Source organism: Chrysemys picta, chromosome 3, assembly GCF_011386835.1.
Source record: "Chrysemys picta bellii isolate R12L10 chromosome 3, ASM1138683v2, whole genome shotgun sequence".
Taxonomy (NCBI): Eukaryota; Metazoa; Chordata; order Testudines; family Emydidae; genus Chrysemys; species Chrysemys picta.
This window is the reverse complement of record NC_088793.1, coordinates 24,309,850-24,598,207: the sequence shown is the minus strand read 5'-3', so window position 1 is coordinate 24,598,207 and position 288,358 is coordinate 24,309,850. Positions and strand designations below refer to the sequence as shown.

Below are 288,358 nucleotides of genomic sequence, written 5' to 3'. Positions count from 1 at the left end.
GATGTGGATGTTTGTAGAGGGAATTAGGGGGAGAAGGATAGAGGTTTCCTATTAAATAAGAAGTGAGGGAACTTGCTTTATGTTTTAACCAGAAACTTGATAAAGAGGGCAGATGTCCTAATTCCTCAGGGGCTTCAAATTATTATCACTACAGAGCTCTAAGTCATCACCTAATACCTCCTGCTCCACCTCAAGTATCAAAGAAACATGGATACCCCTGGCATCTGCATGTTTGGAAACTTGGATTGGATCAGCACTGCCTATAAAACAATATGTGCCATATATCTGGAAACAAATGATCGGCAAAGGAAAAACCATAATGCAGCAAGATAACAAGGTAAACAAGTCAGGCAGATTATTTTTCCAAAATGTTGTGCAATTGATGTGGAAAGCCGCCTCTTCAGGTAACAAGCTGCAGAATCAAAGGCCGTGGGTTCTAGGAGATTTTCCCATAGACATGTTTTTACAGTTGTGGTTAATGTGTGACTAATGCTTACTGTGGAGTAACCACACAACCACTCCTTAGAGCTGTGATACAGAATGGAACTTAACTTCATTAATAGGGTTTGTTTTAAAGTACAAATGGTGACTGCAGAAAAAGATTAACAACAATGCTTTTCAAAACTCCTCTGAAAATTTGTGCACTGGCCCATTGTGAATGTGCAAACTGCTGCAATTAAACTTCAATTCATATTTTAAAATAACTAAGACAAATCACCTGACAAGACCAGTAAACAGGTCAAAGACTTCTGATTGTAGGCAGCTGCCATCAAATATTAACTGCAATATTTCAGCAGTAAGAACAGTCCCTACTAAAGTCTCCATCAGCTGTATGCAACTTAACATTTCATCCAGTGTAATAAATAAATAACAAACAATAATAAATAATCATAAAAATAACAATAATTAATAATAACAAACCACACCACATGTTCAAAAGTCTGTAGAAGGGCAGTTAAGGGCAGCCAGACCACTTTAATTCTGCCCTCTGCAGTGTTGTCCTGAGGACAATCAGAAACTCTAAGGAAACCTTATCCATCAGATAAGATTATTAAGACTCAAGTACAATTGGCGTTTGATCACTCATGAAATGCATGTGTGATGGATGGATAAGGTTGTCTCAGACTTCCTACTGTCCTCATAGTGGCTTTTCTGATGCTCAAATCCTTTAGTGAGGGGATATATGTAGGCAAATAGGTATGGTTGAGTGGGTGACCCTAACTGTGTATTTGCACACTTTTAAAAGACTTTTATTTTAATAGATTCATAGATTCCAAGGCCAGAAGGGACCACTGTGGTCCTCTAGTCTGAACGCCTGTATAATACAGGGCATAGAACGTCCCTAAAATCATTCCTAGAGCATATCTCTTAGAAAATCATCTCATCTTGGTTTTAAAATTGTCAATGATGGAGAATCCACCACAACCCATAGTAAGTTGTTCCAATGGATATGACTCTCACTTTTAAAAATTTACACCTTATTTCCAGTCTGAATTTGCCCACCTTCAACTTCCAGCCATTGGATTGTGTTACAGCTTTCTCTGCTAGTCTGAAGAGCCCGTTATTAAATATTTGTTCTGCAGGTAGGTATTTATAGATTGTAATCAAGTCTCCCCTTAACCTTCTCTTGGTTAAGCGAGATAGACTGAGCTCTTTGATTCTATAAGGCAGGTTTTCTAATCCTTTAATCATTCTTATGGCTCTTCTCTGTACCCTCTCCAATTTAGCAACATCCTTCTTGAATCATGGACACCAGAACTGGACACACTATTCTAGCAGCAGTCACACCAGTACCAATACAGAGGTGGAATAACCTCTCTACTCCTACTTGAAGATTCCTCTGTTTATGCATCCAAGAATTGTCTTGATCATTCTGGCTGCAGTATCACACTGGGAGCTCATGTTCAGCTGATTATCCACCACAACCTCCAAATCTTTTTCAGTCACTGCTTCCCAGGACAGAAGCCCCCATCCTGTAAGTATGGCCTACAGTCCTCGTTCCTAGATGTACATTTAGCCATATCAAAATGCATATTGTTTGCTTGCACCCATCTTATCAAGCAATCCAGATCACGCTGTATCAGTGACCTGGCCTCTTCATTATTTACCACTCCCCCAATTTTTGTATCATCCTTTATGAGTGATGATATTATGTTTACTTCTGGAACATTAATAAAAATGTTAAATAGTATGGGGCCAAGGACCGATCTCTGCAGGCTTCCACAAGAAACACATCCATTTGATGTTTTCCCATTTACAATTACATATTGAGACCTACCAGCCAGCTTTTATTTTATTTAATGGTGTGTCACATTAATTTTATATCATTCTAGTTTGTTAATCAAAATGTCATGTGGTACCAAGTCAAATACCGTCTAAGTATATTACATCAACACTATTAACTTTATCAGGCAAACTTGTAATCTCATCAGAAAAGTTATCAGGTAGTCTGACAGGATCTATTTTTCATAAACCCATGTTGATTTGCACTAATTATATTACCCTCTTTAATTCTTTATTATTTGAGTCCCATATCAGCTACTCCATTATCTTACCTGGGATCGTTAGACTGACAGACCTATAATTACCCGCGTCATCCCATTTACCCTTTTTATATAGTGGCACAACGTTAGCTTTCTTCCAGTCTTCTGGAGTGGTATCATCTGATATAACCACATCACCTGCTTTTTACCAAATAGAGGACAGAAAGTAAAGTGCAACCTTAAATTGGAATGTCCAGATTTTCTATTGTTTGTGGTTGTTACGGGAAAATTACAACATTCTCTTGAGGATTTTCTTGGCTGAAATTACATTAACCTTCATTCCAGTTTAATTTTTTGCATGGGAATTTCCTTAGGTCTTAAAAAAAAAAATGCGCAGTGATAGGAGTCTCTGTGGGCCTTGTAAGGAATTGGAATGCTGGAAGCACCTGTAATATATGCAGGAACGGACCCCGTTGTTTCCCATCTCCATAGGTGGCTTCTTCACTCCCATTCCCTGTAGCAGACCTCTTGCCTTGCAGGTAAATTTCCTTCTGTTCCTTCAAAGACTAAACCCACCTGTTCCACATGTTACTCCTGGCCAGGTGCTTCCCTACCATGGCCGTTTGCATCTGAGCAATAAACATTGTGCAAAGTACATATTGCACCATGCAGCCTTACAAAGTATGTGGCCATCTGACGGGTGCACGCTGGAGCAGTCACCCATTGAACAGGGTATATAATGAGGGTGTATATTTTTAAATGCATGGTTTTCCTTGGTTTGGTATTTATACTTCCAATATTTAGCTAATTGCTATTTGACACCTCTGCCCCCCATGCCAAAACATTTGCCTCACCACGTGTTTGTGAAGTAAGTAAAATACTAAAACTATCCTATCCTCCTCAGAAATTCAGTCATCTTTTTGGTAATACATGCTTGCTATTTGCACTGCACAGTAACATCAACAACGGTCTACAAAAAAATGTGGAAAAGATCCCATATCCAATGGACACATCAGGGAGAATGTAGGAAGGCAGAATATTATTTCCTGCACTGGAATTTGGCCAGAAAATCAGGGCTAACACCTCTACAGGAAAAGTGCCTTAAAGTGTTAATGCCCACAGGTGGTCAGGATCTTTGTTTTACGTTTGAAGAACAGAAAAGTATTAAATTATACCTCTACCCCAATATAACGCCACCCAATATAACACAAATTCAGATATAACGCAGTAAAGCAGAGCTCCAGGGGGGTGGGGCTGTGCATTCCAATGGATCAAAGCAAGTTTGATATAACGCGATTTCACCTATAACGTGGTAAGATTTTTTGGCTCCCGAGGACAGCGTTATATCAAGGTAGAGGTGTATTTCAAATCACAAATATAACTAGTTTAATGGCTCATCTCACAGTGCAGCTCTCTACTAACTGGAATATGTGGGCGACCTTGATGGCTGTCTCTCTTGGTCTAGTAGGCCTTCTCTCTGAGGCCTTGTCTATACAAGAGAGTTGTATTGATTTAGGTAAATTGGAACAACCTCTTTGTTGTGGTGATTTACCCAAATGTACTCGTTCCCATAATATAAGAACTAGGGGCCACCAAATGAAATTAATGGGCAGCAGGTTTAAAACAAATAAAAGAAAGTTCTTCTTCACACAGTGTACAGTCAACATGTGGAACTCCTTGCCTGAGGAAGTTGTGAAGGCTAGGACTATAACAGGGTTTAAAAGAGAACTGGATAAATTAATGGAAGTTAAGTCCATTAATGGCTATTAGCCAGGATGGGTAAGGAATGTTGTTCCTAGCTTCTGTTTGTCAGAGGGTGGAGATGGATGGCAGGAGAGAGAACACTTGATCATTACCTGTTGGGTTCACTCCCTCTGGGGCACCTGGCATCGGCCACTGTCGGTAGACAGGATACTGGCCTGGATGGACCTTTGGTCTGACCCAGTACGGCTGATCTTATGTTCAAATCAGTTTTTAGACCTATTTAGTTAAATTGTTGTAACTTTCTCATGCAGATGAGACCTGAGACTCACAGATGAGATGCTCTGTGTTGATGGGGTGCTGTTTATGTATGTATATCCTGTGGTAACACATACACACTACAGACATTGTGCTAGGGGATATATGAGAAAGACAAATCCTTGTCCCAAAGAGCTTGCAATCTAAAATGGCAAGAGACAGGAAAAATGGCAGAGAGGAGGCAATAAGCCAACAGGACAGAGGCAGTCAAAGCAGGGACCTTTGGACATTCAGAATACTTTCTATACTTTTGACTAGACTTTCACTGCCCTGCTCTGATTGGCTGTTTGCTCCAACCCTCTCCCTTCCTCACAGTCGCTTCACTCCACACCTGTCTCTTTCACCCTATTCTTCCCTGCCCATTTCTTTCTATTTAGATTATCCCCACCTAAGTGATTCCTCCCCTCCCCCACCACAAAAAACAGTCATGGAATTAATATGCTGTTTTCTGCATGACATTGTTCATGCAGTTTGTATGAAGCCAGTGTCTGTCTTGTCTATTTAGACTGTAAACCCTTTGAGGCAGAAACCAACTACTATTGTGTGTGTACAGTGCCTAGCACAATGGGGCCTCATTCTTGACTGGCCCTTAGGCAGTACCAGAATAACCATGATTACTAATAATAAGCAAGATAGTTGCTGATATAAGAGATACTTTTCATTATTCCCCTTTGCAATTTACTAATTTTAGTTTATTTTTAATCCTTAGCTATTTATTACTTTTTATTTTGCTCAGACTCATGACCTTTAATTTCTATTTTTCTGCTTTTTGAACCATTGTACATTTTCTGATTTTAAAAAATGATTGCCCTGGTCTATTTTCTGTTTTGGTTGATCTTAAACATATATACAGCATGTATGTATATATATTTATATAGTGGTACAGATCATATCAGGCCTGATATATGTGTATGTATATCTATATCTAGCTATCGTATCATGCTGGGGCCTGCATGTGTTACCACTACATTATGTACACAGACAAACAAAAACCAAAGTTGATGGATTACCAACTCCTGAAGCATGGCTCCCAGCAGTGGCACATCTGCGGTGCTTGTGCTAAAAAGTTAGAGGAAGTAGAGTGGGAAAACAGACTAGAATGAATGAGTATGTGAAAGTGAGACCAACCCACTAGCACCGGGCACCTGTTCACAAGGGAGGAAAGCATTTCTTAATCCTGCTCTCTTTAGCATCCACCAAAAGGTCTCTTCCTAGTGACTGTCTTTTATTATGTGTATAATCATAGTACCTAGGAGCCCGAGTTGTGGACCAGCTCACCATTGTGCTAGGCACTGTACCTACACCATGCCCTCCCTGTTGTGAGATTATCACCTGTTCTAATTTAGGATAAGATCTTCTGGTCCAGGAGCTGTGTTCATGCTGTAAAGCTCCATGCACATCCACAACCCTGTATAAATAATATAAAGATAGGAGAACAGGAGTACTTGTGGCACCTTAGAGACTAACAAATCTAACTAACAAACCTTAGAGACTAACAGGGGCTCGTTCACCTGCACATCTACCAACGTGATATGTGCCAGCAATGCCCCTCTGCCATGTACATTGGCCAAACTGGGCAGTCTCTACGCAAAAGAATAAATGGACACAAATCTGACATCAGGAATCATAGCATTCAAAAACCAGTGGGAGAACACTTCAACCTCTCTAATCACTCAGTAACAGACTTGAAGGTGTCAGTTTTGCAACAAAAAAACTTCAAAAACAGACTCCAAAGAGAGAATGCTGAACTTGAATTAATATGCAAATTAGACACAATTAACTTAGGTCTAAACAGAGACTGGGAATGGTTGGGTCATTACACTAATTGAATTCTCCCCCCCCCCCCATGTTAAGTTCTCCTCACACCTTCTATGGGTAATCTCGATTATCACTTCTAAGTTTTTTCTTCTGCTGCTACTGATAGCTCATCTCAGTTGACTGGCCTCTTACAATTGGTATGCGTACTTCCACCTTTTCATGTTCTCTGTATGTATAAATATCTTCTGTCTGTGTGTTTCACTCTATGCATCTGAAGAAGTGAGCTGTAGCCCACGAAAGCTTATGCTGAAATAAATTTGTTAGTCTCTAAGGTGCCACAAGTACTTCAGTTCTTTTTGCGGATACAGACTAACACGGCTGCTACTTTGAAACCTATAAAGATAGAGAAACCCTGATCCTTTTCTTCATGCCAGAAGATCTAGAATACATAGTTAGAATAGCTGAGGATTTTTGGGGGGTGGGGGGAGGGAGAGAAATCTTTGATTTAATAAGGCATCTGACCCAAACTCAAATCTCAGAGATAGATACTATGACCTCTTCTCTAACAATCCCCATTGTCAATGATGCCATTTGCTGAGATGGATGCACCCCAAGACAGTGAATAAGCAACTTGAGCAAAATGGGATTACACCACCTCCTCCTTAGCCTTAAAGAGAGGCATGGGCTGCCTGGTTACCTGAATCAAAGCGTATCACTTTGTGCTAAGCCTTGAGGCTGTAAACCTACTGGTTCTGGCTAAGACACCACAGACATCAGCAATAGGCTTGCAAGTTCCATCATACATTGATGATGCCTCATGCAACATTACTGCATTGACTTATGCCAGTGACATTTATGTCACTCAGGCCTGGTCCACACTAACCCCCCCACTTTGAACTAAGGTACGCAAATTCAGCTACGTTAATAATGTAGCTGAATTCGAAGTACCTTAGTTCGAACTTACCGCGGGTCCAGACGCGGCAGGCAGGCTCCCCCGTGGATGCCGCGTACTCCTCTCGCCGAGCTGGAGTACCGGCATCGATGGCGAGCACTTCCGGGATCGATCCGGGATCAATTTATCACGTCTAGACAAGATGCGATAAATCGATCCCAGAAGATCGATTGCTTACGGCCGGACCAGGAAGTAAGTGTAGACCTGCCTTCAGGGAGGTGTTTTTTCACACTCCTGAGTGACATAAGTTTTTGCCAATGTAAGTGGTAGTGTAGACATGGCCCAACTCAAAGCCACTGCTAAATACAAGGTGGGACAGATTGTTTAGCACAAGTACTTAACACTTTACAAGGGATCATTCCAGGTGCAAGGGACTATTCAAGGTGAAGTGGCCCATTAATGCCTCTCCAGTCACAGGTAGGAAAGGAAGGGGGATGGAGGGAAGCAACTGAGCTTTTTAAATGGATTATAGATTGTTGTAATAAGCCATAAATACAGCATCTCTGTTCATAGCGCAACTGTGTGGGTGAAACCAGATAATCACTATGTCTTTTATCATGAGTTCATTCAAGAGCAAACACCTGTTGGCAAACACTTTTCACAAAGCAATTGCTCTCAGTCCTCATCCTCAAGGGGAACTAGTATACCACTTTCAGAAGTGGAGCCTAGGAGAAAATTCATAATTTTGCTGTGTCTATACTACAGATCTTGCTGGAGCTGTGCCACTATAAGGTCTCCTGTGTAGCCAATGACAATGGGAAAGAGCTCTCTTGTTGGCATAATTAAACCATCCCCAATGAGTGGCGGTAGCAATGTCAGCAGGAGAGCATCTCCCACTGCCATAGTCCTGTCTACACCAGCACTTAGATCAGTGAAACTTATGTCAGTCAGGGGGTTATTTTCACACCCCTGATCAGAGACAAACTGCTAGTGTAGACATAGGCCTTGGCTACAATTGCGAGTTACAACGCTGTAAAAGCTCCCCCCAGCGCTGTAACTCACTCCCCCTCCACACTGGCAAGGCATTTGCAGCGCTGCATGTACTCCACCTCTCCGAGAGGAATAGTAAGTATTGCGCTGCCGCTGCAGCGCTGCGGCACCAGTGTGGCCGCCCAATGCGCTGTGAATGGCCTCCAGAATTATTCGGCAGTATCCCACAATGCCTGTTCTAGCCACTCTGGTCATCAGTTCAAACTCTACTGCCCTGGCCTCAGGTAACCAACCATGTGACCCACCCTTTACATTCCCCGGGAATTTTAAAAATCCCCTTCCTGTTTGCTCAGCCCGGCATGGTGTGGAGTGCTATCAGCAAATCTTTCCAGGTGACCATGCCTCCACATGCCAAGCGAGCCCCAGCATGGAGCAATGGCGAGTTGCTGGACCTCATCAGTGTTTGGGGGGAGGAAGCTGTACAGTCCCAGCTGCGCTCCAGCCATAGGAATTACGATACCTTCGGGAAGGTATCAAAAGACATGATGGAAAGGGGCCATGAGTGGGACGCCCTGCAGTGCAGGATTAAAGTGAAGGAGCTGTGGAGTGCCTACCGCAAAGCCCGCGATGCAAACTGGATGCAATACGTGGGATTAACCCCACCTCCACTCTGAGCACCACCATGGACACTTCAGAGCCGGGGGGGGGGGGGGGGGGGGGGAGGAAGAGAAGGGAGGAAGAAAACGGGAGTGATGATGGTGGGCCGGATGGAGACACCCCAGAATCCCTGGAGCCATACAGCCAGGAGCTCTTCTCGAGCCAGGAGGAAGGTAGCCAGTTGCAGCGGCTGGTACGTGGTGGAGGACAAACAGAAGAGCAGCTTCCCGGTAAGCGGGTTTTTTTTTTTTTTTTTGGGAAGGAATTTTTTCAGTGCAGGCTATTTTTTTGGGAGAGGAGGGTTAGGCATGCATGCCTAGATGCGAAATAGTGCATTGATGTGGTTTATCATATCACAGTAATTGGCCTCGGTAATCTCCTCGAATGTCTCATCCAGAACACGTGCAATGCGCTTGTGCAGGTTTATCAGGAAAGCCACCGTGGTCCTTGTCCCAGCCAGGCTAAGGTGTCCGCCCCACTGTGCCACGAGGGGTAGGGGGACCATTGCTGCACACAGGCAAGCTGCATAGGGGCCTGGGCGGAAGCCACATTGCGGTAGAAGACCCTCCCTTGCTTCCCAGGTCACCCTCAGCAGCGAGATATCATCCAGGACGAACTCCAGTGGAAAATGTTGGGACAGTGTTCAGTGTAGGTGCCCCCTGAAGCTGTTGGCTCTCCCCAAGGCACAGAAACCCAGAGGACAGTGCAGCCCTGAAACAATCAGTCCCCCTTACTCACCATTTTGAGGCTCCTGTGGGATGTGTGTGCGCTGTTTCAGATGGGAAAATTATGCTATTGTGTAGACCCTGTGTGTTTTCTACTCCTTAAGTGTGGGGAGAATCATTACTCTGTCTGCTATAAACAATGCTGCCTCTGTTAAATGTTGCATTTTGCCTATACAGCTGCATCAACCTTGAGACCTCAGCCATCCCTCTTATCGCCTGCTCAGAGACTGCAAAGACTCAGGAAGAGACAGTGAAAAAGCAAAGAAGATATACTGCAAGAAATGATGCGGCAGTCTATTAAAGAGAATGAGAAAGCACAGAACTGGAGGGACAGAGAAAACAGGATCCACCAGGAAAATGCAGTGCACCGGCAGCAAAGCACCGCACATCAGCGGCAAAGCACTGATAGGCTCATAAGCATCCTGGAGCGCCAAGCAGACTCTATCCAGGAGCTGGTAGCCATGCAGAAAGAGGAGCAGTACCGCAAACGCCACCCCCCCACCCCCTACAGCCCTTGTCCCAAAACGCTTTCCATTGTGCCCCACTGTCACCTCCAACCCACTTTCCCCAACTTGTGTTCTTCACGCCACCCGCTGCCTCCAACACCAGTATCTTCACCACCCAGCCCTGAAAACTACGACCCTTACCCTCTGCACTCAACCCCCATCACCATGCAGTATAGCTGTCCTGAAATGCAGCACTCACTGCACAGCACACCAGACAGGACATATGCAAATCTGTGATTGTACCATTCCCCACTCCACCCCCTTGTTTCTTTTCAATAAATGGATTTTTTGGCTTTGAAAACATTATTGCATAAAGTAAAAGACTCCTTAGCCCAGGAAATAAACAGGCACTGCAAGTCTGCTTAGCAAACACTGATTCCTAAAGATTGGAACTACTGCATTTCACTCCTGTGTAGGGCACCAGATATCACTGCTGGTTTTCAGCCTCAAATTGCTCCCTCAAGGCATCCCTAACCCTTGCAGCCCCACGCTGGGCCCCTGTAATAGCCCTGCTCTCTGGCTGTGCAAATTCAGCCTCCAGGTGTTGAACCTCAGAGGTCCATTAACGGGTAAGCAGGATCTCCAAGGATCACAATGGGCATTTCAACTTCCCCTACCGTGATCTTCCCCTCTGGGAAAAAAGTCCCGGCCTGCATCTTCCTGAAGAGCCAAGTGTTCCGAAAGATGTGTGCGTCATGCACCTTTCCAGGCCAGCCTGTGTTAATGTCAATGAAACGCCCACGGTGATCCACAAGCGCCTGGAGAACCATAGAGAAATACCCCTTCCAATTAACGTACTCAGATCCTCGGTGGGGTGGTGCCAGAATAGGAACGTGCATCCCCTCTATCGCCCCTTGACAGTTAGGGAACCCCATTTGTGCAAAGCCATCCACTATTTCCTGCACATTACCCAGAGTCACGGTTCTGAGCAGGATGTGATTAATAGCCTTGCAAACTTGCATCAACACGCTTCCAACGGTTGACTTTCCCACTCCAAACTGGTTTGCGACCGACCAGTAGCTGTCTGGAGTTGCCAGTTTCCAGATTGCAATAGCCACCCACTTCTCCACTGGCAGGGCAGCTCTCAATCTCATGTCCTTGCGCTGCAGGGTGGGGGTAAGCTCCTCACACAGTCCCATGAAAGTGGCTTTTCTCATCTGAAAGTTCTGCAGCCACTGCTCGTCTTCCATGACTTCCAGACTTCCATGCCGATGTGATCCCACCACTCAGTGCTTGTTTCCCAAGCCCAAAAGTGGTGTTCCACGGTGCTGAGCATGTCCGTGAATGCCACAAGCAATTTCGTGTTGTACGTGTTATGCAGCTCAATAGCATCATCTGATTCCTCCCCCTCACTCTCACTTTGGATCTTAAGGAATAGTTTGACAGCCAAACGTGACGTGCTGGCGAGACTTGCCAGCACACGCCTCAGCAGTTCGGACTCCATTTCCCGCAGACAGATCATGCTGCGCAGAAACCGTTGGAAGATGGTGCCAAAGGTGGACAGAAACAAAGGGATTTCTGGGATGCGAAGCGATGCATCACGGGGCATAGGGACAGGACCCAGAATCCCCTGCACCCATGCCCCCTTCCCACAACCTATGGTGCCAGAATGGGAAAAGGTGCTCTGTGGGATAGCTGCCCATAATGCACTGCTCCCAATAGAGCTGCAAATGTGGCCATGACAGTGCACTGGGCAGCTGTCAGTGTGGACAGACTGCAGCACTTTCCCTACTCAGCTGCATGAAGTCAGGTTTAACTCACAGCACTGTACATCTGCAAGTGTAGCCAAGGCCATAGTAGTGTCACAGCTAAATACAAGGTGGAACAGATTGGTTAGCATAATTAGTTAAGACATTTCAAGGGATCATTCCAGGTGAAGTGGCCCATTAACACCTCTCCAGTCAGGGAGGAAAGGAAGCAGGGTAAGAGGGAAAAGCAGCTGTTGGGCTAGTTAGTGGTTTACAGATTGATGTAATAAGCCATAAATCCAGTGGCTATTCAGTCCATGATTTAAGCTAGGTACACACTACCACTCATTACAGTATAATGTCATCACTCAGGGGGTGAAAACAAGCCACGGAGTGCTGTAAGTTACACCAACCTGAGGGCCAGTGTGGACATAGCTATGTTGGCAGGAGACAATCGCCTGTCGGCATTGAGCTGTTACACAAGAAATCTTATAGGGCTGGAGCCCGAGTTAGTTTGCTACACCCGAAGAAGAGCTCTGTGCAAGCTTGAAAGCCACTCACCCCAACAGAAATTGGTCCAAGAAAAGATTTCTCACCCACCTTGTCAGTCTAATCTGGAGACAGTTCAATGGCTCTTTTACTAACTGCTCTGCCAAACTTCTTCCGAATGGTCTTGGCTGATTAAAGCCCATTCTTCTACACTAGTAAGGAATCCAAAGCCTTGTTGCAAGGAAATCCTTTCTGGACAGCCCTCCTGTGGAGTACAGTATATACACATGACTGATTCCCACTAGACTGAGGAGCCCAGAGGGTAACAGCCCCTCTTGAATTTGATAGAGGCAATGACCTACTCCAGGTATAGTTTTGATATGGGTACAAGCAGCAATGACCAGTGTGTTTGGTTTGGGGTTTTTTTGGGTGGGAGGGGAGGAAATAAGCAATACTTTATCATTTGCCAAATTGCACACAAGCAGATTCTTAGGTAGAAAGTAAGTATCTGATCTATGCACACCCACAAATGGCATCCAATCCTTTCCATTTATGGAAAACTCCACATCTGGTCATAGGCTCTGGTAGCCTCACTACTTTCCTCTTGCTTGTTCAGTCTAAAGTGGACTTCCCCTCCCGCCTTTACTTACTCTTCATCAATTCCCCCATTAGTTGGGACTGACTGATCCCTGTGTAGGAGAGGAACAGTAGGTCTTCAATCCACAGGGCCTTTCCCTTTCCCCCCCTCCCTTCTATCACTAACAGGTCATTGTAGCAAAGTATTTTAGTCCTTTGGCAATGTCATTCAAACCCAATAGGAGATCTTGTCCCTGGTGTGGTGACACCGACATGATCCATCCCCTACCCACAAAGGTAGTAAAGAAAGGTACTTTATGGACAAGATAAAATTCCACTATGCATCCCATCAGTATTTGGGACATGTGGTCAGTCCTCTCACCCTCCCAATGCTTGCAAGAGCCACTTTAGACCACAGAATTAGAGATTAGGTAGTGGGATACTCCTGCTACACAAGACTTCCATTAGCGTGTGTCCTTTTATTGAAGCGACGCCTACTGAAGAATCTAAGATTAGCACAAGCAGAAGAGTACATGGGAGCAGGAAAACTGATTCCCAACCAGACCTAGACCCCACATTTGTATGGCTCAGTGTAGAGTCACATGTAGAAACCCATTCAACTCCCTCTGCTCCTAAAGCCAAGTACTTATCGCCATCCTCAAATCCAAGCCAGTTCCTGTGCGCTAGCAATCCCCACTCAGGCAAGAGCAGTCTATTTGAAACCTCAAAATGTCTGGCTCTATGTCTGCGGCCCAAAAATCCAGACACCGATAGAAAAGCACAACTCTCAAAATAAGGAGAAGGAATCTGAAACAGCAGGTTGGTTGTCTGAGCAGCTGTTGGCCTTTGACAGCCACAGAGATTCAGGTGGCTCTGTTCCAACTTCTGCTCAGTATTTAAACTGTTCCGCCTCTGAACTGTTTCTGGTTAAGAAAGTGCTTCTCCCTGCTATTGTGAAGTGAGAACATGCTAGACTTCCAGGGCCTATTCTTCAAACCCTCTTTCAGGGCTGAAGCTGCTTGTGTAGCTCTATGCCCTTGAACAAGCTTCAGAGAACTCCAGGATTTATGGTTACGTGTGACATTCTGAAAGTGGGAAAATAGGAGTGCTCCCAGGTAGGCTGACACAGTAGACCACAAGTTATTTGCCAAAAACGCCATTTATTGCATGTGTACAGATAACCAACTGAAGTATATTCCATTAAAATTATATTTAATTGCACCACTTAAATACAAAACTTCCTGTATGTCAATAACTCTAGTTATCCATTTAGATTACCAAAATATACAGTTATTCTTGGCCTGTAGAAAGGTTGGCAGTACAACTGAAGTCGCCCTTTTAAATATATAGTTTCCTGTGGTTTATGAGAAGAATTCTCATAGAAAAGCCTGTTAACAGCATTTCTACATTCCTATACAAAGCAAAGAATTACAGCTATAATTAACAGGCTGGTTGTTGCATTAATTTATAAAAATTCAGTGTAAAAATAAAGGCAGTAATAGACATCTCAGTTTTGTCTTTAAGAAGGTTAACACACAGCTACATTCATACATCAAGGCAATCTCTTGTCCAGAGAGTTTGGAATGAAGCAAGTATTTTCTTAGTTTTATTGAGAAATTGAGAAGGCACCAATTTACTCAATTAGCAATTCAGGAATGACCTGCACATCATTTAAGTTTTTGAAAAAAATCCAAATTGAACATGCAACACATGTGCCTCTGTCAGCAAGTGTTCTTGGATCACTTCCTTTGGCTTGGCAATATAAATATTTACATCGTAAACACTCTCTCCCTCCCCTATACCTTCACTATGAGCAGAAAAAGAGTTCAATTTGAAACAGGCTACCAAAAATAATAAAAAACCAATCAATCTAGCTGGCAAAGCAGAGGCAAGGTCTGTGTTGAAATTAAGATTTCCTTCAAAGTTCTTAAAAATGTGTGGTGTAAGATAGACACTGAAGTGAATGATCCTGTACAAGCTACAACTGAATGCATCTACTCTTAGTATATTACATTAAGGACTATTGTATTTGAAAAACCCATTCAAACAACTGTACTTTCATCCACACAAGAGACTTTTGGGAAGTGTTCCTGTTCTTAGGCCTATTCTAATCAGTAAGCAACCTAATGACTTGGCTCCATAGGCTAGCTGGGTGATACTGTGGAGATTACAATTATCCATTGCTAACACTCACCTCTATACTAAAACTGAAGATAATATTCTGACGTAATTGGGTCTGAAGTTAAAGACCTAAGCACTTATATAGTAGATATTAGTGAGAGCCAATAAAACACCACAACCATTCTAAGCTGCAAGATTAGTTTAGTTAATATGCTTCTCTGCTCCCTGGTCTTTGGCAGTACAAGAAGCCAGAGATACTTAGTTTGCTCTTTTGTACCTTATGTGCCATGTACTGTACACAGGTCTGATGGCACTCATGGCAGACCTAGTTCAAAGTCACCACTACAAACAGACAATGCAGAGAGGTAGATAGCTAGGATATGGCACCAGTTGCCCATCAGAGTCCCACATTGGTGTGGAACACAGTAAGGTATTTCTCATATAAAGACTTGAGCATATTTGAGCCAGTAAGACTAGTCTTGACTTGGCACTTATGTGGATGGTTTAGATATGGTTTGTTCCCAAAAGTCATTTCTTAGTTTAACTTCAAAAGGAGCAGAGTGGGGATATGATGCTCAGATACCATTTAAATTCTAGGTTAAAATTAACAGTACATGCATCCAACTGTTAAAGGAGCTCATTCCTAGTACCCTTAAAAATCCCAAACCCAGTGATCAAATACTTGTTTGCCTTGCCCCTGCACTCCTTTTCCCAGTTGGCATCTTATGGCCACTATTAAGTGCTATGATCATGGCAACTAGAAAGAGTGCAAGAACCATGAGGTACCAGCTGTTGGTCTTTGTCAAAATGCAGTAGAGACTTTCTAATACACTATACACACAGTGGAGGCCATGAGAGTTTAACAAGGATCTTTAGTACGGATAATTTAGGCCTTGTTAGCTGTTAATTCCTGCTGTTCTCCTAAAGATCAGTTATATACATACATTCCAGCTCTCCCTCATCTCCTTCCCTTCCCAGGAGTCCTTAGATAAGCCAAAGCAAGCTTAGTGGCTTGCAGTCCCATGTTCCACTTCCTTTTTTAAAAAGGGAATATACATTTGTGCAAGAAAGCTGGCTAGGTTCCAGGAATCCAGATGTAATTTGTAGTTATTTTCCAGTGGCAAGGGTTATATCTGATGATTGTATGGCTTGAGTTTAATGCAGAAAAACCACAAGCAGGTTGTATGCAGGGACAGGAGAAGAGTTCAAGAAAGAGGGGAAGTGTTCTGAAGACTAGTGTTTATGCATAGAATTCTTCTTGTTTCTGTGGTTTTTGGTATCCTCCATTTGATTGTTTTGGTTCATCTAATGAATAGCTGCCTTCATCTTTTTTCTTCATTCTGTACAGCATAAATCCAACTAGGAACACTGCAAAGAGCAGGCCTACTAGTCCTCCAGCAATGACACCTGTGTGTGGGGGGGAAAGTCACATTAGACACTATGCAGGAGAGAGACATTCTGACTGAAATTTATTCCAGAGTTAACTAGTAGGAGCAGAGACCAGTACTATAAAGGCATTTCATAATCAAGTGACTTAATAGGATCCAGAGAGAGTTTTCAAAGTCAAATGGGAATTGGGTACTTCACTTTTTAAGCTTTCAATGGGAACTGAGCACCTAGCGGTCCTCTGAAAGCCTCCCCTACCGAGGCTTTCAATTCCTTCCCAAAAATGGATGACTGCATCTTCAAACTTTCATGTTCCTTCCTCCATTACCTGGAGCCCACTGTACCTAAGCCATGACTCCTACCAACAGGCTATGCTCTAGTACTGCAAGAGGTTTTTACTACTCCCAAGCAAGGATGGAGAAGTTTTCCCTCCGTGTATTACCACCCACTTGAAGATGTACCTCAGAGTAACTGGATCGAAACTCTGCAGCACTCTGGTGCTAGAGCAGTTCTGCAGCAGCTTCATTTACATTACCAAGGACAGTCTCTACATGCTATATCAGGTTTGATTTTTACATTGTTCCCATGTTCAATTTGCAACATGCCTGTTTTTATTAGCAATGCATTAATCTAGATATTGACTAGAAGCAGCTCGAGGATCTGGCATCTATATATTGTGCAATACTGCCTTGATTTAGTGTTTTCAGGTTTCTAAACATATCTTGAGCTCTGATAACTAGAGAGTCGAGGTTCTGCATTATTGGGTGGATCCTATAGCAGATTAGGCAGCCACCCATTAGGAGGACTACACAGGACCTTCTATGGCATTCAATGTATTTTGAAATACCTCCTAGAACTTCTTTCCTGTCCATTAACCCCTGGGAAGTTCCAGCAGCTTCAGCATCTCTTGAAGAGTCAACCAGTTCAGATTCCGATAGTATTGTTCGTTCTTCACTAAAGATAAAGTCTCCCTGTGGGAAAGATACAGTGCAAGTCAGTCACATTTCAGCTCACTGATGGAGTTACTGGAAACTTTGCATTGACCTTGTTTTGTTATATTGGTAGTTTTTAATATTTCCCTTCAACTGATAGCACAAGAATTTTCCCCACACCCAGCAGTTAACTGCTTATGATGCATCATAATAGTGTGGAAGAAAAAGAAACTAGCTTCATATGTGGAGTGGCACAAAGTTACTACATTCCAGCACTGTTGTATGGCTGTAGCATTGGATATGGCAAAGATCTACATTTGAGATTGAAAGTTAGTTCTTACCTGATCCCCAGAGCTTTCTTCGGGAAATGGAGTTTCCTTCTCATCTATAGGGTATATACCCCTGGGTAGAATTGCTGTAGTTGGGGAGTGAACATCTTGCTCACTAATAGTGGTGAAGTCGGGATCAGATGTTTCTTTAGAGACACCAGATGAACTAGAACTATGGATACTAGGTTCAATTACATGGACTGTGCTTGAGGCTTGTGCAGTGGTTACTCCGACAGTAGGACTGTGAGTAGATGGACTTCTTGTTGTTAGGGCTGCCTCATTTGTTGTAGGTTTCTCCGCAGCTGAGCCCAGTTTGTGAGTTTCATCCTTATCTGAAAGGACAGCCTTATCTGGCACCACATCACTAGTGGGGGATGATACCGTTTCCTTTTCAGCTGGGTTTTCAGTGCCATGAACTGCAGGTTGGTGAACAGTTGCTCCAGTAGACGTAGTTGACCTGGATGACGAATTTGCATGTTCTAAGGGGATATTGAAGGCAACCACAGGATGGTCGGTCAAGGGACCTACACAAGAATGTTAAGCATTAACTGATGTACAGATGATTCAATAGCAGACAAGTACAAGCAGCTCAGTAAGTGGTGTGCTAGCCTTATTATTAAAAGGCAACTTACTGTAGGGCCTGGATTAGACCCAAAAGCAATTAGATTGCTTCACAGTGCCCTGTCACCCCCAAAATCATCCCAAGATTGGATGCGCTGGTTACTCAAGTACTACCAAGTCAGTACACTATTAGTTCATAGAATCATAGATTATAGGACTGGAAGGGACCTCGAGAGGTCATCGAGTCCAGTCCCCTGCCCGCATGGCAGGACCAAATACTGTCTAGACCATCCCTGATAGACATTTATCTAACCTACTCTTAAATATCTCCAGAGACGGAGATTCCACAACCTCCCTAGGCAATTTATTCCAGTGTTTAACCACCCTGACAGTTAGGAACTTTTTCCTAATGTCCAACCTAGACCTCCCTTGCTGCAGTTTAAACCCATTGTTTCTGGTTCTATCCTTAGAGGCTAAGGTGAACAAGTTCTCTCCCTCCTCCTCATGACACCCTTTTAGATACCTGTAAACTGCTATCATGTCCCCTCTCAGTCTTCTCTTCTCCAAACTAAACAAACCCAGTTCTTTCAGCCTTCCTTCATAGGTCATGTTCTCAAGACCTTTAATCATTCTTGTTGCTCTTCTTTGGACCCTTTCCAATTTCTCCACATCTTTTTTAAAATGCGGTGCCCAGAACTGGACACAATACTCCAGCTGAGGCCTAACCAGAGCAGAGTAGAGCGGAAGAATGACTTCTCGTGTCTTGCTCACAACACACCTGTTAATGCATCCCAGAATCATGTTTGCTTTTTTTTCAACAGCATCACACTGTTGACTCATATTTAGCTTGTGGTCCACTATAACCCCTAGATCCCTTTCTGCCGTACTCCTTCCTAGACAGTCTTTTCCCATTCTGTATGTGTGAAATTGATTTTTCCTTCCTAAGTGGAGCACTTTGCATTTGTCTTTGTTAAACTTCATCCTGTTTAACTCAGACCATTTCTCCAATTTGTCCAGATCATTTTGAATTATGACCCTGTCCTCGAAAGTAGTTGCAATCCCTCCCAGTTTGGTATCATCCGCAAACTTAATAAGCGTACTTTCTATGCCAATATCTAAGTCGTTGATGAAGATATTGAACAGAGCCGGTCCCAAAACAGACCCCTGCGGAACCCCACTCGTTACGCCTTTCCAGCAGGATTGGGAACCATTAATAACAACTCGAGTACGGTTATCCAGCCAGTTATGCACCCACCTTATAGTAGCCCCATCTAATTTGTATTTGCCTAGTTTATCGATAAGAATATCATGCGAGACCGTATCAAATGCCTTACTAAAGTCTAGGTATACCACATCCACCGCTTCACCCTTATCCACAAGGCTCGTTATTCTATCAAAGAAAGCTATCAGATTGGTTTGACATGATTTGTTCTTCACAAATCCATGCTGGCTGTTCCCTATCACCTTACCACCTTCCAAGTGTTTGCAGATGATTTCCTTAATTACTTGCTCCATTATCTTCCCTGGCACAGAAGTTAAACTAACTGGTCTGTAGTTACCTGGGTTGTTTTTATTTCCCTTTTTATAGATGGGCACTATATTTGCCCTTTTCCAGTCTTCTGGAATCTCTCCCGTCTCCCATGACTTCCCAAAGATAATAGCTAGAGGCTCAGATACCTCCTCTATTAGCTCCTTGAGTATTCTAGGATGCATTTCATCAGGCCCGGGTGACTTGCAGGCATCTAACTTTTCTAAGTGATTTTTAACTTGTTCTTTTATTTTATCCGCTAAACCTACCCCCTTCCCATTAGCATTCACTATGTTAGGCATTGCTTCAGACTTCTCGGTGAAGACCGAAACAAAGAAGTCATTAAGCATCTCTGCCATTTCCAAGTTTCCTGTTACTGTTTCTCCCTCTTCACTTAGAACTTGTGTCAAGGATGGAGAGCAGCCCACTTATCAAGGCCAAACATTCCTTTTTTGTAACACACTGACCTGTAAAAGTTTGCAAGTGTTAACTACTTTTGATTTGCTAGTAACTTAGAATTGCCCTGTGGGGCAGGGAGTCAAATGCAAGTCTGATAAAACCCAACTAATTTTACCCATCACTAAACTGATCCCAATACTCAAAGGCAGAAGACTGTTCAGCACTGCTTCCCACCTTTCTCCTACCCTCAACCCTACCAGTGAGGATATCCCATCTAAAGCAGGTAGCTGGGAATGGGAAGAATGGTAAAGGGAGAAATAGTATAGGCAGGAACACCAAGTTTGACAGAGTAGCCAGACATCAGAAGTTAATAGTGAAGATTAATCTTAATTTAGGAAAGGGATTAGCATTTCATACCAGAAGGATGGCAAGTCATTTTATCCTCATGGACCAGTTTGAGGAAGCTTTATTTCTTTTGGGGGGAGCCAAAGTCTGGATCAGATTAAATAGGCATTAGTGGTATATAGAAAATTGCACCCAGTTAGGGTCCCTAGCAGTTTTCTATGAACTGTATCACTGTACAGCAAGTTTAACCATTGCTTAATACCTAGATCATAAGTCTTCTGGGACATGGACTGCCTTATTTGGACAAGTCTAGCATAAATGGAGATCCTCATTGGGCATCTAGGAGCTGCTACAATAGAAATAGAACCCAGCATGGAAGATGCATACCAGAGCCCAATTCCATTGAAGGCCTCCTTTGACACTATGGGGTATATAGTTAGTCCTGCCTCCCATGGGAAGTCACTACTAGAAGTTGATAGTCTAGTGAGGTCTGTCAGGAGCCTAGAGCTAGGCAGCCTGAGTGAGTTATGGCAGAGGAATTGTGACGTAGAAGTTCTCATCCAGCTCCTTCCCTCCCTCATAATCCAAAACAGATCGATGGGATAACTTCTTTAACCCCTCTACTTTGTTTCCTTCACTTGCTCCATGAATACACGAGCAACTACAGTGGTTTCACATTAGTGGCCTTACAAGTCAGATATGGGTAGGATGTCTTTGTAGACATCTCTGGGATCCTGTTTATTTCCACCAGGAACAGATACTTTTTTGGAAGCCCACTTCAATTCTCAATTGTCTGCTTGTGCTTAAGAGATAAAACAGCCTAAAATGACTGTCAGGAGCACAGTGCTTCTGAAGGGAAAGACACGGGACACATCAAGTTACCTTGCTCTAGGGAAACAGCAGCCAGGACACATCTTTGCTAAGCTGGGCACCAAGAGTCATGACCTTTAAGAATTTATGACAACCGAGCAGCAATGCAAGTCCACTCACCAGCGCCAGAGCCAGAGAAAGCATCTTCATCATCGCCAGATGAGTCCAGGTCTTCAGGAGGAAGGTTTAGATTTGTAGTTTGCTTTAAAGAGAAAGGACCACATTAGTGAACAGAGTAGCACAAGAGTGATTAATAAAAATAAAAGATACTCCACACAAAAAAGTGCACCATTAGGACCCCCCACCCCCAAAAAGCAAGCATTTGTTGCCATTTAGTACATAAGAATGGCCACACTTTCTGGGTTATTTACTACATATAGTCAGACTGAAAATAGCCTCTTTAGTTCTGGGTTTTATTCAGTTGCAGGTGCTTACATGAAGGAGCCCATCATACTAGAGGCAAGTGCAATATGCATCCTGAATGAAGATTCCATTCTTCTTGGACAATCAAAACCAGATTCATCAGTCCACTACTCTTGATCTAGGTGGATTGCTGTACAATAGTTACCCTGCAAATGCAGCAGGGTGCTTGGTTTCCAACCCAAGAGAAATGGACTAATTTGAGGAACATCAACTAGCACTTTGAGCTGCCTTCCAGAACACAGGGAAAACATTTGCTAGGCAAGGCAGACTTGTTTAAATGAATGCTGTTCATTGAGTTTGTGATTTCCATGCAAGATCTCAGCTACTTATTCTTTGATGAGATCTCCCTTATCACCCACCAGGCTTTGCCAGATGGACAAAAAAGTTTTGAAAAAAAATTGGATTCTGCATGCTTTTTAAATAAAGCTGTTGAAAATGAAATTACAGTTTAATACAATATGTTAAGGCCTAAGCTGGTTATAAATAGTTGTAAATGTGAAGCATGTTTTGATGAGCACTTATGTACTGAACATACTTAAGGTTTTATTTTATTAAAAAAAACAATGTATATGCTGTTTAATTAAATTCCAGTTACCATCCTAATGGAACTTGACAAATTGTGAACAAAAAGTTGATTTAGTGAATAAGCAATATTAACTATTTTCTAACATTAAGTGTACAGGAATATGAAAACATTAAGCTAAAATTGCTTAAGTAAACATTTATAATTACAATTGGCCCTCCTAGGTAGCAAGATGTGCCAAATCTAGTGTAAAGACTATTAGTTGTAAGTCAATATGCTTTACTGCACCTCTCTTTAGAAGAGTACAAATGGAAAAGTTAATTAAAATAGATTTTTTTTTATTGAGGCTTCCCACTTGGTGATTTAAATTGCCTTGAATTAAATCAACCCACCCTGATGCTTTGAAAGTACCAGTCTGCCTAATCTCCCTTGGACAATAGACTACTAGTTTGCAGACTATGGAATGTATTGGAGGAAAGTTTTTGCCCAGACAGGTGTTCAGAGGTCACCTTCCTACAGAAGGCTCAATATGCAGGTAGATACACGTATCTGTGGCATATAGGCAGTTGTGGCAAAGGTGACTAGTGGATTTCGGTCACTTTAAAAACTTATGACACTATGAAGTTAACATGAAAGCTTCTTAAAGCACAGCCAAGAGTTTACCTGAGAGCAAAATTAAACAAGGAACAATTTATTACAAGAGCAGGAGAGTTATATATGAGGGTATCCCAGTTATGACATTCCTGCCCCCAAGTACGACCACAACGTTTCAGTAGATCTGGTTAGACAATGGCCATCCTTGGAACACAAGACAAGTAGCTCAAATAGAAAAGCCAGCTTTCTGTACTGATGTGCTACCCGAGGAATTGCCAGCCTTTTCAGACACAGCAAAGTCTAACTAGACATTTAATCTGCATGTTGATTCAAAGAGTGTCTGTAGACATTGACTAGTTCAGTTTTTGATCAAGAAAAGGGATTACACTGTTCAGACACTGTGCACACCTCATGGTCAAGGTTTCTCCATGACCTTTTAATTGCAGTTAGATTATACCCAAACAGGAAGCCTTTAATCCCACTGACTAATCAGAGTAGCACAACGTAGTCCGAGTTACGCAGCTGTATTTGAAGGCCGAAAATAAGTTACTAACAGACAGTGGGGCCATCTGTGTACTGAAGCAGCACAGGACACTGCTTTCTGGCAGCCACAGTAGAAGTACTTGATCATGAACGTTACTATTTGAGTACTTCCCATCAGTCATTACAGACACTGCTTGCTACTCAGCTACAGTTGGAGCCAGAGGCAGGCTGGGCACAAGTGTGTTCTAGTCTCCTTCTCCACCAGAAGAGTTCTAGCCAAAGTGTAGTTCAGTTACTGTCAGAACTCACATGGCACCACTATGCTCCAAAAGTATCTAATACAGCCTTTGAGGAACCACATGATGGAAGCTTATGATCATAACACTGATCCATTAGTGTGCACGATATCCTGCTGAAGTGATCTTTTGCTATTCATCTTGAATGCATGCATGTTTTTGGTAGTGGGATTGCCACAGTTGTAGCCCCATTAATACAGTTTACAATGAAGTAGTTGCATAAGCTATTGTCTTTGAGAGATGTCATGATTCAGTGTCATGGAAAAGGCCAGTAGCAAATAGTTTGTAACTATCTTTCCAAGTGGCTATATTCTTGTTTTGAACACACATGGCACCAGCTCACATTAGTTTGTGAGCAAAGCTTGCCAATCTTACACAAACCCAAACACCCTAGTGCCTTTAAGGGTCAGAATATTGCTTTCCCAATAGAGTACCTTAAAACTGAGTACATCTTATCTTGATAAATAGACACAGTGCTTATTACTGTTCCCTTTCATACCATTATGCCAAAGACACTTACAAGTTGCAGCTACAGAGTTCTTCATACCTGCCAGAATACAGACTTTAGACTTAAAATGAATTGTGAAAAGTAGAGACTAGAGTTCCAGAGACAGTTGGTGAACTCACCCCACCCACACTTCAGGGAAAGTGAGGATTTTACACATGCAGAAGCAAAAAGGCTTTTGGGGGTGCAGTAACTCAATGATTTTTACTAGTTTGTAGCAGCCTATGGTGGAGTCAAGTTTTCATAGAAGTCCTTTAACTAGATTAAGGATGATTTGTATCCCATTCTTATAACACCCTAGTGGAGATCAGTATTCTAGCAGTCTGGTAAAGTTACTCTTCAGAGTAAGCCTTACTGGAGCACTAAATAAAGATCCATCACTGTCTGTCGGCATGAAAGGATTACATTTAATTGTTAAATGCCAATAAGTGTCAATTCCACCATACACAAGCCAAGGAAAAATATGTTTAGAGTCCAAATTTGCAGACAGGCAAAGAAAGAAAAGTGCTGCCTGAGAATGTAGTGATCTTTTGACATGAGGTTGAAATGTTTTACAGTTAAATTGAATCTCAACATGTCATTAAATTTGACACTCCCAATAATTTCCTACAACTGTGAAAGTTTACATTAATAAAACATTAATGCTTATTTTTAATATCTGTCAGCTACAAAAAGATAAATTATGCCAGGCCTAATTACCTGGAGTAATGCTGCTATGTTGACATTTTTGTTTCTCCCAATTTATAATTCTGCCGCATACTGTGGCTTCCCACCTTGCGGTCCCATTTGCACCCACACCGTATCCTGAAAAACCCAGCTAGTCTATTACTGACACAAAGACCATTAATTCCTATCTTATCAGACAGGCTAGTGGAAACAGACAGGAACATTTGCTATTAGCGGTTTCCAGTTTGCACACCGAACATTAATCACAAAGGAGTTAACTGTTCAATCTACTCCAGATAACTCACAAAAATAGTTGAATTGCATGAAAGAGTGGATCAGTCATTCATCCGCAAATGCTGGGGGCTATAACTTCATTGGAAAGATTGGCTTTGTATGACAGCCATTTGAAAAGCTTTTTAGCTTGACATGGATACTAGTGGAAGACTATCTTCACCCCACTCACTAAGAAGTGAGTTTGTTAGAGACAGTGGGATGTTGGAATTAATATCCCAGGTGAGACCAACTCCACCCTCCGCTGCTCAAAGCCACAGGCCTGCAGGATGCTCAGATGGGTATGGGGAGATTTCAGATTATTTTTCTGCCATCTAACACTGTCAGCCACCTTCAGGCTTATTTGAAGGTACACAAAGTTATGCACTGAAGTTATTCCCACAGGGGTTAAGGGTGGCCTGTGTGCAGTCATTACATATAATAGTGAAGGTATGTGTCTAAATCAGACAGTTTTGGCCATTGTGTGATCTTGCTGCACCAGTTTGTGGTTGCTTTAGCCAGACTGCTCCAATGTGGCCAGGGCCAGCTCTAGGATTTTTGCCGCCCAAAGCAAAAACAATTTTGGCCGCCCCCTGGTTCTTTAATTAGCCCACCCCCGGCCCTGCCTCAACTCCGCCCCTTCCCCAAATCCCCAGCTCTGCCTCCTCCCCCCGAGGCTCTCAAGCCTAGGAGGGAGGGGGAGAAGCAGCGCCCATGCCGTGGCCACTGAGTCTCCCCTCCCTCCCAGACTTGAGAGCCTGGGAGGGAGGGGGAGACTCCGAGTGGCCACGGCGCAGGCGCTGCTTCTCCCCCTCCCTCCCAGGCTCTCAAGTCTGGGAGGGAGGGGGAGCAGCGGCATGCAAAATGGCCGCTCGGGATCTCCCCCTCCCTCCCAGGTTTGAGAGCCTGGGAGGGAGGGGGAGACCCCGAGCCGCCACAGCATGCGAAACAGCTGATTCGCGCGCCGCTGCTCCCCCTCCCTGAGCCTGGGAGGGAGGGCGAGTAGCGGCGCGCGAATCAGCTGTTTTGCACACCGCGGCGGCAGCAGTCGAGGTGAGCTAGGGCGGCCGGGGCACATTTTTAGGGGCAGCATTCTGGCGCTGGCCATGCCGCCCCTAAAAATGTGCCGCCCCAAGCACCAGCTTGTTTTGCTGGTGCCTAGAGCCGGCCCTGAATGTGGCACAGGTTTGATGGTATGTGAGCGCCAGTATGAGGTTTGAAGGTCAAATCTGACTGACCTATTAGCAAGTGAATGTAGTAATAGCTAGGAGTTTGCTCATTTGGAAGACACTCAAACCTGGGCCAGCCAAGAGGTTAAAGGGAGCTGCATTAGCAATCCAGTCCGTTTTCCCAAGAACTAAGCGGGAGAGCATTTCAGAGACAACCCATGTGCAACTGTAGACTTTGTCTTGTCTCTACCAACTACTATAAAGTGAGCAAGAGATACAAGATGCATTTGGAGGTTAAATGCAACAGAAAGGTTAAAAATGCCTGGGCTACCCAAGCACCTCCACCACTACTAGCACCAATGGATTACAAGTTTCCTACATGTAGGCAAGGCCAAGGCTCCTATGGGTGGTTGCTTTTGGGGTTGTTGTGGGAGGGAGAAAGGGGCAGGCGTCATGCAGCTCTCCCTGTGCCCCTTATTACTTTGGCTACTGGAGAAGGCAGAGCTGCTCTTTAGCTCACCATGAAAGTTAGAGTGTACAAACACTTGCACTGGAGAACAGTGAAGTAAGTGTCTAGATAGTGAATGTATGCACTGTTTCACAGCAGGTATGACCTCACTGTCCAAAGTGTGCTGCAACTATTAGAACAAGCTACCAAGAGAAGTGGTGATTCTCCATTACTTAACAGATTCCAAATCAAGACTGGATGCCTTTCTTCAAGAAATGCTTTAACCATGAGATTCTATGGCTTGTGTTATGCAGGTCTGCCTAGATGATCCCATGTCCCTGCTGGCCTTAAGTAAATAAGATCTATGAGCCTGCTCAGTTTCCAAAAGTTAAGTACAAGTCCATTCTAGAAGCATTGAGAGCTCTTTGGAAGAATCAAAGCCTTTAAGTGCTGGATAATAAGTCTTGGCTCCAGAGTTTGATTTAGTACTAGCTAGTTTTGAGTGCTGAAGCCAGTAAAGCTCTGGAAGACAATCCCAGCACCTTCACTGTCAAGATGTGGATGTAAAGAGTCTGTAAATGGGGCCAGGAATCAATAGGGCAGGGAGACAGGTTTACTGACTTGGGTCTCTGGAGAGAGTCTGCCCTCTACGGAGTCCCTGATCATTCAGCTTTAGGTCACATCAACTTTTACTGGTTATCAGTAGTGCTCCAGGGCTGACAAGGTCCCTATCCTGTACAATACACAAGGAAAAACCAAACCAAAAAAAAAAGAACACTGCCACCTGAAGCAGTTTCTCTGTTTGCTTTGGAAACAGGAAGTCACCCAAGAAATCCCTGCATAAGGGTTGGATCCTCCCTTCCCCCACTAGCAGATAAACACTTAACTCCTCACTCCCCATCTCCACTTTTGATAGTGGCCTTCCAGTAGGAACTGTTCCCTTTCTATTGAGGGGAGGTTCTTATTTAAAGTAACATCTCATGTTTCAGGTTTGTGGCTGTGAGCAGTGTTGATTTTTTTGGGGGTGTTTCCATCAATGTACTCACTATTCCAACTCTGTCAGTGAGACGACAGCATGGGTTTGTGGTCTTTGTCTTGCTAAGACAGCAAAGAGGACCTAGGACCTATTCCAATGTAGGCAGGCCAGCCCACCAGTGATTTAATTGTAAAAAGGGGTCAGGCTGCCTTCATTTATACTAGTGACACCCAAGTAATTGCAGTTGCATGGTGAGAGGAGAGTAGGATTTGGCTTGCCTTACAAACAAGAGGCAGTGCAAAGGGAAAGTGTCATGTTTTCCACATCATCCAGTTTGGTATGAATTGATGAGCTATGGCTTCTAAGACTGATGTTATGGACTGGCCATCCAGTTATTCTCTGCTTATAATAGAAATACTTTCTAGCTGGTTGTCAGCATTTTCAGAATCTTACTTCAACGGTTACACGTGACATTGTGGTCTGATCAGTATTATGTTTACCTACTGGAAATTATCAGTGAGCCAAGAACTAGCAAGTTTAATGTTTAACTGCTGAGCCGTTAGGTCACAAAATAGATTAACTTGTGGCACACTACGTAGCATGCACCAATATCAGAGGTGGTCAGACCAGCGGACAAATCATTACATACGAGTCAGTAGCTATTTCAGGGGCACATGGCTTTACACAAAAAAGTGAGCAGAGGGATTCCAAGGGCAGTATTCTTTTAATAAAAAACTAAATCCTCAATCCAGCACACACAAGATAAACATAATCCAGACACTGCCTTCAGATCCTCTGTGGCTTTCCAGCCAACCAGAGCTACTTAGTCAATACAGTCTATTCCCACCCACCTCCATTCCTCTTGGATTTTAGAGGTCAAATGTGGATGCAGCTCCCTTCATTCAGAAAGGGTGATTGAAACGCTGCCTTTCTTTGTGGTACGCCTTCACTACAGGAGTAACTGGGGTGACTGGCATTCAGATTAGCCTGGTGACCGCAGCTATAATGCAAAATCCTACCCTAGTTATGGGAGCATGGCACCATGAAGACCATGTGTGTCACCTGGACTTCTGAGTGCATCCCAGGGTTCTCTGAGCTGCAGTATGCTGAGTTGCTCTGAGTTGTAGGAGAACTTCTGTCCTGGGCGGGTGGGCAAAATTGTGAGGAAGGCATTTTAGCATCATCATTGATTAAATTTAACCTGTGTCCTCACTACAATGAGTGCGTCACCAACCTGAGGGAAAGCAGCCCCCAGGCTTTAACCGGTATACCCCCAGTTGGGCCAGCTAGCCTGGGTAAGAGCAACAAACTTGGATATGAGAGAGTTGTGAGAGTAGATGGGGAGGATTGAGGCCACACCCAAGAGCCTGAGCTAGCTCTGCCCTTGAAGCTGACTAGGTGCCAAATTGTTCCTAGTTGCAGGAGAAGGGCATGGACTGCTCTGTTATGGTGGGACATGCAGGCTGCCTTTTACTGCCAGATTCTAGCAGCAGAGCCTGCATGTTTAAGAATGAACTAGAATGAGAAACTGTCACTGCAACATGGAGACTTAAGTAGCTCATGAGGAAGAGAAATCAGAATGTCTTTCTAGAAAGACATCCCCAGAGTACCAGCAGCATCTTTCATACAGTGTGTTTTATCTTTCAATTGTACCTCTTATAACCCTCTGGCTCACTTCTCCTATTAGTAGGTTGTTCAGATAGGATGAGAAAGCCACACCATTGGTTTAAGTACACACTTGCAGTTATACTGGAGTTCAGAATGTCCACATGGCTTTTAGCACCAGTTTGACTTGGTGTAAGAATAGCTCATTTCAATTTAGTTCAAGTTAACTAGGAAGAGGTTTAGCTAAACCAGAATAAGCCACATATGCCAGAGAGCAATGTTCACACTGCATGTTGCACCAGTTAAACTGTTACCCTCCCTTCAAAAACCCACACCCCAACCCCCTGCTCCAGCCCTGAGCCCCAACCTGGACCCTGCCCCAGCCCTGAGCCTGCTTGTGCACTCCAAACCCCTCACCCCCTGCCCCACCCTAGAGCCTGCACTCCCAACTGGAGCCCTCACCCCCTCCTACACCCCAACCCCTTGCCCCAGCCTAGGGTGAGTGAGTGAGGGTGGGGGAGAGCGAGTGACAGAGGGAGGATAGAGTGAGTGGGGGCAGGGCCTCAGAGAAGGGGGCAGGGCAAGGAAGTTTGGTTGTGCAGTTAGGAAGTTTGAAACCATAGTGTGCATGCTTTGGGACTGCAAGACACTCCCACCCCTCAGATAGGGGATGTACATTAAGTTACAGGTGCTGAACTGGAGTACATCTGCAGTTCTCCCTCCCATACAGGGTTTTCATGCGTCTCTGAACGAGAGCAAGCTTGGCCTTGGCTGAAATGGCTGCAGCATCTGTTGAAATTGGTGGGAGTTACACCCCTTTATGCTAGACCCAAATTTAATCCAGTGCCCCTTCTACAGAATAGGTGAAATAAGTCAGGTCAAATCATACAAGCCACACCTTGATGCATCAAGTCTCTGCAGTTAGGCTACTGCTACTCGTAGAAACCATCCTCTTCCCTGGAGAGTGGCGAGAAGTCCTCAAGGAAGTGCACTACCCCTACCTATCACCCTGGGGAGGGAGAGTAGACCATGCAGACTACCAGTGCTAGAGCAGAATATATTTTTATTTGTCTAGCTTGGACACGAGCAAGAGATTGCACAAGGAAGGTGACCAAGATGACTTGTAAGGATTTATTTCATCCCTGGCTTGCCTAGGGAGAGACCACCTGAAATGGGCACAAGCTGTAACATTTGCATCAGAAATAGTTATTTACGGTACCCTAATTTACATATGGCATGCCTTACATGTTTGTACAATGCCTAGCATAATGGGGGCCCTGATCCATGACTACAGCCATTAGGAGATTACTTTTACAGGCATTCATTAGACAACTTTGCTCAATTAGTCAGCCTTTCAAATAATGTTGTGCCTCTTTGTTCTCCTGCTGCCAGCAGCCCATGCTTCCTGCATGCTATGTCCAGCACGAGAGGACCACCAATATTTGCTAGTCATTGCAGAACCCGGAAAGTCTGTCCTAGCAAACAGTGTCTACTCACAGCTAGGTCAACTGCAGTGCAATTCATGTGTCACTGCTACTGATGAGTCATGCTGTGAGTCACCCACATTCACAGAATGTGATCACTTAATACTGTGGAAGACTTTTCCATCTAACCCAATCTCTTACCCTACTTAGCTGATCATGACGCTCAGAGACCTCCCATCTCCGGGGTCTATGGTAAAGTAGCTAGAGTTTCTCCATTTCTTCAAATTCAGGCTGGGGTCCACTTGGTAGCAAACTCTGATCACTTCATGTAGCCTGTCAGGTGTGAACTGAAGTCTCAGGCTGGTTCCTTGCTGGAAACCATGTACACATCCCAAAAGCCACAGCCATGCAAGTCCCCCTTCACTGTAGGAGTTCCTAGGTGACATTCTCTGGCCTGTGCTAGGCAGCTGGCCAGTTTGGGTGAACTTAGTGGTCCCTTCTGGTCCTAGAAGTATTGACTCAGTATCTGTCTCTTCTTGCTAACTTTCTCTCTGCTGCCAGCTGCAGAGAGAAAGTTAGCAAGAAGTCTCTATCAAGAGACACTCTCCAGATCAAAAGGAATGCATGCCAGTAACCTTTGGGGGGAGGGGAGAGAAAATGGGCTACCTGGGTGATCTAGGTCCTCTAGCATTTATCAAGCCTCTGGGCAAATTCACCTTATGGCAAACTCTTCACCTGCCCTTTACTTTACTCACTGCCAGTCATCTAACAGGTCATTTGATTATAATGATTTTAAGGCTATTTTTAGATTTTTGTACAATGGGTATAGAGTATTCAGTGATAGATAGGACCTTTAATCAGTTCAGAGCCTCAGGGACACTGTCAAAATTCTCAGCCAGTGAGGCTTACCACAGAGGTCTCCAACCAAGTCAGCCACTGTTTTGGTAGTTACCTTTCTTGTAAAGGACTTCGATATCCTGCATCGGTTTAAGTTTCCATAGTTAAAAGACTGCATATATAATCAGTCATTAATTTACTTAACTTTGCATATAGTTAAATCTGCATTCTAGAATTTTCACTCCCCAAACACAACTTCAGTCACTAATGTTATGGATGTGCCACCTAAACCTACACATGCAGCACTGTTACTTATTGTATGTTGATTGTTTTGTCCAGTTAAGTATCAAGTTTAGTTCTAAGTTACTCAAGCAGTGGGGCATCATAAGTCCACCCCATAAGTGAAGCTAAGATTTAGTAAAAAAATTCACAAAGTGTGACAGATCATGGGCAAAAAAGAAAAAACCTTATGGAAGCCCTGTGACCTATCCATGACTTACTAAAAATATGCATGACAAAGTGAGTAACCCTGAGGGCCACCCATGCTGTCTGGGGGTGCCCAGGGCACTCCCTCCCTTGCCTGAGGTAGCTGGGAGCTTGGGGCCCTGCAGTTCCTGGCCACAATGGGCAATGGGGGGGACCCTGCAGCTCTCAGGAAATCATGGATTCTGTGACAAAACTGTAGCCCTACCCATCAGCTACAACAGTACATCTTAAGAATTTCCTGATCTTAAGTCTTCCCTTCAGTTTCATCATGATCTCTAGGGCAATGGCGCTCAAACTTTCCAGACTGTCCCCCCTTTCAGGAGTCTAATTTGTCTTGTGTACCTCAAGTTTCATCTCACTTAAAAGTATTAGCTTACAAAAAAAATCAGACAAAATAAAGTGTCACAGCATTTATGTATGTTACTGAAAATGTGCTTACTTTCTCATTGTATCTGTATGAAATTTTAGTTTGTATGTATTCGCTAGTGCATTTTATGTAGTCTGTAGTAAAACTAGGCAAATATCTAGAGGAGTGACCTGTGTACCCCCTGAGGTATGCATACCTCTGGTTGAGAGCCACTGCTCTAGGGTGACCCAACCGTGTCCAATATAAAGAGTCCTTCAGGCCCCTTAACCAAGGCCCACATGCAATATTAGAGTGCTTTAGAACACTTACTTCAACAAACTGGATTGCAAAAGCACTCGTGTTTCTAAAATAAGTGAAATGCTGTATTTCAATGCTTGGTAAGCCACCTTTTGGTACTTCCTCATCTCTGAATATACAACCCAGGTGTCAGTGGCCTTTAACTGAAGAAGAGTTCCAGCTTGCACGGTCACCGTCTTTTGACAATGCCTGCCTCACCTCCTCCACAGCCCCATTCCAAATAGCCTCAAAGAACAGCTGTTTATTTAGGCATCTCGGATTATCACCCAGGCAAGGTATTGCCCTCACAATATCACATTTACATGCAGGCTTGTGGGACAACTGTTTGCACTCAACCACCTGATCATGGAGGCAGTTAGTTGCCAGGCTGCAATAGCAAAGGCCGGCTTTGACAGTTGAGTCTTTGACATCCAGATTTCCACCATGATTTGCTTCAAGAAAGTGGAGGAAGCAGAGTCTAGCATTTGAGAAACCAATTTGTTTGCAGTCAGCTACAAGGAAGGCGTTCCTGATTACAGGAAGAAGTCCTACTGCTCTTACACAGCAGGATTGGGGACCACTAGCAGTCCTATACAGAGTTTTAAGACTTCTATTTTCAGAATCTTACTGACCTCACCATTTACCTGGGAAGTACAAGCTAAAGTCTGTGCAAGAAAGAAAAAACTGAACACACAACAAAAGCAGTGCCTACAGTTTCATCTCAGTATCCCATACCGCAGCTACTAACCTCCTGACAAGAATGTGTTAATCTGTCTGAAAATTCCCAATACAGCCATGTTTGATGCATTTCCATTACATAATTAAAATGTTAGCTTAACTAAGGCAAGCAGTGCAGCTGAAAGATGCTCAGATGTGCTACAATAAAATAGTTGATGGAACACACAAAATAGGAAGCCTTTCCCCAAGCCACTAGGCAGCCAATGGGATACCAACACAATTGTACCATTGTATCCATCCTGCCATGTAGCCCAATTATAAGGTGCTTCTACAGTATAGAATATTCCCTTTCCACTACGGGAATAAGCTATAACGGCACCTATATCAGGATGTATATTGTACCAGTGTAAGAATTAGTCACACCTGTAAGCATGAGTCATACTGGGACAAAGGGTGCACATAGACCAAGGTTCACTGTACCATTTTTCCAGATCTTGGCAAGGAATATTCCTTTCCCATTTCAGTTTTCATTCACAGCTAAGCACAATCAGTACCAGGCTTACTTACTACTATAGAATCTCATGTGCAGGTCTCTCCTTGCTTTAAAGGTAAACTATGCAACTTTATGGCAGAAGAGTACTCAAGCTAGTCAGACTAGCTGACAGAGTACTGTTTCAAACCCACTTATAAGAATGGACATACTGGGTTGGACCAGTGGTCCATCTATCCCAGTATCTGGTCTTTCAACAATGGTTAGTGCCAGATGCTTCAGAGGGAATGAACAGAATAAGGCAATTGCTGAGTGATCCATTCTGTCATCTAGTCCCAGCTTCTAGCAGTCAGAGGTTATGGGACACCCAGAGCATGGCATTGCATCCTTGACCATTTTAGCTAATAGCCATTGCTGGACCTAGCCTCCACGAACTTAAATACTTTTTGCCTTCAAGACAGCCGCTGGCAACAAGTTCCACAAGTTGACTGCACATTGTGTGAAGCAACACTTCCCTGTATTTTGTTTTAAACCTGTTGCCTATTAATTTTATCAGATTACTCTGGTTCTTGTATTATGCAAAGGGGAAAAATAATATTTCCCTATTCACTTTCTCTATAGCATTCAAAATTTTATAGACCTCCATCATATTTCCCCTTAGTCATCTCTTTTGAGGAGACAGCCTAGTCTTTTTCCTCTTCAGATGAAAGAGGTTCCATAACACAAATTCCCCTCCCCACCCCCAATCTCTATTTTTGAATTCCAATATCTATCATGTTTGAGATGGGGGACCAGAATTGGATGCATCATTTGAGGTGTAAGCATATCATGGATTTATATACCGACATATTTACTGTATTATCATCTATCCCTTTCCTAATGGTTCCAAATAGTTAGTTGTTTTGACCGCTGTGGCAAAATGAGCAGATGTTCAGAGAATTATTCATTATGACTCCAAGACAGGTTTCTTGAGTAGAAATGGCTAATTTAGAGCCCACCATTTTGTATGTAGAACTGGGATTGTTTTTCCCAAAGTACATTACTATGCACTTAACATTGAATTTCATCTGCTATTTTCTTGCCCACTCACCTGCTTTTGAGAGATCTTTGTAACTTTGTAGTCAGCTTTGGCCTTTATCTGGAGTAATTTTGCAAAATTCGCAGGCAATACAATCTCACTGTTTACCCCTTTTCTCAGATCATTTATGAATATGTTGAACAGCATTGCTTCCAATATGGATCCTTAGGGGACCCCACTACTTACCTCTCTCCACTGTGAAAACCCTTCCTACCCTTTGGTTCCTGTCTTAACCAGTTACTGATCCATGCGGATCTTCCCTCTTATCCCATGACTGGTTTGCTTAACAGCCTTTGGTGAAGAACGTGTCAAAAGATATTCTAAGAGTCCAAGTACACTATATCCATGCCCCCTGTCCACGTGTTTGGGATCCCCTTCAAAGGCATAATTTCTCTTTACAAAAGCCATGTTGATAGAACATGTTTCTCAGTCTGATAATTCTGTTCTTTACTATAGTTTCAACCAATTTGCCTGGTACTGAAGTTAAGCTTACTGACCTATAATTTCCAGGATAGGCTCTAGAGCTTTTTTTTTTTTTTAAAGGCATTACATTAGCTATCCTCCAGTCATCTGGTACAGAGGTTGATTTAAGTGAGAAGTTACATATCAGTTAGTAGTTCTGCAATTTCATATTTAAGTTCGTTCAGAACTCGAGTGAATACCAACAAATTGGTAAACTAAACAGACTAAACAGTTTACCATCTGTGTAGTTTACTGCTTAGTTTACCAATTTGTTCCAAAACCTCCCTCCAACACCTTAAACTGGAACCGTTCCTCAGATTTGTCACCTAAAAAGAATGGCTCTGGTGTGGGGATTTCCCTCACATCCTCCACAGTGAAGATGCAAAGAATTCATTTAGCTCCCCCCCCCCACCTTGTCTTCCTCAAGTTCTTGTTTTGCTTCTCATCTGTCTAGTGGCCCCAGTTTGGCAGGCTTACCGCTTCTGATATAGTTAACCTTTTTTGCTGTTAGTATGTGTTATTTGCTTGTTGCTCTTCAAGTTTTTTGGCATGCCTAATTATACATTTACACTTGACTTGCCTAAGTTTATGTTCCTTTAAAAATTGGAAGTCAAATCCTACTGAGGAAAAATAGAAAGGAAGTCTTTAACTGCCTCTTACTGTTCAGCCTTGGTGCCTTTTTGGTTCTCTTACTTTATGTTGGGCACACATTTAATCTGAGCCTGGTGGTTTTTTGTTTTTTTTTTTTTTTAAATTTCATGCAGCTTCCAGACATTTCATTTGTGACTTCCTCTTAATTTCCAGTTAACTAGCCTCCTCTTTGTGTAATTCCCCTTTTTGAAGTTAAATGCTACTGTGGTGGGTTTCTTTGGTATTCCCCTCCCCCAAAGGATATTACATGATGGTTGCTTTTACTCAGCAGTTCAGCTACATTCACCTCTTGGATCATATCCTGTGTGCCCCTTAGGAGTAAGTCAGGAGTTGCCTCTCCCCCCGCCTTCTCCAGAACTAGCTGCTCCAAGAAGCAGTCATTTATAGTGTCCAGAAATTTTCTCTGCAGCCCATGCTGAGGTAACATGTTTGCAGTCAATATAGGGAATTGAAATCCCCCATTATCAGGTTCTGTTGTTGTAGCTTCTGATCTCCCTGAGCATTTCACAAATCAGTCACCATCCTAGTCAGCTGGTTGGTAGTATATTCCTGCTTCTACACTCACTGTTCACTGTTCAAACATGGAATTTCTATCCATAGAGATTGTATGGTAGGCTTTGATTAATTTAAGATTACTGTATTTGATTAGGACTTTTCACATAGTGCCACTTCCCCACCAGTCCAGCCTTCTATCATGCCTATGAAAAGTTTAGATGCCTGCAAGTCACCAGGGCCTGATGAAATGCATCCTAGAATAGTCAAGGAGCTAATAGAGGAGGTATCTGAGCCTCTAGCTATTATCTTTGGAAAATCATGGGAGACTGGAGAGATTCCAGAAGACTGGAAAAGGGCAAATATAGTGCCCATCTATAAAAAGGGGAATAAAAACAACCCAGGAAACTACAGAACAGTTAGTTTAACTTCTGTGCCAAGGAAGATAATGGAGCAAGTAATTAAGCAAATCATCTGCAAACACTTGGAAGGTGGTAAGGTGATCGGGAACAGCCAGCATGGATTTGTGAAGAACAAATCATGTCAAACCAATCTGATAGCTTTCTTTGATAGGATAACGAGCCTTGTGGATAAGGGTGAAGCTGTGGATGTGGTATACCTAGACTTTAGTAAGGCATTTGATACAGTCTCGCATGATATTCTTATCAATAAACTAGGCAAATACAATTTAGATGGGGCTACTATAAGGTGGGTGCATAACTGGCTGGATAACCGTACTCAGAGTTATTAATGGTTCCCAATCCTGCTGGAAAGGCATAACGAGTGGGGTACTGCAGGGGTCTGTTTTGGGACCGGCGCTGTTCAATATCTTCATCAACTACTTAGATATTGGCATAGAAAGTACGCTTATTAAGTTTGCGGATGATACCAAACTGGGAGGGATTGCAACTGCTTTGGAGGACAGGGTCATAATTCAAAATGATCTGGACAAATTGGAGAAATGGTCTGAGGTAAACAGGATGAAGTTTAACAAAGACAAATGCAAAGTGCTCCACTTAGGAAGGAAAAATCAGTTTCACACATACAGAATGGGAAGAGACTGTCTAGGAAGGAGTACGGCAGAAAGGGATCTAGGGGTTATAGTGGACCACAAGCTAAATATGAGTCAACAGTGTGATGCTGTTGCAAAAAAAGCAAACATGATTCTGGGATGTATTAACAGGTGTGTTGTGAGCAAGACACGAGAAGTCATTCTTCCGCTCTACTCTGCTCTGGTTAGGCCTCAGCTGGAGTATTGTGTCCAGTTCTGGGCGCCGCATTTTAAAAAAGATGTGGAGAAATTGGAGCGGGCCCAGAGAAGAGCAACAAGAATGATTAAAGGTCTTGAGAACATGACCTATGAAGGAAGGCTGAAAAAATTGGGTTTGTTTAGTTTGGAAAAGAGAAGACAGAGGGGACATGATAGCAGTTTTCAGGTATTTAAAAGGGTGTCATAAGGAGGAGGGAGAGAACTTGTTCACCTTAGCCTCTCAGGATAGAACCAGAAGCAATGGGTTTAAACTGCAGCAAGGGAGGTCTAGGTTGGACATTAGGAAAAAGTTCCTAACTGTCAGGGTGGTTAAACACTGGAATAAATTGCCTAGGGAGGTTGTGGAATCTCCATCTCTGGAGATATTTAAGAGTAGGTTAGATAAATGTCTATCAGGGATGGTCTAGATGGTATTTGGTCCTGCCATGCGGGCAGGGGACTGGACTTGATGACCTCTCGAAGTCCCTTCCAGTCCTAGAATCTATGAATCTATACATTTTATGACCTGGTATTGCCATGTCCCACTATCACTCCAAGTTTCTGTGAGGCCTATTGTATCAATATCCTCATTTAATACTAGGTACTCAAGTTCACCCATCTTTGCATTTAGACTTTTAGCATTTGTACTCCAGCACTTCACTAAATATGGATACATTTTAGGTCTGTCTTCATGTGATGTAGTTGACTAGGACTCATTTGAAGGTTAACTTCTCCCCTCTTGGGGTGACCAGATGTCCTGTTTTTAAAGGGACAGTCCTGTTTTTTGGGACTCTTATACAGGCACCTATTACCACCCACTCCCCATCCAGTTTTTCCCCCCCACAGTTTCTATCTGGTCACCCTACCCCTCCTCCTTATGATACACAGTATCCCTTACAATAAATCCTGCTCTAAGGTAGGAGCATATAGTTTGGACAAACTCCTACACATCTGTCAGCCTTCTCCCAGCTCTTAGTTTAAAAAAGGTCAGATTTTTAATTTTACATGCCAGAAATCTGGTTCCACTTTGGTTTAGGTGGAGCTCATCCTTCCTGTATCGGCTCCTCCTTTCCCAAAAGTTTCCCCAGTTCCTAATAAACCTAAATCTCTCCTCTGAATATCACCACCTCATCCATGCATTTAGACCCTGCAGTTCTGCCTGTAAATGGCCTTGTGTGTGGAACTAGAAGCATTTCAGAGAATGCTACCACGGAGGTCCTGGACTTTAATCTCTGACCTAGCAGCCCCAATTTGGCCTCCAGGACCTCTCTCCTACATCTCCCTATGTCACTTATACCTACATGTACCACATCCACTAGCTCCATGCCAGCATTGCACACAAGCCTGTCAAGACGTCTTGACAAGTCCACAAGCTTTGAATTCAGCAGGCAATTCACCATGCAGTTCTCCCAGTCAAACCTGGCTGTTTCTAATAATCAAATCCTCCATTACGGTCTTCCTATTAACAGGGGTCCTTCCCCCAGAGAGGTGTCCTTATTGCAATAGGATACCATAACAGTTCCCCTCCACTACAGCTTGATTTTCTCCTTCCCCTCAGACTTTCCTCAACAGCACGGAGGTTTTCAGACTGGGTGTGGCACTGTTCTACTGTGCCCCAGAAAGTCTCTACATACCTCGGTCTCTGCATTCTGGTCTCACGAGCCTGTACTCTGTCTGAGGGCCATGAGCTGCTTGAACCAAATCCACACACACTACTTGCCTACACCACAAGTAATCAATCATACATGCTGCAGTCAGTGCATTAGATTGGATAGCCAACACTCTGAAAAAATAATGCGGGCAGAAGTCCAGCAACACTCTTGCTGGGGGTTTTGTTGGTTGGGTTTTTTGAGGGGGAGTTTATTGGCCTAATTTTACAGCATGTTTATTAAGTACCTGGCTCTCATGTACCCTTGCTAAACTCCCTCAAAAGACTCCCTTATTTGCTAGCACCTCAGGTCACTTAGGAGCTGGCTTTTTAAATCCCTGTTTTCCAGGAGTTAGCTCTGCTCCCTTGTCAAGGATCCTAAAAGGATTAGTGATCAAAGGATGGCAGGCTAAGCTCTCAGCCTTGCCTAGCAGGCTGCTAGGCTCAGCACACAGCCCCACAAACAGACCACACTGTAAGCTTCAATCAAGCAATTTCCAGAGGCATTTGTAAGGCTTGACTAATTAAGATCCAAGCACCTCAGTGACTAAGTCAGTGCTCTGGAAGTACAGCAAGGTCCATAATCACTATTAAATTGCTATCCCTGGTTCAATATCATGTTAACAAGAATCTTAGAAGGAGATACTGTAGTTACATAACTTTGGTGCTATATTTTAATGTGTTGGCCTAGACATGGGATTTTTGGCTCCCAGGAAGAGCATAGTACAGTCCAGATGAGGTCATTTAGAATGGCTACATATAGCAACCATCTTGAGACAGCACAGATGGTTGGCTATTAGTTATAGATGTGACAGTACAGGCCAAAAACCAGTGTCCATCTAACAACTGAACAGGATTTAGATAGGACATGGGGATTGAGCACAAGGAGTTTAAATGTTTAAAAATAGAAACTGTGTAAAGAGGGTCTGAAAGGTATGACCACATAGTTGAGTTCCATGTGGGAAGAGTAATTGAACTCAATGCTTAAAAAACCTAGCCTATCAGCTATTCTGTTAAAGGCCATGACTCAGTTGATGCAAGAGTGAGCTAGAAGACCACTCATCCCTGCCCAAGCTTTCCAGGATACAGCCCTCTTGTTTGAGCCTCCATACTCGGGTGGAAAGAGTAGCCAAAATACAATTGTCCTACTCTAATGGAAGAACCCAAGAGATTTAGGTTTATCTTGAATCAGCCTTTGGCTCAACCGTTTTGATATTCAGACAGCTGGCAAGCTTGCCATTCCCACTTCTGTAAATTAAAAAGCTGGTGTTCTATGGTGTCATGTTGGACATTAATCGATGAGTTTTATGCAAGCTCAGAATACTTTCCCACAGGCCCCATTTAAGCACATTGATCTGTTGTAGATAGTTAAAATGATGACCCTATGGGGTTTTTCCACTTAAGTGCCTACCAGTGACAGATTGGCTATAGCAGGTTTGGCAGGAGCCTGTTACAATTAAAGTGTGGCTTGAAAACACCCCCTGTTCTTCACTTACCAAACTGGGGGTGAGGGGGCAATGAGGGAACTTGGGCTTCTGCCCTACATGGCATGCCTCCCAGGGTGCTGGGCTTCAATAGGAGTGGGGCTGAAGCCCTGGCAGGCATAGATTCTAGGTCTGGAAGGGACCTTGAGAGGTCATTGAGTCCAGTCCCCTGCCCTCATGGCAGGACCAAATACTGTCTAGGCCATCCCTGATAGACATTTATCTAACCTACTCTTAAATATCTCCAGAGATGGAGATTCCACAACCTCCCTAGGCAATTTATTCCAGTGTTTAACCACCCTGACAGTTAGGAACTTTTTCCTAATGTCCAACCTAAACCTCCCTTGCTGCAGTTTAAGCCCATTGCCCCATGGGACTGAAGCCCCACTCCAGCTGGCACACCCCAGCTCTCAAACTTCTGAAGATCATATGCAGCTCAGATAGTCAGTGTTTGGCCACCTTGACTATAGTGTGGAGTGCAGCAAAAGTGACCCTACTCAACATATCCCTTTAGTCCACTAAGCTCCAGGTAGGCACTTCAGACACTTCTGTCCCATTCCTAACTAGCTTTTGGATTTTTGCTGTGCATCCTACATACAGGTGTAGAAACAGCAGCGTCCACAGTTATGCCCTTTGAAGTCTTAACGTAGTGCTTTTTAAAGACAGAAGGTTCCTACATGTGCTGCCAACACTTAATTGTGCTATGTGTGCTATTCTCTATTAAGAGACTTGCCCCTAACCCAGGCAAACTGAAACCAGGAAGAATGCACAGAGACCCAATTGTGAGGACCCATTGTTCTTGAAATGGGGACATACTTCCTTAGTTACAGAAATACAAAGCAGATTTTTTTTTGGTGGGGGGGGGGGGGGGGGGGAAAAAGAGTATTTTTAGCTTGTTTCTTACCACAGAAATATGCTCACAGAGCTGCAAGTTACCCAAGCTCCTATTTTGCAACTGGAGAGTCCGTCTCCAAATATCATGCAGGCACAAGATCTGAATAAGTTTAAAATTGCCTTCCTATGCATGTTGTACGACTTAATGAGGTATGACAAGAAATAAGGCAAGATGAACTGTAAACAGATATGCTTCCAGCATGTACCATCTTGCATCTCTTAATGGAAGAGACTAGTAATGGCCCAAAATCCTAATAAAATTAGGTTTTGTATGTAGGATTGATTCTATTTTAGTAAGAGATGTGGCTTGCAACCTGGCTCTGTTGCTCCACACACTTTGGAAGACTACACTGGACTGACAGATTAGTGCCTCATTTAGATGCTACTTTGCGCCTGAAGTAGAGATTGTTAGTAGGTTATGAATTTGCTTTGAGACCAAAAGGACCAGGTTATTTTTCTTCTAAGGACTAGCAACCACACAATCCCAGGGGAGTTCATGCAGACACCAGCAAAGTCACTGTAGTTTTGTAAGTAGCAGCATTACAAGAGACCTTACACTAACAGTTTCCAGATGAACAGTCATTTGCTCTCCATATGGTAAACTGCCTCCATTCTTCCCTACCCACCCCCAGACCTCTATATAGCCTGTTCCTCCAGTAATCTCTGGATGCAACTTGAGTTAGTGTTACTGCCTGGCTCTAACTGGTATGTGTATTGCTGCCTGGGCTATTAGTCTGTCAGTTGGGACAGCCTTTCCCACAGTAGGCTTTCTGAGCTAAGTCAGAGAAAGCTAATGCAGCCTCTGAACTTAGTGCAGATTCAGTTGGTGGGGAAAGGAAAATCAGGGGTCATTAAAACCACCATGTTCTGCATATCCTCAGAGACAAACAATTCAAATTCTATTCTCTGTCTAGGAGGCAGGGTCCTTTGTCAGTTTTTGCCGGTTTATAATTACATGTGCCAAAGTGTGGTTTCCAAGAACAGATGAGAAAAAGCTAGTCCACTAAAGAGAAGTTACTGTTTTGTGCTATGGGTAGGCTGGTATATTTCAGAGAGCTGGTTGGTAGAGCAACATGCACTATCTAATGCAGACATCACCTGGTCCAAAAATCTGAGCCAAGATCTATAGTGCAAGTTTTTCCACAGCAGGGCATTGTAGACATGCCATAATCATGCAATGAATCCAGAACCACCTTAGCTTCCCCAGGAGTTAATTTATAAAGAATTCAAGACAGCTGTTCCTGCCATTAAGCACTTAAGGCAACGAGTGGCATTTGACAGAGCCTCAGTGAAAGGCAAAGAAAGATTTGTGGAGTATTACAAGCCTGCTAGCGAGCCGTTGCTGTCAGATAGCTTGTCCCCCACCTTTCACCAGTGTCTTAAGTTGGTGTACTAGGACAAAGATCACTTAAAACCAATTGATCTGACAGTCTTTTCCCCTCTCCCCAAAGAGAGACAGAAGTCTCAGTAATAAAGGGACCCACAAGAGATGAAGCATAAGAACTGCCATGCCAAGTCAGACCAATAGCCCATCCAGCCAAGTACCCCATCTCCAGCTGTAGTCATTACCAGAGCTTATGGGGGAGTGTTCAGAACACAGCAATTATGGAGAGAGCTACTCTGTCTTCCTCTCCCAACTTCTGGCAGGCAGAGGTTTAGGGAGCTGAGTATGGGGTTGCATCCCTGACCATCTTCGCTAATAGTCATTGATGGCCCTATCCTCCATTAACTTATCCAGCTTAACAGTTATACTTTCGGCCATCACAGCATCCCATGGCAATGAGTTCCACAGGTTAATTGTGCATTGTGAAAACTATTCTCTTGTTTGTATTAAACCTGCTGCCTATTAGTTACATTATATGACCCCTGGTTCTTGTATGGCAAGAAGGGTAATCACTTCTCTACTCACTGTTTCCACACCATTCATGATTTTATAGACCTCCATCACCTCTCTCCTTAATAGTCTCTTAAGCTAAGCAGCCATATTTTTAGTCCCTCATACAGAAGGTGTTCCATATCTCTGACCATCTTTTGTTGCCCTTCTCTAAACCTTCTGTAGTTCCATTATTTCCTTTCTGAGATGGGGCAACCAGAACATGTCCAGAACCCAAGGAGTGGGTGGACCATGGATTTATATAGTGCAGAAGTAATCTATTTTTTTGTCAGGGTCCAAATTTCTTGGTCAAGGTATTGTCAAGATCCAAACTCCAGAGAAAGACGCCTCCCCTACCCCTCACAAACAATATTAAGTAAATAAAAAGATGTTGCAGTCTGTTCAAAAGCATCTGGTGGTCTGGATTTGGCCCATGGTCTGCCTATTGACTACCCTGATATAGTGGCATTATGATATTTTTCTGTCCTACTTTCTTTTTCCTAATAGTTCCTAACAAGGTTAGCCTTTTGACGGCTGCTGTGCATTGGGCTGACTTTTTCAGAACACTCCACAGTGGGTCCTAGATCTTTCTTGAGTGGTAACAGCTAATTTAGAACCCATGATACATGTGTACTAGGATTTTTTCCCAGCATGCATTACTTTGTACTTCATGTTTAATTTTATCTGCCTTTTTTGCCCAGTCACCCAGTTTTGTGAGATCCCCATAACTCTTCAGTCCGTTTTGGACTTTGCTATCTGCTAATTTTGCCACCTCACTGTTTACCCTTCCAGCAGATTAATAAATATGTTGAACAGCACTGATCCCAGTACAGATCCTTGGGGGACCCCAGCTGTTCATCTCTCCCCATTCTGAGAATGGGCCATTTATTCCTACCCTTTGTTTCCCCATCTTTTAAACCAGTTACTGATCCAGGAGATGACTCCCATTATCCCATGACACCCAGTTTCTGTAAGAGCCTTTGGTGAGGGACAATCTCAAAGGCTTTCTTAAAAAAAGGTACATTAAATCAATTGGATCACCCTGATCCACGATTGACACCCTCAAAGAATTCCTCACTATTTACAAAAGCAGTGTGGATTCTTCCCTAAATTACGTTTCACTCTCATAATTCTGTTCCTTGCTATAGTTTCTTCCCAATTGCCTACTACTAAAGTTAGGATGACCTCTGGAACCCTTTTTAAAAAGGGAAACAAAAAACCCAGCATTGACTGGAAGATGGCCAGTGCATCAACTGCAGAGTTGTGTCCTGTTCCTCTTGTAACTTGATATAATCCATTTCATTCTGGAAAGCTTTCAGACACCACAGACCAGAAGATAACAGTGGAAGATATGATGTGCCATGGGAACACAGCCATCTATTTGATGTAAGTGAATCACTTTGCAAAGTGGAAGGGGGGGGGGGTGAGACTGGCCTTACTAAGAGCAGCACACCCAGATGTTAAAGTCAGGCAAGTAGCTTTTATTGCTTCATTTAAGCCAGGACAGCCCCAGAGGGGTTTCCAGGTTTTAGACAGAGGATGAAGAGCCATAAAAGTGTAACATTTTGAGGATTCAGTTGTGACTACAGTTTTAGTGACTCAACAGGAAGTTACATTCCCAACTACACATTGATCCAATGAGCCAGAGATTCCACTAGGAAAGGTTATTGGGGGGTGGGGGGGAGAAAGGGTAATGTAAGAGCACTTCAGACCCCAATAGTCAACTTCAGAACTTTGAAATTCAGCTGTAGTTCTGAGTTTAGTCAGATGTTTGCCTCCACTTTGCTTCTGAACTTGGTAATGAGAGGTCTGTGCTGATCTTGCTACACATAGAAGCCACATTTTAGCTTTTCAGATAAAGATTAACTCCGCATATCCAGATAGCTTTCCAGATTGACTAGCCAGTCCAGATACCAAACATATTAAGGAAACAATGTGCTTCTACAGTAGGCCAAGAGTTGCTACTGGAATCCATATTACACACCAAGTAGGTAGCCCAATATCCAGAAGTGCTCAGCATTCAGAATGCTCATCAACTTCAAAAGGCATCATAGATCACTTACTTCAGAGCCTAGTGTTCAACACTTACAACTGAAAGTTTTGGTCACTGTCTGTTAAATTCAAATCAAGGAAGCTCTACAGTGGATGAGGCTCTCAAATCCAATATTAAAAAAATAGGTCAACACAAGGCTTTATTGAAAAAGGTTAGGTTAGCATGTAGTACTGGAAAAGTTTGACTACTTTGTTATTATATGTCTCTGATGAAGGCAAGTTTTGTGACCAGGACTCAGATGATACATGATAGAAAGTGAAATGCTCATGTGTCAACTTTATTCTCTCCAAGTTTTATCTGCAACTGGATTGGTCAGTGATATAGAAGAGTTGTGACCTGGCCTATACGGCATATTAATTATGTGGGTAGGATGGTTAGGTACTCTGTAGTTCTCCACACAGAACACTGTTCCACCTGGGTGCATAGACATGACAACCACATTCCTGAAGTCATGCTACAAGACCTCTTAAGACTATAGCATTGTTTGCTAGCATTAGGTCCTGTGTACATTAAGATGGAACAGTGTTTTAATTATGGTTGGGAACGGCTATGTTTACAGCTCAGATTAGGTTTTTCTGTACAGAAGTAATCTGAAAGTTTCATTTGATGTTCCATTCATAGGAGACTGTTAATGATCATGGATCTCTTACAGTAACCTACATCAGCCTTTTTCTAGAAAACTTAGTCACAAAGTAAAGTTTGAATTAAACTAGAATGAAGGCTTAACACATAGGGAGGGAATATTGGAGTCCATTAATGTTAGTGTCCTCTGAGAGGAAAGTGTCCAACTTTGACACCAGGAGTCACATCAAGCTTGATTCGTATGGGAGGAGTCCCTACAGCATTTAGTTAAGGACAATTATTTCAATAGTAATGAGTCCCACACACTGAGGCTAGGTCTACACTACCCACCTGAATCGGCGGGTAGAAAGCAACCTCTCAGGGATCGATTTATCGCGTCCCGTTGGGACGCGACAATCGATCCCCGAATCGACGCTCTTACTCCACCAGCGGAGGTGGGAGTAAGGGCTGTCGACAGGAAGCCGCAGAGGTAGATTTTGCCGCCGTCCTCACAGCGGGTAAGTCGGCTGCGAGACGACTAATTCAGCTACGCTATTCACATAGCTGAATTTGCGTATCTTAAATCGACTCCCCCCTGTAGTGTAGATGTAGCCTGAAAGACATGCTTAATGTGGACTATATACAAGCCTTGTTCTAGCTAGAATTCAGGTTAGTGCACTTAAAAGCAGAGAATTTCAGCTTTATATTTGAGAAGATTTACAGGTTTGTTACACTTGCTGTAACTTGTCTCAGGCTGTTTGAGAACTGTTGAGCTTCCAGCAACTTCCCAGGGTTGCCATTAGAAGTGTTAATTATTCAGTAGTACCAGGTAAGTCATCCTAGAACAAAGACTAAGAACTATGCTTACATTGGTGTCCCTCACCTGGGAAGAGCTCGAGACCACAGAAGGCCCAACATTTTACACTGTTGTACATCAGCAGCTGGACCTTCACATGGAAAAGCCCCATTTATGATGGATAGTTTGTGTAACAGAGATTCCTCCTTATACACAGAGATTTAATGGGAAAGCTGGACTAGCTAGTTTCCTTATAAGACATTAGCTTACATGCAGCTCAGAACGATCTCACCTTTGAAATGGTTTTCAACACTGAATACAAAGCAAAGCCAGGCTCATTGCCAGCCCCTAACAGTCTTTTGCTAGCCTCCACTGTAGCATTCAGCATGTCTGTACCAGGGAACCAATCAAAACTTGCTATCCATCTTTAGAAGCCATGGTTTTTAGACAATGGACATTGCTAATGCAGTTTCCCCTAATTAGGCTGGAGAGAGCTTGCACCATGCCCTCCTTTAGCCACAGCTATAGATTTGCTAAGGTCCTATGAAGCATATTACACTCTAAGGATACACTGTTCATGCAGCAGTTCTAAAGATTGGTGGCAATGTTAACCAGTTAAAATATCATAGGCTAACAACCCAGGATGACCACAACCCATGCATGCTGGACAGGAACACCACTGCTGTGATCATGTGCTCTATCAGAGGGGAGTCTTTTCCAAATGTGTGGCCAGGCAAAGCAGAGCATGGGCCATGCAGTAACATGAAGCACAGTCTCAAAGCCAATGGGGAGATGGACCCATCCTGGGTTCTTGAGCCATGTACAGACATGTCCATTCCTACAGAAAGGGACAGTTACTGGCCCAAGTCCCCTTAAGCAATGCCAGGAACGGTCTTCTACTTCTGCAGAGCTTAGGAACCCAGGAAGGTACCAATCTCCATAGTCCATCTAAGTTTCAGGCCCTTCTCACTTTCCACCCCATCACTTCAGAGAGTGAGCAGGGCAGGTTGTGCTCAGATCTTACTGTCCTGAATAACAAACCACCCCCTCCTCCAAGGAGGGCAGAAAATTCCCTGCTCTCTCCTTGTGGGCAGAGCTCAAAAAAGCAGGCAACATACCAACAGGAAATGAATTTGTGGCTTCACGCAGCAACATGGCAAGGAGACAAGTTGTCAAGCAGTTCGCATGGCTGCACAGTTGCATCAGCTGAACCCCCAAGCATGTTTTACAACCCACTCCTCAGCGGGTGAGGGAACTAGCTAGAACACTGCTAGCAACAAGCATGTCAGATGGGATCATAGCATACTAGATGGGATCCCAAGCGGGCAGAGGCCTATACAGTAACGCTGTGCTTTCTACACCCATTACCTGAGGTAATCTTATCAAATCAGTAAACTTCATCTTCTGAGTCAAGGGCAGCTTGAGAGGAAAGCCAGCTTTGATCTATGGTTCTAAGCAGCATTAATTTAAACAGAATAAATGCAAGCACGGGCCAACAGTTACAAGGGAAGTTATTTAGGTACTGAGTCACCAATGTGTTGCCTGCTGCCTGAGGCTTTTTGCTTAATTTATTCATTGATTCTGCCCATATTGGTGAATTGTCTTTAAACCCTGAGTGTCTTCTAGTTTAGAGTATTCCTGTTATCAGGTTAATGCTAGATATCTATACGACCTGCAGATATGCATAAACAGATAAAGGCCTGGTGGTAAGGGAGAACCTATGGAAGCAATGGTGGCCCAAAAGCTGGATAGACCCCAACTGTACTTTGTCTTTGCCAGTAAAAGTGCTGTTAACAGGTGTCATGCAGGTCACTTCTACCAGGCCATCTCTGCCAGGACAGGATTGGTTATTCCCAGGAATAAAATGCAGTGTTAGTTTCCAAAGTTTGGGCCCATCCACTGTTCTGAGGCCTAATACAGATTAGATTTCTAGAGTTCAAGTCACATAAATTAACGGATATGAAGCAACAGCAGCTGTACTGCAGAGATTGTCCCTACCTAAATTTGAAAGCGCTCCTGGGGTCTCCTCACCACAACCTTTTGTTTTTGATTTCTCTGATAATCAAGAGAACTCTGTAGGACTTTGCCTGTACATAAGTGTACTGATTTCTCCTACCCTGAAGAGCTTTCAAACACCCATTTCACAATTTCTGTAGCATCCCCTTACTGTAGATTTCCCTTCCTGGATTTTTTATTTATTATTAATATTATTTCTGGAACTTTTTAAATTCAACCAGGGAGGGACAGTTTGGTTTTCAGGACAGGCCATTTAGCTAAGGACACTGCTCTGTCCTGGTAGAGAAAGGTACACTTTCCTTCCCCTCATGGGATATCCAAGGGGAGGAATAGACTACACAAATAGTGCAGATTCAGATACCGTGTATTTATAGGATGGGAGAAAGTGGGCACTACATAGGCTTGGTCATGCTCAAATAATGCACTTGTTCACACAGAAGTCATACAAGGCATAATTGACCACGTATGCACCTGGGAGCTGGGTATTGCTTAATTCTAGTCCTGTCTCTACCACTAACGCGCTGTGTCACCTCGAGTGACTTTTATGAAGTGGGTACACATGCCTGAGAGATGGGTTTTATGGATTAGTGAGTGTTTACAATCACTTTAATGAAAGGAGTCAGTGCTTTTCCATTTCATTCAAGTTAGACCAACAGAGTGTACTATGGAATGGCTTATGCAATCATCATAGGCACAAAACCGAACTTTTTAAAAATGCTTTGTACGACTATTTTGCCAACTAGAGACGGAACAGCACTGAAGTGAACTTGCTATTCAGTGCTGACATCTGGTGGCTACAATGGGTAGCCATCTGAAGGAGAACTTAAGTGGCTGCTACACCAATCCGCTCAAATTTGGAGCCCACTTTGAAAATATTTTTAAGGCTGCAGTGAGGTTTTTTCTGGAAGATTTAAAAAAATTCTTTGACACCCAAATAAAGCTTTGACTGGGGTAGTAAGGAGAGCGTTGACTTGGAGAGCCTAGTTAAAACGGCTTCATTAATCCACCACTGGGAAGGCACATACTCCGTGCCAGGATAAATTGATGATGATCTCTATATAGATCAGCACTATCAACTCAATGGAATAAACTCTACATTCACTGCTTTAGAAACCTGATTTAAGCCTTCTGCAGAAGCTGAAGTCAGCAAGGAACTACAGAAGGCGAGTTTACTATAACTAGGACATTGACTGAAGCAGTGAGATTAGGGAACTTTTTTTTAAATAGGCATGTTAGCCACTAAGTATTTTATTTAAAATTAATGAGAAAAACACCCACGGCAAGAAGGTCTAAGCATGGGAACAAGCCACAACCACATGATTTTCTGTTTTAGCGCCACAGCATGAGCACAAGTACACGATAGAAAAAACTTGATTTGGGAGCACTCTTGAAAGTTTCCCCATCCGCACACTAGCTTTAAGTGGCCATTTCCGAGCAAGGATCTCAACTAGGTTATCGCTTAGCCCAGCCCATGGGAGCAGGGAGCGGAGCTTTCCCCCCTCGTTCTGCAGAGGGACATGGCGTTTGATTAAAGTCGTCCCCGCCTCTGCCGCCCACGTCCTGCCCCCGAGTTGGATTTTTAACTGGGCGGCTGCTGGAGGGGTCTGTTATCAAGGTCTCTCCTCGTGCGTGGAGCCTACAGCCGCTAGTCGAGGCCCCTGCCGCTGGCGGAGGAGAGCGCACGGCTTAGCGCTCAGGGGGCGCTTTCGCCACGTCGGGACCAGCGGGAGCCTGTCACCGCCGCGGAAAGCAAACCGGCACAAAGGCACGAGCGAAGACCCGCCAGCTGGAGGAGGGGCAGGACCCGGGGAGCGAAGGGCTCCGGCGCGGGCAGCTTCCAGCCAGGCGCTGCTTTGAGCGAAGCCCGGCGGGGCGGGCTGCAGCAGGCTCTGGGAGCCCTGGGTGCCAGCCAGCCGAGCGGGGCAGGGGAGGGCGCGGCGCGGCTCTAATAACCTGTTGAAAGGAGGCAGCTGTGTCAGGCTCAGCCGCTCCTGCCAAGGCAGCCGGAGAGCGCTTCCTGCCAGCGCGGGACTGGGAGCCTCGCAACATATGGAGCCGCTTTGGGTAATTGAATGCAGGGGGTGAAGTGAAGCAACCAGCCCTCCCCTCCCCCCCAGCCCGCTTCCAGGGGCCTGGAGCACCAAGAGCCCGCCCCGCTCACAACCTCTGCTCCCCCCACGGAGGAACCAAGCGCCAAAGCTGCGCCTGGCTCTGGCCCGAGGGGGGGCTTCGGAGGATGTAAAAGGGCTGACCCCCCCGAGGAGTTCGGGGAGAGATTGTCCAGCTCCTGTTACTCCTCTGCACATCCATTCCCCCCCCCCTCGGCACAGCACGCCAGCGATCGGGCACAACAAATAACCCCCCCCCCCCGGGCCAGCATCCCAGGCCTCGGACTCACCGAGCACGCTGCCTGCACGAAGAGGGCTAACAACCACACTGCTGACACGTTTATCATCCTCCCTCCTTGGCGGGCGCCGCTGCTCTGGAGCCTGGGCTGGGCGCTCCCGGGTTCTCCGCTTCACGTGCTCGCTCAGCCGCCCGCAGCTGCAAAGAGCCGACCTAACCCAACCCTGGCTTCTAATACGGCCAATGTAACAACCTTCACCTATCACCATCCGCCGCCCTCTTCCGGAGCCCCGCCCCCTCCGGGCACCGCTCTCAGGGCGAGCACCGCCCACTCCTGCCACGCCTCTCCCCGCTCCCCGCTCCACCACCTTTAAGCAATCAGCGCTTAATAGCGCTTCCTCAAGGGCTGTTTCCTAACGAAATCACTGCCTCATCATTACCTGTATCACCTACGCAAGATCTTGCTCAACCCTCTAATTTCACACGTCCTTTTAGCTGCGGGCAATCGGCGTTTGCATTGTTCTCCCAGTTAGCCTGTTATTTCATTCCCAGCTTTACTTTGCATAAGAATAATTTCTCCCCCAAACATTTCATTCTCTAGATACAAAAACAAACACACCCAATTTCCCAGACCTAATCTAGAAAATCCCAGCACGCTCCAGCCTCTTTCCCTCCCCCCCTTTTTTTTAAAGCTGACACATGGTAGCAAGAGGGAAGCAAAACCTGAAACAACACACTAATGCAAGGGATGGAGGGAAAGTACCTGCGAAAGCCCTGTGCGGCTCAAAAGCTTGTCTCTCTCACCAACAGAAGTTAGTCTAATACAATATCTCCTTCCTCCCCCTTACAATGTGCATTTTGAATCTTCCATTTCCTGTTTAAGAACTTGGAAGTGAATTTAATCATCCTTTTATCATGTGATGTTTTAATTTAATTATTTATTTTAGCCGCAATTCCCTCCCCCCCCCCTTAGATCTAGTTGTGAACAGTCATCATATATGGTCGCTCCCACATCATGTGATCGAATGATATTACAAACCTGCTGAACTGTAATCATTTTTTTTCCTCCTGCAAAAACTGAGAGCCGCTACTGCATTGTTTTTTACTAGTGAGACAATGGGTGAAGTAATCTCTTTTATTGGACTAACTTCTGCTGGTGAGAGAGACAAGCTTTCCAGCTCACATAGAACTCTTCATTAAGTCATGTTTTTTATACAGTGCTTTTCAGAGGGCTACCTGTTGCCTTTCACTGTTTGCCCAGGACAGTCTTCTCTTATCATCTTTTCATTAGGTAGTCTCATCAGTTTGATTTATTTTAAACTGTGCGGCTGCACTTCGTGTTTTTAATACATTTTAAAATTGTACTTAAATAATAAAATCATACTAGATTTGTGACAAAAATGCCAGGTCAAAAACTATATTTAAAAAGTGGTCTGTGTAAGATGAGAATTGTACATTATTAAATATTAACTTTTAAATCAAATTTATTTTGTCACTAATTTTGCTGTTTGTATTTTTTATTTTATTTTATTGCACTTTTCTGAGCTTGGACAGTTAAAATAAAGAAGGTTTGGTTCCAGCAAACAATCCTGCACATGCTTAATCTTGCTATTTGTGTTTGCAGGACTGGAGCCTTAGTCAGTTTCAGTTTGTTTCTAGTCAATTTCCCTGTCAGGTTTATTGCACAGGTTTACTGCACAGTGTTGCAGAGTTTGGTCATAAACATAGCAAGGGAATGTTTATGTTTTCAAAGAGCCTATTTCCCATTTGATTTTTTTTTTAATCATGACAATATTTCTACTGGATTAAGCTTTTGTAAAAGCTTGTTTTTCCAAAACCTACTACTGTGCTATGATGGTGTCTCTTTACAGAATACTTTTAACCTTCAGCTGAGAATCTTAAAGGAATTTACAAGTGTGTGTGTGTGTGGTGGGAGGGAATGTTTTGCTACCACTGAAGTTAACAAAACACTCACTGATTTCAAGGAGGGTAATTTGGTCCCACAACAACCACATTTTATATTACAGTAAGGTAAAGTGAAGCTAAATGAGATGGTAGGGCAATAGCACTGGGGAGGGGAATTCCTCATCCTTGCCATCCACAGTCCCCAGCATAGGAGGTGTGTACGAAGGGTAGCCAGGAAAAGGGGACGTGGAGGAACTATTGCTGTGATCTGGGGATCCCTGGCTGGAGAAATTACCCTTGCAGCCCGGGCAGGTATCAAAGACTGGGGGAGGCTGAGCCTCCCCAAACAGCCCTCCATTGCCCTGCCCACACACTGCCTCCAGACCTCCTCCTGCTTCCCACCCGCGCTCTGCGGCTCTTCCCCTGTGGCTGGGGCCCTGGGCTGGGGCTGGCCTGCAGTCAGGGACTCCGGATGGCTGGAGCTGGCGTTCTGGGGCTAGAGGCCATGTCACCCGCCCACACGGTGCTCTGGGGGTGGGGGCTGCACCGCCCACCCAGCACTCCGGAGTTGGGGGCTGCGCCACCTGCCTGCCTGGTGCTCTGGGGCTGGGGGCCGTGTGGGGGAGCTCTAAGCTTCAGCAGGGGAAGGGGGTGAGAGGGGTGGGGTGGGGCCTCAGCCAGAAGGGGTGGACCGGGCTGGGGGCTAGTCTCCCAGCCATGCTTGCAACAACTTAGATCAGCTCTGAGGTTGATTTTCAGAAACAGATAAACAAATAACACACAAACTAAGGGTCACCCAATGAAATTAATAGGCAGCAAGTTTAAAACAATATAAAGAAGTACTTCTTCCCACAATCCACAGTCAACCTCTGGAACTTGCTGCCAGGGGATGTTATGAAGGCCAAAAGTATAACTGGGTTCAAAAAAGAACTGCATAAATTCATGGAGGACAACTGCATGCACTGGGTGTCCCTAAACCTCTGACTGTCAGAAGCTGGGATTGGATAACAGGGGATGGATCATTTGATAATTTGCCTTATTCTGTTCATTCCCTCTGAAGCATCTGACATTGGCCACTGTTGGAAGACTGGATACTTGGCTAGACAGACCAGTGGTCTGACCCAATAGGTCCATTCTTAAAAGTATCCTGCTACAGAAAGAGAATCTGCTTCCACAACTGTCATCCAAAAGCTTAATAGACCCATGAGTATATTTCAGTGTTGCCGAAACTGAAGGTCTCACGTGACCTTCTCATAAGAGAACTAGAGAAAAATAGCTTAGACAAACCTACTATAAGGTGGGTGCAAAACTGGTTGGAAAAGCATACTCAGAAAGTAGTTATCAGTGGTTCACAACCAAGCTGGAAGGGCATGTCAAGTGGGGTCCCCCAGGGATCTTTCCTTGTTTTGGTTCTGTTCAATATCTTCATAAATGATTTGAATATGGCATAGAGAGTACACTTAAACTTTGTAGACAATACCAAGCTTGGAGGGCTTGTGAGCACTTTAGAGGACAGGATTAGAATTCAAAATGATCTTGACAAATTGGAGAAATGGTCTGAAATAAATAGGATGAAAATCAATAAGGACAGATGCAAAGTAGTACACTTAGGAAGGAATAATCAATTGCACAAATACAAAAAGGGAAACGACTGCCTAGGAAGGAGTACTGCAGAAAAGGATTTGGGGGTTATAGTGGATCACAAACTAAATGTGAGTCAACAATGGAATACTGTTGTAAAAGAAGCAAACATCTGGGATGTATTAGCAGGAGAGTTGTAAGCAAGACAGGAGAAGTAATTCTTCCATTCTACTCAGCACTGATAAGGGCTCAGCTGAAGTAGCGTCCCCGGTTTGGGGCACCACACTTTGGGAAAGATGTGGACAAACTGGAGAAAGTCCAGAGGAGAGCAACGAAAATGATTAAAGGTCTAGTAAACATGACCAATCAGGGAAGATTGAAAAAAACTGGGTTTGTTTAATCTGGAGAAGAGAAGACTGAGGCGGGGACATGATAATAGTCTTTAAGTATGTAAAAGTTTTTTTATAAAGAGGAGAGTGATAAATTGTTTCCCTTAACCACTGAGGACAGGATAAGAAGCAATGGGCTTATATTGCAGCAAGGCAGGTTTAGGTTGGACATTAGGACAAGCTTCCTGTCAGGGTGGTTAAGCACTGGAATAAATTGCCTCAGGAGGTTGTGGAATCTCCATTATTGGAGGTTTTTATGAACAGGCTAGGCAAACACGTGCCAGGGATAATACTTAGTCCTGCCTTAGTGCAGGAGACTGGACTAGATGACATATCGAGGTCCCTTCCAACCCTACATTTCTATGATTTTGTTGCAAGTCCTGCAAAATGTTTGTTTCGTTAAAAAACAAAACAAACTTTCACATGCCCTTCCTATTCCTGGCTTCAATCTTGTTGTATTCCCCTTAGTCATACTGCCAACAATGAAGCTGAAGCCAGGCCAGATGGCCACAATTTCCCTACACCCTCTGTATGTGAAAATGAGACTGCCCTAAAAAGATGGCCACCAATTACCTGGGTGGAACTGGAGCATGGGGGCAGGAGGGAAGCGTTGGGTGGCCTGGAGCACGGTGAGGAGTTGGTGCGGGGGAGGTTGGGTTGGGTTGGGTGGCTTGGAGCATGGTGGGGAGTCGGGGTGGATGGCCTGAAGCACAGTGGGGAGTCGGTGAGGGTTGCAAACTTTCTAATTGCACAAAACCAAACACTCTTGCCCCCTTCCCCGATGCTCCGCCCTTTCCCTGCCCCTTTCCCAAGGCCCCACTGCTGCCCCTCCCTTTCTCCGAGGCTCCACCACAGGCACCGCCCCACAGCTCCCATTGGCCATGGTTCCTGGGTCACGCAGAGACCCCCTGGCTGCCCCTGCACCTAGGAACCAGACTTGCCGGCCGCTGGTAGGGCAGGTAGGGAGCCTGCCTTAACCCCACTTTGCTGCCGACTGGACTTTTGGCCTATTAAATCTCCTGGATTGATTTCAATAGCAACCAGCAGATTGAGGCTGATTCTGGGAGACTTCCGGCCAATCCAGGAGGGTTGGCAACCCTACATGGGCATAGTAGCCTCGGGCAGACACAGAGCGGCGGTGGCAGGGGCTGTGCTTCATGGCGATCAGCTCCTCACCATGAAGCACAGCTCCTACTAGCGGCACCAGCCTCCTTCCAGGGTTGGGGGGCTGAGGGTGGACCTTAGCTCCCCCTTGCCATGGGCTCCACCCCTGCTCCTCCTCTGTCCCGAGGCCCCACTCCCTGGCCAGGCTGGAAGCTGGAGCCGGTCCATGGTCAGAATCACCTAGGGAGCCTGGGCTGCTGTGGGGAGCCCTGGACCCTCCACACGCCCTGGGCAGCATGGCCTGGGAAGGTGGGGACCCAGGTCTGGAGCTGCTCTCAGGCACCCCGGCCCCCTGCCCAGTGCCAATGGAGAGTCGAGGGCTCTCCACAGCAGCCTGGGCTCCCTGGGCAGTTCTTACTATGGCCTGGCTCCAATTTCCCACCTGGCCAAGGGGCGGGGACTCGGGGAGAAGAGCAAGAGCAGGAGCAGGGCCCAGTGGGAAGAGGAGGAGCATGGGTGGTCCCACAGTTCTGGCTCTGGTGGGGCCCCTCACTTCGGGTGTCCCTGGTTCTGGTGCTCCTCAAATTGGCTGGGGCCCATGGGGCTGGGCCTCATGGGCCCGTGTGTTAATCTGCCATAGCTGCTAGCTGTCCTGAATTACAACTCAGCTCTAGGTGGAGGGCTGGGCTGAGTTGGGTTGGGCTGGGGATACCTGAATGTTGGAGATAAAACCTACTTGAACTCTTATATATACCCCAGAAGGCGGTAATGGGTTGCCAATGGTGCCATCGTGCCAGGCCCACACTCAGAAGGTTGCCAGGCAGGAGTGCCAAAAGCACCCTAGAACGGGGAAGGAGGGGCGGGGGGAATCGGTGCCTGGACCATGGCCCCACCCCCTGCTCTGCCCCTCCCACTCTGAGGCCCTGCCCTTACTCTGCCGCTCCCTCCGAGGCCCTCCCCACCGCTTGCTCCTCTCCGCTGCCTCCCTCCGTTGCTCACCCTTAAGGCAGGGGGAAATGAAGGGACCATGGCCCGCTGCCCCCTGCCCCGCATTCCGGCTCCCCTGTTGCCAGTTGTCCAGTTTTCGACTGGAAAGTTCAGCTGAAAAGTGGACCTGGCAATGTCTGGTCACAGGGGTAACCGCAATCAGCCTCCCCACCATGAGGGCAGGAAGAGCAGCTGCTGCTGCCTAGAGGAGCTGAAGCTCAGCTGGAGAGAGAGAGAACTGGCTCCCAAGGACCTGGCTCCAGCGGAGAGAGGTAGGTACCGGCTCCATACTGCCCCGGCGGGAGCGGGGGTGTGTGGATACTGTATGCCTCCAACCCCTGCCCCTCTGTGCTTGCCCCCCAGCCCCTGCCTTGCTCCAGGGACCTATCCCCCACCCTGTCTTGCTGTGCTTGTCCCTGGCCTCTGCCTCACTCTGGAGACCCATCCTCCCACCCCACCGCACTGTGCTTGCCCCAGCCCCTGCCTCACTCAAGGACTGACTTCCCTGCACACCTTGCTATGCTTGCCCCTGGCCCTTGCCTTGCTCTGGGGACTGACCCCGCTCCTGTCTTTTACAATCATTCCCCCTGGGGGCCCTGCCAGAAGGGCTGGGACTTGAGGGGCTAAAGAAGAGGTGTTTGCACTCTGTCAGAGTTAATACATCAGACCCCCACGAACAGGGGTATCTGAAGTGCTCAGGTCTGAGTAAATGATTGAAAGAACCCAGAGGGAGCTGAGGGCAGCGCACCTAACGGGCCACAAGATGGTGTGCTCGAAGGTGGTCTCCTATGACCCAGAGTTTGGGTGGGCTGGAGCACTGGGAGAATTGTGGGGGTGGGGTAGGATGGAGTGAGAGGGGGCTGGGACTGGTGTGGGTAGCAGCTGTTGAATAAAGAGACTCAGGAGATCAGGGTGAGCGTTTATAGCTGAGCAAACTTTATTTTTTGCTAGCCTTGAGCTTCTATACTTCTCCTTTTCGGGCCCCCTAGTGGCCTCTCTTGTGGCTTGGGGCAACCACAAAAACCACATCCTCCCTTTTGAAGTCAACAGCAATAAAACACTAATCCAACCAGTCATTAACCATCAACACAAAATATAAACAAACAAGGCTAGGAAGGAGCCTGCCCAAACCTTTGGTATTTTCTCAGGGGACTATTCTGCCTCAGTAAAACACTGGGGCACAGATGCACAAAGGGACTTGGATGCCTAGAAAACCATTGGGATCCATAAAGCAATGGTACGTAAATAGTATAATGGCCAACAGGGGTCAGGCTAGAGACTCTTGCCTACATGCTCGGGGTCTTACTGATCGCCATATTTGGGGTCGGGAAGGAATTTTCCTCCAGGGTAGATTGGCTGAGCCTCTGGAGGTTTTTCACCTTCCTCCGCAGCATGGGGCAGGGATCACTAGCAGGAGGGTCTCTGCCGATTGAAGTCACTGAAACACAGGTTTGGGGACTTCAACAGCAGAGTCCAGGGAAGGGTTTTGTGGCCTGCAGCATGCAGGGGGTCAGACCAGATGATCATAATGGTCCCTTCTGACCTTAAAGTCTATGAGTCTATGAGTCTATAAGCCTGAGTTATGCACCCATGCTCCCTGTACAGTGAGTGGGGAGAGATGATAGCCTTAGAATGGGATCCACCAAAACCAGCATGCTAGGTGGGGAGCCCCCAGAGCTGGCCAATGGGAGATACTGATGTGAGGGTGTGTCCTAAGCACGAACCCCCCTCTGGTATTTAGGCATCTATATCTGGGTTGGACATAGGCACCTCCCTCTGCTTGGGATCGACAGCCATGAAGTCTCTCCTGGTATCAAGTGTCTAAGATGTTTTCTGCAACTAATGAAGGAGGAAGTTATATATATATATATATATATATATATATATATATATAACTTAGCCCAACACTCATGCAGCAGGTGGGAAACAGGGGTTCAATTTCCCCATCTGCCTGATGGGAGAAAATATTTGAACTGAGGTCTCCCACCTCCCCGGAGCGTGCCTGGGCTCTCAGGTATTCTGATGTGGGGCTCTGCCTTTCCTGTTGAGGTTGTTCCATTTTTATAAATAATTAAATAGTGATTGGAGGTGAGGGACTGGACGCTGGGTCTCCTATATGGGTGCTCTAACCACCAGACTGTAGAATCATGCTCACTCTATCTCCAGCCCACTGACTGTTTAAGTATTTATCTAAAGTGGAACAGCTTCAACAGGAGTGACTGAGAGACCTCCTCTCCAGCCTCTTCACATACATTGAACTATCCCATAGCTCAGTGGTCAGGGAAGAAAACCTCTGTGCACATCTTTTGTCCCCATTAGGTAGACGGGAGAATTGAACCTTGGTCTCCTACATCCTGGTTTATTGCTGGCCTACAAACGATAAGGGAGGTGGTTTCTCCTGCAGCTGGATTTTGAATGGGCCCTGATCTGGTAGGCATGCCCTGAACACACCTACTGGATCAGGCCCCACAGGAGAATGACTTTCTGCACTGCTTTGAGGATCCTGCTCGGACTTAGGTGTGAGATGGGCATACCCATACTTGGAGTGAGGCAGAAGTGTGCATGCCCAGAGGCAGAAACTGAAGCACCCAGGGGACTTTTAGAGTAAAAATTTAGGTGTCAAGGGATAATAGGCACCTACAGGTTTATGTAGCAGCTGAGCAGGAGTTTTGAGGAACTCAGTGGTGCCTAAATTTTGGACTTAGGCACCTGTCCTTTTATGGATCTGGATCTCAGCTGCTAAACTGAATTATTTGATTTCTCAAGGTCTGATATAATCTTTTAGAAACAGGGAGGGCTGTCTTTCTCCAGCTGGGTATGTCCTCTTGCAGATGGAGTCTGGAGGACATGTGGGTTGCTGTACATGAGTTGGTGAGGCATTGATCATAGGAAGAGATCTGAATGCTTCAGCTGGTGAAACAACCGGGTTTTGATGGATGATACCTCAGGCACTTGAGCAAGGTAAGACTGATAGACTTTAAGTCCAGAAGGGACCAGGCGTCAGACCTCCTGCATGACACATGCCGTAGAATTTCACACAGTACTTTCTGCATCAAGCCTGCAATTTCTGGTAAGATGACGAGCTATTTGCCTCTGCTTGTACTGTGCTTTTTCTTGAGAGTCTTATACTTAAATGTGTCTATCAATTCAGCTATAGTTTGATTCTGTGGGGGTCTGTCAAAATTTCTCATAAGATGGCTTTGATATTTTTCTTATTTCCTCTGTTGTTTCAAGAAGTCAGGCCAGTGAGAGTCTAACACTGAAGGGGACACAGACGTAACTTTCTACCCTCCAGCTACTCAGCCGTGTGGAATTAATTGGTCAGAGAAGTTGACTGGATGCTAGCAGGGCCAGATAAGGAGCTGTGGATTTTGTAAAAAGTTGTGCCACTGATTATATTGTGCGTTCTGCTTTCCCATTGCTCCATGGAAACCAGGGACTGGATGCAACATGGGTGAAATTGTAGGTATTTGCAAACTTTCTAAAATTCACTGATGAAAACTGAGAACCGTTATCAGAGAAGACTTGTAGTGGGATTCCATATTGATTAAACCAGGATTTCATCTTATCAATGACTCCATTTGATGTAGTGGTCAGCAACTAATCTTTATCAATGAATCTTGAGAAGTTGCCAATCACTAGAAGTTAGATTGCATTATCCAGCTGGAAAAGATCTGTAGTTACTTTCTGCTATGGTCTTTCTAGTAAAGTGGATGTTAAAAAATAGTTCTGGAGCTGGTTCTTAGGGGACTGCAGCTATCACAGTTCTCAAATCATAGAATATCAGGGTTGGAAGGGACCTCAGGAGGTCATCTAGTCCAACCCCCTGCTCAAAGCAGGACCAATCCCCAGACAGATTTTTACCCCAGTTCCCTAAATAGCCCCCTCAAGGATTGAACTCACAACCCTGGGTTTAGCAGGCCAACAAGGCTCTGTTGTAGCTATGTGCTAGGGATGGGGTTACCAGACAGACTATTAAGCACTCTCTGCATTTTGTAATGCCTTGGCAGCTGTCATTCAGTTAATCAACAATGTCCTCTTGTGCAATGATGCACAATGAGGTCCTTTTGTGTATTGTGCAGTAATGTCAATATAACTAGTCCTGACTCCTTCAACAGCAGACCACAATTTAGGGTAAGATCACCTGAAACCCCTCACTATGGTTTCATAGGGTATGTCTATGATGCAGCTGGGAGAAAGCCTCCCAGCCTGGGTAGACAGACTCACACTAGCAAGGCTTGAGCCACTGTGCTAAAAATAGCTGGGTGGATATTGTGGCTTCCGTGGAGACTCAGGCTAGCCTACGGGGGCCATGTAGGCTAGAGCTTGCATCTCTAGCTTGAGTCTCTGCCAGAGCTGCAATGGCCACACAGCTATTTTTAGCACACTATCTTGAGGCCAGCTAGTGTGAGTCTGTCTACCTGTGCGGGGAGTATAGACCTATCCATAGTGATACCTGCCTTGGCTTGTTTTGTCCAGCCCTCTTTGCAATGAGTCATGCCTTCTTTGAGCAATTCCATCTGTCTCTTGCTTGTCTTTCACTTCCTGGGAGTGCAAAACAGGTTTGTTTGGTTTTTCCCCTGGGTTTGAATGTGTAGTTAGCTCTAGGGTGGAATATTGTTCCTTTTTTCCTGGTGGAAAATGGTGAAAATTTTGTTCTTGTTCAAAGCACAGATGTCTTGTAAAACCCCACAAGAGCCTTCTCAGTTTACACATAGTGAACTGAGCTAAGCCTCAGCTGTAGCTTAACTAAGCTCCTTAAGTACTATGAGTTCAGATCCTGACAGTGTCAATTCTGTATCTTCTTCTGAGGAAGATAATTCAGACGTATCCATTGACTTTGTCTGGGTCCTGCTGATGAGACCTTCAGCACTGAGGAAGTTTCTGGGTGAACACTGAAAATCACATATGTACAGAGACACATAGACTAGTGATAAAGAAGATAAGAACAGCCATACTGGGTCAGACCAATGGTCCATCTAGCCCATTATCCCGTCTTCTGACAGTGGCCAATGCCAGGTGCTTTCAGAGGGAATGAACAGAACAGGTAATCATCAAGTGATCCATCCCGTCATCTAGTCCCAGCTTCTGGCAATCAGAGACTAGGGCCACCCAGACCATCTTGTGCCCCTGATCATCTTGGCTAATAGCTATTGATGGACCTAGCCTCCAGGAACTTACCTAATTCTTTTTTGAACCCCATTATAGTTGTGACTTTTTGATATGCTCCCATGTCATTAGCCAAACATTTCTCTTCCTATTCCAGTAGAACTTCCTTGACAGAAGAACAGCTGCACTCCACACCCATATAATACTCTATAAATAATTGTAATGTGGCTGGATTTCAGAGGTGTTGCAGTGAATACAGGGCTAGATTGTGCCTGGCCCTCACTCATGAATAAGGCGAGGGTCTTCCCATTGACTTCAGTGGGCTTTGGATCTGGCTCTGTGTGCATTAGCCATGAGAGAGGACCAACTCTCCCTTGGAACTGTTTGTGTCTTTCCTAGTCAGGCCTTTTGCCATCATGCTGACCATTGGTTACCCTGTTAGACTGCACGTTGGCACACTGACCTATGAGTACTTGGGCACTAATGTTGAAGCCAGCTATGATTTACCCAAGAGGTAATATCAAAGCACTTTATGGAAAGCCATTTTAATTGTTTTATTGCCCAAGGGGCCCTTTCCAGTCTATTTAGTGTATTTTTGATGCACCAATAATTGATCAAATAGATCTGAGCAATTCCTCTTGAGTCCTTAATATCTGCCTGCTCTTTATGATCACCAAGCCTTTGGGGTCATAATCCCTCTAAATCAGAGGTTCCCAAACTTGGTTCGTGGCTCGTTCAGGGTAAGCCCCTGGCGGGCCATGAGACGCTTTGTTTACCTAAGCGTCCGCAGGTACGGCGCTCGCAGCTCCCAGTGGCTGTGGTTCGCTGTTCCCAGCCAATAGGAGCTGCGGGAAGTGGCAGCCCGGCCCACGCCGCTTCCCGCAGCTCCCATTGGCCAGGAACAGTGACCTGCGGCCACTGGGATCTGCGAGCGGCAGTACCTGTGGACAATCAGGTAAACAAAGCATCTCGCGGCCCATCAGGGGCTTACCCTGAGCAAGCCATGAACCAAGTTTGGGAACCCCTGCTCTAAATAAATTTGAGTGCAAACTGGGATTTGCACAGGCAATGAAACAGCACAATTCAGCTTTGCAGCGAGGAGGCTGTAATATTGCACAGAAGGTGCAGTGCTGCTAGGGGCTTCACTGACCAGAAGGCAGGCACACTGGGGCTGTGGAGGCCTACTTCAGTAGTCTTCAGAGGGTGGCTCAACAGTTCTCTACCATCTGCCCCTCCCCTCATGCATCTGTTCAGTGTCCAGCTGGGTGCTGGGCTGAGGGTTTAGCCCCTACTGATCCTATATAGTAAACAGGGCAGTGCTTCTGTCATTAATTAGCTAGGGGTAGATCATAGGAGTCCTGGGTTCTGTTCCTGACTCAGCAACTGTGCAACCTTGGGGCAAGAAACTTCAGGTATTTGTGCCTCAGTTTCCCTATCTGTAACATAGAGACAACAGCATATATTCACTTCGTGATTCTTAGATGAAAAGTACTATGTAACCCTAACCTTATAACTGGATTTGTGTGGGCACATCCCTGCATCAGTATGGAGGCCTAGTGACTTCACTGATGTCTGTATGGGAACTGATTGCAGGATTGGGGCCTTAGGGTGCAAGGTAGTAATGATTAATTACTACTTAAATTGTAAACGCTTTGGGGCAGGGACCATTCTTTTGTTCAGTGTTTGTATAGCTCCTAGCAGTATGGGGTCCTGCTGCATGACTCGGGCTCCTAGGCACTTCTAGTACAAATAATTAATTAATCATTCCATTTTGGGGGGATTAGCAAGAGCTGTAACAAACACCTAACCTTATCAAATACTCTATATAAATGCAAATATATTTGACTTATTGATTGATAGGTCTATGGCTCTAATAATTGTAGTACCTACCAACTAAGAACTAGCTGAACAAAGGCAAAATTCTAGATTTAAATAATAAACAAACCAACCTTTATTTTTTAAGCCACAGAAACACAAACAATTCAACAGTTCCAGAAATGTGTCAGTGCTTTCATTGGCATGTTTTACACAGCCAAATGGAGTGGGTGTATATTTTGTTTATGAACATGCAAATAAAAATTCCTTTTATACAGAAACTACGTAAGCTACATTTCAGCCTGGAGCATGTTTTTATGACAATTATAAATCTTTAGAAAATAAGATTCATAATTAAAACACTGACCAAGACTCCAGCACCTCCCAGTCCCACAAACTGATGTGTTCTTGAGGTTACATCCAATTTGCCCCATTTATTTCAATGGGATGACTCACACGCCTAGAGTTAGCAGGTACGCATGTGTGCGCAGAATCTGGGCCACTGTCTCGGTACAAAGTGTTGCTTTATTTCAAAATTGTTTTCCTCTCCTTTTATACATTATATTAGTGGTGCTCAAACCTTTTGATACTTGCAAGATTCCCCCCTCCCACTTTACCAGTCTCAGTGGCAACCTGAGTGCTTGGTGAGATGAAGTAGTAATATCAGGGCAGTGTTCATGCATCAATCTTGAAAGGTGCTGAGTGCCAGTGACTTTCATGGGTATAGGAGGTGTTCAGCTCTTGCCAGGATTAGGCCCATAGTTAGTGGCAACTATCCCTTTCTGGTGACTGATGGTTACCTTACCCTTATGAAAGCAGATTCCGCAGGGATCTCCTAGAAGTGCTGTCCACACCATCGGTGATGTGTTGACTACAGTGTAGGAAACTCGATTATACTGCTTTCCTCTCAACCATAACGAAGTTGATCAGATAGAACAGGACTAGCTTTTAACGTTTCAGGTATCCTTACAGAAGGAACGGATGCTGTCACAGAATTCAGGCATTAATAAAAAGGAGAGCAGCTGACAGAGAAAAACTTTCCTAAAACTGGATGGGTGAGGGCCCAAATGTGCGGTATCTGAATCAACATTATGATGACAGCAAAGGGCTGGGATACAATTTCTACAGCCCTGGGGCAAGATATAAGTAAAACCATCATTTACCACACAGACCGTGCAATACTATGTAAAGGAAATGAGTAGGTGCCTTCCAAATTATAAATGAAGTATGATAATTATGGTAAGTCATCATTTAGGATAATTAGGAAGAGAACATGCACAAACATTATGCTTTACCAGACTTTGGGAATAACCATCAATAAACAGCAGGAGTAAAGGATGAAGAAGAAAAAAAAAAAACAAAAAAAAACCTAAAATGAGTCCAAGATCAGTTTCTTTAGGAGACCCATGATGAGATCTAAAACCAAGGTTCTGATCACTTGTGCTTGCTGAAAATGTTGTGGCTCTTTGTACAACAGTAGAAGTGCTAAACCTGGCATCCTTGCTAAATTCCAAGTTAAGTAATAACCCATTAAAGTCAGCTCTCTGACACAACCTTAACTATGGGTTTTATGTGACTGCTCCACCATAATATCTACTTCTCCTAAAATTATGGCACTTCTTGCAAGTGTAAGAGTATTAAAACTGATCCTGGCTAAATTCCAATTTAAATAATAACTAAATCGGTTTACCTAAAATTGCCTCTGTAGGCCAACTGAAGACAGTAGTGTTTCTGTGCATTATTAAATAATTGCACAGTTATTTTCCGCTGTATCACTGATGTAATACTTTGGCACGTCACGTTTTAATTGCTTGTGTGGATATAATCTGGAGACAGCAAAGGCACTTAAGAATGACTCTTAGTGAGATTTTACTGGTCAAATGCTCAACATGTAAAGACAGCTGCATTCCAGATGACTATAAACATTTCTCTACGAACTACTTAAACAGGCTTGGCAGAAATCAATTTTTATTTTTAAGCATTTTTAATTTTTATTGAATTTTTACAGTTGCACAAAACTAAATTTTAAGCATTTATTTTTATTGATTTACATTTTCATGTGTGTAAATGTTCAGAAAATTAGGGTGTCAGACAATTATTTAATTACAGTCAACATTGAGATTCAACAAGTTAAAGACTTAACCTTTAAAACACAAAATGTCAACATCACATGACAAAATATACAAATAAGTTCTCGAGCAGCATTTTTCTTTGTCTATGTAAATTTCTATGATGGATGGAAATATTTGTTCATGGGTTTGTGTGTGTACAGTGAAATCGACATTTGCTGACATTTTCCAATAAAAATCTAATCCTTCTAAGCCTACTTAGACATTCAGATAAGTAGAATTTGTAACACTGTCTATAACTGGGGTAACTTCCATTAAGGTTACAGCTGAAAGCAGTCAAATAAATCAATACATTGTCCAAACAGCTGAGCTGTATGCATAAGAATGGCCATACTGGGTCAGACCAAAGGTCCATCTAGCCCAGTATCCTGTCTTCCGACAATGGCCAATGCCAGGTGCCCAACAGGGAATGAACAGAACAGGTAATCATCAAGTGATCCATCCCCTGTTGCCCATTCCCAGCTTCTGGCAAACAGAGACACCATCCCTGCGCATCCTGGCTAATGGCTATTGATGGACCTATCCTCCATGAACTTATCTAGTTCTTTTTTGGACCCTGTTAGTCTTGGCCTTCACAACATCCTGTGGCAAAGAGTTCCACAGACTGACTGTGCAGTGTGTGTGTGTGGGGGGGGGGGGTGGGGGGTGGGGGGAATACTTCCTTTCATTTGTTTTAAACCTGCTGCCTATTAGTTTCATTTGGTGATCCCTAGTTCTTGTGTTATGAGTAAATAACACTTCCTTATTTACTTTTTCCACCCACTCATGATTTTATAGACCCCTATCATATACCCCCTTAGTTGTCTCTTTTCCAAGCTGAAAAGTCCCAGTCAATATCTCCTCATATGGCAGCCGTTTCATACCCCTAATCATTTTTGTTGCCCTTTTCTGAACCTTTTCCAATTCCAATATATCTTTTTTGAAATGGGGCAATTACACCTGCATACAGTATTCAAGATGTGGGCGTACCATGGATTTATAAAGAGGCAATATGATATTTTCTGTCTTATTATCTATCCCTTTCTTAGTAATTCTCAATATTGTTCGATTTTTTGGACTGCTGGGGGCTCTTCATGGAAACTAGGGGAGAAATGAATCCTCTGCCCCTTTTTCACCCAGCCAGAAGAACCTATAATTTCCACATTGCACCTGTGAACCAAGCACTACAAATAATTGGAAGTCCTGTTGGAGGAAGAATGTCTTAAGCACGGTCATGAGTGTTGTAAAATAATAAATACAATTGCAGTGCTGAAAAAGGATATGCAGTAGTGTGTTCTCAACTCGTGGGCACCCCTCATCTCTAGTCACACTATTGCACAGGGTTCTTGTTTCTGGCACTCCCTCGTGGGCTCTCCTTTATCCCTGCAATGGCCTTTCCCACCCTTCATCTGCTCCCAGCTCCCCCTCGGAGTATTCTGTAATTTGGCTCTCTGGCCAAGTCAAATGAAAGGCTAAATGCCTTTCAGGGCAACACAAACAATCTCCAAATACCCCTTAATACCTCTCAGGCTCCATCTTGTTGTTCCTACCTCAAGGCTTCCCCTGCAGGCGGCCTAACCTGCTCCTGTAGAGTTCTTCCTATGTTGTTTCCTGTCTGTTAAACCCTATCCCAAGACATCTCTCCTCCAGGAAGACCTGTCTCCTCTGCAGTCTCCCTGCAACTGAGTTCCACCTCTTCTGGCCACGAGGCAATTATTTATCACCCCCTAGCTGCAGCACATGACTAATTGGGATTCTTTCCCTTGCCTTGCAGATGGTGGGGAATAAGCCTCATCACAGGATGGTTGCTTACCTTACAGAAACTGGGGGTTTTCGAGGTACATTGTCCACATGGATTCCAATTCTGACATGCAAGTGTTACATGTATGTGAGACCAGATTGTTTTCGGCTCATAGTATCCATTTGGACTGCACCTTCACCCTGGTTGTCCTTGTGTCCCCTGTCCAAGGGCAGAACATGCCCAGCTGATCCTCAGGTCCTTTTCTATTTAAGTGTGAAATTGGATCTCTGTTGTCGGGGGAAGCTTTTCCTTAAATTTGGACAGACTGGAATAACTGTTAAAGTCATATTTTGCTAACAAAACCTGATAGATAGTGATACAGCATTGTAGGCTTGTAGAAGAAATGACCTGTCTTCCCAAAAGGTCCAACCTCTTTGTGTCCTGGTCAGCCAGCATGGTCTTGGAATGCTGCAATCTAGCTGTCTCTGTGGCTGCTTGTAGAATCAGAGAGTTGGGTGGGAGAAAAGACATTAAGCCCCTTTGTTGGTGATGAAATAACCTCTCTCAGCCCTTTTAGTAGTAGGGGGTACATAGGGTGGGAGTATGCCAGATCACTTTGGCTGGCTCCATGCTGGCCTCATTAACTGGGAGTGCCATTGTGCATGGACCTGTAGACTGCAAAATATCCAGGATCCAGTGTTGGGAGTCTCAGACCTCCTCCAATGGTATGTAGAGGTCATTAACTATTGTCTGAAGCAGCTCCTGGTACTGACTGTGCTCATCTGGCGGAGATGGTGAGGATGGAGTGACAGTTTCATCTGGAGATGAGGAGGATTCTCCTTGTGAGATCCAGGTTAACCTCTTCCTTCTCATATTTCAACAGATCTGGTGGGCGCCAAGTAGGAGAGGTGTGGTATGACTCATGAATGGATCCAGGGCATCTCATAGAGGTTCCAGGGACCCCCAGTAAGGCGGCAGCTGGATGGGGAGGAGGGACCCCACTGCACTGGGTACCCTTGGTCCTTGGGGAAGGCATATCTGGGGAAGGCATTCAGATCTCTTTGACTATCAGGACTCAGCTTTCTAAGAGGAGATGGACTGACTGGGGCATCTGACTCACCTGAGTCTGAGAACTGCTCTCTCCCCATTGGTGGGTCTGATGGTTCTGGTGGGTGAATGCTCCTGCCCCAGGGTTGGAGAGGGGACAGTTCTAGTGTCACTGATGCAATTTCATCCTCCAGTGTGGCAATGTCCCTCAGGAGGTCTGGGCTGGAGAGCAGAGGCCACTGAGGGTAAAGGAGGAAAATGTTCCCTAGTGTAGTGTAGATGTCCATACAACCTGGTGTTAAAGGTGTTCCAACGGTTGGGACCGATGGTCCCAATGTATCCCAGGAAGTTGTAGCTGGGCAGTTCTTTGAAGGACCATCTGGTACTAGGGAAGAATCAGTTCAACACTTCTGGATGGAGCTGGCAGGTGTCAGTCCTCATGTTTTGGAGCCAGAGCCACTAATGGATCCTGGGTTTTTTTGTGTGATTTTTTTTTTTTTAAACAGCAACCTGCTTTACCCTCCAGCCTGGGGGGTCTTTTGCAGTCCTGGACTCATCAGATCCACACACAAAGGCTCACCTGGTATGGATGGGCTCAGGGAGGGATCCCTTCTTTTACGTGCAGATCTGAACAGGGATCTGTCCTTACGACCACGAGTGTGCCCCCTACACTCCCGGAAAGAAGAGCCCAGCTGTAGACTCCTCTCCTAAGCTTGTGCTTGGAGGAGCGCTGCTTGTCTGATTGGGCCGATGTATGGGTGGGGGTAATCTCCCCATCTTGAATCAATGAGGCCTCATAGCCTTCTCCATAAAGTGTTTCCTTAATCGAAGCTCATGAGATTCATGTGTTCTTGGTGGAAATGAGTGGCAGGTGCTGCACTTTGCAGCAATGTACATCTCCCCCAAGCAGCAGAGACAACATTGGTGATTGTTGCTCACAGAGAAGGAGCGAGAGCAGGGGAGGCAGTTTTTGAATCCTAGGACTCTGGGCATAGTCCCAGTCTGGGTGAAGGGAGTCCCTGTTACGGGGAAAAAACTCCTTATACTGCAAACTCCAATTATACGATTATAAAAACTATGAAGCTAGCTATGTACGCATTTACAGACTTAAGGATGAAAACTGGAGAAATCTGTGGACACAGGGATTCTGACTCAGGCCATGCAGTGGTAAGAAGAAACTGGAGAGGTGTCAGCCCACACTGCTCTTATGCCTTTGGCATGAGAAGAACTACTGCGCATGTGAAGGCTAACGGACACAGCTTGTTAGAATTTACAGATTCAGGCGCATGGCATGCGTGCACACTCATGTGCAGCTCGAGGGACTAGCACTCAAAGAACGTTCAGTGACTTATATTTTTCTTGCACTACCCTCCACCAGAATTTCCACGGTGACTGCCATGCATCAGAAGAGGTCTTGGAAGATTTTAAAATCATGTGGCTGCCTAGTAGTAGAAGAGATGACTGTCTCATCGGGGAAGGAGGAAGATATTGCAGTTGGATCAATTGGTCTTCCATTTTCTGCAGGTGTTCTTCCCCATTCTCAGCTCTTAAGGAGAGTGAGATGTATGGATTGGAGAAACCAGTGCTGTTTTGAAGGGAAGAAAGAAAATGAATATACTTTTTCCAAGCAGGGAGCTAGAGTCATGGTCATAGAGTTTAAGGCGAGATGAGACCACTAGATCATCTAGTCTGATTTCCTCTATATCACAGGCCACCAGCACCGCCCTACACCATAGCTACCTTGTATGCTGTCCTCGAATCCCACTCCTCACCTGAGCAGGAAAGCTCATTGGTTCAATGGTAGCATTACTAAGTGGTCCTGACAGGATAGATCTTTTGTCTCAATTGACTAGGCACTGAAGGTGGTGACCTATGACTAGTCTTGCTCTGGAAGTCTTGCTTCTTCTAATCCTTTCTGATGACTGGTTGGCAGGGGTCTTGACTGCTCTGTCAGAGTCAATAGTCAAGAGGTTTCATCTTTGAGGAAGAACGAGCCCAGGAGCTCAGTATAGAGCTGCAGCTTTCAGAATTAGTCAAAGATCAGTGTTCAGGCTTGGCAGGATCCTTTGCCTCAGGTCTTCAAGATGCCAGTAGAAAGAGCTTGAAGTGGGCTGCCCTCACTTTGTGTCCTCTTGGAGGAGTGATACATTTGAGCATCCATCAGGGATGTCTCCCTTGCAGAGACTAAAAAGGCAGCTGGAGTGCCCATCACTGAGTGGGATAGCAGCCTCATAAGAGGGGCAAGTTTTAAATCTTGGGGATTGTTTCAATCATATTGGCTTGTGGCCCAGTACAAGGAGTATCAAACAGCTGCTGCCCCTCCCAACCAGGTGTATACAAATAAACCAAAAAAGCCCTTCTAACTGCACTACCTGCCTAACGAGATTGCAGTGTGTGCAGAGTAAGCGGACACTGCAGAGGTTCCACTTTGCTGCCAGGGGTGGTAAGAAGGAACTGAGGGACAGCTGGGTCTGCTCTAACCTTTATGCCCTCAGCTGAAGGAGCAGGAGAACATGTAGGGTGCAGCTGTGAGCCCACTGGACAGCACTAGCCAAAGAGAATCAGCTTGCATGTGCACCAGAACTGGAATCCATGTGACAATCACTCAAAGAACCTAAAGAGTACATAACACCATTACCAGAGCAAAGCTAAAAAACTGAGCAAACTGTCTATGGTGTCCTCTAAATCTTAGTAATAAACCAGAGACTTAAAATCGCAGGCTGAAGTACTTTAGGTTAAGTACCTTTATACACAAACAGAAGCAGAACCTTTTTGTGCTAGTTTTCTTGTTTATGGGCTTTTACTATGGTGTTCATCATCATAGTATTGGATACTAGTTAAGAGAGATCCTGTACAGTAAGTACTTCAGTCTAAGAACAGTGGGATTTTCAAAGTGAAAGATGGATGGATTCATTGGACAATACATTTCATCCAGCATTATTCTCAAAGAAACACTACAGTGCTTGAGTAAGGGTTCTATAAAATATCAATTGCCAAGCATTTTACCAACATCATTTATGTTTTGGTCCTTGAAAAGAACTCCTAACAGTTATGTTTAGTATGAATCTCACTTTTATTCTTCAATACTTTTAACTAACAGACCTAAGTAGTCTCCATATAAGTTATATAAAGCTGTGGAAGACCCTGATTATCATGCTATGTAGAAAATGTTCATAATTCTACGTCAAATTGAGTGATCAGTTGGAAAAGTTCTTGAGTTTCACCAGTATTCAAAAAAGTGTGATTACAATAGCCTGTGTCAATAGTATGTATATTGTTCTGTCAAACGAACTTTTAATTTTGAAAAGGCACTTGCTTGTTACTCAAATGGCACTGTTTTTTTTTCCTTTTAAACTGTATCTATTCCTTTGAGCCTAGGTGATTCAGTCCCAGAAGCTGACAACTCAAATATATGAAGGAAGAACCTTGAATTCAATAATTAGAATAAGAAAACTGCAAATGACCACAAATTGTATTTTCACGAGGATACATTAGAATATTGGTCCATGCAAATTTGTCCCTTAGGGGCCACATGTAGAGCTAAATTGGATTTATTACTGAAAAGTAATATAGTCTGTCGCCAGCCAAGAGCCTACCTGGAATACCAAAGAGTGAGGCAGAGGACTGAAGTCTCTTCACCCTTTCATGACTCACTCACTCTTACTAGTAAAAAAACCATCCAGACCCAGAAGTCACATACAGGACTCATACTGCACAAGGCCACGCTTTACCTCTTCTGATAGAAGAGTCTGAAGCAATTATTCCATTAGAACTTTACTAGTTGATAAGAACAGGAAACACAAAGTGACTAGACCAGTAATTTTCATCTGAACATTGCATTTTTATGAGAGGTATAAATATATTTCCACAGTTGAAGCTGTGCTGAATTAGGAAGCGGGCAATTCATGTAATTGTAATTGAGGGTATAAAGTATGTTTTGTTTCCTACAGAAAAACACAAGACCAGGTATATTTCACAGTGTTATTCACATTTTCATTTTGTTTTTACAGCATATACAAGTGAACATTACATTATTCATTATGAACCACAAGGAGCAGGAGACAGACCTAATCAGGCTAGACAAATTGGTCCATAAACAATCCATATCAAAAGGATACCCTTGAGAAAAAAAAAAAGCCTAGTGGTTCTATTCAAACCTCAATACACTTACTATGTATTGAAGGAGGGTGGGGGGAAGGGAATCGATCTTCAGGTGCTTGTATCTCTTCTGTGCCAAAAAATTCTGTTATGAAAATGATTGGGAGAAGATGATTCAGTGGCTACTGAATATGTTACAGCTTGAAGATCCTGTTTAAAGCCAACCATGGTAGAATAGGCTGGTGCGGGGGCTGGGAGTACTGGAATGGTGATGTCAGCTTCTGCATAAGAGTGCATGCTGCATCGGTTATAAACACACCCCAGCAGCATCGCGTTCAGTGTACCACTAACTGAGGCGAATATCAGCATTTTATGTTGTAACATATGCACACAGTTTGTACAAAGGACAGAACAGAGAAATTGAAAAATATCTCAAAGTGAAACTTTGGATTCCCATTGCCTGTGTCAACAAGGCATAATCTTCAAGGCTATTTTATGTATTTTGAGGGAAAGTCCCAACTCAAGATGATTGGGGTTCTGCCTCTAGCAGAGAGGAAGTCTGGTGTTGAAAACTAACCTTCATGCAACAAATAACTGGAATGGAAATTAGAACTGTGCTTATGAAAAGTCAGAAGCAAACCACTAGATTACTGAGGAGAGTATTAATGACAGATCCAGAGTCTCAGACGTAGGCCAGACTAACCGCCAGCAAGCTGCTTTGTTAAAGTAATGCTACAAGAATACAACAAAAAGATATATAACACCTAAAATTTTATGCTGCAAGGAAACTTCTGTAGATTTTGTTAGGAACAGTAAGATGACAGAACTCCATATACAAAATTATGCCAATGCTGGTTCTTTTTTCCTCATCATCAGAGCCTTTCATAACAGACTTATGTCATCAGTGCTCAAGACATAGACTCTGATAGCTTGTAGATTAAAAAAAAAAGTTATGCCATCAAAATTAACGTTCTACACAAAATACTTCAACAAAATACAAGCACTTTTTTCATCGTTCAGAAACTGAAAGTAAGCTTTTTTTCAAAATATCTCCATAGGCAAAGGATTAAAAAGGATTTTAATTATACACATATGGTCACAATTCTGCCTTAAAAAGATCATTGGGAAATGTACATAAGGCCGCTTGTAAATGTACATCATCTTCATGTTACTGTTACAATGTCATATGTCCAGAGAAAAAAATTGACAGTATCATACATATTTGCTTTAGGTTGGGAGTAGGCTATTCAAAAATACAGTACTCTTCTGTACAAAAAAAATCATGCCACATTTATTAAGATGGAAGAAGCATTGGTTTCTCGGGTAACCAAATATTTCAATCCATTTCTTGCTTACTATTCTTATTATCCTGACTTAAATTTTCAACTGATTCATTTCCCAAAATGTCCATATTAACAGAATCAACAGCTATGTTATAAAGAAAACATAATGTTTCTCACAATAGATAAAAAGAAAGCTGGTTCATATTTCTGAAACCATATAAAGATAGAATTTTTAAAAAATCACTCTTGATTTGTTGAAATAAATTTACATTATACAACACTATATGCCAAGGCAAAGAGGGGAGGGGAATATGAATATACACTAAAATGCAAATTTTTGTCCCCAAAGGGGGTAAAACAAATTACATTTACAGCATGAAGGTTTACAAATGTACATCTGTACAACCAAAGTAAGCATCACTACTAAATTAGCAAGGCTTGTAATAAACATCGAAACAAGAGATTTGTTTTCAAACTGTAAACTTACACCTATTAACTACACGTATACAATGCATATATTTATAGGAAGCAAAAAAGCTATCTGAATATTTAATCATGCTTACATGTTGAGCTATCAAGTTTACTGTTCAGTGGCCCCTTTTCTCCTCCATCAATACCTACTTTTTTGCATCTACTGTGAGAAAGCAAAATAAATGCTCAACACTTTCAAATCATGTCTTACAATTCTATATGCAAATTAAAAAAATACAAAATTCTACTCTTCCCGCATTGCAAAACTGACTGTAAAGTTAATGCAGGATTATTCTCTATTCAGAAAGTACTTTATTGTATGGAAGTACCACCATGATTTTATTCCTCTACCTTGTACAACAATATATAAGTATATACACATCACTTTTTTTTTTTAAATACATTGCTAGAGAAAATATTAGGGCATTGCATTTTTTAAAAAAAATCATGGCCACAGCAAATGACGGATGCTTGTCTTTAAAGTTTCCATTGTTTTGTCAATCCCTACTTTAGTTTGCCGTGCCCTTTTTGCTATTTGGATATGTTGTGAACCACCAAAATACAACTTAACTTTCTGTAACATGTTAAATAATATTTATGCAGTTGATCAATTTTAATCTGGTATAAAAGACTCCACACAAAGGGGGGGGGAGGAGGGGGAAGACATTCTATTTACAACTCTAGAAACCTGTTGTGCTGTGATAGTGGGTAGACCTACCAGATTGCAAGCCAGTGTATTAAAAGAATAATGTACTTTTTCCCTTTAAAAACTATTTTTCAGTGACTTTACAAGGTAAAAATTTACAAAATATGTGACAGCTATTTTGATACAATTACATCATATACAGGCATTCTGTGCTTTGTCAGCAGTTCAATCTGATAGGTCTCCGGGCCAGGGCTGGAGATATTTTATAATTCACTCCCCAAAAATATACACAAGAACAATAAAAATTTTACAAATGGATGAACAGAGTCAATAAATAGATTTAAAAAAATCAGAACATTTATAGTTAAGTTGTGGGTTTTGATAATTCACAATGAAATTTTTCTTTCATTCAAGTTGCTGCCTGTATGTCTGGTCTTTTACAGCATCCCATTTGGTGGTCCTCCGATTGGCCCCAGATCAGCACTGTTCTTCAGGTAATACTTCTCTAACTTGGCCAGTATGTGTTTGCCATAGGTATATTTACGCAGAGTTGTAATGTGGGGTCGAATCTACAAGAAGAAAAATTTAGTTAACCTGTATCTAAAAATCTCTTAATCTTATCTACAATAAATTATTCTTAATTTAAATATTTTCAAGTGGAGCCCTATATTTCAAAGGTTACAAAGAGTTTCCAGAAAGATTTAAAATTAGATTCTGAAGAACCAGAAGGCCAAGTGAGCCTTTTTCTTACTACAAACATTTAATTCCAAGCTTGTTTAGTATTGGCTATCCAAATTTAGTTTAATTTCTATTAAATATATTTGTCTTCAAGTTTTTGTTTATTTAAATATGAAAAAATGAATTATTCAGAACATATCAATAAAAGAGAAAGAATTGTTTGTTTACTTTGTTAATTTTTTTCTGTTATGTGCCAACACCAGGAAGACAGCCATTCAATATGCCACAGAGTAATCAGAGTTCAAGCACAATTACTTCAATGGCTATTGAGCAGGGCACTATACAGGGTAGTGTAGATTAACTGTGATTTTCTCCACCTCTAGATATTCTCAACTAAGAAGCTTGTCTGCATGTCAAGGAGGAGGAACTAAGGCTACATCTACACTGCACGCCTCTTGCAGTGGTGCGCAGGGTATGTGTAGCTACACACTCCAGCAAAAAGCAGGCTGTGGCCACACTGTGGTGCGTGGTACATGTGTCAGGGCAAGGCTCTGGCAGAGGGGCGAAAGAGGGGAAAGGCTCAGCCGCAGTTTTCCCCACTAACCCTCTCTGCCAGAGCCTCTACCTGCTGCCAGAGGCTTTCACTGTGGAAGGGAAAAGCTCCAGCAACTCCCCACGCCCGGAACCTTTTCCTGCCGCAAGGAAAAACTCTGGCAACAGGGAGCTGCTGCAGTGTAGACGTACCTTAAGTGTGGAAATCTGGCATCTGGATTAGCTACTATTTGTGTAAGTGATAGGTGAGGATGACTCACCCATTCATATTGGTGTCTGTCACATGATGGAAGAAAATTTCAAAACTACCAATTTTCTAAAATGTATACTAAAGTAAATGTACAACAAGAGCACTGGATAGAAAATTTTTATGTTTTTTAATATAAAAAGTCAGTCTTTTTTTAAAAAAGAATAAAAATTAGATTAATACTAGACATAACTGTTAGGAGCTTTTTTTCAAGGCCCAAACCATAAATCTGTAGAAACTAAACAAATTGACAAAAATCCAATTATATCCTGCTTCATCAGACTATTAGACATTCAAGATAATTAAAAATTAAAAAGAGGATGTGCTTTTTATTTTACTAAGCCACAAATGCCCCCTTCCTGACAAGGGTAATGAACCTACAGGAAAGGTGGCTTCTAAAGAAATTCAGGTAAATTCAGAAATATATACAAAGAAGAGGTGACAGGAAACGTGAATATAGAAGAAAAAAACCTCCTAAAGCTGATGAAGCCATCTATCTATCAAGTACCTTGTGCATTATAATCTTCCGCTGCGCAGGTTCAGCCATATCAATCATCTTCTGAACAACATAGTTGGCATATTGGTCCTTCATCATGGTGTATAAGGCACTGTGAGGACCATCGTTCTGGCAACAAACCTCGTCAATAAGTAAAGCTCTTTCAGCACGAGATGCATGAGTTACACATTTTTCTACGACATTGCTGGGGAAAAAAAATAAGGTAATTGTGTTTTATAGGTTTAAAAGGTTTTAAATTAGAAAGTAATACACTAAAAGAATATTCATTTGAATAGGGATTGGCACGTCTGAGTGTTTTATACATACATTATGACTGTGGTACTAAATATTGAAAAGAGCATGATGTATACCAAAAGATTAATTTCCTTAGTTTTGAAAATACTTTCTTTTTGTGTGGAAAAAATGCTGATAATCTGTATGTTTGAGATGGTCAAAATTAGAGCTGGTAGGAAATTTTCCAACTCAACATTCTTCTGTGTGTGAAACCTGCCTGGTTTTCTGCCAGCTCACCTGACTCTCTTCTTCGCAGCCCAAGTTTACAGGCTCCTGACTCCTCACGCAGACTGATGGGGAGCAGAGAGCCTAAAAATCCCTCGTTCCCAAGCCACCAGCTCCTTGGCAGCCCACTTGGTGGGCTTACAAAGAGCCAAATATCTGGAAGCCCCATCTCCCAAGCTATGGCTCTAAAAGTCCCTGATTCTACCTCAGACTGCCTAGTGGGCTCCTGTGGAGCCAAGGCTTCCCTGGACCCATAGCTCCCCTAGAGCTGGGTCTGGGTGGCTGATTCCCCACCTGGCCAACTCCCTGGGAGGACATGCTTCCCAGCTGCCAGTCATTATGTGAAAAATTCTGATGTTTTTTGTTCCACTATGGAACATTTCTTTTTATCAAAGTCTCATTTTTTCCACACAAATGGAAGCTCTAGGCAAATTATTAATCACCTTTGAATAAAGGCAAAATAATGAAATCCTTTCCTCAGCAACTGACGTAAATAAGTCAATTCCAAAACAACATTAAAAAGGTTAGTGAACCTTTCTTTAACACTGAGAACATTGTAATACCTGGCAAATTTGTGCTGACTCAGAGCTAGAACTTTTCCTCTTATTTCTGAAACTATTTTACTTTTGTCTTCAGGACGACCGTGCTCCAGCACATGTTGGATAACATAATTTCCATATTGATCCTGAAAATAAAAAGATTTCAGTTTTCTTATTGTGGTTCCATCTGAGGAACTCATATAGCTTATGCATTTTTGTATTCACTTCAAGAAGTACAAGAGAAAAAATTAGTAACTGCAACTGACCATTACAAAATGATTAAAAGAGCACATCTGAAAAACAACATTTCACCAAGAATTATTCATGGTCCTCCTACAGATTTTAGGTCCAAAATCTGAACCTTGCTAAAAATTGTGATTTGCCAAGGAATGACCACTATCTGCTAAATCCGTGTAAAATTAATTCTACACATTCACCACCAATGAAGCCACCAATTTTGTAGTGGTCATAAAACCTCCAAAACCTTCTGCAAGCTGATTCTACAGATGCTGTTAACTCACACTGTACCCTACACTATGCCAAAAGTGTTTAAACAAAGCTTTATCATCTCCATGTTCACTTATGCTTGTAAATAAATAGAGCTGGAAGCTGGGAGAGGAATCAATGTTTGCTAAATCAAAAAAGGACATGTACATAAAAATACCTAAGCAATTAACAGCCAGTAATATAAAAGAAAATGAAATCTACAACAAAAAACAGAGTTGATAGTAACTTCATATTGAAACATAAGAGTACACTAACCTGCACAAGCTGTTCTGTGTGTTGATGCAATTCCTCTAAGATGGGCAAAGTCTGCTCAGCAGTGCAGTGCTCCAGAATACGCTGAATTACTCTGCAGCCATACGGATGAGTTGAAAGCACAAACACCTTAAAACAACAGGATTACAAATTTTGAAATTAGATATACTGAAGTTTACAAGTGTGCTGTAAATTACTTTTCAAAATCGAGTTATTGAATAGTAGCAACTTCTCAAAGTACTGAAGTCTTCACAAAAGTGGTGTCTTCCAGCATTAGAAATTTCAGCCTCCAATCACATTCAGAGCCAGAGAAAATCATAAGCACTAAAGATCTGTGCCTAGGACCCCAGCTCCTAGAGCCATCTGATTACATCAACTTCTCAGTGGCAGCAGAAATGTGCTCTGGGTACTGCCAACCCAGCTAAGCAGATACCCTAGCTACTGGTGTAAGTTTAACAGGGGCACTCCCACACAGTTTTTCTTGATAGAAGGAAGGGGGCCACTTGCCACCACTACTACATCATTTATGGGCAGACCCACAAGAGGTCCATGACATGATGTACTAGGGTCTCGGAGAGTCTTCACCTGCCCTGATGACATTTAAGAAAAATATTTTTTTCACTCATGTTTCCTAATCTGGAATTTTATGTATTAACTGGATATTCTGGAATCTTATAAAACAGTTTTGAAATTCTGCAACTGATTATGCTATAAATTTTGCATTCCATCATATATACCAAGCCCACTGTTAAATACTTACAAAGTATGTGCATGTATTAAAAATATACAGTCACATCTTTGGCTTACTCTGGTTACTTAAATTCTTATCCAGACATGTCCTTGAAGGTTTGATTTAAGGCCTTAAATTTTTATGTGATGGCCAGGATTGAACACAAAGACTTACACCTGGAAGTTTTGATTAATTCACGCACAAAGTTAATAAAGCTAGTCTGCAAATTATTAAATTATCCAATGATTGAACAATCAAATTGTAACCACCTAGAGGATAATAGAGTTATAAGGAATAGTAAGCATGGATTTGTCAAGAACAAATCATGCCAAACCAACCTAATTTCCTTTGACAAGGTTACTAGCCCAGTGAATAGAGGAGAAGCAGTAGATGTGATATATCTTGATTTTAGTAAGGCCTTTGACACAGTCCCACACAACATTCTTATAAGCAAACTAGGGAAATGTGGTCTAGATGAAATTGTTATAAGATGGGTGCACAACTGGTTGAAAGACAGGACTCAAAAAGTAGTCATCAATGGTTGGCTGTGTGTCAAACTGGGAGCGCATATCTAGTGGGATCTCACAGAGGACAGTCCTGGGTCCGGAACTATTCATATTTTCATTAAATGATTTGGATAATGGACTGAGGAATAAAATTTTCAGATGACACCAAGCTGGGAGAAGTTGCAAGAGCCATGAAGGATAGGATTAGAATTCAAAACAACCTTGACAAACTGGAGAATTGGTCTGAATTTCAATAAAGATGAAATTCAATAAAGACAAGTGCAAAGTACTTCACTTAGGAAAGAAAATATCAAATGCATTACTATCAAATGGGGAGTAACAGTCTAGGTGGTAGTATTGCTGAAAAGGATCTAGGGGTTATAGTTAAGGCTACGTTTTAGTCACTGTATTTTTAGTAAAAGTCAGGGACAGGTCACGGGTAGTAAACAAAAATTCACGACCCGTGACCTGTCCATGACTTTTACTAAAAATAGCTGTGAATAAAACTTGGCCACGGTTCCCAACCAATGGGAGCTGCAAAGCCAGCGCTCTGGGTGGAAACAGCACAGAGCTGCCTGGCCACACCTCCGCCTAGCAGCTGAGCGAGGGGGATGTCGCAGCTTCTGGGGAGCCCCCCAGGTAAGCACTGCCCAGAGCCCACCTCACCCCATCCCATGCCCCAACCTCCTGCCCACTCCCACACCCTGGGGGGGGGGGGGTTTGGAGTGGAGAGGGGAGGGAGCGTCGTGGCCCAAGAGTGCCCCAGCAGCAGCAGGTGCGCTTGGCGCAGGGGCTGCCTGAGCTGCCCCTGAGCCAGGCGCCCCGGCCACTGCAAAAGTCACGGAAAGTCATGGAATCAGTGACTTTCTGTGACCTCCATGACAAACTCGCAGCCTCAGTTATAGTGGATCACAAATTGAATACGAGTCAACAATGTAATGCAGCTGCAAAAAAAGGGTAATATAATTCTGGGGTGTATTAACTGGAGTGTCATATGGAAGACAGAGGTAATAGTCCCGCTCTACTCAGTACTGGGGAGGCCTCGGCTGGAGTAGTGTATCCAATTCTGGGCACCATACTTTAGGACATGTGGACAAACTGGACAGAGTCCAGAAAAGAGCAATAGAAATAATAAAAGGTTCAGAAAACCTGACTTATGAGGAAAGGTTAAAAAAACTGGGCATGTTTAGTACTGAGAAAAGATGACTGAGGGGGAACCTGAAAACAGTCTTCAAAATTTGTTAAGGGCTGTTATAAAGAGGATGGTGATCAATTGTTCTCCATGTGCACTGGAGGTAAGACAAGTAGTAACTGGCTCAATCTACACTAAGCGAGATTTAGTTTATATAATAGGAAAAACTTTCTTACTAAAAGGATAGATAAAGCACTGGAATAGGCTTCTAAAGAAGGTTGTGGAATCCTCATCATTGTAGTCTTTTAAGGACAGATTGGACAAACATCTGTCACAGATGGTCTAGGTTTACTTGCTTCCGTGTCAGCACAGGGGCCTGGTCTTGGGTTCTTGAGGTTCCTTCCAGCCCTACATTTCTACGATTCTATGAAATTTTATCTTCTGTTACATTACAAAAGTGTTGTACTTTTTCATGTTTTCAATTACTACATTATATTACACCTGGAATAATGCATGGCTCTCCAGTAAACAGTGTTACAATTTAGTCAAGGGCATCTATTTATAAACCATTGAAACCAGCCCCTCCATCCCTTCCCCCCACCATCATACTTTGTTGTAAACAGCAAGGGGACTCGAAAAGTGAAATCAGCCATCATTTGTTAAGTCATGGTATTGCTATTCACAATAAAAGGTTAATATCACAGGGAAAAAATATCCATCTCAGTACTGTAAAGTGCGTGAGAGACAATGATATGTTGGAGATTTTGTAAAGAAATGTGTTTGGTGCATCACTAAATAAAACCTAATAATCTCAATTACTGTAGTTGTACTTTTCAGACTAGACAAGTACAAGGTGGTCATACTAAAAGTTTATTTAGCTGCAGTGATTTCTGTATTGTCTTTAGTACAATATTAACCTTGTAATACAATTTCTTGGAAAAATGATCAGTGTCACCAGACACTTCTACTAATCCAGGCTCAGAGAACATCTGATTGAATTTAATACAGGTATTTTATTAAAAGTGATTAGAATCAGGTGGATAACTTTGGAAGAAACTGCATGGTGTCAAGTATCAGGGGGTATCTATGTTAGTCTGTATCCACAAAAACAACAAGGAGTCCGGAGGCACCTTAAAGACTAACAGATTTATTTGGGCATAAGCTTTCGTGGGTAAAAACCCTTGATTTTTTTACCCACGAAAGCTTATGCCCAAATAAATCTGTTAGTCTTTAAGGTGCCACCAGACTCCTTGTTGTTTTTGTGGAAGAAATTGCTACTACTTAAGGTAAAGCACATAGGAACAGATCGAGGAGAAATAAATCTCTCTTTACAAGAGAGTCTGGGAATAACTGCAGTTACTTCTATTGCCATGAACAAAGATCAGAGATGGCCTTTGGTTAACTGAAATTATAAAATATGACAAAGGAAACCTGATCATGTCAGTCTCTAAACTGGACTGAAAAACTTGACAATAAGCTGAATATTTCTGCCATCAAATTCATAGAGCATCTGATGTCACTTTCAGAGGGCCTCATCCCCAATATACTCTAACTCTACGTCACATTAACCATCTAATTCAAGGGTTTTATTTTTTCCAGTTAGGACAAAAAAAGTGATGTTACATGCTATGTTAACTTAAACGAGACACCAATGTGTTGATAAATCTGTTTGGTATTTGCAAATTACACTGGTCTACAATTTTTGAGAAGTCGTCTGCTTCAGAGATAAAATGTGCTATTTATTAAGTATTTTGAGGTGCTGAATTCAAATATGACAATTAAAACAACTGATTGGCTACTGTTTCTAAGATATTTAAGTTTTTACATTATATGTCTATGTATATTGTGTAGATAGTAGAGTTTTAATCATAAATTGTAAACCTAGGTCTTTTCATGTGTTTATGGTTGCTTTCCATGATAATATTTCACCTGTCCTGTTTATGTAACACTTTAAAAATCAGCAAAAGGGTTATATAAATCAAATTTATTATGAAACAAAAGGCAAAAAACTATTATGTACATAGTTTAGTCCTATTCAGTGTCTACTCGGTGCTTCTTGGCTTGTCTCTTGTATTCATTAAATGGAGCATCTCTTGTCACTGTCCAGCAATAGTCTGCAAGCACTGATGGGCTTCATTTGCCCTGATAGCGTTTCTCCATTGTTGCAATCTCCTGGTGACATCGCTCGCCGTGCTTGTCTCTCACTGCTCTGCAGTTCGGTGGAAAAAAATCTAGATGAGTGCGCAAAAAATGTATCTTTAATGAAATGTTGCAACCAAGGCTTTTGTATGCCTTGAGGAGGTTTTCCACCAACAACCTGTAGTTGTCTGCCTTGTTGTTTCCGAGAAAATTTATTGCCACTAACTGGAAGGCTTTCCATGCCGTCTTTTCCTTGCTACGCAGTGCATGGTCAAATGCATCATCTCGAAGAATTTCACGAATCTGAGGACCAACAAAGACACCTTCCTTTATCTTAGCTTCACTTAACCTTGGAAATTTTCCACGGAGGTACCTGAAAGCTACTTGTGTTTTGTCAATGGCCTTGACAAAGTTCTTCGTCAGACCCAGCTTGATGTGTAAGGGTGGTAACCAAATCTTCCTTGATTCAACAAGTGGTGGATGCTGAACACTTTTCCTCCCAGGCTCCAATGACTGTCGGAGTGGCCAATCTTTCTTGATGTAGTGGGAATCTCTTGCACGACTATCCCATTCGCAGAGAAAACAGCAGTACTTTGTGTATCCAGTCTGCAGACCAAGCAAGAGAGCAACAACCTTCAAATCACCACAAAGCTGCCACTGATGTTGGTCATAGTTTATGCACCTCAAAAGTTGTTTCATGTTGTCATAGGTTTCCTTCATATGGACTGCATGACCAACTGGAATTGATGGCAAAACATTGCCATTATGCAGTAAAACAGCTTTAAGACTCGTCTTTGATGAATCAATGAACAGTCTCCACTCATCTGGATCGTGAACGATGTTGAGGGCTGCCATCAAACCATCGATGTTGTTGCAGGCTACAAGATCACCTTCCATGAAGAAGAATGGGACAAGATCCTTTTGACGGTCACGGAAAATGAAAACCCTAACATCACCTGCCAGGAGATTCCACTGCTGTAGTCTGGAGCCCAACAGCTCTGCCTTACTCTTGGGTAGTTCCAAACCCCTGACAAGGTCATTCAATTCACCTTGTGTTATGAGGTGTGGTTCAGAGGAGGAAGATGGGAGAAAATGTGGGTCCTGTGACATTGATGGTTCAGGACCAGAAGTTTCATCCTCTTCCTCATCTGACTCAAGTGAGAATGATTCTGGTGCATCAGGAACCGGCAGTCCTTCTCCATGGGGTACTGGGCGTATAGCTGATGGAATGTTTGGATAATGCACAGTCCACTTTTTCTTTTTTGACACACCTTTCCCTACTGGAGGCACCATGCAGAAGTAACAATTGCTGGTATGATCTGTTGGCTCTCTCCAAATCATTGGCATTGCAAAAGGCATAGATTTCCTTTTCCTGTTCAACCACTGGCGAAGATTTGTTGCACAAGCGTTGCAGCATATCTGTGGGGCCCACCTCTTGTCCTGATCTCCAATTTTGCAGCCAAAATAAAGGTGATAGGCTTTCTTAACCATATTGGTTATACTGCGCTTTTGTGATGCAAAAGTCACTTCACCACAAACATAGAAGAAGTTATCTGCACTGTTCACACAAGTACGAGGCATTTCTGCTCACTTTGGCTAAACAGAAATGTGTCCCTTTGCAAAATCAAACACTGACAAATAAGAGAGCACGACACTATGATTTCTAGAGCTGATATAGGGCAATTTGTTCAGCAGAATGATGTAAGCTTCATTATGATTGCATCATCCATGACTTCTAGGAATAACATGATGCAATTCATATAATGTATGACGCAATACCAGCTTCAGATTGCATCATTCATTGTTTTGCCTAAAAAGCAAGTACTGTCCAAACCCAGTCATAGATTTATTCATAGATCCAGTCAAAGATGTATTTTAGTCATTTCTGGTTTAAATTGAGATCCCTTCCCTTTATAACTGACTTATCCTCCGCCATTCCCAAGTCAAGGGTCATATATACTGACCCAATAGCATATCTTGAAAACTAGAGCCAATCAACAATTTTAAGCATCATTTTCGTTCTCAGTGACCCAGAATTAGTAAAGTTTGACTACATTTATTTCAGAAGCATTTTGGCTGTAGAGCAGTGTTATACAGCAATCCTTGGGTCAATGATGCAACACCTAGACTAAAGTAGAGAAATTAACAACATTACCTGTCCTTTGAAAGCATCAATGATGAACTGGAGTGACTGTGGCTGGACACATTCAATGCATTTTTGTACAACATGGTTTCCATTTTGATCTTTCACACATTTCAGAACATGACCATCCAACTCTTTCACCATTTCATTCTGCAAAAAAATAAGGAAATTACTAAATTATCCACTTCTCTACACTGATGCTGTAGCAAAACTGCATTTTCAAATGTAATATTCAAATCTTTATGTTCACTGTAAATCTAGCCAGACAGATTATCTTTTTTATCTGAAGAATTACACTAATAAAAGATTCATTTTATTTCAAGCATATGTCAATAGTAAAAACTGAAAATCTTTAGAGAGCACGCAATGGATTTGTTGAAAATAAATACAAAAAAATACTGTTCTAACTTACAATTACCTGCTGGTCAGGTGAGATAGATTCTAGTGCTTTCTGAATAACCCGACAACCATACATCTGTAGGGCTAATGGCAGAACATGACCACGTATGCGTGTTGCTAGGGCTAACTTTTGTTCCGGGCTTCCAAACTACAAGAAAACAAAGATGCTGTTAAATGAAAGCTGATGCATTGCAGTATGATGTGGTTTTATTTGGCAGAATCTAACTGTCATAGGGCTTGTCTCCACTTACCAGGGGATCGATGTGCGGTGACCGAGCCACGGGGTGTGTGTGTGTGTGTGTGTGTGTGTGTGTGTGTGTGTGTGTGTGTGTGTGTGTGTGTGTGTGTGTGTGTGTGTGTGTGTGTGTGTGTGTGTGTGTGTGTGTGTGTGTGTGTCAATTTAGCGGGTCTTCACCAGACCCGCTAAATCGACTGCCAATCACTCTCCCATCGACTCTGGTACTCCACCGGAATGAAAAGCATAAGGTAAGTTGACAGGAGAGTTTCTCCCGTTGACCCAGCGCAGTGTAGACACCGCAAATGGTCGACCTAAGGGGCAAGCCTTTGCAATTTAACCACATCATGTGATCCCAATTTGCCAATGAACAACATTTTCAATGTTTCAGATTTGGTTCTGTCACTGCATCTTGACAAAATCATTCTAATAAACCTAATAGATGAGCTTTTTTCTAGGTAGCAAAAGGGAAGTAGCAGAGAAAGGTGTCAGCTCTGGAGTGGCTCACTGTGGCCTCAAATGCCATGGAAAGCTTGTTGGTACCTTGCACACCTTGGGGAAGTTTGGAACTGCCTAGGACCCATGTAGCAGAGCCAAAGTGTACCAGAACACTGGGTGTGTAGGTAGCTGAGGAGAAGTAGAAGTGTCAGGCAATTTAACCTGCATTTAGTACTTGACGTTGGAACCCCTAAGCTGTATCTATGGATTAGTGCTGTCTTTCTTGGGAACATTTTTGAGTCTAGGCCTGAGTCAATTTACAAGATGAAATAACTACAAACCACCATCTAATGTGACCTCCTGCATAACAGGTGGTAAAATTTCAGTCAATAATTCTTGAGTTAAGGTCAATAATTTGTGGTTGAACTAAAGAACACCTTTAAGATAACATCCAGTCTTTGTTTAAAGATTAAGTGAAAACAAATCTAAAACCATATGCCTTGGGAAACTGTTCCAACAATTGTTTTCCCTGTTCAAAATTTGCAACTTATCCCCAATTTGAAGTTTTCTAGCTTCATCTTTCAGCCATTGACTATTGTTATGATTTTATCCACATTAAACAGCCCTATAGTATCAGGTATCTTCTCCTGGCATATGTATTTATAGATCACAGTCAAGCTGCTTTTTATCCCTCTCTTTGAAAAAATTAGCAGATTGAGAGACTAAAGCAGTTTAGCATAAGATGTATTTTCCAGACCTCAGAATAATTCTTTGATGAACCCTCCCTAGCTTTTCTAACTTCACTTTTAAAGAAGTATGAACACCAGAACCAAGCAGTACTTGAACAGAGGTCTGAAATACTTTATACAGAGGGAGTATCACCTACTTATGCATTCAAATTTTTTGAGAGCCCTTTCAGTCACAGCACTGGACAGCGTTCATGTTCAGCTGGTTATCTACCATGGCTCATAAATTCTTTTCAGAGCCACTCCTTTGCCAGGATGAAGTTCTATATCCTGAAAATATCCTTCTAATTATGCGCCCAGGATTTTTTGGCCATCTCACTTTGTGGACTAATCTGCACAGGGAAAAAGCTGGAGCATGCGGTACACAGAAACTGCAAAAGCATGCAGACTTAACATGCAAGGGAGCGCTGCATTCCTTTTCAACACCCCATCCTGGCTGCTCCTGCAGCTCTAGGGCACTCCTCTACTTGGAGAAAGAAAAACCTTGGAAAGCATAGGAGTAGCTCAGGGCCGCCCAGAGGATTCAGGGGGCCTGGGCTCTTCAGCGGCGGGGGCCCCCGCCACCGAAGACCCGGTACTTCGGCAGCGGGTCCCGGAGCGGAAGGACCCCCCACCGCCGAACTGCCACAGAAAACCCGGAGTGGCAAGAAGCTCCGGGGGCCTGGGGCCCGCGAGAGTTTTCTGGGGCCCCCAGAGCAAGTGAAGGACCCTGCTCCAGGGGCCCCGAAAAACTCTCGTGGGGCCCCTGTGGGTCCTGGGGCAAATTGCCCCACTTGTCCCCCCCTCTGGGCGGCCCTGGAGTAGCTAGAAGCAGAGGCAGCTTGTAGAGGTTAGATGCTGTGATGGCATTCTGACTCAGTGGGTGGGCAAGTGAGTGTGGAAAGAATCTAAGCCAGACCTATCATTCTGCAGAGATAATTTTTACGAGGGGGAAGGAAGGGGAGAATAGGATGAGGGATATGAGCCTGTAGTGCAGCAAAGCTATACAGGGAATTTGGATGCAGAGAAAGAAGATGGAACAAATTATCCCAGCTGCACAGAACTCTCAAACAAAACAACTTTGTTGGGCTGGAGTTGCAGTTGAAAGTACATCACACATCTAAGAGTAAAAATCCACACAAGAACACCAAGGAGTCTGGTGGCACCTTAAAGACTAACAGATTTATTTGGGCATAAGCTTTCGTGAGTAAAAACCTCACTTCTTCGGATGCCACCAGACTCCTTGTTGTTTTTGTAGATACAGACTAACACGGCTACCCCCTGATACTTGACACAAGAACACCGTATGTTAACAAAACAAGAATGAGAAACCAAGAGAAGCTGAGTTACAGTAAAAGTAACTAAATGTTTTAAACTATGGAGATACACAGTTAAGGGTCACCCAAACCAACACAGCTTTACCCTACTAGCAATTAATTGAAAACAAGCCGATTTTTAAAACAAAAGCATTTTAAGTCCCTATATGAGTATCCTACTTTTTCATTTTTTGCCTCCTCGTACTAGCTTGTGATTGTTGGATAGCTGGTGACTGACATTGCTAGCATCAATTTTCAATGTATTTCTTTAGATATACAAGGAATTATTCTGGAACACTGTCCTGCTTGCCACCACAAAGAATTAAACTGAATGTGTGGAGAATTAAAATAAGTAGGAGGCATAATTGTGAACCCCTCAGGCACTGACTATGTCCATACAAATTATTTTAGTTTAAACATGGCCATGTATGCACAATAAATATTTTCACTGAAAAGTTCATAAGGTGGTGTTTTTTGTTTTTTTTTTTAAATCATGTGCAGTATTATTCTTCATTTACTTGACAGATTACAAAGATCTAGTGGGAGAGAGAACTGCAAGTTACATATATTATAAGAGAATCTGTTATGGACCCTGATCAATAAAGGATTTTTAAAATACTGAGAAAAAAAATTGCTAAATTTTAGGGTAACATTTTAAAAATATGTATTTATTTTTCACATTGTGATGGACATTCATCTATTAAGATATTTATTTAAGCAAGTTGATGTGATGTTTATCTTAAAAACGGCCTTAGTGGGCCTAAACAAATATTAACACTTCAAAGCATCAGCCAAGGATCTCTACATAGCCGCACCGAGCAACGCAACAGGACTTCTATGCCCCTATCTATAATAAAGTGGGTCTAAAACTGTATTTTTTGGACTGGTTCTCAACACTGTTAAAACTTCAGGCTAACTGGTTTAAAAATAGTTCACCTGCAAAGTGTGGATGAAGTAGCACTGTTTTTAAAGCAATTTCAGAAGACATCCCTACCTAGTCAAGACAAAAACTTTTCTAAGCGATAAGGAAACTACTGTCTCCCCTTACAATAGGCAGGCAAACTGCACTCACCCTGCTTCCTGAAACACGATTATAGCCTAAGAGTGGAGAGGATAACAACTGTCAACAGGACGGGGCCACGCCAGGACACCACCACACAAGGAAAAACTCTCCCACTCTTCTTGGGGAGCACTGAAGAGAAAACACTGTCAAGCAGCCTCCAGTATCAAAAAACATAGGTGCTACGGTAAGTGTACAATATCGGAATAGAACCTTTAAATAAACAAATAAGTCTTTTAGTGCAGGCACAAAAATGCTGACTAAAGTATATATTTACCTCAAAGAATTTCTGTATTACATAGTTTCCAAATACATCAGTCATCAACTGATATGCTGCTTGCAGAATCTCAGCAAATACCATCTGGCGCTCAGCTGGAGCAGCTCGTTCCAGCTTTTGCTGTATGAATCTAAGTGCAAGAGAAATTTATATGCCACTATATAAAAAAAAAGTAAAAACCTCAAATACTACAAATCACTACATTTATTTTGATGAGAAATCAAATCACTAAAATTAGGACATTTAGTTAAGACTATATTTAGAAGCAATACTTTCATTAATCGTTTTTTAAAATATAAATATAGACATGTTTCAGAATAACACTGATTATTAAAGTTCCAATAAAAAAATGGCTGAAGGGTAAATTGCTCTTGACGAATTCTTCTAGCAATTTGTTACCGTATCTAAGGCAGACAAAAAAAAGTTAAAAAAATGACAACTAAGTAGCTGATGAGGTACTGCTGAAAAATGTATTTGATTCCTGATTCCAGTCTTTTACCAAGGTCTTTTTGATACTTAAGAGAATTCCTAAAGTTTAGAAAGACTGATTCTATACTGAAAATATTTTTTACTTAAGAATTGTACATTTAGCTCCTTACATAACTTACGGTGAAATTCTTCCTAGTATGAAGGGAGGCTAGTGTAAGACTTTCTGCACTACTTAAATGTAGCTCTATTCTAAAAACTGTCTCTGTAAAAATGATAGATACTTCACAGTGGGGCAACCACAAGTTCACGTTAAAAATGAAATGCTTTAACTCAATTGATAAATGTTATTCCTTCAATTATAAGCTTCTCTACAACACTTACCTCGAACCATGCTGATCTTGAGAAAATTCAACTATATGTCCAACAAGGTCTCTTAGTTGAAGGTTAGGGAAGCGATTATTTCTGAAATCTTCCAGCAACCTACTGCGTCCAGAGGGCATAATATCAGACCTACTGTAACGAAGACGTGACGGAGGGAAGAGTTGGCTGCTGGAGCTAAAAAGACTGGAGGTACTCGTGGCACTGCGATACTTTGCTTCTGCTCCAGGTGCTGCAGAGATATAGCGACCACTACCATTTGTCAGCCCTCCTACAATGAAGCAGCTCTGTCAGTAAACAAGCTTTAAAGAAAGTAAGCAACAAACAGAACTGTACTAAAACTGTGTATGTTTTAAAGAAAAAGAAAAATTGTCTTTTTACTATTCAGTCACCTCAACTGAGATGATAGAGTTGGTTATATTCATAAAAGAAATAAAGCACACCCACCCACACCCCCTTTTTGTTTTTTAAGGGAAGGGCAGGAGGTAGAACTTTCATTGAAACAATCAATACAACATATGAAGTGCTGTATATCTACACAAATGTATAGGAACTTTAGAACTGGGTGGTCTCAGCCCAATGACCCATGGGCAGGTTTCAACTTCACAAGTGGCACTATCTCATACCCTTGGTTGGTAATCTCACAGTTGGCCAAAGATTTGAATAGGCCACAAAAATTGAACTATCCTTTATCCCCTATGGTGATACTCTAGTCAGTTATGACAAAGTGGCAGGGCATTTTGGGGCCCTTGTGCTGCCATTGCCTATGCTGTACCTGTTCTGTGGGGAAAACAGAAGACGTCAGTATCCCAGGCTTTGCAAGCACTATATGTATGTGAAACAAATTTTAAGATAGAACATTAAAACGGTTCTGCTTTAAATATCTTCGACTGTTTTAGGATTAGGTAAATTGAAGTTCATTTAGAAATGGTAATCGCTCCACTGGCTGCCAATCCTCGATCATATCAAATTATAGCTTCTCCTCAGCACCTCAAAAGCTCTAGATTACTCTGCCCCTCCCTCCTTATATATGAACTGATCTTGCTTTGTGTAGCACCTGTTTCCTGCGTGGCCAGTATTTTCACCTACAGCTGTCCGACTGTCGTCACCTCACAAACCCATCAGTATCATCTTCCATGTTGCACCCAACAGATATCACCATAATCGAGTACCAGGCAACATATATTTTAACTGCTACATTATGATATGTAAAAGGGATAGTGCTACTTTAATGCAAATAATAAATAATGAAAGTCACATTTCTACTTGAAAATCTTGTACATACTATACTGACAGACACTAAAAAAAAATAAGGGGGTGGGGTTGGGAAAGCTACATCACTTTCAATGTTTTCCCTGGAGTTAGAGAGGGAGACACTAACTCAGACCCTTATTAGTATCACAGGAGAGCAATAACCCTCCCACTTCCAACCCAAAAATCACTTACTCATTTTAAAAAAGGAATTTCAATGTGTGCTGTAAAGAAGGGTGTTCTATCAGGAAACAGATTTAAAAAAAAAATTCAAACTGACAGTGTCCTTTTAAGCCATAACCAAGCCTTTGATTGGTAATATTTTGCTAACCAATCTACTAGACCAGACAACCAAGTTATTACAGTGGGCTGGTAAACATTTATAAAGTGTCCCAGAATCTTTTTTGAATGGCCAGCTGAGATGTATGCAAAAGATTGAGATATATTAGTATATCTGGAGTCATTTACATTGCATTGGATAGCACAATGAGCTAAAAGGGAAACAAAATGTAAGTAATACTAATTGTAAAATAACTATTTAAAGGAATAAGTAGTTTAGGTCCCTAATTTGATCTATAACATCTCAAAATGATATAAAAAAGTGCTCTAGTCTCAAGGTTTTTTTTGTTTTGTTTTGTTTTTTTTTGTTAAAAATCGACTACTTTATTGTTATGAAGTTAGCTGCAAAATCCACATCTCACAGCTACCATTTATGTGATTTCCATTATCAATATTTCCAGAAATGGGCTGACAGATGATGATGATAATAATGTAAAGGGTATATTATTATTGTATAGGTCAAGATGGATTCAGAGAAAGTTTATGCAGTGAGACTTTTTTTTCTTTTTAAAACAGCTAAGGATTGAAAAAATCATGCTTTTAAATGTTATCCTTTTCAGCTCTAAGTAATTATAATTCAAGACTAAATCTCATTATTAGTTTAAGAATAGTGGAGTAAATCTAATGCCACAAAATTTCAGCACAGTTTGTTTAGTAGCAATGTGAGTGCAGCCTTAATACAACGTTGCCTCCATAAGAAGACTGGCAGGATTTAAAATTCATATTACTTTATTACACAAGTACTGTATTCTGTGTAAAGTAACAGGCTAGTTCTGAGTAAATGCGCCTATATTTTATGGATCTAATTAGCGCATGCACACAAAGATGGAATTGCATGTGTGAATTAGGAATAATTTAAAACACATACTTTTGAAAAACAGGGCCCATGAGAGCATAATCTGGGTATGACAATTTTTCTGTTTGTTTTAACTTTTTGGGTAAGTCATCTAACACAAGTGTATTAATAAATTTATATAGCAAAATTTCATCCTTAAGGATCTCAAAGCACTTTACAATTAAATTTTATTTGCAGAATTGTTCCTGGGAACAATTTGTTTTCTTTTTAATATTGTCAATGAAAGTATATACTAACTCAAAGGAAACAGTAACACCTGCTGAATTACCAACTCAAAACCCTGCTGAAATACTGTCTTGAGAACATAAAAATGGCCATACTGGGTCAGACCAAAGGTCCATCTAGCCCAGTATCCGGTCTTTCAACAGTGGCCAATGCCAGGTGTTTCAGAGGGAATGAACAGAACAGGTACTCATCAAGTGATCCATCCCCGGTTGCCCATCCCCAGCTTCTGGCAAACAGAGGTTAGAGCCTTCTATTCAAGAACTATCCTAGCTCTGTTTAGCTTCTGACATATGACAAAATCATAGCATAACTTGGTATGGCTGAAGACATATCTCCATCCCTCAATAGTTGATCAGCATGGAGAATTTGTCAAACTTCTAGTATTGTTCTGCTCTGAAACATGAAAAGAAAGAATGACTTCTTCCTTAAATCTGCTCTCTATTTGTATTGAGACACATCTGTTTATTTCAGTAGCAACTTAAAGAAATCTGTGCTACAGAAGTTACTGAAAAGTTTAAACAAAATATTGGGGAATACTGATTTGCTGATGAGGTGGTTAGCTTTGCTACTATAATGAAGTATTACATTGGAAGGAGTGTTCTAGCTTAATAATGAACGAAACAGACTGCAAATTAAAACCCTTAAAATAAAAAGTAAGAAGTCAGATATTTATTCTATATATTCTTGCTCATTGTGTTGACAGATACAAGGATTACTCAGCTTTGTACTTCTCTCATCTATTCTACTCAGACATTCTTAGTGCACAAAAAAATAACATGCAACCAATACCATCTGCAGAAGTGCATCTCAGCTATTTCTATAGTTCAGGACACCTTTCAGTTATACTCACGAAGATTTATTGTTTATAGCACTGTAAATTCTTCAAAACTGAGAGCTAGTTTCTAAAGTCCTTCTGGCTACCTTACTATGTCAGGTTTGTTCTACAAAAATTCAAAAACTTATTTATTTTGCAGATTCCGATACCAAAACAGAGGTCTAGTAGGCCAATTCTTTTAAATGAATTGGCCAACTGATACATAATGCATTGCTCCATTCATTAAATGGATTGGACAATGACTAGCTTTCAAAGCACTATCTACAAAAGTTTGCCAACTAATCTCCCAGGTAAGTTTAGAGACCGAACTATTAACAAGAAGAGAACCAAACAGGATATCATCTAGTACGAGATCAAGTGCACAGTATGCCTAATACGGTAAAGAGCACATTTATTTGTAGGGTGACCAGATGTCCCGATTTTATAGGGACAGTCCTGATTTTGAGGTCTTTTTCTTATATAGGCTCCTATTACCCCCACCCCTGTCCCGATTTTTCACATTTGCTGTCTGGTCATCCTATTTATTTGCTACCACTTCTGATTTTACACAAGGGAGATCTTCAGTATGGTAAAACAATAATTGGGCCAATACAAATTTTAAACAGTCCTATGAATATTAAGTAAACTACTACTATCTAACTTAGATAGTACACATTATTTCATGAAACAGGAAAAAAATGAAAAAGAATATTTAAAAAGTCCAGTATCACCAATTCCTTTAGATATCAAGAAAGCAGTTAATACTTATTAAATTATTTGTTCAAGAATTTCTCCCCAAGAAGTAAAACAGCTCTGCTATACAACAGCTGTTGTGTTTAAGTGTGGTTAACAATCTTACTTTCGAACATAAAAATACAGTACAATGATTAAATAATTAACACGGGCTTATTTATTTATTTTTGTAATAAGGGAACAGCCCCAGCGGATCCTCAAGTAAGAAGAGGTCAGCTCTATTTTTTATCCGCTCAAGGAAAAAATGTAAAGGACTCAAGTATATAAAGGTTTTTCATAATTTATTTTGTCTATATTTCAGAAATGAATTAAGTGCTTATGACGCCTCCACAGTCAAGGCGCTACACAGTACCCCACATGAGCTGACAGTGGGCCTCAACTCTCAACCAGACTGACCAATTCTTAAGGCCACCTCTATGGGAAAGCTAAAACAGCATCAGCAGTTCAGGTTAAGAAGCTTTGCCTGGACAACATGGACAAAGCATAGTTTCAAAACTTTGCTCTGGTCTAGAATACTTAAAACAAAAGTCGTCCCAGTGTTTTAAACATGGCTTAAAACCAGTTGGGCTCACAGTTTTATCACTGTGAGTGAAAGGATAGTTTAGTGTCTTGAATCATTCAATTCGCAGACTTTCTACTGAAATTTGGTATTAGAAAGGAGCTGTTACAAGCAACCAGCTTGTACTATGATGGCTTGACAATAGAGGACAAATTACTAAAATAACTGAAGTGAGCTTACATTTTGTCAAGTGGGAAAGAAAGGAGATGGTGACAGGAGATGAATGCTATTTTAAAATTTTAAATTTCTTGCAAAGGAGCAGTTGGTTGTTTAGGCTGTGTCAACACTATAATTTGCAGCAGGGTCTGACAAAGGGGGTATAAACCATGTATGTTTCTACCCACTGTTGCAGTAGTATGGACAGGATCAACTGAGTCCCAGCCACCATTTTAAGAGAACAGGAGTTAAATGTAGTTAATCCTGTCCATACCAGCAGCAGCACAAAGGACTTCAACACCAGATCCAAAGGGGGATTAGACCTGTGTTTGACAGGCATTATCAAAATACAGATGAAAACTGCAGTGCAAACACAGCCTTAAAGTATTGTTCTGCTCTGAAACATGGAAAGAATGACTTCTTCCTTAAATCTGCTCTCTATTTGTATTGAGACATCTGTTTACTTCAGTAACAACTTTTGCTACTTTTTGTACCTGACAGCACTACTGAGTCACCACAGTTTTCCAAGAGAAACAGGTAACTAAATTTCAACTGCAGGGCATCCTTTACGTTTGTGCAACCCCATTAGAGATAATCCGACTGAAAGAGTAACTGAATCTTCATTACTGTTAATTATGAGAGCTAAAAAAACCACAATGACTTTCGGATTTTAAGTTGATTTTGCAGGACAGGAAAACAATTTTACATGTAAACTGATCATATCTGATCTGGAAATGTTTGAGACAAAGTAAGCATGGAATCTCATGGTCCATTTTATAAAGTCACTTTTCAGAATACAGCTTTATGGTCTCTACATACTTTTTAGCCATTAATCCAATACACTATTTTAACAAACAATTGGGCTTAGCCCACATTGTCAGGCAGGCAGTCTAAACTGTTTAAATCCTGTTTAACTCAATTCTGCTGACCGGTGTAATCCTTGATACTGATGGCACCTATATATTTTTTCAAAACTGGAAAGGCTCCTGTTATTTAACACAGTTCACTAACCATACAGATTTCATCAATTTTATGGATACAGATAATGCCCCCAAATTTTGGATTTAAATTATAGCTTTCACTGTTAGTGAAAGCTCTAGTTAAGAACTACAAAATGGTTTTCATGATAACCCCATTGTCAGATGCAATTTTCTGAAAAGCTTCCATTTGGACTGAAACTTTCCGTGCATGGTCTCAGCCCAAAAGGTGAACTTTATAGACATAAAAAAGGTAAAAAAGGTTAAAAAAAATAAATCAAGTTGCTAAAATGTACCCTTACCCATTTTTTATTTAGAGAAGTCAGTATATAACCATAAAGTCATATTAAAGTGGGACACTAAATTGTAACTGTATTGTATATTTCAATTATGCTTAACACGAATACATACATCACTTATACATTTCTTGCTTCAAGAAATTTCTATTCCCCTAGAGCCTCAGTTCTCATTTCTTCCTGTTTTAATTTGTACAAAAATATAAAAGTGTACCAGGATTAAATTGTCTACTACCTGCATGGATGGATGACTGTGTACAGTAGTCAATGGGGCCAAGTGAAATTCATTCTAATAGTTATGTGCAATCATGCATCCAAATGTAGAAAACCACAAAAATTTACAGCAAAAAAGAGGAAAAGGCTTTATGAAATAACCCTGAATTAAACACATGATCTTCCACATATATACCTATTTGTGGGTTTGGGTGAGTGTGGTGTTTGTGGTTTTAAGATCAAGCCACCACATGTTCTTACTGGATCAAATATTTCTAGAACTATTGTTAACAAATAAATTTGAAAATAATACAGAGGGGCACCACAGAAAGAATGCATTATGGATCTATAACCACTTGATTTTCTTCATCTGCTTGGTGATAATCCTTGATGTACTGGCAAAGTAGCTGATCTCAAGACAACAGACTAATTGATTCAAAATGATCCTTCAATAATTTCAATATTGTGAGCTTTGCTTAAGTTTTTCTCCTAACATTAGCATATCAGGTGATAGTGAAAGTTATTTCACTATCAAACAATACATTTGCTCATATCAAAGGGTCCTCGATAAATATAAGTAGTACACTCAAATCACAAATAAGAATAATACACTTTTTCCTGTTGAACATAGTAGAAAGGAATATATACTACAAAAATTGAGTTGTCTTACTGGGCATCAGAACTTCCTTTCTACTTTTCAGATCTGAAGAGTGGTAGAAAATCAATTGTTGGCTCCATACTGCAAGATGCTGTGTGCTCTCCACTGTCACATCAATGAGAGTTTGAGTGCACTCTGCAACTTTCAGAACTGGGCCCTCTAATTAAAAAACTATTTGACAGCAAAGATAGCGTGACATCTTTTATGCAACATACAATATTTTACACATATAGAAATACATACACACATACAAACAAAAAGGGTTTTTATTTTGTTTTTACCTAAATGCAAACTGGATGAGGATCCATGTGATGAAAGTGATGGCGGTGGCGTAAGTGAATGTCCTGGAGTTTGGCTTGGCAGAGGCATGCCTATTGGACTTGGAGAGGAGGAAAATCCCAGACTATTGTAAAATGGCTGCCCTATGGGTGCTAGGCTGCTACTAGATCTTTTGTACAAGTCAGAGCTAGTAGATAGAGAATCTCTCCTTGTGGCACTACTACTTGCAGAACTGCCAACTGAAGAAGAAATAAAAAAACCCTAATTACATACAGTGTCAACTGAATAAAACCTATCCCCAATTACAGCTGGGCAATAACAGATGTGATCACAATAACTATAACAATTGTTATGATAAAGACAATTACTGTGATAACCGTACATGCTTTTGAATAAATCACAAACGGGTATAAACATACCACAGATAAGGAAGTATTTTAACTCAATGCCCAAATCTTTTTTGACATTTCACTTCAGACTTTTTACTGGTATATTGTAGTGCTATGTTTTAGTGTCCTGGCTTCAGGCTTTGGGATCAGTAGTCAGGAATTTCCTACACTATGCTTTATATGATTCAGTGGTGCTGAAAGTATTGCCACTAATATCTGCAAAAAAAAATTCTCCACAGGAAATAATTCAAGTTGGTGCCACTTGGTTTCAGGAAACAGGCTGGATAAAATAAAAGTATTTGCTTAAAAGCTGAGAAAATAAAATAACCAATCTCCTTCACTTTTGCCCCAGCTGCTACTGAATGTCTCTTCTTTGTCATACACCTCTTAGAACTGTGGAAACCAACTGGCCACTTTAAGTAATTCTGCTCGAGTCAGTTTTCAAATTCCCTGAGAGAATTGTTGGTTTTCAAAGAGAATATTTTGGATGAAGATCATAAAGGGGATTAAGCTGAAAAGAGGAGAAGCAGAGCACAGGATGGGATAAACAAAATAAGGTGAGGAATTGGGTACAGCTTTAAATAATATTGTGGCATTGCTTGAAAGTAAATTATGGACTAGAAGCTTAGGCTAAATTGTGTTAGTGAAGGACTGCTATATTGCCCAGTATTATCTGCAGGCTGATGACCATTCTAGGATAAATTAAGGGATACATATGAATCATCATTTTACAAACTAAAAAATTCTGTAATGTTATGTAATAGTGCAATGTTAAAACAAAGTTCCTGTTTTAATTTTGGAACATTTCTAGCACACTGGAGAATGTAACTAAGGCTGCTGCATTTCCAAAAATAATGAGCACAGCTTGAACTCACTTTGGCAAATTGATTTTTATGTCAGTTTAAAAAAGGACAGGATCAAAGCTGACAGTTTTAAGCTCTGACATATGTATAAATAATAGGTGGGGCTGGTAGCACTGCCTACTATGAAGGTTGCTTGACACTTTCTAGGACTGGTAGCACCATGTATTATAACAAGATCCTGCTTTTCAGTTGCTTTTAAGTTTAACCATTTGGGCTGAAACTTTCCTTGCTGCATTCCTGCCTCAAGCTGAATTTTTTGGAAATTTTCATTCAGAACAGTTCAGCCATTTCAGAGAGACTGGGGTTAGTGAGGAGTAAGTTTTACTTATGTTAAATTCTGGCAACTTTTAAGAAGCTCTAGTATCCCCATGGTTTGGAACAGAAACTTTAAATTTGGCTGGGGGTGGCCTTTGTGTCAGGGATGAGCCTTTTGCTGTCCCTGTAAAAACTGTCCAGATTTGTTCAAATGATAAGCCTTGGGGGGTGGGGGGGGGGAAGGGGAATAGTTTGCATATGCTCAGTAGAGACTAGAGTGTCAGCTAAAATCTCCAAAAAGTCTAAACTAGGCATATCCCCTCCCCCAAGACTAAGCAGGACTTTCCACGCAACTGCAGCTCTGGGATGTTGCATGCTGTGCCAGGGCTGGACACCAGAACTGATAGTATGGAGAGACTCTTCTGTGCTCTTATTGCCTTCTGTTGATGGGCCCAGGCACTGAATGGGACAAGAAGGTTTGGACTGGGAGCATACTGGGCAAGGAGAAAGAATCAAAGGAGGCCTGAGATCAGAGGAGATGCCAACGTGGAGACTAGGACAAGGAACTGGGGGGCAGAGACAAGACACTGACACTAGAAAAGGAGCCCAGGAACAGAGACATATCAGACAAGGAGCTAGGGGATGATGGGGCTGGGGGGCGAGGGGGCGGCCACAGAATGGAACTGGGACTGGCTGGGCACGGGCACTGGACAGAAGGAGCTGGGAGATATTAAGAAACCTGGGACGAGAAATGTGAGGAGTTGAGAATGGGTCTAAAGGTACCAACCCTGCTGATGAACAATATGGGTGTCTACTTGATGCAATATGACTGAATTTTATTTTTTTAGTTGACCTTTTTAAAAACTAAGAAATTGCATACAAAGAACTACATTAAAAGAATGTTATGAAGGTTGCAAGTGCAAGAATTCACAAGTCAGAAAATGCCAGAATTAAGGTTGCCTAATGTGGCCCCTTTGGGAGTATGCATTACAATACAATCTTTAATTACATGATTACATACTATTTTTTCCACTACCTTTTTCAGTGCATAGAGATGTCTTAATGAGTAGCTATTCAATATTTTGTTTTCCTCTTACTGTTCAATAGATGACCCCATATCTCATTTACTACATATAATTTCCTCATTGATTTTTCTGTGGCATTTCTCACTATAGTATCCAAGTGCTTCACAAAATTAATGAATTTATCTTCACAATAGCTCTGAGAGATGAGTGGGTGTATTACCTCATAGGCTTCAGTTGCAACTGTGAGTGCTCAGCATTTCTGCAAATCAGACCCCAAAGTCTCAAGTCCAGCACCAACAAACTGAGGAACACAATTAATGACCACCTTTGAAAAGTTTGATTTAAGTAACTTGCCCAGTATCACACAGGATCTCTGTGGTAAATGCAGGAATAGAACCCAATTCTCCAGGGCAGCATTCAACTGCCTTCACCATGAAACCATGTTTTCTCTTCCTGCATTCCTCTGCCTCACTACACATTTTCTAACTTCTACAATAAATGAAGAAAGGTTGTACAGACTCTCCTTCACTATACAACCCTGATTCATCCCCAAAAGCAGGTCCATCTAGTGCACTGAATAAGGTAGGGGTCCTGTGGAATAAATAGATCATGATCATGTAATTAAAATTGTAGCATAATGCATGCGCACAACAGGGCCAAATTAAGGGTGCACGAGCAACCTTAATACTGAGCATTTCCTAAGTGCTTGACTCTGCATCCTTAACAATGTTCTTTTAATGTAAGTTTGTGTGTGTAACTTATATACGAGAGCAGAGTAGTACAATTCATAGTCATCACAAGCATGCCTGCCTCTTTTTGCGCCACTTTGTTCCCCAGCCAGTCAGTCGGTTAGGATATTAGGTTTACCACAGATTTACTTTGGAGTGCCTAATTAGATTTTGTTTAAAATTTTTATTTTTACAGGGAAGAGCTACGTTTTTGCCTGTCAGTCTTCATTCTTCCCATTTAATTAGTACCCAGGTCTTGAAAGGCACTGAGTGGAGACAGAGAGAGAAGCTCTGTCAAGTCAACTATTAAGCAAATTCCCCTTGAATTTGTGGCAAGTATGCATTAACATCATTTTACAAGGAAGGAGTTGTAAAGTTCAGTTCAGTTATCAAAGCTGTTATAATTAGTATTTTTATCAACTATATAGCTTTTAAAAAAGGCTGTGGTTTGGTAGGTATCAACTATACGTGGCACAAGGGCACCTGAATATATTAGTTTTAGGTAGCAACTCATCCTAAGGGTTCCACTACACTTCTCAAAATACAAAACACCGACTGCTTCTCTCCTCATGAAGGGCTGCCCTGTCAGTAAAGTCAGCTGGGGTAACGATTGAGAGATTTCAGCATCTGGGGGCTGTGGCCAAGGCACCCGCTTCTATACAACAGAGGCTCAATCTGTTGATTTTCAAGACATGCTAGAAGGGTCATTTTTGCCTCAGTTGTGGGCCAATACATGGTTGACATTTATTTAAGTTGTGGGGTTGTCTTTTTTATGCTGCTGCTCAACAAGTTGTGCATTTAAAAATATTCTACATGTTTAGAGATTTCCTACAGGGTTTATATCTTATAAATTAAAAATATATATACACATACGATTCACTTCATCAGCCAATAAAGTGCAATCAAATCTGGAGCAGAACAGGGCTGTTGTTTAACAGTACATAGAAAGACTACAGTGTGGTTCAGCAGAGAAATCTACATTTAAAAATTCAGAAATTGGAATGCACAACTACTTTGCAAATAAGGCCCATCTGCATCAACACTGCTTGAGATCATTTGAGAACACAACTGAATATTCTTCTAGTTTTTTTTTTTTTTTTTTTTTTTTAAATAAAGGGGTCATATTTGGGTGCTCTTAAATCCCCCAAAATTGGCATAAAGGCCAGACTGTAAGCTTTGATTCTGGATTTCCTAGCTTTAGTAGTTTTATCACAATGAATATTATTCATATTCTTTAGTGCAAAACAATGTTGAGACAACCTGTATATATGCCATACTTAAAAGAATATTTTTGAAGTGTGTAAGCTCAAAATTTTGCCCCAATATTTATTCATTTGCAAAGCGCATGCAATTGTTAGTGTGTTCTACTGATGTTATATTTCTAAACTAAACTTAGCTGAGGAAGAGATTTTCTACAAAGATAGTTCAGTTTCCAGCTTGTAGAGTTTATGAACAAATGATTTTAACAGGAAAAGCTACCTCTCCATGTGCTCTTATGTGAATAAAAAAAGTATGTGTCAAGTTTCTACTACAATTAAAAAAAAAAATCAAGAACATTATGGCTATATGTCATATAGTGTTTTTCAAAACAGACAACTCAATTTTGGGACATCTATGATAATGATTAAGGCTACAATCCTGCCCAGAATTACAGGCATGCTTAACTATACTTATCAGAGCAATCCAAATGAAGACTATGAGACTACCAATTGGAGTAACTCTTTGCAGAATCACAGCCTAAGGCCCTTTAAAATATCATTTAAGGGTGAGCACAACACTTGGTCATATCTGGTGCATGTGTGTCAAATACTATTTCAATCAGTACTTTTAAAATAATTTAAAAAAAATTTTCAAGACATAAAAAGCAAGTTACACCTCAAAAGCGATGGGCTAATCAATGGTTTTATAATATTTTTAAAATCACAAAATGCAGTATTGCCTGAGAAACTTCCTAAAAATAAACACACATAAGAACATTCTAGACCAGTGTACAGTGCTTATTATAGGAGAGTAATTATTTTTGGAGAGGTTTATGACTGAGGTGTATTTTCTTTTTATAACTAAATTTATTAAGAGAACAAGTTGCTTCTTATACAGATGGCCTAGTGGATCAAATAGCCTCTTGCTCTTCTCTCTAGATTATGTGGCTATTTTTGTTTTAAACCTGAATAACCTATTTTTCAAGTTCTATCTGGAAATATGTGTGGATACAAGAGTCATGTATTTTTTCCTTAAAGCACAAATCTCATAAAATCTCCTCACTATATTAAAGAACCTACCTGATGAGCCAAATCCACCAAGTGCAGAGCCGATAGCTGCTCCTAAGGAGCTGCTACTTCCAAAGCCAAGAGATGTACTTCCTGGTTGGCCAGGACCATGTGAAAAAAGGGAACTGCTCTGGGAGTTATTGGTCAAAGAGTTACTGCCATAAAATGAATTAGATTGTAGACTACTATTTGTTTGCTGCTGCGGCTGTTGTGGTTGGGCACCAAGTGGCCGAAATAGACCGTTCGTGGCTCCCGCGAGATTGTTTGCTGTTCCTCCAGCTGAAGCTGCTGCAGCTGTAAGACACATGTTTTCAATCATCATAATGGCTCTCTAAAACATTTTGACCTTGCAAATGGATTATTCAGATCTAATCTTATGCTCATGGATCCCTCCCAAAGAAGTAGATATGTACACCTTAAATTAAGGACTAAAATATACTTTGCAATATTATACAATTTTGATTATCCAAGGAAAAAAATTAAGACAATTCTATTTTTGGATAATTGAGGCTGTGGGAAATTGTCAATGCAATTCAGAAAATTTTCAGTGTAAACATGACTGTGTGCAGAATGGGATTTTGGTAATCAAGGTTAGGATAGCAGAGTTGTAACTAACAAATTGAAAGATGTTTTCATCTGCAACTCTCAAAAATGAGCTCTGGATAAAAATAAGCAGCTGGAGAGGGCCAACAAAGTCTTATTTTCTGAGATTTTCTACAAGTTCATTTTGTCCATCTGGTGCCAGGAGTTACGATGTACTAAACAAATAAGAGCACCAGACCCTACAACTAATGAAGGGTAGAAAATAGAACCAGAACCTTCTGATGTCATTAAGTTCTCCCTTTCTTCCTATTATCCACTGTACATTTTAATCCTTGCTGCTTTCTCTATGAGGCCCCAGGGCAATCCATAACCTTCTGCCAGGCCGAAGCAATGAAATGGTGCTTCCCAAGGGAAAGCATCCTTTTAGAAACTGATGGGAAGTGCATGTATATGCGTGGGGAGAGGGGAAAGAAAGAATGCACTCTTTTAGAAGCAGCAATATTTGCAGGGACGTGCCTGTATGTGTATGAGGAGAGGGGTGAGGAAAAAAAGGGAGGGATGCTATACCTTTGAGAAGCAGCCGTATTTGTAGGGGTGTGCCTGTATGGGGGAAGGCATGAGAGAAAAAGGAAGGAGAGCATGTATGGTATATCTTTCAGAACCAGCAATCTTTGCAGGGTTTACATAGAGTAAAAACCGTAATTAATACTGAATATTCCTCAACAAAGATTAGAGTGAGAAGTTTCAATATAAAACTTGAAAAAAAATGTGTGGCGGGTCTAATACTTACCTGCTTGTGCTGCTGCGGAACTAATTATAACAGGAGTTGAGGCAACCAATCTGACTGGTGCTCCAAGGCCAGTTCTTGCTCCAGGGCCTACTACTAAGGCACCAGTCTGATCATAATAGGCAGTAGGGGCTAGTACTTGATAGCCTAGACAATACAAAAAAAAAATGTTTACTAGTAAAAACATTTGTTTTTTTTGGGGGGGGGGGGGGGGGGGAGGGGAAGCACAGGTCAGCATCTCTCCTCTCCTTGGAGAATTTTATGCCAATGAACAAACCCAGAAAGCAGTATTTTTGCAATATTCCCTAAATGTCAACGAGATCTTAGGTTGAGCTAAACATCTAGAAAACCATTTTGAAAATAATTTTCATGTATACATACATTTACACTGGAAAAATGTCAATGAAACTGGGAAGCTCTAATATTGTACATCCCAAAGTAGTGCAAAAACTTGAGCTTCCCTAAACTGTTTTTTTATTCTGAAATATCGATTCTCTTTAAAAATCATTTTTTCCTATGTGGCATTGAAGTTTAGAAGCACTATTTTTTACTTTCAATGTTAATAAGCAGGTTTCTGATTCCAGGGTTTAAAGAGCAACATAATTTGCCATAGTTGAGTGGAATCTTCTAATCTATTTCTTCTTATACTTAATATATTTTCTATTTCTTCCATTCTACCATTAGTTGTAAGTAAATATATAGAGAGAGCTAAAAAAAACAAAAAACCCTCACCCCCATCACCACACACATACATACCACTTAAATTAAATTAGGAGTGGGATTGAGAGTTTCTTGCATTTCCAGGCAAAACCACATTTAAAATCCACCGACAAAAAATATTTTGGGGGAGGACTGTTCCTGCAGTACAGGTGGGAATATTAAAATTAAGTGCTGGAACTAAAATGACTCTGTCCTAGTCAGTTTCACTTTGAAACTCACAGAAAATATTTTGTCCTACAAATTAAACTGATTAAGTTTATGTCAGTTTCACTCTGGAATTTTGAGGGTTGGGTGAGGGGAGAGAGAAAACAAAAAAGGCTCAAAATGAAAGCAGAACAAAGAAGGGAGGGACACAAAAAAGGAGACTAAGCAAGAACAAAAAGGAGGCATGAAAAGGAGAGCTTGGCTAGGCAAACACATCTCTCTTTCTCTCGCCAAATCAAAATGCACAGACAGAAACATACAGATATAGATAAACTTATGTCATTATAAAGTACCTGATATGAATAAAGGCCTCAGAAATGGAAAAGGAGGGAACGATATATAATTCCAGAAAGGGAGAGGGTAAGACAGAAAAAATAAAAGCAATTGCTTAAATTTATCTAGGTATGTATTTAAACAAAGTAAAATCAAGGCGATCGTTCCGTATGATTCCCCTACAGGCAAGCAAGTTCAAATATATATAACTGGGGTGGCCAAACTATGGCTCTTGTACAGTTAAAGTGTGGCTTGTGGAGCCTCTTCTCCCCCCCCTTCTCTGCCTACCAGGCTCAGAGGAGAGTTCAGGGCTTCACCCTGAGGGGTGGAAAGGAGGGAGTGGTGCTAGGGGCTTCTGCCAAAGATGACTGATGCTTGTTGAGAATGGGGGGGGGACAATTTAAAGACCCCCCCTCAAGAGTTTGAGTCACAACCCCCAGCACGCCCCCACCCTTTACTCTCAACGACACCTCTCTGCAGCTCCCAAGGGTTAGCTTTGCGTGGAGAAGCAGTGGCAAAACAGCTGTGAGCTGCAGAGAGGGGCCTCTGATTTAGTTCTGAAGGGAGAGGCAGTAGCAAAAGCAGCATCTCTTCCTGCAGCTCCCAGCTGCTTGCAGCTGCCTCTCCCCCAGGCCACAGCTCCCAGCTTGCTGGCTGCTGTGCAGGGAGGGGGCCCAACCGCACCACATGACCAAGCACAGCCAGCAAACACTGGCAAAAATCAGAAGGGGGCGACATGCTGCCTCTGGCTTCTGCCCAGTGGCGAAGGGGAGTTCGGGACTTCAGCTCCAACCCCTGGCAGGCACCTCCCATGGAGCTGTAGCCCCGAGATCCCCCCATTCCAGCAAGCCCCAAAACCTGGCAGTCGCACCCCATCTCTCGAACATCTGAAGATTGTTGTACGTGGCCAAGAGGGTCAGAAAGTTTAGCCATCTCTGATATATACTATTGCATTAAAATAATGCTAAAGTACTGCAAAGGTTGCAAAAAAAATCAAGCACATTAAAGTTAGGAAATGCCAGAATTAAGTTTACCTGTGCAACTTTAATTTACATGATCACATACTATATTTCCACAGGATCCCTGCCTCATTCAGTGCACAGGATTGATGGTGTTCCTCAGAAGGGTAGCTATTCAGGTTTTTAATTATTTTCATCAAATGTGTTGTCTCAGGCTTTACTTAACATACCCCCATCCAAAGTCAGTAATCTGTGTACGGATATTTATGCAATATTCCTCTCTATAGTATCTGAGTACTTCACAAACATTAATGAATTTATCTTGACAACACTCATGGGAAGTGAGGTCCCACTGTCATGCATCCACTAATGTTGGATACTCAACATGAGATGTCTAAGGCCTGATTTTTTCAGAGTACTTCACATTTTTACAGCTCCTGATATATTCAAAGCACAGGTCCAACCAACTTCAGCTTTAGTAGCGAGTGCTCAGCACTTCTGTAAATCTGACCTCAGGATCTCAAGTCAGGTACCCAGAAGATGAGGAACAAACAATTAGAGGCCACCTGTGAAGTTTAGTTTAAGTCACTTGACCAGCACCACGCAGTAACAGGGATACAATCAAAATCTTCAGCACGGTAGTCAACTGCCTAATCACAGTATCATCCTCTCTCTTCCTGCAGTCCCCTGTTTCATTCACTCCACACCTTTCAACTTCCGTAACAAATAATACAAGGATCCTATAGACTACAACCACATTCACCCTAACCTCAATTCATCCCCAGAGCAGGTCCATCCTGTGCACTGATTAACACAGAACCTGTGGGGAAAAAATAATGTGAGCATGTAAGTAAAGACTGCAAATTGAAGATGGCACAAAAGCTGAATAAAGTTGCACAGGCAATCTTAATTATTAGATTTCCTAATTCGAGTGCTTGACTTTGCAACCTTGATACGCTTAAAAATGTCATTTCTTAAGCCTTTAAAAAGCAAACTGAAAAACAAATTCCATCATGTGGAACCCCATCAACCCCCATGAGGATGATCAGATTTCAGCATATATCTCCTCCACTGGAGCTATAAGAACAACCCTGAATAAGTTTACCAGCAGACTTCTTACAAGAGACACTTTGCAAGTGGGTTCCCACAGCGAATGGCTAGTCAGCAGAAAAATGATGAAACTCTAGACCCCTAGGTTCAATTCAAGGCTATAGAGGGGAAAGTGCTGTAGAGGTTATAAACCCTGCTGCCGTGTCCATCTCTGCTGCTATTGCCTGCAGCATGTCACTGTCCCCACCCCATATGCATTCCAGTCAGGCTGCTTCCTCCTCCTCTTCCACAATGACAGCAGAGTGAGCATTGAAAGCACAGGAAAGAATCTCCCTGCTCTCAGTTCCAGTGCCTGGTGCCAGTACAGTCCCAAACACCCAGGAAGGGAAGTCCTGTTCAGCTCCTGAAGCTGTGGACTAGTGCATGCTCAATGCCCCTGGAATCTTTGGAGAATTCTGATGCCAACTCTTACAAGCCTGCATTAGGCATGTGCAAACAGCAATTTTCAGAGGCCTATAATTCAATTAAGTTTGGTCAGATTTTCATGGGGGCAGCAGAATGTACCTCCTGCCAAATTTTGCATCCGTTTCAAGCCAAGGAAGCACTACAATTTTTCAACTAAACAGTAGTAAAAACTTTTTTTTCCAAAAACATTGGTGAAACAATGCATTTTCCCCTACCCTCATTCTCAGAACTGGTGGAACTGTTTTTGCTGAAAATTTAAAAACATTCAACTTGAGGCAAACACCCAGCATGGAAAATTTCAAGCCTGAACAGTTACAGTTTGGCAAAAGTTATAAGCAACTGAAAACAGCGTTGTATAATGTAAAGTGTTAGACAACCTTAACTACAGCCTGTGCTGCCAGCTCCACCTATAAAACTGCCGTGCTGCCACAGACTTCACCACTAAGACAGCTACTTTCATATGCTAGAAAAGGGTGAGGCTTTCTGACTGCACTCAGCTCTAGTGAAGTTCTGTAAAGAATGCAGAATAGAATATTAGAAGATAAGTGATATAAAATGCACAGCAGAAAAACACTCCTTACAATCTGTTACTATACACACTTATTACAAACATTAGTAATAATGATCCAACTACCAGTATTTTCACCTCCCTTTTATTTACACATCTTCCAATGAATTCAAGCATGATGGACTTTTAATTGATTACTGGTATGCCACAATAAATCTATTTTTTCAGAACTAGAAAGGGAAAAAGTTACTTACCAGTACTTTTGTTTATTTGAGTCTATTGCCTTTGCATATCCATACTCCTGAAATGATGCCATAACAGAGAAACATCTAAAAAGCAGTGACTGCTGAGGCTGTGTGCGCATACCCCACACGACCATCTAAACAGTCACAGCTCTCTAGATGGTTTCAGGCTCATAACACCTGTTTATGTATTTTTCCAAAGCAAGGGGGGGGGGGGGGGGAGGTGTGTAGGGAAAGGAGGTTCTATGTTTATACAAACTTGGAATAATGCAATGTGTTAATATCAGAGTTCAAAAACTACTTTGTATTTCAGATTCACTAAAATTGTTGACCACCATGAGGTGTTGTTTCTGCACCATGTCCAGGTGTGAAAACAGATTGGAGATGTCTAAGGAACAGGAGGATTCCAGATGCTGGTGGTATTTGCTTGTCACTGTTTTATCCATGACCTCTGGCAGTTTGCTAATGAGCGATAATTGGCTACGGCATTAGTGTCAAGAGACTGTTTCCTGAGCAAGGCCTGGACTAGGGACATGTTTGAGAGCCGCTGGCAGTTGGCATCCTCTCCCACACGCCCTTCCCCCCCCCACGTTTTTGTGATGCATAAATGCTCTCTGCCAATAAAAGTCCTCAGCATTGCCCACTCAATCTCCTCAGACATAAGGAACAGGGCCCCAGTGACTAAATTGTTGAGAAGATCCCATTAAGTACATTTTAGAACTTTAGAATAAGACACTATGTAAACTGTATTCCCTCCTGCCTTGACATCAAGACCACCCTACATCAGATTTCATCAGTGAAAAATGAAACCTCACAGAAAGATGATTCAAACTACCCCTCCCATGCCCCCTTCCCTCTTCATACAGGACCTTGCAGACTTAGGCCAGAAAGAAATCGGTAAGATTCAACATGGCCTCCCACCTATCACTTCTCTCCCTACTCCTGTTACAGATCTGTGGTTCCTTGCCTGCTCTCCTCCTCTAACCTCTCCACCTGTTCCAGTGACCACATGCTCTCTCACATCATGATCTTCGTTGCGCCTATTCATCTTTCTCCTCAACTAGACCCCTCACTCCCAGCTCACTGCCTTCACACTGCAAGCATACTGTGGTCTCCTCATCTGTAAAATAAAAGCTGCTGCTCTAACACCATCTTTAATCCTCTGAACACAAAAGTGCCATCTACAACTGCTGCCTCAAGTTCCTCTGCACTCTCTGATTCCCCTGCAGTCTGGCATACCCACTCTCCACTCCACTGAAACTGCTTTCACAAACCAAGACTTCTTTTCACCTGAACCTCATGGCTTCTACTTCATCCTTAGTCTTCATCACTTCCCATTATACTTTAGAAAGCACTGATCATACCCTCCCCCTTTCTTGAAATCTGTTCTCTTGGTTTTTTTAACTCCATCTTCCATTTCTCCTCCTATCTAGTAATTCTGTCAGCATTTTTTATGGCGTTACTCATCCTTTCCTTCCTCTTCTAATCAGGGAAGCTACAGTGCTTTGTCTAGGCCTACTCCCTCTACATCATTTCTCTAGTTGATTACATAGCTTCAATTGCAATCGTTACACATACAACAGGAAAAATCTACTGTCCTGTCTCCTTCCATCCAATCCCATACCACAGCCTAGCATCTCCTCTTGGATGTCTGTCAATTTATATTTAACATCACTAAATCTGACCCGTCTTCCCTCCTAAATCCTCCACCACTCCTCTCTCAATCACTGTTCACACCATCACCCTGCATTCTCTCATAATCTGAAGGTCATTTTAGATTCCACACTTTCAACCTTGAGCTACGCATCCAGGATACGTCTAAATCTTGCTGCTGCTTCCTTCTCAACATGTCCAAGATCCACCCTTTTGTTTCTGCATTCTAAACTAAAATGCTCAACCAGGCCCTCTTCATCCCTGTTCTTGATTACTGCAACCTTCTCTTCTTTTTGTTCCTGTCGTAAGAATGGCCATACTGCGTCAGACCAATTCCTCGGACAGACACTTCAGAGGGTAAGAAAAGAATAGGGCAGTTATCATCCTATTGTCCAGTCCCAGCTTCTGGCAAACAGAGGCTTAGGCACACCCAGAGCATGGGGTTGTATTCCTGACCATCTTGGCCAATAGCCATTGATTCACCTATCCCAACTTCCAACTCATTTGTTGTTCTGACCATGTAATCTAACACCCTTTTAACCCCTACAATAGCTCCTCTTTCCTCACATCAAATTCAACCTTCTTGTCCTTCACTACTCAGTCATTTCCTCGTCATCTACTTGCCTGTCACTTTGCCAATGCTGCAAACCTTCTGCCACAACCATCTTTGTGTTTTCTTCCATGCTGTCTTTTAAGCATGGGCCACCCATCCCACCACAATGTCCTCTTTCAAATCCCTCAAGATCCATCTCTACCATTATACCTATGGAAACTGTCAATGGAAAAACAGATGGCCATTGGAAACTGATGATAGCTATTATCTATATCATATAAAACTTAGACAAATGTTTAAAATGACTGATCAAGTTATGCACATAAGGAGTCAAAGTAATGGCATGTTCTTTAGTCTTACTCCCTTCCCTATGCCTTCCAATTGTTTCGTTATACCAACTAGTTGCATCTTGTCTCAATTGAAATGCAAGCTCTTCAGAATAGCGACTCTCATTCTTCTACATGTATATACCTCATCTAGCAGAGTGTGACTTCAGAGCACTACCATAACATAAAAAGTACAACCTCCCTTTGCTGAGGATGTTTGTAGTGCCATGTATAGCCTATATGCTTACTAGAATTCACACATGCACTTTATCCAGGACCTTGTGTACTATTTGAATTTGACTGATGGTCTGAGTTTCTGGGATAGGGTAAAGCATCTATTATTAGATGCAAAAACAGTCTTCCTCCACCCCGGTCATCTCAACACTTCCAAGGCTCATGCTGCACCAAGTCACCAGCAGCAGACCTGCACTAAAACAAGGACAGATGAGTCAACGAGGCAGATCTTGATGATTCAGTCAAGACTGGACACGCCATCCATGATCAGACCATGGTGATGCTAGTTTTACTGACAGATGACACTGCATTAATCATGATGTAATGAAGTTGAGCCCACTGCCAGATTTTACCCTGTGAACGCACCACATCTGAGACTGTCCCATTTTTATCCTTTTTAGATTTCCTGATACCGAGTTATACTATCTACACACTAAAATAAGCGGACTGAGCTAAGGTAATTGTACAGATTGAACCCCAAACTCCCTTGGGTTTGGTGGTTTCAAACAGAACTAATATTTTCACAAGATGTATTTTTTTTAAAGTCTAATACAAATAAAAATAGAAAAAAATTACTAAACTAAAAAGTAACTTGGTATTTGAATTGCTTCATTTTGTATTCAGGATGATAGGTTTTGTACATTGTGCTTCCATGTTGTGAGATTTAGATGTCAAAGATAAATCTTTTATAAGTGTTCCATATGGAAACAGTTGAAAAAATAACGGTGCTAGTAGAAACCACATCACACTTCATAATTAAACTAAACAAATGAGTTTAACATGAAAGCTGTACTGAATACAAAATTGAATAAAACACCTCTCTTAAAAAAAAGACTGCATTAAGTTTTTTATGCATGTGTGTGTTCAAATATGGTGTCTCAAACTGAGTTTCCAACCTTGCAGAACTCTATCAGGGACTAAAAAACCCCTTGTAAAATATCCCTTTCTTTTCTCTCCTTTGAAGATCCATTTTAGCTTGAACTAAGTGAGTTTTGCTCAGTAAAGTTAGAGCAGATCCAGTTAAAGAGGCCAGAATGTAGTTAGCTGCTGCTACGTTGTATTAAAAACTTATAGGGCCAGTTTTGACAAATTAAGCACATGCTAATGTGTGCACCTCATTTATGTGCAAATACCCTGTGTATGTTAACACAAATCAGGTGACCACATGATGGATGTGTGGATGTCATTTTGCATGACTAACTTTGCAGACCTGGCCCACGGGGTTTAACATCTTAGGCTAAATTCTATCTGTAGACTGAGAATTTGCTTACCTGATCATTTTCTTTTAGTAGCTTATCTCCTCTTTTATCACGAACGGAGTGATACATTAGTAGAATTTGGAGACAATCCAATGTTATTGCTGGAGGCTCCAGGACTAAGCCCCACCCTTCAGCTCAAGCCACCCGAATTCTTCCAAAGCTGTAGAAACACGCCAGCAACTGATTACCACCATTAAGACAACAACTTGCTATATAATTGCCGTAAGGATAATTCAAATGTTTAAGTCCCCCTTTAGAAAAAAAATTCCAGATTACCAAGGTGAGATGAATGAGGAGAGAAGATGCTAACAGAAATAAAATTATCAGGTATGAAATTTCTCATTCTGTTGCATGACTTCTCTCCTCAATTCATCATAAATGGGAAGTAGTGAGCTGTGAATCACAAAAACATGTGTGCATGCAAGCACGAGAGAGGTTTTATTATTATAAAGTAGAATAGGCAGAAAAGTAAGTTACCCACAAGAGTTTTGTAATTTAAGGAATTATGTGGGAGCGAACCCTGTAGTATTTGCCTACCAAAGAATCCGCCTGCAGAGGAATGGAAACTTACTTTGAAAATCTTCCTTGGATGAGGCTCAAATTCTTCCCCAAATACACAGGCACACTGCACCACTAGGAACCTTGTAAAAGGAACCTCAATTCTTATTCTACAAATAGTTTCCCAGATGCCTAGCATGCCAAACGGTGCAGTATTTTAACATCTTCCCTGGAAATAACTTTGAGGCTCTAAGGCACTGGCATTTTGGATGGAATGAGATGAACAGGGTACAGTTGGCAAGTGTACTTGTCATGCTTGAGAGGTATCTTTAGAGTACTAGGAAAGCCTTATTTCCAGTCTGAACTTCAACTTTCAGCTATTGGATTGTGTTTTTAAACAGGGGAATCTCAAGTAGGAGTAGAGAGGTTATTCTACCTTTGTATGTGGCATGGTGCAACCATGGCTGAAATACTGTCTAGTTCTGGTGTCCACAAGAAAGATGTTGACAAATCAGAGAAGAGCCATGAGAATGATTAAAAGGATTAGAAAACCTGCCTTATAAATGACAGGCTCAAGGAGCTCAATCTATTTAGTTTAACAAAGAGAAGATTAAGGAGTGACGTGATTACAGTCTAGAAGTACCTACATGGGGAACAAATATTTACTAACGGGCTCTCCAATCTAGCAGACAAAGGGATAATATGATCCAAGACTGGAACTTAGACAAATTCATACTGGAAATAAGGCAGAATTTTTTTAACGGTGAGAGTGATGAATCACTGGAACAGTTTACCAAGGGTCACTGACCATTTTTAAATCAAGCTTGGATGTTATTCTAAAAAAAAGAAGAGAAGTTGTATGGCCAGGCAAGGTGATCACAGTGGTCCCTTCTGGCCTTGGAATCTAGTATAGCTGAGATCACCAGAACTTTGTGATTACGGTCATTTGTAGCATTTAGTGGCCAGGGCCACATTGTGCTGGGTACAGTGCTAACAAAAAGATAAAGCTCTTTTGGGCAGAAACTGTTTCCCCTCGCACCAGAAACATGATTTGACCAGATCAACAAGTAAAGTTTCCTGCTTGAGTTCTGCCTGGAGATCAAAATGTCAATACAGCTAATGGAGAATCCTGGCTTTGAAAAGGTCTGGTCTCCACTGCAAGTGGAAGGTTCCTTGGCTGTCTATCAAGTCCAAAGTGCCTTCCGAGTCAGTAGAGAATTGGAGGAGGACTTCAACTCTTCCTTTTCTTTCTGTATCTTTTATGTGAATATTTTTGAAAGGTAGCAGATTCTTCTCTGTTCAGGACATTATTTCCATTGCCATTAAGAAGTTCTGACCTTTAGTTAATCCCTAGTTTTGGAAGGGATATAAACATTCTTTCTTCAATCATAAGCCAGCCTCTAAGCGGAGACAAAAAAAAATTTCCCTTTGATTACCATAACTGCCCACCAGGTGATTTTCTGCACCTTTTTTGAAGCAGTTGGTACTGGCCACTGTCAGACAACATAGTGGATTTGATGGACACTAGTCCCACATGCCATTGATAATGAAAGTTGGTTGTCTGTCAATATATTGTATTTGCCTGCCCACGAAGGGACATCTAGATGTGATGGGGAAATGACACCTAATTCTGCATCATATCAGGTGCATGGGGTTCCTTGTTATCAGAAGGAATTTCTGGAGGCGCATTTTGAGAAATCCGACTTTGGGGATAAAACTGATGCATGGAACCAGCAACCCTAGCCATTGGCGATACTTGGCTATGGATGACCACTATCAAAAAACGATTGGTACAATGAAGTTTTGGATCTTTGAAAAACTTTACCATAGAGGTAAAATTAGGGCCAGAGCCATGCCTATTTTGACCCCGTAGGTGCACAATTCTCTGCACTGGGTTTAAAAAGATCTTGATTTTGAACTTACAGATATGAATCTTTCCAGCAGCTGGCAAATTATGAATATGTCTATTTCTCTTGACAGGGCATGTTGTTCATGAATGGATGTGCAGTCATCAATTACAATCTGAGCTTTGTTGTGATTTACAGCTAGACTGGGTGTAGGAAATAAATAAAAGATTAATACATGAACTGGACATACACAAATGCTCATTTTGTCTTTGTCATGCTGAGGATTGTTGATTTGAAAATAAATGTATCTAAATTTCCTTGGAAGCTGCTGCTCCAGATTCTTCCCTCTACTAAGGAAATAGCCTCTTCTTGTAAAGCCTTGGCATTGACAGTGATCAATAGATTGCTATGCTGGCTTTGATCGTGAGGATTGAGGTCTCACTGCAAACTCGGCTACTAATTTCTCTGACGTTTTCCCAAAGAGCTCCTCACCTGTAGGTTCGGATACACAAAAATATCTGTTTTAAGATGACAGCTATTCATGGATAATTGCTTGCTATTCATGAGCGTAGCACTGCTTCCAGGCTCGTCTTTTGAAAGCAGCACTGACCATATAGTCACTACACTAAGTTAGGAGCCACTTGCTTGTCACCAAGTAGGTTTCTTTACTAAGCACAGGAAATGCTTTTGGTCTGAATGGCTGTGGCTTTGAAATTGATGTGATGTGTCCTCATTCTTATGGTCTGTGGAACCTTTCTGAAAGAAGTCCCCATCAGAAGGTGTAACTATGGTGGGGCTACTGCTATTCCAACTAATAAGTGTCTCCTAAAACTTAGACATTTTTCTAAGTTTTTATGTAGTATTTTAGTTTAGTTTGATTTAATAAGTCTTTATTTGATCTTACATCTTTAGAGGTGTCCTCAGGAATGAGTTCTTTGCCAAACCACTGGCATCCTATCTTGGAAGAGTCTGGCTGCGCGCGCGCGGAGGTGGGGGGGGAGAAGGAGGAGAAGTGGGGGAGAGGGCAGGGGAAAGAGTGGAGAGGCAGGCGGAAAGGAAGCATGCACATGTGTATGCATAGGGTATTTACCTAGGCTGTTTACAGGTGAGAAGTAGCATACTTTCATGCTGGCCTGGGGACTACCCAATCAAGGACAAATACCTTGATTGTGGGAGTGGCCTGACAGATGTCACTGGGAGCCTGAAAGGATGCCTGCTTACTCCCCCAGCTGCCTAATACCCATGTTAATATTTTAGTAATTATCTAATACCATTCAGAACTTAATTTAGTAAATGAGCCCTGGTCTACACTACGGGGTTAGGTCAAATTAAGCCACGCTAAGTCCATTTTATAATGAATGTGTCAACACAACCAATCCAGTTCCGTCGATCTAAAGGGCTCTTAAAATCGACTTTGGTACTCCTCCCCGCTGAGGGGAGTAGAGCTAAAATAGCTTTCTGGGTCAAATTTGGGGTAGTGCAGTCTCCCCGTTAATCTCACAGCTATTATGGAGCACAGAGCAAGCAGCAATAACAATGGGAAGATCAGGTTAGACCTGAGCGCAACCAGTCAGCAAACAGCGTCAGCAAGCTTTTAAATGTCCAAAGGCAAATTCTACTACCATTCTGCACTTGCTCAGCCTATAGTTGAGCTGCTCCTTACTACTGTCCAGGCTGCCTGTGTACGGCTTCATGAGCCATGGGAGCAAAAGGTAGGCTGGGTCTCCAAGGATAACTATTGGCATTTCAACATCCCCCACAGTAATTTTCTGGTCTGGGAAGCAAGTCCCTTCTTGTAGCTGTTCAAACAGCCAGGAGTTCCTAAAGATGCGAGCATCATGCACCTTTCCTGGACATCCCACGTTGATGTTGGTGAAACATCCCTTGTGATCCACCAATGCTTGCAGCACCATTGAGAAGTACCCCTTGTGGTTTACGTACTGGTTGGCAAGGTGGTCCGGTGCCAAGATAGTGATATGTGTTCCGTCAATCGCCTCACCACAGTTAGGGAAACCCACTGCAGCAAAGCCATCCACTATGATCTGCACATTTCCCAGAGTCACTACCCTTGATAGCAGAACGTCAGTGATTGCATTGGCTACTTGAATCACAGCAGTCTCCACAGTAGATTTGCCCACTCCAAAATGATTCCCAACTGACTGGTAGCAGTCAGGCGTTGCAAGCTTCCACAGGGCTATCGCCACTCGCTTCTCAACTGTCAGGGCAGCTCTCATCTTGGTATTCCTGCACTTCAGGGTGGGGAAAAGCAACTTACAGAGTTCCAGGAAAGTGGCCTTACGCATGCGAAAGTTTCCCAGTCACTGGGAATCACCCCATACCTGCAACACTATTCAGTCCCACCAGTCTGTGCTTGTTTGCCAGGCCCAGAATCGGCGTTCCACTGTATCAACCAGCCCCACTGCCGGCCGTGATGTCCCAATTGCCACATCCTGTGCTTTCAGGAATGTCTGTGTCCACGTCCTCCTCACAATTGTCCTCGTGCTACCGTTTCTTCTTGAAGCAGAGAGGCGGTCACCAGAAGGCTCATTCAGACCGCAACAGCTGCCAGCAGCTCCTGTCCTGCTCCTCAGCCCTGTCCCCCATCCTCTGCTCTGTGGAAATGGGGTACATGGATGGGGGGGACACACCCTGACTTCAGCACGCCCCCCTTCCCCCTCGGCTCTGCACAACAAGAAGGTGGGTCCCAGGAGCAACTGGCCAGGGGCTCCAAGGCAGAGGGCAGGAGCAATGCGTCTGCAGAGCAGCCGGGGGAGGGACACCTGAACATGTCGCCGGATGTGCGCGGCTCTGCTAATCAAGTGTGCCAAGTGCGCAGCACTTGATTGACTCTTGGGCTGCCGTACACCTTAGAGGAAACATTGCTTCCCAGTGTAGACCAGGCCCCAGAGAGGGAAACTTATGGGACTTATCAACATAGAGGACATCTAGACAGTGGCCCAGCACAGACAGGAACGGTGAAGCCTTGTTTGTGCCCTAAGCGACGTCTGACAGTGGGGGAAGAATCCAGGTTCATGATGGTGCAGCTGCATGGGGAATGTAACCTTTATGTACCTCTGTTCTGGTCACAGACCGCTTGATGTGCAGCTTATGCTTTAAAATTATTATTATTTTTTTAAATTAAATTTAAATTAATGGAGATATCCCATCTCCTAGAACTGGAAGGGACCTTGAAAGGTCATCGAGTCCAGCCCCCTGCCTTCACTAGCAGGACCAAGTACTGATTTTGCCCCAGATCTCTAAGTGGCCCCCTCAAGGATTGAACTCACAACCCTGGGTTTAGCAGGCCAATGCTCAAACCACTGAGCTATCTCCCCCACCCCCAAATGGAGCCAGCCCATAGAGCGGGGAAGAGACACTCCTTCCTGCCTGAGCCCCATGCCCTGGCAGAGTGAGGGTCTATTGTCTGAAAACCAGAAAGGTGCAATTCCCATTAAACTGGTGGTTGAGGCATGGCTTTACAGGAGTGACGGTCTGCATGCTGCAGCGTAGGTGAGGATGGCGCTAGTTAGCCTTCTCCACAGCACTGTAAATGCAACTCTGTGACAAGAGCTCCAGCAAAGACTTCCTCAGCATGGAAAGGCAAAGGAGAATGGGTTTAAACCCTGATTTTTATCCAAACTAACAATGTGACTTGTTATATTAAGAAGGGATGATTTTTTTGGAACCCAAAGTCTCTGGAGTTTGCAAGGGCTCACAACTGAGCAGGCTGTGAGGAGTTATCTCTGCAGGAATTCACATGCTCCTGGTTGAACCTCCCATAGTGGAGAAATAGCTTCTGGCAGGGGTTGAGACTCTACATGCCTGTCCCTCTCAACGCCCACGTCCTGGCAGAGCACAAGGATCAGTGGCTTGTGGCAGCAGGGCACAAGCTGCCCTTTGAGGCTCCTGAAAAGCTGCTTATAACACTTCTAACTTGGCTCAATGCTTGCAGGGCATCATCGCTTGCTGTTAGAGGGGCAGAAGGCGCCTGACTGAGAGGTGCTCTATCAGAGAACACAAAGGTTAGAGACTCAGTGCTCCAGTGATTCCTCACTTCAGGAGATGGAGAGAGCAGCTAGAAGCTGAAATGAAGTCACCACTACACGAAAACAAACAAATTGAAGTTATGAAACAATCTGGCCAGGAGAAACTGAAAGGCCAACCTGTTCGGCAACTGGAGTTAAAAATATTTGGTGGTCTGAGCTGAAAGGGGGCTTAGTTTTGCAGCCTCCAGCAATACTGGACTGCCTCCAAATTCCACAGGTGAGGGGCATCACCCCAATAATGATAAATGAGAGAGAAGCCATGCAGTAGCAGTAAACTTGCTACTTCCATCAACTGAGGGTAGATGATAGCACTTTCTAAAATTAAACTAAGAAGAAAAAAAGGAAAAACCTCAAATATGTTTGTATTGACATGAGGGCAAGGAGAATGGTTAAGTTGTTCTGGCTCATGCAGTTGTACCAAAGTTCCAAAACTGTTCAACGGCAGTTTTGGTCTTTTACTGCAATGCACTGTGCATTTTATCACGTAAAAATAATGAGAATACACTAGGACGACCGTTTTCTCTAAATAAAAGCTATGACGCATACATTACTTCCCTGCGGAGAGTCTAAAGCTCTGGAGACTGAAAGAAGTTTAGAATGTGCAGCTTTGTTTTAATTCTCTTGCAAGCCTCATAGGTATCAAAAAATGCAGTAGATCTACACTGCTACCTTGATATAACGCGACCCGATATAACACAAATTCAAATATAACGCTGTAAAGCAGTGCTCCGGGGGGGCAGGGCTGTGCACTACGGTGGCTCAAAGAAAGTTAGATATAACGTGGTTTCACCTATAACGCGGTAAGATTTCTTGGCTCCCGAGGACAGCGTTATATCGAGGTAGAGGTGTATTTCAAACCCATCATCCTTTTCAGAGGTAATTAAGCAGTTTCCTTTTTTCTTCTATCATTTTACATTCTCCATTTCAGTGTTGTTAAGAGTCATGTGGTACAAGTATAAAATTTATTCTACAATAAATAATTATTTTGGCATTAGCTGAAGTGACAATTCTGAGTTTTAAAGTGGTTAATAACAGAATTCCTTTGGAACTGCATATCTACGGGCATTATTCATTTATAAGAGTTTTTAGATGTACTAAAAACTAAATACATTAACTGGAAAGACAAATATATTTAAAATTATATAACAGCTAAAAACAAGTTGAAAGAAAACCTCTAGTATTTGAAAAACTGTGTCAAGATTTTACCCAAACTAAACAAGCATAAAGTTGTACAGAGATGAACGCCAAATAGCCTATTACAAATAACAGGATTTTAATATATAGTTAACTTTATTTCTGATAAAACCAATATTTTAGCTCAAACTGATTTTTAATTTCCTTAATCCATCAATTATATACCTGGCATGCCTGTAGCAAGACCCTGACCAAAAGCCAAAGCTGGATTTGCGGCCGCAGCTGCTGCAAGTGACTCTGCCTGTTGCCCTTGCTGACCCTGATTGGGAGTAAGAGGGCGCTGACTTGCTCCAGCACGCAGAACCTACAAAAGACCAATATGATACTATTTTCTTAAAAGCTGAGTACAAAATCAGTTATACGCTATAAAAGGTCTAGGACAGCTGGTTTATGTATTTAATGCTTTTTAGCTCTGAATTTAATATTCTGAATACCCCATCTTAATGATTTCAAGCACATAAACATGTAAAAGTGTAACAGGTATAGACTATTTTGCTGATAGGCACAAGAGACCTAGGTTCAAGGATTGCCTTGGGTCTTTGCTAGCCAGCACAACAGACATCGAGTATATTTTTAGAAATGGTAATGATTCTAGAGGAAAGTAAAATTGTAAAAAGTCCTCCTAAAAGTTAATCTATAAACACATCTGCGAATCCAGACAATTTATTAACTGAAAACCGATCCTTACCTGACAAGCACATAATATATTAAAAATAAATAAAATTCTTTACCCTCACATTCCGCCAATTGAAAATTTTTATTCCTGAACATTGCATAACTTGAAGGAACTTATCTTATGCTTTGAAAATTTACCAGTTGTAGTTTGTAAATACTTACCTAACCTATCCGCCCCACCAACACTCAACACATATTCTGGAGGTTGATAAGTGAACTAGATTTTGTTTCAGGTTTTTAACTCCTCTACCCAGTTCTGACAAATACGCTTTATATCTTTGTCACCTATTTGACAAACAGTCCTTTTTCCACACTCAAATTTGGAAAGAAAAATGCAGTTTAGCTAGTCTTACACCTATGCGTTCCTGCACGAATATCTGGCATGAAAACTGTTTATAGGTTAAATCAGTTGTTCCTTTTGACTTTTTTGGGGACCCGCCATTTATTTGTTTATATATATAAATTTATTCTCTCTCTCTCACTCATACACCCCCCCCCCCGCACACTAGAAGCTGTCATACAGGGCTGTGGAGCACCATTTTAACTGGGGAGGCTCTCCTACCCTTCCAGCCCTTCAACCCCCTAATCCCCCTCCTCTCCACTGCCCTCCCCTCCCCCACCAGCCCAGTCCCCAAGCTCCCTGCTCGACTAATGCCCCCCCCCAGTCCTTTTGTTCTCACTCTTGAAGCCCTGCCCGTCCCTGCAGCACCAGCCAGTCCCTCTCCCTCAAGCTGCTGACTGTCCACTTGCTGGCTCTGGCCACTTCCTCCACGCTGCTGCCCCAGATTAGTGGAAGAAAGTGTGTAGAGGTAGAGCACTTATGGCAGACATGCCAGGTCGGGGAAGGCAGCGTGAGGGGGCTTAAGGTGTCTGAAAATCACTGGTGACCCACCTAGACCCTTCCTGGGACCCACTATTTGGGAAACACAGAATTAGATATTCATTCAACAGGTAGAAAAAATTCTGCAAGGAAGAGATGCTATTCAGCTATCAAGACAGCTCATCAGTGACAAGTAACGACTGGCAACTGCTTTAAAAGATCCAGTTACATAGGCTTCTAAGGTGAGGATGCGATTTTGGAATTTGAGAGAATGGAATTTCAATAAAAGAAATTCCTAGTAAATTATATATTGGTTAATGATGGCATTGAATGTTTTGTTGTTTTGAGGAAAGGATACTTTTTATTATCAGATATATATCCTACATAAGATTTATTTTTGTCTTTAGGAAACATTTTTGTAATGGCTTCAAGCATTTCATCACAAATGCCCTTACACCATGAATGGGATTTTAAAAAATATTATAAAAATGAATCTTATAAAAATGAACCAATCTAGGGTTAAAGATTAATGGAATTAAAGTAGTAAAAATACCATTTCAATAAATAAAATGGTGAGATTAATTTCAGTGATATATTTTAGTTACTATAGTTTCTTCTTGATTTGTCAAAGAAAAAATAACCCGTGGCAGGACACAATGTCATAGCACAATATCTTCCTGTTATAGAGCAACTACTGATTATTTTTTAAAATTAGAAAGGAAACCCCCCATCAATGTAGTATTTTTCAATAGGTGGAAAACTACTAGAGCTCCTACAGCACAACTGCACCCTGCTGCAGCACTGTAAGAAAGAACTTCAAGAGGATGTGGCAGTCTTTATCCTCATTTTTTCTCTTGCTGTTGACTGTTTAAAATAATTTTAAACTTTATATGAATGTTTGTGAGATTATTCATGCAGCACTAGTTACAAAGGGCTTGTTGTCTACACTTCAAATACTACAGCAACACATCTGCTATGCCACTGTAGTGCTTCAGTGCAGACCCTACCTACGCTGACAGGAGTGTTTTTCCTGTCAGGGTAGTAATCCACCTCCCTTACAGGCAGTACCTTTGACCTAGCACTGTCTACACTGGGGTTAGGTTGGCTTAATTACGCCACTCAGGGTGTGGATTTTTCACACCCCTTAGACACATAGCTGGGTCGACCTAACTTTTTAGTGTAGATTAGGCCTGAGCATTACAACCCACCTTCAATTAAGTTATAGCAACCCAGACGAAAGAAGCAATTTTTAATATATTCTTTTTAATTAGGATTGCAACAGTAGTCAGATAAGAACAAAAATAAAGATTAATTATGCTGCAGGTAAAACTAAAAAGATTTTGATATAATTGGTAATATTAATGAATTTAAGAAATGAGAACTAGTCAAATACTAACCAAAACTTTTGGTGTACAGACTGTTGAAAAGCACAAGAGAAAGTCTGAAGAATAACATGCAATTTTTGTTTACAATTCCAGCTGAATTTTCTTTTAAAACTGATATTTTGAAGTGGAAAACCTTATACAAATGTTATTGTTTTTAAAAAATACAGTTCCTCTGCATGAAGATTGTACTCTACCTGTTGCTGTCCTTGTGCTTGTGATGCTGCCTGTTGATTTGCTGTGGTGTTTGCAGCTGTAGCTTGCTGCTGAAATAAATTGGCTGGATATACCCCCCATGGAACTCCATAATACTGAGGGGGGACCACTGCCGGACCTAACAAAACACACTCTTTTCAGTTTACTTTTGTTCATCAAAATTATTATTTTTCATATTGCAATAGCTCCTATATACCTTGATTGGTATTTTCATTCTACTGTGCTAGTTGCTGAATGAACATCACACAGAAGACATCATTATCCCTAACACAAATTAATCTACTTTCAATTTTACAAAGAGAACTTGCATTATAATTGTCAAGTGCTCTTAAACAAATGTTAGCAAAACCAGACTTGTATCTATTTTAAAAGTTCCATTTGATTCAATTGATGAGCTTCATTTTAACCCCCCTTTTCTGGTTTGAAACAATAACAGGACACCACAAAAAAGGCTGATATCCTTAGAAAAACAGCAACTACCGGGTATATGAAAAATATCAAATCACTGTTTCTGTTCTTTGAATGCAGCCGTTTGGTTAGACAGTCAACCCTGAGTCTAAGTTTTAAGCATATAACTGATAACTCTCATAATAATTCAAAGTTGTTCAACTGCTTTACCAGAATGTAGCTTACACCCAACTCTTGATGAGGGACAGCAGTAATTACTTTCTGGACACACTTTATATTCAAGTTACTTCTAAAAATAATTTATAAAAGGTTAAGAAATGATTAACAGATATTTTAATAAATGGTTAATCAATTGTTCTAGAATGAACTCTAAAACAGGTGAACTACCATGGCCATCTACAGCATCTATAACATGCTTTTAACATCTATTAATTGGTTATAAACCATTTATAATTGAAACCTTACTACAAAGCATCACCCTACAGTCCCCAGTTAGTTTGTTAAGTAGGAGTTCTGTTGTAAATGTAAATGAAGATCACTACAATCCAAACAGATACATGTATGTGGTCAAACAACTTCTGGGTCTGGGACACAAGAGGATTCACACCCTAACAATAAATACCCTTCCGGTAGACTCTTGTAAAGTTAGAAACACTTACATAACATTCAGTAGTCGAAGCTTACATGTAAAAGTATGCTCAGTCAGTTTTATCACACATTAACAAATCACATCAGATTCCACAGGATAAACCCAGCCTATCCTGCCTAAACCAAAGAGCTTCCCACAGCAACTTTCTTGGTCTTTTTTCTTCAACACTCCTCATTCTCCACTTCCTCATTCTGTATCCCTTTTCTCTTCTGCAAATACAGCCATGCGATTTTCCTTTTGACACTCACACATGCTAGATCACATCCTTCAAACTAGGCTGAGATACTGGTTTAGTTTTCTAAGCCCAACATTTCCAGTCTACTTGCGATATAAAAAAACCTAGCAGTGAAAGGTTCTAACCATCATTTCTAGTCACCTTGCTCATCAAATGCCCCAGTTCTCATGTATCAGGTGCATATTTTACATTCCTTTCCACCTCCATTACTGGGAGACAACAAACTTAAAATCTAAATCACTTTCCAAAATGCCAGAAGCAGTTCCAAATACTACATTTGCCTTGAGTACTCTGCAATATTTGTGGTTTTACATCATACCTTCCTATTTAAAGGTATTTTTTCCACTTCCTGTTGCTGTGTGAAAGACCCATGCAAACAGGGAACACTGTCTACTGTATAGGGTACTAGATAGAGACTCAAAAAACATGATTTTCTAATCTCAGTTCCATCAATGACCTGTTGAGTCACCCTGGAAATACACTTAACAGCTCTAGGATCTCAGTTTTTCCATTTTAAAAAAAGGAACAACAATACTTAATCTTTTTCTATCATTTTTAGATAAAATATTAATAAAAAAACTTCTAGACAGAGCAATCTTTGATATTATTTGCAACAATTGAGAGTACAAAATATTCAGAAAGAAGGGCAGTTTATTAAGTGGATTATGCCCTATTATTCACAGAAAAAATCTTCAGAACTACAAATACTGATTTATCTACAAATCCAATCATTTTCTCCAAGAAAATCAGTACGTTACAATAAAAATTGAGAAAAAAAATGTGTTACCTGCTAGTGTTGCTGCTGCAGCTAACCCTGCTGCAGTGTATGGGTCAGTACCTGGAGGAGCAGCACTGATAATGTACGGGTTTGGCACAAAAGCAGCTGGAGCCAAGCCTGCTGAGAATACCCCTGCTGTATTAATAAACAAAGATTTAATTGTAGCAAATAGATCCAACAGACATTATTGCACATTTAATCAATGTGATCACAAGTTATACCTGTATTAAAACAAGTACTGCATGTACTCTTCTTGATGTTTTAAAGTGAATACAAAGTAGCAGAGAAATCATTACTTTCATTTTTTCTAACCACAAAATCTCCGCCCTAACCCCATTCAGTTATGTCACATGACGGCAGACCACTAAATATTGACAAATTTTATAAGTGCCTATATGCAAATACAATAAGTCTAAATACTAAGATAGTGAACTTGAGTGCCTGCTATTAAATGAGGTTATTGATATAATAAGCATCAGAGAAATCTGGTGGAACAATAATTAAGGCTACGTTTTAGTCACTGGTATATTTAGTAAAAGTCGTGGACAGGTCATGAGCAGTAAACAAAAATTCACGGCCCGTGACCTGTCCATGACTTGTACTATATAGCCGACTAAATGTTGGGTGGAGAGGGAGCGCAGGGGTGCCCCAATTAGGCAGGCCAAAAAAGATTTTGAAGTGCAACTAGCAAAAGAAAAAAAAAAATGTTGCTGTTAGTTTTTGTAAGTACATCAGAAGCTGGAAGCCTGCTAAACAATCAGTGGGGCCACTGATGATGGAGATGCTAAAGGTGCACTCAAAGAAGACAAGACCATTGCAGAGAAGCTAAATGAATTCTTTGCATCGGTCTTCACCGCAGAAGATGAGAGAGAGATTCCCACATGCGAGCTATTCTTTTTAGGTGATAAATCTGAGGAACTGTCCCAGAATGAGGTATGCAATATACGTGTGACTGTGTCAGTCCCAAAACATTAGAGAGACAAAGGCGGGTGAGGTAATATCTTTTATTGGGCAAACTTCTGCTGGTGAGAGAGAAGCTTTCCAGCCACACAGAGCTCTTCTTCAGGTCTGATTTCAAAAGACGAGTCTGGGAGCTTAAATTTATTACTCTGCTAGACACCATGATTTTTGAATAACGAATTTAAGCTCCCTCGCTCGTCTTTTGAAAGCAGACCTGAAGAAGCGCACTGTGCGGCTAGAAAGCTCGTCTCTCTCACCAACAGAACTTGGCCCAATTAAGAGATTTTACCTCACCCACCTTGTCTCCCAGACTGAGGTGTTAATAGAAGAGATTTTGGAACAAACTGATTAATTTATCAGTAATAAGTCACCAGGACCAGATGATATTCATCCAACAGTTTGGACATGAAATTGCAGAACTACTAACTGTGGTAGGTAACCTATCATTTAAATCAACCTCTGTATCAGATGACTGGAGGATAGCTAATATGATCCTGATTTTTTAAAATGTCTCCAGAGGCGATCCTGGCATTACAGGATGGTAAGCCTAACTTCAGTACTAGGCAAATTGGCTGAAACTATAGTAAAGAACAGAATTATCAGACACATAGATGAACACATTTTGTTGAGAAAGGCTTTTGTAAAGGGAAATCATGCCTCACCAATCTATTAGAATTCTCTGAAGGGGTCAACAAACATACGGACAATGTTGACCCAGTCCCTTACTAAAGGCTCTTAAACAGAGTAAGCAGTCACGGGATAAGAGGGAAGGTCCTCTCATGGATCAGTAACTGGTTAAAATATAGGAAACAAAGTGTAGGAATAAATGGTTAGTTTTCACAGTGGAGAAAGGTAAATAGCGGGGTCCCCCAAGGATCTGTATTAGGACCAGTCCTGTTCAACATATTCATAAATGATCTGGAAAAAGGGGAGAAAAGTGAGATGGCAAAGTTTGCAGACAATTCAGTATTACTCAAGATAGTTAAGTCCAAAGCTGATTGCAAAGAGTTACAAAGATCTCACAAAAGCGGGTGAGTGGGCAAGAAAATAGTACATGAAATTCAATGTTGATAAAAGCACAGTAACGCACATTGGAAGACATAATCCCAGCTGTATGTACAAAATGATGGGCTCTAAGTTAGCTGCTACCACTCAAGAAAGATCTTGGAGACATGGTGTACTCATCTGCTCATTTTGCAATGGTAGTCAAAAAACAGAATATTAGGAATCATTAGGAAAAGGATAGATAATAAGACAGCGGTATTATGGTATTTTCTATATAAATCTATGGTATGCCCACATCTTGAATACTGCATGCAGTTCTGGTTGTCCAATCTCAAAAAAGATATATTAGGATTTAGGGCTGTCAATTAATCGCAGTTAACTCACGCAATGAACTCAAAAAAATTAATCGCAATTAATCGCATTTACAACAATAGAATACCAATTGACATTTATTAGATACTTTTGGATGTTTTTCTACATTTTCAATTGATTTAAATTACAACACAGAATACAAAGTACAAAGTGCACAGTGCTCACTTTAGATTATTTTTGATTACAAATATATGTACTGTAAAAATGATAAACAAAAGAAATAATATTTTTCAATTCACCTCATACAAGTACTGAAGTGCAATCTCTTTAACCAGAAAGTGTAACTTACAAATGCAGATTATTTTTTTTTGGTTACATAACTGCCCTCAAAAATAAAACAGTGTAAAACTTTAGAACCTACAAGTCCACTCAGTCCTACTTGTTATTCTGCCAATCGCTCAGACAAACAAGTTTGTTTACATTTATGTGAGCTACTGCTGCCTGCTCCTTATTTACACTGTCAGCTGAAAGTGAGAACAGGCGTTCGCATAGCACTGTTGTAGCCAGCATTGCAAGGTATTTACGTGCCAGATACACTAAACATTCATATGCCCCTTCATACTTTGGCCACCATTCCAGAGGACATACTTCCATGCTGTTGATGCTCGTTAAAAAAAAAAAAAGCATCAATTAATTTTGTGACTGCACTCCCGCGGGGGGAGAATTGTATGTCCCCTGCTCTGTTTTACCTGCATTGTGCATATATTTCATGTTGTTATAATTCATGAAATTCATTATAATGCATAAAATTTAATGTGGATAAATGTAAAGTAATGCACATTGGAAAAAATAACCCCAACTATACATACAACATGATGGGGGCTAATTTAGCTACAACTAATCAGGAAAAAGATCTTGGACTCATCATGATAGTTCTCTGAAGACGTCCACGCAGTGTGCAGCAGCGGTCAAAAGAGCAAACAGGATTTTAGGAACCATTAAAAAGGGGACAAAGAATATCTTATTGTCCTTATATAAATCCATGATTAAAGATGTGGGTGATCTTGAATACTGCGTACAGATGTGGTCTCTTCATCTCAAAAAAGATATACTGGCATAAGAAAAGGTTCAGAGAAGGGCAACTAAAATGATTAGGGGTTTGGAACAGGTCCCATATGAGGAGAGATTAAAGAGGGTAGGACTTTTCAGCTTGGAAAAGAGGAGACTAAAGGGGATATGATAGAGGTATATAAAATCATGAGTGATGTGGAGAAAGTAAATAAGGAAAAGTTATTTACTCGTTCCCATAATATAAGAACTAGGGGCCACCAAATGAAATTAATGGGCAGCAGGTTTAAAACAAATAAAAGGAAGTTCTTCTTCACACAGCGCACCGTCAATTTATGGAACTCCTTGCCTGAGGAGGTTGTGAAGGCTAGGACTATAACAGGGTTTAAAAGAGAACTGGATAAATTCATGGAGGTTAAGTCCATTCATGGCTATTAGCCAGGATGGGTAAGGAACGGTGTCCCTAGCCTCTATTGTCAGAGGGTGGAGATGGATGGCAGGAGAGAGATCACTTGATCATTACACCTGTTAGGTTCACTTCCTCTGGGGCACCTGGCATTGGCCCCTGTCGGTAGACAGGATACTGGGCTAGATGGACCTTTGGTCTGACCCAGTATGGCCATTCTTATGTTATAGCAGTCTCGGATGATGATGATGACCCAGCACATTTTAAGAACACTTTCACAGCAGATTTGACAAAACACAAAGAAGGTACCAATGTGAGATTTCTAAAAATAGCTACAGCGCTCAACTCAAGGTTTAAGTATCTAAAGCGCTGTCCAAAATCTGAGAGGAACAAGGTGTGGAGCATGCTTTTAGAAGTCTTAAAAGAGCAACTCTCTGATGTGGAAACTACAGAACCCAAACCACCAAAAAAGAAAATTAACCTTCTGCTGGTGGCATCTGACTCAGATGATGAAAATGAACATGCGTCAGTCCGCACTGCTTTGGATCGTTATCAAGCAGAACCCATCATCAGCATGGAAGTATGTCCTCTGGAATGGCGGTTGAAGCATGAAGGGACATATAAATCTTTAGCGAATCTGACATGTAAATATCCTTGCAACGCCAGCTATAACAGTGCCATGCAAACACCTGTTCTCACTTTCAGGTGACATTGTAAACAAGAATCAGGCAGCATTATCTCCTGCAAATTGTAACCAGCCTTGTTTGTCTGAATGACTGGCTGACCAAGAAGTAAGACTGAGTGAACTTGTAGGCTCAAAAGTTATACATTGTTCTATTTTTGAATGCAGTATTTTTTTTTCTTTTTACATAATTCTACATTTGTAGGTTCAACTTTCATGATAAAGAGATTGCACTACAGTACTTGTATTAGGTGAATTGAAAAATATTTTTGTTTTTTACAGTGCAAATATTTGTATAAAAAATATAAATTGAGCACTGTACACTTTGTATTCTGTGTTGTAACTGAAATTAATATATTTGAAAATGTAGTAAACATCCAAAAATGGTATTCTATTATTGTTTAACAGTGTGATTGATCGCGATTAATTATTTTAATTGCTTGACAGTCCTATTAGAAAACATACAGAGAGGGCAACAAAAATGATCAGGGGTATAGAACAGATTCCCTACGAGGAGAAATTAAGACAGACTATTCAGCTTGGAAAAGAGACAATGAAGGGGAGATATGACAGAGGTCTATAAAATCATGAATGGTATGGAGAAAGTGAATAGGGAAGTGTTATTTACCCCTTCACATAACACAAGAACCAGGGGTCACCCAATGATTAATGGGCAGCAGGTTTAAACAAACATAAGGAAGTACTTCTTCACACAATGCACAGTTGACTTTTGGAAGTCATTACCAGTGGATGTTGTGAAGGCCAAAAGTAATACTGGGTTCAAAAAACAAATAAGTTCATGTAGACTAGGTCTATCGATGGGGATTAGCTCCGGAGGTGAGGGATGCAACCCCATGCTCCAGCGGTCCCTAAACTTCTAACTGCCAGAAGCTAGGATTGGATAACGGGGATCGATCACTCGATAACTGGTCTGTTCTGTTCATTCCCTCTGAAGCACCTGGGCTAGGCAATGTCTGAAGACAGTATATTAGGTTAGATGGACCGTTGGTCTGACGCAGTATGGCCGTTCTTAATACCACTAACTGCCTGACAGCCTCATGTTGCTGGTCTGCCTTTCACAACTGCCAACTCAATTTTACTCACCTATGCACGGTCAACATTTATGTATCACTAATCTTTCTAGCATCTAAGCTCCATGTATGACTGGGGCTCCTAGGTGCTGTGATAATACAAATAGCTATATTGAGAGAAAAGAGACCGGAAGACTTGCAGCTGAAGATGCTCAGGGTCCTGCACTAATTAACAGATTAGAGGAGAGCCCCTCAACTGGAATGACAGCCTGGGTGAACCACCACAGCATGGATGGACATGGACAGGTCTCAGCTGGGCCTGCACTTCCCATTTCTTTCCCCCGTTCCCCAACAGTTCCACTCACTCATGTCCACTGCATATAGATGCCCAGACCCCAGGAGCAAGGTGGCGAAGGAGGATGAAAGTGAGATGAGTCCAGGAGTTGGAGTCCACTGCTCCTTCACCAAAGTATCTCAACTTGAGGGGCTCCCTTGTTGGGTTGTCTCAGATCACTGAAGCAGTAGCCCTCGAGGAGCCCATTTGTGTCCTGATGCCTCCACAAAGATAACTCAGCTTTCCTGTAGTTACTGCTGCGGCTACCTTGACTCCTGAGAACACTCAGGCAGTAGCATCAAGGGAGTAGAACGTATTCTTGCTAAGATATCAATGCACCAAGGGCTCTCCAAGGCACTGCTGTTTCATTGAACCAGGGGATGCTTAGCACAGAGCTCCTCACAAAACAGGACTCAGTGAATAACTTCTGCTAAGCTGTAAAAATTAAAAAAAACAAGCTTATCTTTTCCTTAAGATTTTACTGAAGTGTTGGTGTGTAAAGTTTGGACTTTGCAGCAACTCAGATAAGAGTAAAAAAAAACCTCAGGATTCATAAGAAATATGTAGACTAAATTCAAACACTGAAGCCTTAAACAACGGGATTTTAGCCCTGCTTTAGTTAAAGTAGTGTTGAATTTTGTATTTAGTCTATTGCTAGGGCACCTCTAGGATAAGCAGCTATTTATGAAGGAATTAAGTTAATCAACACAATAAAAGCTATTTTGCACTTCTATAGTGCCTTTTACTGGAGGATCTAAATGGGCTATTACAAATATTAATTTAACCTCAACACCTCTGGGAGGTATATGAAGTATTTGCCCATTTTACAAATGAATGAGTTGCTTCACTTACACTTACCATATATACTTGTTCATAAGCCGAATATTTTTGGTAAAAGTGTGATGCATCAAAGAGTGGGGGCCGGCTTATAAACGGGTCTACACGAAAATTTGATGATTTTAAACTCTATGGAATCATTGAATTGAACATCTAATACATTGTCATTTTGTTTACCTGGAGTATCTGCAGGCACAGAGCCCCTCAGCTCCCTGTACCCGTAGTTCGCCGTTTCCAGCCAATGGGAGCTGAGGGAAGTGGCCCTTCCCGCAGCTCCCATTGGCTGGGAATGGCGAACCGTGGCCACAGGGAGCTGAGGGGCTCTGTGCCTGCAGACACTCCAGGTAAACAAAACATTGCAACGTGCCAGCTGCTTACCCTGATGGCCGGGAGCCAAAGTTTGCCAACCCCTGAAATATAAGGTCAGTTTATGAAAGGGTCATACAGTTTTTTGCTTATGAATGAACTGTCTAATGAACAAGTATATATGGTACTTTATGGCACTAAAATAAGTGTATTTCCCTTTTTTAGTCTCATCCATATTTTCAATATAGAGTTCTACATAAGCAAAACTAATTTTCAATCATTTGAACACAAGTGTCGTAACAAATATTTAGGAGGAGGAAACAAAAAACTGAAAATGCAATTTGAAAAACTGTTATATAGAGTAGGAACAATCTGATACAGCATCTCTTCAAATATTTCTAATATTTCTCTTTCCAGTGCATATACTATCCATTATTTATTAACTAGTTAGAACACCATAAACCAGCAAACTTGAATTAGCTTTGATATCTAGTAAACTGAGAGCAGTGCAGCAAAACAATACATTGTCAGCTTTTTGTCACTGACCTCTGAAGTATTTATGCATTATAAAAATCTCACCTATGTGTGGCTGCTGAGCTGCAGCCAATGCGTACTGCTGCTGCTGAGCTGCTGTTAACTGCTGGACAGTTAGCGCATTAGTCCTCTGGAAAAGCTACGAAATAGCAAACACTTAAGTTTTCAATTTGAAGATATGAGATATGCTTAAAGTTTAGAATTTACATATAAAATACTCTAAACCAAGACTCTTCTGAATAGGTCGGAAAATTGTGCACAACATATATTACATGGAAATTTAAGTACATTTATTTGTTCCCATCCTACTCTCTCTTGAGTATAGGAGTTTAATGAGGTGAAATACATCAAGAATTTTATGCTTAAATCGTTAATTATCAAGAATAAACTAATTGCAACATCTTCAAACCACAGAATATTTTAACCGCATTCCCATCAGTTCTAGAAGAACAGCACTAACCTGCTGCTGAGAACTGTAGTCAAAAAGTCCTACAGTAGCTCCTGAGGAGTCCATTTGTACCTGATTGCCAGGATAGTCAAACTGTAAAGAATCAAGACCAACTTGTTCCATGGCATCCAGATTCTGAGTTTCTGGGTTTGAAAAGTCTTCTACCAGAGGTTTGTGGGTTGCAGGATTGGGAAGTGGGCCTAATCCTTCTGTGGAGTTAGGGTTAGAACCCAGGCGCTCAGCTACTTCTGTTGGGGAGGCTTGTCGGCTTCCAGGAGTACGACTGCATAGAGGAAATTGAAAGATAGCCTCTTACAGCCGTGATAAATAAATCAATAATGGACAAAGCATATTACAATCCGTTGAAGGAGAATCTTTAAACATGAAAAAGTTTACAAATATAACTAAGAGAAAGAAGATTTACTGTAAGCAGTTTAACAGGCATATAATGGTGACCTAGCAAAAAGCACACCTTTAGCTTTATCCGTTTACCTGTGTTATAAAGCCTACTGAAAAATACTTCCAGACTCTTATGAATGAAATGACGTGAACTGCCGATCACCTGTAAGGGCTTGTCTAGATGGCGAGTCAGTGCCTGGCAAGTGGGGTGTAAATCTACAGCATGTTGGCATGTAGCGTACTACCTGGCCATGTGGACCATGTTACTGTACACTAAAAGCACCCTAGTGTGCTGTCAAAGGTTGGTAAGGTATCACACTCCATTACCCAAATGGGAAGTGATATGTCAGTCCTACTTCTCTCATCTCTGAAGCACTCAAAGGTTTAAATCTCTCTCACTGAAATGAAGGCATGGGTGCCTCCAGCAAATCTGCAGACATAACTCTGAACTTTCCAGTATCAAAAATCAGAAGTCAGTCTTTTGTTGGGGGAAAGAAAACACCATAAAGCTTGTCAACTTTTAACAAATTGATTCATTCCAGAGCACATATAGCCACTCTAGTGCTTTGATGGTGACAAAAAGCAACACTATGGCAGGGAACTTTGGTCAGCTAGTAACCCAGCCTGGCTCCAAACCTAGATTAAGCATTAAAAACCATTTAGTACTGCCTTTTCTTTGCCTGTGGCACAAGCTAGGAACCAAAGAAACTAAAGTTTCATGCATTGGTTATTTCAATATCCATTTCACTTATAAATAAGAATTATATAGGAAGAAAACCCATACCACAAGTTAATTCAAAATGCTATTTTAATATAAATGTCAAGAGATACAGGACAAATAGGACAAACATTTAAAAAAAATATTTTTAGTTAGGATAGGTTTGCTCCTTACAGTGGTGCTGTTGTGTTGCTATAGTTAAAGTTGTGTCAATAGTTCAATTATAAACCTCTATTTGCAGGGATTCATAACTCTGCTTCAAATTGGCCACTTACTTAGATAGCCATCTCTATTATTTCTTGAGAGGTTTACTGGGTTTGGATGCTTTTCTGCACTTATGCAAATAAAAAAAAATTTCTAAAAACAATTTGGAAACCATTTTGTTTTTAATATTGTCATTGCTTTTGATATTTAAAGAAAAATAATAGATTAATATTAATCTACTCTGCATGTGCAGTAGACAATTTATTAAAATGAATGAAAAATGTTTTATTTTTGATACTGTAGCATGCATTCCAAAGGAGTGACTGTAGCTTTTCAGATACACAATATGTTGAGGATTTCTCTTTTGGCATAATTAACGTGTTTGTTATTTTGTTTGTTTTTAATATGGGCAATCATGTATTTATCCAAAAGACTAGAAATGGGTCTGGAGGATTCATTCTTATCCGTAGGGTAAATATGCATTTCCTTACCTTCCAAAATTTAAAAAATAAAAGTAAAATCAAACAAACATTTAAATATATAGGTTCAATTTTAGACCAAGAAAAGTAAGAATATTAAGAATTAAAGATTATGATCTTTAACTCACGTTTTGTACCTCCCCATTCTCCCATCCATATTAAGATGGACTTATAAGCAGCAGTCTGAACAGTAGTTTTCTGTTTGTCAATGATCATGTCAATATCAAGGATTCATTAGATAGGTATTTAGATACCAAGGTGATTAATCTGGTAATTGTAAAGTACCAAAGGTTTAATTAAAGATTAGATAAAATAGGGTGGCTGCTTGTGATGGCTGATTGGGTTGTTATGAGTGGGATCAACATTCAATTCCCAAGCTTGGACCCTCTCCTTTTGAAACAAACAAAAAAAAAAACCCCAGAATAAATGTCACTCTCATCAGCATTCAGAATGGTGCTGACTGGCTGAGAAGGGAGCTGAATCATATCATGTTGGTCAAATTGTGTGTGGAAACTGAATTGGGGTTCCGACAGGTTATGCAGAGGGAGGATGCACTGCTTTATAGCAAAATTAGAGGTTACATTAAAATTCTGCAGGACTAACTCCATAACACATGAGCCAGATGTGAAAGTTATGAAGTTTAAGAAGAAAAAAAGTTACAGAAAGTAATTTAGTTCATGATTTATTAATAGGATAAAATCTTAAAGCCCCATTTAACATGTGTTACACACTGCCTTTTGCAGGTAGTAATTTATTTTGAAGAAGAACTACTAGCTTTATTTATTTAAGATGAACTTTTCTCTCTCATGAAAAATGACACATGGGCTAATGAAATTGTAAGTAATGTGGCACAGCAGGAAGGGGAGGATGTGAGATAAAAGAATCAATCTACAGCTGAATAAATGTTTGAATTTGACACAAATAAGAACTGCAAGTATCCCTAAAGAGATATGCTTGTCTTCTTGAGAAACAGTTAAAAGCTTACTTAAAATCTTTGCAATCGGCATCCATTCCATTTGGCAAACCTCTGCCATTTATTTTAGTAACATCCTCATCATCTCCTTGTTTAAGATCTCTGTTTTTGTCCTCCTCAAATGGAGAAGCCTTTCCTTTCTGATCTCCTTTCTCAGGTCCATCTGTTTCAGCATCTCTAGTGCCCTGAGGAAAAAGAATCTGTTTGATTCTGAATATTTAACAAGAACACAAAAGGAGCACCATAAGATGACCTAATTCTACACTATAGTGCATGTAAAAAATACAAACATTTTGTTCTAAATGAAATTGCATTTGGTAGGTAACTTGTTTATGAAGTTTCAACCACATGCAATTAGTAATTGCTAAAACATAAAAGGGCATTGTCAGGATTTATAATGGAAAAGTTAACTCAACCTTAACTATAGCGGTGCCGGGAAAGCAGTAACACCACAAATTAGATCACTATATACTGTTTGATTTTTATTTATTTGTTAAAAAAAAAAAAAAGTGTTTTTAAGAACACAAATAATATGAAGATCTAGCCCAAACGCCATTTTGTATTTTGCTTTAAATATAGTTATTAAGAGCTTTTACAGCTCACCAGTGATTTGTACAGTACCTATTTTTCTGACTGGATTTGAAGGTGATTGGTAAATAAATGCAATAATTTTCCTGAGATACTTATTCAAGGCCAACAACTCCCCAAATGCTTTTCCCTAACCCCTTCATGTTAGGACCTTCCAACTAAGGAAAAGTGGTGGGTAAGAACTACACATTCCTCAATTGAAGAGAAGGAGGGAAGGATAGAAGAGAAATGAAAAAAATGCAGTAAAAAAACATAACTATGTACAAGAATTCATAGCACTGCTGTAAGTAACTATGCAAGCTTAAAGCATGAGATTACTTACAAAAGCTCCTTTCCTAAACCGGGAATCCAATTTATCTGCTGGAGAGGAACTTAACACATATTCTACCATGCTCACTCCAAGGCCACCACTTTCTGATCGAGGAGACAATACAGCATTTACTTCACTGTTTCCATGAAAACCCTGTCCAGGCTTTCTCTGTACCATAATAGGCTGGGACATAGAATGGTCTGTTTAAAAAAAATAAATAAAAAATTACTAATTTGTCCTTTACAGTATAACTTGCAAAGCTGATAACATTTCATAAAGGGGAACATATTAAGCAAGACCAGAACATGACAATTAAATACAAAGCCAGTTTTATTTTTAAAAGTTATAACTGAATATATTTTAAAAAAAATCTTGTATCCCAGTTTTGAGATGTTAAGTGTTACTGGCATACCACTGTCATTTGTTCAGTATAGATTTCTCAGAATTAACATGAGGGAAAACAATTTAAAATTTAATGCATATCTAGGGTTTTATAAAACTATTACTTTCAGATAACAGTTAACAGGAACGATCTTTGAATGCGTATTACAATCACTTACGAGGAGCTCCCCATGCAGTCTCTCTCCACTCATCACCAAGGAATATCCCTTTTTGTCCATCTTTTGCTGAATCATCAGGTTCCCAAAACTTTTTGGCAGGTAACAGCTATTTAAGAGGGGAAGTTACTTCATTTAAAATAGCCAAAAATTAACCAATAGTTCTTATAAATAGCCAAAAATATTAACAGCACAACTAAGGGGGATATGCTCCATCAATGAAACAAAAAAATTCTAGGTATTTAATTTAGACATTTTATAGATGTTAAATGTACACAAGGAAACAAATTATATTTAAACAACATTTAAAGAGTGAAAAATAGCATCTAATTCCTCATGAAAGGAGCCCAACTGACAACCTAAGACTCAGGTACTAGTTACCCAGAATACACACAGAATGAACAGTAACTATGGAAGCTTTCCCATGCAAAAAGCAACAGAGGGTCCTGTGGCACATTTGAGACTAACTGAAGTACTGGGAGCATAAGCTTTCGTGGGTAAGAACCTCACTTCTTCAGATGCACTTCTTCTTGCATATGAAGAAGTGAGGTTCTTACCCACGAAAGCTTATGCTCCCAGTACTTCTGTTAGTCTCAAAGGTGCCACGGGACCCTCTGTTGCTTTTTACAGATTCAGACTAACACGGCTACCCCTCTGATACTTTCCCATGCAAATGTGCTTATGCTCTTCAACCCTCACCTAGTACGTTGCATCTCTAAAGGGGAGAAAACACTCCAGTTTCCATCATGATTCAAAATCTTGACCTTTCAGCCTAGACAACTAACAAGAATATCAAATCCAGAGGTAGTTTTCATGATGTGGTTGTGTTAACTTGGAAATGGACCAAGTCCACAAACTTCAGATAATAACTATCCGCATGATGGCAGTTCAGCTACCTCTACCTTACTACAAACCCTGCCATGTTTGACCCAGTGACCTACAGATTAAAGGTTCGAAATCTCAGACATTCCCCTCAGCGATAGGGTTTGCTCAAGTTACTACTTCTAAGGTAGAAAAACCAAAGCCATTTCAGAAAGCAGGCACTGCATTTAACTTCATCAGAAACATTCCTATGTCACCAGTCTTTTTACATCATAATTTTTTCTATCTTGCTTTAGAACTATAATCATCAATGGCAATATAACTAGGTGTGTACCAACTCTGCCACTGTGGTGTGCATCTAAGTCCTCTCAAACACATTAAGAATACAGTTTTCATTGGATTGTAATGTTTGTGCACACTGAAAAATTGTAACCCAGCATTTATTTTTAAAAATCTATTTGTTAGTGGAAAGTAGGAAAACATTTGAAAGGAGAATATTTATCCAATTCTGCAGAATTTAATGATCCATTTAAAACAAGTTTCTAGGCCTTCTGGAAGTGGAAAAAAATATGACAACTATAATCTGATGCAACACTATTTCGCCTAGTCTGCAGATAGTGCCTATGCAGCTGCTGCTATCCTCTCTACTGCTAGTTGGGATAAGGAACATAAACTGCACTAGCAAAACTGACCAAAGTTAATACCATATATGTAGGGCCCTACCAAACTCACGGTCTATTTTCATAAATTTCATGGTCATAGCATTTTAAGAATCTTGGAATTTCACTGTTTCAGATATTTAAACCTTACATTTCATGGTGGTGTAACAAAACATGAATTTGTATTTAAAAACGGCAAAATATAAACATGCAATACCCTTAAGACTCAAACTGGGGTCCTGACCCAGAAGGGGGTTTCAAGGTTATTGTAGGGGGGGTCACAGTATTGCCAGCCTTATTTCTGCGCTGCCTTCAGAGCTGGGGGCTGGAGAGCAGCAGCTGCTGACCAGGACCCTAGCTCTGAATGCAGTGCTGCTGCCAGCAGCAGCACAGAAGTACAGATGGCAATACCATGAGCCCCTACAATAGCCTTGTGACCCCCTTTTGGGTCAGGACCTCCAGTTTGAGAAACGCTGTATTTTGGTATACTTTTATCTCGTAGTATAGGCTATTTTTATAGTATAGGGTAAAAGTACACAAAAGACCAGATTTCATGGGGGAAATCAGATTTTATGGTCCAGGACACATTTTTCACGGCCATGAATTTGGTAGGGCAGCAAGAAGAGACCATGAGATCCTTCTTCTTTAGCGATCAGAAAGCTGAAGTCAAGAAAGTTGCTTCTCCCCTCTAGTAACTAAAGGATTAATAAGGCTTCAAATGTCTCAGAAACCTACTAGCCAGGAACAAAGTTGGTGGATAGAATCAGTGGGTGAATAGTTAAGTTAAATTGGAAGGCCATTTCCCCATTCTTCATATTGAAATCACTGGTTCTTACAGTGGGATTTAAAAAAAGTCATAAATGAAGGGAGGAAAATAACTAGAAAGACAGAGCACATTTTACCTGTGTTCAGGAGGATCTATGTTCATGATAATATTTAGGTATGCAGTGTCTTCATGTCAAAGACTGCAATGGAAGATGCTTAAGTGTCTGTTTCTATACTGTATATTTTAAAAAGTAATCACCAGGTGTCCACGTAATAGATTTTCATGTGGGACAAAGCACTATGTCTTCTATAAGTTTGCAAAGATCTGAAGTATTTAGATCTCAGAGAATGGAGAAGTACATCTCGAGGACCATGCAGGATTCCTCAATACTAGGTAACTGAGTGAAATTTAATGGCTTACTAACTAATGGTCTCATCTAGCTTTAAACTCCATATCTATGTCTGTAAAGGCACCGCTGTTTTCCTTTTGAATGTCCCAGGATAGGGCAGAAGGGAAATAAAGCCATTTTATGAAAACTATTAAAAAAAAAAAGTGTGTTTATAGAAAAAGTGGCACTTCCAATAGAAAGTGCAAATACGATCATTCAGTTCAGAGATTTTTCTGGAAGAGATTACAGCTACCAAAAGCAAAAAACTGATGGGAAGAATGGAGCAGATTAAATCAGAATCTGATCAGGTCGTCAAATTGTCATGCACTTCTAGCATGTTTATTTTGTGTCTTCTCAAATGAAGACATTTCTATATAACTTCCATTATCCAGCTGAAGGTCAGACAGGGATGGTAGAAAGTCCAAGTGAGGAAAGATTGGAATAACATTTATTTATCCCTGAAACAGCGTGCAGGATTTTTTGCAAAACACAGGAGTATTGTCTATTGGTAGAGTGTCTCATCGAGAAGAGCAGCCAGAACATAAGAACGGCCATACTGGATCAGATCAATGGTCCATCTAACCCAGTATCCTGTCGTCCGACAATGACCAATGACAGGTTCTTCAGAGGGAATGAACAGAACAGGTAATCAAGTGATCCATACCATGTCACCCATTCCCAGCTTCTGGCAAACAGAGGCTAGGGACACTTCAGAGCATGATTTTGCATCCCTGCCCATCCTGGCTAATAGCTAAGTTCATGGAGGATAGGTCCATCAATATCTAGGGTTTTTTTTGGACCCTGTCTAATCTTGGCCTTCACAACATCCTCCAGCGAAGATTCCACTGGTTGACTGGGTGTTGTTTGAAGTAGTACTTCCTTTTGTTGTTTTAAACCTGTTGCCTATTAATTTCATTTGGTGACTCCTAATTCTCGTGTTATGAGGAGTAAACAGCACTTCCTTATTTACTTTTTCCACACCAGTCGTGATTTTGTAGACCTCTATCATATACCCCGTAGTCATCTGTTTTCCAAACTGAAAAGTCCCAGCCTTATTAATCTCTCCTCATACGGAAGTTGTTCTATACCCCTAATCATTTTTGTTGCCCTTTTCTGTACCTTTCCCAATTCCAATATATCTTTTTTGAGATGGGGAAACCAGATCTGCATGCAGTATTCAAGATGTGGGAATACCATGGATTTATATAGAGGCAATATGATATTTTCTGTCTTGTTATCTATCCATAATACTCAACGTTCTGTTAGGAGCACATTGAGTGGATGTTTTCAGAGAACTATACACAATGACTCCAAGATCTCTTTCTTGAGTGGTAACAGCTAATTTAGACCCCATCGTTTTATATGTATAGTTGGGATTATGTTTTTCAATGTGCATTTCTTTGGAAATTCAATGTTGATAAATACATTTTGTAGCCCAGTCACCCAGTTTTGTGAGATCCTTTTGTAACCATTTGCAGTCTGTTTTGGACTTAACTATCTTGAGTAATTTGCAGATGATACAAAACTTTGCCACCTCACTGTTTATCCCTTTTTCCAGATCATTTAGGAACATATTGAACAGTACTGGTCCCAGTACAAACCCCTGAGGGACACCACTATTTACCTCTCTACATTCTGAAAACTGACCATTTATCCCTACCCTTTGTTTTCTATCTTTTAACCAGTTACTGATCCATGAGAGGCCCTTCCCCTCTTATCCCATGACAGCTTACTTTGCTCAAGAACCAGAAGAGGACTAAACTTCATCTTTTGCAGAGTCCTGCCCACGAGAGAGGATGCAGGAAAGGAATTAAAGAGGTATTTCAGGAATGGTTAGGATAGCAGGTCCATGGCTGCTGCTCCTTGTGAGAAGCAAGGTGTTTTACAACTGATTTTAGGATGCAAACAGATCTACCTTTGGTTGTCCAAATTTATCTGGGACAGTGCCAACAGGTAGATGCTACATTTTGCTGGATTTATGTTGTGACTATTTAACAACACAATTGAGTTTGCCCACAGAGACTGGAAGTACATAGGTAGGATTTTTCCCTGCCCAAGTTATGAGGGTTTAATCTTCCCTAAGAAGGGGGACTGACCTGGTTCTTCCTGACTGCTGATAGCTAAGCAAACATTGTGTTGTTCATCATAATTAAAATGTGGTTATTTAGCTAGTAATTAGCTAAGGGCATGAACAGCCCAAACAAATTCCCATCTGTTATTTCTTCTGTGGTACCTGAAAGAGTACCTCTATGACAGGCATGTCATTCATTCTGCTGCGTAACAGAGAAGCAAAGGCAAAACAGGCCTTTCACTCCAAGTGATGCAAAATGAACTGTATCCCTGGGTAAACTGTTCCAGGGGTTAGTCACCCTCAATGTTAAAAATATCCAGTTTGAACTTTGCCAACATCAGCTTCCAGCCATTGGACATTGCTCTGTCTGTATGCTAGATTAATGGAGCTCTCTAGTAACACATCTTCCCCCCCTGTGTAGTTACTTAGGGGATATGATTAAACAGCTTTTCAACATGCTCTCTGATAAGCTGAACAGACTTCTTTAGTTTCATTTTAAGGAGCATTTTCCAGACTACCTATTCTTGTATCTCTTCTCTGAACCGTCTCCAATTTTTCCAACTTCCTTTTTAAAATACTGACACCAGAACTTGACACAGTGTTCCAGTAGCAGTCTGACAACGTTCTTTTTCTTGCTTGCCACTGGCTTACTGTATGGCCTTTCTTGCAAGGATTTTTTCCCCTTAATCCTTAAGATACTGCTGTGTATTTTCAACCTTTTTTGTGTGTGGGGGGGAGGGGGAGGGCTGGCAATTAGGTTAGAAAGCAGTGATATATAGTAAAGATTGTGATCCTAAGGCGGGTCACAAGAGAATGACTAATGGGAGACAACCAAACTGGGGGAAAAGCCTGTGAAATTAATAAGCAGGAGCTGTGGTTGGAAAGTGGAAGAAAGACAGAGGAAGGGTCAGAGGTAAAGCGGCAAAGAATAAGACTGGAGGCACAGCTAAAAAGGGTAATCGGTTTTCAGGTGACCAACAGAGGAAGACCTCTGCAATACAATGAATCTCTTTATGTAGAAAATTGTTCTTTTCATCTTGTTTTCTTCCGAAGTAAACCACTACTGCATTATAGCATGGAAGTGGATCAAGGGAGCTACATATTTAGCTAAACACCTTATTCGGTCTTACTCATAAAATTAATTCAAATTGGTTTAGATATGATCACCCTTACAGACTGAAAGCTAACTGAAGGACTGCCAACAAATGGTCATGATAAATGAACAAATGGCAACACTAGCTTGGAAAATTCTAATGTAGACTTGGGATCATTAATGAGCCCAAGGATAGAATTAACAGCCCAATGAAACCTGCAGATACTAAAATGGGAAGTGCTGAACCCCTGCAGAGACAGAAAAATAAATTGACCTATGGGGATTAGGAATATGATCAGGGAAATGAAATTCAATTCAGAAAAACGCATATGTGAGAACAAGAGAACATAACAGGAACAATGTCTTCACTGGGAAGAAAAAACTATCTGGACGTTTTTTAAAAAAGTACCAGTGGCGTAGCCGGGTGGAGGGAACAGAGGGAGTGATCAAAAACAAGGGCACCACCCGCTGCGGCGCTTTTACTCACCTGGCGGCGCTCCGGGTCTTCGGCGGCGGGCCCTTCACTCGCTCTGGGTGTCTTCAGCAGCACTGAAGGACCTGCCGCCGGAAATGCAGCCGAAGACCCGCGGAGCGAGTGAAGGTCCAGCCGCTGGGTGAGTAAAAGTGCCACAGCGGTGGCGCCTTTTTTTTTTGATCGCTCCCCCCGGTGAGTAACAATTAAAAGGGTGCCAAGAAATTGACAAGGCGCCACTTGTGCTCAGTGGGGGAGCGGCCACTGCCCCGCTCCCCCCCAGCTACGCTACTGCTATTCACATGTTCTAGGAGCATTACAACACTACACTTTACAAAAAGTGCAAAAGAGTTAGGCCTGGTCTTCACTAAAAAGTTTGGCTGACCCACCTATGTTGCTCAGGAGTGTGAAAAATCAACATCCGAACAGTGTAATTAAGCCGACCTAACCCCCAGTGTACACGGCGCTTGGTTGACAGAAGAATTCTTTTGTCGAACTAGCTACCACATCTCAGGGAGGTGGATTACCTATGCCAATGAGAGAACCCTTCCCAGCAGCATAGGCTGCATTTACACTGAAGTGCTACAGCAGTGCTGAGCCATGCTGCTGTAGTGTTTCAAGTGTAGACAAGCCTTTAGTCTCTGACTTTTCCCGAGGTGTTCATTGGTTAAACAGTAAACAAATTATACCAAGGTGTTCAGTGACAACTGGCATAAAAAACTGACACAGTTTTTTAGTTCCCACATTCAGAAGAATCACATCATAAAAGAGATAATCTGCTCTTGATACAGCTCTGATGAGACCACACCTGGAATACTGTGTTTAGTCTGGTGCCAAGAAAACAATCTGGAGTTTAGGGAATAAACAACAAAAACACACCACAAAACTAGGGTGTACTAACATGTGTCACTTGGGTAAAAGAATTAAGAAAAGGGAAATCTATGGAAAATACAGCAAACTTCCTGAAAGCAAGAAATGTGGAATAGGCTCCTGAAGAAATGGTAGAAGCCCCTTTGGAACATTTGATATAAGTTAGGATAAAGTACCTGGAATGTACCCTACCTCACGTGGTTGAGAGGATTATTTCATTAGGGTTTGTAAGGTGCTTAGAGACTATAGATCAGACTGGGAAAAACAAAATGCTCACCAGCTAAAACTTCAAATTTGTTTTCTCATCAAGAAATAATACTTTCCTTAGAAAGATCAGAGCCCAAAAATGATCTCTAACATGTTAAGTTGAAATATTGTTTGTTTTGATTGTCAAAAGGCATTTCTCTAATTTTCTGAAAGACAGCTAGGTAAGTAATTAAGAAGTTAGTGCATCATGCATGTAAAACAATTTGTTGTGGATTTGATATTTCAGTTTAATTTTAAAAATAACTGTTTACAAAGAGCTATCTTTTTCTTTTCACTCAATACTTGTGTAAAGTAATCTAGCATATGTCAGTTCGTACACAACCATATTGTACTTTTTAGCTGTATAATCAAAGCATTGAAATCACATGTATTGTGGTTGATACAGTTGGTGTCTGCAAATGTAGGAAACATCACTGCATCAGTTTACATTCTGTTTACATAAAATACTGGTTATTAGGTCCATAATAAAATAAATGTATCCACAATTTTGTTTATCTTGATTTCCTTAAGAATGCCTCTTGGCCCAGGCTACATCTGCCTTGACTCAGTTTTCTCAATATATTCCAAATGGACAATAGCCAAACCATACTTCTTTGCATTGTCTTCAAGTGATCTGGCATAACAAGCAACACAGTATAGATGGGGCATACTTGCAAAATATCTCACAGTTGCCACTATGATATCAGAATTTGAAGCTGCTGTCACTTTTGGAGACTTAACTGGAAAAACTTGAAAATAAGATTCAAAATAAATTCAATCTTTTTAAGATGGAATAAATCTTAATGAGACTGAGAATAGCAAGCCTAACGATATGTTTGATACAGTGCACAAAAAACAAGGAATATTTTATCAAGAGGCCTGCGTGCCATTTGAATAACTCATATTTATCACTGTATTGTCTAAATGACAGAATCACTTTTGATTTGATCTTTACACCCGATTCCTATAACCTCCTAAAGCTACCCTGTATATCAACATCTTTTTTCAGATTTCACCTCCACTACGTCAGCAAAGGGACAAGGTAGCCCTTCATTAATGTGATGTACATGGACTCTTTGTTAGCTGCAGAACTGTCAGATCCTCAGCAAGTAGAGTAATAAGTCTAGCTTTCAGTATGCATTTCTCTGAATTTCCTAAGAGACTTTATAATAGTGTTTTTAAAGTCTCTCACTCTGTTGGTGTTAATATAGTTTGAATGAAGGAAAAGGCTATTTTTAACCGGCAGAGTATTTCAGATTATTTAAAATTGCACCTCTCATTCTGGAAGGAAGCTTTTGTTCCTCCTTCCTAGGCCATGGCACATGCACTGGTCTATCAGCACTAAGGTTGTCCATTGAAGAAGCCATGCCACTAAGGGTATTATAAATTGCCCTAATTTCCAGCCAGTTTATAACTGTTATTTTTCTTTGGGTCCAGGAATCCTGTAAAAGCCCCAGCACCCCAGGCTTGGGTTAGTGGAAATAACTTCTTAGAAAGCAACAGCAGAGAATTTCACACAATCTTTACATTGCCTGCTCTTCTTCCCCAAGCTTATCAGCTAACAAGCCCAATATGTTAACATGATAGCTCCATTTACCATAGTTCTTAGATACTGGAGTTAACTTAGACACCACCTTCAATATTGTAAATATGGCCTTTAGATGCCTGAAAAATTGGTTTGTCTAAGATCAAAAAACTTCACTAACCAAGCTAAGAATCTAAACAAGCTAAATTTTATTAGAATTTTCAGTCCTCCAACAGGATTTTCTAATCACCTACAAATATTTACCTCTCCCATTCCCCGAGATTCTAGTGCAAGAGCTTGAAACTCATGATTCATCTCATCCACAGATCGAACCTGAAGAAAAAAATTAATGACAATTAGCAACCATTAGATAGTGAATTATATCTTAAATACAGTTATATATTCCCCATATGATTTTACTGTTTTTTAAAAAATGGTTCTAAAGTTCCATTTCTAAAATTTGCTATTCAATCTATAATCATACACCTTTCAGATTTGGTAAATGAGTTTACTTAAAGACTGCAACCAGTTCTTTAATGCTCCATGTTAAAATTTGTTTTGCATTATTGTGTTAAGGACAAATATTTTACAAACTATAAATGTAGCATATTACAGTAAACATCAACTACCACAAAAACAATGAGCAATTTTCTATCTGCAAACACACACAAGCATAAGTGAAATTAATGATTGGTGTATACATATTAATTTGGAAAAGAAATGATTTGTTGCACACAAAGTTACTGAGTACACTTGAGGGAAGACAAAGGTATGGAAAAATCTCATGAGTGCGCACACGAGTGGCTATCACTACTGTCTATCCTATTCCCATCAGAGATACTAACCTCACCCCAAACAAACACTTCGTATATTTTCTACCTCTAAGGAATGGCCTTCAAAGGAACTTTCAAAACTAAGGAAAACTTAGAAAAAGAAGGGGCAAGAGAACAAATAAAACTACAATTGGGTTGTTTGCAACACTAAAATATGAGAGGGCACAGCAATGAAATGATTTAGAAACACAATAACCCCAAAATTATGGAGGAAAATGAAGAAGCAAATTTCCTTGTTTTTGTTGTTCTCTGTTGGATCCCAAGGAATCTGTTGCTCCCAGAATGCTGTGGATGTGCATTTTCCCATACACAGTAATTGACACTACACAAACATTGCATTTGTATAAACAGAGGTTTATCTAACAAGGTATACAAATGCTGTTTTCTTTCACACATCAGAGTTTCTGGTCATTGATAAACTTGAAAACATGAAAAAAACTGAACATGTTCAAAATTGCACATGCAAATGTTATTATCATCTTTCTGTTGATAGACTGGATAAACTTTCAGTTTTATAAATTCCCCAACAGCAAGTTTTTTGTAGCAAATTTAGCATTTTGAATTTAAGCAGCAGTGTTGATTTCTTGGCAATTTCCATTGCTAAAACTCAGTCCTCTCAAGAGGTCATTAACTGAGCATATTAAACTACAAAATATTAAATCTTTGAAGTCAGCATATGAGTACATAGTTAATTTTTCTGAAGCAAATGCTTAACTGAAAGTCATAAAAGAACACTTCTTCATGAAGAATATGATTTTGGTTATTTTAATTCATTATCTCCATCCCCAGTGAGCACTCAATGTATTCAACCAGCACTAGCAGAATATTTAGTTTTGAACTGAATTATTGAAAGAGCAACCTAAACACAAACTTTCTTTTCCCAATACTAGAAAATTGGGAATTTAAGTCAATTAGGCTGATTTTTACACTGATTGTATCAATGAAACTGAAGTAAGACTAGACAGAACATTATGTTCCTATAAAAATGTCTAAGAACAAATTTTAGGCTGGAGCATAATCAACAGCAGATTAGTAACCTATTTAAATAAAGAAACTTTTATTTGAAAAGCTCAGGGAAGCAATGAAAAATCCTTGTGTGTGGAAAAAGATTTTTGGGGAAAGAATGAAATTGCAAAATTTCAGTTTTGGAAGAGGCTTCTGAATTTGGATTATCTAAATTTCTAATTTACCTGCATAGATATTCATAAGAAACAATGGAAGACATGGAAGACATATTATAAATAAAAATAAAAAATATTGTGAACCACTTCACTATTACTTTGCAATTTACTATTGAAAGAAAAAAAAACTTGATATATACACAATTTCATCTCCAAGAACATGGTTTTGTTCAATTAGCACTTTTCAAACAATTTGTAGTAAATTCTTGTTAATCTACAGTCATTCAACACAAATGTTGTGTAAGTCACTGTCTAACAATTAGCCACATTTATAAGTCATTAACATTTTATTAAGCAACAGAGGGTCCTGTGGCACCTTTAAGACTAACAGAAGTATTGGAGCATAAGCTTTCGTGGGTGAATGCCCACTTCATCAGACGTCTGATGAAGTGGGCATTCACCCACGAAAGCTTATGCTCCAATACTTCTGTTAGTCTTAAAGGTGCCACAGGACCCTCTGTTGCTTTTTACAGATTCATACTAACACGGCTACCCCTCTGATACTTAACATTTTATTGTATTTTTTACTTTGCTGCAAAAGATTAAATGTACATTGCCACGCCTACCCAATTTTCAACATTAAAAATACCTCAATTACAGTCCCACAGAACTCTACAAAAAGAGCGAAAGGGTAACAATGTAACTAAATACATAGGTTACACTTAACAAATACTTTAACAAACAAAACTGAGGAGCTGGAGGTCTCTATAGTTGTAGATCAATCCTATACATTGATCTGAACTTTATTTTGCCCATGTTCCAGTCTCATATGCATGAAATTTGAAAGATTATTACTGTTACTGTTAGTAATGCTATTGCAAGACTGTAATGTTACCAGAAGAGTGGAGCCTTCATTTGTGTCTCCTTCAGGACACATGCCTTCATCAGAAACAGTAGTACACAAAACACTGCCATAGCATTGCAGGTAACACTGATGTTTTAAAAGGTCTGCATTCTCTAATCTCTATTATACTGGATTTCCTTGGGTATTGCCTACCAAAATTTTCCTACTTCTTCACTGAATTCAAGAATTTATTAAGGAAATCTACAGAACCAAAAGGAAAATATATTGGCTGGAATCACATAAGCAGCCAAGAAGTTCTGACTAGCATTGCTTATTACTTATATTACCATAGTACCTAGGGGCCCTAATCATAGACCAGGACTCTATTGTAACAGACACCATACAAACCCAGAACAAAAAGTCTCCTGCTTGGTTCCTCTGATCCAGAAGTAACATTTATCTAATTAATTAAAAATGCCTTATTCCTTTGGTGCAACCTAATTAAAAGATCTTTCAGTACAGAGTTTTTTGATTTCTTTACAATTTAAAAAACACTGTCAAATACTTTGTTCAATATACATTTCCCCATCATTTGTAATACTTTATGAACTAGTGAGAAAAGGGTGCCTTCTCTTAATTATTTTGCCTTTGACTAACTTATTTCCCCAAGCACTTTTTAAAGTTTTCAGTTGAGTTCAAAACTACTGTGTCAATTTTCAGTTACTACTTAGGCTAAATCTACAATAAGAGTCAGGAATGTGATTCCCCTGCTTGTGTACGCACTCCCACTAGCTCTCATCGAACCAGCGTGAATATAATTGGAAGTGTTGCCCTAGTTGCAAGTGTAGTGGCAGCGAAGGCAACTAAGCTGTGTGGAGTACATACCCACAGGTTTAGGCAGCTTTATACTCTGCATGGCTCAGCTGTGCCTCTATTGCTGCTACCCATGCTACCGTGGCAACACTGCAGTATTTATACTTCCACTAGCTGGATGAGAGCTAGCGCAAGTACATGTACACAAGCAGGGGAAATCACACCAACAGCTCATACTGTAGACAGCCATTGTTTTGCACAAACGTTTATTATAGCACAGGGAATAGCATTAAGTAAACGTGTGCTGTTAAGCCCACAGCAAAGTCTCTCTTTAATTAATGTCATATTTAGTTAATTAGTTTAGAAGTCAATAATTTGGAAACCCAAAAGATCCAGCTGTTTGAAATGTAAAAAATGAGCTGTAGTTCATTTTAGAAGTCTAAGTCGGACAAACTCCCAAACAAAAGGGGGGGAAAAAGAGCAACATTTTCAAAGCAAGGGTTCCTTGCTTTGCATCTTCTCACCTTTGTGCAGGTCACCCTGACAACTCAACTAGCACTTCTGGAAACAGAATCTTTTCTGTAGGTGGAAAGGCCCTGTTTTTGGTTGAACACATTTGCCTTTCATTTATCTTTTCCCCCTAAAATCATTTTGTTGAATATTCTCTTCCATCATCCAAATGTTTTGGCATTAGGTGCTAGCACTAGTCCCGATATTTAATATAGAGAACTCATTCCAAATGTCAGAAGCAGGTAAATACTCCAGTAAAAACAAAATATACATGAAGTTGAGACTAAAAACCTATGACACATTCCCCAGACAGGTATGTATAAATTTTTGACAAAATAAATCCATGTAGGATAAAATAAGCAAACAAAATAGAATATATCCACTTTAGTTTTAAAATATATTCATGTGTAAATTAGAAGTGTTGTAATGTCTTCCTTGACTTTCTGGTCAAAACTCTTTCAAGGTATGTTTTCCCTGCTCTGCTACTGCATATCACTATTGCACAAGTGCCTAAAGACTGCTCACCTGTACTGTGTTAATATCACTAACCAAAGCAAGAAAGTATCCCTGACTTGTGGTACAGATAAAGGTGAATTTAAAGGCTTTTTATTTAAGTCCTATTTACTCACTGAAGATAGATCCCTACCTTAGAGCTTTGCTTTTTGGTCTGTTGTAACATCTTTGATTGAGGAATAGATATGGATTAAGTATTGAGCTAACTGATCTTAAACTGTCACAAAAAGATAACTCATATTATTACCCTACAGCATTATCTGAGGTTACCAACATTTCATCCCACCCACTGAAATAGAAAAAACAAACAAACAAAAAAAGACATCAGAAACACAAACACACCATATCTTAAATACCTATCATGTAGCTCCACATGGAATCAACAAACTATACGTCCACTCACTTACATACTTCGTTAGGCGTTCCAGCTCCAATTTTTAAGTATTAACAGTTTCAAGAGGTACCTTTATTTGGTCATGAACTTGGTAAGCAATTTCTAGAATAATCAATTCTGTTCACCATACAAAAATACAATCAGTCTCCATTACACCTGCCTTTTTACTTTTCACTTCCAACCTCTCCCTTACCCCAATCCCCCTTAGTGTATGTCTACACTGCAATAAAAGCCTGTGGCATGGCCACGACTTGCCCGGGTCAGCTGACTCAGGCTTGCGGGGCTATATAATTTCAGGGTAGACATTCGGGCTCAGAGACCCCAAACATTTACACTGGAATTGTATAGCCCTGAAGCCCGAGCCCCACAAGCCTAAGTCAGCTGACGTAGGCTCTTAGACTTGGTACAATAGTTTTTTTGTTTTTTTTTTTTTTTAATTGCTGTGTAGATGTACCCTTAGCTACCAACTGCACTGGTCCTACTTTATCTCACTCCATCTTTTAACCTCCCCCTTTCCTGATGCCTTATCCACAACACTCAGGCATATTCTGTGCCATATCCAAGGATTGGACAATAGCAAATGTGTACTTACCTTAAAAAAGGCACTAAGAATGACTCAGAGAAATACAGACCAGTAACTTTATTCCATTTACCCGGTATGGAAGTATTAAAAATATTACAGAACAACTACGAGACCATGACATGATAGGGTTCAACCAGAATGGCTTCTGCAAAGGAAACTCATACCTCCCTAATTAGAATGTTTTGAATGTGTTAATAAAACAATGGATAAAGGAGAACAAACAATTTATTTACATTTTCATGAGGCTTCTGACAAAGTCCCTCAAGAGGGAATGAAGAAACTAAGCAGTATTGTCTTTTATCAAAAACTGGCTAAAAGACACAAAATGCAGGAATGGACAGTTAATTTTTTACTAAGTATGGGGTGCCACAAGGTTCCATACAAGAACCGGTGTCAAATATATTTATTAATAATCTGGAAAAAGATATGAGCAGTGAGATGGCAAAGTTTACAGATTACAAATTTATTTAGGTCAAGACCAGAGAAGACTGACAGCCAAGAGACAAACCAAGCCAAGAGATCGAGCAATATGATGGCAGATGAAATTCAATGCTGATATATTCAAAGCAATGCACACTGAAGGGAATTTCTGAGCTACTCAGAAACCTTACTGAGTTCTAAATTAATTAGATCAACTCAGAAATTAGGCCTGCCCATCACTGTGAGCAGTTCAACGGAGACTTCTGCTCAAAGAGCAGGAAGTAAAATGTCAGGATGGATACACAACAGGAAATACTACAGAAATTTTGCCATTATGTAAATCAATGATATATCCTCATCAGAAATATGTGTTTAGTTGTGATGACACCATTGCAAAGTATAGCTCAGAAATGATATAACAAAATTAGAAGTTTAGTGATGGGAAACAAGAATGACTAAACTCCCATATGAAAAGAGATTTAAAAGACTGGGATTGTTTACCTTAGAGGAGATGAATAAGAGAGAACATAAGAGCATACAAAATAATGAAAAGTACAGGCAAAGTAGAATGTAAATTTCATTTCACAATTACAAGGGAATAGCTAATGAAAATAAAAGGTGGCAAATACAAAACAGGTAAGAAGAAATATTTTTCCCACACAATACACAATTAGCCCATGGTACTTATACATGGATTTGAAAAGGAACAGACATTTATATGGTTAACAAGATTAACTTGGGTCACAATGGAAACTACTAAAACAGATGAGTTTTGGAAGATACAGAAGCCCTCTCACTTCAGGGCATACGCCAACTTAATTATCAAGGGGTAAGTGGAAACTTCCCACTGGGGCAGGTTAACCAACAAATGCCTGTTACAGATTTTCTGGAACTTTCTTCTAAATATGTTATTGGCCACTGTTGGGACAGAAAACTAGGCTCAATGGACCACCAGTCTGACCTACTATGGATATCCCTGTTATCATTTTTATAGATAAAAACCTACTTGCTACAATATTTGTACTCATAGCACACTGCCTTCCATCATGGTTGTCTCTCAGTATATTATCTAAAATCAAACTGCCTCTTAGTGGAGCAAAAAACTGCATATTTGACTAGAGTATATACAAAAACCTGATTTCACAGCTTTGATACGTAGCTAACAAAGAGTAACTACCAAAGTAAAGGAACGTTTTTTAATATCATTACTAGGCAACTTAAAAAAAATCATTGTGATATATGGAAAATCAACTTCACCTACATTGTCACGATCACATCACATTGAGATTTATAGTAGAAAATGACTACTCTGAATTTAAAAGTCACAAATAATGGATTACAAAGCTTAATACTAAATCCCGAAGGCATCATTCCCCACCTGAAGTCATGTATGTAGCCCAAGGAGTATAATTTTTCTTACAAATCCCAGTATGTATTCATAATGTGCTACAAATTCAGTTATCCCTCCATCAAAAACAGAACTTCAGTAAGAACAGTAGCAGCTTTTTAAATTTGGGGGGTAGCCTTTGAATTGTCCTTCCTATTCACTTCAAATTTGATAGGGGGAGAAATAGCTCAGTGGTTTGAGCATTGGCCTGCTAAACCCAGGGTTGTGAGTTCAATCCTTAGAGATCTGGGGCAAAATCAGCACTAGCAGGACCAAGTAAAGGCAGGGGGCTGGACTCGATGACCTTTCAGGGTCCCTTCCAGTTCTAGGAGATATATATATTTATTTTTATTTTTTTTAAACACAGCTGGAGTTGTCCTGCTAGAAGTGAAAACATTTAAAATTTCACTTATTTCCCCCGTTTTCCCTAATATGTCTTCATTTGATCAAAACAAAAACACACACACACCTCAAAAAACTACACACACAAATATAGAGCCCAAAACCATCAAGGAAATGTTGTAGAAAATGTTGTTACCTTTGAAATTTCAATTACAAGATTTTTCCTCTAAGTGGCGTGACAGAGTTATCCTAATTAAGATTTCCCTAGTTTAGATCACAGGATAAAAGCTATGTGATGGTATTCCTGACGACAAAAACTATACAACAGCTAAAAGGACAACAGACCAACACTATGGGGTCATATTAGGCCCTGATTTATTTTTAGCAATCCAAGCATAAAAACTAAATTCGTGTCGGTAATTTATATAATAGCCCAACAAAACTAATCATTGGAATTATCATGGCTGTTTTTAGCCGGAAGCATTTTTTTTCTTTTTAAATAATCCATCTCTCACTCAGATACTAATGAAGAGAAACCTTTCACTTCCACTTAAAACCTGAAACTTTAAAAAGTAAAACCATAAACCTTTTTATTTGCAAAACCTAGAGTTTACAGTGTCTCTCCCTCAGAATAGATCATTATCAAGAGAAAACATTCTCCGCGTGTATTACAGTGCTTTAGGTGGGTACAGTTGATACCTACATCACTAAATATGGTCCTCTTATTATTTTATGGTAACCTCTCCATCTTAAATGCTTTCTGAACTAGGGCTTTCCTAACTGTCCATAGTAATAGTGCAGATTAAATATGGCAATAATTTGAACATTTTTGGCTGTGAAGAAAAGTGCATTAATGTGAAGCATCTAGCAATAAATTGCAATTTCATAGCTATTCTACAAGTCAGCAAAACCATATAATACTAACAACATTTTAATTTACGTAGTTAAATACTGAGATTTCCAATAGTTAGGTTATTTCCCAAAAATAATTTGCACACACGAGAAAGACAAGCATTCTAACTGCATATATTGAACAGTTCACAAAGTTACAGGACCTGCCCTTTCCTGTTTTACTTACTCAGAAGAATACAGGTTACAACTGGCAAACTACAAAAAACAAATGTAATCATTTTGTTTCTTTCCAGTTGAGCAACACACACATAATTAATGGATTTGCATCAGTCACAGTCAGATCATGGCACAAAAGCAGTTCTTATGAAATATCTTGGATTGCCTCTTTAATCTGAGTGGATGAGACTGAGTCACCTGCAGAGACAGAACTCGGACAATCCATTTATAAACTCAAAAACAGACTTCAAGGTGTACACTTGCAATCTCAAATGCACATGCTGCAAGTCACTTATAACAAATATTAAACCAAACATTATTAAGGTTGCAAAGTCAAGCACTCAAGTCAGAAAATACCAGAATTAATCTTAATTCAGCCCTCATGTGTACTGTATGCATTATGATACAGGTTTAAATTACATCATCACGTTATTTTTTCCACAGGACCCCTGCCTCATTCAGGTCACAGATAGGAACTGTGCTCACACAGTGAACAAGATATTCAATATTTTTTCTTCTCATTACTTACTGGGGGCCCACATTTTATTTACAGCACACTATTCAAACCCTGCTTTCAAACAGAATTATTAATGCCCTCATGGGCTTTTCTACAACACTCATCACTACAGAATCTGAGTACTTCACAAACATTAATTTATTTTCACAACAGCTCTGTGAGGTGACAGGGTGAGGAGATCCCCATTTTACAAATGGGTAACTAAGGCAGAGAGAGATTAAGGTCAAAATTTTCCACTACTTTTGGGTGCCCAATATGAGATGACTAAAACATGATTTTTCAGATTTAGCATGAATTACAGAACACTTATATGTTCAAATCACAGCTTCCACTGACTTCAGCTTGCAGCACTTCTGCATAACAGACCCCAGCATATCAAGTCAGTCATCCAGAAAAGGAGGAACACACAATTAGTGACCACCTACGGAAAGTGTGGCTTAAGTGACTTGCCAAGAATCACGTAAGAACTGCGTGGCATAGAATCCAACTGTCAAGGGCAGCATTCAACTCCCTCAACCATCTTCTCTCTTCCTGCAATCCCTTATCTATGCACTACAAACTTTCCAACTTCAGCAACAAATGATCCCTGGGTCATAATCTCCTTCACTATACAACCCTGACTCATCCCACAGCAGGTCCATCCTGATGAATAAGGCAGGAATCTTGTGAGAAAAAAAAAAAAGTGATCATGTAAATAAAAACAATCATAACGCATACACACAAGGGTGCTGATTTCAGGGTGCACAGGCAACTTTAATGATCGCATTTCTTAATTCTAAGTGCTTGACTTTGCAACCTTAATAATATTGTTTTAATATAGTGGTGTGCAAGTTCCTACGTTTCTTAAAGTCAACTGAAGAAAAAGGAATTCCATCATGTGGCATTATACTGACACCTACACAGATCATCAGCAGAATTGGAACCTTCAGATCGACCATACAGACCTCTGGCATTTGAGCTTACAAAGTAACAGCCCTAAATAGCAGATTGTCATCCTCTATTTTCCTCTGAGCACACAGTTATACAGACGTGAGTTTGTAGTGTAGACCAGGGCTCAGGAATCTTGGGTTTCATTCCAGGCTCTAGGAGTGTGCTCTAGTGGGCACAAACTTCTACCTGTCTCCCTATCCAAGTTTGACCCTTTCTGTCCTATCCCCTCCAATCTGTCCCTGTCTTGTCTCCCTCCCCTGGCTCTCTGTGCCAGACCCGTTCTCCTTGCCCAGCCAGTCCCAGTCTGTGAAACACCCTGGCAAAATGTGTGCGTCTTCTCCCACTCTGGCGCCAGTTCACATAGAAGATGATAGCCTACTATTTTGCTATCAGTCACTTTGTAACCTGCCCTCTTACCCCCAACTCAACCAGTCCCAGCCTCCTCATCCCAAGACACAGTCCTCTTGCTCAACCAGTCCCAATCTCACTACACATGTCCCAATCTGCTCCTTTCCATCCTCACTCCCCCTGCCCCTTCCCCTGCTTTCAAAATAGATGCCTTCCTCTTCCATGGTGCCTCCATGTCAGCAAGAGGGGTCACAGACAGTACAGGAGACAGGCTCCCTGCTCTCAACTTCAGTGCCCGGAACCTTCTCACAACAGCTAGAGCAGCACTTAAGATGGAAATTTTGGTTTCTCCCTTGTAGCCATTGGCTGCAGGGAGCATGCTTAGTGAGGACAGAATCTTAGCTTCAAAAATCAAAGAAATCTACTGAGCATGTGCAAAATAATTTTGCAAAGGCTTATAACTTGGCCAGATTTGGGAAGATTTTCACAAGGATCGCAAAAGGTATACCCCTGACACAGAGGTCACCCTCCTGCCAAATTTCACTAAAGCAATTACCATCCTTGCCTATAATATATGGCTCTTCCATGCAAATTGTTTAAAACCATATTTTACAGCAATCACATTACATTTTCTTAATTCCAAAGGTCTCAGTAGTATTGAAAAATGACTAGACATATATCCTAATGCTTTCGTCCACATAACCTAGCAGGTTTTTCAACTTTCCATCTTATTTGGTTAGGAATCATTTATTTAAAACATCTACAAAGGAAAGTGAAGAAAAGGGTGAAACAAGGTCAGGGATGGTAAATGTCACTGAGTTTTGTAAAATGAAAACATGACACCTTTTTGATGCTACAGTTGTTTTGGCTATATTTTTACCAAATTAAAAAAAATAGACAAAAAAAATCTTCTAGAACCTTTTGTATTGGGAGCTTCTGAAAAAGAAGAAGAATGTCACTGTTGATGCAAGGACAATTATTTACAAAACTGGGCTGTATGTTCCTTAAGATATGAGGATTTCCTCTTGGTAACACATGCTAATACTGTTAAACAGTCAGCTCTCTCTCTATTCAAGAGTTTTAATAATTGGGTCCTGATTTACACCGAGATAAAATGCATATATGCTCTAGAAAGACTTATTTAAATGCATACTGTGAATGATCCACATTTATTTGTACACAGCCATAAGGCAAGTCACATTTTCAGTGAAGGTTCAAAAATTTATTTTGCTAATACTGATAATACATTCATTTTTATTTAGATTTACAACAAATAATTCTTGTATTCCAGATAGCCTTTTTCACAGCTCTAGAACCAAAGTGATTTAGCAAAGTGTGGTTTTACTCTGAAAACAGATTACAAAAATGTTATTTTTCTCATCACCATGATGCTGACCAGATACCTCTGCTTGAAGCAATGATCGAAGGACTGCTGCTTATTCTGAAGAAAATTAACAGGGCAGAACTCACTACATAACACCAATGTAATTTACCACTGGGCAAGCAGAAGTTCCTCCCTTCCCCCTCACCAAAACTCTGGTTTTGAGACACAGTCAACTGAAAAGCTGGTCAAATATTTTCTTTCCAGATTATAAATAAAAATGAATTTGAAGTAGTTTCATGTACTCCCCCTGCCAGAGTCCTCCTGCCAGTTTTCATGATTTTACAACTACACACACACTTTTTTAAATGAACCGTTTTCTCCCCTACTGCTGTATATATACAGAAAAACTGGAAAAAATATATGTAAAAACTATTTAAACAGAAGTGTCATTTCGAAGTCGATAGTGCCCATTTAAGAGAACTATCCAAAACACACATAATTTTCTCTAACTTTAAGATACTGCACATCACACAATCTGTCTCTAGTTAAGTTAGAGAGAGACAGCATGGCTGACACAGCACACGAAAGCTTGTCTCTTACTAGACAAACTTCTGCTGGTGAGAAAGATATTACCTCATCCATCTTGCCTCCCTAATATCCTGGGACTGACAAAGCTACACTAGTTAAGTTGGTCAGTTAGCATCTTGCCACAAAACAGGCCACAAGTCAGAACAGAATAATGAGAGGTATCGTCTTAGACACTGGGCTTGGAAGTAATACAGAAATAAAGTGCCAATTTTTGCTACTCACCATGACAGAGTACTGTGCTAGAATAGATAGCTTTGTCTGCTTGATCATTTTAATACTGAATGGAGACTTACAAAAGGATTTAAAACCATATATATTTGAGAAAGTAATTCACTGTGTCTCTTTTGAGACCGAGTTTTCATTATTCTACTTCAAGTTAACTCCTGTGATTTATTAGTTCTCAATTCATGATCAGTATAGCCCAATTTCACCTCAGTCTCCCAGCAATACCAATGCATGCCTCTTCTTCCCTCTTTGTTATTTGTATTACAGTAGCCTCTAGAGGCCCAAATAAAGATTGCGCCCTCATTGTGCTAAGCACTGTAAAAAAACAAACAAAACAAAAAACAAACAAAAAACCACACACATAGTAAGAGGCAGTCAATGCCTGGAAGATCAGATAGTCATCAGAAGTCTATCAGTGAACAAAAACAAAACAAAAAAAACTAATTATATTTAAGTGCTCTTAAAAAAAATCCTCATGGGGGAAGTGGGCAAAGAATTTTGCAGCATCAAACTATTCCATTACACAAAACAATGCTTTACGCTACTGAAGATACATTTATTCAATTAAAAATCCAAACCAGAATGCTAGTGTGTTTCCAGTGACTGTTGGTTCCAGTCAAATCAGCTCAAGAATTAAGGCTTCACAACACCCACTAAATCTGTGAACTATTTAAATATGATCATAAATATATTTTTATTTATGATCATATTTCAATATATACACATACATATGCACAAAGGGAAGACCAGCTACATTATTCAACAGTACACTGGAAGATTTTGGTCACCTACATTAAACCTATGCATTTACCATACTATTTAGCACAAAAGTTCTTTAACCTGGGGGTCAAGAACAGGCACCATCGGGACTGGATGCAACCTCTATATCTTTCCCATACAGCTAAAGGAAAGGCAGGTCCCCTCTACATTCTGGTTATATGGGAGGAGGGCCCAAGCATGAAAAAGGTTGAGAACTCTTTCCTTCTCTCAGACATTTTACCATATCTCTATGGCCTCCATGCTATTACTCTGACCCAGAATGGGGCAAAGACTCCAAATCATCTCTGCCAACAGCTTTTAAATGATATGGCTACCAAGAACTAGGGAGATAGAACACCAAACTATGGGGCTACTACTTTTCAAGAGGCATGTTGGACCATAGTAAACTTTACTTTTGTATGATGGAAGTCAAGATGCCAGTGAGCAGGTGAAAAATTTCTCAAAATTCACCAGCATATGTTTCAAAATTCAAGTTTTACCTTTGGTCCTTCAAGTTTTTACCATCTAAAGAAAAGCTTGAGTAGAACCAGAGAGCTTTTTACTGCAGCACTCTTTAGTCAGCATTTCCTACTATCTTATTTTGAATAAAATGTCAATGGTATAGTGCAGGGGTCGGCAACCTACGGTACGTGAGCCAATTCTGAATGTCACGCAGTCTGCCGGTGAGAGGAGGAGGAGGAGGGGCCGGAAAGCGCCACACTGGGGGAAGAAGCAGGGGAGGAGGGAAGCTTGGCTGCGGCAGGACCAAGCTTCTGCCTCCTGCCCCCGCAGGGGAGAGCAGTGGTGGGGGGGTCCCGCCCCTCCGCCCCACTGCTCTCCCCTGCGGGGGCAGAAGCTTGGTCCTGCAGCAGCCAAGTTTCCCTCCTCCCCCGCTTTTTCCCCACAGCTTGGTGCATTCCGGCCCCTCTGCCCCTCCTCCTCCCTGACCCTGCCGGGATGGCCCTTGCAAGCGGGAGGGGGAAGAGCGGAGGCTGCACACAGCTCCGTAGAGCAGGCAGAGAGAGGTAGGGCGGGCCTGGGGTAAGGGGGTGGAACAGGGCATATCCCTTCCAGCCCCCTGCCCTGAGCCACTCAGGGCAGGGGGCTGGGAGCACCCCCACGAGCTGAGCACCCCAGCCTTCTGCCCTGCACCCCCCCACACACCCTCCAGCCCTCTACCCTGACCTCCCCCCAACACCCACCCAGCCTTCTGCCCTGCACCTCCACACCCCCCCCCCCCCCCAAGCCCTCTGCCCTGACCTCGAGTTGCCCTGCTCAGCCCACTGCAGGCCTAGGTGAACAGAACCCCAGGCTGACAGTGGGCTGAGCAGGCTGACGGCGTAAGATCAGCATTTTAATTTAATTTTAAATGAAGCTTCTTAAACATTTTGAAAACCTTGTTTACTTTACATACAACAGTTTAGTTATATAATATAGACTTACAGAGAGAGAGACCTTCTAAAAAATGTTAACATGTATTACTGGCACGCGAAACCTTAAATTAAAGAGAATAAATGAAGACTCGGCACACCGCTTCTGAAAGGTTGCCTACCCCTGGTATAGTGGGCTGTGGGGTTTTTTTACTTTTATCTATGGCAAAAGAGAAGACAATGTTTAAAAGGAATTACTATTATCAATTTATTTTATCCTCCAAGGGAGTACTCTTTGGACAATGTACTTGTTTAAAGTAATCTGGAAGATTGTAGGAATACAATTCCTACTATGTCTGAATAGGCAGCTGCGAAAGAAAACAGACTTTTTTTTTTTTTTTTTTAACTTCAATAAGTTTTGACTACCAAAACAGGAAAAAACAGTTTAGCCTTGGACATTAGTCCCTTATTGGCACAGTTCTTCAAAGAAAGTGAAAGAAATTATGACTTCTAGACTAAACAGTGAAAACTTTATTTTCAACAACTTGTTTAACACCAGTAAATAGGTAGCTTAGAATTCAAATAGAAGAAATTAAAGTTCATCTGTAGAAAAAAAAGTCATTAATGATTAGTATTGTGGAAGCAGAGAAAGAACTGTTATGCATTGCATCCCCTTCCTGTCAGTTCTTTCTCTGCTTCCACAGTATTAACTAATAAAACAATTGTAGAATGGAAGGCTCCAGGGCAAATTCTGCAACTTTTACATTGAGGCACTCTGGATTCAAGAAAATCAGCAAAGGTACTAGTCAACATGAATAAATTGTAGAATTGGGTCACAGTGCAATAGCTCTGCATTAAAGAGAACATTTGTCTATACAAAAACAACAAAGAGTCTGGTGGCACCTTAAAGACTAACAGATTTATTTGGGCATAAGCTTTTGTGGGTAAAAACCTCACTTCTTCAGATCCGAAGATACAGACTAACACGGCTACCCCCTGATATTTGCCTATACAAGAACCACCAAAAAATTTAATCTTAGAATTTTAAAAGTTATCTAAAATGGTAAAGAGATGACCCTAAAACAATTAATTTAATTTCTAATTAGAATTTTAGGTATCAGATTCCCCATTATTCCCAAAAAATCATTTAATCCCTCAAACCCATTTTTCTTTCCAATTATGCTGCATCTTCCTCCTTCCCTTCATCTCTATGATCAATGCTATTTACAACCATAGCCTTGCATTCCCCTCTTCCAATGCTGTCTTTGATACTTTTTAATCTGGCTTCACCTTTCTTCAGTCTACTGCAGGGGTCGGCAACCTTTCAGAAGTGGTGTGCCGAGTCTTCATTTATTCACTCTAATTTAAGGTTTCACGTGCCAATAATACATTTTAACATTTTTAGAAGGTCTCGTTCTATAAGTCTATAATATATAACTAAACTATTGTTGAATGTAAAGTAAATAAGCGTTTTAAAATTTTTAAGAAGCTTCTATTAAATTAAAATGCAGAGCCCCCTGGACCAGTGGCCAGGACCCGGGCAGTATGAGTGCCACTGAAAATCAGCTCGTGTGCCACCTTTGGCACACGAGCCATAGATTGCCTACCCCGGTCTACTGCAACCATGCTCACCAAGGCTCTCTAGAACCCTTCATGGCCAAATTTCTGGGCCCCTTTTCTCCATTGTTTTTAATGGGAACTGTGCTAGACTGAATTTAATCCAGAAAATTAAATCTAGTTCTTCCATATGACACAGCTGAGTGTTCCAGATTCTTGATTAGTATATTTTCATACAATGAAAAAGTAACAGTGACTGAAAATTACTAGGCACTATATAAGCACATAAAGAGATGGTTCCTCTCCCAAAGAGCGGATAGTCTAAGTTTGAGAGGTGATAACCACTGACTACAACAAACAGGCCAGGAAGCACAAGATAACAAATTAGACTAGTAATCAGCATGAAAAGCACTGGTCAAAGCACACCTGACAAATGTTTTTGTAGGAAACATGGCAGAGGACAGTTTTAAGGACAGTGAGGTGGCTTTGCAGATGTGTGCATGCCTCCCAGGCATGAGGACTGCCGCGAGAAACCACCAAGATGATTGTCTGCAAATTTAACAATTTGGCAACAAAAGGCTAGACTCGATGGCAGAGAAGAGACAGGGATCAAGACCTTCCCAGTATTTAAAAGATGATAAATAGAGCAGGGATAGGTCATGAAGGGCTTTGAAAAAAAAAACAAGTAGTTTGTCTATGATGTGGTGAAGAATGAGCCAGTGGAGGAATGCAAAGAGAGACGGCTGATGTGACTGAGGTGATGATTAAGAAAAATTATCTTTGACAAATGCTCATGTGGGTAAAATAGTATTTGATTAAGGTAATAGCTAATATACTTAGTCTTCCATCAAGCATCTCATTCAGCACTGCATGACATTTTGATTAAAAATTAGAACAGTGCAAAGTTAACATGACACACATTATATGGATTAAAAACTGACTAACTGTAAATATGGAATCATCATCAAGCAGGTGTGTTTTCTAGCAGGGTCCACCAGGATTGGTTCTTGGCCCTATGCTATTTAACATTTGTATCAATGACCTGGCAGAAAATATTAAATCATCACAGGCAATGTTTGCAGTTATAGTCAGCTGGGGGATTTTACCATTCAACTTGATGGGAATACTGATATTTCAAATTGTGGAAAACGACTTTATGGACGATTTGCTGTGCTGTCTGACTTTATCAACAAATACAACAGGAGCACAGATATTCAAAGCACTGCATGACTCCATAGTTGGAAAATACAAATTGGACTGGGCTAATTGTAAAGGAATTACAAGTGATGGTGCAGCAAATAGGACAGGTAGAAACAGAGTTGTGAAAAAAAATATCTGAGGCAGCTGGTAATGATGTTTGGAATCACTGTTTCATTGACCACAAAGCTTTGGCATCCAAGAGTATTTCCCTGACAATATGGTAGTAGTAAAGGAAGTAGTGAAAATTGTTAATTTAATTAAAGGAAGCTTCCTGAAGAGCAGGCTTTTTAAACGTTATGCTCAAAAATAGGAGCGGAGCATACTCATTTACTGTTTCACACCGAAGAATGGTGACTGTCATGGGGCAGGGTGCTTACAAGGGTGTACAAACTCCTCTACCAGAAAAATGTGACTCACATTCCTGAAACAGTCTAACGTGGCAAATTTGTTTGACGATGACAGTCGGTTAATAAAGTTGTCATCTCTAGTTGACTTTTTTCAATTTTAAAAAAACTGAATTTGAAGTTACAAGGAAGAGGCAATGATTTGTTTAGACACTGAACAGATACAAGCATTCTAAAAGTCTTTAGCACTGTGGCAAGCACAACTGAAAAGTAATCATCCGAGCTTCTACATATTACCAACACTGTTACAACATGCTGAGCAGAACAGCATCAATGAAGAAAAAGTGAATGAAATGAAAAAAGTGTCATACAGTTACACCTCGCTGCTCTGACAATTTTAGTCACTACTTCCCTGCAGACAAGTTTGAAAATTTGAAGGAAAAGCATTGGGTGAAAAATTCTTTTGCTTTCGAAAATCTGAGTCAATAATGGAACAAAACTTGATCCTGAACAAGAAAAAGAGCTACTGCAATTCACCTGTGATAGCACATTCAAAACACGTCACAAGTCATTACATTTGTCATTGTTTTGAATAAGTGTTTTCAAAGAATATTAAAACAAAAGCAAAAGAAAAAAACCAACTCAACAATGCACTTGACATGTGGGTAGCGCTTTCATCTTGTGATCCAGATTGGAACAAGATCATGAACAACAGGCAGGCCTACCCATCACACATTAAGCAAGTGTAACTCAATCTGATTGTCTTTTTTTACTGTATTTAAAAATGTTTTACAAGTAATATCGATGTCTAATTTTAGTTATTACTTGAAGTGAAGTGGTTAAGGCTAGCATGTATTGCCCTCAGGTGGATAAAAATCAGTGATTTTTTATTTAAATCGGATTTTTTTGATAAAATGCCTTTTGAGGGAAAAACGTATCTGAAGATAGTTTTGATTAAGATACTTTATATCTTAAAACTATCTCATCATGGAATAGGGATTATAAATTCCAATTCTATAGTACGAGAATATATATTCATGTAATGTTTTAGAAAAGTTTTGTAAACGAGTTCCAATAGTTCATGAATTAGGGACCCAATCTTGTGGGGTTCCAGGGACTTCTGTATAGATTATTTAGGTTAATCTTTCTATTTACTCAATGAGACTCAGTGCTCAGTCTAGAAGATACTATCAGAGATGCATAGTTTTGCAGTTCTCAAACTGTGGATTTGTGTATCCAGAGATAACATGCTTGTTAACAGCAAAAATGTTTTTAAATAAAATAAATAAATAGAGAGATGAGAAATAACAGACAATGGGACAAGCACTATCTCCAGCTCATTTTCTTGCCAATATTCAGTACCAGGGTCAAACCTTAACTGCTGAAGAAGAGGAGTCGGCTATGACATGGACATCCAGCAATCATCCCTCCATAATGCCAACTATAATAAACTTTGGAACTAAGGGTGAACCATTCAAGAAATATATGTTTGCTGATGATGTTTTAAGAAAGTCACACCGTGAACTGGTGGAAGTCACTTAAGCACTTGGATTCAGAGACTATAAAAGTGATAGTCTTACTTTTAACAGCAGTAGCTTCTTGTGCCAGTGTAGAAAGAATATTTTCTTCCTTTGGACTAATTCATTCCAAATTGAGAAATCGTTTGGGGCCTGAAAAAGCAGGAAAGCTTGTTTTTCTTTTCCAGATTATGAACAAACAAGAAAATGAAGGTGAAGACGACTGAGTTAGCTGCAGTAACCAATATTTTAGTGGTTCTCATGTTGACCTGGCTGACATGGTCGATTTAATTTTTTTTTTTTAAATATTTCATTTAACTTTTTAGTTAAAAACAATTTTAACAAAAACAAACCTGATTTAAAAAAAAACTCGAATATTTAACTAAATTCAAAAATTCATATGCTTGTTTTGTTAAAATATTATATGTTTGTTGTTGAAGAAAAAAGTCCAGAATATAACAGGTAGTTTTAGTTAAATAAAACAATTTAAATGTCTGTCTGGTGATGTTCTCCTCCTAATATAGCATGGCAAGAAAATCCTCCAAATATTAATGATTAACCTGTTGAATTGGAGAAATTTATGAAGTAATTGGGAGGTGAACTATCTGTTTCAATTATCTTTGGTAAATGAAATAACCAAACAATCATTCATTTTCTGAAACAGCTGTAAAACTAATCTGAAAAGTTTTCAAAATAAATCACTTTAAAAATGTGTAGTGCGTACCTTCTAAAAATGAAACCTACATCTATCTCTGAGTTGTGAAGAATATGTATAAAGGTTATAACAACCAACAAGAATGCACTTTTATTTAGAAATCCATGATTGAATCGAGTCTTCTTGACTAGTGATTGAAATCAATTTGATTTCAATAAAATCCACCCTGTCAAAAGGCAAGTAAAATATTTTGAATGTAATGAAACCTATCATTAACCTAACAAAAAATGTAATTAAAAATCAGTTCTTAAAATTCTTAGCTAGATTCCCCAAGAACATTTTTTTAAGTAAGGCATCTATACAATTGGAAGAACAAATGACTATAAAGTTCTCCTCCCACTGAAACTACAGGAAACTGATTATGTGGGAAATATTCACATGAGCTAAATGGCTATTCCAACTCAATGCTCCAAAAGAAGGTGAAACTCCTGTACAGTTCAGTGTGGGAAAATTCCTTCCCAATCTCAAATTTGGCAAATGTGTTAGCACAGCATGTTTGCGCAAGAAAAATCCATATTTAAGCATGCAATACTATTTAAAACCCAAGATATCACGATTGTCCATTTATTCTTGGTGTAAAGAATTCCAAATATTTTTGTCTAAGAAAGCGCTTCAACATATGTAATCTAAACTGCTGATTCTGTTGTTGCTAATATTTCAATTTCTAATAATGCACGTGTTTCCCCATACTTGTATAGTTGAAACAAAGTCTTACTGAAGTTTTTGTGATCCCTTTTACGTACCTACATACTGCAATAGATGACTAGCAACTTCTCCTCCATCTTGTACACAAAATAAGCTTTTCAACCTATCATGATAACTAAGACTCTGTCCTACTTCTGATAAAGTTATGTAGTAGTTGCTGCTCTCTATACCTTCTCGTAAATTCTAATAGAAGTAAGATGCCCAAAATGAGATGGGTTACTCCAACTGGCACCTCACTAAGGCTTTGTGTAATGGTGTAATCATTTACATTCTCTTGTTGACAATACTGCTATTTATTGTAAGTATAGGAGGCTTCTGGTAGTCTTTACTGTAACTGCAGTATTTCCTTGGCATTCTTCCACCAAAATTCACTAATGTCTGCTTTGTCTAAGTTCTGTGAAGATCTTGAGACTTCTGAAAAGACCATGTGTGATAACTGAAGGGAGAGGGGGGAAGGTGGGGAAGAGAGAGAGACTCCCTTATGGACACCCAGCCAGTTAGCTGTAAAATCCCTCTTGGTGTCTGTTCTCTGCTTGCTTTACCTGTAAAGCGTTAACAAGCCCACAGGTAAAAGAAAAGGAGTGGGCACCTGACCGAAATAGCCAATGGGAAGGCTAGAACTTTTTTAAATGGGAAAAACTTTCCCTTTGTCTGTGGTTGTTCTTGGGGCTGCAGGGACGGAGCAGAAATGCTGTGTAAGGTTTGAACCAGGTATGAAAAAGTATTTTCCATACCTAGAAGGAATAATTTGGATAGGGAATGTTTAGACACTATCAGGTTTATTTCTTATTTTGGCTTGTGGATCTCCTCTGTGCTAACTCCTGATGCTTTTGTTTACTTGTAACCTTTAAGCTGACCCCCTGAGAAAGCTAGTTTGGGTGCTTAATTTTTGGAATTGTTCTCTTAAATACTAGCAAATGCCCAAGTTCCAGATGTATTTTCTCTCTTTTTGTTTTAATAAGATTTACTTTTTTTAAGAACAGGACTGGATTTTTGGTGTCCTAAGACGTTTGTGTATGTTGTTTGATTAGCTGATAGAAAACAAAGGAGATTAGCTGTGGCTTTCTCAGCTCTTCCCCAGAGGGGGGGAGGGTGAAAGGGCTTGAGGGTACCCCACAGGGAAGAATTCCCAAGTGCTCTCTCCTGGGTTCAAAGGGGCTTTTTTGCATTTGGGTGGTGGCAGCGTTTACCAAGCCAAGGTCAGAGAGAAGCTGTAACCTTGGGAGTTTAATACAAGCCTGGAGTGGCAAGTATTAATTTTTAAAATCCTTGCGGGCCCCCACTTCCTGCACTCGGAGTGCCAGAGTGGGGATTCAGCCTTGACACCATGTGTCTCTAAACTTTCACAGAGTCACTCACTTCTCAGGTCCTAGAGGATTCTCCACTAAACATAGAGAATTGATATAAGTTCATGGTGACCACTAATTTACTCTTAAAAATCCCTGTAGAGCTGATGAAGGGATGATGCCAGAGGGTAGATGTCCTCCCCCCACTGCTGACCAACCCTCTCTTGCTCTACAATCTTTTTCAGAGTTGGGAAAAACAGACATAGCCGTACAAGATCAGACCAGTGGTCCATACAGTCCAATAGATCTTCTATAATGACACAACCAGAATTTAACACAAGTCTAAGTGAAGGTGTACTATCAACTAATATAAATGGCATAATATTTTCAGTAAAGTTTTTTATGCAATGTGTTTTCTTTATTTTTCTTTTCACTGCCATTACAAAACTGAGCTGACCACAATATCAAAGTCTTTTGCCAGAATGGTTAGTTTAGAACCAATACATATAATTCAAATTATTTGTTCCAAAGCATGTTATTTTACACTTGTCAAGGAATTTTCATCTACAGCTGTGCTCCCCATTCACCTAACTTTATTCTCTCTTCTCTGAATTTCCTCTCTTGTCAAGTCTTAATTGAAATAACTATGCCATCTGTAAGTTTTTCCACCTCACTGTTCACACTGCTTTCCAGATCTTTAGTACATTAAACATCAGCCCTACTATGGAACACTAGGGTACCTTTTGTCATGTTAGAAATTGATCCTTTATTCCTATTATTTATTTCTAACTTTTGAGTTGCTTCCAATCCACTAAAGTTTTTAAGTAGTCAGGGGGTGAGATGTAGTTTCCTCAGTATCTCTTATAAGGAATTTTGACAAAGGGGCATAACTACAGTTGTTCTTTATCCACTATTTGTTTGAGAAACTCAAAGAATTTTAGTAAATTAAAACCAATTTTCCTTTAGAAAAGATGTATGATTGATTTGTCCCTACTGTCTCACGCTCACCTGTTTTATAATTCTATTTTAAAATTATAATTACAATCAAATATTTTGCTACTGAAGTAAGCTTCACTAGGTCTGCAATTCCCAGGATTTGCCCATGTGCCTTTTTTTTAGTTTTTTTTAAAGATATGTACATTTGATATCCTCCAGTACTCTGCAATATTAGCTGATTTTAGTCACAGACTGCATATTTGTATTAGCAGTTCAGCAACTTCATTCTCAAATTCATTCAGAATACATGGGGAAAATACCATACAGTCAAGGTGACTTGTTGCTCTTTGATCAATTTATTCCAGTGTCTCCTTTTCTGACCCAGTCACTAACAATGCTATCTTTGTTGTCTGAAAATCAGTAAGTCCAGTATGGGTAACCCACTAATATTCTTTTGAGTGAAGAACGATGTGAAAATGTTAGCTTTTCTGCAAGGTCCTTGATCTCCATAATTGTCCCTCAACCCACCAGTCCTCTTGCAATGTTCTTACTTCTAGTATTCAGAAAGTTCTTGATATTTGCTTTGTGGCTGATTAGACTGGACGTCTAAGATATTATCACTGGCATTCACTAAGGTAGGATCAGAGTCTAAAATAGGGAAAGAACAAGTCAAAAAATTACTTAGATCTCTTCATAGCACCAGGGCCTGATGAAATGCATCCTAGAATACTCAGGGAGTTGACTGAGGAGATATCTAAGCCATTAGCAATTATCTCTGAAAAGTCATGGAAGACAGGAGATGAAGACTGGAAAAGTGCAAAGATAGTGCCCATCTATAAAAAGGGAAATAAGGACAGCCCGGGGAATTACAGACCAGTCAGCTTAACTTCTGTACCCAGAAAGATAATGGAGCAAATAATTAAGCAATCAATTTGCAAACACCTAGAAGATAATAAGACGATAAATAACAGTCATCATGGATTTGTCAAGAACAAATGTCAAACCAACCTGACAGCTTTATTTGACAGGATAACAGGCCTTGTGGAAAGGGAGGAAGTGGCAGATGTGGTATACCTTGACTTTAGTAAGGCTTTTGATACTGTCTTGCATGACCTTCTCATAAAAAGAAACTAGGGAAATGCAACCTAGATGGAGCTACTAGAAGGTGGGTGCATAACTGGTTGGAAAATCATTCCAGAGAGTAGTTATCAGTGGTTCACAGTCATGCTGGAAAGGCATAATGAGTGGGGTCCTGCAGGGATCAGTTCTGGGTCCGGTTCTGTTCAGTATCTTCATCAATGATTTAGATAATGGCAGAGAGAGTACACTTATAAAGTCTGCGGAGGATACCAAGGTGGGAGGGGTTGCAAGTGCTTTGAGGATAGGATTAAAATTCGAAATGGTCTGAAGTAAAGAGGATGAAATTCAATAAGGACAAATGCAAAGTACTCCACTTAGGAAGGAACAATCAGTTGCACTCATACAAAATGGGAAATAACTGCCTAGGAAGGAATACCGCGGAAAGGGATCTGGGGGTCATAGTGGATCACAAGCTAAATATGAGTCAACAGTATCAGAGGGGTAGCCGTGTTAGTCTGAATCTGTAAAAAGCAACAGAGGGTCCTGTGGCACCTTTGAGACTAACAGAAGTACTGGGAGCATAAGCTTTCGTGGGTAAGAACCTCACTTCTTCAGATGCAAGGCAAGTGAGGTTCTTACCCACGAAAGCTTATGCTCCCAGTACTTCTGTTAGTCTCAAAGGTGCCACAGGACCCTCTGTTGCTTTTTACAGATTCAGACTAACACGGCTACCCCTCTGATACTTGACACCATGCAAGGCACTGCATTTAGCCGTATGGAATGGAAATCTATCAACCTCATGAAGAAACTTGCACAAATACAGACAGATATCATCTTCCTTTCCAAATGCAAACAGATGGACATCATACCAAATGGACTGAAGGTGAAAAATCCATTGCTATCTACATACTGCACAGACCACAGTGAGAGATTATGCCATACGTTATCAAAGAAACTGAGGAACCACCTGATCAGCATCCTTTACAGCAAACAGAAAAACATCAAGAAAGAGCTCTCCAACCTGGAGACTCTCATAAATAACCAACCCTCCACACAAACGGACTTTACTAAAATAAGACAGGAGATCTACATTACACACTTCACCTCTCTACAAAGGAAAAAGGACCGTAAGCTGTCTAAAATCCTACCTGCCACATGGGGCCACAACAGGGGTACCCCTAACTCACCCAGCAATATCGTCAATTTATCCAGCTACACACTCAACCCAGCAGAAGAGTCTGTCCTATCTCGGGGACTCTCCTTTTGCCCCAGCACCCCCACGAACATGATACAGTTCTGTGGTGATCTGGAAGCCTACTTTCGCCGCCTCCGACTCAAAGAATACTTTCATGATAACACTGAACAGCGCACTGATACACAGATACCCTCCCACCAACAACACAGGAAGAAGAACTCCACATGGACTCCTCCTGAGGGTCGAAATGACAGTTTGGACCTATACATAGAATGCTTCCGCCGACGTGCACAGGCAGAAATTGTGGAAAAACAACATCGCTTGCCTCATAACCTAAGTCGTGCAGAACGCAATGCCATCCACAGCCTCAGAAACCACCCTGACATTATCATCAAAGAGGCTGATAAAGGAGGTGCTGTTGTCATCATGAACAGGTCTGACTACCAGAAGGAGGCTGCCAGACAACTCTCCAATACCCAATTCTACAGGCCGCTTTCCTCAGATCCCACTGAGGAATACACTAAGAAACTACACCATCTACTCAGGACACTCCCTACACTAACACAGGAACAAATCAACATACCCTTAGAGCCTCGACCGGGGTTATTCTATCTACTACCTAAGATCCACAAACCTGGAAATCCTGGACGCCCCATCATCTCGGGCATTGGCACTCTCACTGAAGGACTGTCTGGATATGTGGACTCCCTACTCAGACCCTACGCCACCAGCACTCCCAGCTATCTCCGTGACACCACAGACTTCCTGAGGAAACTACAATGCATTGGTGACCTCCCAGAAAACACCATCCTAGCCACCATGGATGTAGAGGCTCTCTACACAAACATCCCACATACAGATGGAATACAAGCTGTCAGGAACAGTATCCCTGATGATGACACAGCACAACTTATTGCTGAGCTCTGTGACTTTATCCTCACGCACAATTATTTTAAATTTGGTGACAATATATACCTCCAGACCAGTGGCACCGCTATGGGCACCCGCATGGCCCCACAATATGCCAACATTTTTATGGCTGACCTGGAACAACGCTTCCTCAGCTCCCGTCCACTCATGCCCCTTCTCTACCTACGCCTTGCATCTGAAGAAGTGAGGTTCTTACCCACGAAAGCTTATGCTCCCAGTACTTCTGTTAGTCTCAAAGGTGCCACAGGACCCTCTGTTGCTTTTTATGAGTCAACAGTGTAACCCTGTTGCGCAAAAAAAAAAAAAAAAAAGCGCAAACATCATTCTGGGATGTATTAGCAGGAGTATTGTAAGCAAGACAAGAAGTAATTCTTCCGCTTTACTCCATGCTGATTAGGCGTAACTAGAGTATTGTGTCCAGTTATGGGGGCCACATTTCAGGAAACATGTGGACAAATTGGAGAAAGTCCAGAGAAGAACAACAAAAATTATTAGAGGTCTAGCAAACATGACCTATGAGGGAAGATTGATTGTTACAAGGAGGAGGGAGAAAAATTATTCTTCTTAACTTCCGAAGATAGGACAAGAAGCAATGGGCTTAAATTGCAGCAAGGGTGATTTAGGTTGGACATTAGGAAAAACTTCCTGTCAGAGTGGTTAAGCACTGGAATAAATTGCCTAAGGAGGTTGTGGAATCTCCATCATTGGGGATTTTTAAGAACAGGTTGGACAAACACCTGTCAGGGATGGTCTAAATCAGGGGTTCTCAAACTGGGGGTCAGGACCCCTCAGGGGGTCGCAAGGTTATTACATAGGGGGTTGCGAGCTGTCGGCCTCCACTCCAAACCCCGCTTTGCCTCCAGCATTTATAATGGTGTTAAATATATTAAAAAGTGTTTTAATGTATAAGGGGAGACACACTCAGAGGCTTGCTATGTGAAAGAGGACATCAGTACAAAAGTCTGAGAACCCCTAGTCTAGATAATACTTAGTCCTGCCTTAAGTGCAGGAGACTGGACTAGATGACCTCTCGAGGTCCCTTCCAGTTCTATGATTCTATGAAAATTTCTCCCAAGTTTGCTAGTTTCCATTTTGTATTTTATCTGCAATAGTTTTGCTCCTTTCTACTGGCTTCACTTGAGCTGGGTTTCCACTTTCTGCAACTTGAACCTTACCATTTTTCTCCATACTGCTTATTTTCTTTCCTTCCTGCTTTTTTTTTTATTTAGGCATATTCATACATTCGGTGACTCAGCTACAGTATGCTTAAGTAATCCATACTGAACCTAAGGATTTTAATTTCCTCATTTTGGATTTCAGTCATTTTTACTAATGTCATTTCTATGCAGTCCTTCTTTCCAAACATGTCAAAATATCCACCTCTTTCATCTCTCACACAAATGTGCTGATTTTTCCTAACCTATGCATGTAGAAAGGAATGGTAATTAAATACTTTCAAAGTTTGCATATTCTAGCTTTTAGATGTACCAGGTCTTTTGGAACCTCACTCTGAGTGCTGGCTCTTTACAAGATGGTAAATATGAATGTAATTCCTGTTTTCACATATCCACCCCAAAAGCAGCTGTTCTGTGTGCATTGTGGCCCACAAAGAACACACTGCAACTTTTAAGGCACACAGAACAGCACTAGGGAAGTCTATTGATCTGTTCTTTCATGGCAATTTCCTATTTTTCTAGACTATCAAAGAAGGAAAACAGTGAAAATGGCAGAACACAAAAGGAGATATTGCTCAGTTATATAGGTTAGAAAAGTATTACTGCTCCCAAGCAATTAAAAGTGAATAAGCAAAAGTAAAATAAACTTCCCCTTTATGGCTCTTTAGGATTCATAAAACAAAATATTTTCAAGAATTAGGGTTTTTTTGGAGCTCTTTTTAAAACACAGTAGGTATAGAATTTTTACATTTACCGTTCTCTCCTGGATGAGCGTGGCAATACTCTGAAGAACTAAATAGTGTTATTACATAAAGCTAATCTGAGCTGCATCTCTCTCTGCTCCCCGGATGGGGGAGAAGTTATGCCAATTCTTACTTGCTTAAGAATAGCTTAATACATAAATACACACACAGACTGTATCACCTTGCAAAACTGTAATAAAATTCAACCAGCCTTGGCACGCAATCTAGTTGCCCACCCTTTACCACAAAGCCAAAGATGATGGGGAAAAAAGCTATTATGTTATCACACATTCAAAATAATTACTTGCCCCAAGTGGGCAAATAGAATATTGCGTGGGACTTGATTTATATTTTAGTAATATATTAAATATAATATTTTATACAATACAAAGAAGCAGGTACTGACAAGAGAGGTTTTGCTGTGCAATTAATATTACAGGAAAGAGAAAGGAGGGAGAATAAAAACAAAACCAAGAAATAAAATGAAAAGAGAAATTAAGGTAAAGAAGAAGAGCAAATGGATGAGAAAAATAAAGATAACCGAACTTTTAGGTTGGTAAAAATTTTTGTTTTATTCATGTTCCTACATTTTACTGCATTTCCTTGGAACATACCCCACAACCCTGGGGTTTGGGAAGATAAAGAAATTGCCAGTGAACCTTTTAACTTGCCGAACTCAGGTTCATAGAAAAGAACGTTTTGTTTTCTGAATTTCAAGAGTAAATGTTTAACGAGAGAAATTAGAAAGCTGTAGCAGTTACACATTTGGAGCTAGGTGTTTGCTATTTGAAGCTTTGTGGGTAACTACATTTCATTATCTACAAAACAATCAGGTAATAACCTATTGTATAATGTTAAGTTTAAACAAGAGGTACCCCTTGCTTAGTTTTACTACTTACGTGTTTATAGTGTTGATAATACAAGTTTTTACCTGCAAGTGTAACAAGTAAGATTGTGTGCAAGACCCATGTTACTTTTCATTAGGTCTGTTATAATTTGGCCTTTTATCAAACTAAAACAGTTGGCTACCATCTGATTTCAGATCTAATGAGTGATACTTGTTAGTGTTCCTGGAAAAAAACTAGACACATACTTTGAAAAGTAATGCTTATTTACTTTAACCAAACAACTTTTTAATGAACACTTAAAGTATTACAATAGAATAATTAAACTGATATATGTTTAACTGCTCAAACAAAGAACTGAATGGTTTACATTATGGAAAACTATATGCTTTGAAGCTATAATTGATACAGAAAGACACGCTTAACCCACGTATAAGCTTTCTGAAAGATTTGGATTTAAGAAAAAAACATAAGAAGTTTTTGAATGAAAAAAAAAACAAATAAGCTACCTACCGAATGATCTACATGAATGCTATCTCCTGTGGGCCAGCGATGTTTGCTGGAGTAGCCACTCAACTGCTCACCAGCCTGCCTCTGGAAGAAATATCCAACTGTGGCATCATCCTGAGACCGTCCACTGAGGGGTACCTGGACACTGAAAGCACCTGACACTGCAGCTGTAGGGATGGTGTGAGGATTGTTTCCACCTGAACTGGGCCCTGAAGTTCCAGGCCCTGGCCCTGCTGTTGCTCCACCTACTGTTCCAGCTGGGGCAACCCCTATTCCAACCCCACTGGCTTCCTGACCAATGTTCGCATGCATCATTCCTCTGGTCTCCTGCCAGGCCACTTCATTCATGCCTAGGAGGACACATGGAATGCTCATTCCACGTAGAAACCTAAAAAGAAAAAGTCTTGATAACATAAAAGGCTTTCCAATGAATGTCTTTAAATATGCAGTTCTTATAATTAGGATTTAAGAAAAAATCCAGACTATATAAGAACAGTGTTCTCTGTTAAAGATGTTGGCTTAAGCTTTTTCTATTTAATTAATTTAAAGTACTGTTATTGACCTAAGATGACAGGGTTGTCTGAGACAATACATAGTATGGAACCAAACATACTAAAGTAACTATCCTTGATCAAAATATAATTTCAGATCTTGAACTTCGCGACTTTTTTTTAACAATATCAATTGACACGTAAATTCCTTTATATTAGGTCCTACAACTTCTGCTACCAACTCTATTTTTCATAGCCTACAGGCACTTTCACCTAAGTAGTATGGAAGGCTAACTCCTAAATATCAATGCAGATATGTCACAAGTGAAAAATGTTCAGTGTTGTTCTGGTTGTGCAATATTTTAATATCAAATTTCATATTAAAAACACCTATGACCAAACTGGCAGTATATTTTGCCCTTCCACTGACCACAATTTTAATCTGAACCTGAAATCTTTCATCAGTCTGCCAACTGTCTTTTTGGCTTGAAATAAGTGTAACTGACAACCACACACTTATTGATAAAAGACTGAAAATACTCATGAAGTGGACAAAGTAGAAATCATAAATTCAAAAAAATGCATGATCACGTTGCCCCTTCAGAGATTTTGGCAATAAAAACCACAGGAGAGTTCATTCTTAATCTGGTAGAATGGATTCTCCTATGTTTTTATTGCCAAAATCTCTGATGGGGGCAACGTGATCATGCATTTTTTTGACTTTGTGATTTCTACTTTGTCCATTTCATCAGGTGTATTGTCAATCTTACAGCAATAAGTGACATGAAATTCATAGAGACCAGGAGCAGTACACAGACATAAGACAAAAATATCCTACAATGTAATAATTTATGGCACCTGCAAAAATGGACAGAGTTATTTTTGTTTTAAAGTACAGTCTGGAAACTTTACAATAAGTTTCATACCTTCCGTAATCACTTAAGAGGAACAGTATAAAACCTGAATGGAAAAAACTCACATGCAGAAAGCTCCTCACCCAGAATGGAGTTTCTAAGCGTAAAATGGTGTACAATAAGAGATCATGACCCCTTCTAATTCCTCTGTACATACATATATTTTATTTCCAGTGTTAACACCTCCTCCATGTACAATCATCATCAAAAAAAATGATACCATACTGTGGAATTGAGGTCTTTGCTATAATTCTGAATATGCATTGTTTTATCGGCATTGTTGGACAAAATGCTACTTAGATGTAGTTTTACAATAGCGATTTACTTCACTGAAATGGCATTCTACAAACATGGTATGAATTCTGTGACTTCTTCAAACTCAACAATATGACAAACCCCTCAATGCAATATTCACAGAACAAAGAATTTCGCAATATATACTATACTGAAAAGGTAATCATGGATTAACAATAGTATGCCTAAAAATTACAAATGTGATATAAAATGTGTAAGTTTTATTTTTCTTAACGAACATTCACAAAATTCATTCCAAGTGGCTCTGTGCTAAAATGTATACTGTGAAAATTTAATATTTGCATAACATGGCTCCAAAAAACTAAATACACATGCATAGTAGCCTCTCTTTGAACCTCAGCATCACTTTTTTCCTTTTAAAAAACTAGCAGGCTTTAGACCACTTTATTTATATATAAATAGTATACAAAACTTTAAAGCAAGTAAGTAACCAAATTAAAAAAAGTAGTTTGGTACACTTATAACTGAAAAATTTATGCTCATATCAATGTTGGGTGAACAAGCTCACATTTAATAAGTAGTTTCTGGACTGAGATTTTCTCTGTCAACCTTTACCATCTCCTTGTTCCCCTCTCCCCACACAAAGAGAGAAAAATCAAAGATTTATGACACATGTAAGCACAAAGAGATTTACAATGGAAACACAAAGCCAGACAGTGCCGTAATTTGTATCTGTCCATTTCTCCAATACCTTCTCTAGCACTGGCTAAGTGAGAAGTAGTTTACCTTTACCAGAACAGGTCAAATTGTAGACGTACAGTTGGGCCTTGATTTACACAGTGGTTACATTCTTGAAAAAACACTGTGCAAATAGAAAATTGCTTTAAAAGATACCAAGGGTTTATGGGAAATAAGGGTTTAGGTTCCAGGCTCACAAGATGACCTCCCTAATTTATCCAATACAGGTTTTAAAATTAATTTTTTTTAATGAAATTGCTATTAACCTTTACTGATGTTAAGGATGAACTTGATATGATGATAATGCTGATGTTGTTGAAGTCAGAACTCCGAGGGTTCATCTGAGGCGTCTGGGGAGGCCAGGGAGTGTGGAGCAGTAGCATAGCCAGGTCAGGACACTTGGGTAGGAGGGCATGACGGGAGCGGGGAGGCAAGAGTGCCGGGTGTAGTGGGGTAAGCCCCCGCGCCCCGACCCTGTTCCCCAGCAGGAGCACTGGGCGGAACTAGGCGAGCCTCTGACCCCCCCCTTCCCGACAGGAGTGTCAGGTGGAACAGGGGAAGCCCCTGCGCCCCGATCCCACTCCCCGGGGGCTCCCCTGGGATTGCCAGTGCCCTAGACAGAGTGTCCAGCTGCCACCCGGCAGCCTCCCCTCCCCCACCCCCATCATTGCCCACACAGCCGAAGTCAAGGCCCACCCAAGTGTCCCGTCCTGGCTACGCCATTGACCTGCGTATCTTGGAGACAGCGCCTCACGGTATAAAAGTAAATCCATACCATGTACAAAAATAAAGGGTCACAATTAATTGATTGTGCATAACTGAAATCGTGCAAAAAAAATACTGTGTAAATTGAGGCCCGACTGTACAGGCCTCGATATACATGGGTTTTTTTTGCAGTTTCAGTTATGCACAGTCAATTAGCTGTGACCCCATCCCTCCTGCCTTCCCTCCCACGTCACGGCCACCCACCCACGCGTCCTGGCTATGCCACTGCTCCACACTCCCTGGCCTTCCCAGACACCCCAGATGAACCCTCGGAGTTCTGATTTCAACAACATCAGCATTATCATCATATCAAGTTCATCCTTAACATCAGTAAAGGTTAATAGCAAGTTTAAATTTCAATAATTTTTTTTTAAATTTCAAACCTGTATTGGATAAATTATGGAGGTCATCTTGTGAGCCTGGAACCTAAACCCTTATTTCCCATAGACCCTTGGTATCTTTTGAAGCGATTTCTATTTGCACCATGTTTTTTCAAGAATGTAACCACCGTGTAAATTGAGGCCCGACTGTATTTGGAAATATTTGATGAAATTGTTGAAAATTTTCAACATATTACCAACTCCAATTTGTAAGGAAAAATCACAGTCTCATATATGTTGATTAAAATATATCTGTGCTACAATATGTGATATTAACATGACTATCTATATTTAGGGCCCTACCAAATTCACAGTGCATTTTGGTCAATTTCACAGTCATAGGATTTTTAAAATCCTAAATGTCATGATTTCAGCTATTTAAATCTGAAATAACTGAGGGTCCTGTGGCACCTTTAAGACTAACAGAAGTATCGGGAGCATAAGCTTTCGTGGGTAAGAACCTCACTTCTTCAGATGCAAGAAGTGAGGTTCTTACCCACGACAGCTTATGCCCCCGATACTTCTGTTAGTCTTAAAGGTGCCACAGGACCCTCTGTTGCTTTTTACAGATTCAGACTAACACGGCTACCCCTCTGATACTTAAATCTGAAATGTCACAGTGTTGTAATTGTAGGGGCCTGACTCAAAAAGGAGATGGGGGGGGCTTGCAAGGTTTTTGTGTGTGGGAGGGGGTGGGAGGGTTGTGGTACTGCTACCCTTATTTCTGCTCTGCTGCAGGCGGTGATGCTGCCTTCAGAGCTGGGCAGCTAGAGAGCAGCGACTGCTGGCTGGGAGTCCAGCTTTGAAGGCAGAGCCGCCAGCAGCAGCAGCCCTGAAGTAAGGAAGGCAGGGTATGGTATTGCCACCCTTACTTCTGCACTGCTGCCCGCAGAGCTGGTTCCTCAGTCAGTAGCTGCCACTCTCGGGCCGCTCAGCTCTGAAGGCAGCAGCGCAGAAGTAGGGGTGGCATGGTATGGTATTGCCACCCCTACTTCTGCACTGTTGCTGGCTGGACACTGTCTTCAAAGCTGGGTGCCTGGCCAACAGCTGCCACTCTCCGGACACCCAGCTCTGAAGGCAGTGCAGAAGTAAGGGTGGCAATACCGCAACCCCCTCTAAAATAACCTTGTGATACCCCTGCAACTTCCTTTTGGGTCAGGACCCCCAATTTGAGAAATGTTGGTCTCCCCCATTAAATCTGTATAGTATAGGGTAAGAGCACACAGAAGACCAGACTTCACGGGGGGCAACCAGATTTCATGGTCTGCGACACAGTTTTCATGGCCGTCAATTTGGTAGGACCTTATCTATATTGTGTCCAAGTCACAATATTTTGTTTTGGACGTATTCTTGCAAATTCTATTTGATAAGAGCTCTGCACATATCTATGGATTCAATAATTTTGCAGCTGCTGCATTTCAGAGAGCTTTATATTCCTCTCTCAACACCCAGGATGGTCATCTCATAACTTTCACAGGACCATGTCTCCAACATGTACATATTAGCTCTCCGAGAGCCACTTCCAGAATGGATAATTCATCGGGGCCTAAATATCAACTGATAGATAACAAAATGGACACCGTAATTATACTTCTACAGATAAGACCTGGTTTTGATTCATCAACTAGATATTCTCACACTCCGGACTGAGAAATACTGCCAACTGATCTAGAAGTATGGTAATACTGACAAATTCTGAAGGGGACATAAACAAAGGCCCCCTGTAAAATAAAAAAGTCTCAAGCTATTAGCAGAAAGGAAAGATTTTATACATACCTATTCGAAATCAGAGAACCTGAGTATACTTTATGTGATCTGAAGGTATTTTTTATAAACATACAGCTGCATAGTATTTCTACTATATTACCAGGAAGTGCCTTGAAACATTGTTATTAAAGACACTATGCAAACTTAACTTGATGTTACAGGAGGAGAAAACAAGCCTTTCAGTGATGGACTTCTTATTCCATTTCACAGAGCTTGGGTATTGGCTTAGTGACAATGCTGGAACGGTTCCATTGTGTGGAGTAAGCAAGAAAATAGTTGTGTTATGGGTGGAAAAACTTCACCCTGGATGAGGGAAACATTTTTCTACTACTTTTTTTTTTTTTTTTTTTTTTTTAAAGAGAACAGAAGCAGAAAGAGCAACTAATATATCTCATGCCTATGAAAACAGCTTATACAACCCAACTAGTATCTATATGACCTATCCATCACACTTTCTTATATGGTCACTTTAGCAGTTTTCATTTAGAAATGAAAGTATATTTTCTTAGGGGAAGAAAACAGACAGGGCCAATATCTTTGTTACATTTAAAAAGTGATACTGCAGACTTCCTCACCACCTCATGCCTCAGCATTAACACCAAGAATAATATTTAGGAATTTTTACTGCAATCGAGAATGATACTCTACATAATCCTGTACACCAGAAAGAAGGCATCAATGTATGTGAATAGGAATAATGAAAGTTAACCATTGCCAATCTAACAACTTATGTTCTTAAGAACGGCCATACAGGGTCAGACCAATGGTTCACCTATAGCCCAGTATCCTGTCTTCCAACAGTGGCCAGTGCCAGACACTTCAGAGGAAACGAACAGAACAGGGAAATTATCAAGTGAACCATCCCATGTCATCCAGTCTCAGCTTTTGGAATCTCTTAACATTTCAGAAACAACTGTACAAAGCAGAGACTTGAGTTCTCAAGATAAAGCATTTTAGAAAGTTCTGTACACACATTATTAGTACACACATACATGCACACCTAGACAAGGGGAAAATTGGACAAGAGTAAAACAGGAAAAATGCTACTAAGTTAAATTGAAAACCTGGGAATGAGTCTAACTCCCTGCTAATGCTGTCTCCCAATATGTCCAGAATCTCTCTCGCACAACTAAACAAATGGGAAAGACGTTACTTATTATGTAATATACTACAATCAGGCAATAAACACCAATCTTAAATATATATTGCAACCCTACATTAAAACTGATCTTTTCCCCCAGGACAAGGAAAAATGATCTTTTCTCTCTACCAATGAAAATGTATTAGCAATAATAGATTTCACTGTAGTTAACATTTAAGGCAAGTCAATTGTACTCTTCCTGGTCAAACACCTCAATTTTTTGCACTACTGATAGACATTACAATGGATAACTGTTTCTCACTTTTCATTATTGCAATTGCCTAGCCACCATTCTATTGCTTCCCTTCCCCCCCAAAACAGGAAGAAAAATTATAAAGATTAAAATAGCACATGTATACACATACATGATATTCATGCAATAAATTGAAGAACCATGCGATAAAATTGCATTTATCAAGCACCTCCTTACCTGCGTTTGCCCATTAGGTCTATCTCCTCCGGGACTACTTCTAACTTTCCAAACCCTTGAGCATTTTCACAAGCAGCTGCCAGATGCTTTGTTTAAAAAACAAAACAAATAAAAACTGCCACAGAATTCAATCTTTCCCCATCCTAATTTCCTCACCATCTTCACCTACCACAAAAATATTTGCAATGGTACAATATTCAGTCATGGACCAATGAAAGTTTTAAGATCCAACACCTCTTTATACCATGGCAAAAATGAGAGATCCAGCTTTCCAATAATATGCACAATACCTGTTTCTAAACCCAGGAAGATCCAGAAGTATATAGACATTAAAACACTCCAGACATCAAAATTAACAGCACTATGTATATATAAAAAAAAGGGCATTTTAGGTATATTTAGAGATTTCAAAAATGTATTTGTTTTAATTTTCCTCTCTCTCCCAGGCCTACATAGTTTGAATCATGATAATTAAAAGAGACCGACTCTTCAGTTGTGGGACACAAAAAGGACCACAAATAAAATAATTAGGACACACATTTCCAAAAACTATTTGTTAATATGTAACATATAGAGAATGCACATATGTTTGGTATAAAGGTTTTATGGGCACTCATTTGCAATGATATACAAAACTCATGAATGCCTTTATCACTTGGTAGTAATGACGCATCCCAAACTCACTTGATAAAACCTCTAAACGACACCACCATGTAAAACACAGTACATTTTTTAGTGTTTTGATATTTTGCTTGCTTTGTACAGTATGCTTAGTACACCAGATGGGTATTAAATGCTCAACATGTATCACTTTACCTTCACAGAATTAAAGACAGTTTGAAGTGAAGTGCACACAAAACTTCATAGCAACAAAGCCAAAAAATCTCTTGTATAATGACTATTAAAAGATAATTTTAAAAATAATCAGCAGTAATCAAGTAAAAATTTGATCTGCTCTGCAGGTAGTTGTATTGTGAGAATGGTTATATTTTCCAATAATGTTTTCTCTGATTTTGTGTGTGCAGATAGTGTACTAAAGAAAAAATAAAATCCAACATTTCATTGTTTGGCATCAACTATAAAATGTGCATTTAGCCTTCCTACCTACCCTCACACGTCCCTTAAAAAACAAAACAAAAGACTTAGATATCCTTAGTAACCAGGTGAAATATAACAACCTGTGATATACAGGAGATCAGCCTAAACGATCTAATGGTCCCTTCCGGCCTTAAACTCTACGAAAGCAATGAAAAAAAACCTTGTTCACATTTCCAAAACATTTCCTGTGTCTTGATCTCAGTTGTGCCCTTCAGTGAGAACTGCTCTCCCAATACCTTGCCACCCTTCCCCTTCCCACCACAGATCTGTTTTTCAGTCATGAATTAATCTCTTGTATCTAAATCCCATCACGTTCCTTGTCGTAAACTGCCCACCAAGTCTTTCCTCCCACCTCACCCAAAGCGTAGTAAGCTCCCTCACCAAGCGGGTGTGTGTTGTTAGCATTCTTAAGGTGCTTTAAGGGTCACACAGCAGTCCCCCACCACCACAACACTCCCTCAACCACAACATACACTTCCCCTACAGAAGATCTCTTCCCCTCCACAATACCCACTCTCCTCCTTCTCCCAGACTGTTCCCCCGACACACACCCCTTTCTTCCTACACCCCCCACACCCCTTCCTTCCTACACCCCCTTTCCCCAGGCTGCCCCTCCCCCTTACACACCCCCTCTTTGTTCCCCCCACCCACCTCCGCTCCCTATCCCTCCCCACCGCCACCCCCACCCCCTTTGTGCTGCTCCCTACAGCGGCCCGGAGGAGGGCCCAAGCAGAGAGGCACAAAGGCAGGGGAGAGGGCAGCCACCCTCGACCAGGCCCCGACCAGCTGGCTTACCAGCCACAACATGGCCCCCGAGACAAAAGGGGGCTCCGTCCGCCCCCCCTCCCCCGCGGCCTGGCCTAGCCCAGCCCGGCCCCAGGAGATACTCACGGGCTGGCTGGCGGCGCTGCTCCCTGGAACGGAGCCGGACAGGGCCCTGGAACACCCCTGTCCCCGCCGCCCGCCCCCACCTCCGGGTCTCTCCTTCCCCCCCTTCCCCCCACCTCAGCCGCCAGAGACTCACAACAACATGGCGAGAGAGACCCACACACACTCAGAGCAGCAACCCCCACTGCGCAGGCGCGCTGTGGCCGGGACGGAGGAGGGGCGGGCAGCAGGAACTCTCGAGGCCCTTCCGCCGCGCGCCAATCACCGGCGTTGGCGCGGCGTCTGCGCGCGCTTTGATGTTCCCTCCCAGCGGCCCTGCGTGCAGGGGTGGGAAGAGAGGAGGTCGCAGCGGCGGCGGCGTTCCTCCGAGCACCTCATTGTTCCATCCTTCTGCACCGCGTGGGATGGGACGATGCTTTAGGGCCTGATCCAGCTTCCCGCTGGAGTCCACGGGTAGTGATGCAAATAGTCATTGAAGGAAAGACGTTAATTACAACAACAACAATAATAATGAAAAGCCACACCTCACCAAACAAGACTAGGCTGTGCCACAAGGGGTGAATCCCTGTCATACAACTGGCGTAGAGACTAAACCTAAGGTTACCATACGTCCGGTTTTTCCCAGACTGGTCCGGCTTTTTGGTAATCAAACCCTTGTCCGGGGAGAATTTCCAAAAAGCCGAACATGTCCGGGAAAAATATTCCCTGGCTTACCTTAGAGCGGGCGCCGGGTCTGCTGTGCTCCCTGACTCCTGGGCTCTGTAAACACCGAGCTGCCCGAGTGCTACCGGCTTTGGGCAGCCCCCATGCCTCTGGACTGGGCCGGCTTTAGCAAGAGCGGGGCCCGATTCCTGGGGGCGTGGCTTGCCGCAAGCCCCGCCCCCAGGAATCGGGCCCTGCTCCTGCCGGAGCTCCAGCTGGGTCGTGGGGCTTGGGTCTGGCCCGGAGCCGCTCAGCCAGGGCCGGGCTGGAGCTGAGCCTGGGGGCCGGAGCCGAGCCGCGGGGGCCAGGCCGGACCCGGAGCCGCTCAGCCGGGGCCGGGCTCGAGCAGCGGGGGCCGGGCTCGAACCGCGGGGGCCGGGCTCGAGCGTCGGGGGCCGGGCCGGACCCGGAGCCGCTCAGCCGGGGCCGGGCTCGAGCCGCGGGGGCCAGGACGGACCCGGAGCCGAGCCGCGGGGACCGGGACGGAGCCGAGCCGCGGGGGCCGGGACGGAGCCGAGCCGAGCAGGCCGGACCGGCGCCCCGGGGCCGGAGCTGCTGGGGCTGGAGGTGCTCGGCTGGGGCTGGACTGTAAGCTCCATTGTAAGCTTCTTGGAAAAGGAGCTTACAATTATAGGCTCCTATTACCCCCCACTCCCCTGTCCCAATTTTTCACATTTGCTGTCTGGTCACCATAATCTCAAGCAGCATGACACACACAGATGTGATCCATATATCAAATCGACCATCTAACCAAAACATCAGTAAATAGAAGATTCACTGATATTTACAATATTTTTTCCATGCACATTGAACAAGTACTATTTTCAGTCTAAAACTAATTACTTTTAGATAAAAAAGGAACAATGAGTACAGCCTCCATGAAAGAATAAAATGTGTGCCTATTCTATAATCAGCTGCAGCAAACTGGGAGAGTTCTTCGAAATTTAAAAATGCAATATATAGGAAAAAACCCTCACTTTTATAGCTACACACACAGCATTTTACAAAATCTAGTAAAAAACAGAGAAGTTCCAACCCCTGACAAAGCTGAAACCTGTTTAAGCACTGAAAACATATTGATAGTCCAATGTTGGATGTCAACACATTCACTCTTTCAACTATTATTCACGTGACTACCAGTGGCCCCAATTCCCAGTCCAAATGCCACTTTATTACTGATTAGGGTTACCATATTTTGTGCCTCCAAATGGAGGACACTCCACAGGGCCCCCGGCCCTGCCCCCAGCCCCGCCCCCGGCCCCGCCCCAACTCCGCCCCCTCCCCAAAGTCTCCGCCCCCTCCCCTGCTTCCCGCGAACATTTAATTCGCGGGAAGCCTGAAGCAGGTAAGGGGGAGTGTGGGGGGAGGAGGCGCGGCCCAGGCTGGCCCCCCGCGGCTCCAGCCTGGGTCGGCTCGGGCCCTGGGGTGCCGGCCCCGGCCAACCACCCCCGGCCCGCCCAGCACTGCCGGCCCCCGGCGGCCCGGCGCACCCCCCCCTATCTCCGACCGGCTCCGCGGCCCCGCGCACCCCCCCCCGCTACCCCGGACCGGCCCGCGGCCCCGCGCACCCCCCTGCTACCCCGGACCGGCTCCCCGCCCGGCGCACCCCCCCGCTACCGCGGCCCGGCGCACCCCCCCGCTACCGCGGCCCGGCGCACCGCCCGGCCCCGCGGCCCGGCTCCCCGCCCGGCCCCGCGGCCCGGCGCACCCCCCCGCTACTGCGGCCCGGCGCACCGCCCGGCTCCCGGCCCGGCCCCGCGCCCCCGGCTCCCCGCCCGGCCCCGCGGCCCGGCGCACCCCCCCGCTGGCCCCGGCCCGGCTCCCCGCCCGGCCCCGCGGCCCGGCGCACCCCCCCGCTACCGCGGCCCGGCGCACCGCCCGGCTCCCGGCCCGGCCCCGTGCCCCCGGCTCCCGGCCCGGCTCCCGGCCCGGCCTCGCGGCCCGGCCCCGCGCCCCCCCGCTGGCCCCGGCCCGGCTCCCCGCCCGGCCCCGCAGCCCGGCGCACCCCCCCCCCCGCTACCCCGGACCGGCCCGCGGCCCGGCGCACCCCCCCGCTACCGCGGCCCGGCGCACCGCCCGGCTCCCGGCCCGGCCCCGCGCCCCCGGCTCCCCGCCCGGCCCCGCGGCCCGGCGCACCCCCCCGCTGGCCCCGGCCCGGCTCCCCGCCCGGCCCCGCGGCCCGGCGCACCCCCCCGCTACCGCGGCCCGGCGCACCGCCCGGCTCCCGGCCCGGCCCCGTGCCCCCGGCTCCCGGCCCGGCTCCCGGCCCGGCCCCGCGGCCCGGCCCCGCGCCCCCCCGCTGGCCCCGGCCCGGCTCCCCGCCCGGCCCCGCAGCCCGGCGCACCCCCCCCCCGCTACCCCAGACCGGCCCGCGGCCCGGCGCACCCTCCCGCTACCGCGGCCCGGCGCACCGCCCGGCGCTCGGCACCGCGCCCCCGGCTCCCCGCCCGGCCCCGCACCATGCCCCCGGCCCCGCGACCCTGGCCCGGCACCGCACCGGCCCCGGCCAAAGAGGCCCCGGCCGAGCCCTCCATCCCTCCCTCCCGATTTTCCCGGACATGCCCGGCTTTTGGGGATTTCCCCCCGGACGGGGATTTGAACCCCCAAAAGCCGGACATGTCCGGGAAAATCCGGACGTATGGTAACCCTATTACTGATGCCAAGTGTTGTAAAGCCAGTTTAACCAGCTACATGGGGATTTCCCAGCTGAGGGGGATTTCCCAGGTGGCATAGAACCAATGCAGTGGTTTCCAAGCACTACCCTCAGAGCAGGGAGACATAGCTAGGGGAAAGGTAGCATGGTAGAAGCACAGCTACACTCTGGCCATTTCCAGGAGAGAAAACAGCTCTTGGGGGCCATAGGCAAACATGCGTAAGTTACAGGCAGTTCTCAGATTTTGAAAGGATTTGGGAACTTTGGCTGAAGTACAGCACCTCTGAAAAATCAGGCCCTCAGCATCTCAAATTGGGCATCTAAAATTAAAGATCACTGTAGTGAGCCTTATTGGAAACAACTGGGAGGTCGTATTGGCGAACCGGGAAGTGGGCGGGCGCAAGCCGCCCCGGAGGGGGAAGAGCCCATCCGGAGGCCGGAGTGGGCGGAGCTAGGGAGCTCAGAGCCCAACCCCCAGAGGGTCAGGCGGCGACCCAGCAGTATAAAGGCTCGCCCTCAGCGCTCAGTAAGGCCCTAGCTGCTGGAGAGACCAGATGTCTCCAGCCTAGCTCATAGCTGGGAAAACTCCACGGCCCAGGGCAGCCACCTGTGCCCGCTATCCGGAGGTGCCGCTGGGCCTGCCTGGCGCCCGCTATCTGGAGGAGTCCGTGGTCCTGGATCCTGACATCAGGACCCAGGTAGGCCCCAAGGGGGAGTGTGGAAGTAGGCCGGGGGCAGCCAACCCCAGTCTGGCTGCAGCACTGCCAGAGCCTATGTCAGTGTGTCGCGGCCAGGATCCCCACTGACAGCAGCGGTAGGGTTATATTTCAGCACTGAAAAAAGAGGACACTCCATGGGGCCCTGGCCCTGCCCCAACTCTGCTCCTTCCCCACCCCTGGCCCTGCCCCTTCCCCAAAGTCCTTGCCCCAACTCTGCCCCCTCTCTGAGCACCCTGCATTCCACCTTCTCCTTCCTGCTCTGATCTTGGTTGGGGGTTGCTAAGTGCTTCCCCGCCCCTGCAGCCTCTGTGCCGCCCCCCCCCCCCGCCCCTGCAGTCTCTGAGACCCCTGCTCCCCACTCACCCTGCAGCCCTGCCCCTGCCTGCCCTGCTCCTCCTCCTCGCCCTGCAGCCTCTGCACCCCCCCCCACCTGCCCTGCTCTCCCGCTCACCTGGCAGCCTCTGCCTGGCGGGGGCTTCAGAGGCTCAGCGGCGACTGGGGCGGCGCGGGTCCCTGCAGCCCTGGCCGCAGCCTCCTTCCTGCCGCCGCTGAGCATGTTCCCCGGCCTGTTGTCCCCGCCAGAAACAGCTTCTGTGGCGCCGGGTTCCGAGCCGTGCAGGGCAACAGGGCCACACCACAGGAAGGGTCCCCCAGCGGCCAGGGGGTTCCTGCCTGTGAGGGAAGCCCGAGCTCCCCCCCCGCGCCCGAGCTCGCTACAATGTAGCCAGGGTGGCTGGGCTGCACTGCGGACCCGGCGGATCATGCTGGGGCCGGGCGGACCCTGGCTTATGCCTCCCTATTTCCCCGGACATGTCAGGCTTTTTGGAAATTCCCCCCCTGGACGGGGATTTGAGCACCAAAAAGCCGGACATGTCTGGGGAAAGCCGGACGTATGGTAACCCTAAGCAGCGGGTCTTCTGCTGCTGCTAGGGCCCCGGGCTGGGACGCAGTGGAGTGGGAGGGCCTGCGTTCCCCCTGCCACCCAACCCATGGGTGGCAGTCTCCCCCTCTCCCAGGCCTTTTGAGGCTTGGGGCCTGCTATTGTTGCCCCGCCCTAACCTAGGGCCTGGGCTTAAAAACTGTGTACTATTGTTGCTCAGCCCTGACTGAGGGCCTGAGCTCCGGACTTCGCATTATTGCCCGCCCTGAGCAGGGTCGGGCTTACCGTGCTCTTCTGGTTACAGCAAGAGCTGCCGAGGTAGACCCCACGGCCGGACGAATTTCCCAAGGTCACTGGTGGGTAGTGAGCCGGGGTGGCTCCCTGCCGCCCCAAAGAGGGTCGAGCCCTGGCAAACTCTCTACATCACTTAAAAAATATTCTGCTAACCTCTCCTTCAGTTTCTTCATTTGTAAGATGGGGAAAATACCACTTTCCTACTGCACAATAGTGTTTGTGAGGATTATCTAATGCTTGTAAAATGCTTTGAAGTGCTACATCCTGTAAATGCTAAGTATTTTTTTTATCAGCATAAGCTTCAGAAATGTTATCTTTACCTGGTCTGTCTGGTCCTTTGTATTGGAGGATGAAAAAAAACACAGAAGAAAAATGTATAAATGCAATCTATTAACAAACTGATTTGAAAAATAAAACTATGGCAATTAAAATAAAGTAGGAACTAATTATCACATTAAGAGTATCATTCAAACTTTTGGCTCACACTACCAAAAAAAGAAAAAGCCACTCCTGGTTCTGTGCTGAAGGGAAACTTAAAAGTATTTATTAGTTTAATTGATATTAATCCATTTTTGAGCTACTTAATAAAAATGTTAGGATATAAATATTAAAGCATTAATAATTGATAATTCTTTCCCAAGCACTCTCCAGGGGTTTCTTATGAATCACACATCAACCTGGTTTTACTTTATTCGGTCCTCTCACTGTGTATCCGCATCATCAACAAAATACATAGCTGTAGGAATAGTCAATTAGTATTTCATATGTTGGACCTGCAGCTGAATGCAACATATAACAGGTACTACACAAATGGCGCCTGTTTATCATCATTCTCATGATGGGTGATGGTTGTGTGTTAACCTGGGCATCCTCCTCAACTCAGACCTTTCTAGGTCATCACATCAGGCTGTGTCAAAATCTTGCAGATTCTTTCTGCATAGCATCTCTAAAATACCACCTTTCGTATCCATTCACACAGTTTTCATTATCTCATGTCTTTATTACAACATGCTTCTCTCTGCACTTAACAAATGCAACCCTGCTCTGCTCATATCCATTCAGAATGCTGCTGAAAAGATCATTTTCATAGCCTTTCACTTGGGTCAAGTCACCCTTCTTTATAACCTTTCTCTCACTGCATCTTCTCTCTTGCATCAATTACTGGTCTTCACTTTAAATGCCCTTCACAGCCTATCCCTACCCTACCTATAATTTCTCATCCACTGTCAAAAGGGCTTCCAATTGGCTTTTGATACCAGCCTCCATTGCTCACTTGTTAAATTTTCAAAGAAACATATTTGTGTTATCTCCCATTCTACCCCTCACACTTGGAAGGAGCCCCCCATAAAGATATCTGCAAAACTAATGTATTCTCCTCCTTCAAATCTCTCCTTAAAACTCTCCTTTGCCATGATGCCCATAAAAAACATGACAATGGTTAAGCTGCTGGTGTGCTGAGACCATAGCCTATCATGAAGATCAATATTGTCTCACTGTTTCCTTGTGCTCCCCCATCTGTGTCTATCTATCATTTCTTGTCTTATTTTTAGATTGTAAGCTCCTTCGAGCAGGAGCTGTCCTTTTGTTCTGTTTGTACAGTGCCTACCACAATGGGGTCCTGGTCCATGACTAGGGCTACGTCCTCACTACAGGGGGGGGGTCAATTTAAGATACGCAAATTCAGCTACACAAATAGCGTAGCCGAATTTGACTTATCCGAGCCGACTTACCCCGCTGTGAGGACGGTGGCAAATCTACTTCCGCGGCTCCCTTGTCGACGGTGCTTACTCCTACCTCCGCTGGTGGAGTAGAAGCGTCGATTCGGGGATCGATTGTCGCATCCCAATGAGATGCGATAATTCGATCCCCAAGGGATCGATTTCTACCCACCAATTCAGGCGGGTAGTGTAGACCTGCCCTGAGACTCCTAGGCACACTGCTAAAATAATACAAATAAAATAAATAAATAGGGGGTGGGTTACACCTTGTTGTTATGGGTGAGGTGTAACCACTGCCCTTCATGTTACAACCTCCCACCTAAAACACAGGTATATGTGAGTCCACTCAGGAATTTGAACCATGTGGGAAGAGGAGTTTTGGCTGAGCATTGTTTGGGTAAGGGCATGCCTGAATGTGGGTGAGAAGCAGGAGAGAGATAGAAGGAACAGAAAGTCACAGCCTGAACAAGCAGCTGGTAGCACAACCCTGAGAAAAGCCTAGAGAGCTTTTTAGGGTTGCTGGCTGAAAGAAGTTTGGGTCTGTGAGCAAAGAAAATATCTCCCCTTATTTTGGTTCCTTTTGTCTGTGTTCAGAGAAACAGAACTTTGTATTCTTTGTAAATAAACAAGATTGCATCAAAAGGTACTATACTCCATCAGTTTCTCCTCCTCACTGGAAGAACCTACAAGACTCCAAATTTTTGCTAGCGGCTTGGGTCAAAAGGGATAACAATTACAATGTTTATATTTAGTTGTGACTCTTATGGGTTCTAAATGACAATGCTTTCAGAGTAGTCATGTGTTAGATTGATAATATTTAACTTTTTTTTTTTAAATGTACAGGCTGCTGTAAGGTTTAATTAGTTGGCCATTGCCCCCTAAACAGTCTGTTTTTGAATAAGCAGGCAGGATAACGCTGTTCTGCAAAAGTTTTAAGTGAAAGATCAGTGTGTCAAGTGTACAACCCTAACCTAAGCAATGTCACCAATGATGTTAACACAAATAAATATCCTTTGCAGTAGTGCAGAGCATAGCAGGTCTAGACTGAGGACTGAACCAGGAACAGTGATTTCCCTAGTAGGCCAACTTTTGTTCTTAGTCACTTCGTTCCCCTTAATAGCCTGTGATATAAATAGATATACATAATAAACATACCTCAGCATCACAACAGTCAGAGACTATTCATTGTAATAGAGTGTGAGTAGCTAATGACATCATTTTGTGTATGCGAATGCGGACCCAAAGCAGGGATAACAGCTGGCTTTCAGATTTCGTGTTGCTTGGCCTCAGATGATTCCATCTTGTTCATAGTTGAGCAACTATAATCTTGTCTTTTTTTAGATAATAGATGTCTCAGTAGGACTATAATTTTCTCTGATTCAGTTAGTGAATTGTTAATGCAGTAGCTCTTCAAGATGAGTGTACACCATCAAAATCACGTAGTGCACCTAGTACACAGTATAGCTGAAGCTGTAAATAAGATTAGTTTCAATTTGATTCTTGTGCATATTGTATAAAAAACAAGAATAATAAGTAGATAAGTATTCTTATCTTAGTCTCTATTAAAAAGCACTGGAAGTTCAAAGAAATAGCCTAGGTAATGAATATAACCATTTTGATAATAGCATTTGTCTCTGCCATCAATGTATTGTTTTGCAACCTATTGTTTACTAACTGATGGAGGTGATGAAAGGGAAAATACTCAAGTGTGTCATCTGCTTGGGGGCATACAAACCAGATTAAAGCTTCCCTCCCTTTTCCAAGAAGCTTACAATGGAAGGCTCTGATCCTGCAAAGACTTATGCAGTGCTTAACTTTATGCATATGAGTAGTCCCATTGACTTCAATAAGGCTTGGTCTACACAAGCTGCATTGGGTCGAATTTATAATGTGCGTGTCTACACTACTGAGCCCTTTCCACTGACCTAAAGAGCTTCTAAAATCGATGCCTGTACTCCACCTCGGTGAGAGATGTACCGCTAGAGTCAACCTTCCTGGGTCGAATTAGGGGTAGGGTAGACACAAGGCTGTATAATTCAACGGGATTGGCCTCCAGGAGGTGTCCCAGAGTGCTCCAATGTGACCATTCTGGACAGCACTTTCAACTCCACTGCACTTCAGCAAGGTACACAGGAAAAGCCCCAGGAACTTCTGAATTTCATTTCCTGTTTGACCAGCATAGAGAGCTCACCAGCACAGCTGACCATGCCTGCCCAGGGCCGCAAAGGCGCTCCAGCATGCGGCATACAGGAGACAATGGATCTGATTGCTGTGTGGGGAGAAGAGTCTGTGCAGGCAGAACTCCGAACCAGCAGAAGAAACGCTGACATCTATGCCAAAATCACACTGGGCATAGGGGACAAAGGCTGCACCAAACACACACAGCAGTGCCGCATGAAAATAAGGAGCTCAGGCAAGCGTGCCAGAAGACAAGGGAGGCGAACAGTTGCTCTGGTTCTGAGCCACAGATATGCCACTTCTATGAGCAGCTGTATGCGATTCTAGGCCGGGACCACACCAGTACCACAACACTCTCTGTGGATACCTCCCAGGGGCCCCAGGTGGCCAGGGGCAACAATGAGGAGGACATTGTTGATGAGGAAGAGGAGGAGAATGCGCAGCAGGCAAGTGGAGAATCCATTCTCTCCGATAACCAGGACCTTTTCCTAACTCTGGAGCCAATCCCCTCCCAGGGCCTATTGTTGCAGGACTGTGATGGCAGGGAAGGCACCTGTGGTGAGTGCACACTTGTAATCCCACTACAAGCCTGTTTATGTGCCAAGAGTTTCCCCACCAAAAAATGTCCCTGGGTGTGCCCTGACACCTCCTACCCTTTCTTGTGTGCTTACCATGCCTGCCTGCAAACCGAAATCTGCTGCCCAGTCCTCTGCCGTGTGTTGTACCTTACTGGTAGGCGCTTCTTTTAAAAGACAAAATGTGGCCATGTACCTCAGGGAATGTATTTACTGTTGTGAAGTGTTTCATTCATTGCAAGTTAACCTTCTGTTTTCAACAATGTATGTTCTTTAAGGCTACCCTTGTGGTGTTTTTTCCTTACAGCTGCAATCTTGTCTATGGGTGCTTCCTCCACCCCAGCACAAAGGCTGTCCCAGATTAGCAAAGGCATGTTCTGTGATGTGATGCATTCCTCCGAGACTGACAGAGTCCAGCTGAATGGAGGCTTACACTGTCGGAGAGCACACACCCAGACCAAGAGGGCAGGAAAGCATGAAGGGAACAAGAGTGTAACACGCAAGAGGAGATGTTGTTGTGGCTTATGGGGGAGCAAACAGACATGTTGAGGCATCTGGTTGAGGTGCAGGAAAGGCAGCTAGACCTTAGAGTCCCACTGCACCCAATGATGAACCAGCTGCCCTCCTCACCAAGTTCCATATCCTCCTCTCCCAGACATCCTAGAATGCAGGGGGCGGGGAGGGAGGAAAGCTCCATTATCCCTTGGACTCAACTCCATTGGATGGTTCATGGAGCAGAAGGCTCTCATTTCCACAGCTTTGATTGCTAGACAGTGCAATTGTAATAAGCTACATGTCCTTGCCCCTTCCCCCCTGTGTTATCCGGTCCTTAGACCCAGGTTATCTTTGCTATTCATTGATGTCTCTGTTCAGCGTTTAGCATAATAAAAATGCATGGATTGAGGACAAGAGGCTCTTTATTCACTGTAAACTAAACCATGGTGGGGGCTTAGTTTACAGGGCAGTACATGCAAAAAAGGGGGCAGCTTGGTAAGGAACAACACACAGAACTATCACAGTGTTGGGTCATTCATTAAACTGGTTTTCAAAGCCTCTCAGACGCAGTGTTCGTCAATGTGCTCTTCTTATTGCCCTGGTGTCTGGCTGCTCATAATTGGCAGCCAGGCGATATACCTCAACCTCCCACCCCACCAGAAACTTTTTCCCCCTTACTTTTACAGATATTATGGAGCACACAGCAAGCAGCAACAAAAATGGGAATATTTCTTTCGCTGAGGTCTAACCTAGTGAGTAAACTGTACCAGCGCCCCTTTAAACGTCCAAAGGCACATTCTACCACCGTTCTGCACGTGCTCAGCCTATGGTTGAACTGCTCCTTACTGCTGTCCAGGCTGCCTGTGTACAGCTTCATGAGCCATGGGAGCAAGGGGTAGGCTGGGTCCCCAAGGATAACTATTGGCATTTCAATGTCACCAACGGTAATTTTCTGGTCTTGGAAGAAAGTTCCTTCTTGCAGCTTTCTGAAGAGACCGGAGTTCCTAAAGATGTGTGCATCATGTACCTTTCCCGACTATCCCATGTTGATGTCAGTGAAACGGCTCTTGTGATCCACTAGCGCTTGCAACACTGTTGAGAAGTACCCCTTGCGGTTTATGTACTCTTTGGAAGGGTGGTCTGGTGCCAATATAGAGATGTGTGTTCTGTCTATCGCCCCACCAGTTAGGGAACCCCATCGCGGCAAAGCCATCCACTATGTCTTGCATGTTTCCTAGAGTCACTACTAAGAACTAGAGTTCTGATTTTGTACCTACATGCTTGTGCTATTCTTTTGTTATTCATCCTTAGAAATTTGTTCATTTTTCCATTTTTTTGTAGGATTCCTTTTTGATTTTCAGATCATTAAAGAGCTCCTGGTAGAGTCATATTGCCCTCGTATTATTCTTCCTATCTTTCTTTAGCATCAGGATAGTGTGCTGTTGTATCTTTAACATTGTCTCTGAAAAACTACCATCTCTCTTGAACTCCATTTATCTTTAGATTTTCTTCCAATGGGACCTTACCTAACAGTTCTCAGAGTTTGTAAAAGTTTGCTTTTTTGAAGTCCATTTTCTTTATTCTGCTACGCTCACTCCTTTGTTTCCTTTGAATCACAAAATGTATTGTTTCATGATCCCTTTCACCCAAATAGCTTTCAACCTTCAGTTTTGCAACCAATTTCTCCCTATTAATCAGAATAAAGTCTAAAATGACTGTCCCGCTGGTTACTACTTCCACCTTTTGAATCAAATTTGTGCCTAATACATTCCAAAAACTAATTGGACATTTTGTGTGTTGCTATATTATTTTAAAAGGGGAATAAAGGTTGGGTGGTCAGAACCTCGCTGAAACTTGTTCATGACAGTTTGAGAATCTCTAGACCAGAAAATGCTGCATCATGAAAAGAAATTGAAGAAAGTTCAGCACTTGTTACTAGTGTGTAAGTAGATGGATTTCTCAGCCTGGTCTAAATACAGTTTACACACACCAGATGTTGTCCAAACTTACAACATCCTGCTTTCTGGGGTTTGCCTTTATTGTAAAAAAAGAACAAAAACAGACAATCTAAATTTACTCCACCAACTTGATTGTTCCTTGGCTTTACTCTCCAGGACCTCATCTACCCCAGCCATTATTTCCTTCTGCCTTAAAAAAAGTCATCTCTTCTTATATCCTGAATGAGGCGAAGATCCACCTGCTAGCACTACTCAGCATAAATAACCTGTTTTCATTTGAGATTAGAACCCAAAACTCAACGCCAAATGCCTCTGAAATCTCAACATTTCCACTTATTTGTATGGATTTCACAAGGTTTCCATCCCACCCCATAAACTGGCTCAAGTTTCTTAGAAAGGTGCACAATTCTCAGTGAAAGTGGCATGAATCAACCCCCTTTACCCCCAACAAAAGATCAATATATCAAATCTTTAAGGCAGAAGCTATCATTTTAATAAGTGCCCAGCAGGTAGGACACTAATTTTTGATTGATACCCTGAGGTGCTATTGTAAATAAAGTATACATATTACACAGGCATATCTTGCCTCCAGTGGAACTATTTAGTTTCTATTTAGCTTTGGGGTTTTTGTGTGTTTAATTGTGTCATGCAGGTTTATGATTCTTAGTTTTTACCTTAAGTTTTAACATTTTAAAAAATGTTAAAAGTAAATTTAAATTTTCAACAGTTTTCAAACCCATAAAAACAGCAAAAGGAAGTTTAGAACAATACTGAAGAGCTACAGGACAATTGTTTCGCTATTTATAGGCCAGCAGATGGCAACAGCAAGTTTGAGAATTTGAAATGTCAAAGACAAACCCAAATATCAGTGGGCATAGATGCTGAACTTGGGGTGCTGCCGCACCCCCTGTCTTGAAGTGGTTTCCATCATATACAGGGTTTACAGTTTGGTTCAAAGGCTCTCAGCACCCCCAGTATACAAATTGTTCCAGCACTTCTGCCAGTGAGTTGTTAAGATACTGGATTTATTAAATGTCAGCTCTGCTAAGAGTTTCACAAGATCCTACTAATCACAAGAGGAAAAGGGTACTCTGACCTCTTCTGCTCACAAACCTTTTTAGGGAGAACAGTGATGAAACCACGCTTTATATAGCTCATAAAAAAGTTAGTTTTTGGCTAAGTATGTGAACAGTGCTTTGGATAATACGTTAGACTCAAACTTAATGAGCCTGTCTCTCCATTGCTTCATACCTCAAGGAGTCATTTAAACCTGGAACAGTGGGTGTAGACATGCAAATAAATTAGAGTGTTTGCATTTACACCTACTTAGAAAAGGTGTAAATGACTCATCCAGGTGTAAAGAGCAGAGAATCAGTCCCCAAATTCTTAGACATTGCTAGATGTCCTGATGAGTTAGGATAGAGGGAATTAGTGTTGGTATCAGTTATCCATGGGAATGGAAATAGACCTGTGTCTAGGCACTAGAAAAGGCTATTTAGATACCAGCTTATGAGTCTTTGTTACTTAGGCTCTGAGCCACAAGGTAGTTGGGTGCCTGCAATTGCAGCAGTGGCAGCAGCAGGTAGTACCTATTATGTAACTTTTGGGCAAGTGGTTAGAGCACTCACTTGGGATGGGGGAGACCCAGGTTCAATTCCCCCCGTGTCTGAGAGAGAGAGGATTTGAACAGATTCTTATACCAGTGTGCTAATCACTGAGCTACAGGATATTCTGATGTGGGGCTCTCTCAGGGTACGTCTTCACTACGCACCGGATCGGCGGGTAGCAATCGATCTATTGAGGATCGATTTATCGCATCTAGACGAGATGCGATAAATCGATCCCCGAACGCACTCTCCGTCGACTCCGGAACTCCACCAGGGCGAGAGGCAGAAATGGAGTCGACAGGGGAGCCGCAGCCATCGATCCCGCGCTGTGAGGATGGGAGGTAAGTCGATCTAAGATACGTCAACTTCAGCTACGCTATTCACATAGCTGAAGTTGCGTATCTTAGATCGATTTTTTTTTCCTCCGCCCCCCCACCCAGTGGAGACCAGCCCTCAGTCTCTCCTGCTGAAGCTGTTCCTCTTTTTAAAAATAAAGAGCAGTTGGAGGAGGGAGACTGGACTCTGGGTCTCCCATCTTAGGTGAGTGTCCTAACCATGAGGATACAGAGCAGTTTCCCTGCCTTACTCTCTCTGTCCCTAATGGGGAAGACGGGGTCCAGCCCCCCCCTGCTCCAATCACTTGTTCATTATTTATCCACAGTGGAACAGCTTCAGCAGGAGAGACGGAGGGGGCCACATCAAACTATCCCATAGCTCAGTAGTTACAACTGTTAGACAAGAGTTAAAATTCAATTAGTAACTGAAACAAAAACCCACATAACTAACAAGCAGAAACACTGGAAGCCCAAGGACATTGACAACTGTAAACACGTGATAAACTTATATGGTCAAATGTCCAGCCAGTAACTCAGCTCTTAGAACAGAACAAAACCTCCCTTCACAGCCCTCCGGATATCTGTAAACACTCGCCCCCACCCTTAAGGTAGTCTTAAGGTAATCATGAATAATTGATGCATCAAACTGTTTTGACTACATATCTTCTGTTCCTGTCACTGTCATGTTAAGTGCGTTCTCTGTCTCAGAGACAAGCATTGTTTCAGTAAGAACAAAATAAACACAAATGAAGTGATAAAAGAAAGGTGTATATAATTGGTCACTGCAACCCCACACCTTTGAAGCTGTTTGTCAGTCTTCCCGGTACCGTAAATAAACCCCCTTCAGTACTGTCTGTGCCTGCCTGATTCTTGGGGAAAAGAATCTCTTTGCTTCACACAACACTCATCTGAGAGGTGAGAGACTCTGTTCAAATCCTCTCTTCCACCTAAGGCAAAAGGGGGATTGAACCTCCATATCCCAGTTGAGTGCTCGAACTACTGGGCTAGCAGTTATAAGGTGTCAGGGCACCATTACTTCCTTCTCCAGCTTTATTTGTGGAGTAAGGCAGATGCCAAACACATTCCTATAAGAAACTACTTAGGTGCCTAAGCTGTGTGACTCCAGGAGAGGGGTTCCAGTTCATGGATTGCTAAACAGATAGATGCCTATCTCCATGAAAGGAGTGGGGTTTAGGCAGGGGCGGCTCTAGCTTTTTTGCTGCCCTAAGCACGGCAGTCAGGTGGCCTTCGGCAGCATGCCTGTGGAAGGTCCGCCAGTCCCGCGGCTTCGGCTTACCCGCTGCTGAATTGCCACAGAAGCCGTGGGACTGGTGGACCTCGCATAGGCATGGTGCCGAAGGCCACCTGACTGCCGCCCTCGCAGGGACCGGCAGAGTGCCTCCCGCGGCTTGCTGCCCCAGGCACACGCTTGAAGCGCTGGTGCCTGGAGCTGCCACTGGGTTTAGGATGCACCCCTGTTGTCAGCATCTCCCACGGACTTTATTTATTTTAGACTGCTCCACAAGTAGCATGCTGAGTTTTATGGATTACATTCTAAGACTCCCCATTCACTGTATAGAGAGCCTTGGTACATAACTCAGATGTGTGTATCACAGCTGTTCCTGTGATTTTCTAGGTGTCGCAATGGTCAGCATTCATAGATTCTAGGACTGGAAGGGACCTCGAGAGGTCATCGAGTCCAGTCCCCTGCCCGCATGGCAGGACCAAATACTGTCTAGACCATCCCTGATAGACATTTATCTAACCTACTCTTAAATATCTCCAGAGATGGAGATTCCACAACCTCCCTAGGCAATTTATTCCAGTGTTTAACCACCCTGACAGTTAGGAACTTTTCCTAATGTCCAACCTAGACCTCCCTTGCTGCAGTTTAAACCCATTGCTGCTTGCTCTATCCTTAGAGGCTAAGGTGAACAAGTTCTCTCCCTCCTCCTTATGACACCCTTTTAGATACCTGAAAACTGCTATCATGTCCCCTCTCAGTCTTCTCTTTTCCAAACTAAACAAACCCAATTCTTTCAGCCTTCCTTCATAGGTCATGTTCTCAAGACCTTTAATCATTCTTGTTGCTCTTCTCTGGACCCTTTCCAATTTCTCCACATCTTTTTTAAAATGCGGTGCCCAGAACTGGACACAATACTCCAGCTGAGGCCTGAGCAGAGCAGAGTGGAAGAATGACTTCTCGTGTCTTGCTCACAACACACCTGTTAATACATCCCAGAATCATGTTTGCTTTTTTTGCAACAGCATCATACTGACTCATATTTAGCTTGTGGTCCACTATAACCCCTAGATCCCTTTCTGCCGTACTCCTTCCTAGACAGTCTCTTCCCATTCTGTATGTGTGAAACTGATTTTTTTTCTTCCAAAGTGGAGCACTTTGCATTTGTCTTTGTTAAACTTCATCCTGTTTACCTCAGCCCATTTCTCCAATTTGTCCAGATCATTTTTAATTATGACCCTGTCCTCTAAAGCAGTTGCAATCCCTCCCAGTTTGGTATCATCCGCAAACTTAATAAGCGTACTTTCTATGCCAATATCTAAGTCGTTGATGAAGATATTGAACAGAGCCGGTCCCAAAACAGACCCCTGCGGTACCCCACTCGTTATGCCTTTCCAGCAGGAATGGGAACCATTAATAACAACTCTGAGTATGGTTATCCAGCCAGTTATGCACCCACCTTATAGTAGCCCCATCTAAATTGTATTTGCCTAGTTTATCGATAAGAATATCATGCGAGACCGTATCAAATGCCTTACTAAAGTCTAGGTATACCACATCCACAACTTCACCCTTATCCACAAGGCTCGTTATCCTATCAAAGAAAGCTATCAGATTGGTTTGACATGATTTGTTCTTCACAAATCCATGCTGGCTGTTCCCTATCACCTTACCACCTTCCAAGTGTTTGCAGATGATTTCCTTAATTACTTGCTCCATTATCTTCCCTGGCACAGAAGTTAAACTAACTGGTCTGTAATTTCCTGGGTTGTTTTTATTTCCCTTTTTATAGATGGGCACTATATTTGCCCTTTTCCAGTCTTCTGGGATCTCTCCCGTCTCCCATGATTTTCCAAAGATAATAGCTAGAGGCTCAGATACCTCCTCTATTAGCTCCTTGAGTATTCTAGGATGCATTTCATCAGGCCCTGGTGACTTGCAGGCATCTAACTTTTCTAAGTGATTTTTAACTTGTTCTTTTTTTATTTTATCTGCTAAACCTACCCCCTTCCCATTAGCATTCACTGTTAGGCATTCCTTCAGACTTCTCGGTGAAGACCGAAACAAAGAAGTCATTAAGCATCTCTACCATTTCCAAGTTTCCTGATACTGTTTCTCCCTCTTCACTAAGCAGTGGGCCTACCCTGTCTTTGGTCTTCCTCTTGCTTCTAATGTATTGATAAAAAGTCTTCTTGTTTCCCTTTATTCCTGTAGCTAGTTTGAGCTCATTTTGTGCCTTTGCCTTTCTAATCTTGCCCCTGCATTCCTGTGTCCTTTGTAATCTGTCCTAGTTTCCATTTTTTATGACTTCTTTTTATATTTTAGATCATGCAAGATCTCGTGGTTAAGCCAAGGTGGTCTTTTGCCACATTTTCTATCTTTCCTAATCAGCGGAATAGCTTGCTTTTGTGCCCTTAATAGTGTCCCTTTGAAAAACTGCCAACTCTCCTCAGTTGTTTTTCCCCTCAGTCTTGATTCCCATGGGACCTTACCTATCAGCTCTCTGAGCTTACCAAAATCTGCCTTCCTGAAATCCATTGTCTCTATTTTGCTGTTCTCCCTTCTACCCTTCCTTAGAATTGCAAACTCTATGATTTCATGATCACTTTCACCCAGGCTGCCTTCTACTTTCAAATTCTCAACGAGTTCCTCCCTATTTGTTAAAATACCCAAGTTCCTTTTATGTATCCCAGCCTTAGAGCTCTTACAGACACCTCATTGACTGCCTCAAATTTAAAAAATATTTTTTTAATTCAGTCTGTCATATGGGGAGTAAAAAATAATTTAAAAACATGGACATAATATCTTTTTCAACCTTTTCTAAATTATTTCAAGAGAAAAAAGGTTTTTCATTTAACCACACTTAAGTCTCCTACGCAAATCAGGAGATGAGAAGTTAGCACTTTAAAAGAAGTGACAAGACTGTCTCTCCACTTAAAACTTCAGAGAGAATAATTTGAATGCATCGCTGAGTCTTAGAAGAGAGTTACTGAATGCATGCAGTCAAATGTTGTATCAATACCTGAAGAAAACGTAGTGACTGCACGCATTCAGTAACTAGGTTTTATATATATACTTCTATCAATACTTCTTAATTATTTATAGTGCATCAGCACTATAGCATAGACACTGAAAATAATGAGCACTACTATACTGCCTTTCTTCTAAGGTTCTCCAAGCACTTTACAAACATTAATAAATTCATTTAAAATACATCCTTGTGCCACAAGATTTGTCTACAGTTTTATTCTCTGAAAACAAACCTTTAGTAAGAAGAACATAAGACTACCTGTTGCAGATCATGAAGCCATTCATTCTTGTTAGAACTTCAGTTCGTTCACCTGTGAGGCTTTATGGTAGTCTTAGGTATCGCAGAAAGAACATTCAGCATGTATCAATTTCCTGCTTGGGAAATACTAGCATGTTGGATATTAGGGGAACATCGATTCAATCTCTTTATTGAGAAACTTCCTTACAACTTTGTGGTCATCTACCTTTCTGCTTGAAAGATAACCTACAAAGGAAAATAAATGAGTTTGAGCTCTTTTCTGTGGTAATAAGACCTAAAAGGTTTCCCAACCCACCTTCACAAAAGATTTTGTACTGCTTGCTTTTTAAACTTGAAATTCAGGTTTTATATACCATGTATTATTTGGAAGACTGTGGATAACTGCTAAACTAGTAGCATGATGATGCTATCACAAATTAAAAGAAAGTGAAATCTGAGTAACTGAGAAGGCAAGGATTTTTTGCTTTTCACTGATGTTAACACTTATTTAAATCAAATGCTTGAGGAGGAAAGATCTTTGTTAAAAATTCTATTCTATTTTTATTAAGTGCTAAGAAAACTCCTGCTCTTGTTTCCTGGTGCTCCAAGTAGACTTCCAGCAAGCAAAAACAGGAAAGACTGAAATTCATGATATTCCTATGCTAAATAAACAAGCAGAACACAGTATTTTTCCAAAAGCTTTTAGACCTTCTTTATACTTCTTAAAAGCAAAAATAGGAGGCAACCCTAATGTATTTTCCTTTACAGATCACCAATGAAACATTCCTCACAAACACATTTCAAACAACAGAGATGCACTTAGCTATCAAAAGCAAATTCTGATGGTCAAGGCAGGGGGTCAGGAACAACTGAACTGGGTCTGGAATAACTGATTTTTCAGTTTGGTGGCAGTTCCAAAAACTCAGGGTGGGGGAATTGGTTGGGGTCAAACTGCATCTGAAAATTTTCAATGAACCAGGAAAGTTCATTTGCTGTCTGTTCCTGGGGCGGGGGCGGGAATTTAAACCTGGGTTTTCTAATCCAAATGGGCTAGGGAGGAGGATATAGCACCACCTCCTTGTCTGGCTAAAATTATTCATGGCAAATTCCTGAATAGTTTTGATTCGACTGAAACTGCATTTTTCATCATAAATTATTCATCTGAAAAATGTTGCTCAGCTCTAGTCTGGAATACAATGGGGAGGTGAAGAGGGTGAATAACTACTTTCTCCTGAATTTTGAATGATTTATTTGGATGGAATTCAAATCCATGTGTATAGTTAGCAACTCCCCATTTTTCTTCATTATATTGTTTACAACAGAGGTCGGCAACCTTTCAGAAGTGGTGTGCCGAGTCTTCATTTATTCACTCTAATTTAAGGTTTCGCGTGCCAGTAATACATTTGAATGTTTTTAGAAGGTCTCTTTCTATAAATATATAATATACAACTAAACTATTGTATGTAAAGTAAATAAGGTTTTTAAAATGTTTAAGAAACTTCATTTCAAATTAAATTAAAATGCAGAGCTCCCCAGATCAATAGCCAGGACCCGGGCAGTGTGAGTGCCACTGAAAATCAGCTTGCGTGCCGCCTTCGGCACGCGTGCCATAGGTTGCCTACCCCTGGTTTACAAGAAAGAGTTGGTGGATTATAGTATTGTTTGAGAGAAAGGAGGAAAAATACATTCTCTGAGTATGTTTGCATGCCTTCCCCCCAACCTTAGGCCTGGTCTACACTACAAGTTTAGGTCAACTTTAGCAGCGTTACTTCGAATTAAGCCTCGACACGCCCACACGACAAAGCCCTTTCTTTCGACTTAAAGGGCCCTCTAAACTGGTTTCTTTACTCCACCTCTGATGAGGGGATTAGCGCTACAATCAGCCTTTGCGGGTCGGATTTGGGGTAGTGTGGACGGAATTCGACGTTATTGGCCTCCGGGAGCTATCCCACAGTGCTTCATTGTGACCGCTCTGGACAGCACTCTCAACTCAGATGCACTGACCAGGTAGACAGGAAAAGCCCCGCGAACTTTGAATTTCATTTCCTGTTTCCCCAGTGTGGAGAGCACAGGTGACCACGCAGAGCTCATCAGCACAGGTAACCATGATGGAGTCCCAGGATCGCAAAAGAGCTCCAGCATGGACAGAACGGGAGGTACGGGATCTGCTCGCCATATGGGGAGACGAATCAGTGCTAGCTGAACTCCGTAGCAGTAAACGAAATGGCAAAATATTAGAAAAGGTCTCAAAGGCCATGAAGGACAGAGGCCATAACAGGGACGCACAGCAGTGCCGCGTGAAAATTAAGGAGCTAAGGCAAGCCTACCACAAAGCCAGAGAGGCGCAAACGGAAAGTCTGGGGCAGAGCCGCAAACATACCGCTTCTACGCGGAGCTGCATGCCATTCTAGGGGGTGCAGCCACCACTACCCCAACCATGTGCTTTGACTCCGTCAATGGAGAAACATGCAACAGGGAAGCGGGTTCGGGGTACGCGGAAGACAGCTAACAGCAAGGAAGCAGAGAAACTAGTTTCCAACAGCTAGGATATGTTTATCACCCTGGACCTGGAGCCAGTAACCCCCGAAGTCACCCAAGGCGTGCTTTCAGACCATGAGGGCACACAAGGGACCTCTGGTGAGGGTACCTTTGTAAATATTACACATGGTTTAAAAGCAAGCTTGTTTAATGATTAATTTGCCCTGGCAATCGCGGCCAATACACCTAATGGAAAAGTCTGTTAACGTGTATGGGGATGGAGCGGAAATTCTCCAGGGACATCTCCAGAAAGCTCTCCTTCATGTACTCCCAAAGCCTTTGCAAAAGATTTCTGGGGAGGGCTGCCTTATCCCATCCGCCATGGTAGGACACTTTACCACGCCAGGCCAGTAGCACGTAGTCTGGAATCATTGCATAACAAAGCATGGCAGCGTATGGTCCCGGTGTTCGCTGGCATGCAGACAACATCCATTCCTTATCTCTATTTGTTATTCTCAGGAGAGTGATATCATTCACGGTCACCTGGTTGAAATGGGGTGATTTTATTAAGGGGACATTCAGAGGTGCCCGTTCCTGCTCGGCTGAACAGAAATGTTCCCCGCTGTTAGCCACGAGGTGGGGGGGAGGGGTGAAGTGATCATCCCAGAGAATTGGGTGGGTGAGTGTGGGCGGGGGGTAGTTGGGTGTGCTGCTGTTTGAAACCATTCCCACATGTTTTAAAGGTTAAAAAAGCCAAAAGACTGTGGCTTACCATGGCTGCCTGCAAGCCGAATTCTGTTGCCTGGCACTGCGTGAGTGATCTCTCACACCAAACCGGCAGGCCCTCAATATAAGAGGAAAAATGCAACCTTGTAACAGAAGCACATACGCTGTGTAATGTGAACAGCAAAATTTAATGTGAAAGAGTGTACCCATTGTTCTCTAAAATGTGTCTTTTTTTAACCATCTCTCCCTTCTCCTCCACCAGCTGCAAATGTTTCTCCTTCACAGAGGCTAGCGAAGATTAGAAGGAGAAAACGGCGGACTCAGGATGATATGTTCATGGAGCTCCAGATGTCCTCCCACGCTGAAAGAGCACAGCAGAATGCGTGGAGGCAGTCAATGTCAGAGTGCAAAAAAGCACAATATGAACGAGAGGAGAGGTGGCGGGATGAATCGCGGACTGAACACAACAAGTGGCGGGCTGAAGATGATAGGTGGCGTCAGCTTGCAGACAGAATGGAAGAGTCGATGCTCCGGCTGCTGGAGCATCAAACTGATATGCTCCAGCATATGGTTGAGCTGCAGGAAAGACAGCAGGAGCAGAGACCGCCGCTACAGCCCCTGTGTAACCAACAGCCCTCCTCCCCAAATCCCATCGCCTTCTCACCCAGACACCCAAGAACACGGTTGGGGGGCCTCCAGCCACCCAGTCACTCCACCCCAGATGACTGCCCGAGCATCGGAAGGCTGGCCTTCAATAAGTGTTAAAGTTTTAAACTGCAGTGTGTCCTTTTCCTTCCCTCCTCCCCCACCCATCCCGGGCTACCTTGGCAATTATTCCCCTAGTTGTGTGATGAATTAATAAAGAATGCATGAATGAGAAGTAACAATGACTTTATTGCCTCTACAAGCAGTGCTCGAAGGGGGGAGGGGAGGGTGGGGTGGTTGGTTTACAGGGAAGTAGAGTGAACTGGAGGGGTGGGTGGAGGGTTCATCAACGAGAAACAAACAGAAGTTTCACACTGTAGCCTGGCCAGTCACAAAACTGGTTTTCAAAGCTTCTCTAATGCGCACCGCGCCCTGCTGTACTCTTCTAACCGCCCTGGTGTCTGGTTGCACGTAATCAGGGGCCAGGCGATTTGCCTCAACCTCCCACCCCGCCATAAATGTCTCCCCCTTACTCTCACAGATATTGTGGAGCGCACAGCAAGCAGCAATAACAAAGAGGATATTGGTTTCGCTGAGGTCTATCAGAGTCAGTAAGCTGCGCCAGCGTGCTTTTAAATGTCCAAATGCACATTCCACCACCATTCAGCACTTGCTCAGCCTATAGTTGAACAGGTCCTGACTACTGTCCAGGCTGCCTGTGTACGGCTTCATGAGCCATGGCATTAAGGGGTGGGCTGGGTCCCCAAGGATAACGATAGGCATTTCAACATCCCCAACGGTTATTTTCTGGTCCAGGAAGAAAGTCCCTTCCTCTAGCTTTTGAAACAGACCAGATCGCCTGATGACGCGAGCATCATGTACCTTTCCCGACCATCCCAGGTTGGTGTTGGTAAAATGTCCTTTGTGATCCACCAGGGCTTGCAGCAGCATTGAAAAGTACCCCTTGCGGTTTATGTACTCGGTGGCTTGGTGCTCCGGTGCCAAGAGAGGGATATGGGTTCCGTCTATCACCCCACCACAGTTTGGGAATCCCATTGCAGCAAAGCCATCCACTATGACCTGCACGTTTCCCAGAGTCACTACCCTTGATATCACCAGGTCTTTGATTGCCCTGGCAACTTGGATCACAGCAGCCCCCACAGTAGATTTGCCCACTCCAAATTGATTCCCGACTGACCGGTAGCTCTCTGGCGTTGTAAGCTTCTACAGGGCTATCGCCACTCGCTTCTCAACTGTGAGGGCTGCTCTCATCCTGGTATTCTGGCGCCTCCGGGCAGGGGAAAGCAAGTCACAAAGTTCCATGAAAGTGCCCTTACGCATGCGAAAGTTTCGCAGCCACTGGGAATCGTCCCACACCTGCAACACGATGCGGTCCCACCAGTCTGTGCTTGTTTCCCGGGCCCAGAATCGGCATTCTACACCATGAACCTGCCCCAGTAACACCATGATTTGCACATTGCTGGGGCCCGTACTTTGTGAGAGGTCTATGTCCATGTCAATTTCCTCATCATTCTCGTCGCCGCGCTGCAATTGCCTCCTCAACTGGTCCTGGTTTTGCTTTGGCATGTCCTGGCTCTGCATATACTCCAGGACAATGCGCGTGGTATTCATAGTGCTCATAATTGTCACGGTGATCTGAGCAGGCTCCATGATCCCAGTGCTATGGCGTCTGGTCTGAAAAAAGGCGTGAAACTGATGGAGGGAGGGAGGGGTGACTGACGACATGGCGTACAGGTACAGGGAATTAAAATCAACAAAGGTGGCTGTGCATCAGGGAGAAACACAAACAACTGTCACACAGAATGGCCCCCCCAAAGATTTAACTCAAAACCCTGGGTTTAGCAGGCCATTGATTTCACAGAGGGAGGGGGAAGCAAATGAATACATCATTTTTTGCATCTTAAGCTGGCAGCAGATGGTGCAGCATGACAGCCCTCGGCATCTTCTGGGTGCTTGGCAGAAGATACTGTACTACGACTGCTAGCCATCATCATCAACACGGTTCAATAGGACTGCCGGCAGGACTGAGTCTCCAGAAGACAAAGCATGGCTGCCCAGGTGCCTCTGATTGAACTGGAACACGACGATGACGGATACCAGTCGTAATACACCATCTACTGCCAAAAGGCAAGGGGTTGCTGCTGTGTAGCAATGCAGCCCCACGTCTGCCAGCACCCAGATAGCCGATGAAAGCTACCACTCATACTGCATCGTCTACTGCCAAAAGGCAATTAGCTGCTGCTGTGTAGCAATGCAGTACCACGTCTGCCAGCATCCAGATGACATATGGTGACAGTGAGCTGAGCTGAGCGGGCTCCATGCTTGCCGTGGTATGTTGTCTGCACAGGAACCCAGGTAAAAAGGCACGAATCGATTGTCTGCCGTTGCTCTGAAGGAGGGGGAGGGGCCTGATGACATGTACCCAGAACCCCCCGCGACATTGTTTTGCATCATCAGGCATTGGGATCTCAACCCAGAATTCCAATGGGCGGCGGAGACTGCGGGAACTGTGGGATAGCTACCCACAGTGCAACACTCCGGAAGTCGACGCTAGCCTCGGTACCGTGGACGCGGTCCGCCGACTTCATGCACTTAGAGCATTTTATGTGGGGACACACACAACCGACTGTATAAAACCGATAGCTATAAAACCGGCTTCTATAAATTCGACCTAATTTCGTAGTGTAGACATACCCTTGGATACATGAACACATACATCTCTATCTTAACCCTGGGGCTTTAATAGTTAAATATTTAGAAGATGAAATATAATTTAAATAATAGTTTTAACTATTGTTGTAAATGTAGCACAGTGCGAGGTATTTAGTGACAGACACTATAATAAAATGTTAATAAACATAAAATGCAGGAATTATGGTCTATCAGTTAGAGCAAGGAACTGGGACTCAGAATTCCTGTGCTTTTGTTTTTTGTTTTGTTTTGATTCTTGACTTTGCTTCTCACTTATTGTGTGATTTTGGGCAAATACATTTTTACCTCTGTTTATTCACCTGTGCAGTGAATTTTAAATACCTCATAGAGGTGATTTGAGACTTAATTAATGTTTGCAAAGTGCTCAGGGATTCTCACTATACATGTTAAATGTATTATTAATACATAAAATAGGCCCACAAGAGTTTACCATAATCTCACAAGAGACTAATCACTGCAATCATGTAAAAATCTTGAAAATACTTTTTTTTCTCTATTGGGGTTATTGCTGATATGCACTTGGGGTGACAAGCCGCTTTTAACTATACTGGTGTGAAACAGGACTAACACTATTTATTTAATTGAAGTCAATGGAGTTACTCCTGATTTGCACAAATACAGCTGAGAAAAGATTTTGTCCATGGTACCTAGACAAATCTGTGGTGCACAATGGCAATAGGAGGCAAACTGAACACTAAAGATTGCAAGTAGGCCAAGGTTTATGTCTGCAAGAAATCATTGGTAAAATGTAGAATGACCCTAGTTGTGCAACAGGCTGACAGATTAGAATCTGTTTTTTGTACATAATCTAAGATGCAATCTCAGGTAGTGCTATAATGCAAATGTAGGGCGATAAATACTTATTATATGTATATAATGGTTATTCATTCAAGGATTACATTGCCATTCACAAATATTAATAATTAACCCACTTAGCAGTCTTGCAAGGTCAGGAAGCAGTAATATCTCCATTTGCGAGGCAGGGAGAGACTCAAACTAAAGTAGTCAAATGTAGGAATCTTGGTCAAGTCACTTAACTTCCCTAAACCAGATTTTTAAAGATATTTAGGAAGCTAAAGATGCAGATAGGTACCTCGCTGGATTTTCAAAAGTGCCTAAGCACCTAACTCCCATTGGAAGCTGGGCCCCCATCTGCATCTTTAGGGGCCTAAATACCTTTAATTCTGATTCTCTGTGCCTTCTTATCCCTATTTGTATAACAGGGATTATAATATCACACCTACCTCTCCGGGGTAGACTTATTCCATCTACCATAAAGTTAAACACTATGAGATCCTTAATGGAAGGCACTGTAGAATTGCTGCTTAGTGAGATTATTAATTAGTGTTTTCAGATATCCCCAACCTCCACTAGACTCCCTGTCTCTTTAAGTTGGACTTGCTGAAAGATGGAGTGTACTTTGTCTTAGTCTTTTCACCTAAAATGTGTGTTCCACAAAGTAGTTGTTTGGATGTACAGCATATTGTATGGCTCCATGCTCATTAAAATCATTTGTACAAAGAGGCATCTGCCTGGCTGCTGAGAGTTCATTATAATTTTGAGGATGGAGTGGCACATTGATGGCTGCTGTGATTAAAGTTGGTCAAAAACGTCAGTGTATTTTGTGAAAAATTTCCCCCCCAAAAGACTTTTTTTTTCATTTTGTTCAGTATTTTCCATTTCTACATATATATATATATATATATTGTGACGGGGCAAGGCCAGATGGCTATAGTAAAGTAGTGGAGACAGATGTATTAGCCACAGGCTAAACACATCCCTGTTACCAGGATAGGCAAATGGCAGCTGCTCCAGGTCAATTAAGACAACTGGGGCCAATTAAGATCTTTCCAGAAGGCAGTGAGGACAGCTGGGTTGATGGGGATACCTGAAGCCAATCAGGGGCTGGCTCCCAGTTGGTCAGGTGGGGGCATGTGTCAGGAGCTGTAGGAGGAAGCCGCGCTGTTGGAGCAACTAAGCAGTACAAACCATATCAGGCACAAGGAAGGAGGCCCTGAGGTAAGGGTGAAATGGATATTGAGGAAGTGCGGGCTTTTGTGGGGAAGTGGCCCAGGGAGTTGTACACATCCTGTTTCTAAAAAGTCAGCTACCATAGCTGATACTATTAGGGTCCCTGGGCTGGAGCCCGGAGTAGAGGGTGGGCCCGGGCTCCCTCCTTCGCCCCCCGATTAATCACTGAGACTGGGAGACAACAGAGACTGTGCAAGGGAGGGTAGCTTCTCCTCACCTCCCTTGCTGGCTTATGATGAAAATGGCTCAGTAGTCTTTGACCCTTGCCTCTAGAAAGAGAAGGGCTACGTGGAGGGTCATAGTGAGCCTCTGAGGCAGTGAAATCTGCCAGGAAATGCAGGACCATGGAGATAAGGACAGAGCTTTGTCACAATATATATATTTGGTTTTCAACAAAAAACTTTGAAATTTTCCAAAAGATGTTTTTTTAAGATGGGGAGTGGAAATCACTACTTCTGGGAGGGAGTTATGGTGTGAGTGAAAGTGGGGGTCTCCTCACATAAATTAAACAACTTTTAATTGATAAAATGAATTTTTTTTATTAAAATGAGGAGTACTTGTGGTACCTTGGAGACTAACAAATTTATTTGGAAATTCTTCACAAACATTTCTGCTTTGGCTGAAAAGGCATTTTCTGAGGAAAGAATTTGGTGGAAAAATTTCAACCAATGTTGTGATACCTGTGAGTGGGTGGAGTTTGGTTTTCTTTGTGTGTATGACTGGGTGGGGTGCTGGGGAGGTTGATTTTTTCGGTTATTCTCTGGTTTGGGGAGCTTGCTGGATTTATTCCCGTTTGTACCATATGTTAAGTGTCTAGAGTTCTGGATCGATGCCTTTTTCTATATCACAGACATTGAAATGAATAAGATTTAAAAACAAATAATTTATATGTGAAACTAGTCCTTAGTCAGGTATAATTTCCATTGAAGCCAAGAAATTGAAGCTGCACAATTTGCCTCTTCTGGGAACAAAGCACCAGTGGAAATTATTAGATGCAAGCACAATGGCCCCAGAATGCAAGATGAACACAGGCAGGAGCAGCAGCTGCTATAACCACATATATAAGATTACCAGCTCATGCAGAATGGGGAGGGACACTAGCTGTCCCCGTCAGAAGGGTGTAGGGAAAAGACAGCTGCCTGCACACACTTTCTCCCTTCAACCATTCAAGCACTGCAAGAATCTGCCCTTAACTGTGAGCATTGTGTCTATGGACCGCCTTTGACAGAACATTCACCTCACTTGCTCTGTCCTTGGTTTCGAAACTGAACTCAGTGCTTCTCCAAACAAGACGCAATAACCAGCCTTCTGGGGAAGAACCTGTTAAACAGCTCCTTGATATGGAATGAAAAACCAAGTCCAAAGCTCCAGCAGTGTGCAGGGTCTACGGTACCAGTTCTGAAAATTGCTTGAATGGTGACTTTTAATCAGCCGCAGAGAATAAAGTGCATATTTGTATGGGAATTTAGCTTGTCTACAGCTTGTCCTTGGATTTACACAGACATATAACATGCAAAACTGCGAGCTAATCGGGATTACACAATCCTGCAAGGTGCTGAGCACCTCCTCTGGGGTGTTGAGGGCAGACCATTCCCATAGCCTGCAATGGGAGTAAAAGGGCTCTGTACCTGAGCCGGGGTGAAACAAGGTAACGCAGCACTGTGTTATAACACATCATAAGATGGTAATAAAAGGAAAGGGAAGCAACAAAAAAAGTTCATATAGCTCAACAGTCTATAAATCACTGAACAGTAACATCTGAAGTAACTTAACTGCTGTAATTATTAACTGTGACCTTAAGGATTGAGACAGTCCTTATTTGAGACACTGAGTCCTGCTATTTTACATCTTCTCTGAAGCAACATATACTAACAGCTCCATTATGAGGGAAAGGAGGACAGTAGACTCTTCTAGTTCGGCTGCAGATCTGAGTGAAGGGATGGGGACTTTAAGGCTGAAGCGAGAGGTTGGACTGATTAGTGCCGTGTCGTTAATTGCTGGAACCATGATAGGGTCTGGGATCTTTATGTCTCCAGAGTGGGTGCTGTACCATATGGGTAGCCCTGCAGGCAGTCTCATCATCTGGGCTGCTTGTGGTCTGCTGGTCATGTTTGGAGCCCTGTCTTATGCTGAGCTTGGGACCATAATTAAAGAGTCAGGTGGGGACTATATTTATATCTTAAGGAATTTTGGCTCTCTTCCTGCTTTTCTTTTCGCATACACTTCCATCATCGTGGTAAGGCCTGCCAGCATGGCAGGTGTCTCTTTAAGCTTTGCCAAATATGCTGTTGCTCCATTTTACCAAGGATGCTCAACCCCTGAGGTAGTGGTCAAGTGTACGGCCGCTAGCTGTATCCTGCTTTTAACCATCATTAATTGTCTCAATGTGAGGCTGGCCACAGCCATTATGAACATATTTACAGCGGCCAAACTGTTAGTTTTGCTGGTCATCGTGATAGGCGGAGTGGTGTTGCTCATCAATGGACATACACAAAGTTTCCAGGATGCCTTTCAAAACACAACTACAGGTATTGGGCCAGTTGGAGTGGCATTTTATCAGGGACTGTGGTCCTATGATGGATGGAACAACCTGAATTTTGTGACCGAGGAACTTAAGAAGCCTGAAGTGAGTGAATTATACTGATTTTACTTTATTTGTTCAATTTTGCAAATAGCACCCTTGATTTTTTTTAAGCTAATGAGAGGGGCAATACTGTCTAGTGGTTAAAGCACGGAGCCAAGCAAGCTGGGCTCTGTCCCTGACTTGTTTGTGATTTTGAGCAAACCATTTAACTTCTCTATGCCTTATTTAACAAGCATGCGGACAAAGGAGATCCAGTGGATATAGTGTATTTAGATTTTCAGAAAGCCTTTGACCAGCTCCCTCACCAAAGGCTCTTAAGCAAAATAAGCAGTCATGGGATAAGAGGGGAGGTCCTCTCATGGATTGGTAACTGGTTAAAAGATAGGAAACAAAGGGTAGGAATAAATGGTCGGTTTTCAGAATGGAGAGAGGTAAATAGTGGTGTCCCCCAGGGATCTGTACTGGGCCCAGTCCTATTTACAATATTTATAAACGATCTGGAAAAAGGGATAAACAGTGAGGTGGCAAAATTTGCAGATGATACAAAACTACTCAAGATAGAACAGGAGTACTTGTGGCATCTTAGAGACTAACAAATTTATTTGAGCATAAGCTTTTATGGGCTACAGCGCACTTCTTCGGATGCATAGAATGGAACATATATTGAGGAGATATATATACACATACAGAGAGCATGAAAAGGTGGGAGTTGTCTTACCAACTCTGAGAGGCCAATTAAGTAAGAAAAAAAAACTTTTGAAGTGATAATCAAGCTAGCCCAGTACAGACAGTTTGATAAGAAGTGTGAGAATACTTACAAGGGGAGATAGATTAAATGTTTGTAATGGCTCAGCCATTCCCAGTCCCTATTCAAGCCTAAGTTGATTGTATCTAGTTTGCATATCAATTCCGGCTCAGCAGTTTCTCGCTGGAGTCTGTTTTTGAAGCTTTTCTGTTGCAAAAAATTGCCACCCGCAGGTCTGTCATTGAATGACCAGACAGGTTAAAGTGTTCTCCTACTGGTTTTTGAGTGTTATGATTCCTGATGTCAGATTTGTGTCCATTAATTCTTTTGCGGAGAGACTGTCCGGTTTGGCCAATGTACATGGCAGAGGGGCATTGCTGGCACATGATGGCATATATCACATTGGTAGAGGTGCAGGTGAACGAGCCCCTGATGGTATGGCTGATGTGATTAGGTCCTATGATGATGTCACTTGAATAGATATGTGGACAGAGTTGGCATCGGGCTTTGTTGCAAGGATAGGTTCCTGGGTCAGTGTTTTTGTTCAGTGATGTGTGGTTGCTGGTGAGTATTTGCTTCAGGTTGGGGAGTTGTCTGTAAGTGAGGACAGGTCTGTCTCCCAAGATCAGTGAGAGTGAGGGATCATCTTTCAGGATAGGTTGTAGATCTTTGATGATGCGCTGGAGAGGTTTTAGTTGGGGGCTGAAGGTGACAGCTAGTGGTGTTCTGTTATTTTCTTTGTTGGGCCTGTCTTGTAGGAGGTGACTTCTGGGTACTCGTCTGGCTCTGTCAATCTGTTTTTTCACTTCAGCAGGTGGGTATTGTAGTTTTAAGAATGCTTGATAGAGCTCTTGTAGGTGCTTGTCTCTGTCTGAGGGATTGGAGCAAATGTGGTTGTATCTTAGAGCTTGGCTGTAGACAACGGATCATGTGGTGTGTCCTGGATGGAAGCTGGAGGCATGTAGGTGTGGTGACGACGCAGGAAAGGAAACAGAACACCAGGTCTGTGGTAGCCGAAAAGCCCCTCTACCTCCAGGAACTTTTCCTGGGGCTTTTATTCTTTACTTACTTTGTTTACAACACTTCTTAGTGGTTACATTCCTGCGCATAAAAAGGCCAGGCAGTATACATGCACATAAGATAACAAACCCATCTCTTGAGCGCGTGAATGCCAGCTGCGAGGAAACAATCAAATCAGCCAAATAAGTTTCCCAAACATAGGCGCTAGAACAAGGTCACTCCTGCCTCATTGCCAAGGGAACAATTTGCCGTTCTTCAAGGCTTGTGATTAGGGAGCAACACATTCCTACATGTAGGTAAGTATAGTGGTCAGTAGGTTTCCGGTATAGGGTGGTATTTATGTGACTATCGCTTATTAGCACAGTAGTATCCAGGAAATGGACCGCTTGTGTGGATTGATCTAGGCTGAGGTTGATGGTGGGATGGAAATTATTGAAATCATGGTGGAATTCGTCAAGGGCTTCTTTTCCATGGGTCTAGATGATGAAGATGTCATCAATGTAATGCAAGTAGAGTAGGGGCGTTAGGGGACGAGAGCTAAGGAAGCGTTGTTCTAAGTCAGCCATAAAAATGTTGGCATACTGTGTGGCCATGCAGGTACCCATAGCAGTGCCGCTGACTTGAAGGTATATATTGTCCCCAAATGTGAAATAGTTGTGCGTGAGGACAAACTCACAAAGTTCAGCCACCAAGTTAGCTGTGACATTATCGGGGATACTGTTCCTGATAGCTTGTAGTCCATCTTTGTGTGGAATATTGGTGTAGAGGGCTTCTACATCCATAGTGGCCAGGATGGTGTTTTCTGGAAGATCACCGATGGATTGTAGTTTCTTCAGGAAGTCAGTGGTGTCTCGAAGATAGCTGGTAGTGCTGGTAGTGTAGGGCCTGAGGAGAGAGTCCACATAGCCAGACAATCCTGATGTTAGGGTACCAATGCCTGAGATGATGGGGCATCCAGGATTTCCAGGTTTATGGATCTTGGGTATCAAATAGAATACCCCTGGTCGGGGTTCTAGGCATGTGTCTGTACAGATTTGTTCCTGTGCTTTGTCAGGGAGTTTTTTTTAGCAGATAGTTAGTTTCTTTAGGTAATCCTCAGTGGGATCAGAGGATAATGGCCTGTAGAATGTGGTGTTAGAGAGCTGTCTAGCAGCCTCTTGGTCATATTTCAATTTATTCATGATGGCGACAGCACCTCCTTTGTCAGCCTTTTTGATTATGATGTCAGAATTGTTTCTGAGCCTGTAGATGGTGTTGTGTTCAGCATGGCTGAGGTTATGGGGCAAGTGATGTTGCTTTTCCACAATTTCAGCCTTTGCATGTTGACGGAAGCAATCTATGTAGAAGTCCAGTCTGTTGTTTCGACCGTCCGGAGGAGTCCACGCAGAATCCTTCTTTTTGTAGTGCTGGTAGGGAGGATTCTGTGGGTTGCGGATACAGACTAACATGGCTGCTGCTCTGAAACCTACTCAAGATAGTTAAGTCCCAGGCAGACTGCGAAGAGCTACAAAAGGATCTCACAAAACTGGGTGACTGGGCAAGAAAATGGCAGATGAAATTTAATGTTGATAAATGCAAAGTAATGCACATTGGAAAACATAATCCTAATACATATACAACGATGGGGTCTAAATTAGCTGTTACCACTCAAGAAAGAGATCTTGGAATCATTGTGGATAGTTCTCTGAAATCATCCACTCAATGTGCAGCAGCAGTCCAAAAAGCAAACAGAATGTTGGGAATCATCAAGAAAGGGATAGATAATAAGACAGAAAGTATCATGTTGCCTCTATATAAATCCATGGTACGCCCACACCTTGAATACTGCGTGCAGATGTGGTCGCCCCACCTCAAAAAAGATATATTGGAATTGGAAAAGGTTCAGAAAAGGGCAACAAAGATGCTTAGGGGTATAGAACGGCTTCCGTATGAGGAGAGATTAATAAACCTGGGACTTTTCAGCCTGGAAAAGAGGCGACTAAGGGGAGCTATGAGAGAGGTCTATAAAATCATGAGTGGTATAGAGAAAGTAAATAAGGAAGTGTTATTTACTCCTTCTCATAAAACAAGAATAAAGGGCCACCAAATGAAATTAATAGGTAGCAGGTTTAAAACAAACACAAGGAAGTATTTTTTCACGCAATGCACTGTCAACCTCTGGAACTCCTTGCCGGAGGATGTTGTGAAACCCAATACTATAACAGGGTTCAAAACGGAGCTAGATAGATTCATGGAAGATAGGTCCATCAATGGCTATTAGCCAGGATGGGTAGGAATGGTGTCCCTAGCCTCTGTTTGCCAGAAGCTGGGATTGGGTGACAGGGCATGGATCACTTGATGATAACCTGTCTGTTCATTCCCTTTGGGGCACCTGCTATTGGCCACTGTCAGAGGACAGGATATTGGGCTAGATGGACCTTTGGTCTGAGCCAGTATGGCCGTTCTTATGTTCTTATTTTCTCTCTCCATAAATTGGGGATTAAAATAGTCACCAATCTTTGGTTGAATGGAGCCATGTGAGTGCAAAAGTATACAGAGCATATTTCATACCAGTGCAGCACCAAACAAATTTACAGATCTAATAGAAGGTGCACAATTCAATAGTAATTTAAATTACAATGAATATCTTACATTACACAGCACTTCTTCCCGAAGAATTTTAAACACTGAAAGGCAGACACCTTTAGGGTGGAGAGAGACAATCTACGGAAATACAGCACACTGTTTCACAGCACAGGTAGGAACAGGAAGAATTTTGGTCAGGTGCTCTCCACTTGTGATATCTTCAGTAAAACCCCCCTGTGTTTATTATTTGATAGTTCATAGATGTTAAGGCCAGTAGGAACCATTGCAATCACCTAATCTGATTTGCTGCATAACACAGCCCAAAAATCCTCACCGTGCTCTCAGTCCAGGTCCCAATGGACAAGTATTCACATCACAAAAATCCATAGGACAATTAGGGCTAATTGTCACCAATGATCTACATGTGATCTAACCCTTTGACATGTTGAATGTTCAGCAGTACACACGGATATTTCATCAATTTCAGGGAAACATTCATTGGATGATGCAGCAAACAGGTGGCCTTCAGGATTGGCAGCAAATAAGCTAACGTTAAAATGATCAAGAGTCATGCAACGGATTAAAGTACAATACATCTTTGTAAATGCCTGGTTTAATTATTCACTTGGCAACATAATTATAATTTTTTTCTCCGTTAGGAAAGGAGTACTTTCTGGTGGGAAATGATAGCTTGTAATCTTAAAGAGTTGTGGTTAAACAGACACCCTTGGAAAATCATTATTCAATCATAATTGGACCTTCAGAAACAAACCAATAAATAAGAGACATTTTATGAGAACATGTTGGGAGATAGTATGTCTAGTGGGTAGGGCATTGACCTGGAGTTCAGAGAGACCTGGATTCTATTCCTGGCTCTGCTACTGACTTACTGTATAACCGTGGGCAAGTAATTTCACCTCCCTGTGTCCCTGTTTCCCGCCCACCCCTTTGACGGTCTTGTCTATTTAGATTGTAAATCAATCAGGGCAGGGGCTGTCTATGTGTTTGTATGATATCTAGCCGAAGGGGACCCTGATCTCAGCTGGGGTTTCTAGGCACTATTGCCATACACATAATAATTATAAGTGTAACTGACCCCCATCTTGTCTCAGATAGGCCCGTGCAATGGCACAGGTGTCGGCACATACAAACATTACACCACAAGCTTTGGAGCAAGTGTTGTCTGTGCAGCTATAAGAGCCATGTGGGCATTTAACATTTGATGTCACTCCAAGAATGACAGTCGCTCTGAAAAAAAAAAAGAGATCGTTATTCCCAGGGCAGGGATAGAATGCAAGTCATAAGTTAGTGAGAATGTTACACTAAACAATAAATGTCATTAGGGTATAACGCAGTTAGCAAATCCTGCACTAGCTACTGGTCACACTAACTCTTTGGTTCAGACCAGGATAAACTGGCATGCGTCTGTGTGGTCCTTTGGAGGAATCACAGAGGTATTTCCAAAATTGGGACTATCTGTGGTGCAGATGTCTTTCCTCTTTGTTCCTCAGCATACAGTCTCTCTAGCAGGAGTCTCCCCATGATAAGCCAATTCTCCTACAGGATGGGAAGGAAGGACGAGACTGATATTGTTATTTTTAAACACGTAGTGGTTTAAACACTTAAACACTTAGTGGTACCAGGTACTGTGATTAAATTTATTTAATTTATATTTATTTATTGTAGATCTATTCAGGGTGAAAGTAACTTAAAGGACTTACTGGTACGCCAGATTCCTGAGCAGGGGAGTGGGGCCTCAACCAAAAGGGCGGGGCCTTTAAATCTCCTGGGCCCTTTAAATCCAGATTTAAAGGGCCTGGGGCTCCAGCTGCAGTAGGGAAGGTCCATGATGCTAGGGTGCTCAGGAGATTGGGGTTGTACTGCAAGGGAAAGACGGGAATTTATTCTTCCAAAATCATGTGACTACGTATGGTGCTTCTGTGCCGACATTTATTCTGGGGACTCCACATACCCACTCCTACCATGGCTCATGAAGCCTCACCCCAACATCTCTGACCCAAGAAAAAGGGAATTAAACTACAGACCAAGTAGCTACAGAATGGTAGTGAAGTGCGCTTTTGGGCAATGCCTCGTACCCATCTGGATGCCAATGTGGCCAACGGGGTTTGGATTATCGTGGTGAGCTTGCTTTGTATAAAGTATGTGGGGCTCAATGGGAATACTTCCACAGCCAGTGGGCACAAGACAGAACTGCTTTCCCAAGCCTATACAGGCAACCCCCACCCACGTGCACACTGGTCCTCATTCCTGGAGGGCCAGCAAAATTCATGATGCTGTGAGCTCACACATAATGGCATAACGAGGAGCCAGATGGTGAATTGGGACTGTGTCGGGGTACACTATTATAACAAATTGAGCAATGTTTTTGTTTCATGTTAACTGCTCTGTTTGGGGTCGGTTTATGGGAAGTGTGATGGGGTATTCACCCCACACGAGCCTGGAAATGATTAATGTGGCCCAAGAGGGGTTAAGTAACCTGGTAGACCACACCTGAGGGAGAGTTAGGCTTGATGAGCAAGCACTGATTGAGGATGAAGCCCACTTGGGCAGGAGCAGGCAGGGCTGATATAGGGTCAGGAAGAGAGGGCAGAAGGAGGCAGTGCTGTGGAAGTCTGTGGTTACGCTCTGGGCTTAGAGAGGGAAAGAAGGAGACCCAGGGGAAGAGTAGAAGCCCTGGGATCCTGGCCCTGAAAGAAAGGTTTAACCACAAGGGTGGTGGAGCAGAAGTCTGATAGGGGTGGAGTAGGAAAAGGCTCAGGAAAACGGCAGCAAGGTTTAGGATGGTGCAGACCTTGGCTGCTGATTTGAGAGTACCTCGACTGGTACCCGGAGCGTGGATGGGCCCAGATTCCCCTACCAGTCACTGGGGAAGCAGCACAGGGGTCTCAAACTCAATTTACCTTAGGGCAAGTGCCAGTCCTCAAATTCTCGTAGTGGGCCAATAATGTCACTGAAGATGGTGTTCAGAAAAGAAAACGTTGATATTGTATTTTTTATTTTGAATTTCTTAGAAATAATAAAACTGTCATACAACTTTATACAATTCTTCACCTGCCAGAGAGTTTTTAGTGTTTGCCAATACCTGGCAATGCTTCAGTTCTGTCAGTTTGTTGATGTTTGGCCTCAGTGATTGAGCAGTTGAAACCTTCAGGATTGCAGCAAGATGTGCATCAGAAGGTTGTGTTCGGTATTTTGACTTGTTTATATTCATTGTGGAAAAAAGTTTCTCACAAATGTAAGTACTGCCAAAAAAGGACATGATTTTTCTGAAAGTTTTGCAAAGATCTGGGAAAGATGGTGGTGGTTGTCTGAAGAACTCTGTGACATCCTTGGTTTCTCTGACTTTAGTCTTTAAAGATGTGTTGCACTGCATATCTATGAGTTCCATTTGTAAATCATATGGTGGTGTTTCCACATCAACAGAAAACGGATTAGCAAACATATCGACGCTTTCTTTGTGCTTTCTGAAATCTGAAAATGGCTGATCAAATTCTTACAAAAGCAGGTCAAGCTTAGTAGTGTATTCAGAACCACTGAACTGTATTTCAGAGCCGAGCTCTTCCACAAGTGAATTGCATGCTGGGAAATGAGTGAGATTCCCCTGAGAAATCTGATTTTTCCATAATTTTAGTTTAGTTGTGAATGTTCTCACATTATCGTACACTGCTGTCACCAGCTGGCCTGGACCTTGCAGCTTCAGGTTTAGGGTATTCAGCTCTTGTGTTACGTCAACAAGGAAAGCAAGATCTGTCATCCATTTGTGATCTTCAAATTCTGGTACAGCCATTTTAATTTCTTCCATTAATCTTTTCCCCTCTGTTTTCAATTCAAAGAATCTCTTTAAAGTAGAACCCCTGCTTAGCCAGCGCACTTCAGTGAAGTAGAGCAAGTCACTGTATTTAGATTCAATTTCCTCCAGGAAAGCAGGAAACTGTCTGTGCTGCAAGCCCCTGGAGTGAATGTAATTCACACATTTCACAACAACTGACATGACATTGTCAGATTTCAAAGATTTACGGCACAGTGCTTGTTGGTGAATGATGCAGTGTAACGCTATTGGTTGCTCAGCGTTTTGCTCGGCTGTCTTTCTTTGTACTAGTGCTACCAATCCATTTTTTTGACCAATGATTGCTGAGGCCCCATCAGTGGTTAAGCCTGCTAACAAGTGCTATGGCAAACTGGATTGTTCCAGTGCTTCTGTGAGGCAGTGAAAAATTTCACTGGCCGTTGTTCTACCACGCATTGTTGAAAAGCTGAGCAATTCTTCAGTTACTGCCAAGTTTTCATCAACGCCTCTCCCAAATATGGCAAGCTGCACACTGTCAACCAAATCGGTACTCTCATCAATTGCGATTGAATATGCGCGGAAAGCTGTGCTTTTCTCAATGAGCTGCCCATCAATATCTTTAGAGAGCTCAAGAATACGCTCTGCTAGGCTGATATTGCTGAAAACCTCTCTCCTAGTGGGACATATGATCTCACTGACTTTAATAAAGCAGTGTTTAATAAATTCACCATCAGTAAATGGCTTCCCACACTTAGCAATCATTTCCCTCATGACATAACTTGCCAAAACTGCTGACTCTGACTCTTTTCTCGCTTTCTGAAAAAGCTGCTGCTGCTTTGCTCATTCTTTTTTCAATGGTAAAACCATCTTCTCTCTGTGTTGTCCCTGATATTTATCATATTGCTGTGCATGTTTCGTAGTGTAATGCCGTTTGATACTGTAGTCTTTTAAAACAGCAACTTGGTCTTTGCAGTTCATGCACGAGTTAGTCTGTTTGTACTCAATGACAAAGTCTCTCAGGGACCACCAAGCACCTTCACCGAGACCATCCTACCATGAGGCAGTTCCTGCTCCACACTCCATGCTCTGCTGACAGCAGGACCTTGCTAGGCTGGGCCTCCTTGGGCACAAAAGCGGCTGAGAAGGCACAGTCATGGTCTGCCCACTGGTCAGATGCAGGGAGTGAGGAGCATGGCTACTACCCTAAAGAGATGGGGCAGTGGGTGGTTCTAACCCTCCCTGTGTTGTGTGTCTGAGATTATGCTCTCATCAGGTTCAGTGCCTCCTGATGCTCCTGCTGAGATGGCCTCTCCAACACAACCTACCAACATTACATGGGACAGTGGGTAAAAAAGTAAATAAAGGGCCCCATTTCATTACACAGACCTGCAGTGCCGACAGCTAGAAAGAACCTCTTTCCTGTCTTCTTATCTTCACCTTATCTTATCTGCCAGCACCAGGCACATTGACTCCGTGCATGCGCTGCTCCTGGAGCTCCCATTGGCCATGGAGTCGGCGCTCGGGGAGGGGGACGGAGGCAGCGTGCCCCCTTGCGCTGTTATTGGAGCCTCCTGAGTCACGCCACCTCCTAGCCCGTTTCCCATTCTTTTCCCTCGCTCCCTTGGCCTCCTGCTGCCCCGGCTGACTCTGCCCAGCAACTAGTGACGCTGCCTCCATGGCTGACTCTGCCCAGCGACTAGTAATGGTATCTCTGTCCCTCTCCCCCAGCCAATGGGAGCTGCAGGGGGCAGCACCTGCAGCAGACAAAGCCAGCAGCGTGGCTGCATGGGTCACGGCTCCACCAGCAACAGCAGGGATAGGGAATTGCTTGCGGGAGTCAAGCTGCCCAAGGTGAATGTCCCCCAGGCAACAGACCTCAAAAGTTTTATGAATGAGACGTTGCCGAGTGCAACCCCTGGGAGGGTCCCAGGAACAGCAGGATGGAGCAATGTTGGGGTGAGGGGCATGTGAATCTCTCCTGCCCCCTCCCCTCCTGCCCTCCCTTCCCCCGGCCGGCAGCTACGAGGGCCGGATGAAAGAACTTTTTAAAAAGTTTCCATGGGCCGCAGTGGGGAGGTTCTTGGGCCGCAGATGGCCCACGGGCCGGGACTTTGAGACCCCTGTATTAACATATATACATCGAACAAGAACGGTTTGTAACATGAACAAATGAGCCTCCTACCCCCACCCCTCCCCCGAAAGCCAAATTCTCTTACAAGTGGGCAAAAATTACTTTATGCAAAGACATCTCCACAACCTTCTCCTCTCCTTGAGAAGAGGGGGAATGCCCGTGGACTATTGTGTGGTGTGACAAATTGGGACATCTGTGTGGCATTTGGGGGCCGAACACAGGCTGTGCTAGGACTGGACCGGGCTCCCTCAAGAGGGGATTTTGGTGCCTGAGGGGGACATGGTGTTGGGCATCCAGCATGTCCCTCCCCAGCAGGGAGGGAGTTGGGATTCACTGCTGCTGGAGGAGGAAGAGGTGGTGTTGCCTGTTCCCGTAAAAGAGCAGCGGCCCCAGCAGTGGGCAGGCCCTGAAAGCGTTCCGCTAGGGGCTGCATGAGTGCATGATTCTATTCCCTCTGTGCACGCTCCCATTGCCCGGGCTGTCTCTCCATTTGCAGGAATACCTCATCCTGCCTAGGAGCCTGATCCTCTCTTGACCTAGGAAAGTCCGACTGCCCCTGACTCCTGTCTACACCAACAGGCAGGTCCTCCAGAATCCTTGACATCTTCCTTTGCTATGTCTGGGGTGCCCCTCTGCCCTACCACCAGAATGGGTTCCCTCTCAGCAGCAGAATGTCTTGCCACGACAAAGACCCGGGTAGCATTATATTTCATTTTTTCCTTGGAATGGACCTAAATCCCCCCACATAACACAACTGTACTGCTGAAGGCCACAATATTGATACTTTTTAGAATCCAGGCAATGCAGCTGTTACAGTCCCCTTCTTTCATACTACTTTGGCAGCCCACAAGGAAGCAGCTGAGATTAAAAATGGTAAGATACCTGCCTTACTTTTATTAAAATGCAATGTTTACAGCATGTGGGGTTGGTTCGGTTCTTTCAGGGGTCATGGTACAAGTCACCTTTCTGTTCTTTAAAGGCTACCCATCACTTGGAGAACATAGCAGTCCTGAATAGACCAGAATCGAAAAGACTCTGGAGGGCACCCGGCCACCTATGCTAGAGATGTTTCTAATAAGGGTGACCCCTCTATTGCTGAGTGGAGGAGTTTGGTGAGCTACGGAGCTGGACCACACCCATTTGCCCTGCTGTTAAACCCGGGGAACGAGCTTGAATTTCTGCTACACCAAATATTTGCTGAATTATGCTCTCAGGGCTGGGTTGAAATTTGAGAGGAAATTGACTAGCTAGCAGACAGAGTTTCCTTCCCATGGTAAAGTAACAAAGAACAACAGAAAACATCCACTCACCCCTGAACTCATCCCACACCCCCCGCATCACCAGAAAGTCCAACCCATGTGTTCAGTGAGCAGCACTGAAAGGGACAGGGAAACTACAGAAGTGCCTTTTCTTCACTGCACCTTTGGATTCAGGGCCGGCTCCAGGGTTTTTGCCACCCCAAGCAGCTAAAAAAAAAAAAAAAAAAAAGCCGCGATCGCAATCTCGATCTCTACCGCCGCCGCTTCAGTCTTCGGCGGCAATTCGGCGGCTGGTCCTTTGCTCCAAGAGGGACTGAGGGACCCGCTGCCAAAGAGCCGGACGTGGCGCCCCTCTCCGTTGGCCGCCCCAAGCACCTGCTTGGTGGGCTGGTGCCTGGAGCCGGCCCTGTTTGGATTAACACCTCTCCACTGCTAAGGGCCACGGCATTCTGTCGGAACTGCCAGAGAGGATGCCTCACTCACCCCCACTTCTCCCCACTTCTGCAAAGTGACTCGGTGGAGAGAGAGGCCACATGGACTGGGAATGGTAATAAACATTTGCAATGGTCACAGGGAGAATAGACTGCTCTGCCTTTCCTTGGACCAACAAATGGGTCCCTTTCCCTTCTTGGACCCATACCCAAGCCACCACCTCTCCTCCCCCTCCATGCAACTCCCATTTGCAAAGGGCAGGAAGTGGAAGAGAGGGAAGTGGGGCGGGTTTCAGTCTTTGAGCAACCGTAACCATAAGTGTCAAAAAAGTGTTCTTTTCCCATCCGGGCCCTATCAGAACCTGCATCCCTTTCCCTTTGGTCAGCTTGGTCCAGTCTCTAGCTCTGTTCAGCATGCTGGCCAACAAATGCTCAGGCACACAGGAACTCTGTTATAGCCGCTGCTAAATACTTTACAGTGGTTCATGGGAATTCAATAAAATAGGTTATGGCACAAGAATGTACATGTGACCATGTCCAGTCTCACCCTATCAAAGGTTTTGCGGTGCATTAATTGTCAATGAAGATTTCAATTCCAGAGTGAGTTGGCCATCAGCAAGAAGCAGCTGTAAATATCCATCGCTGTGTTGGAGTCCTTAGCTCATCCTTCTTTATCTCTTCCCTAGGTGAACCTTCCAAGAGCAATGATGATTGCCATTCCTTTGGTGACATGCCTATATTTGCTGGTAAACGTGAGCTACTTCGCAGCCCTGACTCCAGCTGAACTTCTGTCTTCGGGCGCTGTGGCCGTCAGCTGGGGGTGAGCTATGCGTGTACTAACACTGTCACTGTGGCCCAGTGGCTAGGGCACCAGACTGGCATTCTGGACAACTAAGTGCTACTCGCAGCCCTGCCACTGGCCTACTGAGTGATCTCGGGCAGGTCACTTCACCTGTTTCCCCACTTGTAAGATAGGGATAATGACACTAACTTCTTTTGTCAGAGGCTTTGAGATCCATGGATGGAAAAGTGCTATACTATTATTAGAGAGCTAGATTATTTTTTAAATTTTTGTCAGCCCAAAGATTTCCAGAGCACCTCCCAAGCCATATAAACACAGTACCACCGAGATGGACCCATAGAGTGGGATAGTGCCACGCAACAGGCTCACAGGCCAGAAAGGGCTAGTCTGATCTATTCTGGACTCTGGCTCAGGCCTTGGGTAAACTGTGTCTTCTTAGACCCTTTTTCAACCCCCTTAGTGCACCCCTTTCAAGTAACAGGCCTGTGCCTCCACTTCTCTTGGGAATGGGACCCTGTAGCAGGGTGGTCACCTACTCTGGCACTGGAAGGGTCAAAGCCAGCCCTGGGATAGGGCTCAGGCTGCGAAGCAAAGCCTGGGATGATTGGGGAAGTAGCCACAGCTGGGATGACACCCCAATCAAGTTGCAGCTGGCCCTATAAAGGGGCTGCTAGGCTGGCACTCAGGCACAGTCTCTCTCTAGAGTTGAGAGGGATGGGCCTGGCTGCTGGGAGCTGAGCAGGGTACCTAGACTGGAGCAGGGCTGGGGAAAGGCCAGAGGAGCTGGGGAGCTCCAGCCTGGAAAACCCCCAGGCTGCAGGACTTGACAAAGGCCGGAAGGGGAACTGGGGTTGCAGAGGGGCAGCCCACGAGTAGGCAAAGGCAGCAGGTCCAAACCCCCCTTGCGATGATGAGTGGCAATTACACTGCAGTCTGCCCCAGTGAGTGGGGGCTAGACGGTGACTGGCAGTAGCCAAAGACTGAGGTGAGGTTGGCATAGGGGGTTGGGGAGACCCAGTGAGACTGTGGGGTACTGCAGGGGGCAGAACCCTGAGTGAAGGGGCACCAGGGTCCGGGAGGGACACAGGGCCAGCGGCAAGGTGAGACACTGGCCTGCAGAGGGCGCTCTGGAGGCTGGCAAGCTAATTCCCTGGACGATCAGCAGGAGGCGCCGCAGGGGAGAGTTGTCGCCCGACTACAGACCCACAATTCAAACACTCTCCAACTGGGTCTCCCCCTTCTGATCTAACTCCATATAAATAAACACACAGAGCATGCACAATGTTCATAAAAATAATAAATCCCCTATTTATTCATTGCAAGCTCCCAGTTACTTCCATCTCTGGGACAGGAGAAGCAGATGGCCTGCTTGCTGCAGCTTCTGTGTCTTTTTCCATGTGTCTCCTTTCATTGCTGCTCACTGACATTCCCTGGACAGCCTCTCCAACTTGCTTACCCTACGTATCTTTTCAAGGCCCCGTGTCCTGCGATGGTTCAGTTTTCTTCTTTGATCCTAGGCTTTGCCTTGGGAAAGGTAAACCATTCTAGCCTGGCTGGAGCCAAGCAGGGGGTATCCCTCCATTAACATCTTCCCCATTGTTTCCTCAAGGACCTCTAGCATTCTCCATGATAGTGCCACTGTTTCATTTCCTGTTTGTCCTCACTCTAACAAATCCTTAAATTGAACTCCTTGCTGTTAGGCAGGATAATATTAAACAGATAATCTGAGGTACAAAAGAGATTTATAAAAAGCCAACACATCACTCCCTCATTCTCCACATCCTGCATACACAGACCATAGAATTTCATCAAGTGACTCCTGCATCAAGCCCATGGCTTCTGGGTGAGATCTAGCATATCTTTTAGAAAGCCATACAACCCTGATTTTAAGACTTCAAATGACAGAGAATCCACTACACTTCTAAATAAGTTGTTCATGGGATGGGAGGACAAATTTTGGCCACAAACACTGAGGCAATCTCTATTCTTATTAAAAATGCAACAGGAGCTTTGTTTCTATGGGTATGAGACAACATCTCAGGTTTTAAGAACTCATTTATGCTCTTATTGCATTGTTAATAACCCTTAATGTAATTGAAAACAGGAGTTCAAAGGACCAGTGTTCTGCTCAAACCAGTTACAAAACCCCATTAAGTTATTGGGGCATGAACTTTCTCTGCACTTCCTTTCCTGTCATTCCTGATTAACAAGTTATTTGTGAGTTCTCTGTTTTATAACCTGCCTCCTTCTCCTGCTTGACTAACCTTTTCACCCTGAGAGCACAGCTTTGGAAGAAACATGGCCCCAGCAACCAGGAGGTGGGCTAGTGTGCAGTGCATATCTGAGGGAGGAGGGGGAAGCCCATGGCAACCAGGAAGGTGGGTAGGGCAAGATGCTTATGGAGCATGAGTGAAGATTCCAGCAGCAGTGCAAGAACTCTGACAGTCACATGCTTTAACTGCTGGTTAAAGTAAAAAAAGCTGCTAGAGAAAGGCATTATCTAGTGGCCAGAGCATAGGACAGGGAGCTAGGAGTTCCTGAACTCTTGTCCTCCCTCAGATAATTATGGCTGAAATTTCAGAAGCATGGTCTCCCTTTGGGCGTAATTTGCATCCACAAAACTGCCTCAGCATTTCTTTTGAGTCAGCAATTGAGCAGCAAATGCAAATCTAAATGGTTGCACCTTGAGAAAGCTTCTCAGATTTGCACCTGCAGTTCATTTTCAGGGCTCCAGAAGTGCAGCTGCCAATTTTGTAGGTGCAAAACAGTGGTGTTGCCAACTCTTGTGATTTTATTGCAAGCCTGGTGATATTTGGAGTTTTTTCTGAAAGCCCCACCTTCTGGAGTCATGTGATTACGTGAAGCCCTCACCTTTTTTTTTTTTTTTTTATAAAGGTGGAGCCCTCCTAGATTCAGAGAAGCTTGAAATCATGAACAATAAAGGCTCAAAAAACAGAAGGCAAACACCCTTCTCCCTTTTAATATTTTTTTATATCATGATTTTTAAGCTCATCTCTTATTTTGGAAGGGACCTAACTCATGATTTTTGAACTCCTGGGATTGACAAGACTGAAACAGGGTGACCGAGCCTTAGCCAGGCTGAAAGTATAATCCAAATCTAGTGGCTTCCAATACATTCTGCCGCAAGTGTGGCCATGTTCCTCCTCCCTCACCCTTTTTCTCTCTCCCTTTTTCTTTATAGTGGTACAGAAGGGTTCAAGCCACAAAATTCAGATTGAGATTTCAAGCATAGAATGATAGGGTTAGAAAGGACCGCAAGGGTCATCTAGTTTAACCCCCTGAAGATGTTTGGATCTGGGATTTTGGTCCATTAAATGCACACAAATGGTGATTTCTTTGGCAGGCCAATGTTGTTGTAACACATTTACTATTGTTAATTTCACCCTCCATCATCCCCAAAGGTAGAATCTAATTTTGTTTTAAATACCAGACGGCAGTTTGTAGGCAGGAACAAGAGGATATCATCCCAGCGTCTGCCTCCAGAGACGTCTGCAACCTTACGTTTGGTTTGTTAGGGTAACACCAAGCTGGATGGAGCCTGCCTCAGTTTTTATGGTTCTGATTATCCTCTTACTGATTTTAAACCAGTGTAACTCTATTGACTGATACGGAATCATGCCTGATTTACTCCAGTGAGAGAGGAGAATCAGGTCCCCTGTGTCTAGCAACCTTCCTTGGGCAATCCATTAACTGTTTTCTGGACTCAAAGAAATGTAACTCTAGCATGTCTCTGAGAATGTACTCTGGAATCATAAAGCAACAGGGCAGTAACTAATGCTGAGATGTTGAGAAATGTACAAGCGGATTTAAAGAACTATGCTTTCAATGCATGTTTGAGGGGGTTGTTCTTTCTTTCTTTCTTTCTTTCCTTTCTTTCTTGTTGTTGTTGTAGTAATAATAATTTTAAAAACCTCCAACAACCCTTCGGTTTCACGTCAGCATTCTTCCCAGGATTTCTCTCCTGCCTCTTTAGATAATTAAACAAGAGGCCCCAATCCTACTCCTATTAAAATCAATAGGACTTTTGCTATTAAGTTCAATGACAACGAACACAGGCCCATGGTGTGACAGTCGCACTGCATTCCTTGAATGAATGCAATCCAGGGCTCAATCCTCTACCATTCCTTAAGGGCATTCTTCCAGTTCGTCAGGATGACCGAGTCTGCTGGCCATAGCATTGCACAACTAGTTAAGGAGGAATTAAGGGAGTAAGACTGATTGTCTTCCTCTGTCATGTTTAAAACCATTTGCTTTTGCATGATCTGTGGCTTTGCTGTTTTATTTCCCTGTCACTTAGGAATAAAGTCCTGGGCAACTGGGTCTGGGTGATCTCCTTGTCAGTTGCGCTGTCTTCATTTGGGTCAGCGAATGGAACATTTTTCAGTGGAGGCCGTGTGTGCTATATTGCTTCAAGGGAAGGCCATATGGTAAGGGAGTGGAAACTGTCTATTTAAGTGTAACCCTTCTGCCCCTCTGAGTTGGCAGCAACAAGGGCCGGGTTCAGTATCTAGGGGTTCTGTTTCAATAACGCAATGCAAAACCAGCTCGAGCCCCCACCCAGTGACCTGGGACAATTACATACCACCTCCCGGGCACCTCTAGGAGGCAATACTTCCCCTCTTGCAAGCACGAAGTCGGAGTGTAGCAAAAGCCTTTTAATAAAGGAGGGAAACAATGCAGCATTATGTTGGGGAAACACCACAAACAGGATTCATAACACAAACCATGAGCAAAAGACCCACCTCCAAGTAAGTTTGGCAGTGTCCTTTTCCCCTCAGGGTCTTAAGTCCAATCACCCCAAAGTCCAACAACCCAAAAGTCTCTGTCCCTGGTCAGTGCCGCCCCAGAGTTCAAAAGTTTATTTGCAGAGTTTTACCCCCCAAGCCTGGGTGGAAATGGGGGGGCACACTGGGTGTTAAGGGGCACCTTACGTGGTCCAAGGCCAACTGCCCTGCCTCTCCGTGGAGTTCTGCTGCAGCCTTCACCATGAATGGCTCCGCTCTACCAGCTGCTCCGCTCCAGGCGTCCCCACAAACTGCTCCGCTCCGCTCGCTGTTCCATGGGCTGCTCCAACCGTCCCGCAAACTGCTCCACTCTGCCAGTTGCTTAGCAATATATCTTCAGGCTCCCCCACTAGTTAACACAGCAATCAGTGATCTCAGCTCAGCAATTTCAGCTTGTAGTAGGGGAGCCCCACTGCTGGTGCACAATTGGCCTAAAATGAATTCAGTTCAGCAATCTCTAACTAGACTCCTAATGGAAGCAAAATTAGCTCTGCTATTCAACAGTGGACAAGAGAGTAGTACAATTGGTGTTTCAGGCCTATCCCATCAGGTGCATATACCTACCCCAACCTCTCTCAATTCACTGAGTTTTGGAACCCATGTCCCTTGTCTAGCATGTGCTACTTAGTTAATGGTGAGTCCCTCTGTCATACAACAGTTCCACTGGCCTTGATTCACATAATCAGGGTAACAACACTTTATTCTTTCTGCCCCAATAACAGAGAAACTGGGGATCCCAGACCAGCCAAAGTAACTTTCGGTTGCTGTGAGCTCATGCTAGGCGTGTGGGTGTGCCTATGCAAACAAGATCAGCCCCTGAAGTTCTTTTCCACACTTGCCATAATTCACCACCAGATGTCAGGGTAGAGCTCATCCTGACTCTACGTACATCAGGTTCGTGCTCTTCCCCCCCCCTTAATGGTGGCATGTGAAAGCAAAAAGGGGAAAAAGCTTCTTTGAGCCATTTACTGATATATATAAAGACATCCTCATTGTTTGATTCCCCCTCCCCCCCGCCAGTCTGTTTTGTTTTTTTAAAAACACACGCATTAGAAATATTGGCTCCTAACTCCCCTTTTGCTCTGTGGATTGACTCTTCAGTTGCTGCTGGCCCAGCCACAGCTGAAATGGGAGGTGATGCGGAATCAGACATTGTTCATAAACTCTCCCTATTAGGGTTTGTTTGCATGTGGAAAGGTGTGACTCTGAGCACCAGCAACAGAGTGTGCAGACGAGGTGTGGGCTTTTTTTTACCCTCAGGTTATCTACTGTGGTGGAAATGCCTGCGCATTGGCTACATTCGTGCTCACACCATTGCTGGAGCTGAAGCTGCACATGTATTAGATCAATTGTGGGGTGGGGTCGAGGGGAACTATCAAAAACGTTGAGTGTAGACATAGTCTCGAAGTCTTTTACTCTTAAGGGTCTCTCTCAATGGTTAAAGTAAATTGAAACAGGGTGGGGCGGAGGGGAGGGGAGCTGTGAGGGCGTGCTGATCCCTATGCCAAGGAGAAGAAGGGGAGCTCTTTCTCTGCACTTAGCAGGGAAGCTGTGTTCCTTCTAGCACCCTCTTAGTATAGTTCTTGCTCTCCCTCATTTCTCCTCCCACCTGCATAAGTGTAAGACTCTGCATCCCCTACGCCCTCAGCTCATGGACTCTTCAGTGTGTTTAAATGCCTGGGCCCATGCAAACAACTCAGGGGGTTATGTGTTGCATGGCTCCTATTAGAAATGAAAGATGGTGTCATCCATACATAGAAAGTTCTGGGATGCATATGATGCTCTGGGCATGTGCATTAACAGATAGTTCAGAATGTATGCCATTACCCAGTTTTTCAGGCAGTAGGGTAGTATTATAACTGAGCACCTGATAGTCATTTCAGAAATTAGACAAAGTGCTCTCTTTAAACCCTCCCATTCAGAACCAAGCAATGGAAAGGCTAGCAAGTTACCCTACATTCTGTAACAAATCAGGGTTTGTTTGGGGGCTGGTTGCAATAGTCTTTCATTTCTAGATGCTTAGTTCCCCAAATGGTCCCACTGATGTCAAGTCCCATTGGAAAGTAACTGAAAATAGCAGAGCTGGAGAACAGTGAGGCTGCCCAGATGTAACAAGGCAGAATTTGCTTTCAGAATCTTTATTATTAATGATGATTAATGATCCAGAAAGAATCTGACTTGGCTTTCAGGTACCAGCTAGAGGCTACAGACTGACAGAATCCCCTCTTTTATTTGCAGCCTGAGCAAATCTGATGCAAAATTACTGAGCCATGATAAAAATAGCCTTGAGGCGTTCCATGTTTACACCCTTCAGAGTAGAACTGAGTTTTAATTAGAGTGCTTAGCTGCTGGTTAAGGTCCCAATCCTGAACTCTTGCTTCAGGCAAAACTCCCACTGCAGCCTATGGGAGCATGAGTATGCATTTCAGAATTGTCTGTCTGTTACCTTTTGCTTTGACTTTCAGCCAGATATTCTGTCCATGGCTCATGTGAGATGCCTCACGCCTTCCCCTGCTCTGATATTTACATCAGCCATGGCTTTAATAATGATAATACCAGGAAACTTCAGCAGCATAGTAAACTTCTTCAGGTATGGTTAATATTTCCATTTCCCCTCCCCCTCCCAGAATCTGTTTTTACATTTTTAATACATTCTCTCTACCTGCTGCCTTCAGGTTATCATTTTCTAGCTAACAATTTCTGGGGGGAGGGGGAAAGAAGAAGTGAAAGTGTGTGACTAGCAAATTTGTGGCATGTGAATGCTGCTGTGATTTATAGTAATTTACAAATGGATCCATACCTGCTATTTTCATAGATTATAAGAAGAAGCCACTGTGATCCTCTTGTCTGACACTATATAATACAGGCATAGGATTTTTCAGAATCAATTCCTGTTTGAACTAGAGCATACATAGAAAAGCATCTAATCTTTTATTTAAAAATTCCTAGTGATGGAGAATCTACCACAAACTTGGTAAATTGTTCCAATGGCTAATGATATTTTCTCCATTTTAAAGTTTTGATCACTGTAGGTGAGAAAAATGGAGTGCATGTTGATAAGTGTTGGATTAAAAGGGGCTCTTTTGTACTAAAGTTAATGATTCCTTTCCTTTTTAAGCAGTACACTTTCTTAAAGATACATACAGTTGCTATCTGAAAAGCAAGGCTTTTATAGTCAGCTGATCTAATTCCTGAACTCAATGGTAGTAACTTTTTTATTTTTATTTTTATTTTTTTTGCAGTTTTACAGCTTGGCTTTTCTATGGCACAACTATTGCTGGTCTCCTGTACTTAAAGATTAAGAAACCGGAACTGCCAAGATCATATAAGGTAAAATTTAAAAAACATTTATTTGTTGCCCAAGGAAGTGAGAATGATGTTGCACCCTTGATAGACTGTACCAAATATTCTCTTTAATCCCATCTGGCAGGATTGAACATTAGTGTACTATGGAGACAAATAGCTACCTGCAAGGAAACGGCTATAAAGCTAATTAAATATGTATTGTATATAAAAAATAAAAACAACGCTGCCCCTCACACCAGGGAAGGTTTATCTTTAGGCCTGGATCTCAGACAGTGCTTCTTCTTACAAATGGGAGAGGAAAATAAAATCAGATTCTCATCTCAAAAGCTATTTCTGGCTACTCCTGGGATGGGTCACCCCCTTCTGTTGGTAAACCTGTGAGAAGAGGATCTAGGAAAAGGAGCGTTCTAAAAGGAGCTCCTGAGTCATTTTGCCATGGCTGGGGCCAGGGCCGGCTCCAGCATTTCTGCCGCCCCAAGCAAAAAAAAAAAGCCGCGATTGGCGGCGGCAATTAGAAAAAAAAAAGCCGCGATCGGCGGCGGCAGTTCAGCGGCAGGTCCTTCGCTCCTAGAGGGAGTGAGGGACCTGCCGCCCCCGAATTGCCGCAGGTGCCGCCCCTCTCCCTTGTCCGCCCCAAGCACCTGTTTGTTAAGCTGGTGCCTGGAGCCGGCCCTGGCTGGGGCACGTGTTTGCTTCCTAGGGTACTGGTTCCCCAATACAGCTTAGCTCATGGGATCCATATGAGGTCCTGTTCTGGAGTCACCTGTTCCTCTCTCCAGTGCCCCAACAGACTGCGCAGCTCCAGAGAAGATGTGTTGTAGGGCTTCTCCTGTTAGGCAGGGAACTCTTTAGAAAGGAGAGTTCCTAGGCATAGAGGGGTTCACTGAAAAAGAGAACACAGAGCAGGCTCCATTCACAATCCATTGGCTTTTCTTTGGGATAGGGGCAATACGTAGATTTTGGGGTTCTCCAGGAGGCATGGAGCAGGTTTAATATTTAAAGCTAGACTTGACAAAGCACTAGTGATGGTACAGTAGAGCATGGCCCTGCACTGGCAGGGTGATGGAAAAGTCCCAGTAAGGCACCTATCACCTGTGATTCTGTCCTGAAACTAAGACAGCGAACTCCATGTTGTTGGCTAAAGAAGATTGAAACAGTGAAAGTGCAACCCCCTATTCAGTGTGTTTTATGTGCCTCCTGGGTCTCAGTCCACAGAGGTAATGGGCCTGTTACAATTGTTAACTTGATAGTTTGGCTCTTTAGCTCAAACTGTAGCAACTCATGTCACTAACTCCAGAGGTCCCCTGACCTTGGCTAACATGGCAGTGGCCATAGAAGGATCTGTCCTTGTGACACACCATTGTCTGCAAGAGGAACATTTTCACACCCAAAGTAAAACTAGAGTTTTTATTAGAATTTTGCCAGAAGGGCTGGGGCCCAGTTGGGAGTGAGCAGGGGCTGAGGCAGGCAGAGCGGTGCTGCTGAGCAGTAAGGCTAGGGAGATCTGTGGAGGGTCCCATCCATGCTCTCCCTATTTGTAAGGGGACTGTTGCCCCCTTACTAACACTCAGTGGGGGTGTTTTGGTTGGCTAGCTCCCAGCACTAAAAGGGGAAGGGTCGATGGCAAATCAGGAGCCTGAGACTGACAGTCCCCAGGAACAATGGGGAGAGGCCAATGCTCCAGATCAGCCTGATTGACAGGGCGGGCAGGCTAATCAGGGAGTCAGGAGGCCAGGGGGGTCCCGTCCTCCGTGTGAACTGGAATGGCCTGAGTCAGACAGAGTGGGGCCGAGCTAAGGAGAGAGCAGGAGCCCAAGCTAAGCTGCTGGGAGCAGAGCTGTAGCCCTGAAGCCAGAGCACGGCCCAGAGAGAGCAGACCTGCCCTGGGAGGAGAGCTGCAGCAACCAGAGCCAGAGGGGCTAGACAAGCAGCCAGGAAGCAGGTCAGAGCTGGGAGCAGAGTCACAGAAGCAGCCTGCAGAGCAGACCCGTCCTGGAGCCAGGGCCGGCTCCAGGCACCAGCTTCTCAAGCAGGTGCTTGGGGCGGCCGGTCGGGAGAGGGGCGGCAGGTCCAGGTATTCGGCGGCAATTCGGCGGACGGTCCCTCACTCCGGCTCGGAGTGAAGGACCTCCCGCCGAATTGCCGCCGCAGATCGCGATCGCGGCCGCTGCTTTTTTTTATTTTTTTTTTGGTTTTGGCTGCTTGGGGCGGCCAAAACCCTGGAGCCGGCCCTGCTGGGAGCAGAGCTGTAGCAACCAGAGCCAGAGAGGCCAGAGAAGCAGCCCAGGGAGCTGGAGGCAGAGCAGCAGCAGCAGCCGTGCTGAGGCAGTGTGGTGGAGCTGGGGCTGGAGCAGTCCGGAGCTGGGTGCGGTGAGCAGCTGGGGAGAGCGAGGGGGACCCTGGGCAGCGGGCCCAGTGCAGGGAGACGCCTCAGCCAAGAGGCTCTGCAGGCCAGACTTGGAGGGGGATCGTAACCCTGTCAGGGCGGGGGCAAGAAAAAGGGTCCTGCCACCTAGAGCCTGAGAGCGTGTGGCCACCGCCAGAGCAAGTGTCCAACCCGCAGCGTCTCTGCAGCACAGCCAGGGCCTGAGAAGGAGCCTGGGACCTACAAGGAACAGACTGTGAACTGCCCTGACGTTCCAAAGACACTGTTTGTAATGTTCTCTGCCACAGAGCAGGGTGATGTGTTTTCCTTTAACTTTTCCCATTTTTCCTTATTCTTTTTTTAAATTAATTGTTAATTAAACAACTTGTATTTGCTTTAAATTGTATGAAATGATCAGTGGGTCAGGGAAGTGCCCAGTGCAAAGAGATTACCCCAGAGTGGGGACACCCTAGCTCCTGTCCTGGGTGACCACAACAGGGTTGGGGGTCGAGACCCCCAGGAATCCTGGGCCCAGCCTTGTCGGGGTTTACGAGGACTCTGCCAGACAGGAGAGTGGAAGGGGAGTCCTCAAGGGCAGGGAGGCCTCTGGGTAAAGGAAGTGGGAGCGAGGACTCAGATCCTTTCGCTAGCTCACTTCACCGGGGTAGTGCAGAAGCCAGGAAAGTTCCCCACAATAGCGGGACCATTCCCCCGCTTACATGTTAAACAAGCACAACACCATTGCCCTTGGCAGTTTGATACCCTACTTTCAGGAAGGAATCACAGAAGTTAGAGATGGAAAAGAACAATTGGGGCACCTAACCCATCTCCCTGTCAGTGCAGGATTATTCCCTCTTGTTTATTTACAGGTTTTTGGTGAAATTTTAAATTCAATTTAATTTTAATTTAAATTTAAGTTTTGGATTAAATATTTTTAAGGCCAAACTTACAGAAATAGGCTACTTGGGCATCCACCCGTCGGTGCATGTGTAACCCCTGTCTGCTTGGTGTGGCGCTCTGTCCCTCTCTAGTGGCATCTAGACCATCTAGAGCAGGGGTTGGCAACCAGCAGAAGTGGTTTGCCGAGTCTTCCTTATGTCACTCTAATTTAAGGTTTCATGTGCCAGTAATACATTTTAACATTTTTAGAAGGTCTCTTTCTAGAAGTCTATAATATATAACTAAACTATTGTTGTATGTAAAGTAAATAAGGTTTTTAAAATGTTTAAGAAGCTTCATTTAAAATTAAATTAAAATGCAGAGCCCCCCGGACCAGTGGCCAGGACCTGGGCAGTGTGAGTGCCACTGAAAATCAGCTTGCATGCGCCTTTGGCACGCGTGCCGTAGGTTGCCTACCCCTGATCTAGAGATTAATGAGTCTGCTACAGCCTTAGGCTGTACACCAAAGCTTCAGTTGTCCCAGGTTTGATCCTGCCTGCTGACGACCAGTTCTGTCGGCATACGGCATTGTACAAGTGATCAATCAGACACCATTATAGAATTTGTGGTTCTGTGTTCATAATCCTCAGTGTACCTAGAACATGCGCGCACAGGTTTAATGGCTGGCTGAAGAGTTTGTGCCCAAAGACCCCGTTTTGCAAGGTGCTGAGTGCTTCCTGGAAAGTGCTATTCCAGCGGGGGTGAGGGCATTCAGAACGTCACAGGGTCAGGCCCAGGATATATATGGTCCTTTACAGAGATGTTTTGCTTTCACAGGTTCCAATTATTATACCAATAATTGTGCTGATTGCATCTGTGTACCTGGTGCTGGCTCCAGTCATCGACCAACCACAGATCGAGTTCTTCTATGTCATCCTATTCATCCTTAGTGGTATCATTGTTTACTTCCCATTAGTTCATTACAAACGCCATCCCCAGTTTTTACAGAGAATCACTTTGCATCTCCAGCTGCTCCTGGAAGTTGCCCCGACTGCTAAGAACACGAACTGATTTAACATTCACTGTACTATACTGTTGGCTGCTCCTACTTATTTATTCCAATATTGAAGACCATATTTGTTTGAGATATATGTGCAAAATAGCTTGTTCATAGGGAAAGCAGAATAACTACATTAAGTAGATTGGAAGAAAATGGAACAAAAACATCTGGTAGATAGATATGGGCCAATGGAAGATTCCTTGTGTATTTTCTGGGGAGACATTCTCCCTTCCACACATACATTCTGGACCCCCTGCCATTGCTGAAGACTCCACAGTGCATCATGTATATTTCTATCCTGGCAAAGAGGAAGAGGAATTCTCATGAAGGATTCATACTTTTATTCAATCAAGGAAATAAAGTCTTATCACTGGTAACGTACCATTATCCCTGCAGTAGGCTACAGCCATGAGCCAGCTTCTCCCAGCAGGCCCTTTAAGTTACTTCTACCCAGCTCTGCCCAGACGGGCGCCACAGCCTTACAAATAAACCGTAGGGGCAGGGAGGAACCTTCCACAGCAAAACATCCTTTGCTTCCCAACCATCTCTGCTGGACTGAGGTTTTCCCAGTGCTCCTCCACAGTTCAGAGGCAGACCAGTTCAGTCTCCCTGATCTGAGAGAGAATCACCAGCAGGCAGTCCTCTGCTTACCTGTGTCTCTCCTGTTAGGAGGGTAGAGGCAGATTATATGCTTCCCTCTTTCCCCGAACTTGCCCTGATTGGCTGAGAGGGGGAGGAGGCCTGTCCTACCCTACATGACTAGGCCCCTTGAGGTCCTAAGTACTAAAGAGAACCATAGTTTAGGGGTTTTGCAGACACCAGCTATTAATTGGATATTAATAGAAATTATGGGATTAATTTCTCCCCCTCTGCCTCTGTTGGTCAGTATGTCTGTGCCTGCCACAGAACTCCTGGACCAGGGGAGCTCCCCGTAGACGTCCCCTTCTGACCTTGTCACAGTGCCTTTCTGCTGATCGTGCCAGTGCCATCCCTCTGAGTGGCGGCATCATCAGATATAGATACAGAGATGCAGGGTTTTTTTGTTTTTTTTTTGGTATGGTGTGATTAGGGCCTTCTGAATGTGTTGCTCTTCTAAACCTATTGGTTTAAATACTGGTAAGGAGGATTTTCTTTCACTACTATTTACATAAAACAATAGAGGAGAAACAAGGAATCATTTCCCACCCTGATATGTACACTTATTGTAATTATTAAACACTAATGTCAAAAGCATTCACTGTGGTTGCTACATATTACCTTGTTACATTCTCTGTTCTTATATCTTAGTGATATACAAGTAATGGAAAGCCGTGCTGTCACATGGAAAGGGCAATTGGATCACATAATCCACCAACTGTGCTGTCTCCCTCATATAACCAATGAAATTGTTGTATGCAAATTAGCTGTAGAGTAAGGGTGGCAATTGGTTGAGTTACTTCTGATATCACAATAGTATAGCATTCTTACTGTGGCTGTTCGCCGCATGGGTGTAAATTTGTAAAATCAAAGTGCCTGAGAACTTAGAAATTGGACCGTAACAGACCAGGAACCCCAGGGATGATTGAACCTGGTGATATTCTAAACAAAGGCCTAGTCTTCACTTACCGGCTGGTCCGGAGGCACGCAATCGATGTTCTGTGATCGATTTATCGCGTCTGGTTAAGACGCGATAAATCGATCCTGGATCGATCCCGGAAGTGCCCACAATCGGCGCCGGTACTCCAGCTCTCCGAGAGGAGTACGCAGCGTCGACGGGGGGAGACTTCCGGCCGCGTCTGGACCCCGGTAAGTCCGGACTAAGGTACTTCGAATTCAGCTACGTTATTAACGTAGCTGAATTTGCGTACCTTAGTCCGAAGTCCGGACTAAGTGGGGACCAGCCCAAAGAGAGCTCTCAGCCACGCTTGTAGCTGTTTCCATCACTTCACACTGACTCAGACATTCTAGGCTTTCGAGTGACACACAAAGTAACAATCCTGGAATTTTATTATATAGATTCTGAGCAAGGATGGTCTTGTGGTGGGCTAGGACTCAGGAGATCTAGTTTACTTTTTGTGTACCTTGGGCAGGTCACTTGGTCTGTGCCTCAGTTCTCCAGCTGTAAAAATGGGACTAATAGTGCCTTTCTGCGTGACACTACACCCATATTCTTCATAGAGATATTGTTAGGATATGAATATGGCATAACTAAGATATGTTTTATGCAAGATGGATCATGTGAGGTATCATTGGAAAGGTTATGATTATGATTATCCTATTTGTATGCATGTATCATTTCTGTGTCTGAAGTTAGGAATATTGACTATGTAACAATTAGAACTGTGTTTACACCCAGGGAACGCCCATCAGAAAGTAGGCAATCAGACTGGATGGGCCATTAGGGAGAACAATAGGACTCTGAAGACACCAGCGCCACTCCTTATGTGGATGACTGGTTATGAAAACCAATATGCGAGTGAAAGAAAAAAGGTTCTCCCGATCTCAAAAGACCAAGCCCCAGACCCAGATCAATATACCAGTCAGATCTGATCCACAAATCATGCTGTTGCCAATCCTTTAGACTCTAAAATCTAAAGGTTTATTCATAAAAAGAAAGAAATATAGATCAGAGCTAAAATTGGTTAAATGGAATCAATTACAGTAATGGCAAAGTTCTTGGTTCAGGCTTGTAGCAGTGATGGAATAAACTGCAGGTTCAAATCAAGTCTCTGGAGTACATCCACAACTTGAATGGGTCATTCAGTCCTTTGTTCAGAACTTCAGTTTGTAGCAAAGTTCCTCCAAACGTAAGAAGCAGGATTGAAGCCCAAAATGGAGAAGATTCAGGTGCCTTTTATAGTCCTTTTGCCATGTAGCTTGTGCTTCCTTTGTTCCAAACACAAGCTACCCAGGACATGGAAAAACCTTAGAGTTCTCTCCATAGGCATGTTCCTGCATGCCTTGCTGAGTCACAAGGTGTATCTGCCTTCTCTCAATGGGTCAATTGTATAGCTGATGGTCCTTAATGGGCCATCAAGCAGGCTAGGCAGTGCTGATGCCAAATTATCTGGGGTGTCACCCAGAAGCATAACACAGATTTAAAATACAGACAACATAGGGCCAATACTTATAACTTTAAATACAAAAACGATACATGCATACAGATTGCATAATCATAACCAGCACCTCATTTGTCCTCCTTGTCACAAACACCTCATTTGACCTCCTTTGTACAAGATTTGGTGCCACTACAGGACCTTAGTTGCAACAATGATATATATGATCACAGTTCATGTCAATAACGTCACAGCCTGGCTGTGGAGAGATGCAGAGGGAGTTGAAAGCAATGTACAAATGTTTGGGGCACTGCACAATAGCAGCCGCAGAGGTGTCCCAGAAGGAGTTAACACAGCCCGAAGTTGTATTAGCACAGGTCTGGATTTTTGCATGGAAATCCAGGGAGTCTGCAGGTATGGTGTCACAAAGACCACAAAGTCAGGAGTAAGCGGAGACAAAGAGCCACCTGTCTGTTCCCCTTTGCAGTTAAAATAAATGGTGCAGACAGGACAAAGTCTTCATCAAACAATCTCCTCTGAAAATGTGCAAAGCAGGTTCACACAGCCAGCCATGAGAAGCATTAGCTAAAGCTTTTCTGACATTAGCAAGTTAATGCTGCCAAGTAACTGACACTGCCCACTCTGGGGTAAACCTTGGTGGCTCTCCAGAATATGATGCTTCATTTGGCTTTTCCCTGTCTCCTGCCACAGCACACACCCCACCATCCGTGTGTCTGAGGATCCTCTCTGTGGCAGAATTCTTATTGGAAAGGCTGGTATGGCATCACACCATGTGGGCGGCTTTGGCTTATGCTTAAGCCCGCCATCGGGTTTTGTTGTACAGTTGCTAGGCTTTTCAGTGTACAAGCCACAGAAGCATATGGCCCAAAGAGACTAGTCAGAAGGAAAGCGAGGGTGGAGCACAGAAAGCAGGCAGATGTGTAGGAGAAGATGAGGGCAGCGTAATTGAGATCTTTGGAAATGCAGGAACACCTTGAGTTTCACTAAGGAGAAGAGGAGAAGCCTTTGCAGAGATCCACAGAGGAGAGAAACAAAAACAGAGCCGCAAATGAACATGGCACAGCATTTTGGATGCACTGGAGGAGGGAAAGATGGAAGAGGCCAGAGAAGGATAGAATGGAGTTGAGCCAGGGATCCCAGCACGAGCTAGTGTCTCAGCAGCAGGAGGAGAGAGGAAAGGATGGATTTTGGAGCTACTGTAGAGAAAGAAGTGGCAGAATTTGGTGGGAGCCTGGCTGTAGAGAGATGAGGAAAGGAGGGAGTTGAAAGCAATGTACAAATGTTTGGGAGTTTTTTAAATGGCATCCTCTGAAAATTATTCATAGTCTTTCCATTCAGCACTGCTCTGTTTTTCATTGTTTATTGTCTGTATTACAGTAGTGTGTTGAGGCCTCAACCGAGATTGGGGCCCCAATGTGCAAAGTGCTGTACAAACACATAGTGAGAGAGAGAGTTCCTTCCCTGAAGACCTTATAGTTTCAAAAGAGATAAGACAGACAAAATAAGTATTATTATATCAGTTTCACTGATGGGGAACTGAGGCGCAATGGGATTAATTGACATGGGAAAGGTCACACAGGAGAATCTGTGGCAGAGCCATGAATTGAACCAAGAGTGCCTGAGTCTCTTAACCACAAGACCAACCTTCCTTTGGTGGGTAGTGGTATCTGGAGGTTTGTGCAGCACCATGTGCTATAAGGCAGAACTGATAGTTACAGCCCCTGGAGATTCCCTAGTTGTGTAGCAAAGGGCTCTGGAGTTTCCTCAGACCCTACAGAACCAGGGATTGGGGCTGTTTCCTCCTGCAGGAGAGGGTGGAACTATGAGACTCTCTCACTCTTCAGAGGACTTTTTCTGGGTTAAAGGGTCAATGAGTTGACAAGGTGACTTCTTGGAAAGAGGGATGATCGAGGAAGTGGCCACCCAGTATCTTCCTAAGATCCTGAGAGGATGGGAAGAGTGTGCAATACGACTAGATGAGCTAAGCTAAATGGAAGGGATTAACAATGGAATAAAGGTGATTATCGCTGTGCAGGATTCAATGTGCCTCTCTCAAATCCCGGGGCTAGACTCAGTCATTCTGGTTCAAGAGGAATAAATTACATTTCTTTGCCCCAGCAACAGCCTAGAGAGATTCATCTTAGGAGAAACAGGTGGCTTCATACCTGTCGTCCCTCCCCCCTGCTTTGGTCTGCTGGCCTCATGTTCCTTACTTGTGTCTGGGCCCAACAGGCTGACAGTGGAGGCTACTGAGAGCAGGTGCTGAATCTAAGGGCTTGTCTACCCACAGAAGTTGCATCAGCTTAACTTCAACCAGTGCAAACCCTGGTGTGAACACCCTCTCTGGGTTTAGACCTGGCTTGTATTGGTTTGTAAAGCAAAGGGGCAAGCTTGCTTGACTCATATAAACCAGGTCTAACCCAATAGAAAGAAGTCACAGACAAAGTTACACCAGTTTAACTAAATCAATTTAAAAATCATACCTTCAGTTAAACCAGGGCAACTTCTGCTTTTAGCCCAAGCCTAAGTCTTCCTAATCAGCCTGGCTCCATCCCCTTCCCAGCCAGGGCAGCACACTTCTGCAGATGTGCTGGTCTCACTACAACCTCCTCCCTTGAGGGACTTTCAGCAACGGGTGCCCTGTGCCTGGATTTAGCATACACCAACCTGGGATGAACCCAGCTCAATGCTTCCTGTAGCAAGCTGCTGATGGGGGGTTGGGGGAGACCTTTCAAACATTCAGAGTCTATGGAGACAAAGTGGGATCCAGATGTCCTTAAGCTTCTTGCTGCTCTTCTGCGAGGAGTTTTCCCATAGCATTTCCCCTGGTTTCACTTAACTTAATTTCTCTTGTGACTATGTACGTTTCCCTTTCAGGTGTTCACATCTGTGCAAATTCCCTAGAGGGAACACATGGCAAATGTAATAACAAACCTGCTTATGCCATGTACAGAGAATGGCAACAGTCTCCTCCTCTTCACTGAAATCTGCTGACTGAATGCCAATTGAGCCTAAGTGGTGCCCCGGGCTGCGAAGCTCCCCCATCTAACCAGGCCTACTGCACCCTTGTGAGATCAGGCCCTGCTTTGCCTTTTTACAAATTGATGAATGTGTCTGCAGCGTGTGTTCTGTGAGATGAAATAAAGAATCTGATGACTGACACAGAATTGCCAAGGCTGGCAGTTCAGGGCTTCCACTACTGAATGCTACAGCATTTGCTCAGCCAATTCTAACTCCTAGCGCCAAGCAGCCTATTATGATTTGGATGCCCTTATAAATGGCTTCCCATCAGCACCCTGCAGAAATGGATTAGTGATGCTTGAGGGCACTGCAGCTGAAAGAGCCTGTGAGATGGGGCCAATTGCTTGTGGTGTATAAGTAAGTTTTTGGGTCTGAATTTTTACCTCATTTTTAAGATGTCTCCTCTTTTCACAGCACTCTTCTTCAGCAAAAAGAACAGGAGTACTTGTGGCACCTTAGAGACTAACAAATTTATTAGAGCATAAGCTTTCGTGGACTGTGGAAGTGGGCTGTAGTCCACGAAAGCTTATGCTCTAATAAATTTGTTAGTCTCTAAGGTGCCACAAGTACTCCTGTTCTTTTTGCGGATACAGACTAACACGGCTGCTACTCTGAAACCTTCTTCAGCAAGGAGACCAGGGGAGGAGCTTCCTTTGGGACTTCCTTGGCCCAGCCAACACCGTTACCATGGATGGGATATGTTCCATTAGTGAACAAGAGAGAGGGAAACCATGTCCCCTTGCCCCTCCACCCCACCTCACTCCACTCGCACACACCCTACAGGGTGACCCAACATGTGAATTCCCTGTCTTGGGTGGGGCACATTGCAGAGATGTCACACACGGGGATTCATAGAGCGGGTGAATGGGAAGCAGGCTGAGAAAGGCACAGGGCTCCATGAATTACAATATAGAGAGGCCTGACCACAAGCTCCACAAAGGGGATGGTTATTATATTGCGAGTCATTGCCAGTGCTATAGCTTCTGGGCTGTAGACAAAGTGCAGGAGTGGCTGCATGATGTTACATGGGCTGAGAGAGAATTCCATTCCCCACCTGTGCACAGGTCCCCACACCGAGTCTGTTTACCAGGATTCCAGCCACCGAGCATATTCCATGCTGTATGTCTACTCACGCATGTCTATGGAAGGCTTCATGATATATTAAGAGCACTTTTACCAAAGTGTAGCTCTTGGTCTTTAAAGCTGAAAGCATCTGCTCAAAGACTACTGTAACTACCACTATCAGTGTAAATGCCCTCTGTGGCAGTGCTCACTCACCCTGCAGCAACCCCTTGCATGGGTACGGTATGTTGCCACTATCTTCGGCTCCAGCACCTCCTGCAGGCCGCTTGCCTCTAGCTCCAGGTCTTCTGCAGCTCAGCCCTCTGGCCAAGTCACCTGAGTTCAGACCTCTTCCCGGGTATCACAAGCCCGTACAAAAGTCCAAGTGACACTGAATAATTCTTCTGCCCTCTTAGGCTACTGAAGTCTTCTCAAACCGTATCTCAGGGCTTCCTTCCACAAGAGCCTCCTTTGCTTCCTGTGAGTTTCCCTCCATGGGAGAGTCCTGCCTTCTCCACAGTCTCTCCCCTGATCTTGCCCCCACCACAGGGACCAATCCTGTCCCTGTGACCTTCCTTAGTCTGCCTATCCCAGGCCTTTCCGAGAGAGCAGGAACTCCCTTCCTCCCTCCTCTTTTCTGGGTCTTCCCTCCACAACTCACTCTCTGTCTACTTATAAGGCCTAGCTCTTCCTCTTCTGGCCAGGAGGCAATTAGTTAATCAGCAACCCCCCAGCATAACTGAGAGGCGTTTTATCCCGTACCTTGCAGGTGATGGGGGTTAGATCCTATCACACCCTGTTTCTACTAACAAAGGCTGGGGATCAACATCTTGAATACAGAGAGGACCCATGCCTGTCAATAGTGGGGGAACGGGGGAGTAGACTGAAGGCAGCCGGCTTCAGCAGTGTTACTGAGCATGCCCCAGTTACTGTCCAACATGAAAGAGTTTTAAACAAGGTTCGGGGTTTGGCATGCAGAGACTTCAGCCTGCTTAGTACCATGGCAAACACACCATTAAAAAATCTTATATTCATGCTACGGAAGAAGAAAACAACAGAGCATTTGAAATGTAAAGCATTAAGTAAGGCTTTCATTTTTACAATGTTCTTTATTCCATTTTGGGTGGCAAGTTGTAGGCATATTATTTCTATTAAAGAAATAACAGACTTTATATAAAATTGTGTTGTCCAGGAGAGGGTGGATAGTACAGGACATACATTTCCTGGGAGAAATCTAAGACTGGGAGTGCGTTGGGGTCACCCTGCAGCATAACCCAGGCTGGTGAGAACCCAAGTGGCTGGCAGGCTGCAGTTACACACAAACACTCAGGGTGTGGCTTGCATGCTGGAAGGCTGTTGGTGAGTGGCCCAGGTAGGAAGTCCTTCAGCAAAGCATCATAAGGCACCCAAGGTTGCAGGGCAAGGGTGGCACAGCTGCTCATTAGTCTGGATTGTACCCAGGTATGTCACACCCTCCCAGCAAACTAAGAAGTTGGAAAGGTCTCTGGTAATTGGGACTTAGTGTTTTTGTCTGGAATCATTTGTTTATGAATCAGTCAGAGAAAGCCCTGAAGGAAGGGAGTGAAAGGCTGCTACTGGTGAGAGCTACTCATCTTCCTCGCATGGTGCTGCTCCCCGCAGGCCTAAAGGGCCCCATGATGCTGGATGATGTACAAACACATGACAAAAAGATGGCCTCTGCACTGAAGAGATTACAATCCGCTTGTCCCACATTATACAGTAAAACCATTTTAGAAGCATCACAGTGAATTCTGAAAATTGTTACCATCATACTATTTTTCATATCCTTTCAGTTGTAAAGCCAGGGTGTTTTCTTACCATGAGACCAAGTGCCTGAGTCTTAGGAGAAGGAAATAATAACAAATGCATTTTACAAACATTGGACACCACTTCCTCACGAGCCATCGACTTGCACTTAAATGGGCCAAAGTCCCATACCAGGCTCTCCTCGCACAGCACTCTCAGCCGCGCTGTCTGAAGCACTGGGTCAATGCAAAGCAGGGTAGAGTGGATCTAATAATCCCAGGTGGAAGTTGGCCGTGGCTTACCAGAGTTGAGCCCCCAGTAGCTCAAAAAAGTGCCCATGTACCCCTCATCGTGAGATCAGACTGAATGAAAAGCACCAGGCTGTGCTGCCTGCAGTATGCTTTAGAACATTGCCATCTGTTAACAATTTATTACTAATGCACCATATAAGATGTTTACTGTAGGCTATTAAAATGTAGCTGGATCCATGAATCATTTTTAAAGAATAACAAATAAAAGCACTTTAAGTGGAACATTAATTTAAAGTTAGCCTCCACCAGATAAGCTGATTAAACTATTTAACAGTGGTGAGAGACCCTTCCAAGAACATTATTTTTTTAGTATCTGTCTTTTCCTACATATGGTTAGCGATAAATAATTTATTTAGACTTTCCATTGAAAAGATCTAGAGAACAGACACATCATTTCCTTCCAGGTTTAAGTACTGGTGATTGTGGGTCAATGATGGCTAGCAATTTGGGGAGACTCTTCAGAAGTAAACATTAAAGTGAGCTTTTTATGGCACGTTAGTGTATCCAAGCCCGTTTGGGCCAACATTGGGGTTTGAAGCAGTGACGGTCTGCACTAAAAGCATTAACCACTGCCTGAACTAGAGCACTATGCCACTAGTAGTTAGATGACGCAGAGTCCTTAATCTCTTATATAGACCAGCCACTAGCGGGGGACAAAAACCCATATTGCATTAGTGTATGTAAGTTGGGAATGAGGAAGAGTATATCTGGTGTGACTGTTCTTCAAATACAAATTGACTGGGGTCATGCTACTGTTAAGACCGTATGTGGTACATGTAGCTAACTAACTGCTTTGACTCTGTTTCTGCATTTTTATTTGTCACCTGCAAAGACTCTGAGGTCGGAGTAGGAAAGTGTTGTGTGTTTAGTGCAGACTGCTAGAGAGGAGACACACACTGTGCTCTCATCTGCACATTTCACTGTTGTTCTTTCTTTCTTTCTTTCTTTCTTTCTTTCTTTCTTGTTCTGAGTCTAGGGTGACCAGATGTCCCGATTTTATAGGGACAGTTCCGATATTTGGGGCTTTTTCTTATATAGGCGCCTATCACCCCCTACCTCCTGTCCAGATTTTTCACACTTTCTATCTGGTCACCTTATCTGAGTCTAACATAAAGGTAATTGAGACTGAAAGTATCTGCCTCCTATCTGCATATGGGAATGTGTAACTCATGCTTGTGCTTGGAACCACGGTTGAAACAGCTTTCTAACACACCCAAATAAAAAATGCATGTCCACAATAGCAGTTGTGATTCATGTCCACAATAGCAGTTAAACTAAGGGCCCAATATACTCTGGAGAGGGCAACACAAAGTTTATGCACCACTTAGGGCTTAAATGGAATTTAAGTAATGCATAGGCCTTAAGCTGGCCTCTACCCAGGGGTGAATTTCACCCCAAGTGATTATCCTGGCCCCTGTTGGTTGTGGGGTAGACACTGTACAACTTGGAGCTCTATTTGCTTTTCCACAGATACATGAGGTGAATCCCCACTGAAAAGGGGAATTCCAGGAGTACTCTAGAGAGGGCAGGTCCTCCAGGGGAACCCAGGCAGGGAACAGGAGGGTGTGCAGAGTGCCCTGAGCTGGTGCAGATCTCTGCACATATGGTCTTGTGCCTCCCCACCAAGAGCTGCACCAATCTCAGGAGACTCCCTACGGCTTGAGAGCCAAACCTCAGGCTTCTTCCCCTGTGTATAAAAGAAACTCAAATTCCACAAGTAAAGAATCCAGAGGACACTCCAGGAGGGGGCAATCAGTTCCCAAGAAGCAACAGACTCTGATTTCGACCAGTCTCCTGAACTAGCCACTTAGGCCCATAACAACTTTAGAATAAATTATCAGACATGCTTTGAAAAATGATAATTAGTTCCCCTGCATGTGATGGGTGAGTGGAGCACAGAGTTATTTGCTACCCATTCTGAGTTCATCTGGGCTTTGTTCATTGCAAACTTTAAGCCCAATCCTTCCATCCTTCTATGCACAGAAGGCTACTATGGTCATCCCAAGTGTGGAGTGCTTTGATTGGGCCCTTCATTTCCATCAAACTATAATGACAAGTCCTGTGCTCTTACTCCAGTCTGATGTTGCACGAGTGTTTGTTGCTATACACTGTAAAATGCTTTAATCAGCTGCAGTACAGTTTGGATAATGAAGTAGCAAGACATCATGAAAAAAAATCAAGCTACAAAAACATAAGAAAATGTATTTTCAACACAAGGCACAGTATTGACAGTGCTAATCTTTGGTGAGTATGAGAATTAGCAGATGATAAATTGGCCACAAGAGGGAGCCGATATTGTTCCAAGAATGCAATGGAAAACTTAATTACATAGAGAAAATCAATTCAAAAATAGAGGTCAATGTTGGACAGCACAAAACATGTCTCTCTCCCCACACATAGTCCAGAGTTCACATAAAGGTCAGTGTACATGCAGAGCATCCTGAAAATGTGAAATAATTTATGGAGGTCTTTTTATTTCACATTGAAAGAAATACCTTCCCTTCTTTTCAAGCTCTGAGTTGGGGGCTATTCAGGAACTTTTCTCCATAACTTGAACGTCTACTAAAATGCGCTTTTTGGAGCTGATATAAAAAGTACCATGTCTTCCAAAATCTCTAAACAAAATGTGTATTATTTCACCCTAGGTTCCCCATGAACTATATAGAGACATTGGTCTGAAATTGAAAATCTGCTCCTGCCCAGTATCTTATTATTGCTATGTACTATGTTGTTTTTTCTCTGTTATGTAAGTGTTAAGCGTTAAAAACATCAACATCATTTAATTACATAATTGCATTATTGAAATTGCGAAGAAATCCTGGCCTAGTTGCAACTCAGTCACATTCATCTGACATTCAGTACTATACATTTCCTTTGCTATTTCAATTGGAAATCTGTCCTAAAGTGTTGTAGGAGCTGGTAAAAACAAACAAACAAACAAACAAACAAAAAACGCATTACATTTATCCCACAAGTTGCTTTATTGTAGTCAGGTGAAGGTGTGGGCGATGTGATGAAAGGTTTGAGAATTGAGTAAAATGAATTTGGAAAATGTGTAGGTCAGATAAAATTAAAGCTGATTTTTAAAATGTGAATAAAAGTCTTGTTATGATAGTTTGTACAGAAAAATAAAATGGATGCCCTTCTTGTTTTATTGCTATTACTAAATGTCGAGATTGTATGCTATTATGTCTTGTAAATTTCTTTCATTGGTGTAAATATGGAAACGCCACATTGGTTAAAAGTGCCATCATTTGTTATGCAGTGTGTCATTTGAAAACAGATTTGGAAAGCTGACATCTTTAAACAAAAAAAGAAAATACAAGGAACTGTTATAAATTTAAAAATATATCATTTTTATTTTAGTGATAAGTAAAGTGCTCCATTAGTTTCTCTTGTTCTCTCCCTCACTGGGAGGCAATTTTGCCAAATGAAAAGTGCTGTATCTTGTATTTATGTAAACACATAGAATTAGAGTGCCACTGGGACAAAACGCATTTTAAAAAAGACAAAACAAAAGGACTATTTGATTGCCAGCTACCCTGGAAGAAACAGTTGTCTGAAAGATTTATGGACTGCAGAGCTGGGCTCACGTTGTTGGTTTGGCATTACACAGATTTTGAACTTTGGTAGTTTGAATTCACAATAACTCTTGATTTTTATTTTAGATTTCAGTATTGTCTATTTATCTTATACATACTTCTATATCCCCCATTTCCATAGTAGCTGAGCATCTCACCTACAAAGAGACAAAGTGACTTTCCCCAAGACATATAGGAAGCCTGTAGTGGAACAAGGAATTGAACCTAGGCCTCCCAAGTCTCACACCAGCATCCTATTCACTGGACCATCCTTCCTCTTGTTTAGCTCATACATCAAAGCTAAATCTCAAAGCAAGACGGCTTAATTTTGTTTTAATCTGTGCATTGCTTATGGGGTCCAGAGGCCTGATGTTACACAGGTTTTGTTGTATAACCAGACTGAAACCTACTCTCGAAAAAGTGTTCTAAGACAGAGATTTAGGTTTGCTCTACCCTTGAAAGTTAGATGCACATAGCTACATTGGTCAGGGATGTGAAAAACCACATGCCTGACCGACATAGCTATACCAACCTAACCCTCAGTGCAGGTGCAGCTATATTGACATAGCTAACTTCACTCATGGAGGTGGTGTTCCTACACCAATGGAAAAACTCCCTCTGCCAGGGTAGGCTGTGTCTACACTGCAAGTTTATACCAGCACAGTCCCTGTAGTGTAGACACAGCCTTAGGAAAAAATTGTTTTGAGTTTTGACAAAGCATTCAAATTAAGCTTTGCTGACCTCAACTTTATAGTAAAGTTTTGCATGGTTTTGGGGAAAAAATATTTGCTCAGCATCAATACTCTGACCATCTTTAACAGCCTATTGAACAGCTTGTGGCCAAAAAGGGGAGGATTAGATTTCTACTGTGAAATGTGACAATAGCCTGAGAAATTAGCAAAAAACGCATTGTTTCCCTTGTTCAGTTCCATAAGTGTGTTCAGTAAGAAGAGGCTGTGTGCGCAAAATGCTAGCAGGCTGAAGGCCTGGTGTTAACCAGTAACTAACCAACAATTTGCCACCACTGAGGTCAAGGCAAGGACTGATTAATACAGAGGTAAATAGACAGACACAAAAGTGAATTCACTGTTACTTTAAGGCAAAATACCTAAAGATTTGGACTGAAACCAAACGCCTCTCTGTGGGTTGTTAAATATATTCAAGTCAGAATAGGAGCGCCACCAGCTTTTCTGCCGCCCTAGGTGGCGGAAGGTCCCACCCCAAAATGCCGCCACGGTCACCGCCCCCCAAATTGTAGCACCCTAGGTGACCTCCTAGGTCGCCTAATGGGTTGCGCCGGCCCTGAGTGAGAAACCAATTGACAATGCATGACTTTGGACAAGTCACTTGGGTTCACATTTTCAAAAATGACCTCTTGTGTTTTGAATGTTACAGGGTGGTGGGCACTCAGCACCTTGGAAAATGGGGCCCCAAGTGTCTCACGTTGGACATCCAAAGACTGAAGAGCCAAAAAGTAGAGACCACTTTGGAAAATGTGTTCCTTATCCTCTCTGCTCCCCAGTTCCCCCCTACCCCCAAGCTGTAAAATGGGAATAACAATGCTTACCCACCCAAATAAATAAAGCTCTTTATGATGTAAAAAAAAAAAAAAAAGCATTATGGCCCTGATTCAGGAAAGCGCTTAAGCATGTGATTTGAATTCAATAGGCACTTAAGTTGAAGAGCCCTCCAGAGAATCCTTTCCTATCTTGGGACCTATATCAGGTAAATATTATTTGAAAGGCAGGGGAGTAGCAAGGGAAGTAGAGGAGGAATTGAAGAGAAAAGAGAAGGGACAAGGTAAGTACAGAAAGAAGAGTCAAAGCAGAGGAAAGATCTATGGATGTGGATGACCTTGGGCAACTCACTTACTCTTGGTGTTGCTCAGTATCCCCATTTGCAAAATGGAGATACTACCTGTCTATCACAGACAGCTGAAATGTGGCTTAGTAAATCATATTTAAAATGGCTTTGAGATCCTTGGAAGAAAAGTGCTTTAGAAATGTGAAGTATTATTCTTAAAACATTTTGATGTAATTGCACATTGAAGTAGAGGGGATTTTACCACTGCTAGTAGAAAGTGATGTAGCATAGATGCAGCATGTCCCATGCTATCCAGAAAAGGGTGTCATCCCCCAAATATTTTGTATCTCGCTTTACACTATAAGATCTTTTCCAAGCACCTCAGTTAATTTTCTCATTGATAGGGCTGAACTTTTTTTTTGGTTATAAATTCCATGCCTTGGTCTTTCAAGTAAATCAGCCCACTTGCCATTTGAATATTTTTGCATGTGAGTGGACAGGGTGCTAACAATTACTAGTTTGTTTAATTACTTAAGTTTAACTCTCAGTGTTGGAAGCAGCAATAAGAATGTAAGAAAGAGAAGACCAATCACAGGATAAGGTGTGGCACCAAGAACTCTGAGAGATCTAAATAATGACTGAAATAAAAACGGGATCCGGGGCAGACAAACTGCGCCCACAGACAAACCTGCTGGGGACTAGACAAATCCAGAGATAGATTGAAGAAAAAGTCAGGGGATGAATAGCTGGCTCCTGCTGAAGATCAGTTGGTGCAGGTATTGGAAGAACAGAGTGGAAGTCAAATTATTAGCACCAAACTCACTTCAAGAAGGACCACTAGCAGCAACTACAGGGAGGAAGGGGACTCTATTCATAGCCATGGTGGTACAACAACCAATGCCTAATTTACACTCGGACTTCTACTAGTGCTACAGCCAGTGGAACTCTTATCAGTTGGGAAGAATGGGTAAGAAGATTTTTTAATGCAGTTGGAACTTACTTATCCTTCTTTTGGATTTGCTATTCTGTTAAAATATCAAGATGAAGATTTTGGTTACTCTGATTTTGTTTCCTCTAAAGGGATAATAACTAAGATGCTTCAATGATGGAACTGCCATTGAGAAAGATACCAAAGGATGTTGTCCTTCTGTATGATGAGCTAGGCTCAATAAATTAGCTCCTTGTCCCTTTATACCAGGATCCTAAGATTATTCACTCCAGGATTGTTTTTTTTTTTATCCACCTTCTGATCTGTAGAGTATGTCTTTAATAAATGCTAGTCATGCTATTTACCAGCCATCTTTGCATCTATAGCCAAAATTCAAATCTCTTTTCCAGGACTGCCAGCAATGCTCTTAATATCCGTGCTTGAAAGAAAGGAGGTGTGTATACATGCATCCAAGTTCAACTACATCTCATACGGCTTCTGGAGACTCACCACTGCTGCTGATGGGATGTCCCCATCTCACCCTAGGTTGAAAATCTCTCTCAACTGTTGGCCGCATCTCTGGCGTTCTTTTTTACTTCATTGCTTCTGTCTACAAGTGCTAGAGAAGGAGAAAAATATGTAAGAGGTCTCCAAAAAAGTAAGGATGTTGAGGATTAGATGTCATCAAAGCTCTGTTTCAGTAGAGCTCTCAGACCTCTCTTATCATGTACCTATCAGGTTCTATTTGAATACATGCTAAATATAAGAATCCTGTTAAGGACCAGATTGTCCCTCTGTGTATGTGGAAAGGGAGGGGGCTGCCTTCACAGCAGTCTACTGTCCATCTCCAGACCTGTGGCATGGGGAATCCAAACATGGAGAAGGCTGGGCTTTGGTGTTCTACATGCATTTTCCTCGCAGGAAAGCAGTGGGTAATCAACAATCAAGTTAATATAGCCTGTGACTGTATGTACTTTTGCATGGAGCCTCTTTGCCTTAAGGATATGCTCCATGTGAGTATGTGTAAGGAAGCTGCAGGGGAACAGGGGGAAGCCTAGCCAGCACAGTACCTTGCCACTAAAGCTGTGCTAACAGGGAGCTGCAATGAGAGCCGTGAGATCTAGGAGGTAATGCACAATCACGATACTTCTGTGGAGAATTATGGCTTTGGCCTCACTTTTATCTCTCAAGATCTGTGCAAATCTCAGTTTATCTATGGGTTCCTGTAGCAGGGCGGTCACCCTGCTCTGGGTTGGAAGCGGTTAAAAACGGCCCTGGGAAAGGGCGGCCCCGGCGAGCCAACCATGAGCAGGCTTGAGGCAGCCAATCAGGACCCAGCTGGGCCAGTATAAGAAGGGCTAAGGGAGGAGCTGGGTCAGTCTCACTCCAGCCTTGGAGTAGGAAGGACCTAGCTGCTTGGGAGCACAGGGTACCAGAAGTAGAGCAGTGCTGGGGAAGGGCAAGAGGAGCTGGGGAGCTCCAGCCTGGCAACTCCCAAGGCTGAGGCCTTGTTAAAGGCCCAAGGCAGGTCCTGGGGCTGCAGAGGTAGCTGGTCCAACCCCCTTGCCAGTGATGAGTGGCCATTACAGACTGCAGTTTGCCCCAGAGAACGGGGGCTAGATGACGACTGGTAGCAAGGTGGGCTTAGAGGGTTGGGAATTTCCCGTTGTACCTACGCCCCTTCCTGAGGGGGTGGGAGGAGGCAAACCCCACTCACTCCCCAGCAGAATGACCTAGTAGAAATTCTTCAAGAGAAATGTTGCATGTTCCTCTCCTCTACCCAGCTTTTTTTCACAGAGGAGGACAATCTGGCCCCATGAAAGCATTCATTCAATACTCATAAAATTCCCACATACCATCTAACTTCTCAATAAGTTATAGATGTACTTATACATTTAAAAAAAATAACTTTTGCTCTTCTTACAACAATCTGAAGAACACATGATGCTTTCTTCTCTTCTTTGTTCCATCTCGTATTGCAGCTTGACCAATAATCTGCAAGACTCTCTCAATGCCATCTTTCGTCTTCGCAGAGCACTCCAGGTAGGCATATGCCCCAATGCTAGCAGCCAAGGCTTTTCCTTCTTCCGTCTTTATTGGCTCTTGTTCCAGTGTAGCAAGTCTTTCCAGCACACCCTCATCGTTCCTCAGTTCTTTCTTGGTAGCCACCAGAACAATGGGCGCTGTGGGGCAGAACAGTTTGACCTCTGGAATCCAAATGTCAAGGATGTTCTGCAGTGCATTTGGCCTGTCCACTGAGAAGCACATTAAGATGACACTTGTGCCTTGATAGAACAACGAACGGAAGTGCTGATAATTACCTTGGCGCTGCCCTGCTACATCGAAGAGCATCAGCTTCATTGACTTCCCATCAACCTCGGTGTCATTGATGTAGGTTTCAAACACTGTTGGCTCATAGCATTTGGGAAACTGTTCCTTGCAAAAGGCAAGCAGGAGGCATGTCTTGCCACAGGCAACATCTCCCACGACAGTTAGCTTTTTCCAAACAGCAGCCATCTTCTGAAAAATAGGATGTGGTGCAGAATGAACCCCTCCAGCTTCAAGCATCCAATGCTTTGTAAATACTCTTTGAGGAGAGAGGGAGAGGAGGAGGTGGCAAATCACACTAGATTAGAATCTGTCCCTTTGTATTATTCCCTTCTGCCCATATTTAAGATTTCTTGATCTTTGTGTTTATCTGTGATAAGAACATAAAAATGGCCATACTGGGTCAGACCAAAGGTCCATCTAGCCCAGTATCCTGTCTTCCGACACTGGCCAACGCCAGGTGCCCCAGAGGAATGAACAGAACAGGTAATCATCAAGTGATCCATCCCCTGTCGCCCATTCACAACTTCTGGCAAACATAGGCGAGGGACACCATCCCTGCCCATCCTGGCTAACAGCCATTGATGGACCTATCCTCCATGAACTTATCTAGTTCTTTTTTTAACCCTGTTATAGCCTTGGCCTTCGCAACATCCTCTGGCAAAGTGTTCCACAGAGTGAAAAAATATTTCCTTTTGTTTGTTTTAAACTTGCTGCCTATTAATTTCATTTGGTGACCCCTAGTTCTTGTGTTATGAGAAGCATTAAATAACACTTCCTTATTTACTTTCTCCACACCAGTCATGATTTTTTGACCACAATCTTATCTCCCTTTATTCATCTCTTTTCCAAGCTTAAAAGTCCCAGTCTTATTAATCTCTCCTCATTTGGCAGTCGTTCCATACCCCTAATAATTTTTGTTGCCCTTTTCTGAACTTTTTCAAATTCCAGTATATCTTTTTTGAGATGGGGCGACCACATCTGCCCGCAGCATTCAATATGTGGGCATACCATGGATTTATATAGAGGCAATATGATATTTTGTGTCTTATTATCAATCCCTTTCTTTATGATTCCCAACATTCAGTTAGTTTTTTTTGACTGCCACTGCACATTGAGTGGATGTTTTCAGAGAACTATCCACAATGACTCCAAGATCTCTTTCTTGAGTGGTAACAGCTAATTTAGACCCCGTCATTTTATATGTCCTCTCAAGTCCTTCATGATTAGCATCGTCCACAATTTTCACTGACCTGCTATTTACTCTCTCTTCTAGATCACAGAATGAAGATGTCAAATAAGACTGGACCTAAGATAGATCCCTGCAGTGCCCCATTAGATAACTCTCCTAACTCAAACTATTGCTGTTTCTCATTTTATATTTCGTTTGCATTCAGCCGATTCTCACTTCCAGGACAGTGTTCATTTTCAAGACAATTTGATTTCATTTTCAAAGTGTGATTGTGTGTGAGACACTGCAGTGAATGCTTTACTAATAGCCAAATAGATTACATCTCCTGCTTTCCCATCAGCCACCAACAGCGTAATTTTTATCACCAAAAAACCCCAAGCTTGGCTGGCACCATCTATCCTTTATAAACCCATGTTGCTTATTGCTCAGGGGTCTGTCATCATGTAGAAGTTAAGAGAGCCGATCCTACCCCCAATTTCATACATGTACCATTATTTTATTACCAGCAATAGGAGTTAGACTTACAGGTAGTAACTTCCAGGAGCACTTTTCTTCCCTTTCTTGAAGATCAGCAGGACATTTGCTTTTCTCTAATCTTATCTCCCCCGTTTTCTTTGGAACACTAAGTCACCTTTGAAGACAGTTCTCCACCACTCTTGCAGGACACTCATGATAAGCACTCTTTTTAAATAAATGTTTGTGTTTCTTAATTTAGCCAGCCAATCAGCAAAGAGCAATGAATGAGATCATTGCTTTTAAAAGCAAACTGCTTTACTTGTAATAACGTAAGGAGGGTGAAAACATCAATTCCACAGTCCTGGAGAGGATTACAACATCAATTACGCAATGCATATACTGGTTGCTTCATGTACAATAGAAATGAGGAAGTACAAGACTGCTGCTCCAAATTCCCTCCCTGAGTAAATTATGTTTGTATTATTAAGAGTTCCAACTAATGTAGTGCTTTGGAACTGTCAGTCCAGGAGACTGAAGCTCTTTAGTAAGCTATGTAGCCAGTGGAGCATGGGGGACAGTAGCAGATCAAACTTCCTCATGCCATCACACCAATATACCTTTTTTCTGATCTGGAGAGACAGCTTAGAGAAGTGAGGTTAGTCCAGTCTCCATGACCCAGTCAATCTAGAGGGAAAGGATGGTCCAATGGTTTGGGTGCTAACCTGAGACTTCAGAGACTTGGAGTCAATGCCCTGCTCTGCCACAGACTTCTTATATGGCCTTGAGGAAGTTATTTAGCCTGTCTGTGCCTCAGCTCCTCATCTGTAAAACAGCACTTCCCTATCTCACAGGGGTGTTTGGAGGATAAATATGCTAGAGATTGCGAGGCACTCAGATACTATGGTAATGAGGGTTATATAAGTGTAACACCGACAGATCCCGGTTGTCGGCAGGTGGGATTGAACCTTGGGACCTCTGGAGCTAAATGCATGAGCCTCTACTGCATGAGCTAAAAGCTATCTGGCCCTTAGCTAAGGCTGTAAACCAGACTCATTAATCTTTCTCTAAGTGGTCTCAGTGCCACTAGATGGGATAGAACACCACACCCAGGTGGTGTGTGGGCTACATAAGCAGCTACGATAGATAGATTTGGCGTCTGCTGAGAGTATCAATTGCAGGGGTTATTTGTAATGCAGACACTTAAGCCTGGATACACAAAAGGAATTAGATGCCTAAGTCCCAGTTTTGGCACTATTGCAAGGCACGAAACTGCTGCTGAACCTTTTAGGCACCTCACTCTGCACCTAAGTTTTAGCAGTAAAAGCTCCCTAGGCACCCAAGTTGCTGCTACCTTACGCTAGGCATCCAGCTGTCTATCTCCCACCTAAGCCTCAGAGCGATTCATGCACCGGGAAAGACAGGCATTTTGACACTTAAGTCACCTGTGGGGCCCAATCCAGTTGGCACCCTCTGAGCGTGCCAGCTGGGGGCAGCGGAGACAGGTGGCAGAACTCCCTCATAACTTTTTGCCCAGTGGTTAGGGCACTCAACCTGGGATGTGTGGGAGACTTCCAGTTCAAATCCCCGCTCTGCTCGAGGGGGAGAAGGGACTTGAATAGGGCTCTTTTTGTGGGGAGGGATAGCTCAGTGGTTTGAGCATTGGCCTGCTAAACCCAGGGTTGTGAGGTCAATCCTTAAGGGGGCCACTTAGGGATCTGGGGCAAAATCAGTCCTGCTAGTGAAGGCAGGGGGCTGGACTCAATGACCTTTCAGGGTCCCTTCTAGTTCTAGGAGATAGGATATCTCCATTTATTTATCTGCCACCTCTCAGGGGAGTGCCCTAACTAGTGGGCTATGGGTGGGATACTCTAACGTGGGCCTCCCTCAGTCTCTCCTGTTGAAGTTGTTGCTCTGTGAATACATAATCAAAGAGTAACTAGAGTTGGGTTCTGAGTCTCTCACATTCTGGGTGAGTGCTCTCAGGCTATCGAGTCATTCTCATGCTTGTACGCTCTCTCTCACACACACACGCACTTTTTTCTGTCTCTCTAGCCCAAATACCCTCCCTGGCTTCTTGCAAAAAATAGCATAGGTGCATGACTCCAACAAGGGTTCCCGGCTGAGAACTGCAAGCAGAGATAGGCACAGTCCCTGCAGCCTGTACTTAGACGCCTTACTCCATGAGAGGAGTGGTACTTAGCATGCACCCCAATGGTCAGCAACTCCACTGCTTAGGTGGCTTCCTGCCTAGCACACTGGCTCTTGTGAACCACAGTCTAAGGTGCCTATCTCTTCCCATTCATTGTATAGGAGCTTAGGTGTCGAACTCACACTTTGTGAACCACAGTGATGTACTAGGTGCCTAAAAGTGAAGCACTGTGGTGCTCAGTGTCACAGACTGCCTAACTTAGTGGTCCCCAAACCTTTTACCTCCCGCCCCCTCTTACCTCTATCCATGCCCTCCCCCCAGGAGATGGGACCAGGGCCACAGCTTTGGGAGGGTGAAACACAGACTGGAGTAAGGGGGCTGAGGCTGGGGCCACAGCTGGGGGCGGGGCCAGGAGTGGAACCTTGGCCAGGGGCCGAAGCTAGCAATTGAGGCCCCAGGTGAAGCGTCGGCAGCTGGGGCCCCAGGTGCGGGGCTGAGAGCCGGAGCCCTGGGCGTGGGGCTGGGAGCCAGGGCCCTGGTCGTAGGGCCGGCAGCTGGGGCCCAGGCATGGGACTGCAAGTAGAGCCCCTGGTGCAGGGCCGCCAGCTGGGGCTGGGGCCAGGAGCAGAGCTGGGTGGCTTCCCTCCCCGTTCCGCAAGGGGGCTGACCCAGGCCCTCACCGTGCCCTCCCAAATGTTCCTCTGTGCCCCTAGGAGGGCATGCCCCACAGTTTGGGGACTTCTGGCCAGCTCCTTTTGTGCATGCAGGCCTTATCTGCTAATGCCTGGATATAAGCAACCCCTTCATTTAATTTTAGCGAAGCTACTAAAGAGCTATCTGTTTGTAACAAGGTTTTAGGTTTAAAATAGTTTTAGCATAAGAACATGGAATTCATGACTTACTTTTTTTTTTTTAAGTTGGAGCCCTGAGGATGTTCTGAGTCCATTTACTTTACTATGATTAAGTATGTTTATGGTTGATTGTACAAGTCCTCATGGGTGGCATTCAAGGATATTTCTGGTAGCCTAACCATTATAGTTCACGGTGTAAGGTAACTTCCCAAAGTAAAAGTATTTAGACTGTGAACCCATTGGGGCTCGATTCTGCATGGTGCTAAGTACTTTGTAGGATTGCACCCTGATTGTTTATACACTTATTTAACATATTATCGGGCTAATTCCTCGTCGTTCAGGATATACTCTTATATGTACCGCACCTACTGTTTGTGTGCTTGTTATACAAAAATACACTATTCTTGTTCAATTCCTGTTTTGTGTATTTGCATGCCAGGAATGTATCTACTTTATTCCTCCATTTTCAGTATTTGAGTGTTAAATTCAGCTTTTCTCATGCACCTGTGACAGCAATAAGCCTGCCACATCATGAAATGAGCATCCCAGTCCTTATAAATGCCATAAGCTCTCCTCTTCCATCAAATAGCCCCATACTAATTATTTGAGCCTTTCTTCCCACATCTACTCAGAGGCTTCTTAGCATAAGATTGCAAAATAACCATACTAGGCCAAATCCTGCTTATCTTACTTCACTGGGATTTCTGCCTGCATCAGGACTGTAGGGTAGGGGTCTTAACATCATGGGAAGAGAAAGCATGGAGGACTCAATATACAAATTAACATATAATGTTATTAGCACATAGGAGTTCCTCAATAAGTGTTACGCCACAGCAGGAAATGAGCTTACTTGCCTAATCATTTACAAAGAGAGAAGTGATTGCTTCCTGGCTAGGTTTTTGCATTTTTAGTGTATGTTTGTACCTGAACATAAATTGTCTGGGTTAAATAAATACTACTACCAATTTCATCAAGGGTAGAAGGGAGTGAAATGAAACACCATTATCCAGTGGGATTTTCCACCCCTACCTCACCTTTATCTCTTCACTTGCTTAATTTTTAAACAATTAGGTTGTCTTCCAAAGCATCAATATCTGAAATGCAAAGAACATCAGAACTAGATACTCCAGGCCAAACTCAGCCCTGAAAAATGTGTATGGACCTTAGTGGTACCCATTAGTACACACCTAAAGGCAGAACTGGCCCTTGGGAAAGAGGAAAAGCCATCTGGTCCCAACCACCTATTTTAATTTTACTTTCCTGCTTTTCCACCATTGCCCTCACTCACCTTCTTGAGAAGGAAGACCAGGCACTGATATATGTTATTATCCATTTAGCTCAATTTACAGACACCAGCTCCGACACACACAGAAATCTGAGGCTGACCACCCCTGAATATATTAAGCACCAAGGAAGACAATTCATTGCAGGTACCACATAGCTGTTCTAGCAGCCTCAGCTCAGAATCTAATTGCTTTTCTGGGTCTATGTCTTGACTTTAAGGTAATGTTTATGGACTGATGTCACTGCTGGTGTAAGTGAGCATGTTTCATTGAATGTGGCCCACTGGCCTTATGTTAAATTTGCATTTTTAAAGGTATAGTACCTTGACAGAAATTGCACTGATGCTGATGTTTTAATTGGAGACGGAAGCTCCAATTCTTGGACAAAATTCTTGGGCAAAAGTCTCAGTGCTCAGTGAGAATTTTACCCGAATAGATCCTATTCACTTGAATCATTGGTTATTGGTGAGTAACTCTGTTGACTTCTATGGACTTTCTCTTGAAAAGCAAATGAAATCAGAATCAGGCCCACTGACTTCAATGGGACTACTCATGTGAGTTAGGAGAGCAGAAGCTGGACTCAAATGAACACAGATAGCTCCCACTGGCATTTTGGGAGAAGAACAGACCCGTGTTCTTTTGAAATTAATAAGCAATACATTTTTATATTCCTCATTTCAGAGCACAGTTGATATGTCAAACATAACTAACCAGTCGGCTGCTTCCTTCACCCTAGCTAATTCATTTCTTTTTTTCTTTTTCTTTTTCTTTTTTTTACAAAATGATAAAATCTAATTTGAGCTATGTTTCTTCATGGAGTCCAAAAGCAAGTTAAAAATCACATCAACAACAATAAATCTTAAACTGACTACATAGAATTTGTGACTATTTTGTAAGTTTATTTCTTTCTGCCTCCCCAGATGCAAAAGTTCTGACTTACCAGAACAGACCATTAGGTTGGCCACATGGTGGCACTAACCTCCAGTGAAAAAAATAAACATAGTTTTTGTTCACATGTTCAAAGAGGTTCAAATAACTTGCAAACGGTAAAGGTAGATAATATGGTTTAAATTACACAGCAAATGAACTCGGACTATCTTTTAAAACAATACATAAAGTACTTGTTACAAAAAAAAAAAAAAAACAATTATCTCCTTATAGTACAAGATACAAATGCTCCACTATTAGAAGGATCTGTCCTCATGAGAAGTGAGACCTTCTTTCTACAGAAATGGCTTACCTCTTGTCATGATGGAGAAAGAGTTAGCCCAGTGAGTGGATTCACAGGGACACCAACACCTTGAAATCTAACCAATTAAAAATTAAAAGTGTATCAGCTATTGTATCCCCCTGTAAAGTTTTGGAAATTTACAATCATGTTTTTCTGGGGGGGGGGGCGCTTTCAGCTAGAAATGGGATTTTGAAGTGGTGATGTCCCTTTAATACCAACATGACCCCAATATCAGTCAAAGTGAGTACATGATTGTGCTCTGTATAGTTTTAATAGCTTTAATGTGAAAGATACTGCATCAATCACCACAAGAGGATTTACAGCCAGTTACAAAATAGGATTGCATAAATCAGAGGTGGAAATGATCTACTAAGTCACCAAATCCATCACCCTGAAAAGGCAAAGTATAGTCCCCTGACAGCGGGGGGAAACAGAAAAGAGAGAGATCCTTATAGAAGATTCATTTTATTCAAATCTATAGGATTAAATGAACCATAACCACATCTTTGGCCTACTGACAATACACTGCTGTAATAGTCTAAGGGAAGTACCCTGTCAAACCACCCTATATATGCAAGTGGCTACATACTTTTTGTAAAGTGTGATGTGAGGTCAGTGTATATGGAATTATGGCTTAGGAGTTATGTTCTAGTTACTAAGGTCTGTACAGGCTAGCAAAAGGGTATACTTTGGACCCAGTCCTGCAGTGGAAGTGTTCGTGAGTAGTCCAATTCCAGTCATTAGTCAATAGAATAAGTTAAGCCACTGTTTGCAGGAACAAGACCTTAAGGAGATACTCAATGAGCAGCAATAATAGCAGCAGAGGTACAGCACAGTAGATAGCAGCAGGGTACCCATCATGTTGTAAGATTTTAAAATGCATTGTTTTACTGTGTCCAGCATAGCTACCTATTTTAGGGTTTTCAATAGCTCCCGTCATCAAAATATTGATTAACTGAATCACTTGCTCCTTCTTTTTGTTTAACTTCCATATTAATTTATTGATTAACATGCTTTACTAATCATCATCATCATCGTGTTCCTATTACACCTCTGGCGTTTAAGGCAGTGATGAAGCTCCTCCACTCCTGTCTGTTTCTGGCAAGTCTTTCAATAGTTTCCCAGCTGTGCCCCAGGTTTTTCAGCTCAGCTTCCACAGCTCTTTGCCATGTTGTTTTCGGGCGGCTTCATTTTCACTTGCCTTCAGGTGTCCATCTTATTGCTTCTCTGGTGATGGAATCAGTTTCCATCTGAAGCACATGACTGATCCATCTCCAACGCCTCTTGGCAATGATGGTGCTCAGATCTTCATTGCTGCACTGTGTCAATAGATCTTGGTTTGAGATTGTTCTGGGCCAAAAGATATGGAGGATTTTTCTGAGGCAGGTTATATGGAATAAAGACAGTTTGGACATGTCATACTCTCATTCCCCACTATAAAGTAGTGTTGAAAGTATGCAGCTCTGATAATTCTTGAGTTTGATTTTTGTGTTGCATTTTGATGATTTCCAGACTGTATTTAAGCTCTTGAAGGTGTTCTTGGCTTTATTGATTTTGTTCCAGATGTCCTGGCTTGTTCCACTGTCCTGGCTGATGGTGGTGCCCAAGTATGTGAATGTTTCTACATTGGCGAGAACATAACCCTCTATCCGTATTGGTGATGGTGAGGCAATATTAAAGGTCATGATATCTGTCTTATTGCGGTTGATTTTCAGTCCAATTTGCTGGCTGAATGCATTGAGTTGAGCTGTTTTTTCTTGTATATGGTGTTGGGTATATGATAGGAGAACGACATCATCTGTGAAGTCTAGGTCTTCAAGGGATGAGAAGAGTGTCCATGTAATGCCTCTTGGCATGTCTTCTGTTGTACGCCACATTACCTAGTCGATGGCAATGTTGAAGAGGATTGCAGACATGACACACCCCGACGTACTCCTGTTTTTGACTTCAAAACTGAGCTCACTGTGATCAACACTGCAGGTAAAGCTGAAATAGAAGCTTTTGATGACGTTGATTATATGGAAAGGAATTCCATATGCCCGCAGAATGCTCCAAAGGCTGGTCCTGTGAATGCTATCAAAAGCCTTCTCAAAGTCTATGAAATTTATGTTGAGTTGTCATTGCCATTCTAAGCACTGTTCTATTATGTTTCCTAGAATGAAGATCTGGTCTGTGTATCCACGACCTTTCCGAAAACCAGCTTGCTTTTTTCTGGGAACTCTATCAACTGCCTCTGATATACGCTGGACTATGACCTTACAAAATACTTTGCTTGGCACAGATAAAAGTGTGATACCACACCAGTTATTATAATCACTGAGAGTTGCTTTCTTTGGTATCTTCACTACAACTCCATTATTCCACTCATCTGGCACTTTTTTCCTTTCCCAGACTGATGTAAATAGAGTGGCCAGGATAGATGCTGCTAATTTATTTTTTAAGGATTTGATAGCTTGAATGATCTCTTCCTTAGGGTATGTCTATACTTACGCGCTGGTTTGGCGGCAGGCAATCGAACTTCTGGGTTCGATTTATCGCGTCTTGTCTGGATGTGATAAATCGAACCCGGAAGTGCTCGCCGTCGACTCCGGTAATCCTGCTCGGCGAGAGGAGTACGCGAAGTCGACCGGGGAGCCTGCCTGCCGCGTCTGGACCGCGGTAAGTTCGAACTAAGGTACGTCGCAGAAGTTGCGTACCTTAGTTCGAATTGGGGGGTTAGTGTAGACCAGGCCTTAGTTGCAGTGTCTGTGTTGATATCAAGATCTTCTTCTGCTTCCTAGATGTTTGCTTCCTCTTTATGTGGTTCCCTGTTCAGCAATTCTTTGAAATGTTCTGTCCAGTGCACATCTTGTTCTTTTTCGGTTGTTAGTAGGTGTCCTTGTTTGTTCCTGATGAGAGTGTTTGTTGGTGTATGCCGTTTACCACTGATAAGCCACGTCATTTTGTAGACATACTAATATTACTATAAATTAAGATTCAGAGGGCAGTTCAATTAAAGTCTACTAGTTCTAGGATTTTATAATCCCTCCATGCAAATATTCCTTCTGGACTGAAACTTGGCATATGAGGATCTTAGACTAAAGGAAAAATTATCACTATATTTGAAGGGGGGAAGTGGATGGGTCCTGTTTTTATTATTAGTCAGTGATCTAAATGTAACTTTTTAAACTAACCCCTCTAAATAATCCCTGAGGACTCCAGTTCCATTTTGTCCAATCTTTAAAGACTTTCTGTTCTAGGCAGTGTGATTGCTTATTATTATTATTTGCTGGTCCCTGCAGTGGCCTCTTAAGACAGGTTTCACTGTTCACACACACAGAAGAATGAAAAGTATTTTTAACTAGTCAGGGCTCTAAATGATGGAAACTGTGTGCACTGCACATCAATTAACCATGTGCAATTCTGTCACAGATGGAGCATTTCATTACAGGTCAATGTTTGCACAGGGTAATAAGGCAAAACTGGGCATATGAAGTTGGTTACTTATTCCTAGGCAGGTTGTGGGGTGGGGAGCACGATGGAACAGTGATCCCTCCAGGGCTGGCTCCAGGCACCAGAGGAGGAAGCACGTGCCTGGGGCGGCACATGCTAAGGGGCTGCATTCTATCCATTCTTGGGGTGGCACAGTCCAGGCGTGGTTTTTTTTTTTGCTTTTGGCGGCAAAAATGGTAGAGCCAGCCCTGGATCCCTCAAAGTATCTTCATCTGCTTCCACATCCCTTGCAGCCTGGTAAGTGTTTAGCATGTGGAAAGTGTGACGTTTGGTATCAATAACTAACTGCGGCTGGTGAGTGAGGGGAGATGGGGCTGGGAAGGAGCTAGCTTGAGCCATGTTCCGAGGGAGCTACAGCTAGGGTGACCAGACAGCAAGTGTGAAAAATCGGGACAGGTGGTGTGTGTGTGTGTGTGTGTGTGGGGGGGGGGGGGTAATAGAAACCTATATAAGAAAAAGACCCAAAAATCCGGACTGTCCCTATAAAATCGGGACATCTGGTCACCCTATCTACAGCACACAGCTGCTTGTGAAGCTCTGAGAAACACTGAGGTGGAGACACTGCAGTGGAGGGAGGCAGGGAAATATCTGTGCCATTCAGGAAAGTTTAAGGGGAATCAATCCTCCAGCTCCCAGGAAGCGGGACCCCTTCTGGGAAAAACACCGACGGCACCTGGCCCTGGGGAGAAGAGCAAAGGCGGCCCCTTTAACGCCCTCCCGCTCCACCCTTCAGGACGGTGCAGTCCCTGCCCAGGTCCGAGGAGCAGCGCGCCTCAGTCCGGCCACTTGCAGCGAGCCAGCCGCCTCCCTCATTGCAGAGTGCCAGTCACTCCGGCCCGGCCCCGCCTGCAGTGCCTGCAGCTCCCCACCAATGGCTGAGCGCCTTCAAAAAGATGACCTCACTCTTTGCCTTGCTATTGGCCGGCTATATTAAGAAAGTAGCCGGCCCCTTTAAATAGCAGCGCCCAGCGGCAGCCTGCAGCACTGGTAGAGCCAGACTGAGAGCGGTGGAAGGGTTGAGCGCTCGCTGTCCACGTTGCTCAAGCCCCTGCCCCACAAAATACACCTCAGGCTGCTTCAGGTGCGCGGCGGATCCGCAGCAGCGGGGGCAGGCGAGAGGCGCAAGCCGTACGGAGAGAGGAGACGGTGGGCTGCCTACGGGGAGCCCCGGCTGCGGGAGGCGGTGAGGAGAGCGAGCCCGGCAGCCTGCAGAACGGGGCGGTGCAGCGATCCCCCTCCTTCATCGCAGCCCGGCAGGGGAGAGCGCGGCAGTAACAAAGCCCCGGGGCCCGGGGAGGAGACAGCCGGTGTGCAGCGATCCCGCTTCATCCCCAGCTCGCGTGGTGCGAGAGAGACCCCCCACCTCCCGGCTCGCCTCGCCCATCCCCGCTCGCCACGGTGCCCTGTAGACAGCGAGAGGGAGGCGGAGGAAGGGGGGCGGGCGGCGAAGAAGGCGCTTCCAGCATCCTGCTGCACCACAAGGCGAGCTTGGCGAGCCTGGCCATGGCCGCGATCCGCAAGAAGCTGGTGGTGGTGGGGGACGGGGCGTGCGGCAAGACCTGCCTGCTGATCGTCTTCAGCAAGGACGAGTTCCCCGAGGTCTACGTGCCCACCGTCTTCGAGAACTACGTGGCGGACATTGAGGTGGACAGCAAGCAGGTGGAGCTGGCCCTGTGGGACACGGCCGGCCAGGAGGACTACGACCGCCTGCGGCCGCTCTCCTACCCGGACACCGACGTGATCCTCATGTGCTTCTCGGTGGACAGCCCGGACTCGCTGGAGAACATCCCGGAGAAGTGGGTGCCCGAGGTCAAGCACTTCTGCCCCAACGTGCCCATCATCCTGGTGGCCAACAAGAAGGACCTGCGCAATGACGAGCACGTCCGCAACGAGCTGGCCCGCATGAAGCAGGAGCCCGTGCGCACCGAGGACGGCCGGGCCATGTCCGTCCGCATCCAGGCCTACGACTACCTGGAGTGCTCGGCCAAGACCAAGGAAGGGGTCCGCGAGGTCTTCGAGACGGCCACCCGCGCCGCCCTGCAGAAGCGCTACGGCGCCCCGAGCGGCTGCCTCAACTGCTGCAAGGTGCTATAGGGCGCGCCGTGGGGCTGCCTTGGGGTCACTCGCCCGCCGGGACCGGGGGGACGCTGCACTGGGGGGTTTGCCCCTGCTAGGAGCCGCGCACTGCAGGTGAAGCGGGGAGACCCACGCGCTTAGCCCAGGGAGCGTGCGGGGGACAGAGAGCTGCGGAGCGGGAGGGCGCCTGCATGCCCTGAGACTTGGGGGAGGCGCCCATCGTCCAGAGACCAAGGCTGCTCCCACCCCCTGCAAACCAATGGCTCATGGACTGTGAAACGCAGCCACTGCTGCTGAGATTTAGGCGGGGGGAGGGAATGAACCCAGCTCCTCTCCCTGCTCTCCAGCTGGGGTTATTAACCCAGCATCTACTGCACCAAGACAGTCTCCTTTGTGAGAGGGGATCAATGCACATGAGACACTCGGAAAAGACTTCCTCCTTCCTGTATGTGCGCTCTTCCTATCCCAGGCCCTGAGTGCTTTGGGGTGGGGACTGCATTTCTCAGACTTCCTGCAGTACCTCCCATGGGGCAGATTCTCTGGACTGAGCTGACCTCCCATGTACCTGCTGTGTAACATAGTTCTATGAGGACTTGGATCCAAAGGGGCATCAGGGAAGGGTGGGTTATCCAGTGTGTATATACCTAAATGTTATTTTTGTTTGAACTGGGATACTGAAAGGTGTGTTTATTATTTAAAGTAAACTGGGGAGTGGGTGCCAAACTACTCAACCCAGCTTGAATTTCAGTCATTGAAAGGAACAGACGCCCTTCCCCAACACAATCAAGAACGACTAAAGCCTGCTGTTTTAAAGAGCTGAACTGACTCCAGTTGTAGAAGTCACCCAGCTGAACTGGAAAAGATTGATCTACCCTAGACCTCCATCTCCTGATGGCAGTCCCAGCAGGATGGGAAAGGGTGGGGAGAAGCCCAATGTTGCCATGTATTATCTTGGTGCCTGCTCCTTCAGTTACAGTTGTCTTCTGCAATTGTGTTGCTTCGGTTAATTTAAAAACTATCATTTTCCAGTGAGAACTTACTTTGCACAACTAGGTGTTAACTCTTTAATTTTAACACTTGTCAAATGCATATAACACTGTAGCATTATGAACACTTTTGACATAGTAACCTCATCTGTTTTGGATTTCTTTAAAAAATGTCAAATGAAATAAAACCACTGTATTTCTTTGAAAAGTGAGTGGAAACACTGGCTCCTTCCTCTCCCCTCCCAGAGCAGTTTAAAGTATTTGGGTTTATTTAAAATTTATTTTTACAGGGCAGCCATTAAACCTGTGCTTCTCTGGTTCAGAGAACAAACCTATCCATCTATTTTTGTCCTTTATGAGGTATTTTGGTTTCTCTTTTTGACAGTGGTACTGACAGTTTGTTTAGGGTTTTTGTTTTTTAATGAACTGACATGGCAAAAGCAATGAGACTTATATGATGTTTACATAAAGTTATATAAGCTGTGTATGCAGTTTTTTTTATGTAAAGTATTAAAAGACTCTATGATGACACTCATGAGAAGTTTCTTGTGGTTCAATGAGTTGCCTGAACTAAGCTGAAGTTACTATCTGCATATAGTGACTGCATACTGTGACTAACCTCACAGATAAAACTTGGGATGAGTGGGGTTTGATATGTATGGTCTTTTGAAGCAGAGTTCTGTAATAAGTGTATTTTCTGCAACATTGGGTATCCTTTTCGTGGGAGCTTTCCAGAGACATCAGCTTCTGCAATAGGGAGACCAAATTCTCTGAGGTCGGGTTGTGGGAGGGAAGTGTTGTTCCTATATGGAGTGTTTTGTTTTTGTGTTGTCTGTGATATGTCACCTTCATTTCCTCAGTAAGTAACCAGTTCAGAAGCACAAAACTCCTTTGTCCTGCAGCAGGGCGGGGTCAGTGACTCTCCCCACTTGCCTCCTAATGTTGTTTTTCCATAGGTTGCCCTTAACTGCTGAATTACTCTCCTGCATAACACATCTGGGCTACAGGCTTCACTTGCTTACAGCCCAAAAAGGGAGGGGACACTCTTGCACCAGAGCAGCCCCGTAAAGATCCCTTTTTTTTTCTTTTTTCAAAGCAAGTTTTTAGTCTCTGATCCTCCTGTATGGTTGAGGGGGTGGACCTAATTCACTTTCTGCGAGTAAATGCCCATCTTTATTTTCTTTCCCTCTTGGCTTGGTTCACCTGGGATTTTTCTTTGACAGGTACCGTGTTCTACTGTTCAAATAAAAATGGCACTAGGTGGGGTGACAACACCTGCAACTATAGAACATATTCAAATTTTATTTATTTTAGGGGAATCCTTCCTGAGTGATAACTAGATAGGTACAAAATATCGATTCATCCTAATGCAATGCAGTACATGCCTTGCTGATTCACGCACAAAATTATAAACCCTCTTGTCATTTTAGCAAAGACTTTGAGTCCTGAAGAGCGGTCTCATCATATTAAGATTATATTGATCTGATTCTCCTCTTAAACCAGTTTTATACCAGTGTAACCCCATTGACGTCTGCAGAGTTAGTGTAAATCAGAAGTAACAAGTGACTGGAGAATCAGGCCCTTCACTTTACACCGAATCTGAACATTTGCTACCGGTAGTACCTTCTGGATTATAAACCAAGTAATGACAATTGTCAAACAACACCTTTTGTAGCGCTTGCTTTGTTTCAGCAGAGAAGACTGCATCCCATGGAACTCAATGGGCATTTTGCCATTGATTTAAATAGGAGCAGGGTTGGGCTCTTTGTTCTGCTGATTAGGAATTCAATCAGTAGACAGACAGGAAAAATACCTCATATTACATTTAAACTAGTGTGTGTGTTTTATTGAATTAAAAAAAAATGTCCTTAGTGAATGTAATTGCTTCTAATGATTTTCAGTGGAAAATACTGGCATTTTTAATTCAGGCAAAAATAATTGGCCAGGATTTTTCAGAAATAACTAATGATTTTGGATGCTTCAATTTTTGGGCTTCAAATTTTAGACACTCTAAGGGGGGGGGGGGGAGACTTTTATGGAGGAATGCTCATCACTTTCTAAAAATCAGGCCCTCTTAAAGTATGTTAATTTTAGCACCCAAAACCTGAGGTACCCAAAAAATCACTAGTCCCTTTTTGCAAATCTCCTGCATTGTGCTTAAGGGGTTATTGCCAGAGACTATTTCTGCAAAAGGAACTACAAACTCAGATCCTTTCTCTAGCCTGGAGACTCTCTGTATAATTTCAGCCAAAGTCGGTAAACCCAACATGTGACCTTTTTTCTTTAATCTGATTATAATAATATGATATTTTGTACTTACAGTAGCACTTTACAGTTTTATCAAGCTGTGCAAAAACCAAAAAAACTAATCTCCAGTGTCCCGGTGAGGTAAGTATTAATGTTTCCAGTTTATGCATTGGGAGACTGAGGCAGGGGAATTAACTACTGTATCCTTATATAATACAGCAGGGGTTGGCAACCTTTCAGAAGTGGTGTGCCGAGTCTTCATTTATTCACTCTAATTTAAGATTTCATGTGCCAGTAATATATATTAACGTTTTTAGAAGGTCTCTTTCTATAAGTCTATAATATATAACTAAACTATTGTTGTATGTAAAGTAAATAAAGTTTTTAAAATGTGTTAAGAAGCTTCATTTAAAATTAAATTAAAATGCAGAGCCCCCCGGACCGGTGGCCAGGACCCGGGCAGTGGGAGTGCCACTGAAAATCAGCTTGCGTGCCGCCTTTGGCACGCTTCCAATAGGTTGCCTACCCCTGTAACTCAGTATCAGTATTTACTACTGAGGTGCGTAGGAGACCAGTACATTCATGCTGGACATCAATTGTGTTTTGTCTGAGTAAGGGCTGTAGTATCTGGCTCAGGGGAAAAATAAATCCTGTAAGAAAAAGAATGTTTTAACTGAGCATCACCTTCTTATACCATCTGTTAACTTATGAATAAGACTATAGTGAGATCATATTAAGAGTCCTGATCCACACAGCTGATTGCAGGATCGGAGCCTTCGTTTGCTTTGTCTTGTGCTGTACACTGTGCATATTCATTAACTGTAATATTCTTGATTAAGGAGAACTGAGTATAAAGCTAATCATATCTTCCTTTACATAGGCAGAACTGTTGGTTTCAACTTGAGAAGTCAGTGGGAGGTTTGCTTGAGTAACCAGTGCAGTTTCAGGCCCAAGATTCCAACTAGAAGTCTCTTGAATCCAAAGATTTCTATGATTTGGATATACTGAACCTGAAGTAGCCTGGGGAAGTTTTGTTATTTTCCTCTTCCCTTCCCTCCTTCCCCCTCCCGGTAGCAGATACAGCACTAAAAGAATAAGGATTTTTAAAAGTATGTATTTTGATATTCCATTATTAGACTGTATTTTCACCAACACAAGCAAAAGATAGAGATGACCTTTTAGGGAGATAGAAGTTGGTGAGTCACTAATTAATAGTTTGGGTAAAAATGTTTTTTAAATAATTTGTTCATTATTATCCATTAACATTAAACTACATATTTTGCCCAAATTCTTCTTTCACTTTTTACCCTGGTGTAACCCCATTTACTGCACTGGGATTGCATAGGTGTAACTGGGAGCAGAATTTGGCCCAATGTCTTTTATTGCCGCCCCCCCCCCCCCCACCCAAAAGAGCTTAATTTAGTTTGTTTTGCTTTTCTGTGCATTGAAAAGATTCTTATGCTATTTTTGCAGGGAGAGAAAAAGTTTGCACAGACATAAGAGACTACTAGGTAGAGACGAAGGTTACATGGCCACCTCAAAGAGGCGATGCTTCTCCCTCAGGAGCCGCAAGAGATCTCACTTCTGTAATCCTTCACTTTACTACCATGAGTCGACCACCACTCAAGGAAGTTAAACCACGTGAATGTAAGGCCTTGGCTACACTCGCGGATTGTAGTCGCGCCGCCAGCGCTGCGAGAGCTCTCTCGCAGCGCTGCAAGTACTCCACCTCTCCGAGGGGAATAGCAGCGCTGTGAGTGAGCGTGCAGCGCTGCAGGTGCTGATTACACTGGGGCTTTACAGTGCTGCGCTCGGGGGGGGGGTGTTTTTTCACACCCCTGAGCGCAGCAAGTGCAGCGCTGTGAATTGCCAGTGTAGCCAAGGCCTTAGAATCTATATATCTACAGTGAGTGAGTATGGACATACCAGACATTACCAGGACCAGGATTTGGTCTGCAGTGTGTGTCTCTTTCTCACCATCTATATGTCTATAAGGGCTTGATTCAAAGTCCAGTGTAATTAGTGGATGTTTTTCCATAGACTTCAGTGGGGCCCTGGATCAACCCCCAAATGCATAACTTTAAGCAATACTGTACATACACTTGTAGAGAACACAGAAGAGGAAGGGAATAAGATTTTTTCCTCCCAAGTTTATCATAGCTCATGTTGAGAAGGAGGAATTTTCTTTCACATTAGATGTTAATGTGCCACAGCCTATGAAAAGCAGCAGACAGGTCTAATGCCTTTTCCGGTGACAGCCAGAGGATTGCAGACTGTTTAGAAAAGGAGACCTTATCCCTTCTTTTATCGTTCGTTCTTTGCAGTTCACTTCATGAGGTGCATATATGTGTGTGCAGTTTATCATTCATACATAATTCCGAAGCAAGTAACCATTTGCTATAATAATATAATAAGCACTGGCAAATCTGCTTCACTTACATGAATGGAATATCAAACTAGTGCTAAAAAGGGAGTTAATTAGTAAGAAATTTTAGAACCAGAGGGACTGATGGATTGTCAGTGCTCTAATGCTGACAGTACAGCAGTATGGTTTGGATATTAGCTGGGAGCTTACAGCACATGTTTAGCCAGCTATATTTTTATACATATTAAGCTTGACTGTCTATTTTTTGAGCTAAGTCTTGGTTCCATGTGAAGCACCTTTGATGGGTTGGATTTAGCGCTAAATGTTTATTACATGGTTTGATACTATTCATTTACTCATTCATTCAAAACTTGACGTGGCAGTGTGGGGGAGGGGGAATTCAGAATTTGGAAACAAAGTGGGTTGCTTGGTGGGCTCATTTGCATGATAATACACACAGTTGTCTTCCAGTTCACTGCCCTTTCATAACAATGCTGGTGCCCCTGCTCTGGGAACCAACTGAAAGCCCTGAGGATGCATGTGGGGGCAATGCAGGGGGATGTGTGTGTTTACAAGCCAGAATTGCAGAAGAGGCTTGTCTCCTCATTTTAAGCAGTTATTTTTTCTTTAATATATTCTAGGGTCCAAACCTGCACTTTTTTCTTTGCTACAGTTCCAGGAATGCAGAATCTGGCCTTATGTTTCATGGACTTTCATGGGAGATGAGGGCACTCAGCATCTTACCGGAGGGTCTTAGCACTGGTCCAATAGCATTCAATCCAAACATGTTGGATTTTTTCCTCTAGAGAAGATTATAACAAATACCTGTAGTACTATACAGATCCTTTTGTATTATATATGCATAATACACCTACCTCCACACCCTTACCATACACATGCTCTTTCTGCATATGTAACTTGCATTAGCAGTAATGAGAATCATGCTGCTGTCCTGGAAACATACTTGGTTTTTCTTACCATCAGCTGGGAATAATTTTCATTCTTCAGGTCTTAAGCAAACCACTAACTGATTGAGGTTAGGAAGAAACTTCCCCTAGGTGCAGGTCACTTCATAATTGTTCATGAGGGGTTTTCTTACCCCAGGACTCTCCCTGACACTGGAGGGGGTATTGGCATAGATTGCTGCTAAAATCACCACAGTCTTCATCATGGAAGAGCCCAAAGCCGAGGCAGCTGACATCCAGGTATCATGCACCAATCTCTCTTCACGCTGTCAAGCTGCTGCAGGAAGACATGGGCCTAGAGTGACCAGATGTCCTGATTTTATAGGGACAGTCCTGATTTCGGGGTCTTTTTCTTGTATAGGCTCCTATTACCCCCCCCCCCACCCTCCTGTCCTGATTTTTCACTTGCTGTCTGGTCACCCTACATGGGCCTGGTCTACACTTAAAAGTTAAATTGACGCAGCTCTATTGCTCAGCGGAAAAATCCACTTCCCTGAGTGATGTAGGTAAGCTAAGCTAACCGCGGTGTAGACAGCACTACGATGACCGAAGAATTCTTCCATTTATCTAGCTCCTGCCTCTTGGTGAGGTGGATTAGCTACGCTGAGGGGAGAACCCCTCCCGTTGGTGTAGGTAGTGTCTACACTGAAGCACTACAGCAACGCAGCTGCAGCTGAGCCAGTGTAGCATTTCAAGTGTAGACAAGCCCATGATCTCAGTCCTGTGCCTCTCAGCTTTCTTCAAAGCGGATAGTTAAGAGATTTGTCAGCACCATGCATCTTCTTTTGCTTTTCCCATCAACCAGGAAGATGTGGAAAAGAGTTAGGTATCTGAATTCCTCCTAAAGGAGAGATCCACGGCTACACATTTTACTGGTGATGATTCCAGGATCTTGGACAAAACACACATAACAATGAGCCATGAAGAGACCCTGCCAAAACCCAAGAAGTGGTAAAACAAAACATGCCATATATGATCATTACCGGTAGCTTGCAATTTGAACTTTAGCAAAGGTGTGTATGTAGTCCTTGAAGCATTGAGATACTAATGAGTCTCAGTGCATATTTTTTCTTGAAGTATTTAATATAAGTGTTTAAAACATGAATTGCTGAACTTAAACACATCACATCCCCAGCAAAAGGGAAAATTCTGCAGAGATTTCTTCAAGGCACTAGCTAGCTATAGCTTGGGGTATACATCAGTTTAAAGGTCAAATTGTGTCCTCAGGCACAAGGTTGTCCCATTGAGGTCAATGCAGATATCCTACAGTTGTAGATATTCATTTATCTGTAAACAGGATTAATCTGAAATCCTCAGTGTCACCAGCACAGGTAGATGCTATTCAGTCTAATGTAGGCAGAGGGAAGATAAAAGCCCTGGGAAGATTCCATCCCCTCCCCTAAAGTGGAACTGGAGCGTTGGTGGTACTTTGGGATGTTCAGATTGGTTTAATCGGATAGCTTATTTAAATAAGGGTAGGCAGGAAATATGTTAATTCAGTAGTTTAACCATTTAGAGATAACAGCAAATGAAATCCCTGTGGTGCCCCCAGGGACTCTTTATGGCCATTCCATGGCCTTAGGAGGGAGTGGGGTGGGTAAGGATTTCTTCTTCAGAGATTTCCCCTGCTCTTGGGCTGTATATAGTGGACTCCTAAAGAAATTGTCATTAGAGCTGGGTAGGGAACGGTTTTCCTACCCCAGGAACATTTTCAAGATTTTGAAAAATGTTCCAATTCCAAATTGGGACAAGAAGGCGACATCTCAACATTTTTCATGAACCAACAATCTGAAAAATATTTCAGTTTGGGTCAATCAAATCTTTCATTTCAATTTCCACCTTTTAAATTTTTTAAAATAAATTATAGGTAGCTTAAATTTCTAAATAAAAAGTCATTTTGAGCTGAAAAAAATGGATTTTTTCCTTTACAATGTTGCAATGGGATGTTTAGGCAATTTCAAAACTTTTTAAAAAAAAAATTCTGACGAGAAATTAATTGAGACCGACTCTTTCCTGTAAATGCTTTTGGGTTTGAAAAAAGAATTTCCAAAATAAATAAAATAAAATAAAAATCTAGTTTTGTCAAAAAATTCTCTAACCGCTCTAATTGTCTTCCCACAAAGATTGTCACAAGCAAATAGTCCCCTGAAATTCAGGGCAATCTGCTCATGTATGTAAAGTTATTCTTGTGCATAAGTGTTTGCAGGATCAGGGCCAAAGAGTTTTAAATAATACGAATAAAATAACTTCTCTCAATTAACTGTTTTATTTCTGAGGTGTAAGATGTTGCCAATCAGTTCTCATATCATCCACTGAGTCTTCATAGAAAAGAAGACCTCAATTTCTAATGGGGGGGGGAGGGAAAAAAAAAACACGTTAAGGCTATATCTATACTACAGACCTTACAGTGGCACAGCTGTACCGCTGCAGCTGCGCCTCTGTATGGTCTCCTGTGTAGCCACTCTATGCTGGCAGGAGAGAGCTCTCCTGTCAGCATAATTAAACCACCTCCAACAAGTGGTGGTAGCTATGTCAGCAGGAGAGCGTCTCCTGCCGACATAGCCCTGTCCACACCAGCACTTTTGTTGGTGAAACTTGTATGAAAAAACATCCCCCTGGCCGACAAAAGTTTTGCTGACAAAGTGTTAGTGTAGACAAAACCTGAAAGAACGTGTCTAAGTCGTCTTATATAGCATAATAAAAGAAAAAAAATGGCACAAGTCCATATTTTTCCTTTGCAGGTCACCTTTAAAGAAAAGTTAAGGATTCTTTAATTAGAGCGTGATTGAAATAGCAGACAGTAATGTTTTGTTTGGAACCGCTGCAATGTCTCATATTTGTGTAGCTGAGATGTATGTCCAGTAACTCTGTGTATTGACAAGCTCCTTTGAAGTGTTTCATGAAGTGTATTTTCTATCCTGGCACAGTGGCTACTTTTGTAAATGAAGCCACATGTTCATTTTTACATTCCTCTGTGTCGTTTCTTTCCCCGAGAGCTATAGTAATTAGTGAAATTATGGAATAACCCATGAAAAATGTAATTTAAATCATGATGAGAGTGGAAACCCCTCCCCCAAACTTCAGTCATTCAAAATACATGAGTCAGGCTCCCTAAAAATTCAGGAGATGGTTTTTAACTCATGATTTTTAAACCAAACAAACTTTAGGCTTTTTATTTGCCTGTTGGTTTTTGAGCCTTTAAGTTTTACCTTTTCAAGCTTTCCTCCACAACTATCAGGGCTAGAAACTGACTTTTTAAATTTTTTTTTTTAAATGAGAGCTGAGATTCTTGCACAAACACAGAAAAAACAACTCCAGGAGCTGGCGCTTTAAGAAAAACACCAAATAGTGTGAGTCTCTGATAAAATCATGAGAGCTGGCACCATTGGCCGTGATCCTGCAATCAGATCCACAAAGATGGATGTGCCTTTGGAGTCAATAGGAAAATGTGCTCGTAAAGCCACAAACATTGTCAGGGGATCCTAGGGATAGATGTAGACTTTTTGAAACTAACTGGATTTCAAGGTGAGGGGGTGGCAACAAAAGTAACTTTATATATAACTTTTTTTGTTTGTTTTTCCCAGGAAGAATTCCTGTTCCTAAACCATGTCTTATCTGTAAATCTCCACACACATATACAACATCCTATAAATAATGAATGAAAAATGATAAAGGGCCTGCTCATGCTCCTGTGATCCATGCATGGATCTATATATGGATCTCATGTCTCCCACTTGGAAGGAGTGTGGCGGGGTCAGCTACTTCTGTGGCACTCGCCCCCGTTCCTGGAACCCCAAAAAGGACTGTTCAGTTGGGATCCATGTGGGTGGAGAAGGTGGGGACTCCAGTGCATTGGGGGCATGCCAGGGATGGATGGAAGGGGAAGACTGGGGGACCTGAGTGGCTAGGGAGCAGATGATGGGTGTGCTGCCCCTAGTGCCAGTACAGAAGTACAGAGTCTCCTTATCCCCTATGGGAGCATGCCTCCCAGCCCAGGTAGACAGACTTGTGCTAGCTCAAGATAGCAATGTGGCCTTTGCAGCACCAGTGGAGGCTTGGGCTAGCCACCTGAGCTCAGACCCAGGGGGTCAGGTGGCTCCAAATTTGGGTGACTCGCCTGAGCCTCAGCCGGTGCCGCAACATCCTCACTGATATTTTTAGCACACTAGCTCAAGCCAACCTGGATCCCAGCTGCAGTGTAGACATACACTGTGTATCCCAGGGGATCCCTGTTTAGGGGCCAGCCCTGGGTCTGTTCTATATGGGGAAGTCATGGGGTAAACCAAACACACCCACACGGAACAATGTAAGGGAAATTCCATGAGGAGAACCTGTGGGAGTTCCTCAGCCTTAGCCCATCTCATGAGCTTTACTGCAGAAGGGGTGAGCCAGCCCACAACAATAAAAAAAATCTAGAATGCCCCCACAGATAGTGATACCTTAACTGTAGTGTGACAGCAGTTGTTATAAGGCACAACCACATTTTGAAACTGCAAGGCAGGACTCCTTTAGTAGCTACGGTGAGTGGTTTTCCTCTCAGATGTTTGTGGCAATCAGGATATTGTCAATGGTGTTTCATTCAGAAAGGAAAATGGCTATGTTACGAACTCATACAGCAGCGAAGTGAGGTTTAACTGAATGTACAGCTGCAGACCAAAAGACAAATGCACTGTATGGGCATGTTTCTGTGTGTCTAAGCTCAAAGGTGCGATTACATGTTCACAGCTGGCAGTTACTCAGGGCCTGTTTACATTAGGAATGAGTGAACTGCTCCCGGTAGGGAGATGGATTGATGGCCTAAAAGGTCTTTTCCATCTCTGTTAGGATTCTATTGAATATGCAGTGCATGGAACAATCCTGCACTGGCCAGGAGATGCCCTGGATCACCTAATAGGTCTTCCTCATTTCTGTCTTCTGTCAGCCAGCCCAAAACTCTGCCGACAGTAAAAATATCAGTGAGGATGTTGCGACACCAGGCTAGTCACCCAGATTTGGAGCCACCTGACCCCCCTGGGTCTGAGCTTAGGTGAAGGTCTTTAGGGTCCCCTGTGGAGTTCAGTAGAGATGGGTAGAATACCTGGACACAACACAGGTGAGTGGGTCAGATGTTTTTTCCTATTGTTGGGGCCCAGCTACACTAGCAAAGTTACCCTGCTGTTGGGTGGGCAGTGGAGATAATGCTATAGCAAAGCAGTGCCTCTGAACATTACAAGGATTTTGCTTTTGCTCAGGTCCATGCAGTCTTGCTGACTTTGAGTGATCAAAAAATCATGAAAGAGACCCAAAATAATCATGAGATTTTAAAAATTAATACATTATTGGTTCTTTTTATTTGCATTCTGCTTTCTGAGGCTTTAGGGTTCACTCAGGTCATGTTTTCAAGCTTTTCTCTGCAACCAAGAGGGCTAGACATTTTTTTTTTTAAATATAAGCTGAGTCCTCTGTAATCACATGATTCTGGGAGCTGGGGCTTTAAGAAAAATCACCAAAATACCATGAGACTCATGATAAAATCATGACAGTGGTAGCATTGTAGAAGGGACCAAATTGTTTGTGATGAAGTGGGGATTTTCCCTTGTTATGTTGTATATAAGCCTATGTGAATCTTACTGTTTTGAATGAATACTGTGTGTGCCCCAGTTTCCCTGTGTGCTGCACCAATGAGTAGGCAGTGGGAATAAGGGTGTGTAACTTTGGCTGAGACCCTTGGGGACAGGTGAGGTTGCTCCAGCTGCCTGCATGTAGGCTATGGCCAGTGCCCTTCACAATCCGAGCCCCAGGAGGGGGATGTGACCGGGTGACGACCAGGTGACACTTTGCCTGGGAAGCAAGACAAAGACCAGGAGAAGATGCAATGGGGTGGTGGTGGTGGTGGGGGGGGGGGGGGTTGAGGTCGGGTCGCTGGTAGCTGGGCAGTCTGCTTGGGGGGACTAGAGGGGAGAGTCCAGGGCGTCTGGCCCGGGATTCCCCCAAGATGTACTTGGCTGAAAGTCACTGATTTCTGTGCTAACAAGTTCTGTTCTATACTGTGTTCCTGTCGACTAATAAACCTTTGTTTTACTCTGGCAGAGAGTCGCTGTTGACTGTGGAGTTGGGGCGCAGGGCCCTCTGGCTTCCCCCGGAACACTCTGTATGGGCAGACTCACTGTGGGAAGTGCATGGTGTGGAAGGGGATGCTCCGAGGTCAGACCCAGGAAGGTCGAAGCTGTGTAAGCTTCTTGCCCTGGCGACAGTATGCTCAGAGAGAAGAGGCATGCTACCCCAGAGTCCTGACTGGCTTCATATGGAGTAGTTCCAAAGCACTGGCCCGCTGACTCCGTGACACTGCTGTAACCATGGTACCTAACAATGATCTAGATTATGAGTCACCTTCAGTAATGTACTATATGCTGAACTCTGCAGACATCAAACCATGTTATAACAGTCGAGAGACTGTAGTTTTGCTGTTGTAGCAAGGCACTTTTTTTCTGAGTTTGGGTTAATCTGGAATCAGGAATAAACATTCTGCAATGGTTTCTCTCGCTTGGTATGGTCCCTTAAATCCCTTTACCTGGCTGGGGAAAGAGTTTCCCCAGTTCAGGCACTGTATAGGACAGCCATAAGCCACCATGCTCAGAGCCTGTAGCTAGCCCCATCATATGGGACATGCTGGGTTGAGAGGAGGTTTGTCAGCTTGCAGCCTTGTCCCTGTTTGTTCATTTTTTGTCGCACATACTCAATTAAGTTCTAGGGTGCCTCTATCTGTGGGGACAGGCCTTTTGTTGTTTTGGTGGACTCCAGCCGCCATGCTTTGATGTAAATAGGTTGCTCCAATTTTCTCACCAAGACCCGGAGAAGCTCAGAAGAGGGAGGTCACAAAGGTGCCTTAAAGCCAACTCCTGCCTCCCGGAGGTGCTTTTCAGTGCTGTGCCTCTGGGAGGCACAGCTCAGAATCTCAGCCTCTGAGTAGAAAATAAAAGTTGTCTGGAGTTTGGGGGATTTTTTTAACTAAAACTTCAGCAAATGAAGAATTGGACTGGAGGAAGTAGGCCTGTTGTATTCTAGAAGCAGAAGCCCTTGACCAAGGAACTTGAGTTACAGGGAATCGGTCCCAGAGAAGTCATAAAGCACCATAATAACAAGAGCCTCAACTCAGGCAGCTGCAGACTGGTATTATTCCTTTTGTATTTGGAGACTGTTGCTAGGAAATCACAAGTTTCCTGCAGAATTTAGATTTTCTTCTCAGGAGTTTTTTCAGCAACTTTTCTCTTAGCCAAAGGGAGCTGTGTGTTCCGAATTAGAAAAAAGAGCCTGGAAAGTTTTATGAAAATGGTCAGGAAATTCTGTGGAGCACACTTGAAACGCACACACTCTGGGCAGTTCTCGTCCTATGGTTGAAACAATACTACTAGCAGTTACCTTGTTTGCATGTGATTTCCGAGACCTAGATTTTCTCTAGAACAGTGATAGTCCAAATGTGCTGTCCACAGTGATTACTAGCATGCCTCCAACAACAATATAGACACGGGTTTATTTATCCAGAATACGTAGGTTCTGGTGTGTCTCAAATCTGTACCAGGACTTTTTCATGACTTGGAGACACAGTTTAAAGATGGCTAGATCCTGTCTACACAGCAAAAAAAGGGCATATTTTAAATGTGCTGAGGACAGAGGACCGGGCTTACAGTTGCTTCGTGCATAGCAAACAGACTACAAACCCATTATGAAATTTACAGTTCAAAACTTGTAGTCATGCCAAGTTACGATAATGCACAGAGCAATTTAAGTTAGGGTTAACAGAAATCTAACAGAATTCTGCACATGTGAAAATTATGTGGCAATCCAGTAACAACCTTAAATTTAGTCAGCTTCAGTGTCTGGTCCAATTAACCTTTAAACACCCCTGCAATAGCACAATGCTGCAATTTATGGTTTGCAAACACTGCATTTTTTTATGGTCAGCTTTTTAAAGTAAACCCACTAATTCCCCAGCAAATTAAACATCGATATGCATCTATTTTTCTTTGATGTTTTTCAGTAGCTTGTTTTTACAGAATTAAACCTGGGCCAGTTTGACAGCATCCCTTTAAGCAACATCAAAGCTGTAGTTTAGCTGTTCAAAACAGGGAATGTTTTAGGAATTGGGCATCAAGAAATGCCCAGTAAATCTGAATACTTCAGATCTTTAAAAATCTAGATAATTAAAGATCAAATAATGGGATCCTTGCTCAGTGCTGGACTGCACCTTCCCCTGAATAAGGAATGTGAATGAAATTCATCTTGCCTCATGATGGCCCTTTGGACAGGGGTAATTTCACCCCTGAGTGGGCTGTCCTAGTTTGTGTCTGTCTAAATCTTGATTGTTTGCATTCTCAGCAAAGCTAAAACTGAGAAACTTTACAATGCAACGTCAGCCACAACAGTATCAGCAAAATCTCCATTTAAACAATTATTTTTGTCAAATTTACCAGCTTTGCTACACCATATTAATTATACCGCAATAGCCATAAAGTGTAACTCCCTGTGTAGACATTCTTACTGGCAATGACCATGGCCTTTTCTCAGTTTAGCTATACTGCTATAATTATATTGGTCTAGTAATGCTGGTAAATCTCCTGTGTAGACAAGACCTTAATAAATAGGTGCCGTCTCCATAGGCGCTCTGGGGCTGGAGCACTCAGGAAAAAAAATGGTGGGTGTTTAGCACCCAATAGCATCCCTTCCCCCCCCGATCATCGCCTCCCCCTCCACCAGCGCCTGCCAGCTATTTGCGTAGCTGAAGTTGAAGTAGCTTAGTTCGACTTACCTGGCTGTCCTCACGGCGGCGAGTCGACCGCCGTGGCTCCCCTGTCAACTCCGCTTACTCCTCCTGCCAAGGTGGAGTACGCGCATTGATTCGGGGATCGATTTATCGCATCTAGACGAGACGTGATAAATCGATCCCCGATACATCGAACACTACCCACCGATCCGGCAGGTAGTATAGACGTACCCTTACTCAGGTATTTCCCTAAACCCCCCTCTAGTCCACTCACAAAACCCTCTGACTGAAGTTTAATGGTGCTTTTAATACAAGCTAGCCAGCCCATTCAGGGCTATAGGCTAAATCCTGAGTGAGGCTTTCACTCAGGCTGGTAACCCAACAGCTTTGCAGTGAGAATGTACACTAAATCACTAGATCAGGGGTTCTCAACCATTTTCTTTTTGAGGCCTCCCCCCCCCACATGCTATAAAAACCCCATGGCCCACCTGTGCCACAATAACTGGTTTTCTGCATATAAAAGCCAGGGCCAGCGTTAGGGGCTAGCAAGCAGGGCAATTGCTTGGGGCCTCATACCACAGGGGGCCGCCATGAAACTACATTGCTCAGGCTTTGACTTCAGCCCCAGGTGGCAAGGTCGGGTGACCAGATGTCCTAATTTTATAGGGACAGTCCTGATTTTGAGGTCTTTTTCTTACATAGGCTCCTATTACCCCCCACCCCCTGACCCGATTTTTCACACTTGCTGTCTGGTTACCCTATGGCAGAGTCAGGGCCCCAGTGAGTCTAATGCTGGCCCTGCTTGGTGGCCCCCCTGAAACCTGCTTTCGGCCCCCTATGGGGCCCTGGACCCCTGGTTGAGAACCATTGCACTAGGGGGCTGTCTGCGCAGTGGTTTTCTTTTCTTTTCTTTTTTTTAAACAAGGAAGGAATAATGGCATTGAAAGCCTGCAAACTTCTATCAGTGATTATGACGGATGGAGTAAGACTGCACTTACGGAGTGTAATTCCTCCTACTCCTGCAATAACTCAGCTTCATGTAGGATCAACAAATTACTTTTCTGAGACTGTGCTGTCAAGTCTGAGGTGTGCTTCCTCATCACACTCGGGTCTTATCAAGGAGTATAATGAA

General features: G+C 42.9%; 5 protein-coding genes and 1 long non-coding RNA gene across 27 annotated transcripts; 3 read left to right on the top strand and 3 right to left on the bottom strand.

Moving 5' to 3' along the window:
- Positions 1–13,926: 13,926 nt before the first annotated feature.
- SDC1 (syndecan 1) lies at positions 13,927–52,033 on the bottom strand. Its single transcript, XM_005297319.5, has 5 exons — positions 51,426–52,033; positions 21,375–21,456; positions 17,564–18,075; positions 17,138–17,261; positions 13,927–16,311 (listed from the first exon to the last, which is right to left on the bottom strand). Exons 1-5 carry the CDS (start codon positions 51,480–51,482, stop codon positions 16,145–16,147), a joined length of 942 nt encoding a protein of 313 aa, XP_005297376.2. The 5' UTR covers positions 51,483–52,033; the 3' UTR covers positions 13,927–16,144.
- Positions 52,034–73,126: 21,093 nt separating this feature from the next.
- On the bottom strand, positions 73,127–186,630 carry PUM2 (pumilio RNA binding family member 2). 19 transcript variants are annotated; one of them, XM_065587618.1, is made up of 22 exons: positions 186,342–186,539; positions 177,475–177,859; positions 148,109–148,177; positions 138,936–139,041; positions 138,388–138,575; positions 137,490–137,662; positions 134,717–134,987; positions 134,302–134,395; positions 126,791–126,916; positions 124,693–124,829; positions 121,784–121,922; positions 105,591–105,734; positions 104,270–104,551; positions 98,733–98,969; positions 91,358–91,625; positions 90,548–90,677; positions 86,510–86,644; positions 86,110–86,247; positions 79,451–79,576; positions 78,713–78,834; positions 77,643–77,835; positions 73,127–76,226 (listed from the first exon to the last, which is right to left on the bottom strand). In XM_065587618.1, exons 2-22 carry the CDS (start codon positions 177,844–177,846, stop codon positions 76,095–76,097), a joined length of 3,582 nt encoding a protein of 1,193 aa, XP_065443690.1. In that variant the 5' UTR covers positions 177,847–177,859; positions 186,342–186,539; the 3' UTR covers positions 73,127–76,094. The 19 variants fall into 19 exon arrangements, 18 of the variants coding, with proteins under 18 accessions (XP_065443690.1, XP_065443688.1, XP_065443694.1 ...); XM_065587616.1 differs by having other exon boundaries at positions 86,516–86,644; positions 186,342–186,538; XM_065587622.1 differs by lacking the exon at positions 177,475–177,859 and adding an exon at positions 184,353–184,438 and having other exon boundaries at positions 186,342–186,361.
- Positions 186,631–213,432: 26,802 nt separating this feature from the next.
- LOC101939832 (b(0,+)-type amino acid transporter 1-like) lies at positions 213,433–242,569 on the top strand. 2 transcript variants are annotated; one of them, XM_065587609.1, is made up of 7 exons: positions 226,044–226,254; positions 227,221–227,302; positions 228,806–228,939; positions 233,240–233,369; positions 236,192–236,316; positions 236,969–237,056; positions 241,114–242,569. In XM_065587609.1, the coding sequence occupies exons 1-7, from the start codon at positions 226,190–226,192 to the stop codon at positions 241,345–241,347; spliced, it is 858 nt and encodes a 285-aa protein (XP_065443681.1). In that variant the 5' UTR covers positions 226,044–226,189; the 3' UTR covers positions 241,348–242,569. The 2 variants fall into 2 exon arrangements, with proteins under 2 accessions (XP_065443682.1, XP_065443681.1); XM_065587610.1 differs by lacking the exons at positions 226,044–226,254; positions 227,221–227,302 and adding an exon at positions 213,433–213,564.
- Positions 242,570–253,633: 11,064 nt separating this feature from the next.
- LOC101945293 (ras-like GTP-binding protein rhoA) lies at positions 253,634–261,035 on the bottom strand. 3 transcript variants are annotated; one of them, XM_005297323.4, is made up of 3 exons: positions 260,911–261,035; positions 258,790–259,452; positions 253,634–257,484 (listed from the first exon to the last, which is right to left on the bottom strand). In XM_005297323.4, exons 2-3 carry the CDS (start codon positions 259,431–259,433, stop codon positions 257,463–257,465), a joined length of 666 nt encoding a protein of 221 aa, XP_005297380.1. In that variant the 5' UTR covers positions 259,434–259,452; positions 260,911–261,035; the 3' UTR covers positions 253,634–257,462. The 3 variants fall into 3 exon arrangements, with proteins under 3 accessions (XP_005297380.1, XP_005297381.1, XP_065443680.1); XM_005297324.4 differs by having other exon boundaries at positions 258,790–259,385; XM_065587608.1 differs by having other exon boundaries at positions 258,790–259,382.
- A 7,649-nt stretch (positions 261,036–268,684) lies between these two features.
- LOC122173587 (uncharacterized) lies at positions 268,685–285,308 on the top strand. The gene is made up of 3 exons (XR_010599389.1): positions 268,685–270,084; positions 283,408–283,578; positions 284,556–285,308. It is a non-coding gene; the product is annotated as an uncharacterized LOC122173587 (long non-coding RNA).
- On the top strand, positions 270,754–273,444 carry RHOB (ras homolog family member B). Its single transcript, XM_005297325.5, has one exon. It carries the CDS (start codon positions 271,351–271,353, stop codon positions 271,939–271,941), a length of 591 nt encoding a protein of 196 aa, XP_005297382.1. The 5' UTR covers positions 270,754–271,350; the 3' UTR covers positions 271,942–273,444.
- Positions 285,309–288,358: the final 3,050 nt, after the last annotated feature.

What these genes read in the sequence shown, in the direction of transcription:
- LOC101945293 (XM_005297323.4), bottom strand. Translation starts at nt 259,433, where the DNA reads ATGCTTGAAGCTGGAGGGGTTCATTCTGCACCACATCCTATTTTTCAG. An exon ending in CATGTGTTCTTCAGATTGTT is followed by an intron (nt 257,485 to 258,789) that starts GTAAGAAGAGCA and finishes CTCCTTCTCTAG; the next exon opens with CACTTGTAGACAGAAGCAAT.
- SDC1 (XM_005297319.5), bottom strand. Translation starts at nt 51,482, where the DNA reads ATGATAAACGTGTCAGCAGTGTGGTTGTTAGCCCTCTTCGTGCAGGCA. An exon ending in TCGTGCAGGCAGCGTGCTCG is followed by an intron (nt 21,457 to 51,425) that starts GTGAGTCCGAGG and finishes TTCTCTTTAAAG; the next exon opens with CAAACTACAAATCTAAACCT. An exon ending in AAGAAAGCTCTGGGGATCAG is followed by an intron (nt 17,262 to 17,563) that starts GTAAGAACTAAC and finishes TCTTTCCCACAG; the next exon opens with GGAGACTTTATCTTTAGTGA.
- LOC101939832 (XM_065587609.1), top strand. Translation starts at nt 226,190, where the DNA reads ATGAGACGTTGCCGAGTGCAACCCCTGGGAGGGTCCCAGGAACAGCAG. An exon ending in AGCAGCTGAGATTAAAAATG is followed by an intron (nt 227,303 to 228,805) that starts GTAAGATACCTG and finishes TCTCTTCCCTAG; the next exon opens with GTGAACCTTCCAAGAGCAAT. An exon ending in GCTGTGGCCGTCAGCTGGGG is followed by an intron (nt 228,940 to 233,239) that starts GTGAGCTATGCG and finishes CCTGTCACTTAG; the next exon opens with GAATAAAGTCCTGGGCAACT.
- RHOB (XM_005297325.5), top strand. Translation starts at nt 271,351, where the DNA reads ATGGCCGCGATCCGCAAGAAGCTGGTGGTGGTGGGGGACGGGGCGTGC.
- PUM2 (XM_065587618.1), bottom strand. Translation starts at nt 177,846, where the DNA reads ATGAGCATTCCATGTGTCCTCCTAGGCATGAATGAAGTGGCCTGGCAG. An exon ending in AGCTCAGCAGCCACACATAG is followed by an intron (nt 126,917 to 134,301) that starts GTGAGATTTTTA and finishes TTATTAATACAG; the next exon opens with CAGGGGTATTCTCAGCAGGC. An exon ending in GGAAGATTATAATGCACAAG is followed by an intron (nt 76,227 to 77,642) that starts GTACTTGATAGA and finishes TTCTTCTTGTAG; the next exon opens with ATTCGACCCCACATTACAAC.